Source organism: Protopterus annectens, chromosome 12.part0 (assembly GCF_019279795.1).
Source record: "Protopterus annectens isolate FY-2018-M chromosome 12.part0, PAN1.0, whole genome shotgun sequence".
Classification (NCBI taxonomy): Eukaryota; Metazoa; Chordata; order Ceratodontiformes; family Protopteridae; genus Protopterus; species Protopterus annectens.
In genome coordinates, this window is record NC_056746.1 from 15,067,231 (window position 1) to 15,355,588 (window position 288,358).

Below are 288,358 nucleotides of genomic sequence, written 5' to 3' on the forward strand. Positions count from 1 at the left end.
TCTTCCACTCAGACTCTTGTCTCCAACCTGTAAGATTGTTCCGTTCCACCATAAAATAGAATTTCCTCCTTTAGCTGGTATGTCTGCAGTTTAATCAGTATAGGTCTTGGCTGGTTGCTTTCTCACTTTCAAATTAAGACTACTTACTCTATGTGCTTTTAATATTTTAAAAGCATTAAGAAGTCCAGTCCACATGCTGTTGTATTTTCTCATATTCTTTGCAGCCCTTCCCTTCAATTTGTCCTGGTATTGCTGTAAACCTTAACTTCTCTTTGTAACTTATTCTCAAGTTCAGCCAGTTTATGTGCCATTTGTTCATGTTTTAATTGCTGTTCCATCACTTTGCTTTCATCTCCTTTTCAGAAGCTTGCATACCAGTTATTTCCACTGAATGCCTGATTAAAACACTTTCTACTTCCTTCAGTCTTCTGCTATTTGTTTTTGTATATCCCAGCAGGGAACCAGTCATTTTAAACATTTCAGAGTGCATTTGGTCATTTTTTTTTATCTAGGATGACCATGGAATTCTCTCCTTCAGCTCCAACTGCCATCTGCTTTTTCTACCTCAGCTCAATGCTTTCAGTCCTCTTCTGAGATTTCACAGGCGTTCTCCATTTTACTATACATGTTCTCTTTTTTGTTGACCTTCTGGATGCCAGAGACTCTTCAGCTACCGATTTCTAGTAACAGTATAAGGCTTTTGTTGTTTTTTAAACAATTCTCAGCCCATAGCTTTGTTTTAAGCTGCTTACACTACCACCACCATTGTAGAATTCCCTACATTTAGAATTTCAAGCACGAAATAGAACAGACAGGATTCTAAAAGAACTCTGCATATAAAATTGTCAATACAGAATCTTACAGATATTATTCTACAGACAGAATATTGCAGATAGAATTCTAAGCAGAAAATTCAACAGATGAACTTGAAAACACAATTCTGCAGTGAAATTCTAATCCCAGAATTCTACAGTTACAATTCTATAGCTAGAAAGTACAGTTTTGTATCTACCATAAATGTAGATGTTCGAGTGTTCACCCTGCTGCAGTCATCGCACTTGGGTTATCCTGTCATCAGGCGGTCCCGCAGTCGGCCGGATTTCCAAAGTATTGGTCTGACGTCGGTTGCTGTCGCCTCATCCCTGACGTCAGTGCGCCAGGGGTACATATATTGTAACCGACGCCATTTTCTTCAGTTTTTCTTGCCCCAGATGTCAGGTGCCCCCAAAAAGGTGATTCAAATTAGTATCAAAAAGTGAGAACACTGTACAAACACAAAAATCCTTCAGCTCTAAGCAAATACATCAGTAAGGCATAGCAAAGATTTAGCCAGTAGATCAGAGGGGTTGGAGGGAGGGTAACCTGGACTGCAGCAGGGTGAACACTCGAACATCTACATTTATGGTAGGTACAAAACTGTACTATGTTCATCGCGTTACCCTGCTGCAGTCATCACACTTGGGTTGAGTCCCAAAGCTAAGGTAGGGTGGAGGCATTATAGAGGGTTAGAGGAGGCAATGAGGCCCTGCAGAACTGCAGTGGCGAAGTCTGCCCTGGACTTAGAATAAAGAGGTAAGTGATAGTGTTTGGTGAAGGTGTGTACAGAACTCCAAGTTGCAGCTTCTAAAATGTCCTTGGTAGGAACCCCCCTGAGAAAGGCAGTAGAGGTAGCTGTTGCCCTGGTAGAGTGGGATCTAATGGTAGGAGGAACTGGTTTCCGATAGATTCATACATTATAGATTCATAGAGTAGTATGATGGGTATAGCAGAATCGTATGCAATGGCCTATCCATTTAGAAATAGTTTGCTTGGAAATGGCCCTCCTTTGAGAAGCTGTAGCATAGGAAACAAAGAGCTGGTCAGTTTTTCTGAAAGCCTTAGTTTTATCCAAGTAATATCGAAGCTGCCTGTGAATGTCCAAGGAATGTAGGAGTCTCTCGCCTTTGTTCTGTGGATTGGGAAAGAAAGTGGGTAGATGGATGGTTTGATTTAAAGCTACACTGGAAACCACCTTAGGCATGAAGGAAGGATTAGTTCGTAGAGAAACTCTGTCTTGATGAAAAATGACGAAAGGTTCCACTGCCATAAGTGCCTGTAATTTTGAAACTCTCCTAGCAGAAGTTATTGCCAGGAGCAGGGCAGTCTTCCAAGATAGGAACTGAAGGTCTGCAGAAAAAGCTGGTTCAAAGGGAGGTAATGTTAGTTTTTCCAGAACAAAGTTGAGGTCCCATGTTGGTGTAGGAGCTCTTCTAGGTGGTCTAATGTTTTTTGCCCCTCTGAGGAACTGCCTTAGGAGTGGGTTTGAAAATAAAGGTGGATTTGTGTCGTAGTGAGCTGAAATAGCCGAAGCATGGATTTTAATTGAGGAGAAGGAAAGTCCTTTATGCAACATCTCAGCTAAATACTGCAGAATGTGAGGCATATGAGGGTGAGTTGTGTCTTGGCCTTTAGCTTGGTTCCAAGCAGAAAACCTTTTCCATTTGCCCGAGTAAGCCTTCCTGGTGCTTGGCCTCCTGGCTTCTAGAATAACATCCAGTACTGCTTGTGATAAAGGGGCTGGTTGGCTGCTTAATTGATTTGCCATGCAGCCAGGTTTAAGGTTTTGATCTGGCTGTGTAGAATCTGCTTGTCTTGCTGTGTGAGCAAATGAGGTATTTGAGGCAATATCCATGGTGGGTTGTGAGCCATATTCTTCAATAGTGGGTACCAGTGCTGGCGTGGCCAGTCTGGGGCTATGAGAATCATTCGAGGTTTCTCCTTTTTGACCTTCAAAAGTACCTTTGTGAGAAGAGGCAATGGAGGAAAGGCTTATGTTGTCAGGTTTTTCCAACTGATGGAGAGAGCATCCACTTTCCAAGCTTGATGGTGGAATGTTCTTGTACAAAATTTTGTCAGCTGGTAGTTTTGAGGACTGGCAAACAGGTCTATATTTGGTAGGCCCCATCTTTGAGTTATCATTGCAAATATTTGTGGGTCTAGCTTCCACTCGTGGGGATCCTTGATGTTTCTGCTTAGGTAGTCTGCCAATGTGTTTTTCTGTCCTGGCAGGAAGTGAGCTTGTAACTGGACTTGGTAGGTCAGAGCTGTGTTCCATAAGATCATTGCTTGCCTGCAAAGAGGGTAGGAACGTGTGCCCCCTTGTTTGTTTATGTACCACATTACTGTGGTGTTGTCCGTCTTTATTGCCAGTTGTCCAGGCTGTAGTAGATCCTTGAAGGCTGTCAGAGCTTTCTGTACAGCTAGCATCTCTTTTTGGTTTATGTGCAGTTTTCTTTGTTCTGCAGTCCATAGGCCTTGAATGCATTGCCCTGCCATGTGAGCCCCCCAGGCATAGTCTGAAGCATCTGTTGTGATAGTTTGTCTGGGTGGAGGCAAGGTGAAAGGCTGACCCTTGTTGAGGTGACATGCCTGTGCCCACCATAGAAATTCCTGTTGAAGGCAGGGAATGAGAGATATCACTGTGTCCAAGCTGTGGCTGTAGTGAGACCATACGCTTTTTAGGTACCATTGTAATTTCCTCATATGCAGTTTTGCAAATGGTATTATCAGAATGCAAGATGCCATGAAGCCCAAAGCTTGCAGAATTTTCTTGCAGTTAATTGGGTCTTTGTTGCCATTGTTTTGAAATATTGAGTCAGTTGTAATTGCTTGTCTGGTGTAAGATAAGCCTTCTGGGCCATTGTGTCCAAGCTGGCACCCAGGAATGTCATTTTTTGTGAGGGTACTAGTTTTGACTTCTTTTCGTTTACTGTGTACCCCAGACAATTTAGTAGATGCTTCACAAAAGCCAGATGTTGTATGAGAATGTCTTTTCTTTCTGCTTGGATGAGTCAGTTGTCCAGGTATGGATATATTTGAATTCCTCTTTGTCTGCAGTATGCAATTACTGGTGCCAGGCATTTTGTGAATACTCTGGGCGCAGTAGATAAGCCAAAGGGCAGTGCAGAGAATTGATAATGGGTTGAACCTGCAATGAAACAGAGGTATCTTCTGCAACTTTGTCTGATAGAGACATGCAGGTATGCCTCTTTGAGGTCCAACGTTACCAGCCATGCTTCCTTGCCCAACATGGGAAGTAGCTGCTGTAGTGTTAGCATCTTGAATTTGGGAACTTGTAAGTAAGTGTTTAGAATTGAAAGGTTCAGAATTGGTCTCCAAGCATTTTCTTTCCTGGGTACTAGGAAGAGTCTTGAGTAAAATCCTTGGCCTTGCTCTTGAGTTGGTACCCTTTGAATGGCTCTCATGGCCATGAGAGCTGTAATTTGTTTTTGAGCCTCTGCCCTTTGATTTTGTGGCAGGTTTGGCATTCCTCTTTTTATTGGCAAGGTGTGAAAGTGGAATCTGTATCCTCATAAAATTATGTCTAGGACCCATTTGTCCTTTGTGACCATGTGCCAGTTGTCTACAAATAGTGCTAGTTTTTCCCCCCAGGGGGGCTGACAAAAGTGCTTTGTTTGGCCAGCTGAGGTGCAAGTCATTGAGTTTGCCTTCTGGTGGGTTGAGATCTGTCTTATCCTCCCTTCTGGGTTGGAGTGGCTCATTGGTGAGGCTTATACTGAGCTTGTGGTTGTCCTCTACCCCTTGGGCACTTGTATTTACTCCTCTGAGGCCTGTCAGTGGCTGGAAAGGACCAATTTTTGGTTGGCCAGTTTCTGCTGAAGCGAGGGGGTTGTACCTGTAGGAAATCTTTGACTGTCTGCATTGATTTTGCCTTATCTTCCATTTTCTTTAAAACTTCTTCTGCTTTAACACCAAAAAGAACATCCTGCTGCAAGAGAGCATCTAGTAGTTTTGCTTTAACATGTTCAGGCAGACTTTGTTCCTTTAACCAGGCATGCCTACGTATAACTGATCCAGTGACAGCTGCTCTGCAGGAGGCCTCCAAAGAATCAAATCCACATTGTAAGGTATGTTTGCCCACCTGCTCGGTGGCATGCAACAAATCCTGTACTTCTTTCAATTCAGTTTGTTGAGGAAGGGTTGTTATCTTTTGTTTTAACTGAGAGATCAGAAATTGCTGATACTTAAGCATATGAAATTGACAGTTTAGAGCTCTCATAGCTAAAGTGGCTGAGGTGTAAACTTTTTCCCCCCATCTGTCTAGTGCTCTTGAATCCCTTTCAGAAGGTACTGGATTTTTAGCCATGGAAGCCTTAGCCCCCTTGGGACCCTGGGAGATAGTCTCTGGGTCAGCTACTGGGCTTTTGTAAAGAAATTTATGGGAATCAGGTACTCTGTAGTATCTGTCAGGCTTGGCCGGGGCAGGAGGCAGAGAGTCAGGGTTGAAACTGGATTCTAAATAGACATCATCCACAATGTCCAAAACAGGAGGGATGGCTAGAGGTCTGTGTTGGGGGAGTAAAAGAAACTCTCTGAGCCTTTTCTTGGAATCAGAGTAATCCTGACCTTCCCAGTGAAAATGTTCCCTCATATTGTGTAAAGTTTCCCCAAAAGAGTAGTCTTCTGGAGGGGAAGCTGAGGGAATAGAGTCCTCAGCATCAGAATCTTCATAAGGAGAGAAGGAATAGTCTTGGTCTTCAGAGGAATCCGAAGAAATAGACAGTTGTTCAGAGGAAGCAGATTCTTCCTCCTGTCTAGGCCTTTTGTCAGGAGGAGGCTGGGAACCCCTGATAAGAGAAATCAGATCTTCAGCCATCTTGAGCATCTGTTTCTTAGGCATAGGGCCTTGAACAGGAGACTGAAGTGAAGCCTTTTTAGATTTGGAAGGAGTCTTCGATTTGGAAAACGGTTTGACTGTAAGAGTCGTCGGTCTGAAAACACCTTCAGAAGGCGATGGTGTTTCAGAAGTACCGACGTCCTTGGGAGGTAAGTCGTCGGTAGGGCCTGAAGTAAAAGGCTGCGTCGGCCTAGTACATTCCGTCAAAATATCCGTAGTGGTCTTGGGTTCCTCAACTGCGGTAGTCAGAGGTTGTGTCGGAGCCTCACTGATAACCGAAGGACCGGAGACCGGATCAACCGAGGCCTCGGAATTGGGCTTAGGCCTGGGCTGTCGATCTTTATCCCTGCGTTTTTTGTGCACGCCAGTAGTTGGTAGCTCCGACAGCATATTACAATTAAATTTTCTGCCAAAAAAGTGTTGTGCGAAATCAAATTGTCTTTTAATACTACGTTTATTAAATCTAGCACAAAAACGACAATAAGTGACGTCGTGATCAGGGCCTAGGCAGGGTATGCAATAAGAATGAAAATCCTTATGAGGTATTTGCTTCCCACAAGAAATACAATTGTTAACTTTTTCTGACATCGGACTGAGGCAAGAAAAGTTTCCCCAACGGAGTACTTAGCTTTATAGAAGACTTCGGTCTGAAATTCGAATTTGAAAATCTCAGGAGTCGGCCGACCGGCACTTACGAACTGTTTCTGCTTTGGGCACCACGCGGCAAGAAAGACTGAAGAAAATGGCGTCGGTTGCAATATATGTACCCCTGGCGCACTGATGTCAGGGATGAGGCGACAGCAACCGACGTCGGACCAAGACTTTGGAAATCCGGCCGACTGCGGGACCGCCTGACGACAGGATAACCCAAGTGTGATGACTGCAGCAGGGTAACACGATGAACATTTCTACAGATATAAAAATAAGCAAATATTCCACAGAAATAATTATAAACAAAAAGTTTTACTGACAGAATTCAATAGGTAAAACATAAACATGGATACAATTTTAAACACAGAATTCTACACACGGCACTAAAAAAATACATTTCTAAACATATACTTCTACAAATAGAAAACTAAATACAGAAATCTGAGCAGTAAATTCTTCTGTTTACAGAACACAACATTCTGCAATTAGAATTTTAAAGATAAAATCCTAAACATAGAATTTTAGAGACAGAATTTTTTAACAAGCAAGTCTAAACCATATTAGACAAAGAACTGTACAGATAGAATTTTACAGACATAATTATACAGGTAGAATTCTAAACATAAAATTGTATAAACAGTCCTTCAGACAGAATACAAAACACAGAATTCTACAAATTGAACCCTCCTCATATACTTCGAAATGAAATCACAAATCTACTAAGAAAACACAAAGAAAAGCACCTGCAGTGAACTTTAACACATGTTTAATCAATCATTTAGCACTTTTGTCCCTCTTTTGATGGACTTGTTCAGAATAATAAAGAGAAAAAAGTGCCAGCTTTTATAACAATGTAAAAACCATCTGGCAATTTAATTAAAACTAATTAACTTTTAAAGACCCCTCCTTTTTTTGCAGCACCAAATATTCCCAACCAGTCGCTCATTCATTTAAAATAGAAACTTTTTAGTTGTTAAAAAGCATTAAAAAACAATTATTACAATCAGCAATACATAATTTTTAAAACAATTTAAATGGCAAACATTGACTTCAGTTTCAAGTAACTTGCTATAGAAATAAATTCATTTAGACTGGGGGTATTCCCTGCATTACATCTAAACTGCCATCTTAGTTCTTTATACTCAAGGTACAAGTCCAATGGTCCACCCCTTGGTCTCATAGTAACACTGTCGATAACATTAAATGTAAAGGAATGTGATGGAAAAATTTCTATATGCTTGTATAAGGCATTATGTTCATCTTTTTTGCCAATGTCATATAAATGTTGATAAATTCTGTTCCTAAACTGCCTAAGGGTTTTTCCAATGTAAAATCCTTTACACTGCTGGCATATTACCATGTAAATCACCTCTTTACTGTGACAATAACATTTCCTTTTCAATTTTATGGTTCAAAACCCATTATTGTAAACCTCAGAGCCTTCTAAAATATTCTTACACTTGGAACAGTGGCCACATTTAGTCATTCTCCCCTCTATTACATCATCTGGGTTTCTTTCCATCATAGATTTAAAATACACATCTTTCTGGTAAACTTGACATGGCCTTGTATATTAAGCAGAGATCGCCTCGGAGAAGATGATATGTGACAGAGTATAGCTGGAGTTTTTTAAGGCAGTCAGCAAAGGGCATCTGTTTTAGGCCTGTGATTCTTTTAGTGAGGTATTTCTGCGGCCTTTCCATTTGTTGCAGATGTCTTGAGAGGTACATACCAAGTGGGGAGTTGTAGTCTATAATGGGTCTAATGAGGGATGAGTACAGTGGGACAATAACCTCCTTTTTTTCTGGATGAAAAGCCCTTAGTGATGAGGTGTGCCACACAGAAGGATTTCCTGACTGTTGTGGCGATGTGGTTACTGAAGGTGAGACCACTGTCCACCTGTGTCCCTAAGTCCCTTATCACACTTTTGGTGTTTAGTGTACTGCCACCTATGTGGTAATTCACGAGTACATGTTTTTTCCCAAAGGGGATAACTATAAATTTCTTGGCATTGAGCTTGAGCCCATGGCTCTGGCACCAAGCATCTGTTTCTGTAAGGCCCTTTTGTAGAGTATCCACATCATTTGGGGATTCAATAATGGCTCCCAGTTTGCAGTCATCTGCGAACTTTGTTAGCCAGCGTCCCTTAGTCTTGGCCTGTACTTCAGAGAAGTAGATGCCAAACAAGAGAGGTCCCAGGACTGAACCCTGAGGTACTCCACTTGTCCCTTGTCTCGAGCTGGATTTGGAGTCAGCTACTTTTACAGTGTGGGTTCTGTCAGTAAGCCAGTTGGCAATAAGTTCCATGATAATACATTCCATGGCCTTGCAGATCAGGCTTGTCAGACTGATGGGGCGGCAGTTCCTGGGATCCAAGGTGGATCACCCCTTGTGGAGTGGGATAACTGTAGCTGTGCGCCACTCAGTGGGCAAGAAGCCTGAGTTGAGGGTATGATCAAACATGACACTTAGGTGAGGTGCCAGTTCATTTTGTAGTTCATGTAGTACACAGCCCGGGATGTCATCTGGTCCCATGGATGCTGTATTCTTAGCTTTGGAGAATGCATTTTTTTACCTGTGTGGCCGTTATTACTGGAATTTGGCAATCTTCCGGTATTGAGATGGGCAATTTAGGGGGTGAGAGGGGGGTGAAGTTGGCACTGAATCGATCTGCCAGGATATTGGCAATATCCTTGGGATCAGTATATTTAATGCCATTCTGTTGTAGCTCAGAGCAGATCTGAGCATTGCCATTTAGATTCTTGGCATAGTTATAGAATGCCTTGTGGTTGTCTTTGGAATCTTTGGCAATTTTATTTTCACAACTAGCTTTGGAGGATTTTATGATGGATCTCAGCTTCTTACTGAGGCTGGTGAGGAAGTTTTTTGCATCCTGAGATTTTCCTCTTTTCTGTAACAGTTTCTTCCTTCTGTTGTATAGTTTATTTATGGCAGGGGACCACCAGATTGGCTTCATTTTTTTGGAGGAGAGCATCTTGGTTCTATTTGGGATGGTACGATTCATGCATGAGTGGATGTGCTCGTACAGTGCCTTAGTGTAGGACTCAGCAGTTGAACTTTCAGTTCCCGTCTGCATGGGTGTCATGAAGTTTGTCACTTCTGACTTGAGTAGCATGAAGTTGGCTTTGAAGTTGGCTTTGGAGAAGTTTTTTATGTAGGTTTCCTTACTGGGGGGTGGGGGTGGGATGTGGATGTTAAGGGTGATTAGCTTATGGTCTGACCTGACCAACGAGGGGGTGACCATAGGTGTGGCGCATCGATTTCCCATGTTGGTAATGACCAGTTCTAGGATATTGGAACCCCTGGTGGGACTATGGATTAGTTGATCCAGGGCATTGGAATTTATGAATTCCAAGAACCGTTGGGCAAAGGTGTTGGTACACGAGTAGTTTTCCCAGTTAATGGCAGGGTAGTTGAAATCACCCAGTATTAGGGTGTTTGGTTGTACATTAATATTTTCCAGTATGTTTAGAAAGGTGCAGTGAGAATCTTGGGGCATGGTGGGGGATCTGTAGCAAGCTACAATTTGGATTGCAGACTTACCTAGTGTTAGTTGCATCTGGAGAATTTCAGACGCATTGTGTTGGGCAACTAACCTGGTGGTGTGAATATCCTTGGTGAATATGGACACTCCTCCACCTTTAGTGTTTCGATCCTGGTTTGGTGGCCGAAAAGTGTGGTAAGAGTTGTAGCCTGGTATTGCAGGGGTACTCTCTGGAGCCTTGAACTTTGTGATTGCATTTATGCGAACCCGCAGACATGCATTCAAACATTTTTTGATCGGCCATCTACCGGCTGACCAAATGCGTGTATAGCATTTGACATGCAACATTCTAAAAGCACAATCTCTTGACATAATTCTAAATACAGCAGTCCACAAAATAGAATTCTACAGATTAAACTCTGAAATAGATAATTCCATGGGCACAAGAATTCAAAACAGTACTGACAGATGCTTACGGATATCATTTTAAACACCGATCTTTATATGAATTGTTCTAATTACAGAGTTCTACACATAGAAATGTAAAGATTGATTTTTTTAGATCGCACTTCTCAGACAGAATTTTAAATTGAATTTTCATATAGATTTATACAGATAGACATTTTGTCTCAAAATTTTACAGATAAATATAATATTCTTCAGATAGAATTGTGCTGACAGAAATCTAATCACATCATTTTAGAAGTAGAATTCTACAGACACAATTCTGAATGCACAATTATACATATACCCAGGGATTCAGAAAGGCTTATCATGATGTGGAAGCTTTATCTCCAAAGGTTTCCACATTGTGGTAAGCCTTTTTGAATTTTATCTCCTGTTATGGGTTCCCCTCATGAGAGCCTTAGTGTGGACAGTGGTCTCATGGAAAAAGTCACATGGTAGTGCAGCAGTCTGGAGGAATGGTTAATGATAATTAACCATACGTTCTTCCCCAAAAATGTACACAGAGCCCACTTTCTTTGGATGAGAAATTCAGAAAATTGCTCAGTAAATACAAATTTAACTCTAGGAGGGAAAAAGTGACAGTTGCGTTTTGATGGTGGTCATCCATTCACTTGTATGAGAGCACTTATGGTGCAGGTAAGTCCAGCAAAGCCATTAGACTTGGGGGGAGGTGTCAGGTTGGGTATGTGTTTAGGAGGGTGTGTGTGTGTGTGTGTGTGTGTGTGTGTGTGTGTGTGTGGACATGGATACCTGAAGATATGTATTTGTATGTGGGGTACCTTTACTAATGCAATGCATGGGCTTCTAGGGAGAACACTAGTGTGGTCATGATTGGCAGTACAGTGTTTGATTCAGAGACATGGTAATGAGCTGCTAATTAAGTGTTTTTCTGTATGGCCTCACCATGTTTTCAAACTGGAATTTATATTGAGATAGATGCTCAACTCATGTTAGGCACTTAACATGGATGAGAGAAATTCTCTGGATCCTGCCCACAGAATTTTAAACTACAGAGTTCCACATATGGAATTCTATGAACAGACTTCTACTGACAAAACAGTGAAAACAAACTTCTGCAGATATAATTTTAAACAACCAGTCCTGCAGATGACATTTTAAATACAGAACTCTATGGAAAGTAATCCACAAATAGAATTCCAAATTTAGAATTCTACATATAAAATTCTGAACATGGAATTCCACAAACAGAATTGTGAAGACAAAATTCTACCAGTAGATACTGAACCAATAACTCTATAAATATATTTCTACAGATATAATTCTAAATACAGAACCCTACAGAAAGAATTAAAAACACTAACATCTACAAACACGTCTACAGCCACATTTCTGAACATAAAAGTCTACAGATATAGCATTCTAAACACAGAAGTCTATACACAGAATACAAAGAACAGTATAGAACTGACATAATTCTAAGAAAAATTCCACAGATAGAATCTAAACATCATGTTTTGCAGCTGGAATTTTAAACATAATTCTACACAAACATTTCACCAGTATAAATGTATATATACAAAATTCTGCAGATAAAAATCTGAACGCAGAATTTTACAAATAGAATTCTAAACAGTGAATTCCATAGACAACACACTAAAGAAATTTAGATGTTTACTTCAAAATGCAAAATTCTATACATAGAAGTCTAAACTAAGAATTCTACAGATAATAAAATAGAATTGAAATCTAAACAAAAATTCTAAATACACAATTCTGCAGATAAAATTCAAAGCAGAATTCTAAAGACTAATATCTAAACACAGTATTCTACAGCTAAAAGTCTACATAGAGTTATAAACAAAGAATTCTAAAAACAGAAATCTACACATGAAATTCAAAACACAGACCTTGGGATTCAGACACATTGTAGTATGAGAATGTGCACACACAGCAGCCACATGCCAGAAAGGGGCTATTCAGAGGCACATATATTTTGACCCTAAAAGGCTATGAAACACTGCAGCCTGCATAATATGAAAACGACCATATAATGACATGGAAATGAGCAATGCTATTATGATAAGGGTAATGGCAAGTACAAATGATGGTAAACAATATGGTGTTACAATTCAGAAATATATACATTTCATACAATGAGATGCTACTGCCAGAGTTACTCACAGCAGTAAAATCCTGGAGTTAAAGGAGAAAGACCACAACAATATGTATGATACAGCCACTACATTATTAAGTATGTATGTGAAAGAGGCCGTTCACACTGAGGGTAGTCACAGAGGAGAAAATCATAGCCCTTGGTCCTGCCGAGTCATCCATCCAGACCTACCACACCATGCCTTTCATAGCACAGAAACAGTGGACTGCAGCATCTAGATACAGGCACCACGCAAGAGCTGGTTGAAATGTGTCACCCTCATATTCATGCATGTTGCATGTGTGGAGTACCGATTCTTAACAACCATATGTAGCAGTGCTATTTACTGTCAGACAGAACCTAGCTGCCATGGTAACTGACACACAGGAGATCCTCACATTATGCATTTTAATACCAATACCGAAGATTGGTCTATTCATATAGTGTGCACAAAGCGGTGGCATAACCTGTTTTCCCTGATGTACAGAGAGTTACTGATTGCATCCACATTGCAATAATGACCAGACCTGGGCCACAGGGGCATGATGCACTATGGACACTACTACAGAGCAGGAGGGCATATAGCAGGCATGGTATGCATATAATCATACATATTTTCCATTTTCCCACCTTATGGCCATGCAAGTGCCACTTCAAGCTGGTACACTGATGTCATTTAACATTATAACAGTTCTGTCCCATGGCACATATGCTACTTTACAGTGGTTGCCCACTATCTGTTGGCAGCTGCCTGTCATGCCACCGCTTGGTTTATTGCTGTGGTACACCTCACTGTACCATATGCATGTTGGGTTGCAAGCATACTGACACTATCCACATGCACATGACTTGTCTTTGTTCCTGTCCCTTGCAACATACCCAGAAGGGCATACCACACACAATTTCAATTGCTTCTCATGGCCAGCTGCACCATCTGGACATTGCAGTGCACTCCAATGCTAAGGGTACAATGCTAATGCACCCTTGAGCACACATCTTCCAATGTCAATGTTTGAAATTCTATAACTAGTCAGCATTATGGACCCTGGTACAGTGACATACCTAGCAGTTGTTTAGTCCACCTGAAGTTATCTGTATGGCTGATCATCAGACTTTAATTACACCAATAATGTTATGAGATGATGACATTTTTTATTTGATGTTTGATATCCTACTTGTCTGAGTTTATGTTATTTTATGCAGCATCTGTCACAGCTGTGCTTGTGGTACAGCAGCAGTCCCCACCCTGCTATCTCACCCATCCATATGCTGCTGGGTCAGCATCTGCTTCCAGGTCTGCCTCTTAGTTAGGTGATAGAGATACTGTGAAGGGGTGACCTGAAGGTTGTCACCAGCGGCCTCTAGTGATCAATCACTGAAGGGGAGCACTGTAATTCTTTCTGGTGATGCCAACACAGCTCATTACTTAGCAGGAGATGGAGGAGATGATGAAGGAGTTAGTGGAACATCAGCTTGTCCCCTCCATTATTTGCCTGGCAGTGGCTTGTGTGCCATCTGAGGCAGGACCTAGCAGGAAGGGCAGTCATGGTGGTACCTGACATCTTCCTGGGTCTAGCTCAGACAGTGTGATTAGAAACTGGGTTTTCACCCTATACCCCATCATGGTGTTTCCCTTCTTTGTGCCCCCTCCATTACATATTTGTTGTCAAATACTTCCCATCACCACTTGCCTTGTTAATAAGGCATATATATCCATTGTCATCTCTCTTCTGTTTCAGCACCTTCCCTGTCTGTCTTTATGTTATGTTTGTGTAGCCCCACCCCATACCTCTGCTCTCTTTTTATCTCCTGACTTCCCCTTACATCATTCCCCATCTACCTTTCTTGAGAAAAATGGGCACTTCCGAAATAAATGCAATCTTCCTTTCCCTCCTCACTCCTACACTTTTCGTCCCTTTGTACTTGTGAATGTTCCTGTGCTTGTTCTTTCCCATTGATGAGTTTTCTATGCTTTATTTCATATCCATTTTAATGAATAAAACTCCATACGTACATTACTGTGAGCTACATATTGTGGCTTACAACTGTTCTTGTAGTGCCATAAAGTTGCATGTGTGCAAGTGCATAATTGCATACATGCTTACTACTGCCATTACAAAATTCTCAAACTGTGCTCACAAAACTCCTTGCTCTTTCCACCAGCACACCATTTATGTGAACAGATTGCTTAATTAGATAATGTTTTGAGACTCTATATTCCTTGTTCATATGCCTGCCATCTTCTAAACAAAAAGTCTGTAGCTAGAACTTAAGACATACAGGTCTATAGTTGGAATTTTACAGACATGATTTAAAAAACAAAAATCTGAACACAAAATTCTGCAGATAAAATTCAGAGCAAAATTATATAGTTGCAAATGTAAAACAACAACTAGAATTCTAACAGAGAATATTAAGAGGGTTCTACTGACAGAATAAAAAGCACATAATTTTAAACACAGAATTCTACAAATAGAACTTTAAACACAGACAGAATTCTAGTCACAAATTCAATAGATATACTTATGCCTGCAGTATTATAAAAACTGAATTCTAAATACTGAGTTCACAAGTTACATTGCTACACAAGGAATCCAACAGCTAAAACTCTATAGATAATTCTAAACATAAAATTAAGCATCTCGATTTATATGCACACAATGATAAATTCAGAATTGTAATGAAAGAAATTTGGAGACAGTTCAAAACACGGAATTCTAAGCAGAGAATTCAACAGACACAATTTCAAAGTGATCTAACCACAGAATATAAATACAGAAATGTAAATAGGTCTATGAAAAGAATTTTGCAGATAAAGTTCTAAGTAACATATTATAAACAGAGACTTCTACTGATAGAATTCTAAATGCAGACATCTACAGCTACAACTTTAAACACAAAATTCTACAGGCAGAATTCTAACCACAGAATTTTACAGCTGGGCTTGTAATCCAAAGTATTAGTCTCAAAACACAAAATTTTGCAGATGGAATTCTAACTATACAACTTCTAAACAGAATTCTTCAGACATAATTGAAAATAGGATTCTACAGTTAGCACTCTAAAGATAGACGCCTACAAATATAACCATACAGATTAAATTCTAAGCACAGGATTCCACACATAGAATAATGTAGAAAACTGTTGTTGTTTATCTTTCGGCTTTTCCCGGTTAGGGGTCGCTACAGTGGAACTCCGGTCTGCTAATGATTGGCAGTAGATTTTTATGGTGTTGAGGTGTCAGCCCGATGCCCAACCTTTAACGAAGGCACGCCCATTTACGCATGCCTTTCGAACGCCACCCACAACCGCGGGGAGGACATGCAGACTCCACACAGAAGGCACTCCCTGCACTCCAGCCGAGAATCAAATGGGAGAACCTCTTGCTGTGAGGCAAAAACGCTGTCGCTGCACAAGTGTAAAATTATACAAGAAGAACTGTAAGCACTGAATTCTACTTACCATCTTAAAGACAGAATTCTACAGAGAGAAATCAGAACATAACATTCTACAGTTAGAATTCTATACACAGTATTGTACATATAGTAGTCAGAGAAATACACAGAAAGAGCTATAGGGGTAGAATTTTGAAAAAAAAAAAAACTCAAAAAAATTATTTCTGAATGCAAACATATAAAACATAGAATTCCAGACATAGTCTTGTGTGTGTCCAGTATTAATAATCACATCTCATTTGATAAATTTGCAATTACTAGACCCCAAAACACTGAAAGCCTTGGCAGGCTATAGTCTAAATGGTGTCACCCTAATGTTGAATTTTTTCCTGGGGACAAAACCAACTGCATCCATCAATATGGAGGGCAGGCCCCAACCCCATGAAATTGGTCATTGTCTGATCAATTTTACCATGGTAAACAAATTGAAATCTGGAGGATCCCTACATTAACACTTTTTTGTTGTTTCTTTATTATTTTATGAAGTTCACTTATATATATATACACACACACACACGCACACATATATATATATAACCCCATGAAATTGGTCATTGTCTGATCAATTTTACCATGGTAAACAAATTGAAATCTGGAGGATCCCTACATTAACACTTTTTTTGTTGTTTCTTTATTATTTTATGAAGTTCACTGATACATATATATATATATATATATATATATATACACACACACACGCAAACATGCACACATATATATATATATATATATATATATATAGAGAGAGAGAGAGAGAGAGCTATTCAGTAGATCAAATCACCATAAAATCAAAATTTAAATTAATGAGATGACAATATTGCAATTTCAGAAAAATGAACATTTAACACTTGGAAACTGGTAAGAACGAAAAACCAACTGCACTTGCCAGACACCACAGGGAGCTTGTGAATGGAGATCGCTGTGTACTGACAAAAACATATTCTTCATTTAAAAATTAGATTTAACATTAAAATTTACCATTTTAAATGTTTTTGTAGTGAGAGCAAGCTTCCTGCACCCCCACAAATTTTATATATATATATATATATATATATATATATATATATATATATATATATATATATATATATATATATATATGTATATATATATATATATATATATATATATATAGATATGTATATATATATATTAACTTTGAGATCACACTACAGTGGAGAAAATGGTAAACTTACTGATCCTCACTGTACTGCAATCTGCATTCGGAAATTTTGAAAAATTTTTAAAATTTTTAAATCCAGTGTTTAAATGGAAAATATGTTTTTGTCAGTACACCACAATCTCCAGTCATAAGTTCTGTGTGGTGTCTGACATGGGAAGTTGTTTTTTCATTCTTACCAGTTTCGAAATGTTAAATGCTCATTCTTCTGAAATTGCAATCTTCTCATCTCATTAATCTAAATTTTGATTTTATGGTGATTGCTTTTTCAGTCTTACCAATTTCAAAATGTTAAATGTTCCATCTTCTGAAATTGCAATCTTCTCATCTTGTTAATGTACATTTTGGTTTTATGATGATTCGATCTACTGAAGTCGATCCATATATACATATATATATATATATATATATATATATATATATATATATATATATATATATATATATATATATATATATATATATGTGTGTGTGTGTGTGTGTATACACACAGCAACTCTTACACTGCATAAAATCAAAGATGAGAAAAGTACTACATGCATCTTCTCACTCTTCTCATAGTCTGCCAATACAGGCTGTTTGCATTCTATTCAGTTCAACATTTAGAACACAGCTGTAGTAGGCAAACAGTGGGGCTCACATCTTAAGACAGAATTCTTAACACAGAGTCGTTTAAAGAATTTTATAAACAGAATTTTAAACACAGATAGAATTCCAAAAGTAGAATTCTAAGCAGCATTCTACAAATAGAATTTTAAACAAATAATTCTACATATAGAATTCAAAGCACAAAGTTCCACAGATAGAAGTCTACTGATAAAATATTAAGCTCGGAATTCTTAACATAACATTCTATAGGCAAAATTTTGACACATAGAACTCCAGACTTCTACAGACAGAATTCTACATACACACTTCTGAATGCAGAATTTTACAGGCAGAATCCTAAGAAAATCAGTTTTAAAAAAGCTCATTTGAATCAGGAAGAAAGAAAACTTATGGGCAGACTTATGATTAATAGGGAAATACAAGTCATGAAATCTGATAAGGGAGGTGGGGTAATTTTATTTGACACTATTGCCTATATTGGAAGAATGTATGATATTGTACAAAATGATGAAGTTTACTGTGTGGTTTCACATAATGAAATTAATATTGCATATCGAGGAATTGATTTGTTTTTAGATAGGGAGACGCATATTGAGTATAAGGAGTTATACTGGCAATTGAAGTTAAATGCCACTACACCCCATGGGATTAACAACAATACTTCTATTATCCCAGTCTTAAAACTATGGGCAGTGAAGTTATAATTTTAAAATCTTATAATTTTATGTTACTTGGTGATTTCCATTGGTTTAAGTAGTATTCTTATGTGCTTTTTAAATGTATTCAAATATCTATATTTTTTTACAAATAAAGTATTAATCAAAACATACTTATTTAAATATATTTTGTTTTTTAAATCACATTTACATAATGTGCATTTATATATACAATAAATATTTAATAATATATACATATATATTTATTGTGATAAGAGGTGGAAGAGTTTTTTTTTGCTAATTGTATTTATTTATATAGTGTGTTTTTTCTTCACTTGCCTTTTTACTGTATATTATGGTGTTAATGCATTTAAACCATTTAGTTACATTTGGTCATGTGATCTAATTCATCTAATCAACTTTACTATAACATCTAGCCTACTTGCATTCTAACTTAGGTTCTGATGGTCTCATTTTGTATAGGGACAAAAGCACATTTTTACTGCATTAACGTGTGCTTGACTTTTTAAATTTTCTTTTTCACGTGAGCATTGTGCTGAATAAACTGGTTTCTGTTAAACGTATCTGGTAGAATAACCTTATTTGAGTGGACCACCTTTAGATTCCTTGGTCAGAGGTTATTTGTTTCAGTGAAATCCTTGAGCCACATTCTTTTGTTCTTGGTTTTAGAGATTATTCCTAACATTGTATAACAGCATGTGATATTTAATTTTTGTCCTTTTTGTGTATATATTGTAAATATGTTAAATTTATAAAATACTTCTTTTAAAAAATAATTCTACAGATATCTAGGCGCATATTTCTAATGATAGAATTCTGCAGGTAGAATTCAAATGCTGAATTCTGAAAAATGGAATTTTGCAGATAGAATTTTGAACCCAAGATTCAGAATACTAAACATGGAATCTGAACTCTAAGAGTTAGAATTTTAAACAAAATCCTACAGATAGAATTCTAAATGCAATTCTAAACAGAGAAATCAGAATTGATGATTTTGCAGATAGAATTCTCCAGGCAGAATTTTAAGTGCAGAATTCTATATATTCAGTTTTTTTTCAGATATAATTCTAAGCACATAACTCTACATAAGTAATTCTAAGCGCAGAATTCTACAGATCAAATTATAAACACAGATTTCTACGGACATAATTACCCAAATGAAATTCTACAGATAGAATTTTAAACATAAAATTATGCACACAGATTTGTACAGACAGAATTCTGCAGATAGAATCCTAAGCAGGTAAATGTACTGCAATACTTTGAAATACTCAATTCAGAATAAAAAACTGCAGGTAGGTCTGTACAGGGTTCTACTGGGTGACTCTATAGGTAACCTAAGCGAAATTCACAGAGTATCAATTGCCATTGCCTGAAGCACATGATGCTGAGAAGCACAACACCAATCAGTTTTCCATAGCAAAACCACTGCCAGAGCAAATTCTAGGTGAGTGCTGACCACAATTCCCTTCTTTGTGAGATTTTTTTTCCTTCTTCAAATTGATATAATTGTATAGTTATAGCATATATAAGTTTGGATTGTGGGTGGCTTGAAAAAAAAAACACTTGCAGTTTTTTTTCACTCTTCTGTGTTTTAGAATTTAGTTTTCATTAGCTGATGCTCAGGTTTTGCCATTTGACATTTCAAAAAGAAACCGGTTCCACTGAAAGAATTACAGAAACAAACCTTTACAAATAAAATTCTAAACACAAAAATTCTGCAGTAATAAATTCAACAGCTACAATTAGAAATGGAATTGTACAGCGTGAATTAAAAAAAAGACTAATTATTTAAGACTTTTAAATACAGAACTCTATCCAAAATTTCTATAGACAGAGACTGACTTCCTTACACCTCATGAATTGCAAAGTTAACAAGATTACAACTCACCACCCTTTAGTCTTATACACAGGTCAGGCATATTTTTAACAACCAGAACAGAAGGTGTGGATAGTAATTAATAAAGAGCTGAAGGACTTAATCTGGGAGGAAAACAACATGAGAAGAGTCAAGTGGGATAAAATGATTCTTCCAGTAGAACAGGGCAGATTGGGATTACCCAATTTGAAGGGATATTTCAGAGCTACACAGTTGAGACCTATACATAGAAGAAGTAGAAAACTATAATTCAAAGTGGAAAGGGACAATGTTGAAATAGGGGGGAAGCTCAAGAACAAGGACAGACTGGAATTTTGGATGCAGGCCTTTAAGGAGAATAACAATAATCACACAAAATATTATATCCATAAAGTAGCATAAAGTATTCTAAGAAGTAAGCCAATATGGGACTTGAGAAAGGATATTCTGCCAATCGGGATGACTGCAATTAGGGATAAAGACAACAGGGAAGAGGGGGCTGGAATTTATTGGAGAAAACTGTGAAAGAAACCAAGGCATTGGGAGCAAATAACCAGAGAGGGAAACATAATAGAATGGGAAGAGGCCAAGAATTTATTTGGACTGTAGGTTACAGATGGTCTTCCCTATCAAATATATAAGCAAAGAGAAAGAAATAGGGGGCTCCTAACCAAAATATCAGCACTGGTATAGTTTTTAGTAGAATCTAGAACAGAAGCTGCCATTAAAAAAGGAATAATTAGTACAGCATATAAAACATTACATGATAACTATAAGAATCAATCAGAGGAGGTTAGAAAGGATTGAAAAGAGAGACTGGATAAGCAATTCATAAAGAAACAATGGGAGAATATATGTATGTCTCATAAATTTGCAGCAAAATCTTGAAGATTTAGGATTTTTGCCTGGAAAAGTTTACATAGATATTTTTATACCCCAAGTAGACTCTAGAAAATTTTTACTCAGGTAGACAGCAAATGTTGGAGTTGTGACGGGGAAGAAACAGGCACTTGGGAACATATTTTCTGGGAATGTTGTGTTTTGGTGCACTCTACCATGAGGTATTAGGTATGCACCTCATATCATGCTTTTCGGCCCCAAAACTTGGACCAAACCACAAAAGCAGGGGGAGTATTGATATTCGTCAAAGATACCCACACCTCCAGGTTGGTGGCACAGCACGAAGCATCAGAGACTATCCATGTGCAACTAACAGTGGGTAAAACTGCCTTCCAGTTTATAGCCTGCTACAGACCACCCTCCCAAACCCAGGAACCCCACTCGGCCTTCCTGAGAACACTGGAAAATATGAAGGTCCCTCCAAACACCATTATATTGGGTGACTTCAACTACCCAAACATAGACTTGGAGCATTACTCTAGCTCCAACACCCTAGCCCAAAGGTTCCTAGAATTTATAAACTCAAATGCTATGGAACAACTTGTTACCACTCCCACAAGAGGGGAAAACATACTGGACCTGATCATCACCAACATGGGGACTCTATGCTCCAGACCAGAAGTGTATCCCTCACTGGTAAGATCAGACCATAAACTAATCTCACTGGATATTCACATCCCAACCCCACCCCCTGCCCAGAAAACCACAGTGAAAAACTTCTCTAAAGCAAATTTCACACTCCTCAAAACCGAGGTGGAATCCTTCAAAGCCCCTGAGCCTGTGGAAAATACGGCCAAGACAGCAGAATCCTTTATAAATGCATTCTATGAACACCTTCAGGAATGCATGGATCATGCAATCCCAAATAAAACCAAGACCCAATCCTCCAAAGGCAGACGTCCTGTCTGGTGGACCCCAGCCATAAACAAACTATACAATAGAAGGAGGAAGCTACTACATGATAGAGCAAAATCCCAAAAAGGGAAGGCATCTCTGATCAGTATTAGCAAAAAACTATGGGCACTCATAAAATCGTCTAAGGCCAGCTTCGAGAGAAAAATTGCACAGGACACTACGGATAATCACAAAGCTTTCTTTAGTTATGTTAGGAACCTGGGTGGGAATTCCCAGATATGCTCAGAATTACTCCAAAATGACAAAAAATACATCGAACCCACAGACATTGCCAACATCCTAGCTGACAGGTTCAGCGCAAACTTCTCCCCCCCTCCCCACCAAAAGGGCAAATATCTATCCCAGCAGAGTGCTGCCCCCCCCTGATATCTGAGATGCTCAGGTAAGAGCCGCCCTCTCCAAAGCAAAAAACACAGCATCAATGGGACCAGACGGTGTCCCGGGCTGCGTCCTACATGAACTCCAAGAAGAGCTAAACCCAAACATAAAACTACTGTTCAATCTCAGCCTTACTACAGGATATGTACCCAAAGAGTGGCGTACAGCAACAGTGGTCCCTCTCCACAAAGGTGGTGCCTCAACGGATCACCCCATAAGCCTGACTAGCTTGGTCTGCAAAGCTATGGAAAGGATCATCATTGACCTCATAAATAACGATATTGGGGACCTACAGACACTAGATCCTACCCAGTTCGGCTTTGTTAAGGGCAGATCCTGCCTCTTAAACCTGGTCAATTTCTTTGAAACAGTCACCAAGGCCATTGACGAGGGGAAGGTGGTCCACACAGCCTACCTGGACTTCGCAAAAGCCTTCGATACAATACCCCACTCGGGCATTATAGATAAGCTCACCAGCTTAAATATAAACCCCTATGTCACTAGATGGGTTGCAAACTGGCTCAAGGACAGAACCCACATGGTTAGAATTGCTGGAGCCATGTCAGACTCCAAGCCAGTTACAAGTGGTGCCCCACAAGGCTCAGTCCTGGGACCTCTCTTGTTCGGTATATATTTCTCGGAGGTACAGGCCAACACGGAAGGACTGTGGCTGACCAAGTTCACAGATGACTGCAAACTGGGTGCCATATTTGACTCTCCAGCCGACACAAGCATCCTCCAAAAGGGCCTCATAGAAACAGGCAACTGGTGCCAGAGCCATGGCCTCAAGCTAAACGCCAAAAAGTGTATAGTCATCCCCTTTGGCAAAAACAAAGTGCCCACAAATTACCACATAGGTGATAATCCATTAAGTACAGAAGAAGTAATTAGGGACCTGGGGACCCAAGTTGATAGCAATCTCTCATTTGACAACCACGTGGCCAAAGTGGTTAGAAAAATATTTTATATAGCCCACCTAATCATGAAGGGATTCACATCTAGATCAGGGGAGGTCATCGTGCCTCTTTACTCGTCCCTCATCAGGCCCATAATTGAGTACAATGCCCCTTTTGGGATGTACCTTACCAGACACCTGCAGCAACTGGAAAGACCCCAAAAGTACCTCACCAAGAGGATCAAAGGGCTCAAACAGATGCCATATGCCCGGTTAAAAAAACTCCAGCTCTACTCAGTGGCATATCGCCTGCTCAGAGGCGATCTGTGCCTGACGTATAAAGCCATGTCCAACCCGGAATTAATGGACATGCTGCACCTCAGAAAATCCAAATCCCATCGAGCTACGCTCAAGAGACTTGAACCTCAGCACTGAAATACATAGGACATGCTGGAGGGACAGATTCATAACCCAGAGGCTCCCTTCACTCTGGAATAAAATCCCAGTCCAGGTTAGGCAGAGTCCCTCATTGACTCTCTTCAAGAGGAATCTTGATGAGTGGATGGGAGATCGTAGGTTTACCCCGGGTATCACTTCTGTGTCACTGTTAGACAGAGGCACAGTATACTAACCTCGAAAAAGGGCATAGAAAAATTAATTTAAAATGGGTGGCGAAAGCCAAACACACTCTGGCTAGGCTTATAAATGCCCTAGGGCAGATAGCCTAGTATGAACCTATGAACCTAAGATTTCTCTGAGGGATGCACTGTCGGAGATGCTGGTTTGGTCAATTGGTGTGATGAGGGAGATGATTTTTCTGAGCTATGATACAGAATCAGAATTGCCTAGACATTGTAAGGACTTGCTGTGTCTAATTATGGTGGCTGCCAAAAAGCAATTACTAGAAAATGGAAATCAAAAAGTAGACCTACTATAATAGAAGTAATGAATATACGAACAGAGATAAAACAACTTAAAATTGAGATCTTTAGAACAGAGTAGGAGCAAACTACATAGGAAAAATGGGAATTGAGGGAACAATACATATAGGGGAGGAAAAATGGTTGGGTAGATTATAAGTGATGTATAATGTTTGCAACTGGGAGTGTGTCAGTGTGGTTTCTGATATAAAATGTTTGCAACTAGGATTGTGTCGGTGCACTTTGTTTTTATTTATATTAATCCATGATTGGTTATGTCATAAGTGATGGTTTAATAAAGATGTGGCTACAAAAAAGCACCGGTGCACTTATGAAAATCAGAGATAAGGCCTGGGAGTGCTGATGCTTAACAAAAACCCCCTCCTCTAGAGAGTCATTCCTAGAGTTGCGCAACAAGGTCAAAAAGCAAATAAAATAAGATAAAACCCAATATTACCAGTCTGGCCTAAACTCCTCCCATCACAACCTAAGCAGCTCTGGTCTACAATAAACTCTAATCTCCACCCAGGTAAAGTAGGCACCTTCCCCACCTACCACCCTCCCTTTCTCCAGCAGTATTGCTGACTCATTCAATAAATACTTTTCTGAAACCATTCTGTCTTTAACTAAACAACACAACCCTCTCCCACCCTCCCTACATCAAAACCAAATACTCTGCCCACAGTCTTTTCTTTTTCATCAGTGCCTACCTCCTATATAAAAAAATTTCTATTGAAACTTAAGCCTATAAAATTTGCAGCTGACAATCTCCCCTCTGAATACCTAAAAATAGCAGCAGAAGCCCTAGCTTATCCAGTCTCTATCTTAATTAATCAGTCCTTATCAGAAAGCTATGTCCCCACACTGTGGAAAATATCCCACATCATTCCCCTCCATAAAGGTGGCTCCTCCACTGAACTTTCCAATTACTGCCCCATAGCCATTCTTTCTCCACTTTCCAAGATACTTGAGAAATGCATCCATTCCCAAGTCTTAGACTACTTCTTAGCTAATAACCTCCTCTCCAGCACAGCTTCAGGCCATACCACAGCACTACTACCGCCTTGCTCTCTTTCACTAATGCTATCCTTCATCATAAAATAATGGCTTGTTCTCCTCTGCTATGTTTCTGGATCTAGCCAAGGATTTTGACATGGTCTCACACAAACTACTAATCTCTGTTCTCACTAACCTACTCTTTTCCCAATCAGCTACTGATTGGTTTCACAGCTATCTAACTGGCCACCAACAATCAGTTGTCTGGCATAATGACCTATGTCCTCAACTTCCTGTAACAATCTGTGTCCTCCAAGGCTCCATTCTTGGCCCCCTACTATTCCCACTCTTCACCAATGATCTATTCACAGCCACCAAGCATGCTTCTCTTATACAGTATTCAGATGACTCCACTCTCATCTGCTCAGCCCCAACTATACCTGAACTTCACAAGATCACACAGGAAGCCTTTTCATCAGTAGAAAACTGGCTATCTAATGCCCAGTTATTACTCAACCCGAGCAAGACTAAACTCCTTATATTCTAACCCACTAAATCTAGCCCAATTATCCCCCACTTTAACATTCTAGCCAAAGACAATACCGTCATCTTCCCAACATAACACACCAAATTACTTGGTGTTGAGATTGATAACAATCTCAGATTTGACACTCACATTTCTCTTACCATAAAAAAGGTTCACAAAAAACTAGGTGCATTGTACAGAAACAAACAATTCCTCACCAAGACAGCCAAAATTAGTGCTGTCAATTCCCACCTAATCTCCACTTTATTCTACGCCTCTCTTATACTTGCCTACCTTAGACAAACAGACTTAAACAAGCTCAAGGCTTGCTACAATAAAATTGCTAAGTTTGCCACTGGTGTATCTTATTGCAGCCACCACTGTATCTCACTTAGAGAACTTGATTGTCTTGAACTCCCTCAACTTCTTCACCTGAATCAACTCTCCCTTGCCCACAAGTTAGTAAACCATTCTGTTAAAGTCCCATCCCTTCAAAACATTCTCCAGCCCTACTGCTCCACTAAGACCTCTACGCTCCAGCAGCAAAAATCTACTTCTAGTGACCAAACCCAAAAATGCAGCAGGAGATGCACTATTCTCATGCATCATATGGAACAATCTCCCCCTCTATAACCACACTATCTTCTTGCAATCACTTCAAGACTGCACTAAAAACTCACTTAAAAAGTCTCTGGTTATACCCCTGCACCAATCCGGACTAGTAACCCTCCTTTTACCTCCCCTCCCATAGTCATCGTGCCTCACACCATCTGATCATTGCATTCCTTCCTCTGCAGGCTCTGGCTCACCCTTTACCCTCCCCTTCCCTCCTCATTCAATCTTTCAGATCTGTTATAACATGCTTAACTACCTCACTTCATCTCAACTCCAAATATATATCCAACTGACTTACACCTAGCTTCCTCTCACTACCACATATACTACTCAGTCTCCTCTCTTACTCCTCTATCTTCCCCTTCCATCCCATTAGCCCTTCTAGCTTGTTCCACCTTCTTGTGGAGCTTCTGCTTTATATCTGCTTGAGTTTAGTGCAATATTTGTATGTATATAAGATTTGGGTATATGAGTTTAGATCAATAGCTGTTTGAGCTTACTACTATCTGTATATACATATTACCTTTATTCCTAGCCTTTAGCTAGATATTGGTATATCTGTTCATTACTATGTTTCATATTGTATGTATAGCTAATGTTTGCTGCAGTATGTATTATTTGCTAGTGTATGTATATTCAATTGTTCTTCACATACTCTGCTGCTCATTTATTGTTCTGTGGAGCTTTTCTCCCCAGGCCTCCACTGAGAAAGGACCTGTGTCCAGTTGGAATTTCCTGGTAAACCAATGTAAATAAATAAATAAATGCTTCTTGTTAAAAAAGGAGGTCAAGAATTGAATAATTTATGTAATGTTGCTTAGGTTATATGCTACATAGCAATATATGTGAAGTATAATGCTTGCTAATGTAAATGTATTAATACAGTTTGATTCCTTTTGTATTAATGTAAAATTGTCCATGTCACAAGTGATAATTCAATAAAGGTGTTTTAAAAAAAAAAAGTACAACTCACCAGTGCTGAATTCTACAATCACTGCTTGCTATTGGACATCACTGCTAGTGCAGTTTCTAAGTGTGCAGCAGCAGTTATTCCTATAATTTAAGGGACTTCATTTTTTTGTGTTGGTATATCTGTGGAGTTGGCATATTTAAATCTGTGGTATGGGGGAGCAAAAATGCCTACATTTGATTTTTTCATCATGTTGATTTCATGACCACCTTTACTGAGTTAGCTATTCAATAACGTGTAACTCGAGTCACAGCATAACTGAGAGAGCCACACAAGTAGTATTCTAAACACAGAATTCTGCATTACGAATTCTACAAATAGAATTCTAAATAGAGTTTTACAGACAGAATTCTAAACACAATTCTAGTGGTAGAATTCTACAAACATAATTCAGAAAAGAGAATTCTGCAGCCAATAGAACTCTATAAATATTTTAAGAAGAGAATTCTAAACACACAAGTTTACAGATAAAGTTCTAGTTTTAAAGTTTGGTTATACTGCATTAATGTCAAAAAACGTTAATATACAGGTTCCACATTTCCAGGGAATATATAACTTCTAAAACAAGAGGCTAATGATTTCTTAAAATGCAATGAGTGCGGCACAGCATTTTATATTTAGAAGAAGCCTGTTTCAAGATCTCCTTAATGAATACATTATAAATTTGGCCCTGGTAGTATTTATATATCTTGGAATCGGGAATGCATAACCTTTTCCTCTTGATGATTTAGAAGACAGCAGCATTTTGATGTTCAACAATAACCTAAATTCTTCATCTTGCAGTGCATGATATGCTAGACATAATCTTCCAAGTAACCAACAATATGTTATGGAATACAACTTAAGCCACTTTAAATGTTCTTCATATTATGAATTTTGGCATTCAATAATATGACTAGTGAATTTCCTTTGAATATATGTTTTAAGTAATGTTAGATGTCCTTCCAGTCAAAGACCATTAATATGCAGATTCCAAATTTCCAGAGTATATTTCCCTTCCAAACCAAGAGTTTAATGGTTTCTTAAATGAGTTAACTGTGGCACAGTATTTTATATTTACAGGTAGCCTATTCCAAGACCTCATTAATGACTGCATTATAAATTTGGCTGTAGTAGCATTTGTACTTCTTAGAATCAGGAATGTATAAATCTTTTTCTCTTCATTCTTTACAAGAAAACAACTTTTTGATGTTTAACAATAACCTAAATTCTTCATCATGTAGTGCTTGATATGTCAGACATTATCTTCCAAGTAACCGAAGATAAGTTATAGAATGCAACTTTAGCCTTTTCAAATGTTCATAGGAGGTTACTAGGCTAATCGTCCTATGGCCTTTACAAGCCTAGCCATGTAAAAAACCTGTGTAATGTAACTGACTGTAGTTAGATGGTCGTTGTTAGTGGAGAGATTCTATGATCAGCATTACTTTTTAGACACATTCAAATCTCTTCCAGGACAAGTCACAGCATCTTCTCCTCATCCTCAAGTGTGTTTACTGCTTCTAAGGGTGACCATTATCATTTAGCAGTTTCTCCTTCTGTGTAGAAGGTATAGCTGTTTAAGTAATTTTACCATAATAGTAGATGTTCAAAGGATCACTGCTACAGCCTCCTACGTTATATGGGTTTTATCCTGCCAAGGATATAACAGCCATCCAGCTTCCAAAGCTTCAGGGCACTTTCCAAGTGACCAAACCATTAGGCAACTTGAGCTGAGATGTCTTAAAAGACAACTGAAAGAGGGAGGCTGAGCCCTGAGACAATATACCTAGGAGTAAAATTATATAGATGTTCACACCCTTGCAGAACTACATACTAAAAAACTAAGGGGGGTAGAGGGAGTGCGTGGTTACTGCAGCAGAGATCATTCAAGTATCTACTGTTATGGTAGGTTTACTTACACACCTGCACCATCTTTATCTTATTGATCACTGTTGCAGTAGCCTAAGCTATATGGGTAGAATACCCCAGATTACAGCATTAGGCAGATGGAAGTGGAGGTATCCAGGAGTCCCTGAACAATCGTCCTAGGAAAGCCTGATCTAGTCCCAGAGAAAGAATCACATTTTTAGTGATTTATAAAAGTACATACAGAGGACCAAGTTGATGTTTTGAGAATACTTTAATCCTTTATTCCTACCGACCTGTCTTAACCTAATATCTTGACATAAGTCATACTTTTCAAATAGTACTAGCTATGTTTGAGAGATCAAAATGGCTGCCATTCTTTAGACAGTGTCAGGACATAACTCTGCATCACAAGTCTAAAATATTCCTTTATTTTTTTTGAGAGAACAAACTTACTCACACAATAATCTACATTTGAGCTAAAGGAAGACTTCTCTTACTGTATACAGAAGCTGGAACATTGGGGTACAGTGAATTTTGAGAGGATTGCAGCAGATTTGTTCGTATCTTTCCCACGTGTGCTTTTCATGAGGTCTGGGATCTCTTGGCCTGCATTCCCTTAATCAAACAAAAGAAGAAAAACTAATAGGTCACTGGATACAGAACGCATGGACTTACAGACTACAAAAGCAAAATACTCTGCAGTTGCATCTCCAGAAAAAAACACTATTCCCAAAAGGGCAAGAACTGGAAACCTTCAGGAACTGTCTAAACCCACTGGTAAAGTAAAAGCTGATCAATCTAATCTAGAAGAATTGAAAATGGCACTTCAGCCTATTCAGGAAGCAATACAAAGCTTCTCTACACAGCTACTGACATTTGGGGAATCCATAGACAAAATACTTTCAAGGATAGACAAGACAGAAGCAGAGGTTGCTGAAAATGAAATCAAAATAGAGCAGCTGCAGAAAGATCACAATTTCAGTGTCAAAACTATCCTAGACATGCAACAGAAATTACTGGATCTAGAAGCCATATCCAGGCGCAATAACATCATAATAAGAAGTATACCAGAGCGGACAGATCATAATAATTTGCCAGAAACAATCATTACCATTTTTGCACTATTCCTAGATAAAGATCCAGTTACCGACCAGATTACAATTGAAAGAGCACACAGAGCCCTTAGGCCATCCTTGGAGATTAATAAACCTAGAATTGTATACACAAAAATACTGAGCTTCCAACATGTTAACAAACTGTTATTAGCTGCAAAATCTAAAAAACATATCATCTGGAATGGTTCTAAAATGTTCTTGTCTCCGGACCTCCCTGCACAAGTAAAACTAGAGAGACAAAAACTGGCTCCTTTTTGTGCGTTTCTAATAAAAAAACAAATAAAATTTCAAATGAAATACCCCAATACATTAATCTTCCATCACCAAGGCACCAGAATGTCAGCAGCAAACATTAAAAAAGCTACTTCAATTTTCATGAAAGCTTTCAACGAAAGACCGGATCTAGCAGTGCAGAATTGCTAACTTAACACAGTTTCCGTATTGTTCCTTCTGTTTAACCTAATTTGAAGAGGTTACCTTGATCTATCATGAAGTCGCTAAGTACTATTATGTCTGTTGAGTCCACATGGCTTTTCCTTGTATGATCACGCTAAGTGTTTTTGGGCCAAGTTTCCTCATGCGGTGGTAACAAACTACAATCCTCATTAACCTGCATGAACTTTAACACGTAGTGACTTTTTGACCTTGGGCTGTTTCTTCCCATAACTCCACGGTCCCTTAAAGAAACAAGCACCTGAAAACAAAAATGATCGTAGATGTTGAATCTTAAATGGTGCTCATGGGAAAATAACATATACTTGTCAGTTGATCGCATAAATCATTAAGCGTATGCATAAATATATCATAAAATGAATAAATCTCTAGAGAGGGCATATAATAAAGAAGGAGGCCCATACAGTTCATGGTGATATCCAGGTATGAAACTATGTTTGTTTTTGTGGTCAAACTGACTGGTGGGTCCGTTTTAGCCTTTTTGACCCTAACATCTGCTCTAGGTACAAAGCTATACAATTCTATATATATCTCCTGGTAATACAATAACGTGTACTGTGTACCTGGTAAGGAGCATCGATCACTTGGGACAGTACGTTTCTTTTGATGATTAGCCTGAGGCAACTACGATCAGGAATTTAAGTCTTTAAATGCATGATATAGCTATGAAATGCAGTTTCACCTTACTTAAATAAGCGTGCAGGAAAATACAGTTTTTTTTTTTCTCTTCAACCAAGTTATGCATCTTAGGAACATAATAGCTGTTTATGCTGTCTCTTATTATATTATGTATCCTATGATGTTTCTTATAGTGTGATTCATAGCTTGTCTGGTATTTAGTCACTGGGAAATCAGATGACATTACATTTATGCCCTCGGGCATAATGTTACACTCATAGTTATAGTAATGGCTTTAAAAAAAAGGGAAGGGAAAAAAAAAGAAAAAATATGAAAACTTTAAATACACACACATACAATGACTGTTTGGGGGGGGGGTCTTTCAATTTATAAGGAAAATGTTGTTTGATATTATGAAAACACTACATTTCTGAGTAATATAGTTATAAAAACTTTATACACATACACTCAGGTATATCTCATTTCAACTGAGTTATTTTGCCACTGCTGATAACAGAATTATATAGATCCACCTCACATACATCTATCTAAAATACACTTCACAGAACTGTGTATCTTCTCACAACGCATGTCTTCCTCACCTGAATTGTGTTTACTTATAATGTCAGCATCTGTATCACTGGGTTTTTCATATTGTTGTACTTGGATATAGACATGTTCATTTTATAATATTTCTAGAGGGTGAATTGCTTCTTAATAAGTTGGAAAACAGTAATAGAAATTAGAGATATAATTACAATCCTGATATGGCAGGAGAGACACCATCTAATATGCATTTACCAATGAATGTTTATGGGTATTCTCAATTTTCAAGAAAATACTGTTTGTCATTATGAAAACATTACATTTCTCTCAAGTACAGTTATCATTACTAGGTGTAAATAGATTTGATAGTCCTGTTTGCTTATTGCCTTAAATCACTTTGTATACTAACCCTATATGTATACTCTAGGGGCATACTTATTATATTATTATCAATCTTTATGTATGGGATACAGAAGTTGTATTAGACAAGAGGGAAGTCTTAAGTTACTTACACATCTAAAGCATAATACAAGAATTTGCAGAGATATGAGTTTGATTGTCTAATATGTCAAGGATTGTTATGCATTTTAGATTCTGTAGATATTGTTTGTTCTTTCTGGGATTTCTCAGTTGCATAGTTTCAGTTTATGTACAAGTTATTTACATAATGTTTTCTTTTGAAGCTTCAATACTCAATATCCCAGTCTCTTCTGGGCTAGGGCTAGGGCTAGTGTGGTTAGGCACGGGTTTAGAGCAGGAAGGACTTCTTACCTTTGCCCAATATTTTGCATTTAGTAAACATCCATTCATTTATTTACAGTCACTCCTCCATTCTCCAAACATAATAATTCACTTAATAACAAATAAGAACTCCTAATGCAGAGTATTGAGTCATGGAACATTAAGGGGTTACAGGCACACAAGAAAAGAAAACTTTTCATGCATCTGATGTTTAAAGCACTATCAAGTATAATTTTCATTCAAGAAACTCATCTATCTGATGAGCAGTGGAAAAGAGACCTGGGGAAAAGATGGATTAAAACCATTATATCATCAGGGGAAAAAACTAATAGTGCGGGGGTTGCTATTATTATTAAAAATACATTTCAACAAGACATTATTAAACAGGATTCCGATAAAGATGGAAGATGGTGCTACGTCACTACTCATTTTACACACCTAGATAAACCTATCTTACTCATTAATATTTATGCACCTTGCTCCAATCAACAAAACTTCCTCATGGAAATTTATAAAATCCTTTCAAACTTCCCGAATCATTATTACATAGTGGTTGGAGATTGGAACTTTATCCAGGACCCAGAGACGGATAGGACTAATATTAATGCTAATTTTAATAAACATGCCATCTTAACTATTTCCGAATTAAAGGAAGACTATAATCTATTTGACTATATATATATATATATATATATATATATATATATATATATATATATATATATATATATATATATCAAAATTGCACCCTCAAAAATAACAAATTCACATTTTTTTCAAACTGCCATAAAAGTTGGTCCAGACTAGACTTTTTTCATATAACTTCAGTATTTATGAACTATTACCTTTAACACAGAACCCAGATTTCTATCGGACCACTCAAAAATATCATTAGATATTAACTGGTCTTCTTATATACCTTCATGCAACAAAGCTATTTGGTGGCAGTTTAATTAAAATCTCTTAAAGAAAAATGACATACTCACAAAAATTTAATCCTATTTAGACCAATTTCTTCATATACTAAATTCCCTTTCTTCTCCCCTAGACCTCACCTGGGCCGCCACAAAGGCAATGATTAGAGGATTTCTTATTAATAAAGCTTCATACTATAGAACAATTAACATTAAAAACGAAGCACTCATAAAAGATAAAATAAGTAAACTGGAGAATGAAATCCAAATAAACTATTCACCTGAAGCTGAGAAAGAGATAACTCAACTGCAAGAGAAACTTTTAACCGTACACGCTGAGTATCTTTCCTTCCATGAAATAAAAACCTTAGCCAAATATTCTGAATGGCCCCTATTTCCTTCTAAATTCCTAGCTAGAATATTAAATCAAAGCAAACCTTCTCTATTTCTGAAATTTCTCATCAAGGGAAACTGTATCAAAATACACATGAAATCAATTTATTCACAGCTATATAGCCCTCTGGAAGACCCTATAGACAAAGAGAAGTTACAACTATTCTTAAACAACTTAACTTTCCCCAAACTTACTGAAGAGCAACAAGACATTCTAGCCAGGAAAATCACAAAACAAGAAATTACCCTCACTATCAATAGCCTCAAACCAAACAAGTCCCCTGGTCCAGATGGATTTACGGACGAATTTTATAAACATTTCAATAATAAAATTTCTAACATTCTTCATCAGCTTTTTAATAACATTATCCAATTCAGAATAAAAGACATTCATTTAAACGCATCCAGAACCATTTTTATTTTAAGACCTAATTCCAATACCAAAAACCCATCGAAATACAGGCCTATCTCTATTGTCAACTTAGACATGAAGATCTTAGCCTCAGTTCTAGCTAATAGACTTAAAACGGTCATCAGTAGTATTATATCACCTGAAGAATCAGGTTTTATCTTAAAAAGGCAAACAGTGGACCATACATTTACACTAAACGCTATGATATCACTTTCTACCCTTGCACAAACCCCTATAGATACCTTAGCTATTGATGCATCCAAGGCCTTTGACCGAATTAGTATAGATTTTTTGTCCAAGACGATTCTCAGTTAGAGCGTCTTCTGTGTAGCGACATACGTGAATGGGCATTCCTTCGTTGAAGGTTGTGCGTTAGGCCTGGCAAGCCAGTACGTAAAAATCTACTGCCAATCATTAGCGGACCAGAGTTCTGCTGTGGCGACCCCTATAGCTGAAAAAGCCGAAAGACACAAACAAACAAATTCTTCCTCAGTTCAATATACCTAACTTTTACATTAACATCATTAAAATGCTTTACTCAAAAGCATATACAGTTCTCCAGATAAATAAACAAATATCATCCAGAATCGATATTAAAAATGGTGCAAGAAGGCAAGGATGCCCTCTCTCCCCTCTGCTATTTAATCTATTCATTGAACCTTTATTCTTACTAATTAAACAGAGAACATACCACCATATTCCTACCCTTTATAACACTACAATACTTTTATCCGCTTATGCTGATGACTTAAACATTTACTTTTCCCTCCCTAACTCTGACTTTGAAAACGTTATGACTTCCATCGACACCTTCTCTAGATTTTCAAATTACAAGCTAAACAGAGACAAATCTGTAAACTTTCCAATTAATATTTACACTCAATACCCCAACATACTAACTCCTAAAAGTATACTGCTACTAAACAACACATCAAATACTTAGGAATTTTTTTCTTTTTGGACCCCAATACATACTACCAGGGCAATATTACTAGTGTTTAGGATGGTCTAATCTAAAACTACATTTCTCGCTAGGGTAGCGATCATCAAAAATGAATATACTACCCAGACTTCTCTATATTTTTAACGCAACCAATATTATCCTACAAAACAGCTTTTTCAAACTATTTATTCATCTCTGTCACATTTATGTGGTCCCCTAAATCCGTTAGGATTAGTTATATTAAACTTTCATACCCAAGAGACCAAGGTGGCCTAGGATTGCCAGACTTCAAACTGTATTATGAAATTATTAGCTGCAGTAGTATAATTAATATAGTTACATTCTCTAAAAACTCCACTACTTGGCATCCTATTTGGGTCAAATTGTACAACAACTATGTCAAATCGCTAAGCTTTAACCCTTTAGATCTCCCCTTCTTAAATAAAGATAACCTGAGCAAAATCAAAATACATAACAGTATAAAAAACAGAATTGTAACTCTGCAAAAACTTGTACATACCTTAAAATTAACCCCAGCCTTCAACACTTTACAACCCCTCCATCTTAATCATAATGTAAAATTGAATGGGAATATGCAAAATTTGGATCAATTCCCACTTCTGAAGGATAAAAACATCTTGGACCTGTACCCCTATATGCATCTTTCTATTTCAGAGGCAAGAGTTAAGATGAACCTCTCCAAAAATATTTGATCATATTACGGCAAATTATGGAAGTATCTCATAAGATTTTAAACCCCCTCATGGTAACAGATAAAGACATTTCCACATGTAAGGTACTGTGGAGCCTACCTCTACTCAAAAAGAAAATTATTTCAAGCTCTTATAAATTCATTATGTCCATCAAAACACAAAAGGAGCCCATATACTCTAACTACTGGACGAAACAGGATCCTCATATCACTCAAGAGCAGATATCGAATGCCATTAAAACTGAATCCAACCTCATCCCTCTTAGAAAATCTAAATACACTCAGCTTATGTTATTGAATAATGCTTATCTTACCCTGGATACAATCAACAAAATATATCCTAACTCTTCTCCTCATTGTCAATTCTGCCAAAATCAAAAAGGAGATACTGTACACACTTTTTGGAGCTGTAAAATTAACTCTGTCTTGGAAGTTTGCCCTCTTACATATCCCTCCCCCAGGTCTGATGAACTTGCAGCTTAGGATCTTAGTATCCATCTTCATGTTAATAAAGTACTACATCACACTTAACTGGAAAAACAAAAATTTACTATCCTGGGAAGGGTTTAAGACTCTTGCGACCAACCACATAAAAGCACATAGGTATATTTTTTACAACCAGAAACAGAATCCATATCTTAAGGAGTTCTGGAGAATGTTTTTGATCATATATTAAATTTAATGTGATTGTACCTGCATGATATGCTTCATTTATATCTTTGGGCTTTGGATAAGTGTAAATAGTTTTGTATGTTTTCTATTATTATGTGTGGTTATATGTAATCTGTTTTGACTGTTATTACAAATAAAGAGAATTAAAAAAAAAAATAGTACTAGCTAAGTTCAAAGCCTAGGTTTTGTTGTCAAGATGTAACAAATTTGTATTTTCTTGTGTATACTACATTACGTTTACTTTATACTTTATTGATTATTGTAATATGTGCATTAAAATTTACTGTTACTCATGGAGCTTTTCTCCCTGGGCTTCTGCTGAAAAAGGACCTGTGTCCAGTCAGACGTTCCCAGTAAACAAATGTTTAATAAATAAATAAAATAAAATACTTCTAGAATCCAACCCTTTCCAAAAATCTGTATATGAAGCAAAGGCTCTAGTACTGTGAACTTTGAACTTGCCTGGAATAGTTTTGTTGTAGTGAGTAAATTAAAAGGTAATAGTCTGAGACAACTTGGAAACAGTCTGCTTTGACACAGGTTTTCCCTTCTTCTTACCTTCACAAGAAATAGGTTCATAGGTTGGTACTAGGCTATCAGCCCGAGGGAATATACAAGCCTAGCCATAACAATCCCCTGGCTATTTCTTCCCACAGTATTTACTTCTCTGGACCCCTGTCTAGCAAGGCGACTATCGTGATTCTAGGGGTGAATTTCCTATCTCCCATCCAATCATCAAGGTTCCTTTTGAAGAGGGCCAAAGAGGGGCTCTGCTTGACATGTATGGGCAGTTTATTCCAGAGTATGGGGAGTCTCTGGGTCAGGAACCTATCCCTCCGGCATGTTTTGTTTAATTGTAATGACAGGGTTTAGATCCCTGGAGCGTGTGTCACTGAGGGATTGGGATTTCTTTAAGTGTAGCATGTCCAACAGCTCTGGGTTTGACATGGCCTTGTATGTTAAGCAGAGATCGTCTCTGAGTAGACGATATGCGACAGAGTATAGGTGGAGTTTTTTTTAGACTGTCAACATAGGGCATCTGCTTTAGGCCTGTGATTCTTTTAGTGATGTATTTCTGTGGCCTTTCCAGTTGTTGCAGATGTCTTGAGAGGTACATACCAAAGGGGGCACTGTATTATATAATGGGTCTAATGAGAGATGAGTACAGTGGGACAATGACCTCCTTTTTTCTGGATGAAAAGCCCTTAGTGATGAGGTGTGCCACATAGAAGGATTTCCTGACTGTTGTGGTGATGTGGTTATTGAAGGCGAGACCACTGTCCACCTGTGTCCCTAAGTCTCTTATCACACTTTTGGTGTTTAGTGCACTGCCACCTATGTGGTAATTCATGGGTACATGTTTTTTCCCAAAGGGGATAACTATACATTTCTTGGCATTGAGCTTGAGCCCATGGATCTGGCACCAAGCATCTGTTTCTGTAAGGCCCTTTTGCAGAATATCCACATCATTTGGGGATTCAATAATGGCTCCCAGTTTGCAGTCATCTGCGAACTTTGTTAGCCAGAGTCCCTTAGTGTTGGCCTGTACTTTAGAGAAGCAGACATCAAACAAGAGCGGTCCCAGGACTGAACCCTGAGGTACTCCATTTGTCACTTGTCTGGAGCTGGATTTGGAGTTGGTTACTTTTACAGTGTGGGTTCTGTCAGTAAGCCAGTTGGCAACCCATCAAGTGACGTAGGGATTAATGCCCAGCTTAGTAAGTTTATCTATGATTCCAGAGTGGGGGATGGTGTCAAAGGCCTTGGTGAGGTCCAGATAGGCTGTGTGGACCACCTTACCCTTGTCCACGGCTCTGGAGACCGATTTGAAGAAGTCAATCAGGTTCAGGAGACAAGATCAGCCCTTTATGAACCCAAACTGCATGGGGGCCAGTGTTTGAAGGTTGCCAATGTCTTTCTTTATAAGTTGAATGATAATACATTCCATGGCTTTGCAGATCAGGCTCGCCAGAGTGATGGGGCGGTAGTTCCTGGGATCCACGGTGGATCCCCCCCTTGTGGAGTGGGATAACTGTAGCTGTGCGCCACTCAGTGGGCACAAAGCCTGAGGTGAGGCTATGATTAAACATTACACTTAGGTGAGGTGCCAGTTCATTTTGTAGTTCATGTAGTACACAGCCTGGGATGTCGTCTGGTCCCATGGATGCTGTATTCTTAGTTTTGGAGAGTGCGTTTTTTACCTGTGTGGCCATTATTACTGGAATTTAGCAATCTTTCAGTATTGAGATGGGCCCTTTAGAGAGTGACAGGGAGGTGAAGTTTGCACTGAATCGATATGCCAGGATATTGGCGATATCCTTCGGATCAGTATATTTAATGCCAGTCTGTTGTAGCTCAGAGCAGATCTGAGCATTGACATTTAGATTCTTGACATAGCTATAGAATGCCTTGTGGTTGTCTTTGGAATCTTTGGCCATTTTATTTTCGTAACTAGCTTTGGAGGATTTTATGAGGGATCTCAGCTTCTTACTGAGGCTGGTAAGGGAGTTTTTTGCATCCTGAGATTTTCCTCTTTTCTGCAACAGTTTCTTCCTTTTGTTGTAAAGTTTGTTTATGGCAAGGGACCACCAGATTGCTTCCTTTTTTTGGAGGAGAGTGTCTCGGTTCTATTGTGGATAGCACGATTCATGCATGAGTGGATGTGCTCATACAGTGCCTTAGTGTAGGATTCAGCAGTCAAACTTTCAGTTCCCGTCTGCACGGGTGTCATGAAGTTCGTCACTTCTGACTTGAGTAGCATGAAGTTGGCTTTGGAGAAGTTTTTTATGGAGGTTTCCTTACTGGGGGGTACGGGTGGGATGTGGATGTCAAGGGTGATTAGCTTATGGTCAGACCTGACCAAAGAGGGGGTGACCATAGGTGTGGAGCATCAATTTCCCATGTTGGTAATGACCAGGTCTAGGATATTGGAGTCCCTGGTGGGACTAAGGATTAGTTGATCCAGGGCATTGGAATTTATGAATTCCAAGAACCGTTGGGCAAAGGTGTTGGTACACGAGTAGTTTTCCCAGTTAATGGCAGGGTAGTTGAAATCACCCAGTATTAGGGTGTTTGGTTGTATCTTAATATTTTCCAGTATGTTTATAAAGTTGTAGTGAGAATCTTGGGGCATGGTGGGGGATCTGTAGCAAGCTACAATTTGGATTGCAGTCTTACCTAGTGTTAGTTGCACCTGGAGAATTTCAAACACATTGTGTTGGGCAACTAGCCTGGTGTTGTAAATATCCTTGGTGAATATGGACACTCCTCCACCTTTAGTGTTTTGGTCCTGGTTTGGTGGCCGAAAAATGTGGTAAGAGTTGTAGCCTGGTATTGCAGGAGTGCTCTCTGGAGCCTTGAACCAGGTCTCATTTACTGCACAGATATTGATGTTCTCCATTTTTAGGAGTGCCTCGAGAGAGTGCATTTTGAGGTTTAGACTTCTAGCATTGAGTAGCATTAACTTCATATTTTGCATACTTGCATCTGTTACGGTGGTGGCTTTGTCCTTTGAACTTTTCCTAAAAAGGCACTATAGGGGTGGCAAGAGTCTTAGCCAGTAACCTGAATCACAGGGGCGACAGGTGCAGACCATCTCTGGCAAAGCATCATGGTCTGTCAATCATGTTGACCCAGGCAGACAGATACTGGATCCCCTTTGAATGACACCAGAAGCTTAGCCAATTGTTGAAGTCAATCATTTTGTCCTTATACTGTGGTATCATTCTGAGCGAAGGCAGGATGCTACTCAGGGCTAGGGTCATACCTGCCTGGGCCACATGATCTGAGAGCTCTTCCATGTCTCTCTTCATGTAGTCCATGGAGGTACATCTCAAGTCATTTACTCTAACATGGACAATGACAGAGTCATATTTGTACTTGTTGTGGAGTGACTTGAGTGCATGTGTTATGTGGCGGATCCTGGCACCTGACAGGCAGCTGACTGTAATTCTCTTCTTGTTCAGCCTGGTGAGTGGGACATCAGTGTCTGACTATACAGTCACCTATGACTAAAGTGTTGGGTACATTGTCTTGCCTTAGGGGCTGTTGTTGGGTGGCACACTGGTGTTGTGAGCTATGTGACACTTTGGTTGTGACTGGTGTTTGTTTGCATTTCAGCTTCGGAGGTCCTTGTTGCTTGGGCAGGTTACTGTTAAGGGCCTCCACATATGTGGGTTTAGTGTTGCTATGTGTGGGTGTGAGTTTAGAACAGCTATGTGTTGCTTGAGGTGTAGTGTGGGTGTTAACCTTCAACTCTTGACTGTCTAGCACAGTCTTGGGTGGAGACAGCTTTGCTTCCAGTTTGGCTATGCAAGTGCATCTCTCGCAGGTTGTAGTTTTGGGTGGTAGGAGGAGAGGGATGTCTGTGTACATGAGGCAATTGCTGCATTGCCCCAGTATGCCCAGATTCACCAGGTGGACAGGAGAAATCACTGGAAGCTGACTCTTGGACATGCCTGGTTTGGTGCTTTTTTTTGTAAACTACAAGAGCTGTTTTCCCTTACCTTAGCAAGGTACTTTGCAATTATAGGCTGTTTAGTGCCTACGATTAATTTCTCCTTATTAACAAGGAGAGTTGAGTGCTTGTATCAGTTTAAGAATTCCTAGTGCTTTCCAGCATGTTTTAAAGTGCTAGTCACAGGGATGCTTAAAGATAAGATGAAAAAAAATGGTTTATCCTAAACACTGCAGTGTGCACTACACGAGTTACATGTGAAAGTAGGTAACTTATGTTTTACCTGTCTAAAAAGTTAGGTTTAGTGAAGAGTCACTATTTTTAAAACAGCAAGATAGATGGAAAGGGGGATGTCACTTTTTTATTTTGGTACTACAGAATACAGTAGGATGGCCAATAAATTTAAATAGTTGAAGGGGAGTGATTTCACAAAATTATAATTCTGTGCTTACTCACACAAGTCAGTAAAAACAGAAAAGAAATGAGACATATGGTCAAATTAATATAAGGGGAATACAACTAGAGACAGTGGTGTTTAAGAACACTACAGTAACCGGGTGGGAGAGTGGGGAAAAAAATTCTGCCTGACTCACAAGAGGCAGAGCTGTGGTGTCTTTTCAAATTTTACTATGCAGTTAAAAGCAGAATACAAGTAAAACACAAGGTAAATAAAACAAATCACAGTATTCAAAATAGAAAAAGGCAATAAAGTAATGCAACAAATAAAAAGCAAAATAACCTTTCCCTCACAGCAAAGTGTAGCAGTCTGGGTGAGCCTTTCTAGTAAAGCTCTGAAATATTTTATTTTACCCCTTAAATAGAAGGTTTAGTTCCTAGCTCCACCCCTCAGTTCACAGATGATTATCCTTAACTGATCTGTTCTATTGACCTGTACTAATTTCTGCCTGACTCACAACAGACAGAGCTGTGGCCTCTTTTCAAGTTGTAATATGCAGTTAAAAGTAGAATACAAGTAAAACACAAGGTAAATAAAACAAATCACATTATTCAAAATAGAAAAAGGCAATAAAGTAATACAACAAATAAAAACAAACCTTTCATTCACAGCAAAGTGTAGCAGAGTCTGGGTGAGCCTTTCTAGTAAATGAACAACAGATCAGAAGACCTGAAAGATTTTATTCTGTCAAGACAGTAGCAGAGTTGTATGTGGGCATCCCACGTATGGTGTATACTTTCTCCCTCATTTTTGGGTTCTGGAAAGAAAATAGGGAGAGGGATATATGGCTTAAAGTAAACTAGGATACCACTTTTAGTGAGAAAAGGATTAATTCAAGAAAACCCTATTTCTGTGGAAAATGAAATAGGGTTGACACCATAAGAGATTGCAACTCTAATAATCTTGCAGAGATCAGAGCAATCAGTAATGGAGTTTACCATGTCAAGAACCTCAAGTCAGCCCTATTAGCTCGTTCAAATGGAGCAAGTGTTAGCTTCTCTAAAACAAAATTAAAAACCAAAGGAAGAGACACCAGTTTTCTTGAGAGGTCTCTTATGTAAAACCCCTTTCAAAAACATTTTTGCATGAGAATGCATTGAAAGAGAGGGATTCATGGACAGATATGTTCAAATGGCTGACAAGTACACTTTGACAGATTAAGACAGGCCATGGGGGTAGTGACTAACACAAATATTACAAAATGATAGAAGCACTAGCTCTAAATGGGTGCTGGTTATGTTGTTAGCACTGACTAGAAAACCCTTTCAATTTAATACATGATTTTCTAGTAGCAGAAGTTCTTGCCTTCATTAGTACCTGCTAGTTGTCCTCAAAAACATATGCCTAAAAAGAATTAAGACCCTATCATTCAGGAAATCAGCTGAAGTTGTTTGGGATTGTGATGTATCAAACAACTCTGCTGTTGTATGAGTAGATCCATTCTGTGAGGGATCTTGTGATAACAGACCCAGAACAATTCCAAAAGAACAGAGTCAGTGTTGCCTGGGCCAGAAGGGAGTCACCACAATGATCTTGGGGGATTCCTTCTGAATCTTCATAAGTACCCCAGATATCAGTGGAAAGGGTGGAAAAGCATAAACGAACTTTCCTGCCCAAGGAAAGGAAAAGGCATCTGTCTTCCAGGCCTTCTTGCATGGAGTCTTTGGGCAGAATTTGCCAACTGATTGTTCAGAGAGGAAGCAAAGAGGTCTATGTGAGGAACTCCCCAGAGATCTGGAACAAATCTTGGAAGATCTCCTGATCTAGTTTCCATTCGTGAGGGCCTACCTTTGTCTTGCTCAGCTTGTCTGTCAAACGTTTGCTCTGACAGAATGTAGGATACTTGCACAGAGAAATTGTGCTGTGAAGTTATACCTCAAGCTAACATGGCTAGTGTTCATTGGAGGTAAAACCCTGCTTGGTGATGTACCACATGACTATGGTACTGTCTGTAATAACCTGAAGAGGTTTTGGGGACCAAAGGTAATTCAGAGTTAAGTGCCTTGAATAGAGCAATCATCTCTTACATTTATGCACTTGCATCTGTCCTTGTTGTCTCAAGATATCTTGCACTTTTATCCCTCTTGACACTGCTCCCCAAGCAAAGTCTGAAGTGTCTATGCTAACTGCTTTGGAGCGGGAGAAGAGGAGACATGGATTTAGGGATATTTGTTGTCTCCATCAAATGATTTCTCATCCGTCAAATTCTAGAACTGGAATATGAAAAGATAATGGTTGTTAGTGCTGGGACCAGACTTAAGATACTATTGTATCTTTCTCATGTGCAGTCTTGCCAGGGGTATCATAAGAATCATAGATGCCATGAGACCCAAAATTCTGAGGTATTCCCTTGATAGAATGAAGTATGAATAGAAAGCCCTTGAAATATACATCTAAATTTTCTTGTGGAAGAAAATCTCTTTTAAATGAGGTGTCTTGCAGACACCCTAGGAACACAATCCTGTGTGATGGAGTCAAAAAAACATTTTTAAATGTTCTCCTCAAATCCCAGCTTGTGTTAAGAACTCTCTCACACAAGACAGCTTCCTGATACTTTACCAAATAATAAAGACCCTGCAAAAACATAAGCAAGTCATCTAAATATGGAAACATGTAGATACCCTGTAGCTAGCAATGAGCTATAACTGGGGCTAGACAGTTTATTAATACTCTTGGTGCAATGGATAGCCCAAAGGGTAAAACAGAGAGCTGACAATATGATCTAGACACACACACAACCTTCAATACCTGAATTCAGGATGAATAGGGATGTGAAAAGCATCTTTTAAATATAGTATTACTAGAAAATGTAAAATAGGAAGAAGGGGTAACAGGTTGTGAAATGACAGCATTTTGAATTTGGACACTATGACAAATTGGTTTAGGAAAGAAAAATCCAGAACTGTTATCCAGGCATTTTCCTTCTTTGGCACCAAAACATCCTTGAATAAAAAATGTTCCCAAACTGAGAAGGAAGAAAGTAAGTTGAGTAAGTAAACTTACCATAACAGTACATGTTCAGACGATAGCTGCTGCATTAACCTTAGCTATATGGGTTATTTCCTGCAAATGATATAACAGCTGGCCAGCTTCCAAAGCTTCAGGGCACCTTTTACATCCCCAAACTGTTAAGCAGCTCTAGTTGAGTTGACTAGAAGACAAGTTTGGGTGCCAAACCCTTCAGAGCTTTCCTGTCAACAAGGAAAGGGAGGCTTAGCCCTGACAGGACAATACTAGGAACAACAAAAAAATAAAAGTCCACACCCTGGCATAAGAAAACACACTAAATAAATGGGGGTGGGGGTGGGGGTGAAGGGAGGGAGTGGCTACTTGATGCAGTAATCATTTAAACATCTGATGTTATGGTAAGTTTATTTACACAACTGTACTATGTTTATCATATTGATCACTGCTGAAGTAGCCTTAGCTATATGGGTAGATTACCCTAGCTTACTACATTTGGGAGGTGGAAGGAGGAGTCCAGGAGCTCCTTAAGAATGCTCCTAGCAAAGCCTGACCTGGACCTAGAGAAGGAATCATGCTTATAGTACTTTGTAAAAGTATGCGCAGAGGACCCAGTAGCAGCTTCTAGAATCCAACCCTTTCCAAAAAGCCATACATGAAGCCAAGGCCCTGGGAGAGTGGGCCTTGACCTTGCCTGGAGTAGTTTTGTTATTGTGAGTATAACAAAAGGTAATAGCTTTAGACGACCAATTGGAAATAGTCTGTTTTGACACTGGATGTCCCTTCTTCTTGCCTTCACAAGAAATTAATAATTGATCTGAAAATCTGAAAGATTTAGTTCTGTCACAATAGTACCAGAGTTTTCTGTGGACATCCACAGTATGGAGTATCCTTTCTCTCTTTTTTTAGGATCAGAAAAGAAAATGGGGAGATGGATAGTTTGGCTTAAAGTAACTTGGATACCATTTTCGGCATAAAAAAAAAAAAAATTACTTCTCAATAAAACCCTGTCCATGTGGAAAATAAGATAGGGTTGACTCACCATAAATGCTTGCAACTCAGCTACTCTTCTTGCAGAGACCAGAGAAATCAGTAAAACTATTTTCTGTGTTAACAGCTTCAAGCCTGAAGGTTAGTTGGTTCAAATGGAGCAGGTGTTAGCTTCTTTAACACAAAATTAATATCCTAAGGAGGTGCCATTAGTTCACCTGGAGTCCTCTTGTGCAAAACCCCTTTCAAAAGCATTTTGATATGTGACTGCCCTTAAAGAGGAAGATCCATGGGCAGGCATGCTGAAATGGCCGTTAAATGAACCTTGACAGAGGAATAAGAAGGGACATAGGATAGTAACTCACCCAAATATTGTAAAACCAGAGAACAACTTGCCCTGAATAGGTGCTGGTTATGTTGTTGGCACCAACTAGAAACCTCCATTTGCTAATATATGATTTTCTAGTAGCAAGCATTCTTACCTTCGTTAATACCTGCGGCATGTCCTCAGTAAACAGGTGCCTAAAAGGAATTAACACCCTATTGTCCAGGCAGTCAACTGAAGTTGACTGATGTTGGGATGCATCAAACACCCCTGTTCTTGTGTGAGTATGTCCAGTCTGTGAGGAAGCTTGTGGTCATTGTCTCTGGCTACTAACAAAAGAAACATAACCATGATTGCCTGGGACAGAAGGTAGTCTCCACAATGCTCTTGGCAGATTCCTTCTGAATCTTCGAAAATACCCTGGATATTACTGGAAAGGGTGGAAAAGCATGATGCATTTTTCCTAAGGAAGAAAAGCTCTTTAAAGTGAGGTGTCTAGTTGACATCCCACAAACATAATTTTGTGTGAAGGAGTCAAGAAAGACTTTTGAATGCTCTCTTGTAATGCCACCTCTTATCCAAAAGAGAGATTCCCCAACACTTTGAAAAAGACTATGCAAAGATAAGCAATCCATCTAAATATAGAAAAGAGTGAATAGCTTGAAGCCTGCAATGAGCTATAACTGGAGCTAGACACTTTGTGAACACTTTTTTGTGCAGTGGATAGCCAAACGTAATGCAGAAAACTGATGACTTGATCCAGACACAAACCCTTAAGAAACATCTGAAGTATGGATGAATAGGGATGTGATAATAAGCATATTTTAAGTGTAGTGTTATTAGGAAACTTGAAAAGAGGTAACAGGTTATGAAGTGATATTTTGAATCTGAGCACTATTACAAACAGGTTTAGGAAAAAAGATTTTCTTTCTTTGTAACTAAGAGCATCCTTAAATAAAACCCTTCCCCTCCCGGAAGGAGGAACTGGTTTTAACACTGTTTGGGATAGCATGTGATGAAGAACCAATGGAAACAGGAGTCTGATCTGCAGGATGAGGAATGACTCCCTGGAAAGTGGAATTTCTTCCCACTGCCACCTATAACATTGATGAATGATATTCAGAACACATCTCTCTGAACCTATCTGCTGACAAAGAGAAAGATTCAGCCTTTCTGGAAGAAAAAAGGGCCAGGATGGGAGGGAATTTTAAAGTTTCCTGAATAGTCATTCAGACTTGTTAGACAGTCCTTGGTTTTGGGAGGTTAAAGGCTTCTTTTTGGGACCCCTTTGCCTTTTCTTCTTAAACATCTGTTGACCTGCATTTTGTTGACACAATTAATTCTGCTTTTTGCCAAAGTTGGATGAGAAGTTAGAGAATCCCTTAAAATTTTGAAAAAGGAGGGCTGAACAGTTTTAGAGATTCCCTGGATTAGCTTACCCCTTCCATGAAACTTTTTGATCACTTCTGCAGCAGAGGGGCCAAAAACTGAACTATTGAAAGAGGAATTTAAAATCTAATTTTTAACATAATCTGGGAGGTTCTGAAAATGCATCCATACAAACCTCCTCAAAACAGTACCAGTGCCCATAGCCTTCGAAAAAGTATCTACAGTCATGCACACACTGTAAACAATTAGTACCGACTTCTTCTGTAGAAGAAACTAAATTATTTAAACCTTATTTTTCCTCAAAAGAAGAAACTTCAGGATAAAAAGCACTCCTCATACTTTCACAATGTCACAATTAGTCAAATCAGTCTTTAACACGTGAGCCTGTCCATTCAAAATTATGAAAATCAAAGTTGCAGAAGTATTATACACTATTTGCCTATACTTATCAATAATTTTCCCATCCTGTTAGGGGAATCCTCAATGAAAGACCTGCACTGGTTGTTTTTAATTGAATCTAGAACAGAAACTGCTGTTACAAAAGGGATAATTAGTAGGGCGCATAAAATATTGCAGGGTAACTACAGGAATCAATCAGACGCCAGAAAATATTAGGAAGAGAGATTAGATGTGCAATTCACAAAGAAACAATGGGAGGACATATGCATGGCTCCTAAACATGCAACAAAGTCTAGAAGATTTAAGATTTTTTGCCTGGAAATGTTGGCATAGCTACATTTTATACCCCAAGCAGACTCCAAAGAATGTGTTCTCAGGTAAATGGCAAATGTTGGGGGTGTGATAAGGAAGAAAGAGGTAACTGGGAACATATGTTTTTGGGAGTGTAATGAGTTGGCAGACTTTAAAAATTCCCTACTGTGTACTCTGTCAGGAATACTGGGTGAGCAAATGTGTGTAACTAAGGAAATTATATATATTTTTTTAGATGGAGTACGGGATCTGAATTGTCTAGACATATTAAGGCCTTGTCAAGTTTAATTCTGGTAGTTGCCAAAAAAAGCAGTTACTAGAAAATGGAAATCAAAATTTAAACCAGCTATACTGGAAGTAGTGAATATTGTAATAGAGCCAAAAGAACAGGAGGTGGGATCTTTACAAAAAGGGTAGAAGTAAATTACATAAAAAAATGGAAATTGTGGGATCAATATATGCAAACCAATTGGAGGATGAATAAGGTTTACGAGAAAGCAGGAACCGAATCATTTATGTAAAGCTGATTAGATTATAAGATATACAAGAATGCATGTGATGTCTGTAAATGTGAACTTGTTAATATGGTTTGATTACTTTTATATAAATGTAATTTTGCCTATGTCAAAGTGATGATTCAATAAAGGAGCTTTTTAAAAAATAATTTCCCCATTCTTATCAGAAAGAGTAGGATTGGAACCAACTGTTTAGCAACAGTGGGATTGACTAAACATATAGCTGCAGGGTCAGGTTTGGGAATAGTGTATAAAAACTTGAGTAACTTACACCTTGCCTGCCTTTTTAGGGACAGCTTGCTGATTATCAGTAAAACTGCAGGCAGTAACACACGCATCCTCTAAAGCAGACAGGACAGGAGGAATGGGTGTAGGTTCTGGAAATCCCTTTGGTAACAACTCAGTACTCTGAGAGACTGAGAAACCTCAGTGTTCTCCCACTGAATACACTGGTGCATTCTGGCAACAGTCTCAGAAAAAGAAAACCTCCACAGCAAGAATCAGAAACTGAGCTCTTCCCAAAGTCTGAATCAGAAATCTGAGGAGAAAACGATGCAACTGTCCTGTCATTTTCCTGTTCAGATTCAGAATCTTGAATCTCTTCAGAAAAAGAGGCAACCCTCTTTTACCAGAAACTACTTTACAATAAGAATCAAAAGCCTGAATTAAACCATAAGCCAAACCCAGTAAGCTACTCCTGTCTAAGGAAATCTGAGGAGGAGGAGTAGACAGATACTTAGTTTTCTATTTCTTTTTGACAGGAAAAATGGGGCCAACTATGCTACTAATGGCAGCAGCAGATTCCTCAGGGATGGGCACATCATTCCGATACAACAGGTAAGCCTTCCTTGTTCCCTCTCTCAGGACCAACAAAAGTGGTTCTTCCTTACCCACTGACAAGATCACAACAACTGCAGAAGAGATGACTAACCCCTCATCCATAGTGGCTATAGATGCTACACTAGGGGGAACCTGGGTAAAGGAGGAGTGGTCCGAGGTACAAATGGGCACAGCAGAGTCATCCACCTGCAGCTGAGGCCAACTGCTACCCTGCTGTGGTGGCAAAGGCTGTTTTCTTAAGTTTTTCGTTTTGTGGCTGGAAGAAGGACTGATTGTGGGGCCAGTAGTTTGCTGCATGGTGAAAGCGAAAATGGTGGCACTTTCCTGGGGAAGTGAAAGCGAAAATGGTGGCACTTTCCTGGGGAAGTGAAAGCGAAAATGGTGGCACTTTCCTGGGGAAGTTAACCAGCAAATGCCGGCAAAAACTACAAGTCCTTGAAAATCACCAAAAGTAATAAAAAGCATAATGAGTAGTGCCCTGTGAAATGAAGAAAGTAAACCACTCAAAAGTGGATTTTTCCTCACAAGAAGGAACTGCAGATAAAACAGTCCTCATACCTTCCCAATTACACAAAATAAACTTTAACATATGAGCATGATAATTCAGAATTCTGAAAATCAAAGTTGCAGAAGCATACCCCCCCCCCCCATATCATTATAAATTATTCTAACATCCTTGTCTGAAAGGGAAGGATTAAAATCAACAAAATGTTTAGCAGCAGCTGGCTAAACTAAAGCTACATCTGTTGGGTCATGTCTGGGGTGAGTGCGTAAAAACCTGAAAGTCAGATTACATCAGGTTAGTCAATCTGTTTTCTTAGGAGCAGCAGGCTAACAGGGATGTTACACAAACACATCCTCCAATGCTGGAGGTGGGGATGCGTATAGGTTCTGGAACTTCCATTTGTAACAGATCAGCATTTTCTGAGGGACTGAGAAATCTTGGTATTCTCCCACTGAAAACACTGCACATTCTGGAAATAGGCTAAGAGGAAGAGAATCAGGTTGATTCAGATACCATACTCTCCTCAAAGGCAGAATCTGAGGAGAAAACCCTGCATCTGACCCCTTTGTCTTCCTGTCTGGATACAGAATCTCAAATCTCTTCAGGAAAAGAGGAATCCCTTTTTCTCTCTTACCAGAAACCACCTTATAACAAGGATCAATAGCTTGATCAAGACAAAGATCCAGACCCAATAAACTGCTCCTATCCAGGGGGATTTTGCAGGAAAAGAGAAATACTGAGTTTTTCATTTCTTTTTAATAGGAAAATTGGGAAACATGGCCTTATTAATGGCAGCAGCTTCCTCAGGGATGGACGCAACATTCTGACTAAACATTGGAATCTTCTCAGCCCCTCCTCTCATGACGGTCTTCAATGGCTCTCCCTTGCCTACTGTAGGACCCAAACAGCCACAGAGGTCTTAGCCAACCCCTGGTCCATAGTGGCTGTAGCTGATACACCTGAGAATTTCAAGAAAAAAGGTGAATAGTCTCAGGAACCAGCACAGTCACCCACCTGCGTCTGAGGCAAATTACTAACCTGATGTGGTGGCAAAGGCCATTTGCTCAACTTTTTCTTTTCGCATCTGGAAGGACTGACCATGGTACCAGTAGTCTGTTCCATGGTCAAGCTAAAAGTATGCCTTTTCCCAAGGGAAACTAAGTAGCAGAAACTGGTGAAACTTCAAAGCTGCCACCCCCCCCCCCCCCAAAAAAAAATCAAATTTCCAGTAAAACGTACCATAATACACTTTGCCAGCCTCCCAAATGTAAAATAAACAGCTTCTCCATAGAAAAATGGTCTTAGAATGTTTTCAACTTTTAAACTGACAAATGTAAAAGTACAGTTATGTCTCATAACAGTCAATAACACAAAGTCCTATTCCAAAAACAAATTTCCTAAGCAGGAAAGTAATTTAAATAACAAATATAAAATGTGGAATGTCTTTCCAAAAAGTGAACCTATCTGCTCAGTAATGGAACAGCATAAGCCAACAGTCAATCCTCAAAAGCCCACACAGGACAGTTCCCTTGAGTGGCAGGAAATCTCTGAAATTCTTGGCTCTGAAACTGTCTTTTTAGGCAGCTCAGCTAGAGTTGCCTACAGTCTGGGTGTATAAAATGTGCATTGAAGCTTTGGAAGTTGGAAAACTGCTATATGCTTGGCAGGATGTAACCCATAGATGTTAGGCTACTGCAGCAATGATCAATATGAAGAACACTTTCTAGGCAACTCAGAACAGAGCAAATCAGGTTTTCATGCAAATTAATGTTGGACTTTTTATTTAACTGTCACCTACATATTACTGCTCACTGCCTTTCAGACATGCGGCCCAGTTACAGCCCACACAACAAGATGTTTACAGTCTTGCCTTCTCCTTCTGCCAGTACCATAAAATACATTTCTGAATGCTCTTTTTTATCCTTGTTGCTTTGTGAACCATCAGCTGCACATAAATTGAATGGCTCATTTGTTTCTCTTCAGGTGACATGTTTTCTACTTAGTCTTAACTCCCAGTATCCTGTGGCAATCAAATCAGTTATACTCTATGGTACTGGTACCAAGGTACATGTGCATTTTCGTATGGCTAAGCTACAGGCATATTACTGTTTAGAGGACTGCACATTGTCTGGGGTGTGTGCATCCAGGGCCATATGCTGCTGACTTTAAAGTCAAGCCACCACTGGGAAGCAGCAGTGGACTGGGGTGTGTCTTCCCTTCCCCTAGGAAAGGTGAGCAAGCATTAAGGGCACTTTCACCTTTACCAGTTGGCTCCAGCTCCAAAGTCACTTACTGATGATCTCCAGTCTTCCAGATTGTATTCAGGGCTTTATCCCTTGCTCTGCAAAAGCAATTGTAATATACATTTTTAGCTGCATCAAACAGCACAAAACTACAAAGCAGACTTGGGAAGAAAGAACTGCCAGTCATAGGTTAAGTGGTGAGAATATATATTAAAAACACCAGAAACCTAACACTTCTGGCTGAAGAAAGGAATTAAGAGTTTATACAGCTAATAAAGTGTTACTTTTTACAAAGGCAACTTAAGTACTCATTGTTTTGTAGATGACTGAAAAAATAGCCCCAAAAATAGGTTTATTAGACAGCAAACGACATAGATCAGAAGTACTCTCTCTTCCTCCAGAGATTCAGAGTAATGCAATTCTACATAAACAGCCTGCAAGAAAGGAACTGCAGTAAGATACCACATTGTTAAGACATAGACTGATGGGGTACCGCTGAAATATATGTCAGTGGTATGGCAGCCATCAGGCTATTTTGAAGGGAAACTAATGATAACAAAACAATGAAATCACTGCAGGGGTGACTGCAAGTATTGCACTGTGGCACAGACTGCACTTTGTTCCTTACTCAGTTATACTTATTTTGTGCATACAGTAATGCAGAGAAGATCCAACACATGAAAAACATTTTTTTCAAGCTTTTAACTATAGCAGTTCCTTAAAGGATGGAAATACAGAGAAACCATTTTTTACATAATCATTCTTGTTTGCGTGTTGTCAATTATTTTGCTGGGATAGCAGAGCCGAATCTGTATATTATCACAGGAGAACGTAGCCTCCATCTTTGTTTTTTCTCCTTTTAACAACTTGATTTAACAATCACGTATGACACAGGCAAACGTACAGTTATATATAAGAAAATATATTAACATGCTAATAGTTACAAACATTAAACATGACATATATTCTTCTGTACAACTGTCAATCCAACACCCCATAAATTACTCAATTCCTGTCTTCTCTTAAACCTCACTTCTCCTCCAAAACATTATTCTGCATGTATTGTTTCCATGATTTCCATTTTTCCTATGCAACTTGCTTTTACCATTTTCTAATGATCCCACTTCCTGTTCTTTTATCTCTGTTACAATACTCACTGCTTCAACTGTGGTTGGTTTAGACTTTGATTTCCATTTATCTCTGTTACAATACTCACTTCTTCAACTGTGGTTGGTTTAGACATTGATTTCCATTTATCTCTGTTACAATACTCACTGCTTCAACTGTGGTTGGTTTAGACATTAATTTCCATTTATCTCTGTTACAACACTCACTTCTTCAACTGTGGTTGGTTTAGACTTTGATTTCCATTTATCTCTGTTACAATACTCACTTCTTCAACTGAGGTTGGTTTAGACTTTGATTTCCATTTTCTAATACTTGCTTTTGGGAAAGCCACCAGAATTAAACTTAACAAGGCCTTACTGTGTCTAGGCAATTCAGATCCTGTATACCAGCTCAAAAAATAATTTATTTTGTTACATCCATTTGCTAACCATTTCTGACAGAGTACTCTGTAAGGAATTTTTAAAGTCTGCCAACTCATTACCCTCCCAAAACATATGATCTGAGATCCCGCTTTCTTCTCCATCACACCTCAAACATTTGCAATCATCATCATCAGCCCCCTTTTCCCATTTTTTTCTACATGGGGTCGGGATATCATGTTAACTGTCACCAACTCTCTCGATTCAGTGCCACACTCCTGCCTGACTGTCACAGATCTTTCACACAATCCATCCACCTGTTTGCTGGACATCCTCGCTTCTTCTTACCTTCTTCCCATCTGTCCCAAATCTTCCTCACCAGATTGTCTTCTGCTTTTCTACACATGTGCCCAAACCACTGTAATCTGTTCTCTTTGATATTTTCTGCAATTGGAGCTTCTTTGGCTTTTGCTCTTATGTCCTTATTTCTTCGTCTGTCCCACAGTGTGCATCCTTTCACCTTTCTCAGGCACTTCATTTCCATCACCTCTAGCTTCTTCAACTGTTCTGCCTTTACTGCCCAGGTTTCTGTACCATACAGTAGTACTGGTCAGACCACTGTCTTGTACACCTTACTTTTCATCTTCTTTGGCATTTTTCTGTCATAACCTAAACCTGATACTCTATGCCAGTTGGCTGCAGACCCTCTGATTCTAGCTCTGACCTCTTCACTCAGACTACCCTTCTCCTCAACTACCCTTCCGAGATACTTGAAGCTGTTTACCTGTTCCACTATTTTCCCTTCTATCTCTATTCTCAGCTTCTTCTGATTTCCCCAATTTGCTGCCATTACCACCGTCTTACCAGTGCTTAGTTTCATTCCATGTGCCTTTAGATTTGCATTCCATTCTCCTAACCTTTGCTGAAGTTCTAGCTCAGAGTCTGCCTGTACTGCCACATTGTCTGCATACATACAGCAGCTTTATTGATCCATCCCCTCCATCCAGTTTGCTAATGTAGTCCATCACCAGTATGAACAGTGGGCTCAGAGCTGAACCCTGATGTACACCCACTGGGAACCCCTCTGTGAGGCCAAACACTGTTTGTACTTGAGTCATTGGGTCCTTGTACATAGCCTGCACTAATTCTACCAATATGTTTGGTACTTCAAACCACCGCAGTACTGCCCAGATCAGCTTTCTTGGGATCTTGTCATGCTTTCTCCAAGTCTAGGAATGCCCAGTTGGACTTTCTCCTCATCTCTAGCTTCTTCTCAAGTATATGTCTTAATGCAAACACAGGGTCAATTGTGCTGCATCCTGATCTGAATCCAAACTGCTCATCTTACATTCTACTACTCCGTGTATCCGTTCATCAATCACCCTCTCCAGAACTTTCATGGAATGTGATAGGAGTTTGATGCCTCTGTACTGCCCACAGTTGTGGATGTCTCCTTTGTTCTTGTACACCGGCAACCTACCTGAGGAAAAATTCTTTAGAGTTGTTGAGTACAAAAATACCTATGCAAACTCTTCCATGCAAAAATCTTAAATCTAGTCTTTGTTGCATATTTGGGAGCCATACAAGTCCTCCCATTGTTTCCTTGTGAATTGCTTATCCAGTCTCTTCCCAGTCTTTTCTAACCCCCTCTGATTTATTCTTATAGTTATTATAGCAATAACCCACGCCTGGGTGTGGGTAATGCGGGATTTACCCACGGTTGGCGTGATTTGGTCCAGAGGGCAAAGCCCGAGGGACCAAACAAAGACAACCGTGGGTAAATCCCGCATTACCCACACTCAGGCGTGGGTTATTGCTATTATACTATGACATTATTTAAGAAAAGAAATAATTACTTTTCTTAAATAATGGCATTGTATAATGCCGCTTTGCTGCCCTTCCGCAGCTGTCTGGTATCCATGGCAGTTCTGATGTACTGCACATGCCTACGCAGTACATCAGAGCTATGGCCAAAAGCAACGGAGAAAGCAAGATCTCCATTGCTTTTTACTGTTTCGCTATGTTAAATGGGTTTTACATAGCGAGACAGCTTTAAAATAAGCAATGGTCCGTTGCTTATTTTAAAGCTGTCTCACTATGTTAAACCCATTTAACATAGCGAAACAGTAAAAAGCAATGGAGATCTTGCTTTCTCCGTTGCTTTTTTTTTTTTTAAACCTGTCTCGCTATATTAAATGGGTTTAACATAGCAAGACAGCTTTAAAATAAGCAACTGAGATCTCCGTTGCTTATTTTAAAGCTGTCTCGCTATGTTAAACCCATTTAACATAGCGAGACAGGTTTTAAAAAAAAGCAACGGAGAAAGCAAGATCTCCCTTGCTTTTTACACACTGTGTCGCTATGTTAAAGGAGTTTAGCATAGTGAGACAGCTTTAAAAAAAGCAACGGAGATCTCTGTTGCTTTTTTTAAACCTGTGTCACTATGTTAAACTCTTTTAACATAGCGAGACAGTGTTTTAAGAGACTTATACTAGTGGAAAAAGTCAGGGCGACCGGACCTTTTTCCATTAGTATAAGTCGATTTACAACGTGCACGCTGGCCAATCAGCGTGCACGTTTTGGAATATTAATGGGGGGTCATGGTACAATGTGCAATATTTTATATCCCCTACTAATTATCCCTTTTTTAACATCAACTTCTGTTCTAGATTCAACTGAAAACTCAATTAGACCAGGTCTTTCACTTGGGATTCCCTTATCCTTTTCTCTTTGCCTATACTGTGATATCAATCCCAGACAAGGAAGGCACTCTCTAGCCTGCAGTCTAAATGTCTTCTTGACCTCTTCCCATTCTATTACCTTTCTGTCTCTAGTTATTTGTGAAAACTAAACAAAAAGGGAACTGGAGGCACCAGATGAAAGGAGACACCTCTTCCGAAGTTATTCTATTAACTGTTTTAGTGATGGGATTAGGGGATTTAAGAACAGAATTTGTAATGACATTACATCTGAAGTCCTGATGTTTAGAGGACAAAAATGCAGTTATTTTGTTGTGCTAATAAAGGATTGTTTTATAGCTTTATACCTTCAGGAGTGGTCTCTCCTTATATCTGGTACACCCACGTGCCCTTTTTTTCACCCACAGTTTCAGTGGTTGCCACTGGTTGCAGTACTTGGGCATTTTGTTCCCTTTGTTTCTTTTCTAGTTATTTGCTCCCAATATCATTTCTGTTGCTAGATTTCTCCAGTAAATTCCAGCCCACTCTTGCCTATTCTCTGTACCTCTAGTTGCAGTCATACCTATTGGCAGGCTCTTCATTCTCATGTTGACTTAGTTCTTAGAATACTTTCTGCTAACTTTATGAATACAATATTCTTTATGGCTGTTGTTACTCTTAAAAATCTGCATCTAAAATTTCACTCTCTCCTTATTTCTTGAATTCACCCCCACCTCAAGCTTCATCATCATAATCCCTTTCTAAATTGATTTATAGCTTTCTACTTGTGTCACGTATGAGCCTTAACTGTGTAGCACTAAAATATCCCTTCAAATCAGGTAATCCTAAACTTTCATGTTCTATTGGAAGGATCAGCTTTATCCCTCTTGACTCTTGCCCTCTTCTCCTCCCAGATAAAGTCCTTCAATCTTTTATTAATTACTATCTACAACTTCTCCTCTGGTTGGTAAAAATTTGCCTATGTATATTTATATGTATATTTTATGTGCATAAAAAGTACAGCTGTGTACACTTACCATAAATGTAGATGTTTGAGTGTATTCACTGTTGCAGTCATCACATTTGGGTTATCTGCTTGCAGTTGCCCTCAAGTCGGCCTGATTATCAAAGTCGTGGGTCCTGCTTCGGTTGCAGTCTCATCTTCCATGATGTCAGGTAGTCAGGGGTATAAAGCATGCAGCCGATGCCATTACATCAGTTTATCTTGCCCCAGAGGTCAGGTGCCCCCCTAACGGGAAGCAATTAAATATATATATGCAAGGTTATACCTCCAACAAAAAAAGCAAATACACCAAAAAGCTTTTAAGCATAGTGAAGGAGAATAGAGGTATAGCCAAAATAAGTCAGGGGCTGGAGGGAGGGTAACCAGGACTGCAATGGTGAATACACTTGAACATCTACATTTATGGTAAGTGTACACAACTGTACTATGTTCTTCGTGTTTCACTGTTGCAGTCATCACATTTGGGTAGATTCCCAAAGCTAAGAATGGGAGGAGGAATTTAGATTGCATTAGGACCAGCTATAAGGCCCTGCAAGACTGCAGTGGCAAGACCAGCTCTGGATTTAGAGAAAATAGGCAGATAGTAATGCTTGGTGAAAGTATGTACAGAACTCCAGGTAACATTTTCTATGATGCCCCTGGTAGGGACATCTCTGAGAAAGGCTGTAGAGGTAGATGCAGCCCTGGTTGCGTGTGGTCTTATTGATAGGTTTTCCATGGTGCTTATAGCAGAAATGAATGCAATGGCCTATCCATTTAGAAATGGTTTTCTTTGAAATGGCCTTCCCCTCTGCTCCTGCAGCAAATGCCACCAGCAATTGTTCAGATTTTCTTTGAGGTTTAGTCCTGTCCAAGTAAAATCTAAGTTGTCTGTGCACATCTAAGGAGTGCAGTATCCATTCCCCTTTGTTCTGTGGATTAGAAAAGAAGGTTGGCAAATGAATGGACTGATTAAGAGCCACACTGGATACTATCTTGGGCATGAAGGAGGTATTGGTCCTGAGGGATACCCTGTCTGCATGAAAGATGATGAAAGGCTCCACTGCCATAAGGGCCTGTAATTCAGATACCCTTCTTGCTGAAGTGATTGCTAAAAGGAAGGCTGTTTTCCAAGAAAGGAATTTTACCTCTGCACTTTCAGCTGGCTCAAAAGGAGGTAGTGTTTTTCCAATACAAAGTTAAGGTCCCAGGCTGGAGTTGGGGCTCTCCTGGGTGGTCTTATGTTTTTGGCCCCTCTGAGGAACTGCTTGAGCAGTGGATGAGAGAAGAGGGGTGGTTCTGTGTTGTAATGAGCTGAAATGGCTGAGGCATGAATTTTGATGGAGGAGAAAGAAAGGCCCTTGTGAAGCATCTCAGTTAAGTATTGAAGAATCTGAGGTAAATTGGGCGCTGCTGTGCCCAACCCTTGAGTTTGGTTCCAGGAACAGAATCTTTTCCATTTTTCAGCATAAGATTTTCTAGTACTAGGCCTCCTTGCCTCCAAAATGACATCCAACACTTGTTTGCTGAGGGATGGTAACGGAGAGGTCAAGTAATTAGCCATGCTGTCAGGTTCAGGGTTTGAAGATGAGGATGCAGAATCTAGCCCTTCTGCTGGGACAGCAGGGTAGGGGTCTGAGGCAGGTGCCATGGTGCCAGCAGTGACACACTGCGCAAGAGGGGGTAATAGTGTTGGTGTGGCCAGTCTGGTGCAATCAGTATCATCCTTGGTTTGTCCTGTTTGATCTTTAGTAGTACTTTGGAGAGGAGAAAAGGCATAAACTGACAGATTTTTCCAGTTGAAGGACAGGGCATCCCCTTTCCAAGCTTGTTTGTGGGGAGTCCTTGTGCAGAATTTGTCCAATTGGTAGTTCTGGGGGGAGGCAAACAGGTCTATATCTGGGCTCCCCCATTTGTTTATCAACATGTTGAAAGTATTTGGTTCCAGTTTCCACTCAAGTGGGTCCATGAGATTTCTGCTTAGTTCGTCTGCCAGTGTATTTAACTTTCCTGGGAGGAATTGAGCCTGTAGATGCACTTGGTAGCTCAAGGCTGTGTTCCACAGAGCCATGGCTAGTCTGTAGAGGGGGTATGAATGGGTACCCCCCTGTTTGTTTATGTACCACATAACAGTGGTGTAGTCCCGTCCTTACAATTGTCCTGGAAGAATGCGGTCCTTGAAGGCTGTCAGATTCTGTGCAGCTAACATTTCTTTTTGATTGATATGCAGGTGCATTTGACTTGGGTTCCATTTGCCCTGAATGCACTTCCCTGCCACATGAGTCCCCATGCATAGTCTGAAGCGTCTGTTGTTAGGGTTTGGGCATCAGGGGGTAGAGTGAATTATAGTCCCTTGTTTTGGTGGCAGGCCTCTGCCCACCAAAGAAGTCTAACTGTAGGCAAGGTATGATAAGAATCATTGCTTCTAGATCCTGAGAATGTTGACACCATAGACTTTTTAGATACCACTGTAGTTTCCTCATATGCAGTCTTGCATATGGAATTAAGAGAATGCAGGAGGCCATGAACCCCAAAGGCTTGCAGTATTTACCTTGCAGACAGCAGGATTTTTGTGGCCATTAGTTTGAAGTAAGCTGTCAAATGAATTTGTTTCTCTGGCGTGAGGAAAGCCATCTGGGAAGTTGTGTTCAAGCTTGCTCCCAGGAATATAAGTTGTTGACAGGGTACAAGATGTGATTTATTTTCATTTATGGTGTACCCCAGACAAGTTACTACCTTTTGTACAAACGCTAGATGATTCAAAAGTATATCCTGGCTTTCTGCCTGAATTAGACAATCGTCCAGGTATGGGTATATCTGAAAATTTCTTTGCCTGAAAAATGCAATGATTGGAGCTAGGCACTTTGTGAATACCCTGGGCACAGTAGATAAGCCAAAGGGCAGCGCAGAGAACCAATAGTGCATGTAGCCTGCTTTGAAGCATAGGTATCTTCTGCAAGTTTCCCTGATTGGGATGTGCAGGTAGGCTTCCTTTAAATCCAGTGTTGCCAACCAGGCATCCTTGCCTAGCATAGGAAGCAACTGGTGAAGAGTTGGCATCTTGAAATTTGGGATCATCAAAAAGGTGTTTAGGATAAAAGGTCCAGGATAAGATGCCATGAGTTGTCTTTTCTGGGTACCAGGAAAAGTCTTGAGTAGAAACCTTGTCCCTTTTCCTCTTCTGGTACAGGTTGAATAGCCCTTATGCTTAAGAGAGAGAGAGAGTACTTGCTTTTGAGACTCTGCCCACTGATTTGGGGGTAGATCTGGCCAACCGTTTGGGGTTGGTAACGTGTGGAAGTGAAATCTGTATCCTTGGGAAACTATAATTAAAACCCATTTGTCCGGGGTAATTAGCTCACAACTTTTTGCCTGCAGAGCAATATTTCCCCCTAAAGGAGCAGTCAGTTGAGAAGGGCTTGGAGGTTTTAAAGTTAAGTTATTAAGACAGTTTAAAATGGGGGGAGTCTTACTAGTCCCTGATTTGGAAGTGGGAGCCCCCCACTGCTTAGTCCTGTGCGTACCTTGGGACTGAAGCCTGGGTGTTCTGCTGGTTCTGGGTTTGGGCTGAGAAGGCCTGGAAGAGGCAGGAAAGGACTAATTCTTAGAGTGCCAATGCCTACTAAATCTTGGGGGCTGTAACTGTAAGAAATCTGTAACAGTTTGCGTAGATTTAGCTTTTTCCTCCATCTTTTTAAGTACTTTTTCTGCTTTGTTTCCAAACAGGTGGTCCTGATTTAAGGAAGCATCTAGCAATTTAGCTTTAACATGATCTGGCAAAGATTGCTCCTTAAGCCAAGCATGCCTTCAAAGTACAGATCCAGTGACAGCAGCCCTGCAAGATGCTTCTAGTGAATCAAAACCACCTTGCAAAGTATGTTTTCCAACTTGTTCAGCAGAATGCATTAAATCCTGTAAATCCTTATTATCAGCACAGTCAGGAATCAACATAATTTTCTGTTTAAGCAATCCAATAATATGCTGCTGATACTTTAACATATGAAACTGGCAGTTTAAGGCCCTAATGGCCAAGGTTGCAGAAGTGTATACCTTCTTACCCCATCTATCCAGCAGCCTGGAATCTCTATCAGAGGGAGTAGGGTTTTTGGCAGTAGTAGCCTTAATGCCCTTGGGTCCCTGTGAAATGGTCTCAGGATCCACAGTAGGATTTTTAAAAAGGAACTTGTGAGAGTCAGGAACCCTGTAATATATATCAGGTTTTCTGGGAGCAGGAGGTAGAGAGTCAGGGGCCAAGCTAGATTCTGAAAAGGCATAATCAACAATGTCCAGTACAGGGGGGAATAGCTAAAGGTCTGTGTTGGGGCAGGAGTAAGAAATTCCTATGCCTCTTTTTAGAATCAGAGTAATCCTGGCTTTCTCAGTGAAAATTCTCCCTAGGAGTATGCAAGGTTTCACCAAAAGAGACATCCTCTGGAGGGGAAGCAGAGGGAATAGAGTCCTCTGCATTAGGAATCCTCATAGATAGATAAGGGTAAATCCTGGTCATCAGAGGAAACAGAAATTTCAGAATCCTGATCAGAAGTATCATAAGCAAATTCAGTCTTAGGTCTCTTAGAGGGGGAAAGTTGGCTTCCCCTGATTACAGTAATAAGGTCTTCAGCCATTCTTATCATTTGTTTTTTAGTCACAGAGTCCTGACCATGCGGTCTGGGCATCAGTTTTCTAGGCATGGTTCGAGTTTTAGGCCTTGAAGAAGAATATGGCGTCAGTTTAATATTCAAGTCAGTAGGCCTGAATACACCCTCAGAAGACGGTGCCTGCACAGCGGCTCTGGACCCATCCAAGATAGAAACATTTGCAGGTTCCACAGCTGAAGCATCTCGCGGCATACCAGACTCCGAATGGGTCTCAGTAGAGGCCTGCGAATCTGAAGTAGCGGGTATCAGGGGCTGTGAAAGCACCTCACTGAGTACCGATGAACTGGCGACTAGCTTAGGAGAAGCGTCGTCGGCAGCTTTGGACCTAGGCGGCCTGTCTCTGTCTTTATCTTTGCATTTTTTCATAATGTCGGTAGTCGGGTGGCTTACCAAAGACATATCTGGATAATTGAACAGAGTACCAAAATATTCAGAAGTGTAAATATACTGCCGACGAATAGGTCGTTGTTTAAATAAGGCACAAAACCGACAGAGAGGTACGTTGTGGTCAGGGCCTAGGCAAAGAATACAGTATGAATGAAAATCTTTATGAGGTACTTGCTTTCCACAAGAAATACAATTATTGACTTTTACTGACATCGGTTTAGAACAAGAAAAAGTTTCCCCAACGTGGTATTCAGCTTTAGTTGAAGACTTTGGTTTTGAAACTTGAAAACGAAAATTTCAGAAGTCAGTCAACCGGTACTTGCGAACTGCTTCTGCTTCAGGCACCGCAGGCAAGAAAGACTGATGTAATGGCATCAGCTGCATGCTTTATACCTCTGACTACCTGACATCATGGAAGATGAGACAGCAACCGACGCAGGACCCAAGACTTTGATTATCAGGCCGACTGAGGGCTACTGCAAGCAGATAACCCAAATGTGATGACTGCAACAGTGAAACACGAAGAACATCTAAAGTGACAAACAGTTTCACTGCTTTTATCTTGCTATCCATAGACAATATCATCCAGTTTCTCAGTTTTTGTACTATTTTTTGTTCATTCTCTTCCCACATAGCCTTAGCTGCCATTAACAGAATCCTTTTAAACACATACTTCATTTTATCTTGTCCCCATAAATATGGATATTGCTGAACCAATTCACGTGTGAGTAAATGGTTTACAACTATAGCTTTTGTTTTACCTTAATTGATTTATATCCCAAAAAGACTTGAAACCGTCTCAGAATGCTCCACAATACTGAGATGTCCTTTTCTGGTCTTATCAGATACAAAATAATATCTGCAAATGGAGATAACCTTTCTTGATCACTACACTAATCATACTCCTGAATTTCTATGCCCCTTATTTTCTTTGAAAATGGCTCTAAATACAACACAAACAAAGGGGAAAGAGGACACCCCTGCCTGATACATAGGTAAGTACTAGGCTAGCTGTCCTTGTGACAATTTCACTTTTTGTACTCAAACTAACCTATCCCAATTGTTTATAGACTGGCTTTACCCATCCCTTGGTCAATAATTATATATTACCCCTAATGAGAATATCTGGGATCATACCATAGATAATATGAGGGGGCTCATGCATGGTATAAAACTTTTAGGAGCCGCCTCTGTCCATATTTAGTACAGGAGGCAGTCCTGTGAAAAAGTTTCTGTTTTCCCATCCATAGATCTAAGTTGCACTTGAACAGGGCTGAATTTATCACAACTTATAGGACTGGAAACCTCCCAAGTTTTATTTTTTTTTAGTCTGATCCTTTGTATATCCCTCCTAATTAACATTATTATAGTATCAGGGAATGCAAATGCTTCCATTGCATTACTCAAACTCCCAGCTTACTCTGTCAAATTCTCTGTCTGCATCACAATCCATTGCCAACAGTGCTATTTTCTTACATTCTGCTTCCCCTCTGGATTATCTTCATACTATTAATGTTGTCAAATGTCTGCCTCCCCTTCACAAAATCACACTGATTCACAGCTATCATTTTTGGAAATACCTTTTGCATGCTTTGCTAGGAGTGGAAATAGACAATAACTAAAATTTGACATTCACATATCCATGACCATAAAAAAAGTCCACAAAAAACTAGGAGCGTTATACAGAAATAAGCAACTTCTCACCAAAGCAGCAAAGATTTCAATAGCAAATTCCCACCTTATCTCCACCCTACTTTATGTCTCTCTAATATATACCAACCTACGGCAATGCGATCTAAACAAGCTAGAAACCTGCTACAACAAAATCACCAAATTCGCCACAGGGGCATCCTACCGTAGTCACCTCTGTCTCTCACTTGCTGAACTGTGCTGGCTTGAACTCCATCACCTCCTTCAATGGTATCAACTCTCACTCGCCCACAAACTAGTAAACCATCCACTAAATGTCCCATCCCTCCAGAATCTACTCCAACCCTATTGCACCACCAGACCACTAAGATCCAGCAACAAAAATCACTTGCAGATCACTAAAGCCAATAACTCTGCTGGTGAAGCATTATTCTCTTGCACTATAGCCAAATTATGGAACTCCCTCCCACCCACAATTACCTCCATACCATCATGCACCCACTTCAAAACTTTACTAAAAGTGCACCTAAAAACATGCTGGCAGGGCCGGCCTTAGCTGAAATGGCGCCCTAGGCGAAGTAGTGCTCCGGTGCCCCTTAAGCCCCACCCACACCAAACTCAAGGAACACCCCTTTTTGAGCCACGCCCACAGACGGGCCACCCCCACAAAACACTCCAGTTCTTTCAGTGTTTAAATGCATGAAAATCTAAGTCATACTGTAAGACACCTTGTAGTGTAGTTGACTGCAATTAAAGGCTGAATTCTCCTTAACAAACCTGGTTGATCTTTAGCTAGTGTAGCGTTCATCTACAGTCATGAGACAGTATTAACTTTTTTGCAGGGTGCATTGATGTTTACATGTAGAAGTTAGCCATCCTCTCCTTTTCTAATGTCATAAATTCCAACTGTAACAATCTTCTGCCCTGTTTCTCGATCATTCCAAGACCTTTGACATTGTTAACCACCAGTTACTCTTACTTACCCTAATTCAGTAGGCAAAAACCAGGATTTCGCTCCCATCTGACCTTACTGTGATCCCCTCCCTTAATCAGTTCAAAAAAATCTAAACCAGTATTTTAAAACTCACTGGTTATGTCCTTGTTCTAACCATGACTAAGCCTCATCCACTTCCATAATCCTGCAATTTTATTCATAGCAACTACCCTCTTACGCTAAGGTTTGAAAAGAGAAACCAATATCTTTGCAGATACTCTGTATACAGGCTACACCTATAGGTTTGATAAGAGACCAACATATTTGTATATATTTCTGTATATAAACTGTATTCTTCATAAGCCTGAAATGTGAGACTAACTTTTATGTTAATACAATGTTTGTGCATATACTGTAACTTGCTTGTCTTTAAGTTTGGAGCCTTTCTCCCAGGGCCTCTGCTGAAAATGGATATGTATCTAGTCGGACTATCCCAGTCAACAAATTTAAAATAAAATAAATAAAAATCAAAATGAGCAGATTTACATTTTGCCACAGCCAAGAAGAACAAGAGTGCTAAACCAGGGGTCAATTTGCAGTTACCCATACATTCAAATAATGTTTGAAATGTGCAAGATCTATACCTTTCTCTATTTTCTTTGTATAGAACCACACCACTACTCAGAATACTCAAGAATCAAAATAATCATAATGTGAAAGTAGAACTGTTACTGAATTAAAAATACTCCACATTGTACTAAAATGTATGCATGCATGTACTCACCCATACAATTAAAAGAATTGCAGCCACATACTGGGTTTGAAATGCTACACATAATAGAGTTTGACAATGAACTGCTCAGTTTTCCTCAGACAAGACATTTTAAATGGTAGTTTACATTGCTTAGCCAACATCTGTAGCACAAAGCTCAGTTACCAGTTATCTACGGAGGTAGTTGTAATAGAAAATATCAGCGTGGAAAATCAGCATTCCAAGCAAAACAGCAAGTTTAACACACAAAACACCACCACAAGAAGGTGGTCAACTTTCATCTCAGTAGCGCCCTGCTCTAGCTTAGGTTTTCCATCAAAATATCAGTGTGGAAAATCAGCATTCCAAGTAAAACAGCAAGAGTAACACAAACACCACCACAAGAAGGTGGTCAGTTTCATCTCAGTAGCACCCTTCTCTAGCTTAGTTTTTCCATTAAACTATTTTTTTTTTGTTGCATTTATTGCACCTTCTAACTTACACCTCATGCATGCATACATTCACTCCAAATTCAGGAATAGAGGTTTCAAAAGCAGCGCCTTTAAAATCTGGGACTACAGCTGCTACCTGGAGAATATCCCACCATCCACAATAATGGAGATCTCAGTAGTAAATTAGGCTGCATCAGAGGCCAGGAAGGCGACAGCTTGAGCCAGTGACTCTGGTCACAAGGCCTGCAGAATTCAAAATAATTTAAGAATTGCATTGTGAAGTGGAGACTTCTTGGGGAACGATATGACCTAAGAGTTTGCATGCTGGATGAGTGTTGAGAAGCTGAGAAATGTTTAATTAGTAAGGTACTGTACTTAGCAACAAAGTCTTTACTACATACATATATGCAGATGTTAAACTGCTTTCATGTCCTGTGCATCCTCAGATTGTGTATGCCTTGCAATTTGAACCAAAGGCTTCATGGGCTAGCATTGCTTATAATGTAGTCAGGCAGGAGGCATATTGATTTAATGATACTATGTTGAATGAACAGACAGTTTTTGTCTGTGTAGCACAGCATGTTACCTCCTTTTGTCTTAGAGTCCAGTTAACAACCTTATGCTTCTTTAAAATAAATCCTGCTTATTGAGAAAACACTGCAGAGAGTTAAAATGACTACCAGAAATGAGTATACCTCAACTTCAGATAGAGTAAAATACTGCATGTACTTTGAGACCAGCTAGAATTTTCTTTTCATTGTTATATTTATTACTTTTAACAAAGGGGGTTATAGTAATGGTAGTGTGCTAAGTGTTGTAATGTATACCATGCCCTGTTACAAGAGTAGTTACACAGAGAGTTAAGAAACAAATGGAAATACCCACATACAAGTAACCTATCCAAGGAATTGTCCTACGATGTGGATTAACTGAGTATAGTCACATGAATATGATTTCTTCAATGCTTTATTTCAGTCTAGTATTTAATTGTGGTTCATTTTCAGAGAAGACTTTGACATCTATTGATAGTCTTAACTATGCAAAAGAATAAAAACGACAAAAGTAAAGAGAGCATATGTAAAACATTTCCAATATTAATAATTATTTGCAGTCTGCCCATGAGCTCACTAAAACACAATATAATGCATTCTAATACAAAAATGTTACCTTACTGGAAACAAAATGCCATTAAATTAAAGTGTTTTGTTTCTACATTTTCCACTAACAGTAGACTTATTTTACTGCAGACTGGATATGATTTTCTGGTATTAGATTATTATTATTATTATTAGAGTGGACACATTGCAGGTTTCCCATCCCCAGTATCTATTAACCACAGTGCACCCCCACACCAGTTAAGCTGGAACACACACAAAATAAACGGGTGGAACCACATCTTGTGTACTCTGCTCCTTCCCCTATCAGAAGGCACTGTCCGGACCCAGGCTACTGGGGCATAATTATTAATATTGCCCTATCGCCAAATTATTAAGGATCAGTGTGCAAGTGAAGTGTAACTCTGCATCAGTGATTAAGCCGGCCTGCTGCGATTGTAAGCGAGATCAAAATGTGTGCACAAGACCCACAAAACAACAAGTTAACCTTAGGGAGCAGCTTACACTACAAAATACGATTTAAACAGCTAGTTGCAGTCACTGAAAATAGTACTAGTCTAACATGTGCAGATTTTTAAATATTCAAAAAAATCATTCCATTCCACAAGTTAGCCTTACGGAGCAGTGTGCACACACTACAAAACACAATTTAAACAGCTAGTTGCAGTCACTGAAAGTGAAAATAGTACTAACGTGCGGATTTTTAAATATTCAAAAAAATCATTCCATTCCACAAGTTAGCCTTACGGAGCAGCTTAGTTACACAAAATACGATCATGATTTATTTAAACAGCTAGTTGCATAATGCACTGCAGTCAATGAAAATAAATAAATATTCAAAAAATCATTATTTCCATTCCAGACAGATCCCCTCTAGTTCTACTGCAAACTTCCAACATTTTTCTGAATCGACTTACCTACAAAAGCCAAGGGAAGCAAACAACAAGAGACACGAGGAGAAAAAAAAAAAAAACGAAAATCCAACTTGGTAGCCCGCGTGTTGTACAGGGAGCTAGTCCACTGATAATCCACGCCGGCGCCGTCCAGGCAGTCACCTATCAGGAACAGAACAGGAAGTAATGCCACTCAGTCTCAGCCAAAAGATACGCGCCCACCTCAGCAATGAAGAAAGGAATGAGAGGCGGGCGTGAGCTGCATTATATACTCTGGATTGGAGGCAGCCAGGGACGTCATGGTACCAAAGCATCATTGATTGGATGCTTTCAATAATGCCAACCAAGAGCAGCCACTGAAAGCTCATCGGGGGGAAGGCGAGAATGGAATAGCTAGCACTGTAGGTTATTCTATGTGCTGTGAGAAACCTAATGAATGAATTACGGAAGTGGGGGAGGGCGCAATGTTGGAAAGAGAGATTTAACATGAAATTGCGCCCTTTACAATGCTGGCCTTTATTGGTGCCCTAGGCGGCTGCCTAGTTCGCCTATGCCTAAGGCCGGCCCTGCATGCTGGCTATGCCCTTGCAACTCCCACTCTAATATCACCCACCCCATCCAACCACTACCTTTCTTTCCACTCCATTAACTACCTTGATTATAGCAAGCTCAGATGCTCATAAGCCTAATACTTATTATACAGAAGGAACTTCTTATTGTAACATTTGTTAATGTCTGTTATGTACTTCACAGATAAAGATTCTAGTTGTCTACTGATGTACTATGTTCTTCATCTGTAAATATGTTGTAAGTAATTGCTATGTAAATTGTTAATCGCTATGTAATCCAATGTAACTACTGTCTGTTTATTTTAACTGTGGAGCTTTTCTCCCCGGGCCTCTGCTGAACATGGACCTACGTCCAGTTGGACACTCCCGGTCAACTAATATAAATAAATAAATAAATGAAATGTTTTAGCTATTATAGAAATAAACACTTTATAATCTGTTTAAAATTGAAATGGGCCTAGATGAAGCTGGGACTGATGGGTCTTTACTGCCTCTACTAATACAGCCACCACATCATTCTTCCAGGATGTTGGTGCTTTTCGCTCTTTTAAAATATTATTAAACAAAACCTTTCAGATCTTTACCACTTTCTTCCTTCCTAGCCTCCAAACTTCCACAAAAATACCATTTATTTCTGGAAACTTTCCTGCATATTGATTATTCATCATTTTTTCTCTCATCTCTTCCTAAACACCTTTATTGAATTATCACTTGTGACATAGGGAAAGCTACATTTATATAAAAATCAAAGCATTTTAACAAGCTCACATTTACAAACATTATATACCACATACATTGTTCAATAAAATACAAATCAAACCAACATTACATAAATTGTCCAATTCTTGCCTTTAGTTAAACCTCATTCCTACTCTATGTATAGTTCTCACATTTTCCATATTTTTTTCTATGTAATTTACTCATACTCTTTACTAAAGATCACAAGAAATCTGTTACAACATTCACTACTTCAAGTATGGTTGGTTTAGACTGAATTTCCATTTTCTGGTAATTGCTTTTTGGCAGCCACCAGAATTTAACTTAACAAGGGGCTGGATTTATGAAAGCTTGCACAGAGTTGTACAGTAGAGTAAGACGTCAAGACAGCCAAAATGTCTGCCGTGTGATCCAGCAACAGCCGTCAGGGGCGTGCATGAGAGCTTCCAAAGCTAGTCTTGCACTGACAGTGTCGTGGTATGCAAATTACCTCATCTGCTGCTGAAAGCTATGCAAATGAGGTAAATTTGCAATCCAGGAAACCCTAACCTATCCGTGGAGCAGTAGTGTTATCTGCAGAAATGTACTCCGTTGGTAAAGGAGTACCGTTCTGCAAATAGCAAAACAGAGCTATGACATCTCCAAATAAAGGATGCATCCAGTCGAGGAAGCATGCCAATGGCCAAATATAAGGTCATCGGCATTTCTAAATGTTTAAAATGATTAAAATCTAAATTTTTTCCCCGATCTCCGATGTTTAAGCATAGCGCAGCGCGGCGCAAACGTGCGGCGCTTAAAAAAACAAGAAAATAATTTCAAAATAGCCAAAAATAGGCATTTTCACTAAAACGCTTATCCCGCCATGCAGGTGAATGGCAGACTGAAGACAACATGGCCACTGAGTACTGGTTGCTAAGGGGGGGAATCTCAGTGTGAGAGATGTAACCAAGCATTAGAAGGCAATCCTATGCAAATGAGGTGAATCCCAATTTTCCCCAGCATGTGAGCCATGTCCCAAGAGTGTAAGTGTAGGAGTAGATGAGTAGTAGAGTAGAAGATAGGTGACATCATGAGGAGGTATGTCAGAAAGGCTGTATGCTTATTGGAGCACAGTGTCTTGTGTTTGCCCTGAGTTGCTCAGGATTGCAAGAAGTGTGTCTACAGTTGTCCTTTTTGAAAACCCGAAACCAAAGGTGTACACCGTGAAAATATCTGAAATTTCTTGCAAACGGGCACACAGCGTGTGTGTGATTGTGTGCTCGTTTGCGCGGCGCTGCCCCAGGTGGAAACAGAAAGGGAAAAGGAAAGAAAAGAAGTAGTGGGAAGTTAACCAAGGAGAACTAGCAGAGCTTCCATGTGAAATATATCAGAATCAGCCAATTACACAGGCAGCAGACTAGCCCAGCCCAGCACAGCACTTTAAACTCTGCAAACAGCATTCTTCCCTGTTTTTTCCCCAAGAACTCTGCAACACTGCAGTATACAAAGAGGGAAAGCTTAAAAACTTTAAAGACAGACAAAATGTTAGGGGCTGCTCTTGCTATTATAAACCAACATGTGCAAGGTGCTGAGGGTGGTGATGTTGTGAATGCTGCTGAGCAACCCACAGTGAGGAGATGGAGAAGAGTGTACAGACCCAGGGTAACCTACCAGGTGCTACATGAGCTGGAGAAAGTGGAGCGCTATAGGGTGGACAGAGACCTCCTGCAGCAAATTGTTGAGCTGTGCCGGCCACACCTCACACACAGAACCAAGAGAGGGGAACCCATCCCAGTGGATACCAAGGTATGTGTGTTGGCCTAAGAATACTAGCTACAGGTACCTTCCAGAGACCAACTGGTGATATGATGGGGATTTCACAGGCATCAGCATCCAGGGTACTGCACCAGTTCCTGGATGCCATGTCAGTACATGTCGGTGAGCACGTATATTTCCCCAATTCCCGTGAGGCATTGGCCAGCAATATGCATCTTTTCCACCAAATAGCAGAATACCCTGAGGTATTGGGTGCAATAAACTGCACGCGCATACACATCAAAGCACCACCCGGTAAGCGGGGTAGGGTCTACATCAACTACAAGGGTTTCCCCTCCATCAACTGCCAGGTCGTGTGCGATGCCCAGGGCATAATAATGAATGTGTGTGCTGGCTCCCCTGGAAGCTATCACGATTCCCATGTCTGGCATCTGACGCAGCTGTACCAGAGATTTGCCAATGGGGACATTGCTGACGGTCACCTAGTGGGGGATGCTGGATACGCACTGGAGCCGTGGCTGATGACACCCATCAGAAATGCACACACACACGAACAAGAACTCCATAATGAGGCATATGCACAAACAAGAAACATTATTGAGCGTGTGTTTGGGATGCTCAAGTCACAGTTCCGGTGCCTGGACACATCTGGTGGAGCCTCGCAGTACTCCCCAACTACATGTACCCAAATTGTCATGGTATGTGCCATGCTACACAATATGATCCTGCGAAAACAGCTGCAGCAGGAACAGCATGGGGCAGGGCCAAACAGCCCCCCACCATTGCCAAGGCCTGCACAGGTACAGTGTGACTCGGAGGAGGAACAACCTGAGCCTGCCCCAGTAGGCAGAAGGAGGCGTGCCCAGTATGCCCTGGCCTTGGCAAGAGGCAACGCATAGCACATACACTGACTCAGTAGGAACCCTGGAAATGACACCTCTCTCTGACTTGCACATACAGTAAAATGGATGCCTAACTTGACACTACCTGTTTTCAAACATGTATAGGGAGTGTACTATGTGCATTCGACATAGGCAGCCCTGCAGCACCACCTGAGGCATGAGTGCCCTATTTTAAGCAATATAAAGCACTGCTAAGCACATTTTACCAGTACTGAGCATATTTAAATTCAAATGCACGTAGCTGCACACCGCGCTAACCAGGGCAACGTTGGGCAAAGTCGGGCAAAGTCGGGCAAAGCTGAGCAAAGTCGGGTAAACACGCTCACACCTGCTTTACTGTTCCTTAAGCAGTCTGGTCTGCCCAGCAGGAAAATAAAAAGCAGTGACAGGGCTTGAACTCAGGATACTGTGCACTATAATCACAGTACTGAACCACTAAATCATGACAGCATTTCACTGGCACACACACAACTTAACTCACTCACACATACCAGTTGGGGGGGGGGGGTCACATACCTAACAGTCACAGCCAGCAGGACAAATGTAGACGTAGACAAATGCAAACACAAACAAATGATGTATCATGCCCTCTGAAGAGGCATATGAGTAACCTCCCCCCCAGGCCTATGCAGACAGATAACAGCAGGCCAGGCAGTGTGATGTGGGTTGGGTAGGCTATGAAGTCACAAACTAATATGCGTGTAATTGGAAGCTAAGGTCTGTAGTACAGTGGTATGCCTCAAGCCAGTACGATAAGCAACAGTACAGACTGAAATGGAGTACCTGACATAGCAGTGCAGGCCTAGCAAATGTGTATGAGTGTCAGGTGAACCCTTCATCCTATGTACACCCACAGTAACAATCAGGTGTGCCCCCCCGGGTAGAAATGTACAAATAATAGCTGTCTCCACTGTATGTAGAATGACTCATGGAAGCCCTGCAGGCACACTGTGCTTCCTGTCGATGTACAACACAAAGGTGAGCCCTGAAGTAAAAACCAACTTGATTTTCACACACATATAGTATATATGCTCATACTGGGCATGCTCACACACTTAGGCCATGTCTGAGTACAGCAGTGGGCCACACATATCTGGCAGTTGCAGTTCTTACTCCAGACACTTGTCACTATTCACCAATCCTGCCTTGTGCACATACTGATATGAACTGATATGAAAACAGACCCATATAATATATTGGACACCTGTCATAATCAAACTATGTACTCCAAGTACTTAAGTTGTTCAAAGAAAGTGAAAAACCAAAGATCATCAATAATTCTCCGATCAGTATCATCAAGAAACAATGAGCACTCCTAACATTATCCAAGCCATGGTCAAAGAGTCCATAGAGAACCATGAAGCTTTCTTTCGCTATGTCATAAATATCAATGTAAACTCATATATGAGTCAGTGCAAACTGTAAATGAATACATGTACATGACTGACATTGCCAACATCTTGTCAGACAGGTTCATACATATTTACCCCTTCTCACTGACAAAAGGGCCCATTATCATACCTGGAGAGTGTGAAAACCCAGAAATCACATATACAATGGTTAAACAGCTCTTTCCAAACCTAAAAACACGGCATGTATGGGATAACATGGTTTCCCTGGCTGTGTCATATGTGAACTCTAAAACAAGCAGACCCTACACCTGAACAGTCTGTTGAGACTCACCGTCTGTATAGGATATGAAACTGTTGAATGGGTTACAGCAACGTTTGGCACACTCCACGAGTGTTGGTGCACAACAGACCATGGGAACTATTGTCTTATAAGCCTAATAAGCCTGATGTGCAAGGCCATGGAGTCCGTCATTATGGAACTCATAAACAGAGCTATTGAGAGCCTACAAACACCCAACCCTACCCATTTTGGTTTGGTCAGGGGCAGATCATGGTTCCTAAACCTGCTAGACAGTTTTCAAGGCAGTCACCCAGGACATGCATCAATGAAATGAGCTACATACGGCCTACACAGACCTTGAAAAGCCCTTTTCCAACATCCCACACACATGTCGCATCCACAAAATCAACAACCTGTGCATAAACACGTATGTCATCTGATGAATTGCCAACTGGGGCACAGATAGTTCCCACAAGGCAAGAATTGTGGTCTCCTGTTCAAGCTGGTAACAACTGCTGTCCCCCATGGCTCAGTCCTGAGACCCCTCCTGTCTGGTGTATACTTTTCAGAAATACAGTCAAACATGAGGGCTATGTTTAGCAAGGTTTGTGGATGATTGCAAAAAGTTTGTCATAATCGATGTTTGGGACAACAGAGACATCCTTAAAAAGGGTCTCAGTCAGACAGATGTGGTGTCAAACTTATGTGCTCGAGCTACAGTCATACAAATACCACATAGGTGCCAACACCCTAAATATGGAGGTAATAAGGGATCTATGGACACATGTGGATACTCATCACTACTTCCAGAAACCCATTCACAAAGTGGTTAGAAAATCATGCTATATGTTCCCACAAACTGCCAAGGTCTTTGCATGTAGGTCAAAGGCTCTACTCATCAGTCATCAGACCCATCATAGAGTACCACAACACACTTGCAATGAATCTGACTAGGCACCTTCAGCAGCTGGAAAGACCACTGACATACCTCAACAAGAGCATTAACTGAACTCAAACAGTTGCGCCATGCAACAAGACTGAATTTAACTCAGTCTGTACTCTGTTGCATACTGTCTACTCAGGTGATCTCTGCCCAACAGACAGGTCCATGTCCAATGCAGAACGGATGTACATGTGCTATCTGAAGTAACCCCAAGCTCACTGCACTACATGGTCTAGGGATGTCATCATCACAACAATAAACAGAACATGCTGGAGGGATACATTAATAACTCACAGACTTCCCTTTCTTTGGAACAGGCTCCCTCCCAACCTACATTAAGCTGAGTCCCTCAATGGCAGCCTTGATGAGTGTATGTGAAACTGAACTGTCACACCATGGATCACTTCATCAGCTCTACTACACAGAGGCCTAGGGAACTAACTCCATGGGTGGTGATAGCTGCACACTCTGGTCATACTAATATATGCCTTCAGGCAGATAGCCTATTACCTACCTATGTACCTATATATATATATATATATATATATATATATATATATACACACACACACATATGTGTGTGTAGGGGGGACACAGTATAATAAGCCAAAGATGGATGGGCAGAGATGTGTGTAAGAGGGTGACCATGACAGAGAGCCATCCAGGACTGTCCCACCCAGCACACATCCCAATGGCACAAAAGACATGAGGTGCATATCTCACCCAGTGTACATAACAGCCACCAGTATCTGTAAGCATTACAGTGTATGTGGTCCACGTGCCTGCTGTACAACATGATGGTACAATGAAGTACACATCTACTATCTGTAGACATGTACCTGTCACATAGTCTACTACATACCTATGAACTTATCTTCAAAAAGGCATATGGTAGCCTAGGCAAGTTGTGCAGCTTTCACCACCCCACTGGGTAGTCTCCCAAGCCCTCGTTCTAATAGTTAGTACACTAAGCCCCTTTCTAGTGGGGCTGCTGATGTGATGGCTGGCATGAATTGTCCGTTTCCCATCCACTCATCAAGGTTCCTATTGAAGAGTGTCAGCGAGGGGCTCTGTCTAATGTACATTGGGACTCTGTTCCACAGTAAGGCAAGTGTCTGGGATGGTACTCTATCCCACCAACATGTTGTATTCATTGTTGTGATGAGGTTCGTATCCCTGGAGTGTGTAGGGTGACTCAGTTTTGTTATCTGTAGATGGAGCATGCTCAGCAGTTATGTGTTGGACATGGCTCTGTATGTTAGGCAGCGTGTGCCTCTGAGTAGGCGGTACGCAACGAAAAACAGATTTAGTTTTACCAGTTGTGTTGCATAACACAACTGTTTGAGGCCAGTAATCTTCTTGGTGAGGTACCTCTGTGGTCTCTACAGCTGTTGGATATGCGTAGTCGAGTACATCCAAAATGGTGCATTGTACTCAATGATGGGTCTGATGATTTAAGAGTAGAGGGCCACCACTACCTCTTTGGATCCTGATGCAAACCCTTTGTTGATTAGGTGGGCCACACAGGATTTCCCAATCAATTTGGCAACATGGTTGTCAAAGGAAAGATGACTATCTACTTGTGTCCCCAGATCCCTTATTACCTTGTCAGTTTTAAGGGGGTAACACCTATGTGGTAGTTTGTGTGTACTTTGTTTTCACCAAAGGGGATCACTATGCATTCCTCCACATTGAGCTTGAGGCCATGATTCTGACACCACACATATGTCTCATAGAGTCCCTTCTGGAGAATATTTGTGTCATCCGGGGAATCTATTATGGCAAACACTTTACAGTTCCCAGCAAACTTAGTCAACCACAACCCTCCTGTGTTGGCATGTACATCTGAGAAGTCTATACCAAACAGGAGGGACCCCAGGACTGAACCCTGGGGACCACCAGTTGCTACCGGTGTAGAGTCTGACATGTAGCCAGCAACTCTTAGTTTGTGGAATCTATCTGTGAGCCAGTTTGCAATCCATCTTGTGATGTATGGGTTCATGCCCAGGTTGGTGAGTTCATCTATGATACCTGACTGGGGAATGGTGTCAAAGGCTGTAGTGAGGTATAGTTAGGCTGTGTTGAGCTCATTTCAATCATCTGTATCCTGGGTAACGGTCTCAAAGAAATCCACCAAGTTCAGGAAGCGTGATCTGCATATGATGAAGCCAAACTGGGTGTGCTCAACTGTGTGAAGGTTCACAATCTCTTTATTGTTGACTTCCATTATGATTGGCTCCATTGCCTTAAAGAGCAGACTTGTCAGGCTCATAGAGCATGAATCCCAAGGGGTTTTTGTGGCCCCACCCCTGTGGAGTGTGAAGAATGTTGCTGTGCAACATTCTATGGGTAACTATCCTGTACAGAGCATGTAGAGAGAGGTGTAGGTATCCTTGATGAATATGGATACATCCCCACCCTATGTGCTATGATCCAGGTCCAGATGCTGGAAGGTATGGAATGAGTAGTATACTGGTAGTGCTGGTGTGCTCACTGGAGCCTTGAACTAGGTTTCTGTTACTGCACAGATATCAATATTCTCCATACTGAGATGTGCCTCGAGTGTGTGCATCTGGAGGCTGAGACTTCTGGCAATGAGTAGCATTTAGCTAACTTTGTGGTTATTTGTGTTGGTTATGGGGTTTCGTTTGTCCTGAGTGACCGGTGTTACACACCTGAAGTCAATGTCTCATTGGTCCCATCTGACCATAAGCTAATTACCCTACATATCTACATTCTGGACCCACCCCCCATTAAGGAAACCATGTTAAAAAATGTCTCCAAAGCCAACTTCATGCTTCTTAAGACAGAAGTGCTGAACTTCAGGACACCAATGCAGATGGGCAATACTGTTATGACTACTGAATCCTTCACAATTGCACTTTATAAGCACTTACATGAATGTATGCATCGTGCTATCCCAAACAGAACCAAGATGCTATCCTCCAAGAAAAGGAAGCCAATCTGGTGGTCCCCTGCCATAAACAAACTGCACAACAGAAGGAAGAAACTGTTGCAAAAGAGGGTAAAATCCCATGAGTGGAGGAGCTCCCTGGTCAGCCTCAGGAAGAAGCTGTGATCCCTGATAAAATTCTTCAAAGCTAGTTATGAAAACAAAGTTGACACTGATTCTAAAGACAACCACAAAGCATTCTATAGCTATGTCAAGAATCTCAATGGCAACACTCAGATCTGCTCTGAGTTACAGCACAATGGCACTAAATATACAGACCCAACTGATATTGCCAACAGCCTGGCAGATAGGATCAGTGCTAACTTTACCCCCCTCTCACCCATGAAAGAGCACATCTCTATACCGGAAGAATGCAAAGTTGCTGTCATCATGGCTGCACAGGTAAAAACCACTCTCCAAAGCCAGGAACACAGCATCCATGGGACCAGATTACATCCCAGGCTGCGTTCTACACGAACTACAGAACGAACTGGCACCACACCTACATACCATGTTGAATCATAGCCTCACCTCAGGCTTTGTGCCTGCTGAATGGCGCACAGTGACGGTTATCCCACTACACAAGGGGGAGCCACCACGAACCCCAGGAACTAGTGCCCCATTAGCCTGATGAGCCTGGTCTGCAAGGCCATGGAACGTATCATCATGGACCTTATAAACAAAGACATTGGTAATCTCCAAACTCTGGACCACAACCATTCTGGGTTTGTAAAAGGCAGATCATGTCTCCTAAACCTGATAGACGTCTTTGAAGCAGTCACCAAAGCCGTAGACAAGGGTAAGGTGGTTCACACAGCCTATCTAGATCTTGCCACAGCTTTCAACACCATCCCCCACTCTGGAATTATGGATAAACCCACTAAACTAGGTATAAATCCCTATATCACAAGATGGGTTGCCAAATGGCTGACTGACACAACCCACACTGTGAAAGTAGCAGACTCCAAGTCCGAATTTGGACCAGTGACAAGTGGAGTTCCACAGGGTTCAGTCCTGGGTCCGGTCCTGTTTGGTATCTACTTCCCTGAAGTACAGGTTAACATGGAAGGTCTCTGGCTAATGAAGTTCCCAGATGACTGCAAACTAGGAGCCATAATCGAGACTACTAATGATGTGGACATCCTACAAAAGGGCCTCACTGAGACAGATGCCTGGTGTCAAAGCCATGGCCTCAAGCTCAATGCCAAAAAGTGCACTGTCACCCCCTTTGGTAAAAACACTGTATCCATGAACTACAACATAGGTGGTAGTCTACTTAACACCAAAAGTGTGATAAGATACCTTGGGACACAGGTGGACAGTAGACTCTCCTTTGATAATCACATCACCACAGTAGTCAGGAAGTCCTTCTACATGGCACACCTCATCACAAAAGGTGTCTCATGCAAAATAAAAGAGGTCATTGTTCCCCTCTACTCATCACTCATTAGATCCATTATAGAGTACAATGCCCCTTTCGCTATGTACCTCACAAAACATCAACAACTGGAAAGCCTGCAGAAATACCTCACAAAGAGGATTAGCGGCCTCAAATACATGCCATACACAGACCGTCTCAAAACACTACAGCTTTACTCTGTCGCATATCGCCTACTCAGAGGTGATCTCTGCCTAACATAGAAAGCTATGTCAAACACAGAGCTGTTGGACATGCTCCACTTAAAGAAATCCCAATCCCTCTGAGCGTTGGCCCCAAAACCCAGACTGAAATACTAAAGGAGGGGGTGTATCCATTTTCATAAAGGATACCCACACCGCCAGGTTAGTGGCACAGCACGAGGCCTTGGAGACCATGCAAGTGCAACTAACATTGGGAAAAGCTGCTTATCAGATCGTAGCCTGCTACAGATCACGTACCTTGTCTCAGGACCCTCACTCAGCATTCCTAAGAACACTGGGAAATATAAAGGTCCTACCAAACACCATGATATGAGGAGATTTCAACTACCCAAACACTGACTGGGAGAATTACTCGAGTACAAAGTCCTTTGCCCAATGTTTCCTAGAGTTTATAAACTCAAACGGCCTGGAACAGATGACAACATACTGGACCTGATCATCACCAACATGGGGGATCAGTGTTCCACACCAGAGGTAAACCCCTCGCTGGTAATATCAGATCATGAAGTAATCACACTGGACATCCACATCCCGACCCTCCCCCCCAGTCAACAAAACCACTGTGAAAAACTTTTCAAAAGCAAACTTCACACTTCTCAAGACCGAAGTGGAAAGTTTCAAAGCCCCCTTGCTACAGGATAATGCTATCCAATCTGCAGAATCCTTTACAAGTGTATTCTATGAGCACCTACAGGGATGCATGGATCGAGCCATCCCAATTAAAACCAAGACTCACTCCTCCAAAAAGAAGAAACCAATCTGGTGGTCCTTGCCCATAAATAAGCTATACAACAGGAGGAGAAAACTAACACATGATATAGCAAAATTCCAAAAAGGAAAGGCATCACTGATCATTATTAGCAAGAAACTACGACAGCTCATAAAACAATCCAAGTCCAGTTTCTAAAGAAAAATTGCCAAGGAATCTAAAGATAACCATAAAGCCTTCTTTAGCTATATCAAACATTTAGGTGGCAACTCTCAGATATGCTTTCAGCTACTGCAAAATGGCAAAAAATACACTGAACCAACTGACATTGCCAACATCCTGGTGGACAAGTTCAGTGCAAACTTCACCCCCCCAATCCCAAAAGGGCCCGTGTCCATCCCAGAAGAATGCAGAGCACCAGACTTCATGGACATGCAGGTAAAAACAGCCCTTTCCAAAGCTAAGAACACAGCATCAATGGGACTGGATGGTGTCCCAGGCTGCATCTTACACGAGCTCCAAAACTAACTAAACCCTCACCTACATTCACTGTTCAGACTCAACCTTACCACAGGCTATGTACCCAAAGAATGGTGTACAGCAACAGTCATCCCACTCCACAAAGGTGGTGCCACAACAGAGCCTGGGAACTATCGCCCTATAAGCCTGACCAGCCTGGTCTGCAAAGCTATGGCACGAATTATCATGGAACTCATATACAGAGACATTGGGAACCTCCAGATACTGGACCCTACCCAATTTGGCTTTGTTAAAGGCAGATCCTGCCTCCTAAACCTAGCTGACTTCTTTGATACGGTTACCAAGGCCATAGATGAAGGGAAGGTAGTCCACACAGCCTACCTGGACCTCACTAAGGCCTTTGACACCATTCTCCACTCTGGTATCATAGACAAGCTTACCAGTTTGAACATTAACCCCTATGTCACGAGATGGGTGGCCAACTGGCTCACAGATAGAACACACATGGTCAGAGTTGCAGGTGTCATGTCGGACTCTAAACCTGTCACAAGTGGCATCCCACAGGTCTCGGTCCTGGGACCCCTCCTGTTCAGTATATACTTCTCTGAGGTACAGGCAAGCACGGGAGGACTATGGCTGACAAAGTTCCCAGATGACTGTAAACTGGGGGCCATAATCGAGACTCTGGCTGACACAGACATCCTCCAGAAGGGTCTTACAGAGACAGATACCTGGTGTCAAAACCATGGCCTCAAACCGAATGGCAAAAAATGCATAGTCATCCCCTTTGGAAAAAAAAGTGCCCACAAATTACCACATAGGTGGTAATCCACTAGGTACGGAAAATGTAATTAGGGACCTGGGGACCCAGGTAGATAGTAACCTCTCCTTTGATAATCACATTGGCAAAGTGGTTAGTTATTCCTTCTATGTAGCCCACCTAATCACGAAAGGGTTCACCTCTAGATCAAGAGAGGTCATTGTGCCCCTCTACTCATCACCAGGTAACAGGAAAAGAGGAATGCCTAAGATGAGCTTTATGGCTGTGGTGAGAGAGGACATGCAGGTGGATGGTGCGACAGCGCAAGATGCAGAGGGCAGGAAGACATGGAAACAGATGATGTACTGTGGCGACCCCTAATGGGAGCATCCGAAAGGAGAAGACGTTGTAGCTCAACCCTTGTGGACTGTGAACACCATTACCATACGTCATTCCACATGTATGTAACCTGTATAGAGGCTCCATCTGGACAGAGCGTTTAGGTGAGTGGTGACTTCATATGTCAGCTTGTGTATGACAGAGCCAGGGACACTGTCCAGTACCATTGCCACTGTGTTGTGGACCTTGTTAAAGAGATGTTTTAACTAGAGTGTCTGTGAATCATCAGGTATTATGCTCTGCAGGTCTGGAAATGTGGCCCTTGTATAGCGACAGGGTGATGAAATCCACATTCAAACTGTCTGACAAGGAATTGGTAATGTCAGTCAGATAAGTGTACTTTGTGACCATTTACATTAACTGTGACCCAATTTTAGATTTCCCCTGTAGATTATGAACAACAGTAAAGAAAGCATTAGTGTTGTCTTTGGAATCGTTGCCATTTTGTATTTTGAAGCTTGCCTTGTACGTTTATTGAGGGATTGAATTTTCCCAATGATACTGACCAGAGAGGTTATCCCTTCTTGGTATGTAACTCTTTTTTGGTATAACATCACACCTTCTATTATATATTTAGTTTATGGCAGGGGTCCATGAGACTAATGCACTTTTACCGTATAAGTGAGAATTTCTTGTGTTTCTGATAGCACAGTCCATGCAACCCTGTAGGTGAACAGTGTGCATTAATACAGGATTATGCAGCTGGGACAGTGTTAACCTTAGTAATGCAAACCAATGACAGATAGTAACAACAGCACCATCCACAGCACAGTGTCAACCCGTGTCATACACACACATGTGTACTCAAGTTCCAAAACGTGTGTAGTACAATGCATACTGGCCACCAATAGAAACTATGGAGTGTTAACACTGGCCAATACAGGGCATGTCACCCTGCCCATGTGTCCAATATGCATGTACATGCAGACAGTGCACCTCCACCATGTTCACAAATGTACACCTGCAAACCTGTGCTGTACACACCCCACACTTACTGTCCACTGTATAACACATGCTGACACAACTACACACATCAGCCAAGTGGCACACTGGCAAACAAAACACAATTGGAATAAACACTGGTGGAAACAATACAACATTGCTAATTACAGCTTTAATGCATCATGCCTGCTCAGCTACACCTTCAAGGATATCATTACACTTACCTGCTGACAACATGCTACACATTCAACCATTGCTATACTTTATCAAAGTCACCCTGTGCATCAGCACCATGTTAGCCTGTTCCTGCATCAATGTCACAGATGACAGGAGGTGGCACAGGTTTCATCATATGCACAGGGTGTGTTGTTGGTTTGCCAGAGGCCTACACAGAGCCATACAATCGACATGTGTGTGTAAGTGAGGGCCATGAGTACTGTTATGGGCCAATGTTGATGTAATGTGTGCGGGTATGTGTTTACCCTAGGTTTCTGGTTTATGTGTGTGTGTGTCTGCATGCACACAGTTCCACCATGTGGCTGCCATATACGGGGATTTGTGGGACAGCTACAGACTGTACCTGGCAGGCTTTACAGATCACCATCTCTGGCCACGGATACAGAACCTGTGCCTGGCAGGGGTGCTACAGACAGTATCAGGTACTAATCCAGAACCTGTGCCTGGCAGGGGTGCTACAGACAGTATCAGGTACTAATCCAGACTGGGTACTATCCTCAGAGGTTGACATATGTCCACTGGATCCAGGTCCCTGCTGGGACTGGCCAGAGCCACGTGCATGTGGTCTTCTAGGACGGTCTATGGACAGCCTCCCAACATTGCTGGGGCTGGTACTGGCACTACGGGAGCGACTGTGACTTGCTGGATGTCCACAGCGACCTCCAGCTGCTGATGTTGCTGGCATACGTCCACATCGTCTCAACTGTCCCGCACTGTCCTGGCACATGGACATGACATTGTGGAGGACATCCAATGTCTCACCCCAATGTCTATCAATGACCTCAGTGTAATTACGCATGGCACCTGCTAGATCGCAGATACTGTCATTTACAGAGGTGTTATTAGCCCTCTGTGCCCTTAGTCCCTTTCTGGTGTACCGCTCCATTCGTGCCTGTGCCTCCATGACAGCCTGGAACATGCGTGTGGTTGAAAGAGTTGTGGCACGTCTGCCAGGGGCATGATGACCAGCAGTGCTCTGACGAGAACGCCTGGGCATCTACCTATGTGGTACCATTCCAGACATCTGGCTATGGCTGCTGTGTCCTGATACATGTGCCATAGATACCACACTGTCCTGGCCAGTGCCAACCGTACACTGTCCCTCAGCTAAGGGCAATGGTGATGATGGATGTACAGGCAATATGACTGTGTGCATGGATGGGGTGGAGACTTGTGTACTGTCAATTGGTGGCCCAACAACAGACCCCGACAAACCTGCCTGTGCCTCAACACACCTATCCTCATGATCACTGTCTGTCTCAGTGACATTAGGTTCCCTGTTGTACTGAACCAGCCCCACCTCAGTACCTGCGAGAGGAAAACAGGAAACACACTTTAAGACCTGAACATGATGTCAGACCACATGTGCACATGCGCACACACACACACACACACAAATACACTCCTCCCAAAAGCAGACACACCCACACACACACACACACACACACACACACACACACACACACACACACACACACACCACCAGCAATCTCAGAACATACACAATAGCAGGTGATGGTGGGCTACAGTATCACAAGCAAAATAGTCATATCACACATGTCAGCATGCAGGACATGTGTTGCTCAACAGCATGTAGTGCAAGTGTAGACAGTCCTTGTTACTAACAGTATACATGGCTTTGATGCATTTGTTTTGTTATTAGGTAATTGGCCTCCCCCTGGAACGCAATGCATACATGGACACAACATTGCTGTGCAAGTATTCAAAACTCTGTAATGTACTGTGCACCATAACTCACAGGTCTACATACCATGGCTGGATGCGTATCTGTGTGTCAGATAGGTATCCAATGCTGATTACAGCCTCTGTGTCTTTAGCAAATAATTGTGGACAGTTTTAGCACATGCATGATGAGTATTTACACATCATCAGTGGTGCATGTATAACTGATGGAATACCATTCGTTCACATACCCAATGTACAGTAGTTATGGTTAGTGTAGATCATATTGTGGACATGCCACTGTCATCCATGACATGGCATGCTAAAACACAACTGCATATTTAAAAATCACACATACCCAATGTGTGTCATATGACCTAGCCACTCAATAGCATCACAAGACATATATGTGTCAGTTGTGCAAATGGTGATTGGTATGCATATTGTTTAGAGGTGCATATGTTTGCACACACACAACATTGAGGTGTATAGCAATGAAAGCTATGTGTAGTACTGTGGTTACAATAACTGGATGTGGTATAGTACCATAGACCATCATCATGAAGCATCATGTGGTCACTCAAAGCTACAAATGTTTCCTAAACCAGCACTAATCATGCTGTACCGGAACTGTACTACCTTGGCTACATTCACCATTTCACAATCAGTTGTTACATGAGTTTGTAAGGAGGCCAATAAGGAGCATTCCCTGACATAAATGTGTAGTGTGTTGCAGAGTGTTTAAATGTCCCATGATAGGCCTCTACCCTTTAGGTATATTATGTGTAATATGTGGATGAGATTTTGGATACTGGAGTGTGTCTTTACAGAGGGTTTGTGAATCCTTTATGTGTAGCATGTTAAAATGCTCTGTGTATGACATAGTTGTGTATGTTATGTGCATGTTGAGTATCAACTTTGCCTATCCAATGGTCACTACAGTGTAGCCACATTTGTTTGAGATGATCTGGGTATTGCATGTGGTTGAGGCAGCTAATCACATCAGTGAGATGTGCGTGGTCTTACACCAAACATGCACAGCATGCATTATGGGTAGGTGTGGTACATGTGTACAAGGCCTACACCTTAACTATGACATGCACTTATTTACAATAATAAATGTAGAACACACTCACCAGCAACTGTTCGCTGCCTTGATGTCACCCCAGAGGGACCTACATAGAGATGAGACAGTTTGTCAGTGGCCACAACTGTGGCATTGCTACTGTGTGTTTGCAATCTTACAGTAGAACAACAATTTACATTCACAGGCCTACAGATTATGTTCCAAATGATCAGTATTGCACAACAACAGGCTCCACATCTTCTAACTACACACTCCATATCTCACATATGCATGATCTACCAATACAGATAACAGTAGTCTACAGATATGCCATGTTACCTGCATGCTCTATGTGTGCTTGCTGGGTGGCTCCAACCTCCATCATGGTGTATGTCTGCTGCTGTTGTTGTTGGGCAGGTGCCATGAGTATCAGGAGCAGCTCCTCCACTCTGGTGAGGGGGGGATGGATATTAACACCACCTCCTGTTGCAAGCTGTTGTCTCCACACATCAGAAGCATGCTGACGGACATGTCTGAGTAGATCACTGCAGTGGTGGCGTACCTGCTCATATGTCCGGTTATGCAGGCCTACCTCATTTACCCTCTGGACAACATCTTGCCACATTGCAGTATGCTCCTGCTGATTCTGGCTAGTTCGTGAGAACATTAGACTGTAGTGCTGAATCATACAGCTAGTAATGATCTCATCTTCAGCACTACTCTATCTGGGATTTCTATGATGTGCCATGATCCCTGGAAGACAAAGAAAAAATATGTCTGAGCAAGTCATATGGCATATTTAACATTATACAGTACAGATATCACTGAACTGCCATATATAGCAACCTATCAGCTAACTGAAACACTTTAACTACTACTTATCACTGCTCACCCCACAACTGCTTGAAAGTGCCTGGCTCACTCTATCTAATGAACCATGTTCTGCACAGCAACAAAATAAAATCACTATATAAGACTATACAAGAGTACCTGGCACACTGTATGCAACACAATGCACCACCTAGCCACAGCAGATATACATCAAGCTGATGTGTAAAGAAATATGTCATCCATCACAATAAGTGTAAGGTCCAGTAAATGTATTACTATTATACCACACAACTTGTTAATGGCAAACCCGCGGCCAAAATATGTGCACAATTGGGAATATAGGTCGCATACTGCTGTAGTCCACTATAAATGTTGCTAGATACGCAGTTATATGTTTTATCACACATATGACAGAGGACATGTTACAGACATACCCACACACACACATCAGACATAATTACAGGACACAAAGGTATGGCAACCCAGATAAGCTTTACATGCGCACTATACAGTACTGTGTGTCAGTACTTTCAAAACCTTAATCTTGAGGAATGTAATCTGTGATGAATACAGGGACCACACAAAACAGTGGATGCAAGCAATGTGGCCATACACCATACTTTGCTGTACAGGCCCAGAGCTTCAAGTAGTACCACAGTACACACAGGATTTGGATTCAACATCAGTACCAATCAATAATCATAGACGTAGTGCTTCAGCCTCCAATGACACACCCCAGTTAAAACCAAGGGACTTAATCACACTGTATGTCATAGCAATTTTTCTGCCTAGCAACAGAATACACAGCTTTTGCTGGGATCAAAGCAAGGACCCATAATACTATGACATAAACGGTTTCCCACTAAGCTATCCCACAAATACATATCTTTGACGTATTCACAAAGACATTGACCATCACAGTCAGACAACAGTACAGAGAATCTATTGCAACAAGTAGATGTAGGTGTGTATGAGTATATACGACTCTCTCTCTCATATATATATATATATATATATATATATATATACACATATCCATTGGTGTACATATACATATATATGTAGACACATATACATTTCACCTTTCATAGTTGGAATATCAACTATACAAATGATGTGAGGTGTACAGTAATGTAATAATATCGCACAGTCTTGTGATAAATGCATTGAAAGTGTTCACAGCCCAGGTAGCTTTAGCAGGCCTCACTGGCTTCAACATTGCAAACCGAACAAACCACCCACACTGTTTAACCACAACATGTCATATACCAGCACTGTATGCTGTCTTGTTTGTCACGCACTAAAACCTACATACAAATATGCGCATACTAACCTTCACCAACATATATATCTCCACTCTTCACAAATAGTTGCAATATGTCCTCTGCTCTATGCACATATACAGATGTGAATATATAAGACACATACATATTTCTCCGTATGTGTGTGGCATACACACACAAGGTCCACACTGTTGCAAGTCCCTGGACCTCACAGCTGAACTGTTGGGCCTTGCTGCAACACAAACAGGTGTCACATGTGAACACACACTAACATTAGAGGGGGTATATATAGCTACAAATGCTAGATAAGCATACTGGACTGCTACAGCAGTTGCCAATGCTACGCTACACTTTAATATGACTATCATGCATGCGTTGCTTTGTCACACCCATGTTTATATAATGGCAGTGCTAATCCCCCAACAGCCATTGGCCACACTACTGTACAGAACACAGATAGCATGGATCAGATCTTTGACATTTAATGCTGAGCTACACATTTCACAGGTATGTCCCACTGCCCACAGGTACACACTTTATTGTCCATAGCAGTAGTTAAGCAGGACATCTGTGCATAGATAAGTACTGCTGCCACATATAAATGGTTCACATTATATACTACTCTTCAAAAACTTCTACTACATGCCAGTAAATACATGTGTGTCACATACCTTTCCTTTGCATGATTTGGCATTATTTCTTTTTCCTTTTCTCTGTCTCTCTCTCTCTGTCAGTCTCTGCAATAGAGTGATTGAGTTTGTGGGCAGCGATTGCAGCCTGCTTTTGTAGGTATTTGCACATGAGCATGGGATGGCCTCTGCACCAATTAGTGGCCACCATTTGCTAATTGCATGCAGCCTCTGTAGTAATTGCAGTAATCACTGTCATAGCAACCCAGTACTATAAATTGCTAACTCAGGTAGGCGTGGCCCTTTCAGCTTTCCAAGATGGAGATCATCCTTGTTTGCTGTGGACATCATTGTTTAAGACAGAAGGTTGGTATAGTTCTTATATCAGAAGCCAGGGGTGTAGCCAGTGATTTACATTTTGTACTCAGACCTAAATGTTGCTGCTTCCAGTACACACTTGTCAGTGTAGAAATGTACTCACCCCTCAAAATGCTAACCCAAGATACATGGGAGGATGTACTTTATTTTAACTGCCATACAAAGCTAGTTATTAAGATGTATTCCTTTGGCACAAGAATTGTTTGTGAACTGCTATACTGTGAATATTCATTTACTCAGTTCTAACCAGTTTGTGCTTTTTTAGTGTAGCACAAGCTGCTCAAGAAAACTGGACACATTTCAGTACTGTGAGTATGCTTACCTACATCCTTGGCAGACCCTGCACACACAGGTATATTCTACATTTGGGTAGGGGTGCAGAACTACAGAGAGCGTACGTATTATTGTTTGAATTTTATCTTGCTGGACTTACAGGGTTGCTGTGTACACGTTAGTTTATCAAGGCAAGTAGTCTGTCTGCGTAACTCCCAACTGTGGACCTATCCACATGGTAGACAGAGATTAGCCTGTTATTCTTTGTCTGTGCACCACACAGGTCTTTTCAGCACTAGAGCAATGGCATTGTTACAGTTGGTTGCGACCAGTACATGGCTACATCCTTTTGTATTTCAGTGTTGTATTCCTACATAAGGGTATGCTTCTGGAACTCCTTCCAAAGCTATTTGCACAGTGTGTAACAGCAGAAAGGCTGCTATGCCTCTGTGTTTCTGCCTCTGCCAGACCTCTCACTCAGGTACATATTAGAACAGACTCAGGGAAAAGTAGAGAAAAAGTCAGGGACACCTTTAAAATATTAGTGCCATTAAGGGGAGACTTTGAGAACCAGAGCATATGGATTAATACACCTTTTCTGAAGTAAAAGAAGTGTCTAACTCTTAATTATTGTCATTACTCATTACATGTAATTCACCACCTTTCTGGCCAAAGTCAGTAGTTTTCGGAGGGATTCAGAGGGACAGAGCTAAATTTTGTTTCAAAATCAGGGACATCCCTGAAAATTAGGGACAGTTGGGAGGTATGGCCTCTGCCCTAAACATATATGCCAGTGTTTGTCCTGCTATGATACTGTGTGGAGGTTGTAAAGTGATGGTGTAACATTATTTCCTGCTAGAATGGCTGCTTCTCTTATCACAGTCATGTAATGTAATCCCACAACAACTGTTGGTAAAGATCCACAGAACAAGTTGTGTGGTATGACATTCCTATTTTTCCTTTACATTCACTCATTCTGATGCATGATATATTTATTTCAGCACCAACTTGTATATCTACCGTGGCTTAGTGGTACTTCATGCAATGTAGTGTGTACAAGGTCCGGGGTTTGAAACTGACAGAGGTGTTTTATTTTGCTGCTGAGCAGAACAAGGGCCCTCACATACAGAGTGACAAAGGCACTTTTAAGCAGTTGTAAGCGGGTTTGCGAGATGCTTAGCTAAGTGCAAACAAGCGCACACTCTCGCAAACCCGCTAACTACTGCTTAATAGTGCTTACTCCCACTAACCCCCGTGCTCATCTCTTTGAAAGAAAAGAAAATGGGGAGATAGGAAAGTGGTGAAAAAGGGGCACAAAGAGGGAAAGACAGTAGGGAAAACAGCTCGGGATGTGCAGGATGGGTGTAGGGAAGGTCCATAGCTGCCCATTTCTTTAACAGCAACAGCTGTGCATATGGAATAAATTTGGAGGTAAATATGAAACTTTCAACCCCTGAGAGACGGGTGAGGACAATAAAGTATATTGCAATGCCAATTAAATTACACTTCATGTGTGCAAAATGGGCAGCTATGTATGGGGCGTAATTTTTTTTTTTTTGGGAGCAGAGTGCCCTTTTTTTTTTTCAAGTGAGAGTGGAATGTGGGGTAGGGGAAGTAGGTATATTTGGGGAGGTAGGTTGGGGAGGTAAACAGACACAAGACAAGATGCATACAGGGGTGGAATATGACATGTGGTGGGTGAACACCATTGACAGGGAGGGATGTTTGGAAATCACAAGCCCATGAGCCCACAGATGGCAACAGTGGAACTGAGATCCCCACCCACGGGCAGTCACCACTCCACTTTCAGAGCCCAGAGGGTGGCTGTGAAGGAGGGGCAGGCTGACTCAGGAGTTGTGCCACTCATGCCTCAAGCTGGCGTAGAGGTTCTGCAACAGAATGCTCGATCTCTCCAGGCACCACAGCCCGGACCATTCGAAGGGTGATAGGTGGCCCTCCTCCACCCACGCTCGCACGGGGGGGGCCGAGCCCCATCCCCTGCAGTGCTTCCACCCGAAGATGGCACAGGGCCAATGGAGGAGGAGGTCCCAGGCTGGGAACCGGACCTGCTGGTGCCAGGTGCCATGGCCAGCTGAGGTGGGACAGGTGGGTCCACTGGGACCGGCCTTCCCATATGAACTATGTTTTGGAGAATTTAATAAAGATATGGGTTAGTAACAGTCAACAGTTATAACAGCATGCAGAAGTATTCCCATTAACCCAACACACCAGAGTTTCAACAGTTGAAAAGCAAGCATAACACATGCATATATAGAACAATAGTGGACATTACAACAGCATGCAGGTTTAAATTGATGGCAACAGGCCACCAATATTATGGTACTTGAACAGGGCACATGCATAGAAATGAATGCAAATATTTACAAACGAATAGGACATATGTTGCAACAAATGTTTTGAGATTAAACATACCCATTGAGGTGTGGGATTGCATTTTTATGGACATACAGTAGGGTGGAAAAGATAGCTCAATTAACAACTTATATATCTTTCTAGTTTACACTACATTCCCATTAACTGCAGTTATATGTCCCTTACATGTATTATTACACTACCCAATGTCCTTCTATTGTGCAAATGGATTTTGCTAGATCATTATATACATGAGCTGTATCTGACATACAAACTGTCCAGGATGCAGATGATACTGCTACATATTTTGAGAGTTGCTCACACACACTACTGCTGAGATGGTACACTGACAGCTCTACTTTCATATAATTATGTAGAAATGTTCAGGTTAAAGTATCAGTTATATGTTAACAGCTCCCTACATTTCTGGCAGCACACTGACATTTCTGGGGTACACAATACCTAGCTACTCATGTTCCAAATTAACCTGTACATGCTGGGCATGAACCAACAAGTTAAGGGCTGTAAATATGCATAAAAGCTACTGGCACTCCCTTCATCCACTTTATATGGGCCTACCCAAGTGTGGGTTAATTAACACTGCTTAATACAACAGTACTATTTCTAAAATGCACAGTACAACAACATATCAAAGAAAATCACACAGACGCACTCCAGGAATTATACCTTTATTAAAGAATTATTACACCTTTATTTATTGGGTTAAAACACTTTTTTGAAGGCTCTCTCATTTATTTTATATAACAGTACATGCAGAATAATTACTAACCTGCCTGGTGACACAGCCTTTGCAGCCTATCTTCATGGGCTTGCTGATTCATAGCCCAGACACCTGCAGCTGTGAAGTAAATGCAGTGATAATGAGACATACCTATCCATATAGACAAGAATAGTAATTCTTAAATACTTAATACAATGGCTACTTACCCAGTAGTGGGACATTTGCCATCCCACGGGCTTCCTGGATCCACTGGTCCAGTTGATCCTCCTTACGTCACTTCAGGTCAGAGTAATGGTGCCTGTCCTGCTCACCAGTCCGAGGAACGCCAGTGGCACTGGTGAGATCACAAGCTAGACAGTTCCAGGCCTCCGTTTTGTATTGGCTGTCCTGGTACTGGCCCCGCAGGAGTCTTTCCTCATGATTGTGGGCAAGGAGCCAAACCATTACTTTGGTCTCCTCAATGCCCCAATGTTGCACTAAAAATCGAGTGCCTTCTCCAACACCGGCCATGCTGACTGCAGAAGGGAGCTACAACCAGTTATGGCAAGTATTCCCACCTGTGGAGCTTAAATATGCCTCATTTCCCGCACTTATCTGTGATTGGCCAGTTTTGAAAAAACTCAGCTGTAGGCACATCTGCTTAGCTGATGTTAACAATGTTTAATATTCCTTTGATAGATATGTGTCTGTTGAAAGTGCATGGTTATGTAATGCTGTCATGGCTTAGTGGTTATGTACTGTGACTATAGCGCACAGTATCCCGAGTTCAAGCCCTGTCACTGTTTTTTATTTCCCTACTGGCCAGACCTGAATGGTTAAGGTACAGTGAAGGAGGTGTGGCCTTGTTTAGCCGTCTTTGCTCAACTTTGCCAGACTTTGCTCGACGTTGCCAAACATTGCGCTGGTTAGTGTGGTGCACAGCTACGCACAAACATGTTCTGTTTGCGCTAGTTTGCGCTATGCACAGCTCCACGCAAGACATTGCGCTAGTTAACGCCGTGCTCAGCTACGAGCAATTAAATATAAATATGCTCAATACTGGTAAAATATGCTTAGCAGTGCTTTACATTGCTTAAAATAATTTACTCATGCATCAGTATGCATAACCATTTCACCTTCCTATATATATATATATATATATATATGTATATATATATATATATATATATATATAAAAATTTGTTCGCTACTACATATAACATTTCAATACTTTTTACAAAACTTTACATAATACATGTCAGGAAATATTTTTGTATACAGACTTCCAACAGAAAATTGAAAGTGTAGTGGTGGGACTCGAACCAGGAATGCCTCCTCTTTGTGCGAAGGCTCTAACCACTACGCTATCGCTATTTTGCTTAATTTGCATATATTTTTCTTATTATCCTCTTCGGTGTCTAAACTGTTAACTGTAGCTAAGCAATGGGCAAACCCGGGCAGCTATATCGGAAATGAAAAAACATTTCTTTTACTTTTTCTATTTGTACGGGGTTTACTATATGGGGGGAGTGTAGTGTTAGAATGTACACATGTGAGCGGACTCGCTCATGTAACTAGACATTTCCTGAGTTTCAAGCTTGCAGGGGCGTGGATTTTTGGACTGATCAGCAATCCGACATGCCTCCTACACTCATCCACGCTCCGTGTTAGTTTTAGAGTTGAGGCAGCGCACCCTCATTAATATGCAATGTTGCGCTGCCGTCTTACTCTTAGACTGGCTCTTCCGTGTAAGACTAATTTAGTCTTACACGGAAGATTAGTGAGTCCTGGGGATGGTCTTACTATGTCCAAGCAATTCAGATCTTGTATCCAGGCTCAAAAAAATATTTCCTTAGTTATACTCATTAGTTTGCCCAGTGTCCCTGACAGAGTACTCTGTAGCCTGTCAATTACACTCTGACATATGCTACCCAGGTACCTCTTTCTTCCCCATTACACCTCCAACATTCTTTGGTGTCTGCTTGGGATATAAAATTACCTATGCAAACACTTCTAGACAAAAATCCTAAATCTTCAATGTGTTATTGCATAGTTGGGAGCTTTACATACTTCCTCTCATTGTTTCTTTTTCAAATTGTTTATCTAATGTCTGTTCCCTATCTTTTCTGACCTCATCTGATTGATTTATATAGCTACCATGCAACATTTTATATGCCCCAATTGTCCCTTTAACAGTAGCTTCTGTTTTAGATCCAACTAAAAACTCAGCCAGTGCAGGTCTTTCACTTAGGATTTCCCTATCCTTTTCTCATTACATATACTCTAATATTAATCCTTGATAAGGAAGCTTTCTTGTTATACACTTAAGAAGAGCATTAGCCTGAACGCTTTGTGGTTTTAGTGTGTTTTGAATAAACTACTATAGATCTGCTCAGTGTTCCCAGCTGGGAGGAGTCTTTTGTTCTTGCTTTTGGATTTTCTACTTCTCCAGTAGCAGTTTACCTCAGTGTTGGTCTTGTTTGTTGTATTGCTGAACCAACTCATGTGTGGGTACACCGTTTACTTACAGCAATAGCTTTTGTGGTTTTAGTGTGTTTTGAATAAACTACTACAGATCTGCTCAGTGTTCCCAGCTGGTAGGAGTCTTTTGTTCTTGCTTTTGGATTTTCTACTTCTCCAGTAGCAGTTTACCTCAGTGTTGGTCTTGTTTGTTGCTGTATTACTGAAAGTACAGTTTTGTACCTACCATAAATGTAGATGTTCCAGTGCTCATACAGCTGCAGTCATTACAGATGGGTTATCCTGCCGTCAGGCGGGTCCTCGGTCGGCCGAATTCCAAAGTCTAGGTCTGGCGTTGGTTGTCGTCGCTTCTTCCCCGACGTCAGTGCAGCAAGGGTATAAGAGAGGCAGCCAACGCCATTTTCTTCAGTTTTTCTTGCCCCAGATGTCAGGTGCCCCCAGAAGGAAGGCAAAACATAATATTATGCAAACATGCAATGTAGATAAATCAAAAACAGTAGTTGCAAGCAAATACACCATAAAGAATACCCCAAATAGGTTGTATGAAAAAGGTGTTTGTCATAAGGTCTGTCCTAAGAGGGGATGGAAGGAGGGTAACCTGGACTGCAGCTGTATGAGCACTCTAACATCTACATTTATGGTAGGTACAAAACTGTACTATGTTCATCGTGCATACAGCTGCAGTCATTACAGATGGGTAGAATCCCAAAGCTAAGTAAGGGTGGTAGGCACTAAGTGGAACTAGGAGGGGCAAGGATGCCCTGCAGGACTGCTGTGGCAAAGCCCGCTCTAGATTTTGAGTATAGTGAAATGTGGTAGTGCTTGGAGAAAGTGTGCACTGAACTCCAAGTAGCTGCTTCCAAAATGCCCTTGGTAGGGACCCCCCTGAGGAAAGCTGCAGAGGTAGCTGTGACCTGGTGGAGTGGGATCTGATGTATACAGGCACAGATTTTCCATGAAATGAATAACAAAAGCGTATGCAGTGGGCTATTCATTTTGAAATTGTCTGTTTGGAAATAGCCTTTCCTTGAGCACCTGTAGCATAGGACACAAAGAGCTGCTCAGATTTCCTGAATGACTTTGTTCTGTCCAAGTAATAACAAAGTTGTCTGTGAATGTCCAAGGAATGTAGTAGTCTCTCCCCTTTGTTCTGTGGATTTGGATAAAAGGTAGGTAAATGAATAGTCTGATTCAAAGCTACACTGGATACTACCTTTGGCATGAAGGTAGGGTTGGTTCGTAAAGAAACTCTGTCCAGATAGAAAATGATGAATGGTTGCACAGCCATGAGGGCCTGTAGTTCCGAAACCCTGCGTGCTGAGGTAATAGCCAGAAGGAAGGCTGTTTTCCACGACAAGTATTGTGGCTAGAAGCCGGCTCAAAGGGAGGCAGGGTCAGCTTTTCCAATACGAAGTTGAGGTCCCAAGCTGGGACTGGTGGCTTCCGTGGGGGTTTTATATTTTTTGCCCCTCTGAGGAACTGCCTTAATAGAGGATGTGAGAATAAAGGAGGATCTGTATTGTATTGCGCAGAAATGGCTGAAGTGTGGATCTTGATGGAGGAGAAGGAAAGGCCGCTGTTCAACATCTCAGCAAGGTACTGTAAAATTTGAGGTATATTTATTACCCAAGGATTCTGGCCCTTTTCTTGATTCAAGGAACAAAATCGTTTCCATTTGGTGGAGTAGGCTTTTCTAGTAGAGGGTCTTCTGGCCTCCAAGATGACATCCTGCACCTCCTTGGAGAGGAGAGTATGTTGGGAAATTAAGGTATTCTCCATGCAGCTAGATTTTGGGTTTTGAGCTGGCTGTGAAGGGTTTTGTAGTTGTGCTGAGACAACAGAAGAGGGACTAGAGGTAGGATCCATGGTGGTGAGTGTGTCAGGCTCTTTAGGAGAGAATACCAATGCTGTCGTGGCCAGTCTGGAGCAATGAGAATCATTTGTGGCCTCTCTGCTCTGGCTTTTAATAGAACTTTGGTCAGTAGAGGAAGAAGCGGGAAGGCATAGACTGTCAGTGTTGCCCAATTGAAAGAGAGTGCGTCCACTTTCCAGGCCTGTGGATGATAGGTCCTTGAACAAAATTTTTCCAACTGGTAATTTCTGTGGGTAGCAAATAGATCTATGTCTGGCTGTCCCCATGCCCGAGTTATCTTTGAGAAGACTTGAGGATGCAACTTCCATTCATGTGGGTCTGTCATATTTCTGCTTAAGTTGTCTGCCAGTGTGTTTTCCTTCCCTGGCAGGAATTGTGCCTGTAGTTGAATTTGTAATTCCAGTGCTGTGTTCCACAGGGTCATGGCTTGCCTGCACAGGGGGTATGAATGAGTTCCCCCCTGTTTGTTTATGTACCACATTACTGTGGTGTTGTCTGTCCTTATCAATAGCTGGCCTGGATGCAGTAGGTCTTTGAAGGTCATAAGAGCATTTTGCACGGCTAGCATCTCCTTTTGGTTGATGTTGTAGGTGCTTCTCTTTTTGGGACCATTTTCCCTGAATGCACTGATCTGCCATGTGTGCTCCCCAGGCGTAGTCTGAGGCGTCCGTTGTGATGATTTGAGTTGCTTGAGGTAAACAGAAAGGGAGACCTGAGTTTCTTTGGCATGCTTGAGCCCACCACAAAAATTCCTTTTGAAGGCATGGAATGAGTGGTATAATTGTTTCCAAGCTGTGGCTGTGTTGAGACCATATGTTTTTTAGGTACCATTGTAGTTTCCTCATATGCAGCTTTGCACATGGTATTAGTAGGATGCAAGATGCCATGAATCCCAGAGCCTGCAGGACTTTCCTTGCAGTTAGTCTGGTGTGAGTTGCCATTTTGTTGAAGCATTGAGACAGTTGCCCTTGTTTGTCTGGTGTGAGGTAGGCCATCTGGGTGGTTGTATTTAAGCTGGCACCCAGGAAAATTATCTGTTGAGAAGGTATTAGTTTTGATTTCTTTTTGTTCACTGTGTATCCCAGGTAGTTTAACAGTTTTATTACAAACACCAGATGCTGCAATAAAATGTCCTTGCTGTCCGCTTGGATCAGGCAGTCGTCCAGATATGGGTAGATTTGTATTCCTTGTTGTCTGCAGAAGGCAATTACTGATGCCAGGCATTTCGTAAACACTCTGGGTGCAGTAGATAAGCCAAAGGGCAACGCAGAAAATTGGTAATGGGTTGAACCTGCAAGAAATCTGAGGTATCTTCTGCAATCTTGTCTGATAGGGACATGCAGGTATGCCTCCTTGAGGTCCAATGTTACCAGCCAAGACTCCTTGCCCAGCATGGGAAGAAGCTGCTGTAATGTGAGCATCTTGAATTTTGGCACCTGTAGATATGCGTTTAGGATGGATAGGTGTAAGATGGGTCTCCAATCTTTGTCCTTCCTTGGTACCAGGAATAGTCTGGAATAAAAACCTTGACCTTGTTCTTTTGCAGGTTACCTCTTGAATTGCTTTCATATCCATTAGAGCAGAAATTTGTCTTTGTGCCTCTGCCCTTTGATTTTGTGGCAGGTTTGGCAAGCCTCTCATTTTTGGAAGGGTGTGAAAGTGGAACCTGTAAGCCTGTCTATAATGTCCAGAATCCATTTGTCTTTTGTAATAATGTGCCAGTTTTTTGAAAATAATGCTAGTTTTCCGCCCAAAGGTGCTGCCATTATAGTTTTGCTTGGCAGCCACAGGGGGAAGTCATTGTGTCTGTTTTCTGAATGACTGTGATCTATCTTCTCCACCTCTTGGGGTTGGTGCTTGCCACTGTCTAGCTCTGTAAGATCCTTGAGGTTGCCCTCTACCCCTTGGGCGTCTGTATCTGCCCCTTTGAGGTCTGTCCGTGGCTAGAAAGGACCAATTTTTTAAAGGCCAGTTTCTGCTGAAGCGTGGAGGTTGCACCTGCAAGAAATCTTTCACTGTTTGCATAGATTTAGCTTTTTCCTCCATTTTCTTTAGTACCTCCTCAGCTTTAACACCAAACAATACATCGTTTTGAAGTGGTGCATCTAATAACTTTGCTTTGACATGATCTGGTAAGGTTTGCTCTTTGAGCCAAGCATGTCTACGTATGACAGACCCGTGACAGCAGCTCTACATGAGGCCTCTAAAGCATCAAAACCACACTGCAAGGTATGTTTACCCACTTGCTCTGCTCCATGCAACAAATCCTGCAACTCTTTCAAATCTGGTTGTTCTGTTTGTGTCATTTTGCTTTTCAGCTGAGATAACAAAAACTGTTGGTACTTTAACATATGAAATTGACAGTTTAATGCCCTCATGGTTAAAGTGGCAGATGTATACACCTTTTCCCCCCACCTTTCTAATGCTCTGGAATATCTCTCTGAATGTAAAGGGTTTTTAGCAGTAGAGGCCTTTATTCCCTTGGGACCCTGTGAAATTGTTTCTGGGTCAGCAGTATGGCTTTTATAAAGGAACTGGTGAGAATCAGGAACCCGGTAATACCTGTCTGGTTTAACAGGGGCTGGAGGTAAAGAATCTGGATTAAGACTGGCTTCTGCATACACATCATCCAAAATATCTAAAATAGGAGGGATAACCAGGGGCCTATGCTGGGGGAGCAGTAGAAATTCCCTGAGCCTTTTCTTGGAATCTGAGTAATCTTGGCCTTCCCAGTGAAAGTTCTCCCTCAATGTATGCAGGGTTTCCCCAAAAGAGTAGTCCTCAGGGGGGGAAAACCGAGGGAATAGACTCCTCAGCATCAGAGTCTTCAAAAGGGGAATAGGCATAATCCTGGTCCTCAGAATGGTCTGAGGTAATAGAGGCCTGGTCTGAGGAAGGGTAGTCTTCCTCCACTCTGGGTCTTTTGTCAGAGGGGGGGTTGAGAACCCCTGATGAGAGTTATCAAATCCTCAGCCATTTTAAGCATCTGTTTTTTTAGGCATGGGGCCTATAGAGCAGGTCTGAGGACCCTGTTTTTTTAGTTTTCATGGCAGCTTTAGATTTAGTGAAGGATTTAATAGAGAAGGTGGAAGGCCTGAAGACGCCTTCAGAAATGGCAGGCCTCACTAAATTTTCAGTTTCCCCGCCAAGAGTGGCGTCGGTATCTGCAGTGGGAATGGAGACAGAGGAGCCTGCGACCTCGGGTACTGAAGTCACCGGTAAAATAGTTTCATTGGTAGTCAGGGTCAGTCAGTAGGTGCCTCACTGAGAACCGGTAGTTGGCCTAAGCGTGGTCTCAGTACTTGGTGCAGACCTCGGATGTCGGTCCTTGTCTTTGCATCTTTTGCTTAAAACTGGCGTTGGTGTATCCGACGACATGATATAATTAAATTTTTTGCCAAAATAATGAAGGGCGAACTCCGCCCGGCGCTTAATAGTGCGCTTGTTGAACCTAGCACAAAAACAGCAGGCCGAGACGTCGTGGTCTGGCCCTAAGCAAAGTATACAGAAAGAGTGAAAATCCTTATGCGGTATTTGCTTCCCACAAGAAATGCAATTATTAACTTTGTCTGACATCGGTCTGAGGCAAGAAAAGTTTCCCCAACTGAGTACTTAGCTTTAAAGAAGACTTCGGCTGAAATACTTTCGTAAATCTCAGGAGCTGGCCGACCGGCACTTGCGAACTGCTTCTGCTTCGGGCACCGCGCGGCAAGAAAGACTGGAGAAAATGGCGTCAGCTGCCTCTTTTATACCCCTGCTGCACTGACGTCAGGGAAGAAGCGACGACAACCGACGCCGGACCTAGACTTTGGAATTCGGCCAACCGAGGACCCACCTGACGGCAGGATAACCCATCTGGAATGACTGCAGCTGTATGCACGATGAACATCCAACTCACGTGTGGGTACACTGTTTACTTACAGCAATAGCTTTTGATTTATCTCTATTAATGTTACCCCCCCCCCCCCCCCAAAAAAAAAAAAAAAAAAACACACAGGAACCATCTCAGAATATTCCACAACAGTGAGATTTCCTTTTCTGGTTTTATCAGGTACAAAATATCATCTGCAAATAAAACCAACTTTTCTTGAATACCATAGCATTCCTAAATACAAATATTTCAAGCATGGGCATTAATGCCCGTCTAGCTTGCCAATATACCAAAACACTTTTTCCCCCATAATGTGTCCAGACCGTTCTTAAATATCTAAACTAGTACTTGCTTTAATGTAATTTGGTAGCCTGTTCCATGCATCAGCTATTCTGTCAGAGAACTAATTAGTACACTTCTCATTCCTATAGAATCTTCCAAATAGGTTGTCCGACAATTCTCTAGTACTTTTTGATAACCCCAAACATTCCCAGAGGTAGTTGTCTCTAAATGCTCTATATACCTGAATAAGACCTCCTCTTAAATATCTGTAAGAAACACTGTACAAGTTCAGATATTTTGGTCTACCAGTTACCAATTATATCATTGAATTCAGAATCCCTCATTTAATTTTCCAATGGTTCTAAATATAATGCAAAAGGAAAAGAAGACAAACCTGCCTGGTTCTTCTGTTCAGACACAACTTATCACATAGGTACCTTCACACTTTGAGTTTTGCCTCCAACCCTCATATATATCTTCCTAGTTAAACTTAGTTTTGTACCAGGAAGTGCAAACACTCAAAAATCATATCTTGCTCTGTAAAATGCTTTCTCTCCATCAAAGCATTATCAGCACAATTTCACAAACAAGATAAAAACACAAAGGAAAGCAGGAAGCCAAGAGTAGGTCCACCACTGTTTATTAAATCAGATAACCATGAGCGCTTTTGAGTTCATTACAAGACTGCATCAGATAAAAAATAAAATGAAAGGCCAAGTTTAAAAACCGTTTCCATGTCGCATGATCCACCCCCAAAATAATTAACAAATTAAAATCCATAGTAAATATTAAAAAAGAATCACATTATTCAACGTCTTAAAAGAAATAAATTTATAACCTTGAAACATAAATATATGTGTAGAGTCCTCATAAATGAACCATTCTAACCAAATCTAAGTTGTGCCGTCATTTTTAGTACACAACCAATAGATGCTAGTTCATTTAAACCAGGGAAACCCACAGCATTCATACTTGGCCTTTCAGTTAATTTTTTATCTGATGAAGTCTTGTAATGAACTCGATGAAAGCGCTTATGGTTATCGGATTTAATAAACAGTGGTGAACCTACTCCTGGCTTCCTGCTTTCCTTTGTGTTTTATCTTTTTTCTCTCAATCAAAACCCACCAAAAGAGGTATTTTCTTAAATTAAGCTTCCCTCTGGATCATCCCTGTTGTATTAATATTGTCAAATATTTGTCTCCCTCCACAAAACCACATTGATCCATATATTTCAATTTTTGGCAACACCTTTGTCATTCTTTCAGCCATTGAAGACAAACACTTAATAATCATGTTTTAAAATTAAAATGGGCATATATGAAGCAGGAGTTGATGGGTCTTTATCATCTTTAGCCACCACACCCTCTTTCTAGAATGTTGGTGCTTCCCCTCCTTGTAAAATACTATTAAAGAAAACTTTTCAGATCTTTATCACTGTTTCCTTCTAGCTTCTAACTTCCACCAGAATACCATCTATTCCTGGAGTCTTTCCTGCAGATTGGCTATACATAACCATTTTATCTCATCAACCCCTATTCTTAAATGTTAATTGTTGAGCCTCATCTATCTTCTTTCATAAATATTTACATTGGTGCTTTTTCTTGATTTTGTACTACTCTGCTTTATACAAATGTTCATATTTTTTTTTTTTGTTATAGGCTCCTTAAGTTTGGCAACAACCCTTTATACTTTCTGTTGCTCGACTCGTGTTAAAAGTTTTTGTGCTCTGGAGTTATATTAATCAGACAGCAGTTGCTAAAAAACAATCTTTCTAAACTCATTTGTATTATCCAGATCATCCCTTATTTTCTTTTTAGCACTCTGGGGTTGCCCCTCTTATGTGCAACTCCCCTTATTCTGTAATGCTTTAACCTTTGCAAGGTTCTCTAAACAATTCTAGTTGCTTCTTAGCCATATCCTTTTTTTTTTCTATCGCATTTCAACTCCACTTTTATTTTATCCCACTCACAAAATCTGCATCTTCTGAAGAAAGTTCTTTTCTTCCTTAATAACTTTCGAATAAAGAATGGGTAGTGGAAATTAACAGGTAGGTGGGGAAGTGCCAGTGTCATTTTTTACTTTATTACCCTGCATTTTTACATTAATTGTTATTGCCACATGATCTGAAACCGTTATTACGTGTGTGTCAAAATTCTCAATCAAATGTATATGTTCCTGTGAAATATAATTTCAGTCTAATCTAGCCCAGTTACTGTACCTTGAGGAATATGTAAATTCTCTGAGTTCCCATTACTGAATTTGTATCTTCCATACCAAATATTTTCATAATTTTTTTCAGAAATCTACCTTTTGTTACATCTTCCCTTCTAGGTTCCCAAGATACAGCCTCACTATTGCAAATCAAGTTCCAGTCCCCACATATAAGTAATATTACCTGCTCAAAGTGGATTTCTCACAAAATTTTCTTAAGCTCCATAATAGCAGTTTTAGGCGGAATATAAATATGTACCAGCATAATTCTCCTCCCTTGTCAGTAGCCACTTGCTACCATAAATCTACCAATGCTATCTTTTTTCCCCTCTTCTATCATTATGGGAGAATATGTACTCCCCTTTTCCTTTGTCCCAGATATTCTGCTGAAAATCCATCTTGAAATTCTTTTATGAAATTAACATGCACACTTCTTTCCAAATGAGTCTCCTGTAGCACTGCTATTTGCACACTGCATTTCTTAACATAATTCATTACTCTTCTCTTATTTATATTTTTGTCTACACTTGTGAAGCCATTCATATTCCAAAACAATATGGACAGTGCAACCATTACAAATTACTATTCCCACCTATTATCCATATGACAGCTTTCTTAAGTGTCTATTGCCAGCTTTTGTGTTACATGCACCCACTGTTTTGACAGGCTGATCCTTTATACAGTTGTTTCTTATTTCCATTTGAACCTATGTCACATTTTACAAAACTTTTCATTTTAATGAAAATTCGCAATCAAAATAAAGCACTCCCCCATAACATATTAACTTAAACAAATGCACACAATTATGTACATCTTCAAACCATGACATTTAACCTTCCCAATAGTAATATTTGTCCCAACTTGACAGCTGCGCACACACACACACACACACACACACACACACACACACATACACTAACCTAAAATTAAGGTTATCCATACCAAGATGAATGTTACAGAAACTGCCCCTACTTATACTAATTGATCTCTGTTCTTGTCTTATCTTGATTCCCCTCCCAAATGTAAAAAAACTTGTATGATTTAGAAGGCATTAACTTTTAGCCTTTACGAGTGATCTTGCTATTTTTCCTCATCAGTCAGCTTGTCTCTATGGAAACGTAAGAGCAAAATGTGGAGCTGCCCTCAGCTTCAGACTGCTCAACTCACACTAAACATTTACTTGCTAAAGGAAAACATTTCATTACATTCAGTGTTATTTACACACACAAAAAACTTGCTATCAGACTAAGCCAAGGGCCTTAATCGAGATACTCACCTATGCAAAAGTAGGAGAAAACATATCGGCTCTACATATATTAATCTGTTCACTTTTACACCCCATCCCCCACCTCAACAAGCCAAGATTACATGCTTTTGTCCAGCCTTTCTTCTGTTTTTACACTAATGCCTACATTTCATAAAATTAAAAAGGTACTTCTTTACTTTGGTATCTTTATTATAAAGAACAATAACTGAAATGGCTTACTACACAACTTGGAATTTATATCATGCAATGTTTCATACAAATGGATGTTCATCGTGCATACAGCTGCAGTCATAACAGATGGGTTATCCTGCTGTAAGGCGGGTCCTCGGTCGGCCGAATTCCAAAGTCTAGGTCTGGCGTCGGTTGTCGTCGCTTCTTCCCTGACGTCAGTGCGGCAGGGGTATAAAAGAACCAGCCGACGCCATCTTCTTCAGTCTTTCTTGCCGCGCGGTGCCCGAAGCAGAAGCAGTTTGCAAGTGCCGGTCGGCCAGCTCCTGAGATTTACGAAAATATTTCAGCCGAAGTCTTCTTGAAAGCTAAGTACCCCGTTGGGGAAACTTTTCTTGCCCCAGACCGATGTCAGACAAAGTTAATAATTGCATTTCATGTGGGAAGCAAATACCGCATAAGGATTTCCATTCTTTCTGTGTTCCTTGCTTAGGCCCAGACCATGACGTCTTGGCCTGCCGCTTTTGTGCTAGATTCAACAAACGCACTATTAAGCGTCGGGCGGAGTTCGCCCAACACTATTTTGGTAAAAAATTTTATTACATTATGTTGTCGGATACTCCGACTCCAGTTTTGAGTAAAAGACGCAAAGATAAGGACCGACATACAAGGTCCACGACTTCTACCGACACCACGCTAAAGCCAACTACCGGTGCTCCGGTTCTCAGCGAGGTGCCTACGCAGCCCCTGAGTACCGATGGCGCTTCTTTAGCGGTGTCTTCTGTGCCCGAGGTCACAGGCTCCTCGGCCCCCATTCTGACTACAGATACCGACGCTACTCTTGGCGGGGAAACTCAGAGTTTAGACAGGCCTGCCACTTCTCAAGGTGTCTTCAGGCCTTCCTCCTTTTCCATTAAGGCTTTCACAAAATCTAAAGCAGCCATGAAAACTAAAAGACAAGGTCCACAGAGCCCCTATCAAGGCCCCATGCCTAAAAAACAGATGCTCAAAATGGCTGAGGATTTGATTATTCTTATCAGGGGTTCCCAACCCCCCTCGGACAAAAGGCCCAGATTGGAGGAAGACTACCCTTCCTCAGATCAAGCCTCTATTGCCTCAGAACATTCTGAGGACCAGGAATATTCATATTCTCCTTTTGAAGACTCTGATGCTGAGGAGTCCATTCCCTCGGTCTCCCCCCCCTGAGGACTATTCTTTTGGGGAAACCTTACATACCTTAAGGGAACACTTCCACTGGGAAGGCCAAGATTACTCAGATTCCAAGAAAAGGCTCAGGGATTTTCTCTTGCTTCCCCAGCACAGGCCTCTGGCTATCCCTCCTGTCTTGGATATATTAGATGATGTGTACACAGAAGCCAGCCTCAACCCAGATTCTTTACCTCCAGCTCCTGTTAAACCTGACAGGTATTACCGGGTTCCTGATTCACACCAATTCCTATACAAAAGTCATGCTGCTGACCCAGAAACTATTTCACAGGGTCCCAAGGGAATTAAGGCCTCTACTGCCAAAAACCCATTACCTTCAGAGAGAGATTCCAGAGCTTTAGAAAGGTGGGGGAAAAAGGTGTACACCTTGGCCACTTTAACCATGAGGGCATTAAACTGTCAGTTCCATATGTTAAAGTATCAACAGTTTTTGTTATCTCAGTTGAAAAGCAAAATGACACAACCTGAGCATCCAGATTTAAAGGAGTTGCAGGATTTGTTGCATGGTACAGAGCAAGTGGGTAAACATATCTTGCAGTGTGGTTTTGATGCTTTAGAGGCCTCATGTAGAGCTGCTGTTACAGGGTCTGTCATACGTAGACATGCTTGGCTCAAAGAGCAAACCTTACCAGATCACGTCAAAGCCAAATTACTAGATGCACCTCTTCAAAAAGATGTATTATTTGGTGTTAAAGCTGAGGAGGTACTAAAGAAAATGGAGAAAAAGGCAAGATCAATGCAAACAGTGAAAGATTTCCTACAGGTACAACCTCCACGTTTCAGCAGAAACTGGCCTTCAAAAAATTGGTCCTTTCCAGCCACGGACAGACCTCAAAGAGGCAGATACAGGCGCCCGAGGGGTAGAGGGCAATCTCAAGGATCATTCAGAGCCAGACAATGGCAAGCACCTACACCAAGAGGTGGAGAAGATAGATCACAGTCATTCAGAAAGCAGACACAATGACTTTCCCCTTTGCATGCCAAGCAAAGCTTTAATGGCAGCACCTTTAGGTGGAAAACTGGCATTATTTTCAAAAAATTGGCATATTGTCACAAAAGACAAATGGATCCTGGACATTATAGACAGAGGCTACAGATTCCACTTTCACACCCTTCCAAAAATGAGAGGCATGCCAAACCTGCCACAAAATCAAAGGGTAGAGGCACAAAAACAAATTTCAGCTCTCATGGACATGAAAGCTATTCAAGAGGTACATGCAAAAGAACAGGGTCAAGGTTTTTATTCCAGACTATTCCTGGTACCAAGGAAGGACAAAGATTGGAGACCTATTTTGGACCTATCCATCCTAAACACATATTTACTTGTACCAAAATTCAAGATGCTCACATTACAGCAGCTTCTTCCCATGCTGGGCAAGGAGTCTTGGCTGGTAACATTGGACCTCAAGGAGGCATACCTGTATGTCCCTATCAGACAAGATTGCAGAAGATATCTCAGATTTCTTGCAGGTTCAACCCATTATCAATTCTCTGCATAGCCCTTTGGCTTATCTACTGCGCCCAGAGTGTTTACGAAATGCCTGGCATCAGTAATTGCCTTCTGCAGACTTCAAGGGATACAAATATACCCATATCTGGACGACTGCCTGAGCCAAGCGGACAGCAAGCACATACTTCTGAAACACCTGGTGTTTGTACTAAAATTGTTGAACTTTCTGGGATACACAGTCAACAAAAAGAAATCAAAACTAATACCCTCTCAAACAATAATTTTCCTGGGTGCCAGCTTGAATACAAACACCCAGATGGCCTACCTCACGCCAGAGAAGCAAGGGCAACTATCTCGATACTTCAGCAAAATGGCAACCTTCACCAGGCTGACTGCAAGGAAAATCCTGCAGGCTCTGGGATTCATGGCATCTTGCATCCTGCTGATCCCATGTGCAAAGCTGCACATGAGGAAACTTCAATGGTACCTAAAAAACGTATGGTCTCAACACAGCCACAGTTTGGAAACAATTATACCACTCATTTCATGTCTTCAAAAGGAATTTCTGTGGTGGGCTCAAGCATGCCAAAGAAACATAGGTCTCCCCTTCTGCATGCCTCAAGCAAATCAAATCATCACAACAGATGCCTCGGACTATGCCTGGGGGGCGCACATAAAAGATCAGTGCATTCAGGGCAAATGGTCCCAAAAAGAGAAGCACCTACACATCAATCAAAAGGAAATGCTAGCAGTACAAAATGCTATTATGGCCTTCAAAGACCTACTGCATCCAGGCCAGCTATTGATAAGGACAGACAACACCACAGTGATGTGGTACATAAACAAACAGGGAGGAACTCATTCATATCCCCTGTGCAGACTAGCCATGTCCCTTTGGAACACGGCTCTGGAATTGCAAATCCAACTTCAAGCACAATTCCTGCCAGGGAAGGAAAACACACTGGCAGACAACCTAAGCAGAAATATGACAGATCCACACAAATGGAAGTTGCATCCTCAAGTATTCGCAAAGATAATTCAGGCATGGGGACAGCCAGACATAGATCTCTTTGCTACCCACAGAAATTACCAACTGAAAAAAATTTGCTCAAGGACCTATCATCCACAGGCCTGGAAAGTGGACGCACTTTCTTTCAATTGGACAACATTGACAGTCTATGCCTTTCCACCTCTCCCTCTGCTGCCCAAAGTTCTATTAAAAGCCAGAGCAGAGAGGCCAAACATGATTCCCATTGCACCGGACTGGCCAAGACAACACTGGTATCCACTCCTGAAGAGCCTGACGCATTCCCCACCATGGATCCTGCCTCTAGTGCCTCTTCTGTTGTCCCAGCACAACTTCAAAACTCTTCACAGTCAGCTGAAAACCCTCCATCTAGCCGCATGGAGGATTCCTTGATTTCCCAACAGACCCTCCTCTCCAAGGAGGTGAGGATGTCATCTTGGAGGCCAGAAGACCTTCTACTAGAAAAGCCTACTCCGTCAAATGGAAACGGTTTTGTGTCTGGAATCAGAAAAAGGGTCAGAATCCTTGGGTACTAAATTTACCTCAAATATTACAGTACCTAGCTGAGATGTTAAACAGTGGACTTTCCTTCTCCTCCATCAAGATCCATGCTTCAGCCATTTCCGCACAATACAACACAGATCCTCCTTTATTCTCTCATCCTCTCTTAAGACAGTTCCTCCGAGAGACTAAGAATATAAAACCCCCAAGGAAACCTCCAATACCTGCTTGGGACCTCAACTTCATTTTGGAAAAACTGACCCTGCCTCCACTTGAGCCAGCTGCTTCAACAGAACTGCAATATTTGTCATGGAAAACAGCCTTCCTTCTGGCTATCACCTCAGCACGCAGGGTTTCGTAACTACAGGCCCTTATGGCTGTGCAACCTTTCATCATTTTCCATCAGGACAGAGTTTCCTTATGAACCAACCCTTCCTTTATGCCAAAGGTAGTATCCAGTGTAGCCTTGAATCAGACTATCCACTTACCTACCTTTTATCCTAATCCACAAAACAAAGGAGAAAGACTACTACACTCTTTGGACATTCACAGACAACTTTGTTATTATTTGGACAGGACAAAGCCATTCAGAAAATCCGAGCAACTATTTGTGTCCTATGCTACAGGTGCTCAAGGAAAGGCCATCTCCAAACAGACAATCTCAAAATGGATAGCCCACTGCATACTCTTTTGTTACTCATTTCATGGAAAAACTGTGCCTACAAGCATCAGATCTCACTCCACAAGGGCCACAGCTACCTCTGCAGCTTTCCTCAGGGGGGTTCCTACCAAGGACATTTTGGAAGCAGCCACTTGGAGTTCTGTGCACACTTTCTCCAAGCACTACCACCTTCCACTTTACTCTAAATCTAGAGCGGGCTTTGCCACAGCAGTCTTGCAGGGCATCCTTGCTCCTCCTAGTTCCACTTAGTGCCTGCCACCCCTTTTTAGCTTTGGGATTCTACCCATCTGTTATGACTGCAGCTGTATGCACGATGAACATAGTACAGTTTTGTACCTACCATAAATGTAGATGTTCGAGTGCTAATACAGCTGCAGTCCAGGTTTCCCTCCCTCCATCCCCTCTTGGGACAGGCCTTATGACAAACACCTCCTCATACAACCTGATTGGGGTATTCTTTTATGGTGTATTTGCTTGCAAACTACAGTTTTTTGATTATTTTACACTGCATTATTACATAAGTTTATGTTTTGCCTTCCTTCTGGGGGCACCTGACATCTGGGGCAAGAAAAACTGAAGATGATGGCGTCGGCTGGTTCTTTTATACCCCTGCCGCACTGACGTCAGGGAAGAAGCGACGACAACTGACGCCAGACCTAGAAGCGACGACAACTGACGCCAGACCTAGACTTGGAATTCGGCCGACCGATGACCCGCCTGACGGCAGGATAACCCATCTGTTATGACTGCAGCTGTATTAGCACTCGAACATCTACATTTATGGTAGGTACAAAACTGTACTTTTTACAGTTACTTTTTCCCTGTTATTTTAGTGCTTTTCCAAACATTAAGGACAAGTGGGGTATATGCTTTTCAGTCCCTCATAAGTTTAACAGTCAATAAAAATCCAGTCTTTCCACTTTTTCTTCTAGAGACATTTCACAAATATAACTGATACTTCACAATCTCCCATTTACTAATTTTTTTGTGTTGCTGGTCTTCAAGTCTAATGTAATCCTGATTCTTTAGTCAACGCATGTGCTTTTTTCTGTCTCATAATAATTTCCCTTGGAATACTGGAAAAGTCTTTGTATGAGCTTTATCATCAGAAGAAAGAGAAGTAGTGTCCCCTTCTGTTTGATAGCTCACTTTTTTTTGACACATTTTTGTATTTCCTCCTTAGCCTGTTCTGCATAAGAAATTACTTTGATCCTCTAGGGAAAAATATTGTGGAGAAAGCTGGATACAACACCTCCAGTCGCCCTGCTAGACAGGGGTCCAGGAAAGTAAATAATGTGGGAAGAAATAGCCAGGGAATTGTTATGGCTAGGCTTGTATAGGCCTTAGGGCTGATAGCCTAGTACCAACCTATGAACCAACCTACCTCCTGACATTCTCCAATTGCTGGGATAAATGTGATTATTCACTGTACTCCAGACAGAAGAAAAAGCATTTTCCACAAATACTCTAATCTCTCCAATGTTTGACATTTTGCTCTTCTATCAAAATTTGTTAGATCAACTCTTTCTGCTGGTATGACTGCAACATTTAGGTCTTGTTTACTTTCTAATGGTGAGGTCTGGAGCATGCACATGATGTGCTTTTTCAATTAACAAATTCTGCTATAAACACCAGTCCAGCTGCTTATTTGTGCTTTCATAAAATGAATAGAGTCAGTTCCATCCAGTTTCTCCAGTACAGCAGAAAATCTCAGGTTTTCCCTGCTTGCTCTGTCCTCTAACTCTAGCTCTTCTTGAGCAGTCTAATACTAGACAGCCTTTTCTTTATTTTGACCTCTGGTTTTTGCAGTTTTTTCATTTCATCTGAATAGCTGTTTAGAGCTTCTTCCATTGTTTCAAGCCTTTTATTTCAGTTGATATACTCATTTGATGTTTTGTTTTAATGAACTTCCAAGCATATTTGATTTATTTTTAACTCTAGATTACTAGAAGCCATGTCTTGCATCAGTGCTGGAGCTTGAACTGCTTTTTTGCTTAACAGGTATAGGATTCTTACCAGTCAGTGTTCTCTCTTCACCTTTTCTAGTTGATTTTCTTTTAGGCTCTCCGAGTTTCTTCTTTGCTGGCATCCAGACAATGTACTTAACAGCCAGTAACTGAATTTACTAAAACTGCCAGAGTTAAAGACCCTTACCTCTATTACTTTTTTTCACACAGCGCCGAAATTAAGCTATTGAACAGTGTGCAGGCATCTTTGAAGTCTAGCTTCCTTCATCTTTGAGTTTAACATAAGAAAAATTAAGCTCTTAAAAGGGAAATGCAGTAAACCAGTGATTCTTTGATTGGCATATTAAAATACAACCCCATTAAACATTTAGATAAACTTAAAAATAAAACACATGCACAGATTTATACATCATATTCTTGTTTTGCCTTCTGCCACTACCCCTTGTTTACAATACATGTTCCTCCTGGTTGTATGCCCTATCTTGCATTGATTAAGGTTTAGCATAAAGACTGACACCATTGTTGTAATTACAGTTGTCCATCTACAATGTTGACGATGCTGTCACCATCTCTGGCATATTTCCGAGTCAGTGTTAGAGGTCAATGCAGTGCCACCTAGTCCTATACTCTTGATAGATGGCTGCTTGATCCTAGTCTTCCTCTGCAGCAGCTCTCTACATTGCTAGAACTACTGATGGACACTTTATCTCTCTTCTTAAAGGGTTAAAAGTAATAGTTTTTGCAGGTTCCAGAACATCTACCACTAATGAAAAAAAACTCATTGTAGCTCTAACAGATGATTAATTAGGCCAGCACTTCAAATATAAGAGATTAAAAAACAGCTCAGGAAACACTAGAAACATGGACATTCTAGGCAGACAAAAGATAAATCACTTAAGTTCTCAAGGCTTTCGTAATGCTGCTTTTTCAACTGTAAAAACAATGTCATTAAAATACAAGCTTTTTTTTTTTATACACATTTATAATCATCAATAAGTAAAACAATCCGAACCAATTACTTTTCCTTGATATAGTAAAACTTTATTTAAATACAAAACTTACTTTTACTTTCTGTTCCTTTGTTTTAAAACATGTTAAGAGATGTAGGGGATTTTGTACAGGTAAGACAAACAGAAAATTAAAGGAAAGGATTTGCAATCCTATCTAAAATACATAGAAAATTAGAAACGATTGCTTTATATAAACATATGCAAGACAAGGGTGATAATCACACCTTTGAGTTTGCTGTGATGGAAGAACTGAAGCTGGCCGGTTGGAGTGGTGACATATGGGGTAAGAGAGGATGTTTAGAATATAAATGGATTACCACCTTTAGGCAGATACAGAACCAGCTTTGAATGGAGTTATCTGTGAAATTGTTTTTACACTTGAAAAAGGTGCATTGTGAAAGTCTTCAGATATTGCATTTTTATCTTTTTGTCTGCATCAAAACGTCCGCATTTTTCATGAATGGTGTTTTTTTCTGTCGGCATTAAATGTCTGTATTTCTCATGTTTTCTGAGCATTTTTTTTTTTACATACATCTATTACTCACATTAGAACTTCCATCAAAAATAATGCAAATATGTTGGCCTGGAGGTTTTGGACCACAAACAATGCTATACAACACTGACAATTGCTGAAAAATGCCAGAGTATTTAGAACTTTTCAAAATAAAAATTTAATGTAAGAGACAAAAGGCTGGGATGCCACTACAGCAACATTGAGAGTTACTTTCTCTTTCCTGTTAGATTTGTACATTAAAGGACTTACCTAGAAACAATGCCGGGGGGGGGGGGTGCCTCCTTCACCTTCATTATGAAGGCTCTTGTCAATGTCCCCAGTCAAGAATGGAAAATATTAAAAACTTACTTCTCCCTCTTCTCTGCGTCAACTGACCTCACACTAAGCTCCAGAACTTGTGACAAGGCATGCTCAAGTCAATAAAACATGGCAAAGGGATCTTAAAAAAAAAGGAATACTGTGAGATTCATCAATGAGCACACGATAAACAATAGTGTTCCCTAAATCAGTGCAACTCTTCAAAGTCTAACATACCAAAATGTTTCCTTCTTACTCCTTTTTATGTCCACTATGTAAAATAGAGTTCAAATATCTTGATACATGTTCTGCAGTGACTGACAGTACCATTATATTAACCCTGGTACATATATGGTTGTAAGTGGGGGAAAAAAAAAAGTTATGTCTTACCGTAATGTTCCATCTGTGTTGTTGATCTTCTTCCATTCATCACTGATGGGTTCGGTTCAGCACCCCTTGGAACAGTGTTGGCCTAATAACAAGCTCGCGTACACCAAAAACTCTCGTGCCAAGCTGCTACCCACAATGCCCTTCTCCCGGTTACCTCAGATCGAGTTTGCATAAGACATATAGAAATAAAGCAGATGCCATTTCTGCACAAAAACTCTGACACACCACAAGGACCCATGAGATCCACCAGGAGCCTTTGGAGGGGGTGGAGGGTGTGATGTGATGAATGGAAGAAGATCAACAACACAGATGGAATGTTATGGTAATACAGAACTTCTTTATTTGACGTTGTTAATCTGTTTTCCATTCATCACTGATGGGACAGAATCCCAAGCTACCAGAGAAACCTGGGTGGCCCTTATGGAAGAACATTCCTGAGCACCATTAAGCCAAAGTCCACTCTTCCCCTGGAGACCATATTTAACTTGTAATGTTTGATGAGTGTGTGTGGTTTAGCCCAAATGGCTGCTGTGCAAATGTCATCCATAGAGGCTCTGGAGTAAAAAGCTACAGAAGTTTCTATAGCTCTAGTTGAATGTGCTTTGATATTGTGAGGTTTAGGCTCATTTGTACATGAATATGAAAAGGAAAATACAATCTGTGAGCCACTTTGATAAAGTGACTTTTGAGACAGCATATCCCATTCTTGGACCAGAGAAGGAAATGAGAAGTTGGTCTTTCTTTATGATTTAGTCCGGTCTAGGTAAAAACGTAGTTGCCTATGCACATCCAAGGAGTGTAGGCAGTATTCTCCTTTACTAGAATAGTTCAGGAAAAACACTGGGAGCTCGATGGATTGGTTCACAGAAAAATCAGAAACTACTTTGGGGAGAAAAGATGGATTAGCACGTAGAGATACTCTATCTTTATGAAACATTAGGTATGGTCTCTTGATGCATAAGGCCTGTAATTCTGAGATCTGTCTAGCTGAAGTGACAGCTACCAAAAAAAGAGACTTCCAGGAGAGAAATTTGAGATCACATTTTGCAGCAGGCTCAAAAGGGGTTGAGAGAGAGACTGCAGTACTAGGGAGAGATTCCACGTCTCTAAGGGACGCCTAATTGGAGGTCTGCTGTGAACCACTCCTTTAAGAAAGGTTTTGCATAGGCGAATGGACATAATTGAAATGCCCTGTAATTAGTTATGAAAATTGGAAATTGCTGCTAAATGGACTCGCATGGTAGAGGCTGATTCTCCGTTTTCAAAGAACTCAGAAAGGTATTGAAGGATGACAGAGACTGGGGCTTAGAAAGGATCTAGCATCCGTTCTTTAGACCAAAGAGAAAACCTTTTCCATTTATCTCTGTAAAGTTTTCTAGTGGATGGTTTATGGGAGGCCAGAATGACATTGCGGACAGGTGAGGAAAGGGCTTCCTGCCTGGAGACTAACAGAAGTGGAGAAACCAAGCCGTCAGCTTGAGAGTGGACAGATTCGAGTGAGTCAACCCTTGGGGGTGTAAAATTAAGTCTGGATGAGTGTCCAGGATCCATGGGAACTGTTAACAGATGAGGCTGGAGGAAGGGGAACCACACCTGACAAGGCCAAAATTGGGCAATGAGGATCACCTTGCATCTCAACCGAGTTGCTTTCTTTAAGAATAGAGGTATCAAGGGAATTGGAGGATAAGCATAGAGGAGACCTGTGGGCCAATAGTGAGTCAGAGCGTCTCTCGGGGACTCCCTCTCTGGGGGAAAGATGGCAAAGTAGTTGCTGCATTTGTTGCTCGATGGGGAGGCAAAGAGGTCCTAGCGGGGCTGGCCCCATCGGCTGAAAATGTTTGCCATCATTTTGGGATTGAGAGACCACTCGTGTGGAAGGAGAATGTATCTGCTCAACCTGTCCACAATCATGTTGGAACTCCCTGGGATGTGCGTTGCTATAAGAAAGAGGTCAGAAGCTATCCCCCGTGCCAAATTCTCAAGCCCACTCGACACACGGGGTAGGATTTGGTTCCTCCTTGTTTGTTGATGTACCAGACAACTGGCATATTGTCGGACTGAATTGCAGTCGTTCCAGGGGGAAGAAGTGGATGTAATGCCTGCAACGCTAACAGCACCGCTCTTAACTCCAAAACATTGATATGCAGGTTGGCCTCTAAGCTCGACCATGCACCTTGGACTGTCTTTCCCTGAAAATGGCCCCCCACTCTATCAGGGAAGCATCCGTGGTCACAGTGGCGTTGGGTTGAGGGGTCTGAAAAGGGCGACACCAAAGTTCTGTGTCTGGCCTCATCCACCAGAGGAGACCTTGCTTACAAGAGTTGGTTATGCGCACCTGTGAGTTTAGGGGGTGAAGATCTGCAAACCACTGGGACAATAGGAGCTATTGTAACAGTTATGTGTAACCTTGCCAGAGGAACTATCGGAATGGCTGCAGCCATGGACTCAAGAGCCTGGAGAACTTCCCTTGCTGACACCTTTTTTTGACAGAGTATCACACACACTTGCAACCTCTGAAGCCTGTGAGCCGGTAGAGATACCAGGCAGGATCAAGTATTGAAAACTGCCCCTATAAATTCCAGCTGTTGGGTAGGTTCTAAGTTGGATATCTCCCAGTGGACAGTGATGCCTAGGGACTATGCTACTGAAAGTGTGTATTGGACGGCCATAGTCAGAAGATGCTTAGTGGGGGCGGAGAGGAGCCAATAGTCTAAATATGGAAACGCCTGGAATCCCTGAAGTCTCAGATGAGCTGTCACCAAGAACCCTGAGATTTCTTGTGCCAGATTTTCTCACTCCTCTGGTTCTTGGAAAAAGAACATTGAGGCTTGGAAAAACAGCCCAACGGCAGACGGTCTTTCCATCTTGCTCGCACATGGCTAGCATGCCCTTCACTTTAGAACCAAATAAGGAAGATGGTTCAATACGGGCATTCAAAAAGGAGGACTTGGAGTCCGCGAGGTCACAGATGCGCATCCAGGCATGATGCCTCATGACTATGCCTGCACCCGAAGCTCTGGTCATCCCTTCGGTTGCGTGGGAGAGTAGCCTCATGGAAGAATTGGAAATAGATTCAAGGGTGGCAAGTTGAGAGGCAACCTTGTCCCGTGCCTAGTCAGAAACTTGACCCATGAGGGATCCAGAAAGTTCGGTAATCAGATTTCTTTGGAGCCTCGTGAAGTGTGCCAAGTAGTTCAAGGACCTGACAGCAAAGGTCACTGAAGCAAAGACTTGCTTCCCCAACCTGTCCACAGCCCGAGACTCCCTGATGGGTGGGTGAACAGTAGGACTTTCTTGCACTAGATCCTTTATAGTGGCTGCTGCCACCACCATAGCGTCAACTGGCAAACCCTTGGACCAGTGTGGAGGCTCTTCTGGGGGGGGGGGGATCTTACCAGGTCTCTGGAGAATGGCCTCAACAGAGTCAGGGTTCTGGCCAAGCACGCTTCACAACTAGCTGGATTAACTCGCCAGCAGGTGGGGTCACCCAAGAGGTAGAAGGCTGGGAGTGAAAAGCCTGCAGAAACACGGACTCCTCCGAGGAAGGGTTGGAGGGCTTCCAGCCACCCCTGTTTTAATATTTCCAGGATGTTTCCAAAGGAGACATCATCCAGGAGTGACCATGGGGACCCCCTCCCCATCATCGTAGTCTGTGTCTTCTGTCAAAGTCTCTTCAGGAGAGTCTATGTACCTCCTCTTGCACGCCTTCTTCCTAGGAGGTTCTTCAGTGGAGATATCAGAGAAAGACACGGAAGGATGGGTACCCCAAACTGAGGTTTCCTGAGGCTTCTCCTCCTGGTGTCCTGGAGAGGTGGCTTGTGGTAGCTGTAACTCAAGAGGGAGCAGGATGAAGTTCCGATGTCGGAGGAGCACTTCCCGAAGCAAGCACCCTCTCCATCACCCAAAAAGCAGGCCCGCCCAAAGAGGAGTGGGAGCCCGGAACCGAGAAGGACAACCTCGGAACTGGGGTCACACCCCACTCCATCGAACCCACTCCCAGGGATGGAGCCTCAAAGCAGGACCGGGGCAGGTGTTATCCCCGGATCTGATGGCGGAACTGATAAAACACTCTGAACCGTGCCCTGGACCGAGGACTCCGCCCCCACAACCACGAGTCTGTGGAAGGGATGATTCCATCGAAACCAAAGGATGGCCTCAAAGCCTCAGTGACAGTCACTGTCGGCGCCGAGGAACAGGGTTCCACAAAAGACATCAGAGCAATGGGCTTCAGAACTGAGGGGTCCAAAGGAGGAGTATACAACTGAGTCCTGGGAGAGAAAGACCCAAGTCCCAGAGGGGGATGAGTCTTTGGAACATCTAGTATATCCCTCTGACCATCACCAGCTGATCCAATAGGCGCATCACATCAAGTTCGGATAGACTCCTGGTGGACCTCGTGGACACTCCTGAAGGGGAGTCGGGTCGATCCAAAAAGGGGCTGTACATTTGACCCAGGAACGAATCCAAGGAGGGGAAGTATCGGGTCCATGGTGTCTGAGCTAGTGGCACCGTAGTCTCTAATTTGGAGACGGGTAGCAAAGGAATCAGTGGAGTAGTAAAAGGGCTCAGTGCCGAAGAGGCTCTCTGAGTCGATGTCATTGGTTCCAAAGAAATGGCAGAGGTCGGAACCATTTTTGATCAAGTCAAAACAAAGTCGGTGCCGTAGCTGTAGTGCAAGGCAAGGCTGGTGCTGTAACTGGAGGAGTCAGTGCCGAAGGTGGTGCCGAGGTCGAGGATCCGGTAATATCCATGGCTTGAGACATTGTAATCGGAGCAGAGATCGGAAAGTACAGTTGTGTACACTTACCATAAATGTAGATGTTAAAGTGTATTCACTGTTGCAGTCATCACACTTGGGTTATCTGCCTGCAGGTAGCCCTCAGTCGGCCCGAATACCAGAGACTTAGTATTTCTGCCTGCATTGGATGCTGTCGCTTCAGGACTGAAGTCAGGGATATAAAAACAGGCAGCCGACGCCATTACATCAGTTTTTCTTGCCCCAAATGTCAGGAGCAAACCCAATAGGGAGCTATTTTGTGGTGGGGGAAAACGCCACCAGTAAAAAGTAAATTCCAATACCCTTGAAAGGGGGGAATAAAAGGCACAGAGAGTTTAGAGAGAGAAAGAGAGAAACCAGGGGGCTAGAGGGAGGGAAACCAGGACTGCAACAGTGAATACACTAACATCTACATTTATGGTACGTGTACACAACTGTACTATGTTCTTCGTGTTTCACCGTTGCAGTCATCACACTTGGGTAGATTCCCAAAGAAGGGTGGAGGCAGTCAAGAAGAGTTATGGCTGGCTAGAATGCCTTGCAGGACTGCTGTTGCAAAACCTGCCCTGGATTTGGAAAAGATGGGTAGGTGGGAATGCTTGGTAAAGGTGTGCACAGAACTCCAGGTAGCAGCTTCCAGGATGTTCCTGGTAGGGACTCCCCTGAGAAATGGTGTAGAGGTAGATGTTGCCCTAGTGGAATGTGTTCTGACCCCCTGAGGGATTGGTTTCCCATGGTGCATGTAGCAGAAATGGATGCAATGTGCTATCCATTTGGAAACTGTTTGCTTTTAAATGGCCTTGCCCTCTACCCCTGTTGCAAAGCTGACTAGTAACTGTTCAGATTTTCTGAAGGGCTTAGTCCTATCAAGGTAGAATCTGAGCTGTCTGTGCACATCCAAGGAATGCAGGATCCTCTCCCTTTTATTTTGAGGACTAGGGAAGAAGGTAGGCAACTGTATGGATTGGTTGAGAGCCACACTGGACAACATTTTAGGCATTAAGGAAGGGTTTGTCCTGAGGGAAACCCTGTCAGCATGGAAAATAACGAAGGGTTCCATAGCCATAAGTGCTTGTAGCTCAGACACTCTTCTAGCTAAAGTGATGGCCAAAGCAATGCTGTTTTCCAAGAGAGGAATTTTAACTCTGCTGACGCTGCAGGTTCAAAGGGGGGGGGGTGAACTTTTCCATTACAAAGTTAAGGTCCTAACAGGGGTGGGTGCTCTCCTTGGCAGCCTTAATTTGTTTGACCCCCTCAAGAACTGTTTGATAAGAGGATGCTAGAAGAGAGGTGGCTCAGAGTTGTAATGAGTGGAAATTGCTGAGGCATGTATCTTAATGGAAAAGGACAGGTCTTTGTGGAGTAGATCTGCTAAGTAATCCAGGATTACAGGCAGGGAGGGCAGAGTTGTGTCCTCTCCTTTAGATTTGATCCAGAAGCAGTACCTTTTCCACTTGGCATAGGATTTTCTTGTACTGGGTCTTCTGGCTTCAAGAATGATGTCCAGCACTTACTTGCTTAGGGTTACTGGGGGAGAATTCAAGGGATGAGCCAGGCTGCAAGATTTAGGGTTTGCAGTTGCGGATGCAAAATCTGTCCCTCCTGCTGAGAGAGCAGGGTTGGGTTCTGGTGTGGGTGCCAGGGTGGCACCGTGTCAGGCTGCACAGGAGTGGGTACAAGTGCTGGCGTGGCCAGTCCGGGGCAATCAGAATTGCCCTTGGTCTGTCCTGTCTTATTTTGAGTAATACTCTTGGGAGAAGGGGCAGAGGTGGAAGGGCATAGATTGAGAGATTTACCCATTGAAAAGATGGGGCATCCACTTTCCAGGCCCTGCTGTGAGGGTTCCTCATGCAGAATTTGCTAAGCTGGTGGTTGCAGGGGGAGGCAAAGAGATCCACCTCTGGGGTCCCCCCATTTCTGAATCAGAAGGTTGAGGGTGCTGGGCTCTAATTGCCACTTGTGTGGGTCTAGGAGATTTCTGCTTAAGTAGTCTGCCAGTGAGTTATGTTTTCCTGGCAGGAATTGAGCTTGCACATGTACATGCATGTCCAAGGCCGTGTTCCACAGGGCCATGGCTAACCTGCAGAGTGGGTAAGAGTGGGTTCCCACCCTGCTTGTTGATGTACCACATAATTGTTGTGTCTGTTTTTATTAGTAGTTGTCCTGGAGAGAGAAGGGATCTGAAAGTTGTCAGGGCGTGCTGCACAGCTAGCATCTCTTTTTGGTTGATGTGGAGATGAATTTGACTTGGGCTCCAGTGGCCCTGAATGCATTTGCCATCCAGGTGTGCTCCCCATGCATAGTCTGATGCAGCTGTGGTTAGGGTCTGGGTGGCGTGAGGTTGAGTAAAGGGCAGCCCCTTGTTGTGGTTGCATACTGCTGCCCACCAAAGAAACTCTGTCCTTAGACAGGATATGATAGGAATGATGGTTTCCAGGTCTTGAGAATGTTGGCACCAAAGACTTTTTTAAGTACCATTGAAGTTTCCTCATATGCAGTCTGGCATATGGAATTAGCAGGATGCATGAGGCCATGAACCCTAGGGCCTGCAGGAGTTTCCTTGCGGATAGCTGGGTTTTGGTGGCCATTTGTTTGAATTAGGCTGTCAGATGGACTTGTTTTTCTGAAGTGAGGAATGCCATCTGGGATGCCGTGTCCAAACTTCCTCCCAGGAATACAATCTTTTGACTGGGCACTAGTTTTGATTTATTTTCATTGATGGTGTACCCCAGGGATGCAAGAAGGTTTTTTACAAATATCAGGTGCTGCAACTGCAATTCCTGACTGTCTGCCGGTATCAGGCAGTTGTCCAAGTACGGGTAAATTTGGATATTTCTCTGCCTGCAGTAAGCAATGGCTGGAGCCAGGCATTTTGTGAATACTCTGGCAGCAGTGGATAAGCCAAAGGGAAGTGCAGAGAACTGATCATGCATAGATCCCGCCCTGAAACAGATATTTCCTGCATGACTCCCTTATAGGGATGTGCAGATAGGCTTCTTTTAAGTCTAGGGTGACTAACTAGGCATCCTTGGCTATCATAGGTAAAAGTTGCTGCAGGACAAGCATTTTGAATTTTGGTACCACCAGGAAGGTGTTGAGAATTGAAAGATCCAGGATTGGGCAACAAGAGCCCTCTTTTCTGGGTACCAGGAAAAGTCTGGAATAGAATCCTTGACCTATCTGTTCCGCTGGAACCGGCTGAATAGCCCTGATAGAGAGCAAGGCTAGGACATGGTTTTGTGCCTCTGCCCACTGGTTTGGAGAAAGGTCTGGGAACCCTTTTGGGGTTAGCAGAGAGTGGAAGTAGAATTTGTACCCCTGGGATACAATGTTGAAGACCCATCGGTCTTTTGTGATGGCCATCCAGTTTTTTGCATGAAGGGCAAGTTTTCCTCCTAGGGGCACAAGTAGTTGGGAGTGGAGGAGAGAAGTCATTGGGAGTGCTTTCCGTAAGGAGGTGGGCTTAGCACTCCCTGCTTTGGGGGTCAGGGCACTCCATTGCTTAGATCTCTGCATACCTTGAGACTGAAGTCTGGGTGGTCTGTTTCCCCTGGATCTAGTTTGAGATGGCCTGGAGGGGGCTGGAAAGGACCAGTGTTTCAAGGGGCAATGCCTAATGAATCTAGGAGGCTGTACTTGTAAGAATACTTTAACTGTCTCCATAGATTTAGCTTTTTCTTCCATCTTTTTAAGAACCTCTTCTGCTTTGGTGTCAAACTGATTGTCCTTGTTCAAAGCAGTGTCTAATAACTTTGATTTGACATGGTCTGCCAAGGTCTGTTCCTTAAGCCAGGCATGCCTTCTCAGTACAGAACCAGTGACTGCTGCCCTGCAAGATGCTTCTAGGGCATCAAAGCCACACTGCAATGTATGCTTGCTGACTTGGCTTGCAGAGTGCATAAGCTCCTGCAATTCTTTATTTTTTGCACAGTCTGTAAAATTTGCTACTTTTTGCTTAATAAGTTCCATAACATGTTGATGGTACTTCAGCATGTGAAAGTGACAATTCAAAAGCCCTAATGGCAAGAGTTGCAGAAGTATATACTTTCTTACCCCATCTGTCCAAAGCTCTGGAATCCCTGTCCGAAGGGGTGGGATTCTTAGCTGTAGTTGCCTCAATACCTTTAGGCCCTTGGGAAATTATCTCTGGCTGTAGGATTTTTGAAAAGAAATTTGTGAGAGTCAGGTACTCTGTAGTTCCTGTTTGGTTTCCTAGGGGCAGGGGGTAAAGTATCAGGAGTAAGACTGAATTCCATAAAGACATCATCAACTTCCAGGACTGGGGGGTATTGCTAAATGTCTGTGTTGTGGCAAATCTAGAAATTCTCCGAGTCTCTTTTTGGACTGAGGATAGTCTTGGCATTCCCAGTGGAAATGCTCTCTTAAAGTATGTAAGGTTTCACCAAAAGAAAAATCCTCTGGAGGAGAGACAGAGGGAATGGATTCCTCTGCATCTGAATCCTCATAAACAGATAAGGGCATTTTTTCATAATCAGATACCTCAGAGTCATCAGACTCTTGGTCTGTTGAAGCTGCTGGGGACTAGTCTCTTTCTCTTAGCAGGGGAAGGCCGACTTCCCCTAATCAGCACAATAAGGTCTTCTACCATTCTAAGCATTTTATGTTGTGGCACTGGAGCAGCTGTATGCGCTTTGGTTGTCAGTTTTCTAGGTGTATCATGTACTCTTGGCCTTAGAAACTCGGTAGTTTTAGACCGGACTGAAATAGTTTGTGTCGAACATGGGTAGTGCGAAGAACTTCCTCAGAAACCGGTGCCTGCTCAGCAGCTCCGGACCTAACCAAGGTAGAGATATACACAGATTCCATAGACGAAGAGTCTCGCGGCATACCAGACTCCGAAAGGGTCTCGACAGTGAGGCACGTGGTGGTCTGGGCCTAAACAGGTGACGCAGTAAGAATGAAAATCTCTGTGAGGTACTTGCTTTCCACAGGCAAGACAATTCTTAACTTTTTCTGACATCGGTTAGAGCAAGAAAAAAGGATCCCCAATGAGGTACTTCACTTTATAAGACTTCAGGATGATTCAATTCGTAAACGAAAACTCAAGTAGCGGCCAACCGGCACTTGCGAACTGCTTCTGCTTCTGGCTCCTCGGCAAAAAAGACTGATGTAATACTGTCGGCTGCCTGTTTTTATACCCCTGACGACAGTCCTGGAGTGACAGCATCCGACGCAGAAATACTAAGTCTCTGGTATTTGGGCTGACTGAGGGCTACCTGCAGGCAGATAATCCAAGTGTGACGACTGCAACAGTGAAACACGAAGAACATCAGCAGTAGTCAGAGCCAAAATGGCAAGTCTATGCTCCGAGGAAGGTTTGTGGGTCTTATGTTTAGGTGTCTTACTCCTATCACCAGCCAGTGAAGAGGGATCAGAGTGGTGACGTTTCTTGTCCTTCATTGGAGGGATTGAGACCTCCAACAGAAAGGGCCTCTGAGAAAGGAGAAGCAAGAAGGCCTTTCAAAATCAATTTATTTTTTCATTCAGCGTCCGCTGACAAACTTTGGCAAATTTGAAAAGGGGGTTTAAGAGAGAGATGAGAAACCCCCAGACCATAAACGCAGTCATCGTGAGAGTCGCTGTTTTGGAGTTTACCATTGTAAGAGGTGCACTGTTAAACCCCGAAGTCCCTTTTTAATCAGACATTTCCACAAACACACATCGCAAGTTAACTAGAACATCAAACACCTAGAAAGGAAAGAAAGAAAAGAAGAGAAGATACCAACGATGGTATCAAGATATACCACAAGGGTAAGGAGAGGGCGTACCAACGATGGTAAAAAGAATTACCCAATGGGAAGAGCTAGTTAGGAAAGTTACAAATAACTGTAAAGGAGTGAAGTAGAAAGAAATAGATTTAGAGAGTGACTAAATAAGAGAAATATATCCAAATTTCCAGAAAATATCAAGAAAAATACCACTTAGCTTGAGAGCTTGGTGAAATGCTGCTATATGGCTATGGGGCAACCGTGATCTGAAATAACAGGAAGAAGGGCACTGTGGGTAGCAGCATAGCTTGAGAGTTTTTGGTGTATGCGAGCTTGGTATTAGGCTGACACGGTTCCGAGGGGCTTGGAACCGAACCCATCAGTGATGAATGGAAAAAACATCAGATTAAAAGGTTATTCTCAAATTTTTGTTACTGCAAATCTACAAAAGGTAAAAACTAAATTAATGATAATCCAAGTTGTTAAAACATATTACACGTTGCAATTTAAAACAACTGCAGTTTTTTATTAAAAATATTAAAACTTGTCACTCTAAGCTGTTTTCCAGTGAACTTGTAGCTTTTTTTTCTCCTCCATTTTTAATGAAGGGTAACAGATTCACTAGGACATAAAGGCCCAACAGTCTGTGCAGAATAGTTTTATCAGTTCATACTGATAACATCAAAAGTTGTGATTTGTTTCAAAGTATGCTGCTGTTGATGACAGCCTGTTTTATTTCTGTTTCGTGGTAACAGTGTGCTGGTACCACTGATATTATACCGCATGTGAAAAATCAAGCTTCAGAGCTCACAACTGCAGTCCCACGTTATTTACATTTTATACATAAATGATGGGTTACTAAGGCTTTACACACAATGTTCATTTCTTCTTCCTTCGAACAACAGTCCAGCCATCTTCCATGTTATTCTCCTCAAAAGTTGGAGGTGGGTTGGTACCTTCAGAAACAGAAGGTGCACTCTGGCAGGACTGCACAGTTGAGCTAGTCTCACACTCCATAACCTAGAAAGGGATAAAAACAGAAAGAAAAAAAAAAATCAGTATTTATACAATTGAACAGGTGAAACACTGGCTTGCTGCACCCAAGTGTTACAGATGCTCGTTCTTTGTTTTGAACTCCAATGTGTACTTGGGCTTGGTAACATAACCCTAGTACAAAAATGCACACTTCCCGACCAATTTAGAAGTAGTGCAGTTTCAAAATAAAGTACATCATCCTACTACAGCAGTGCTGCATAACCAAACAGGCTGGCTTGATGAGTAAGCTTGGATTTCTGCCTTCAACTGGGTACAAAAATGTACTTGTGTTGCTGTGCAACATTTAGGGTAGGACAGGCCTCATACACAGTGGTTTTTATCTCTCTATCCTTTTTAAATGTATTTATTTTTTGTGGGGGGGGGGTGAATATGTGAAATGTAAGATACTTGGATAGACCATAGCTTAAATGATTCCGAACAGTTTTACAAAGGACAGTAAAAGTTGGGTATCGTAAAATGCCCTCACTCTCTAAAATGTTTAATATTCTAGGGTAGCCCACTTCATGCTACTCCTTTGGAAACTTCTAAAACATTACATGCATGTAAACAAGATAAGTGAAGTCACTCGGGAAAGGGGAGATCTATCCCACAGAAAGTAGAAACACAATCAGAGAGATGGATGCCTGCACAGACACAGACAGACAGAGGCTGGACCAACAGCATTTTTTCAGCCACCTCCAGCTACAGATGGGGCAGTACATGAAATTAAAATAAGCACAATTACATAAACATGGCCGACCGCTGCACCACTCCCAGAGTATGTTCTTCCCTGATGAGATTAGATCATTGGTATGTCTCAAAGTTTCTACCCACTCAACCCCTCCCATAACCAGACTAAAAAAAACTTCACAAACGATGAGTACAACCTCCTAAGGGAGGTAATCAGTAGCTTCACACCACCGCGCTCAAAGAATGCAGACACTGTGCTGAACAGTACACCAATGCAGCATATAAACACCTGTACAATTGCATGGACTCAGCCATACCCAACAGAAGTAAAACCTGCTCCTCAAGGAAATACAATCCTGTCTGGTGGACATCCTCTATCAACAGTCTTTACAACAAAAGGAAGAAACTGTTATCCAAGGGTAAAAAGGAACAAATTCCAAATTGGAAAAACTCCTTCCTCAGCCTCAACAAGCAAATTAGATCACTAGTGAAAACCTACAAATTTAATTAAGGGTTCAAACTACCTTCCAAAACAAAGGAAAACCACAAGTCCTTCTTCAGTTATGTCAGGAACCTCCATGGCAAAGCCCAGGTTTGTTCCAAATTAGTACTTAATGGTACCACTTACACTGATCCTGCTGACTTAGCCACCATGCTAGCCAACTTCACCCCCCCTATCCTCCCAAAGGCCCATTCAACATCCCCGATAATTGTCCCACACCTCACATCTCAGTAGATCAAGTGTTAAAGGCCCTATCCAAGGCAAAGAACACAGCCTCCATGGGACCCGATAGTATCCCAGGCTGTATTTGCACCATTTCCAGTAAGAACTAGCTTCACCATTGAGCACCCTATTCAATCACAGGCTAATTACAGGCTTCATTCCAGCAGAGTGGAGAACTGTCATTGTCATCCTCTTGCACAAAGGTGGTGCCACTACTGACAAGGGAAGCCATCGTTCCATTAGCTTGACAAGTCTGATCTGTAAAGCCATGGAGTGTATTATTATGGTTCTCATAAACAAGGACATAGGCAATCGTCAAGCACTTGATCCCACCCAATTCGGATGCGTCAGGGGCAGATCTTACCTACTGAGCCTGGGTGACTTCTTTGAGTCGGTCACCAAGGGCCTGGATGAGGGAAATTCAGTACACACAGCTTACCTTGACTTGGCCAAGGCCTCTGACACAATAACCCACTCAGACATCATCAAAAAGCTAACACAACTTGGCGTAAATCCCTATCTCGTCAGGTGGGTGGCCAACTGGCTCACTGATAGGACCCACAAGTTTAAAAAAGGCACCACCGCCTCCAACAGCAGACCTGTCATTAGTGGTGTTCACCCAGGGATCTGTCCTGGGAGTCCTACTGTTTGGGATTTACTTCTCAGAGGTCCAAGCAAAGACAAAGGGCCTGTGGCTGACCAAGTCTGCGGATGACTGTAAATTGGGTGCTGTTACTGACTCCCCAAATGATGGTAACATACTGCAAGAGGTCTCACAGTTCCAAATAATTGGTGCCAAAGTCATGGCCTTAAGTTAAACAAAAAATGTATTATCATACCATTCGACAAAAACATGGCCCCCTACTGATTACCACATCAACGGCAACCCTCTCGGGTTGACAACATCTCACATTTGACCATCATGTGGCGGCAGTGGTCAGAAAAGCCTTTTACTTGGTTCATCTCATAAGTAAAGGGACTGCATCCAGAAAAAACGTTATTGGCTCTCTGTACTCCTCCCCCCTCATTAGGCCTATAATTGAGTATAATGCCCAGTTTGGCATGTACCTCTCCAAACACCTGCACAAACTGAAAAAGGCCACAGAAATACCTCACAGAGAGAATCCACGGCCTCCAACATCTGTCCTATGTGGACAGGCTATCACGATCGCTCTACTCGGTATCACACAGGTTGCTCAGAGGTGATCTGTGTCTTGGCTATAAGGCAATATCGGACCCTGGCCTATTAGAGATGCTCCATATCCGCAAGTCTAACAACTCATGCATTATTCACTCGATAGGCCTAAATCTAATATGCGACATAAACAAAACCTGCTGGAGAGACAGGTTTGTCTCACAGCGGCTTACCTGTTTCTGGAATAGACTTCCCATACATGTCAAACAGAGTACCTTGCTGACCCTCTTCAAGTGCAACCCTGACGAGTGGATGGGAAACCACAAATTTCCACCTTGGTCTGTCATTGACAGGGGTGACAGGTGCTGACTGAGGGCTCTTTTTTGGGGATAAACCCTTGGCTAGGCTTGAAAGGACCCCAGAGGCATTAGCCTAGTAACCTCCTATGATCCCATGATCCTATAATACAAGAAAAGAACAGGCTTACTTTATTCACTAGGTTGCCTGTTTCAGTCTCACTAAAGCTTCTACAATAAAAGAAAAAGTTCTGAAAAAGTCTCGGCAGCAAGAGGGACGGAAGTGCATAACCAACTATATTAAAAGCATTTTTATTACATCCATTGTTGCGCATTTCGTTTTTTTTTTGCACTCAGTTCCTTCCATGGCTGGGCTGAATATGTCAGTTGATTTGGTGTTTGTACTTGTTCTTTGCGGAGGATTCTCTTGCTTTTTAAAGTTTTTTCATTAGGTTGTTTCCCATTTTCTCCAGTATGCAATATGCTGGAACCATACATAATTCAAGCATAATGAATGTACACATCAAAAGTAACAATGTATACACTATTTATGATTATAAAATAGGGGAATGAAGAATTATTCACTTAAATCAGAATTCTGCAATAGTGCTTCCAGCATAGAAGTAATTTCCCTAGAATACCCCTGCTAGAAGGGTGAATGGGTCACAAAGAGTCATATTTCCACTGGGAAAACAGTCATTAAAAAATAAAATTGGAAATATAACCAACTCTCAAACTTAATTTAAAAAAAAAAAAAAAAAAAGTATCTGCTTAGAAAATTTAAATAGCCAAATAAATGCCTTGAAGACACTTCGGGGGAAAAAAACTTCATTGTAGCAAACAAAATCAAAATGGTAACCGTGAAAAATGTCACATGTCACATAACTGACACCTCAACAGACCAGTCAAAAAAATGCAATAACGCCATCAATCACCCATCTTTAACGAATCACCCATTCTAAAAATGGTCACCAACTAAGGCTCACAAACTTTCAACCGAAAGTGGGCAATCACCGAATCCCCCAGCGATGCAGACATCCTTCAGGAGGGTCTAGGTCAGACAAATCATTGGTGCCAGAATCATGACCTAAAACTAAATGTGAAAAAATGCATTAGCATAACTTTTGGGAAGTCAAATACCCTGCAAATTACAACATCAATAGCACAACCCTAGGAGAGGTGAGATATTAAGGTATACAGATAGATAGATAGCCCGAACTTTGACCACCATGTGTCCACAGTGGTGAGGAAGTCCTTTTATGTGTCACAACTTATAAGTAAAGGTATGGCATCCAGATCCAAATAAGTTATAGTTCGGCTGTACTCAGCCCTCATTAGGCCAACAACGGAGTACAATGCGGGATTTGGTATGTACTTGACTAGGCAATTACAGCAGCTGGGGCAACCTCAGAGGTTCCTCACAAAGAAAAAACATTACAGGGTGTAAACAACAGCACCATCCCTTTACTCCATCTCCTATAAACTATTAAAAGGTGACCTATGCCTGATCTACAAGGCTCTCACAAATCCAGCCTTGATGGAGCTGCTACACACCCATAAAAGTCAAACAGCATGATGGTCATCTGATCTAGGAATCTAAACTTAGCATATCAAACAAAACATGCTGGAAAGAAAGACATAATCATACCCTCACCTCAGGCTTCGTGCCCACTGAATGGCACACAGCTACAGTTATCCCACTCCACAAGGGGGATCCACCTTGGATCCCGGGAACTACTGTCCCATGGAACTTCTAAACAAAGACATTGGCAACCTTAAAACACTGGACCTCACCCAATTTGGGTTCGTGAAGGGACGATCTTGTCTCCTGAACCTGACTGACTTCTTCGAATCAGTCTCCAGAGCCGTGGACGAGGGTAAGGCAGTCCACACAGCCTATCTGGACCTCTCCAAGGCCTTTGACACCATCCCCCACTCTGGAATCATAGATAAACTTACTAAGCTGGGCATTAATCCCTACGTCACTCGATGGGTTGCCACTGGCTTACTGACAGAACCCACACTGTAAAAGTAGCCGATTCCAAATCCAGCTCCAGACAAGTGGAGTACCTCAGGGTTCAGTCCTGGGACCTCTCGTTTGGCATCTACTTCTCTGAAGTACAGGCCAACACTAAGGGACTCTGGCTAACAAAGTTCGCAGATGACTGCAAACTGGGAGCCATTATTGAATACCCAAATGATGTGGCTACTCTACAAATGGGCCTTACAGAAACAGATGATTGGTGCCAGAGCCATGGGCTCAAGCTCAGTGCCAAGAAATGTATAGTTATCCCATTTGGGAAAAAACATGTACCCGTGAATTACTACATAGGTGGCAGTACACTAAACACCGAAAGTGTGATAAGAGACTTCGGGACACAGGTGGACAGTGGTCTCACCTTCAATAACCACATCGCCACAACAATCAGGAAATCCTATGTGGCACACCTCATCACTAAGGGCTTTTCATGCAGAAAAAGGAGGTCATTGTCCCACTGTACTCATCCCTCATTAGACCCATTATAGAATACAATGCTCCATTTGGTATGGACCTCTCAAGACACCTGCAACAACTGGAAAGGCCGCAGAAATACTTCACTAAAGGAATCACAGGCCTAAAGCAGATGCCCTATGCTGACCGCCTTAAAAACTCCAACTACACTCTGTTGCATATCGTCTACTCCGAGGCGATCTTTGCTTAACATACAAGGCCATGTCAAACCCAGAGCTGTTGGACATGCTATAGACTGCCCATACATGTCAAGCAGCGCGTCTCTTTGGCCCTCTTCAAAAGGAACCTTGATGACTGGATGGGAGAAAGGAAATTCACCCTGGGGATCACGTCAGTCGCCCTGCTAGACAGGGGTCCAGGGAAGTAAATAGTGTTGGAAGAATTAGCTAGGGAATTGTTATGGCTACGCTTATACAGGCCCTAGGGCCAATAGCCTAGTATCAACCTATGAACATGTGTCTCAGAGATTGCCCCTTCTTCTAAACAGACTTCCTTCTCACATTAAGCAGAGCCCTTCCCTGGCCCTCTTCAAACATAATTTGGATCAATGGATGGGGAATCGCAAATTCACACAAGGCCATGCTTATGCCCCTTATGGATGGGGGCAATCTCAGAGATACTCAATGCACAGGCACAAATCCATGCCATCCTTTTGCTCCTAGGGGCAATACATTGGGTAAAATCAGGTTATATTTGGCTAGGTTTGTAAGGGCCCTTAAGCCATTAGCCTAATAGGTGTTGATGGTAGTAACAAGGGTAACTTGGCTAGGCTTGTAAGGGCCCTAGTGCCATTAGCCTAGTAACTTCTTCTGATCCTATGAAAACCTAGACAGCCAATGTAACGTAACTAGAAACAAAAGTAACACAGAAAATTAGAAAAATAAATTTCTAATGACCATTCCTAAAGATAAAAACAAAAGTAGAGAAAAAAAGAAGTTGCAGAAACAGAAAACACAAACTGCATAACAGGAATAATGTATAGTAGGGGAGAGCATAATCATAGATTTTAGTGACTCCTGGCATGAGTGTTTGGTGACAGAACTTGCAAGCATGGAAACGTAACCACATCCCAGATGTTTACAACTACAAAGGAAGTAAAGCAATTGAGAAGACCAACTGATTCCTACAAGAGTTCAATAAAAATCCTTAAGACTCGGTCAGAATCTAGGTTTGTGTGTGTGATAGCAATCCCTGTTACAGTGGCCTGGAACTACAATTTTGAGCCTGATAAAAAGTACTACTGTTTCACACCTAACAAGTAAATATACCTTAAAATGTTGTGCAAGAGATGGCTACAAAGACAAAAAAAAAAAATCATACATTCAGTGCTAACTTTACCCCCCCCCAGGACCAATCACAATACCAGTAGATTTGCCAGGCACCCAGTACTACTGCTGCATAGGTTAAAACAGCACTGTCCAAGGCCAAGAATACAGCTTCTATGGACCTGACAGTATCCCTGGCTGTGTTCTACATGAACTACAGAGTGAACTGACACCTCACCTGTGTGCTCTGTTCAATCACAGGCTTTGCCCACACCGAATGGCGCACTACTACAGTAACCCCTCGCCACAAAGGAGGAGCGACTACAGACCCCGGGAACTATCGCCCCATTAGCCTGACGAGTCTGATATGTAAAGCTATGGAATGCATCATCATGGACCTAATAAACAAACCTCCTACAGTCTTTGGCCACTAGATGGCGCCCTTGTCCTAGATCTATCATTCTGTCTTGAAACACAGCTCACAAGAATATAGTATTCATAGCTTGTTGACTTATAGTCCCACTCTATCCCTCTATCTTTTTACTCTATATCACTTAGCTACCCTGCCCTCTATCCCTACCATCAAGGCTCCTACCTCCCACCTTTCTCCACTTACACTTACCTTAGCAATCAGCTCTCCACTGATTGTTCTCCCAGGGCTCATTCCTTCTGTGGCTCTACCCACTCTGTTCGCCCTGCGGGCTCACTCCGCTCCCCTACCGTGCCCCCAATTTCCACCCGCCCCCCCCCAGTGCATCTACATTTATACACACTAACCACACCCCCTATCCATACAACCAATCACATCCTCCAACCCCTTAAAGGGCTACAACCCGCTTCCACTAGTCATTATCTTACTAGACTAACTGTGCTCATCCCTGTATACTAACCTACACAAAATACTTCTACAATGCCACCTAACACTACCCTTATACACTTGAAACCCTTAATCCTACTTTCACTCCTACCTATTTTAGCTATACCTTACCTACCTACTTTCTATGAACACCTTAACTGCCTACACTTTCATAACCCCATGAAGCAAACCTCTACACCAGCACGTATCATCCCTCATAGCCATAATCACACATCCTATCCACCGAAGTATTTATCAGCCAAATTTTATAGACTCACTCACATTACATACTACAGCCCTAGAGCTAGGAAACCCCAGAACCTAATATGTAAAGGTTTAACTCTCACTCTGACAATACAAGTCCACTCCCTAATTGATGGTGACATACACCCAAACCCTGGCCCAAATTCTACCACTACCACAGACCCTAACACCCCAACTTCTATTAACACACACCTGCTTACCAGACCCCCTAACTCTCTCCTGATAGCCCATCTCAATATTCGAAGCATAAATAAAAGTTGCCCACCTACACACCCTCATGGATGTACATTCATTTGACATCCTCTGTCTCACTGAAACATGGCTCAAGCCAACAATACAAGATACTGCTGTTATTCCCCCAGGTTACAGTAGCCTGAGACTTGACTGTAATGCTAAGAAAGGTGGAGTAGCTATTTTATATAAATCTGAATTACAAGTGACCTCCATAGACTCTAAACTTCCACTAACTAGCAATGCAGAAATTCTTATCTCCAAAATTCAACTCAACAAATGTAAATCCATTTATATAATCTGTATCTACCTTTCCCCAGGCAACAATATCAACACCCGAGAGGCTATCCTAAGTTGGCTGTCCACCACCTACCCAAAGAAACCATAATTCTTGGCTACTTTAATATAAACCGGAGGTGTTGTACATCTGAACAGCCTTCTACCCATATCAATCTACATGGTTTTACGCAAATCATTGCATCCCCCACTAGAACCAATAAACATAATAACAATGACAGCACCCTAGATTGGATTCTCACAAATAGTCATCACCAATCTTACAAAGTAGGTACCCTCCCTGAAGATATAAGTGATCACTCACTCACCTTCTTAATCAGGTATAACAGTGACATCCCAAACTCAACCATTTATAAGAAAATAAGGTCTAACAAAAATTTTAACCCCAACAGCTTTCAAAAAGAACTCGTAGCTTGCGACTGGTCACCCCTGAAACACCTACCTTTAAAAGACGCCGTTAAATACTTTAATTCTAAATTTTTAACCATTCTAGACTACCATGCCCCAACACGGATAATTAGAAGTAGGGCTAAACCAGCCCCACGGCTCTCCAAAACTACCAAACAAAAAATCCTCCATAGAAAAACTCTGGGCTAGCTGGCGGACAACCAAATGCCCAACAGATCAACTAAAGTTAGACAATTAAAAAATGAAACTAAAAAAGCCATATTGTTAGATAAAAGAAACCTTTACTGTCACCACCAACAAACCCACCGAAATAAACCTCAAAAATTCTGGTCTGGTATCAAACTTTTACACCCAGTTTGCTCAATTACACCCACCCGCTCAGGCTCTAATCTCAACAGCCCTAACCAAATTGCCAATTCTTTTAACACTTTCTTCACAGACACCATTCAATCTCTGGCAAATCAGCTATCCCCTGACACTATATCTTCTTACACTGATATCCCTAACAGCCCCCCGCTATTTCAATTCCAACCTGTTCCTACATCCCTTGTCTGCACCGTTATTCAGAAACTTAAAACCATCACCCTCTCTGCAGACCTACTACCTGCAGAATACCTGCAAAAAATGCTAAATCTATAGCCTACCCCATATCCATCCTCATTAACAGAACTATTTCTGAAGGAACTATTCCATCAATCTGGAAAATCTCACATATCACCCCCTGCATAAGATGGTAATTCTAGAGATTTTTCTAACTATAGGCCTATAGCCATATTATCCCCATTGGCAAAAATCATGGAGAAGTGCATTCATAAGCAACTATTAAACCACCTACTAGAAAACAACCTACTGGCTACCTGCCAACATGGTTTCAGACCATTTCACAGCACTACCTCTGCTCTCTTATCCATCCACTGCATTAATAAAAATCGTAATAATGACACTCTATCTTCCGCCCTCTTCATTGATCTGTCAAAACCCTTTGACATGGTCAATCACCAGCTACTCAAACATACTTAAAGCTTCTCACTGGATCCACGGCTACTCATAAACATACTTAAAGCTTCTCACTGGATCCACTTGCTATACAGTGGTTCCAATCCTATTTAATAACAGGCAACAGGCTGTATTATGGGAGAATAACTTGTCTTCCCACCTCCCAATTGCCCTTTGTGTCCCTTAAGGCTCCATATTGGGCCCTCTCCTCTTTTCTATTTTTACAAATGACCTACACTCTGTATTACCTCAAGCTACCTGTATCCAATACGCGGATGATTCCGCATGAATATGCGCAGCCTCTTCACCATCACAACTTCCGTCCCTAACCCAAGACGTGTTTAGCACAGTAGAGAATTGGCTCCTTCACCAATGTCTCATAATGAACCCAAACAAAACAAAAATGCTACTATTCACTCCTACCTGCACAGCCTCCCCACTGAACTTCACTGTTACATCTAGCAATGGTACTACCATATTTCCCGATTCTACCACAAAACTACTTGGAGTACTAATCGATAGTAACCTTACCTTTTGAGCCCCATATTAACAACACTATAAAAACAGTAAACAAGAAACTAGGTTCCCTCTATTGGATCAAACCCTTTCTGACTCCACTAGCCAGGACCACTATTGCCCGCACCCACTTAATCTCAACCCTACTATATGCATCTCCTATCTATACTAAACTATGTAAAAGCAATCTGAACAAGCTGGCTATCTCCTACAATAATACTGCCAGATTTGCCACTGGGTCTACCTATAGAACCCATCATTGCAACAATCTTAATCAACTAGGATGGTTAGAGTTGTCAAATCTTATTCTATTGAACCAACTAACTATTGCTCATAAGATCTTGTATCAACCTACAAATACTCCAATACTCTCTAACCTAATCACCCCCTACAATAACCTGAAGACCCTGCGCTCATCAAATAAATTACTGGTACAGATAGGTAAAACCAACAATCTGGCCAGAGACTCTCTGTTCTCTAACACAGTGGGTAAAACCTGGAACATCCTCCCTAATGACCTAACCTCCTTACCCTCAATTACCCTATTTAAAACCAAACTCAAACCATACCTTAAATCACAATGATTATGCCCCTGTGAAAAAACAGACCATCTCCCTTGTCTCCAGACACTAATCTTCTTACTCGCACAAACTCTTGTGTAACTTTTTAGTTTTATAGTGCTCTATTTTACTTACTTTTATATATTTTTGTATGTATATCCATACTTGTTATGTAACTAGGAATGTTTTTTCTTACCCATAAGCTAAAATGTAATGAACTGTTATAACTTGCCAAAACTTGGTAATGTACCTGTGTTTTGTAAATACTATTCTGATGTGCGGAGCTTTTCTCCCCGGGCCTCCCCTGAAAATGGACATATATCCAGTTGGACCAGCGTGGTCAACAAATGTAAAATAAATAAATAAAATAAACAAGGATATAGGGAATCACCAAACTCTGGCTCATACACAGTTTGGTTTTGTGACGGGTAGATCATGCCTGCTCAACTTGGTTGACTTCTTTGCATCAGTCACCAGAGCTGTGGATGAAGGTAAGGTGGTTCATACAGCCTATCTTGATCTGGCCAAGGCCTTTGATACCATTTCCCACTCAGGAATCATAGAAAGACTTACTAAGCTAGGCATCAACCCCTATATCACTAGGTGGGCTGCAAACTGGCTCACAGATAGAACCCACAGTGTGAAATTAGCTGACTCCAAGTCAGACTGCCGACCAGTCACGAGTGGAGACCCACAGGGTTCAGTCCAGGGTCCTCTCCTGTTTGGTATCTACTTCTCTGAAGTCCAGGCCAATACGAAGGGACTCTGGCTGACAAAGTTTGCAGATGATTGCAAGTTGGGAGCTAGCTCCCATGTGATGCTGACATCCTACAGAAAGGCCTCAATGAGACCAACGACTGGTGTCAGAACCATGGCTTTAAGCTCAATGCCAAAAAATGTCTCTTCATCCCCTTTGGGAAAAACCTGGTTCCCTTGCATTACCACATTGATGGTAGTCTACTGAACCCAGAAGGTGTTATAAGAGATCTGGGAACACAGGTTGACAGCAACCTCTCTTTTGACCACCATGTTGCCACTGTGGTCAGAAAGTCCTTCTATGTGGTACATCTCATTACTAAGGGTTTTGCATCCAGGAAGAAAGAGGTCATTGTCTCCCCTCTACTCTTCCCCCATTAGGCCAATAATAGAGTACAATTCCCCATTTGGCATGTACCTCACTAGACACCTGCAACAAGTGGAGAGCCCACAAAAGTACCTCTCAAAGAGGATCCTAGGCCTTAAACACTTGTCCTATATGGACAGACTCAAAATTCTCTGTTTCACATCGCCTACTTAGAGGTGATCTCTGCTCGACTTACAAAGCCATGTCTGACCCAGCTCTGTTAGAAATACTACATCTAAAGAAACACAATCCCTCCGCACCATATGCTCCAGAGACCTCAATCTCACTACCACAATCAACAGAACATGCTGGAGGGACAGGTTCATAACCCAGACACTGCTCATGCTATGGAATAGACTTCTCATACATGTCAAGCAGAGCACCTCACTGGCCCTCTTCAAGAGAGATCTTGATGAGTGGATGGGAAATAGAAAATTCACCCTGGGGATCACTCCAGTGGCTCTACTCGACAGAGGCACTAGGGAACTAAGGTTGGGTGGCACAATGCCAGGGTAATCCTATGGGCTAGGCTTGTAAAGGCTCCAGGGCCATTAGCCTAGTACACACATATGATAACCTATATGGCATTGTCACAAATAGAGGTTTGTCAAAAAACAATAAATTCACATTCCTATTCACTGCAAATATTCTTCTCACCATAGTGCAGTATACATCCTCATAAAATTACATCACCATTTACTTCTTGCTCCAACTTCTAGCCTTGGCAACACATTTCAGTTTCCTCTTGCTATATTTACTTATTCAATCATTTCTACAGTACATTTCAAGTAGCATACTAAAGTATCTCTGACAAGGGACAGTTACTGCGGAGTCTGCCAACAAACACCTTTGCTGCTTCTGTAGTCTAGTCTGTTTACTACTCAAACTGGACAAAGCTGAAGCACAAAAACGTCACAACTACAGAAATAGTAGTGCTCCCCTATGACTAAGTCCATGAGATGGTAACTCGGACGAAAGATCCATCCAATCATTGGCTTTTCAAGTGAATAATCTGCGAGGAAATGTAAACAGTTGTGGCTAAACTATAGCCTTGATAACAAATGAAAACAATGTCAGCTGCAGCGTTTATACCTTCCTAGTACTAATAATCTCAGCACATTTAGTATTCATTCCACACACAAACATAAAAGAAAGCATATGAAGGCAATCACTGCTAATATTACTCTGACCAACAGCTAAATTAATTACCACAGACATTCACAATGTCAAATTCACAATGTAAAACTGTACCTCCATCTGTTCATCTTCCTCTTCATCTTCATCTTCCTCACTCTCGTCACTCTCTTCATGCCCTGCTTCTTTCACTATCTTCAGTTCCACACTAGAATGTGTCCGAGAGAGCTGAGCAATTTTCTGCCTGACCTCTCCTTCTTTGCCCATTCGACACTGGCTAAAAAACGTACAGATTTGCAGAGCCACCTAATCAATGACAAAAGTTAAACTAATCAAGCTCGCTTTTAACAAAACTCTGAACGTCGTAACAGTCAGAAATACTTTATCATTCTCTTTATTCATCTGTGTCCCCTGACTGCTTGACATTCTCAGAGTGCATTCGCCGCAACTGTGTCATCTGATTTTCCAATGTATATGGGCTGGCTGACACCGTTTCTCCATGACAAGACCTTCAGAATGATTCTCCAGAGGGTGAAACTTGATAGAAAGGGCTGGGATAATTTAAGGAAGTGTAGTGGTTAATGGTACGGTGCCTATGAAGTTTAGGAATCATTCTTTCATCCTAGTTCTTTACTGAACTTTCTCCTGCCTGGAGTTTTCTACCATTAAATGATTCATCAGCATTAGTGCTGACACAAAGGCATTCGTCAGTGTAAGACAGCACCCTGAACCCTTAAACAGAGCAATGCAAAACAATGAGCTTGGCCACTTGGTGGCAGATGCACCATCACGGATGGAAATAATAGGCACTAAGAATGAAGAGCAGTGACAGAAGAATCCGCCCATTCCAAAATTAACAGTCACATGGTGAAGGGCCAAAAACTAACACTGATACAAATAAGCATTTAACAAACACCAATTTAAATGAACTTTACTGTTAAACCTCAAACAGAAAGAAAGGCTGAAAGAAATGCAAAAAAGTAGGAAAAAACAGATTATACAAATAATGGCCGATTCCTAGCTGGTAGACAGCAAGTATAGTACAGTTGTGTACCTACCATAAATGTAGATGTTCAAGTATATTCACTGTTGCAGTCATTACACTTGGGTTATCCTGCTGGCAGGCTATCCGCAGTCGGCCTGAATTCCAAAGTCCTGGTCCGGTGTCGGTTGCTGTCGCCTCTTCCCTGATGTCAGAGCGCCAGGGGTATAAAAGATGCAGCCAACGCCATTTTAGTTAGTTTTTCTTGCCCCAGATGTCAGGTGCCCCCAAAACGGTAGGCTAAAAAAACATTGCTAATAAAAGCATGCACTAACATAAACAATACCTTCATCTACAAGCAAATACACCACATAGATTGTATACGATAGAGAAGTACAGAAAAGTCCCAGCAAAGAAGGGGGTATGGTAGGTGGGTAACCTGGACTGCAACAGTGAATACAGTCGAACATCTACATTTATGGTAGGTACACAACTGTACTATGTTCATCGTGTTTCACTGTTGCAGTCATTACACTTGGGTTGAATCCCAAAGCTGAGGTAGGGCGGCTGGGTCTAAGTTGAATTAGGAGTGACTATAAGGCCCTGCAGAACTGCAGTGGCAAAGCCTGCTCTGGATTTAGAGTAGAGTAAAGAGGCAAGTGGTAGTGCTTAATAAAAGTGTGCACTGAAATCCAAGTTGCAGCCTTCAAAATATCCTTGGTTGGTACTCCTCTGAGGAAGGCTGCTGAGGTGGCTGCTGCCCTGGTAGAATGTGGTCTAATGCCCTTAGGCACTGATTTGCCATGTTGTGAATAGCAGAAACGAATGCAGTGTCCTATCCATTTTGAAATAGTCTGCTTTGAGATGGTCTTTCCTTGTGATCCTGCAGCATATGCCACTAAAAGTTGCTCAGTCTTTCTGAAAGCTTTAGTTTTGATAAAGTAGAAGCGTAGCTGTCTGTGTATGTCCAAAGAATGCAGAAGTCTCTCCCCTTTATTCTGTGTGTTTGGATAAAAAGTAGGCAAATTAATGGTTTGGTTAAGAACCACACTGGACACTACCTTAGGCATAAATGTTGGGTTTGTTCTTAGAGAAACCCTGTCCGGATGAAGATAATAAAAGGTTCCACAGCCATTAATGCCTGTAGCTCTGAGACTCTTCTTGCTGAAGTTATTGCTAGGAGCAGAGCTGTTTTCCATAAGAATTTTATCTCAGCTGTATTGGCTGGCTCAAAAGGAGGCAGTGTGAGTTTTTCCAAGACAAAATTGAGGTCCCATACAGGTATTGGTGCTCTCCTTGGGGGTCTTGTGTTTTTGGCCCCCCCTGAGGAACTGCCTAAGCAATGGATGTGAAAAAATTGGTGGTTCTGTATTGTAGTGAGCTGAAATGGCAGAGGCATGGGTCTTAATTGATGAGAAGGATAGGCCTTTGTCCAGCATCTCAGTCAGATATTGTAAAATCTGAGGAATATTTGGTACAAGTGTATCAATTCCTTGCGCCTGGTTCCAAGCACAGAATCTCTTCCATTTTTCTGCATAAGATTTCCTGGTGTTGGGCCTCCTGGCCTCCAAAATAATATCCATAACCGCTTTAGAGAGAGGTGTATTCTGAATGGTTACACTATCCGCCATGCAGCTAGATTTAGGGTTCTGAGTTGGCTGTGCAGGATCTGATTGTTTTGTTGGGTCAGTAAATGAGGAATTTGAGGCAATGTCCAGGCAGGGCCTTCAGACAAGCTCCTTAGGATTGGGTACCAGTGTTGGCGAGGCCAATCTGGGGCAATCAGTATCATTTGTGGCTTCTCGTCTGACCTTTAGGAGTACCTTGGGAAGGAGAGGCAGTGGAGGAAAGGCATATACTGTAAGGGTGTTCCAGCTGAATGACAAAGCATCCACTTTCCATTTGTGATACGTCCTTGTGCAGAATCTCTGAAGTTGGCAGTTGTGAGGGGAAGCAAAAAGTTCTATGTCTGGGCATCCCCATTTCCTTGTTATCATGCTGAAGATTTGTGGATCCAGTTTCCACTCATGAGGGTCCATGAGGTTTCTGCTTAGTTCGTCTGCCAGTGCATTTGTTTTTCCTGGCAGGAATTGTGCTTGCAGGTATACTTGGTAAGTCAATGCTGTGTTACACAAAATCATGGCTTGCCTGCAGAGGGGGTAGGAATGTGTGCCCCCCCCCCCTGCTTATGTACCACATGACTATGGTGTTGTCCGTCTTTATCAGCAGTTGTCCTGGATGAAGTAGGTCCTTGAAGGCTGTCAGGGCATTTTGTACAGCTAGCATCTCTTTTTGATTGATGTGAAGATGCCTTTGGCTTGGGGACCATGTGCCCTGAATACATTTTCCTGCCATGTGGGCCCCCCCAGGCATAATCTGAAGCATCTGTTGTTAGTGTTTGCCTGGCTGTGGGTAAAGTGAATGGCTGTCCCTTGTTGTGGTGACAGGCCTGTGCCCACCATCGGAACTCCTGTTGTAGGCAGGGAATGAGTGAAATTATTGATTCCAAGCTGTGGCAATGTTGAGTCCAAACACTTTTTTAGATACCATTGTAGTTTCCTCACATGCAGTCTTGCATATGGAATTAGCAGAATGCAGGAGGCCATGTAGCCCAGAGCCTGCAGAATTTTTCTTGCAGATAACTGGGTCTTTGTTGCCATGCTTTTGAAGTAAGAAGTCAGTTGCCTTTGTCTGGCGTGAGATAAGCCATCTGGGCAGTTGTATTTAAGCTTGCACCCAGGAATATTATCTCTTGAGAGGGTACTAGTTTTGATTTATTTTCGTTTACTGTGTACCCTAGGCAAATTAGTAATCTTTTTACAAACGCCAGATGCTTTAGTAGAATGTCTTTGGTCTCTGCTTGAATAAGGCAGTCATCCAAGTAGGGATATATTTGAATTCCTCTTTGTCTGCAAAATGCAATTACTGGTGCCAGGCATTTTGTGAAGACCCTGGGTGCAGTAGATAAGCCAAAGGTCAATGCAGAGAATTGGTAGTGCATTGAGCCAGCTATGAATCTGAGGTATATTTTGCAAGACTGTCTGATTGGGACATGCAGGTATGCCTCTTAGGTCCAAAGTTACAAGCCAAGCTCTCTTGCCCAGCATAGGCAGAAGCTGCTGCAGAGTCAACATTTTGAATTTCGGAATGTCCAGAAAAGTATTTAGAATAGACAGGTCCAGAACTGGTCGCCATACTTTGTCCTTTCTTGGTACTAAGAAAAGTCTTGAGTAAAATCATTGTCCCTGATCTTGTTGAGGTACTGGCTGAATAGCCCTCATGTCCATGAGAAATGAAACTTGTTTTTGTGCCTCTGCCCATTGATTGTGTGGCAGGTCTGGCATACCTTTTGCCTTTGGAAGGGTGTGAAAGTGGAACCTGTAGCCCTGAGAGACTATATTTAAGACCCATTTATCCTGGATGATCATGTGCCAATTTTGTGAAAAAAGTGCTAGCTTTCCCCCTAAGGGTGCTGCCAAAAGATAAATGCTTGGCATTGGCAGAGGGAAGTCATTGGGACGGTTTCCTATATGGCTGTGATTTGTCTTCTCCACTTTTGGAGGTAGAAGCACCCCATTGTTTGGGCCTGTATGAGCCCTAGGGCTGTTGTCTGCGTCTAGGGCATCTGTATCTGCCTCTTTGTGGCCTGTCTGACACGGGAAAGGACCAATTCTTAGAAGGCCAGTTCCTGCTAAATCTGGGTGGCTGTACCTGTAAGAAATCCTTTACTGTCTGCGTAGATTTAGCTTTATCCTCCAGTTTCTTCAACACCTCTTCTGCCTTAACACCAAATAAAGTATCATGCTGCAATGGAGCATCCAATAATTTTGCTTTAACATATCAGGCAGAGTCTGTTCCTTTAACCAAGCATGCCTTCTAATGACAGAACCTGTTACAGCAGCCCTGCAAGAGGCCTCCAGTGAATCATAACCACATTGCAAAGTATGTTTTCCCACTTGTTCAGCAGCATGCAATAAATCCTGCATTTCCTTGTTCTCAGAACATTCAGAATTTGTCAACATTTTCTGTTTAGCAGAGACATTAAGTATTGCTGATATTTAAGCATATGAAACTGACAATTTAAAGCCCTTACAGACAATGTAGCAGAAGTGTAAACTTTTTTTCCCCATCTGTCCAGTGCCCTAGAATCTCTATCTGAGGGGACAGGGTTTTTTGCAGTAGCAGCCTTGACCCCTTTGGGACCCTGAGAAATAGTTTCTGGGTCAGCAGCAGGGTTTTTATATAGAAATTTATGTGAATCTGGTACCCTGTAGTATCTGTCTGGCTTAACAGGTGCAGGAGGTAAAGAGTCAAGAGACAGGCCTGACTCTGAAAATACATCATCTACAATGTCTAGAACAGGTGGAATAGCAAGAGGTCTGTGCTGAGGTAATAAAAGAAAGCCTCCGAGCCTTTTCTTAGAGTCTGAGTAATCTTGGCTCTCACAGTGGAAATGCTCCCTCATGGTATGCAAGGTTTACCCAAATGAGTAATCCTCAGGAGAAGCTGATGGAATAGATTCTTCAGCATCAGAATCCTCATAGGGAGGAACAGAGTATCTCTGTTCTGAAGAGGAGTCAGAGGAAATGGAAACCTGATCAGAGGAATCATATTCAGTGTCTTGCCTAGGCCTCCTATCAGGAGGGGAATGGGAACCCCTGATCAAAGTAATTAGGTCTTCGGCCATTTTGAGCATCTGTTTCTTAGGCATGGAAGTCTGTCCTGGAGAATGCTGTACTTACTTCCTAGTCTTTAAAACTGTTTTAGACTTTGTTTTGGAAGCAGAAGTTGGCTTGATATAAAGCGGCTCCGGACCCATCTGAGGGATTAGTTTCCGAAGGCCCAACACCTTGAGTATCCAGAGGTCTAGTTGTCTCCACGTGGGAGTCGGAGGCGGCCTGTGGGTCTGAGGTAGCGGGTGTCAGGGGCTGTGAAAGCACCTCACTGAGAACCGGCGAACTGGCGACTGGCCTAGAAGAGGCTTCGTCGTTGGTTTTGGACCTCGGATGCCTGTCTCTTTCTTTTTCCCTGCGCTTTTTATGAACTCCGGTCGCCGGCTGTTCCGACGGCATTATGTAGTTAAACTTTCGGCCAAAGTAATGAAAAGCAAAATCGTACCGATGCTTAATAGTGCATTGGTTAAATCTAGCACAAAATGACAACTAGCAGCATTGTGGTCAGGGCCTAGGCAAGGAATACAGTAAGAATGAAAATCCTTATGAGGTATTTGCTTCCCACAAGAAATACAATTGTTAACTTTTTCTGACATCGGTCTGAAACAAGAAAAGTTTCCCCAATGGGGTACTTAGCTTTATAGAAGACTTCTGAGATTTTCAAAATTGAATTTCAGATCCGGAGTCGGCCGACCGTCACTTGCGAACTGCTTTTGCTTCGGGCACCGCGCAGCAAGAAAAACTGAAGAAAATAGCGTCGGCTGCATCTTTTATACCCCTGGCGCTCTGACGTCAGGGAAGAGGCGACAACAACCGACGCCGGACCAGGACTTTGGAATTCAGGCCGACTGCGGGTAGCCTGCCAGCAGGATAACCCAAGTGCAATGACTGCAACAGTGAAACACGGTGAACATCCACAAGTTCTTGCCTCAGTATCCCCGAAGTGATACTGACAACCAGTTAATTCTCTGATATGGTATGCGAGAGATTTACACAATGTCACTGGAGGCAAAGCTCTCACATAAAAGTACTCCTAATGTCAATAAGGTTTGTCAGTAGCACACATGTTGCACCCATCACGTACAATTCAAAGTGAGCATATAAACCCACATTTGCTGAGGCACTTACATGTAACTTTCGTAAACCACAAAGACCTCCTAGATGAAGTGCACATAACAAATACCCTCAGCAGCCCCAAATGCACTCTTTCAAAACAACACCCACATCAGCACATAGAGCTACATCTCATGCAGCCTCTAAGCTCATAAGGCAAGTCACCACACAATCCAACATTATAGTCAATGGAGACTATTGTGAGACACACTGACATCCCATTCACCAGGCTGAGTAAGGAGAAAGTTACTGTCAAGCTGCTTATCGGGGCTAGGTGCCTCCAATTACACATGCACTCAGGCCATTGAACCACAATTACCAATACGACTCAGTCATAGCTCATGTGGGAGTACATGACCTGAGACGTGCCTCCCTAGATTATATGAAGAGAGACATCGTGGAGATCTTGGAGTGTGTGTCTCAGGCTGGTATGAGCCCAGCACTGAGCAGCATTCTACCTTCTCCAAGGATGATACCACAATATGAACAAAAGATGATTGACTTCAATAATTGGCTTAGTTTCTGGTGTCATTCCAAAGGGGTGCAATATTTGTCAACATAGAATGAGATGGTCAACAGACCATGCTGCTTTGCCAGGGATGGTCTGCACCTCTCTCCTCTAGACTTTTGAATATTGGCCAAAACATTGTCTTCCCCCATAGCGTCTTTTTTTAGGTGATGTCAAACAAAGTACTTCTGACAAAGCAAATCAAAACAAAGGTTACTGCTCAATGCTAGGAGTCTTAAAAAACTCCACTCCCTAGAAGCTCTCTTTAACGTAGAGAATGCTGATGTCTGTGCAGTCACTGAGACATAGTTTAAAGCTGCAGAGAGCACACCAACAGTACAAGGTTATAATGCCTTCCACACATTTAGGCCAGCTACTTCACAGGCAGGGACTAAAGGTGGAGTCGTCTCTATTTATACCAATAAATAAATATATTTCAATTCTGGTCAAACAGGACAATGCACTTGAGCTGCTCCATGTTCAAATCACCATAGGTAAAATCCATTACCACTTCCTTGCAAGCTATAGGTCCCCCTCTATGACAGAGGAAACCCATACCATGTATTTAAAAACTTATTAGAAACACTAACCATCTAATACCATATTCATGGGTGACTTTAATTACCCCACTATTAACTGGGAATCCTATACGACACCAAATGTACATGCGCAGAGATTCCTAGATTTTGTAAACACCAACTCCCTAGGCCAGATAGTCAATACATCAACCAGGGGTGCAACCATACTGGATGTGGTCCTCACCAATATGGTAGACTGCTGCACATCCTCTACTGTAATGCCTTCCTTGGTAAGGCCAGACCACAAAATGGTGTCCTTTGAAGTAAAAATAAAACCTGGACCCCTACCTTAAAGGCAGTACACAATTGTGTGCACAGCTCATTGTAAATGGAGCCACCCATACTGAGCCAGAAGATATAGCAAACCTCCTGGCTGATAAATTCAGCTCCAACTTTACTCCACTCCCCCCTCAACCTTCCCTCAGGAAATATCAAATATAACTCTCTCTACTATCACTAGGGAACAGATCCGTAATGCTCTAAGACCAAGAACACTGCATCAATGGCCCAGACAATATCCCAGGATGCCTTCTAAATAGTATGAAACATAACTATTTAACTGTAGCCTCCGATCAGGCTTTGTGCCGCATGAATGGAGAAAGGCAACAGTCATTCATCTGCACAAAGGTGGGCCCATCTACAGACCCTGGAAACTACATACCCACAAGTCTCATTAGTCTTATATGCAATGCCATGGAAAGAATCATGGAGATGGTAAGAGATAAAGTAAACCTCCAGACACTGAACCAACCCATTTTGGTTTCGTCAAGGGCAGACCATGCCTACTCAACCTGGTGGACTTATTTGAGAAAGTCACCAAAGGAATGGATGAGGGCAAAATCATTCAAACTGCCTACCCTGACCTGGCCAAGGCATATGACACAATACCCCACTCGGGCATTGTTGACAAACTCAAGAGGTTAGGTACAAACCCGTACGTCACATGGTGATAGCCAACCGATTCACAGACGGGACTCAGGAAGTTAGAATTGGGGAGTCCACCTCTACAAAGGGGCCAGTCACAAGTGAAGTCCCTCCGGGATCAGTCCATGGACTGCTCCTTTTTGGCATTTACTTCTCAGAAGTCAAGGCCAATGTCCGTGGTCTCTGGCTGCCTAAATTTAGATGATTGCAAATTAAGAGCGGGCATTGAATCTCACATTGACACAAATGTTCTACCTAGGACAGGCTGACACAAACAACTAGTGTCAGACCCATGGACTAAAACTAAATGCCAAGAAATTCATAATAGTATCCTTTGGGAAGTCATCCATCCCTGGTAACTATTATATTGACAACACACCCCTTAGAGTTGACCCAGTAGTCAGGGACTTGGGGACATACACAGATAATAATGTAGCCTTTGATTATCACGTGTCTACAGTGGTGAGGAAATCATTCTATGCTGAGCAACTTATAAACAAAGGTATGGCACCCAAGTCCAAGGAAGTCATTGTTCCACTGTATTCTGTATTCAGACCTATTATTGAGTACAGTGCCCCCTTTGGTATGTACCTAACGAGGCATATCCAACAATTAGAACATTCACATAGGTTCCTCACTAAAAGAATACAGGACATAAGTAATATGCCCAATGCAGCCCACCTCAAGGCCCTATCCCTGTATTTGGTCTCCTACAGGTTTTTGAGGGGAGATCTATGCCTTGAATACAGGGCATTCTCAGGACCCCACTCTGATGGACCTCCTGCATATCACAAAATAAACAGCACCAGAATTACCCATTCTGAAGACTTAAACCTTGCCTGTGATATAAATAGGACCTGCTGGAGAGATACATATATATCCCAGAGACTACCCAGTCTATGAACAGGCTCCCCATCCATGTGAAGCAGAGTTCCTCCCTAACCTAATTCAAGTACAACTTGGACAACTGGATGGGAGACCAGAAATTCATCCCTGGTTTGGCACCTATGTCTCTAAGGGAAACAGGTAACATGTAAATGGTTCATCTCCCAGGCCCATGCTTACACTTAGCAAAGGTGTCAGAAAGTACAGTTGTGCACACTTATAAATGTAAATGTTCGAGTGTACTCACTGTTGCAGTCATTACATTTGGGTAATCTGCTGGCAGGTTGCCCTCAGTTGGCCTGAATAAAAGTCTTGGGTCCTGCATAGGTTGCTGTCTCCTCTTCTATGACATCAGGTCATCAGGGGTATAAAACATGCAGCCAACTCCACTTGAATCAGTTTTTCTTGCCCCAGATGTCAGCTGCCCCCCAAATGGGGAGCAAAAATATATAAACAAACAGTAAATATATAAATGCACTTTAGAAGCATAACATTTACTTTCAACTAAAAGCAAATACACCACAAAGGCTTTTGAGTACAGTGAAGGAAAGAAAAGGTATAGAATGGGGGATGGCGGGTGGGTAACCTGGACTGCAACAGTGAATACACTCTAACATCTACATTTATGGTAAGAGTACACAACTGTACTATGTTCTTAGTGTTTCACTGTCGCAGTCATTACATTTGGGTAGAATCCCAAAGCTATGGATAGGAGGATGGAACTAAACAGCATTAGCAGCAGCTATAAGGCCCTACAGGACTGCCGTGGCAAAGCCTGCCCTAGATTTAGAGAAGAGAGATAAATGATAATACTTTGTGAACGTATAAACAGAGCTCCAAGTTGCAGTTTCTAGAATGTCTTTGGTTGGGACCCCCCTGAAAAAAGCTGCTGAAGTGGAAGCAGCACTGATGGAATGGGATCTGATCCCCTTGGGCATGTGGTTTACCATGGTGCAAATAGCAGAAACGAATGCAGTGGCTTATCCATTTAGAAATAGTCTGCTTTGATATAGCCGTACCCTCTGATCCTGCAACAATTGCTACCAGTAGTTAAACAGGACAATATCTCAAAGTCTGAGCAAGTAGAATCTTAGTTGTCTGTGCACATCCAATGAATGCAGAATCTGCTCCCCCTTGTTCTGCGGATTTGGGAAAAAAGTTGGCAGGTGAATAGTCTGGTTAATAGCCACACTGGATACCACCTTAGGCATAAAGGAAGGGTTGGTCCTGATGGCCACCCTGTCCGGGTAGAATAGAATGAAAGGCTCCACTGCCATGAGAGCCTGTAGTTCCAAAACCCTTCTAGCTGAAGTAACTGCCAAAAGAAAAGCGGTCTTCCAAGATAGAAATTTTATATCCGCAGTAGCTGCTGGTTCAAAAGGAGGCACAAAATTGAGGTCCCATGCAGGAGTCGGTGCTTGTCCCCTCTGAGATACTGTTTTAGCAGTGGAGGCTCTGTGTTGTAATGAGCAGAGTTGGCAGAGGCATGGATTTTTATTGAAGAAAAAGATACGCCCTTGTCAAGCATCTCAGTTAAGTACTGTAAAATCTGAGGAATATTGGGCCTTGCTGTGTCTATTCCTTGTGCTTGGTTCCAAGCACAGAATCTCTTCCATTTATTAGCATAAGATTTTCTAGTACTAGGCCATCTGGCTTCCAAAATGACATCCATCACAGGTTTACTGAGAGGTGTGGTTTGAATAATTAGTTGATTAGCCATGCTGCAAGATTCAGAGTTTGGAGCTGAGTGTGCAGAATTTGATAGTTCTGCTGAGAAAGTAGAGGTGTTTGAGGCAAGTACCATGGAGGAAGGTGTGACATATTCCTTAGAAGCGGGTACCAGTGTTGGCAAGGCCAGTCCGGAGCAATTACAATCATTTTTGTTTTTTCCTGTCTGACTTTTAGTAAGACCTTGGAGAGTAGAGGCAGAGGGGGAAAGGCAAAGACTGATAGGTTTTTCCAGCTGAAGGATAGAGCATCCACTTTCCATGCTTTTTTGTGATGAGTTTCTGTGCAGAATTTGTCCAACTGATAGTTTTGGGGAGAGGCAAATAGATCTATGTCTGGGCTTCCCCATTTCTGTGTTAAGATGCTGAAGATTTGTGGATCCAGTTTCCATTCATGCAGGTCCATAAGATTTCTGCTTAGGTCATCTGCTAGAGTATTTTGCTTTCCTGGCAAGAATTGAGCTTGAAGATGTATTTAGTAAGTCAAGGCTGTGTTCCACAAGGCCATGGCTAGTCTGCAAGGGGGGTATGAATGGGTACCCGCCTGCTTGTTTATGTACCACATAACTGTGGTGTTGTCCGTCTTTACCAGTAGTTGTCCTGGATGAAGTGAGTCCTTGAAGGCTGTCAGAGCATTCTGAACAGCTAGCATTTCTTTCTGGTTGATATGCAGATGCATTTGGTTTGGGCTCCATTTGCCCTGAATGCATCTCCCTGCCAGGTGGGCCCCCCAAACATAGTCTGATGCATCTGTAGTTAGGGTTTGGGTGGCAGGATGTACAGTGAATGACAGTCCCTTGTTTTGGTGACATGTCTTTGCCCACCAAAGAAACTCCTGTTGTAGGCAGGGAATGAGAGGAATCATTGTTTCCAGGCTGTGACAATGTTGACTCCATAAACTTTTTAGGTACCACTGAAGTTTCCTCATATGCAGTCTCGCATACGGAATTAGTAGAATGCAGGATGCCATGAACCCCACAGCCTGCAGAATTTGTCTTGCAGATAACTGGATTTTTGTTGCCATTTGATTGAAGTATGTTGTCAATTGTATTTGTCTGGCGTGAGGTAATCCATCTGGGCAGTTGTATTCAAGCTTGCACCCAGGAATGTAATTATTTGAGAGGGTACCAGTTGTGATTTCTTTTCATTTATGGTGTACCCTAGGCATGCTAGAAGTCTTTTTACAAATGCCAGATGTTGAAGAAGAGTGTCCTTGTCCTCTGCTTGAATGGCTGACACAAGGGACTTCATATGACAAGCCATGCAGAAGGTCAAATAGTTTGTTAATAAAAATGACTGCCAACAGCTAGCTCTGTGGTACAGAAAGCTGAAGCTGAATCTTTGTTCATGCTCCAGATGACCCAGGCATGATCTGTGGTATGAGCACTGTGGAAGCCAAATGGGAAGGGATGGCAGTGAGCAACCAAGGTTTGCTCAGCCATCCTACAGGAGAGAAGCAGCACTGTCTGGTAATGCCCAGTAATACATTCCAGTGCAGAGGAATGCAAGAAAATGAGCTTGTCCAAAAGTGCATACTCTCCAGCAGACCACTGTACATACAAAGGAAACATGCACTTGCAGCAGTTTGGTATAGCATCTTGTCTGCCAGCTAACAGGAGGAGGCCTAGCAGAAGCATAACTAATCTTCTAACTTCCTGCAGGATGAAGGCAACTACCCCTGCTCTTCTACTCTTTCTTGGCATCGTCTAATGCTAGGAGGGGTAAGGTCCAAATGATCAGCTGGGAACATTGCTTGACTGTTATTGGGGGGGGGGGGGGATAAAAAAAGAATATGCATTTTATACATTATATTTGCATTGTATATAACATTATCTTGATCTGCAACAAGCTACTTTGTATCAGGCACTAATGCTCGGAAATGGTAGCATGACTTTTTTTTTTACATTCAGTCACTTGCTATAGAGAGACGGATCTTGTGTTAATGTACATGTGTCCCAAAATACAGAATACTCATTTGGCTGACTAAGTTTTAATGCATCACAAAATACTGAATGCACAAAAATGTCAATTAGAACAAAGGAAAGTTGAAGTGTGTGTGTGCTACTATATTTATGTAGAGTTTTGGAGAGGAAAGGATGGTGATTACATGGGTTTGATATGTACAGATAGTAAACAAGCAGCACAAATATAATCACGAGAAAATAAAAGAAATTGAAAAACAAAAAGTGCTACTGACTTTTTTTGCATAGGAAATTAGTCCTGATGTGATCTGGCAGTGTGCATGATCAGCAATTTCTTTCTTCTGGGAGATTACTCCCTTCATGTTTATGCAAATACAGAGTCAATATACTTTTGTGGGTGAGGGCTTGCCACCTGCATTGTTCTATTAATAGGTTTATGTTTTGGGTAATACTTCAGCGTGTAATTTTTGCTGATACTGTGTGTGTCAACCAATTGTGAAGTAGATTGAGTGTTCAATGTTTTGCCAGTTAGCATTTGCTTATTTTCTAAGTACACATGCATGCAATAAAACATACACACATGTGTACATGCTTACTATAACTGCGAGTCCCAGCTGCCAAAAGACCACAGTCCAGCAGCCAAGGAATTAGGCATATTGTAGTACACAGACTGACACAATTATTGTACTCCAATACTGTGCATTCAGACAAAGTATGTCAGCTATATGAAGAAAGTGGAGCTGCTGAATGCTGATCAGAGAATTTAGATTAAGGGAGAAGGAGAGAAATTTTAGGTTTAAGGAACAAGGATTCAGGTTAGGGATCAGGTAGGGGTTTTAGGGTTAGAATTAGGGTTCTAGGACAGCTATGCAGTTTAAGTTTGGATTTTGGGATGGCTGTGTAATTCAGTAGGATCAGGTTAGTGGGAAGTAGGACATTTGCTGTTTAGAGCAAGTGTGTCACAAGCTTCTCTCTCTGTGACATGCACACACATTTTTGAAGGATACTTTTTTGCATTTTCTCTGTAGTCTGACACTGCCATCTAACATTTTATTTTTATGGTCTGCTATCTCCCTACCTTACATTCACTTTCCTAATGAATCCTTATTACTGTATAACAGACAGGCTGGGCAATCAATGCAGAGTCATGGCAAACAAAATTAATGAAATAACTAGTCTTAAGACCTCATAACCTACACAATGTAAACAGAAAAACACAAAACAACTAACACATGCCATAGAAAAACTATACAAAAGTACACTAGTGTCAGACTTCGTACCCATTATTTAACTAAACTAACTTCATGGGCACACAGTCATACATAAATTGCCATTCATCTTGCCCGCTACATCAGCCAAATTCTAATATGAGAAGACTTATTTTTCACTGAAGTACGTCAGCTTCTGTCACTTGGAAACTGCAATCTTCCATCATTAGCTTGTTTTAGGGAAACTTCTACATTAGGCATTGGATGCAATATAGTTTGACACATTTATATACACACTGACTACTGTGGACAATCTAGTGTTGACCTCTCCAGTCAACTAACTGGTTTTGACAATGCAAGACTTTATAGGTTCATAGGTTCGTACTAGGCTATCTGCCCTAAGGCATTTATAAGCCTAGCCAGAGTGTATGTGGCTTACACCACCCCTTAGGATGAGAATACTACGCCCTTTTAGGGTTTAGTTTACTATGCCTCTGTCTAGTAGTGACACAGAGATGACCCCCGGGGTAAACCTACGATCTCCCATCCACTCGTCGAGATTTCTCTTGAATAGAGTCAGTGAGGGGCTCTGCCTAACATGGACTGGGATTCTGTTCCAGAGTGTAGGGAGCCTCTGGGTTATAAATCTGTCCCTCCAGCACGTCCTATTTATTTCTGTGTTGAGGTTTAAGTCACTTGTTCTTGTGGCTCTGATGGATTTAGATTTTCTGAGGTGGAGCATGTCCATTAATTCAGGATTGGACATGGCCTTGTACGTCAGGCACAGATCACCTCTGAGTAGGCGGTATGCGACTGAATAGAGCTGGACAACGGCTGGCAAGCCAATCGCAGCAAGCCATCATTTGTCTGAGGCAGGTCAGCTCAGACTCAGGTTTCAGAGGGGGGAGGTGGAGAACAGGTAGGATCAGGATATGTAGGAGGGCTGAGGCGGGCTGGACTGTCCAGGGGAAGGGTTGAAAAGGCTGGGAACAAAGCAAATCAGTCTTTTCAACCTCTACCTTGGCAGCTTGTCTGATCAGCTTATCTGTGGATTACTGGTTTGTGTTTGAACTACGTGGGTGATCTAAGAACAAGGTAGGGGCCTTTTGTTTGTTTTTGATTTAATCACAGGCTTTAATGGCATTTATCTGTATAATATGTTTACTTAATAGTGTCGGAAGCTTAGGGTGTTATGCTTAAAGGCATGCAAGCAATTTTTCAGCAGATATGTGGGGGTAATGCTGAATTGATTTGGTGTGTTATAACTGGGTTTTGTTTTTCAGGCCTGTATTTCAATGCTACAAGCAAGGGTAAGAATTAAGGTTGTACACCAGAAGGGTTTTGTAAGTACTTAACCAAGGATGTGCACTGACTGAATTAAAGCATACTTAAAAAAAGAGAAATAACTAGGGCACATGTCCCTTGGAAGGCCTGGGGTTATACATGAGACACAGGAAGTGTTGTAAGAAAAAAAAAAAATTATACACAAGGGGTGATATGGTTGGGGTTTAGTTGCTAGCAGCTGAGGTCTACAGTTAGTCACATGGCAGGGCCTGTGAGCTGAGGCCTGCAGTTAGCCACAGCGCAGGGCCTAGGAACCAAGGCCTGCAGTTAGCCACAGGGCAGGGCCTAGGAACCGAGGTACGCAATTAGCCACATGGCAGGGCCTAGGAACTGAGGCATGCAATTATCCACATGGCAGGGCCTGGGAAATGAAGCCTGCAGTTAGCCACATGGCAAGGACTGGAAAATGAAGCCTGTGGGCACGGCCGGCCTTAGGCATAGGCGAACTAGGCGGTCGCCTAGGGCGCCATAAAGGCCGGCCTTGTAAAGGGCGCAATTTTTTACTTTTTTTTTTTTTTTTTTTTTTAATTAATTTAGTGTTTTCTTTCTTCTCGGCGCCTGCTTGAGTGCACCGGAACTGCAGAGCAAAGGGGGTTGGTGAGCGCCCTCCCACTAATACAGCATCGCGGTTTTAGCGTTTTTTCCTTTAAGGGGAATCATGCGTACACACGCCAACGTCTAAGTAAATTCATTTTGCAGGCGCGCGAAATGTAATTAGTTTTGTTAAGAGGGGTTTAAGTTAGTGTGTGCTTGTTTGGCCGTTCGGTTTGGAAAAAAGGTAAGGGTATGTGTGTGCAATTTAAACTGTTCAGTTCTGTATGCATGAGAAAGTGTGTGTATATATATATGTATGTATATGGAATTTAAGTTAGCCATTTTGTTTGTATGAGATAAAGTACATGTGTGTGTTACTGTATGTGAGAGAGAGAGTAGGTGTGCATGTGTACAATTTAAACTAGTGGTTCCGTTCATTTCTGTATGAGGGACAGTGTGTGTGTTGTATGAAAGAGGGACAGTGTGTGTGTTGTATGAAAGAGTAGGAGTGTGTGGAATATGAACTAGTTAGTTGTATGAAAGCGAAAGTATGTGTGTGCTGCTATGAGACAGAGTAGCTGCTTGTCTGTTGTATAAGTGGTGTTTTGTTGATACCTGGATGGTTGGAAATAGTGGCTGAAATACACAGAAGGTGACAAACAGTGAACAGTGCACTCAGTGCTAAAACGTGCATTTTGCCTGAAACTATAAACTGCTGACCAGTCGAATATCCTTATCTCCGTAATGGGGGCGCAGCGTTTATTTAAACCCCCTGGGGACCCCTTATTTGCATTGAGTTTGCAACATGCAGTGAATGGGAAGGCGGGACTGACTGATCACAATAAATACCAGAAGTCAGAATGTGAATGTAACTCTGGCTGGTATCAGTTCAGCTATTTACAGTTTACAAGGATTTGTACTATTAGCAGCAGGGATGGTTTAACTAATATTTTCAACATTCCGTTTTTAAACATTCCATTTATTACATAAATAAATATATTTGTTCTTTGAGTTACTGAAAGATGTCTAAACTCGGAATTTTGCATTGTTTATCCTGAAATTCGTAACGTTGCCAAAAGATTGTGATTAAAGGCACTAAGCAACCAGCCCTAGCCAAGCGAAAACGTGTTTTCTCCTTTTAATTTGTTTTGCAAAAGAACGAAGGAAATTACAGACTAAATGCATCACTGAAGTAGATTTCTTATACTTTAAGATAAAATTTGTAAAATGTTATTCGGTGTCTCCTGTTTCGTGCTGACTCCATCTGCACCCCCCCCCCCCGTCAGCTCTTTGTAATGAAAACACATCAGACCTGAAGTAAGAAATTCATCGCTAATTAAACAAATGTTTAAATTAAGCCTGTTGGAACCAGCTGCTGTTAACAGAAAGCATGTATTTCTTTCAGCACTTTTTCCTGCTACTAACTTACCAGGTCCGCACTTCTCTCTCAACACTACATGCATCCAACATTCCTTTATTTACAAGATGCTAACAAACGTTAATGTTTGTGTTTTAACAGACCGTCTTCTCACCCCAACACTTATGTACATATTGCTTTTGACATAATGTGGCTTGCACTAGACAATCACTGCTTCTCAGTCTTTAGTATCTGATCATAGTTTTATGTTCGAGTGATGTTTTATACCAAACAACCGTATAGCCACATTGTTGTGCTGCAATACTTGTAAAATATGAATGATAGTGGCTGCTCTTTTCTGCATGGTGCAATTCAAAGAACATATGTATTCACAGGTTGATATTCAAGAAATTGTCAGTATGATTTTTTGTTGTCTTCTGTAGAAAAGAGTATGCATTCTTAAATGGCAAACAGCTAAATGGTGTTTTTATTGAAATAGCTGGTAAGTCTGAAACTAGAACTTACCATAATTAAAAAATTAAAGGGTCCAAGAAAGAAGACCTGTTCTTAGTGAAAGTTATAAATTGTCAAAGTAGACAAGTAATTGGGGAATTTGGAGCATGAATGTAAAGTATCAGAAATATAAAGGATAAGATACTTAATAGTTTGTAAGACTTTAAGTACCCCCACAGGTCTGCCAAGATCTAGGGAAAGACGCGTGTCATTTACCTGAACACACCTACCATTGTTTTATACATGTGCGATAGGGTAGAAGTTGTATAATTAAAATACACATGCTTGTTGTTTCCTTGGGGGGGGGATGCTTTGAGAGGTATGGATGCATGGTATGTCATGCCCCTAGGTTGTTGATTATTTGCTGCATTTTAAGGGTGCCCTCCTTTGTATAAGATGCCTAGTAACTATGAAGTGTTGTCGGTTTCTCAGTCATTCCCTGTTGCAATATTACCAGCTTACCACTTTTGTTCAATGTAATGTAGGCAATTGATTCTTCCAGGGCAGTAGGCACTGAATTTGTCGATGAAACATTGATATGTAAAGTTGTTTGCCAGTAGCAACCTCTTCGTTAGTTATAGATTTCTTTAATGTGGAATTATTGTGATGATTTTACTTTTGCAGAGACTGTGCGTATTGAGTGATATTGGATTGTAATGACAGAAGTTAGAGTACACTTTTATGTTGAAATTTTATGAAATAGGTCGTTTTGTCATTATTCGTTCATATATCTTGTTTCATTGTTTATTAAAAGAATGTTTAAAACTACAAATTTAAAACACATTCTGACAAGTGGTGCTGTATTATACAAAGAATATAATCAGGAAGGTGAATCAAAGAACAAATGCATGTATGTAAGGCCCTAAAAAGTGTATGCAAAGGAGCCTGTGGTTTAAAAATAGTCCAAAGGTAAACTTAATCCTCCAGTGGCAAGATGCGTTTTCTATGAATGTGGGTTTTCATGCTGTTTCAATGAATGTGGGTTTCAAGGGCATAGAAGATTACAGCTCATGTAAATCTGTTTTCATTGTGAGACTGTTTGTTTAGCAAATTGCTATTTGTGTTTATGCTATTTTATTTCAATACCTGCAATATGCACACTGATAGGTTTGAGCAGTGTTTATGGCAACTAGTGAGAAACAGCCAAGTAATGGAACACTGGAATGGTTAGGGGTAGGGGGTTGCTGCAGGAGGGTCTGTTCGGTGTGGCAGTGATCCATTACGTAGGGCCCTATTTGACCATTATCTAGCTCTGGTATTTAAAATAGGAATACGTACTCAAAGGTAGTTAACTCATTTGCGCCTAGAGCCCTTAGCCAGTTTGTGTAACAGCTTAGCTAATAAGTGTGTTGAGGTATCTTTTCTTCTATGCATTTAAATAATTCTGAAACTGCTCCGGCTCTGCTTTATGTAAGTGAAACTGATCCAGTTCTGTTTTATGCACCTGGAATTGCTCCGGCTCTGTTTTATGCATCTGAAACTGGTGTGTGTGTGTGCGTGTGTTTATATTTATATATATATATATATATATATATATATATATATATATATATATATATATTACATTGTACTTTAGTAGCAAGTTTAGCTGTTTTATATTTGTCTATAGTGTGATATTCCCTGCTGTTAAGATAGCTTTCCATTTTTAGTTTTTATTTAGTGTTGTGTGATAACTTCAGAATTGTAGTCGTATGTTTGCCATTTCCTACTCCCGTGTGGCTTAACTGGGCACTCAGTTATATTATGCAAGAATAGCCATGTGGTGATCTTGGTTCTATTTTAAGAATAGGGTGGCTGGCTCCCTGGTTTTTAGATTGTAGTTGAATACAGAGTTTGAGTCCACATATATACTTTTGGGTTGCAAAGGAACTGAAATTGAATTGTGTATTAACATTATGTATACTTAACAAGCATGGGAGGAACTAAGTCAGTTTTTAAATGTTGTAAATCTGATTGCATGGCTTAAACCTCTATAGCTATTACATTTCATTGTGTTGTATGATACAGTACTTGAGTCAATGTGGTAGTTAAGAACTGCCCTTCCAGTGGCACGAGTTGAAAGGTAACCTTATGTCAAATTGTACGGTTGACAACTATGGAGGGTTTTTGTCTCTTATTCTTAGGAAAGCAATTTCCATGGACTGCATTTCTGCTGAAATACCACTTTATTGTTTAATGAAGTCGTGTTCCAACCTAACCAGATATGCTGATAGGTTTGGTAGAGGTGATGGACAGCTATTGGCATATGTAAAAGGTGAACATACATGTCCAAACTCTAAAACTGTTGTGCTCAACCATTAGTAAAACTCTTTGCTGTCCCTTATTCTGTCTGACAGAGCAGACTGCTGTCAAACTCATTTATTGTAAATTACATTTATGCTGTATATTTGATTAAGGTCAGTAAGTGCCCAGTGTCTGTTGTACATGTTGGTCAGTGATGTGCTGGTGTACTGTGGCTGGTGTGCAAAGCATGCCTCCTTTGTTATACTATGACAAAGCATTCACTGATTTTCATGCATTTAAAAAATTGAAAGAAATGACTGGAGTGGCTTTTGTGGGAGTAACCTACAAATGGGCGTGGCTCAAGTAGGGGCATTACTTGAGAATGGTGTGGGTGGGGCTTAAGGGGCACCACAGCACTACTTCGCCTATGGCGCCATTTCAGCTAAGGCCGGCCCTGCCTGTGGGTAGACACTTGGGGCCAGGCCTGTGAACTGAGGTCTATAGGTAGACACATGGCAGGGCCTGGGAGCTGAGGCTGGAAAGTAGTAACAAGGCAGAGCCATTTCAGTTTTAGTGGTGTTACTTTCTTTAAGGAAGTAGGAAAAGAAGGGCAGAAAGGTGGGGGGAGGTAATGGGTCAGTGCACAGAATTTCTTCAGGAAAGGCTGAAATATTTCATATGAGGTCAAAGCTTTGATTTGTTGGTAATATTTAGTTGGGTTTTTAGTTATCACTGCGAAGTGGCTTGGTGGAACAGAAAACATATTACAGCATTTTCCTGTTTGAGAAAGCAGGATTATTTGTAAATGGGCAAAAGTTTTATTTTAGCTGCAAATTCAAGCCAAGATCTTAACCCATGGCTGTAAAGTTTGCAAGAGAAGAAAAACTAGCTTGTATTTGCTGCAGGCAGAAAGTTTTCTCATCCCCCCCTTCCTGCAGTGTAATTAGGTTTTATAGGGGTAGGTTTGGTAGAGACAAAACAGATCAGAGAACACCTATGCACTTACAAAGGGAAAGAGGGGGAAGTTTTATGGCATTCCACTTGCAGTTCTTGGGAGGAATGCTTTAAAGCCTAAGTAAAACCTTAGTAATTTTGGGGCACTGTAAAGGTCCTTGAGTTACAAAACTTCCTTACAGTCACTTTATTAGCTCACATATTTTTGTAAGTTGATAGATGTGCAAATGCAATGTCGTGTCTTTAGATATTCACATCAGTTGGGTGGCAAGAATTCAGCAATGCAAACAAAAAAGCTTAGTCTGGTAGAAAGAGGTAAATGATAATTTTGAGTACCCCAGAATTGTTTAGAAATCTGGAGGCATGTGCAGATGTTAATAATAAAAATAAAAATAAAGTAAAGTTAATAAAAATAATAATAACACTCCAGTCTGTTTAATAATAAAATAATTCAAAATATCAACACCAATGATGATAATAATAACGATAACGATAATGATAATAATAATAATAATAATAATAATGATAATAATAATAACAATAATACTCTATGGTGATGACCAGAAGGTCCTCTGTCATTAGGTAGAGGTTGCAGCATTCCTTTCTACTTCTTGGTTTAAAAATTTTGGGCAAAACCAAATAAATTTCTAAGCATTAATGAAATTCACTTAGAAAGTTGTTAGAGGACCATAGATGCTGTGACGGTGTGCATGTTCTGAGTATTTATATAAAAAAAAAAAAAACAGTCATGCTAGAATTCACTTCGGGTGTTGGCTATGGTAGTTTACAAGGTGTTATTATGCAGTGTCGTCATGCAGGCTATATGGTTTAGCTTGTTTGTAGTAAATTGCTACCCAGTAACAGTGTGTTAAGATAAGATTGCCAGCATTTTTTAATCATTTTGCATTATTTTACAGATATCTATTTGGAGATATTCAGGAAGATGGGTCAGGGCTATATACACTCTGATGACCTTCCCTCACCTTTTTATTAGCAACCAGATGAATAAATGCTGGTACGAAACAAAATGGTTAAAACAAATAAATGACATTTCAGTGTGTATGGTAGCAGATATGTAATCAAGCAAACCCAAATCCTGCATCTGATATCTAAATACAAGGAACAATTATATAAAAAAGTGCACGTGGTGTGTGTGTACTTGCATACATATATGTGTGTGTGTGTGTATATATGTATGTATGTATGTGTGTGTGTGTATATGTATGTATGTATGTATGTATGTATGTATGTGTGTGTGTAGGTGTATATATATATATATATATATATATATATATATATATATATATATATATATATACATATATATATATGTATATATGTGTATATATATATATATATATATATATATATATATATATGCACACATACATACATATATATATATATTAAATACACACACATTATATTTTATATATATATATATATATATATATATATATATATATATATATATATGTGTGTGTGTGTGTATTTATGCATGTGTATAGATATATATGCATGTATGTGTGTGTATAAGTAGGGAGGTATATGTATGCATATGTTTATATGTATTATATATTTGCAATATATATGTATAGATATAGATATGAATATGGTGTGGGTGTGTATAGTATATATGTGCCTAATATGTGTACATATATCTATGGATATTTCTGTACATGTATTTATATATGTATGCATATATTACATAGCTTTGTGTTTATAAGTATGCATGTGTGCGTATATATATATATATATATATATATATATATATATATATATATATAAATATAATGTATATATATATATTCGTATATGTATGTATACTTAATTTCGGTAAGTTAACTCACCTAGCCATTACTGAAATCAATTGCAATGTAAATTTAGGCATCAGTGCATGGCATTAGGAAGACAAACTGCGCAGCCATGGCATGTTTCATCTCTCAGCCCCCCAGAATAAACTTTTGCATGCCACATCCCCTTTAAGGGGTACACAGGACCAAGAATTAGTAGGGCTGATGAACTTTGCATGCAAAGTGACCCCTGTGGGGTGTTCATTTAGGAGGCATTTGGCTGCTAAAGGGTCTGGGTGCACAAGGCCACACCAACGGATTAGGGCCTCACAGGGCATGAAGGAGGATTTAGGGTGGCTGCGTTTCTTATTAGATTACAATGGGACAGCAAGTTGGCAGGAGAGACACAACCAATAATCTCTTCAGTGTTTACAGATGCAGCAAGGGGAATTGGCTTTCGGGAAGATCAGTGGTTCAGTGTGGCATGGTCGACTCAAGTGAAAAGTAGGTTTAAACATTTCAATTGCAGAGATGGAATTTTTCCCAGTAGTGGTTACACTGGAAATATAGTTGGCTTTGCTTGGACAACAGTAACATAATAGTACACATAGTCAATCAGCTGGGGGGGGGGGGGGGTAAGGGGGTGGTAGGCAGGATGATGAGATTTTAAGTGCTTAACATTGAATGTCACAGTGAGGGCACAACACATTCCAGGCATTGATAACTCATTAGCAGACTCCCTTTCTTGTTTGCAGTGAACCCGGTTCCAGTTGCTGGCTCCAAATGCAAAACCTTTTCCGGTTCGAGTGCCAGACCATTTATGGGGTTTAAGGGCAGACAAGAATGGTGGCTAATGTGTAATGCCCTCAGTGGAAGGACAAGGGTAAGGTACAATAAATGCATACAGCAATTTTTGACCAGCTTATCCAGAGGCTGGAAACAAGTATGGCCAATTCCACCTTACCAAATCAGGGCCTACATTTTGGTAATGAAAGAAAGAGGATGGACTTTTGGAAGGGCAAGAAACACACTGCCAGCTCTGAATTGGTTTTATCAGGCTTTAGGTCTGAAGGATTTAGCTAACACATTTCAGGTACCGACGATGTTTAAGGGCTGGGGGAAAAAGACACCCAAGAGGCCTGATAAGAGGCACCCCTTAGGTCCAGTGGTGTTACGCAAGCTGTGGGTGCAGTTTCAGATGTTTGTTTTTCTTCTTATGAGGTAGCACTATTTAGGGCTGCCTTTTTGATGGCTTTCTGTGGGGTATTTAGATGGTCTGAAATTATTCAGCCAAACAAGAAGAAAGGTCAACGGACAGTGTTACCACTGGCACATGTACATTTGCTTGGGGAGGACACTTGGGTTTATGTGGCGAAATCCAAAACGGATCAAGAAGGCAAAAGGTCAGTGGGCAAGGGTGGTTACCCCAAAGGGTTTGGAATGGGACTTGACTAAAATACTACTAGAGTACCTCAACTATAGGGGTAGGTCAGATGGTCCATTCTTTTGTCAGCAACAAGGTGAACCTCTGACAGGATCAGGTGAGAGCAATTTTAGAGGAGGCAATCAAGTTGAGTGGCCTAGACTCAGATAAATATACATTACATTCCTTTTGAATAAGTGCAGCCTCATTTGCACATGCAATAGGAGCTTCACAGACCGACATTATGAAGAGGGGCAGGTGGAAGTCCAATGCTTATAAAGGCTATGTAGGGTACAAATAGCTTTAACTCTTGTCCTTTATTTTTCAGCTCTCACATCTTTGGATTGGAAATACATTTGACAGTGGGTCATTCTTTCATTCTGAGATTCCATCACTTTGTCCAGGGCAGGCAGGGCTTCTCCTTCCAAGGAGGAAAATGAGCTTCTTGTAAAGCAATTTGGTTTGGAGTATCGGGAATGCGGTAGCACCATCTCAGGGCAGTACTACAGCAAGCTGCAAGAAGCGATAAATCTCCTACTGCCATTTTATTGCACCTAGGGGGTAATGATATTTGTCAACATCCAATAAAAGATCCAATTGGTTTGATGGTAACAAGAGGTATATTGCATAAATTAATGCTGGCCACTAGCTATTATCTGCTGGTCAGAAGAGGTACAGAGAAAGAAATGGAGGGGGTATAGATCCATTAAAGCTGTGGAGAGAATGAAAAGGAGAATTAATAATTCTATGGATAAGGTGTTACGGGACATTAACGTGTTATACGTTCCACATCCTGGCATTCCGGTCTGTCGGCCAGACAGGTATGATAAGGATGGGGTTCATTTATCTGAAGAAGGTTTGGGGATTTTTTATAAAGAATTGCAAGCTGGTTTAGCTTTGAAGGGCATTCACTTAGGATAGGTTGAGATGTGCTGGCGGAAGGGAGGAATATTCCTCCCTTCTATGGCGGAAGACAGGAAAGGTAAGGGAGGCCAAGGTAAGTGGGGGGTGGTCATAGGACTCTTCAGCTGGACCTTCCACAGGCCAGACAGCCTCAAGGGATTGTTGCCAGGGGACTTACCTGCCCGGCAATGGCTCTTTGGCAGACTGCAAGGTGGCCCAGAGGAATTGTGATGAATTGTGAAATGAAAAAGCTGCTATGATGAATCAGGAGAGCCTGATATCGACGTGCTGTCCGTTGTCATGTAGGTTTTGGGGAATGCTATGAAAGAAATAAAATGGCCTCCCTGACATTCCTGCCTTGCACACATCTCACAATAATTGGCTTCTACTGGAGTAAATTGCAATAAACATATGGCTGCGGCCATTTAATCTCTCTGAGGTCTCTGTGTTTTTTATTGAATAGGCAAAAGAAGAAGTAGCGACACCAAAGGCAGAGCACACCAAAATATAAAACTCCAAAAACAAATGGTTCTGCCACCAATTCCACTTAAAAACACTTAAAACTTAAAAAACTTTAATAAATATACGATTGATTGTGTCTTTCGGCTTTTCCCGGTTAGGGGTCGCCACAGCAGAACTCCAGTCCGCTAATGATTGGCAGTTGATTTTTACGTACCGGCTTGCCAGGCCTGACGCGCAACCTACAACAAAGGTACGCCCATTCACGCATGTCTCCACGCAGAAGATGCTCTAGCTGAGAATCGAACCGGTCAGCGTCTTACTGTGAGGCAAAATATACGATAAGATAAAATAAAATAAACACACTGGCTCATAAACCGGATAAGTGCTTTCGGTATAATACTTTTTTCAAATCCTAAATGTTTGCCAGTGAAACGTCTTCTTAAATACCCTCATTTCCTAGTGTTCACTCACTTAGATGCATTTAGTAACCATAGCAGCATACACACCCTTCTAATTATGTCATTTTGAGTACTGAAGAGCATTCCCTTTTAGTGCAGGTTTTAAAGGGACAAATGCATTCAGACCTGGTGACTGATCTGATTGCAAATTCATTATCCACTTCATCTCTTCAATTTCTGTTCGGTTTACTAAATCCCCACCTCTTGGTGTTTCATGAAGCCTAGCTAATGCCATGAACTTGAAAGAATGACTGTCATTTATACTAATATGCATATAAAGTGCATTGCTGGTAATTTTTTTCTTATGTCAGATAAGTGCTTTAGGATACGTTCTTTGAGCATTTGATTAGTTTTCCCTATGTAGTATGTCTTGCAGTGACTGCAGGTTGCCACATAGATAATGTTTTTACTCCGACAGTTTGCAAATCCTTCAAACTTATAGTTCCTTTTAGTCAGGGGATGTGTAAAAGTATTTGAGATGTTTATATATATATATATATATATATATATATATATATATATATATATATATATATATATATATATATACATATATATATGAGAGCATGCCTTGCAACTTCCACATCTGAATGTACCAACTATCCTGTTCATCTGAAAACTCCTGTCTTCAGAAATAGCTTCAGTTTCTGTTTTATAACATAAGTTTTTCCTGTTCTTAAAAGAAAAGCTGGGTTGATCAACAATTGCCCTAATTTTGTTGTCAGATGTTAGCACTGGCCAAAATTTTCTGATGGTATTACGGATAGCAAAATTATCAGTACTATATGTCAACTGGCATCTCAGATTGGACTTTACCTCCTTTTGCTTGATCTTAACTATTTCACCTTGGTCCGAGAAATAGGGTCTTCCCCTCAGAGAGTAGTTCCAAGGTAGTTGCTTCATTGGTCTGTGCCTCTTTGACTTTGTATCCTCTCTTATTAAAGTCATTGATAAGTTTAATTTGCTCCTCCCTATAATCCTCATCCCTCGTGCAGAGCTTGGACACTCGAGTTAGTTGGTTAGTCACTATGTTGTCAAGAACATGCCTGGGATGCATGCTAGTATTATGTAGTAAATGATTGTGCCATACAGGTTTCCTATACATTCTAGTATTGATGCTTCCTGTGTCATCTAACATTAACTTAACAACCAAGAATTCTATCTCTGTATTAGAAGATGTCACTTCAAACTTCAAAAATGAAGTTGTGTTGGTCAAAAATTGTACAAAATATTCCAAGGAGGTTAAATCGCCATCCCATAAGAGAAAGACATCATCCACAAATCGATTATAGAAAACTATGTTTCTATTCCATTTGTTATTAATAACCGCTTTCCATAGCTCTTCCCATCTTGCCAGGACCAGATTGGCATAACTATTTGCGCATGGAGTTCCCATCGCTACCCCTGACTTCTGCCAGTAGTAAGTACTACCATACAGAAACACATTGTTATACCAGACCAATTCCAACAGACTACATAGCAAATGGATATCATTGGTTGCTTTGTGCTTCACACCAAAGTCTCTAATCGCTTCGATCCCCAAATCATTGGGTATGGACGTGAACAAACTGTTCACATCCATAGTTACCAATAATAAATTCTTACAAGTATTTATCTGTTGCAGTGTCTTGTAAAGTCTACTTAAGAACTTAGCAGAGTCCTTGATCACTGCAGGTGTGTGAGGTAGCAATTTCTTTAACTCCCCTTCTATAAAAATAGAAAGGGGTTCAGTTATCCATCCTTTGGTTCAGTTATCCATCCTTTTCCTGAAACGACTGGTCGCATCGGAGGGTCATGTAGATTCTTATGCAGCTTAGGCATTCCACTGATGCTAGGTATAGTAGGATGACATACTTCAAAAAAATCAAACAGCTCTTTGCTTATCGATCTATTCATGAGCTTGTCATAAAGTGTGTCTTGTACACTATGTATAATGGTGTTCAATTCTCTTTTATCAATCCTCCTGTAGGTGGCTATATTCGCTAGCATCTCCTTCATCTTGGTATCATAGAACGACATTTCCATAACTATAACTGCCCTCCTTTGTCAGCTTGTTTGATCATGATGTCCTTCATATTCTGTAGTTCAGATAGTGCTCTCTTCTCATTTAGAGTTAAGTTGTGGAAATGTTTACTTCCCTTTTGCTGTCTATATTCAGCCACTTCATTTTCACATAACCGCACAAAGGCATCGACAACTGGATGACATACAGGGACAAACATACTTGGTTTCCTATATCCAATTCTAGTTTGAGATTCATCGTTGTTTTTCTGAAGAGATGCCTTAAAGTCACATTCCTCCCAAAATATTTTAGATCTAGAATAAATTCACTCATTGGTGAACGCAAGGAGGGTATGAAACTCATTCCTTTCTCTAATAGTAGAGTCTGATCTCTTGTTAATAAAATACTCGATATATTAAATACAAGGGAATCATTTATTCCTGAAACCTCCGTTTCTTCCTCTCCTTGCTCTGGGGTCGTATTTCCCTCGGAGTGTTGTTCTGCAACAAAAAAGGAAGCTGTTGGTAAAGCGGTAAATGTACCACCCCATCTTTGGGTTTAGTGGCATTCTGTATATCCAAATTCTTGTTATTATTCAAAATGGATAGATTTTCTTCACCCTCCTCAGATAGTTCTTCTATGCTCTCAGTATTGATTACAGAGATAACAGTCTCCAGAGCATGTATTTAAGAAGTTTCACTGGCAAACATTTAGGATTTGAAAAAGTATTATACTGAAAGCGCTTATCCGGTTTATGAGCCAGTGTGTTTATTTTATTTTATCTTATCATCGTATATTTATTAAAGTTTTCAAGTTTTAAGTGGAATTGGTGGCAGAACCATTTGTTTTTGGAGTTTTATAGTTTGATGTGCTCTGCCTTTGGTGACGCTACTTTTTTTTGCCTGTTATTTTTTGGTGGGAGCGTCATACATCCACTGCATAATGGAATCAGCATTACAATAGCAGCCAGCATTGGAAATGGCAAGTAGGAGAATCCATGCCAGTAATTTAATGGGTTTATCTAACCATTCTTAACTTTTACTTTGAAAGTGGTACTTTGGAGCTACCAACAAACAGGGGAGACACCTTGTTATTTGAGAGCATTTATAAGGAAGTAGAGAATGCAGCTTTTAAACTAAAGCGACTACAATGGCAACGCTTTCATATGGAGGCGTGCCTTCACCATCACATTATCACATGAGGTTTAATAGTAAGATGCATGCCAACTTATGGAAATATGTATCCTGAATTGCTTGCCAAATGGCAAAGGATTAATATAGAAACTAGTTTCATTTACATGAAACTTTTGATAGAATTTTTTAAACCTCAGGAGGTTGAAGCAGCAACCCTAATTGAACAAAAACAGAATGAACTGGAACAAATGACATTATCTGATAACAATTTGATGAAGCTAGGGGCGCTGCAGGACAGGCTTGATGCTTATGATACCAAGTTAAAAGGAGTGAAAAGTAGCAAACTATCCAGGGATTTTAATGATTTTAGGAAGGGTCACCTGTTTGAATGGCCGAAAGATAAGAAAACGACCATACAGACCAGGACTAATGTAAACAATGGAATAGTAGCAAGCCATGAAAAGGAGGAGACTGTCACTAGGAAACCAACGAGAACTGTAGTAGAAGCAGAAGTGCATACTACACCCAGGCAAAACAACAGAGAGGTTTCAACAACACATGAAGCTGTGATACATGCTATGGAGACTAATGTTAGCTCGGTAATCAATACTGAGAGCATAGAAGAACTATCTGAGCAGGGTGAAGAAAATATATCCATTTTGAATAATAACAAGAATTTGGATATACAGAATGCCACTAAACCCAAAGATGGGGTGGTACATTTACCGCTTTACCAACAGCTTCCTTTTTTGTTGCAGAACAACACCCCGAGGGAAATACGACCCCAGAGCAGGGAGAGGAAGAAACGGAGGTTTCAGGAATAAATGATTCCCTTGTATTTAATATATCGAGTATTTTATTAACAAAAGATCAGACTCGACTATTAGAGAAAGGAATGAGTTTCATACCCTCCTTGCGTTCACCAATGAGTGAATTTATTCTAGATCTAAAATATTTTGGGAGGAATGTGACTTTAAGGCATCTCTTCGGAAAAACAAACAATGATGAATCTCAAACTAGAATTGGATACAGGAAACCAAGTACGTTTGTCCCTGTATGTCATCCGGTTGTCGATGCCTTCTTGCGATTATGTGAAAATGAAGTGGCTGAATATAGACAGCAAAAGGAAAGTAAACATTTCCACAACTTAACTCTAAATGAGAAGAGAGCACTATCTGAACTACAGAATATGAAGGACATCATGATCAAACAAGCTGACAAAGGAGGGCAGTTATAGTTATGGAAATGTCGTTTTATGATACCAAGATGAAGGAGATGCTAGCGGATATTCAGTAATCAGTATTGATTACCGAGCGAACAGTCGCCAGAGCATGTATTTAAGAAGAAGTTTCACTGGCAAACATTTAGGATTTGAAAAAAGGTATTATACCGAAAGTGCTTATCCGGTTTATGAGCTAGTGTGTTTATTTTATTTTATCTTATCATCGTATGTTTATTAAAGTTTTCAAGTTTTAAGTGTTTTTAAGTGGAATTGGTGGCAGAACCATTTGTTTTTGGAGTTTTTTTATTGAATATGCAGCTTGTGGCAAACCTGACTTGTAAAGCATGCAACCTCGACACATTTATTGTTAATGGTGCCAGGGAATGATAATGTTCTGAACTGGTTTTTGGATATGGCTCAAAGGCTGATATGGATCATTAAATGAATTGTTAACACTAGTTGATGTTGTTGTTGTATCTTTTGGCTTTTCCCGGTTAGGGGTCGCCACAGCGGAACTCTGGTCCGCTAATGATTGGCAGCAGATTTTTACGTACCGAGTTGCCAGCCCTGACGTACAACCTTCAACGAAGGTACGCCCATTCACGCATGTCTCCACACAGACACTTTAGCTGAGAATTGAACAGGACAACGTCTTACTGTGAGGTGACAATGCTACCGCAGCACCACCGCAGTTGTGAACACTAGTTGATATGGATCATTAAATGAATTATGAACACTATGTTAAATGTTTTATGTAAAACAACATGTAAAAGATCATTCTGTTGGCATCAATGGCAAGGTAAGATATCGGTTAACTAAACTTTATTAAAAGCAGGTAGAAAGTACAGTTTTGTACCTACCATAAATGTAGATGTTAGAGTGCTAATACAGCTGCAGTCATAACAGATGGGTTGTCCTGCCGTCAGGCGGGTCCTCGGTCGGCCGAATTCCAAAGTCTAGGTCCGGCATCGGATGTCGTCGCTTCTTCCCTGACGTCAGTGCGGCAGGGGTATAAAAGAACCAGCCAACGCCATTTTCTTCAGTTTTTCTTGCCCCAGATGTCAGGTGCCCCCAAAAGGAGGGCAAAACAGAAACTTATGTAATAATGCAATGTAATATAATCAAAAAACAGTAGTTTGCAAGCAAATACACCATAAAAGAATACCCCAATCAGGTTGTATGAGGAGGTGTTTGTCATAAGGCCTGTCCCAAGAGGGGATGGAGGGAGGGAAACCTGGACTGCAGCTGTATTAGCACTCTAACATCTACATTTATGGTAGGTACAAAACTGTACTATGTTCATCATGCATACAGCTGCAGTCATAACAGATGGGTAGAATCCCAAAGCTAAAAAGGGGTGGCAGGCACTAAGTGGAACTAGGAGGAGCAAGGATGCCCTGCAAGACTGCTGTGGCAAAGCCCGCCCAAGATTTAGAGTATAGTGGAAGGTGATAGTGCTTGGAGAAAGTGTGTACAGAACTCCAAGTGGCTGCTTCCAAAATATCCTTGGTAGGAACCCCCCTGAGGAAAGCTGCAGAGGTAGCTGTGGCCCTTGTGGAGTGAGATCTGATGCTTGTAGGTACAGTTTTACCATGAAATGAGTAACAAAAACGTATGCAGTGGGCTATCCATTTTGAGATAGTCTGTTTGGAAATAGCCTTTCCTTGAGCACCTGTAGCACAGGACACAAAAAGTTGCTCTGATTTTCTGAATGGCTTTGTCCTGTCCAAATAATAACGAAGTTATCTGTGAATGTCCAAGGAATGTAGTAGTCTTTCCCCTTTGTTTTGTGGGTTAGGATAAAAATAAGTGGATAGTCTGATTTAAGGCTACACTGGATACTACCTTTGGCATAAAGGAAGGGTTGGTTCGTAAGGAAACTCTATCCTGATGGAAAATGATGAAAGGTTGCACAGCCATGAGGGCTTGTAGTTCCGAAACCCTGCGTGCTGAGGTGATAGCCAGAAGGAAGGCTGTTTTCCATGATAAATATTGCAGATCTGTTGAAGCAGCTGGCTCAAATGGAGGCAGGGTCAGTTTTTCTAAAATGAAGAAGTTGAGGTCCCAAGCAGGTACTGGTGGCTTCCTTGGGGGTTTTATATTCTTAGCCCCCTCTGAGAAACTGTCTTAAGAGAGGATGTGAGAATAAAGGAGGATCAGTGTTGTATTGTGCAGAAATGGCTGAAGCATGGATCTTGATGGAGGAGAAGGAAAGTCCACTGTTTAACATCTCAGCTAGGTACTGTAATATTTGAGGTAAATTTAGTACCCAAGGATTCTGGCCCTTTTTCTGATTCCAGGCACAAAACCGTTTCTATTTGGCGGAGTAGGCTTTTCTAGTAAAAGGCCTTCTGGCCTCCAAGATGACATCCTGCACCTCCTTGGAGAGGAGGGTCTGTTGGGAAATCAAGGAATCCTCTATGCAGCTAGATTGAGGGTTTTCAGCTGACTGTGAAGAGTTTTGAAGTTGTGCTGGGTCAACAGAAGAGGCACTAGAGGCAGGATCCATGGTGGGGAATGCGTCAGGCTCCTCAGGAGTGGATACCAGTGTTGTCTTGGCCAGTCCAGAGCAATGAGAATCATCTTTGGCCTGTCTGCTCTGGCTTTTAATAGAACTTTGGGCAGCAGAGGAAGAGGTGGAAAGGCATAAACTGTCAATGTTGTCCAACTGAAAGAAAGTGCGTCCACTTTCCAGGTCTGTGGATGACAGGTCCTTGAGCAAAATTTTTCCAGTTGGTAATTTCTGTGGGTAGCAAAGAGATCTAGGTCTGGCCTTCCCCATGCCTGGATTATCTTTGCGAAAACCTGAGGATGCAACTTCCATTCGTGTGGATCTGTCATATTTCTGCTTAGGTTGTCTGCCAGCATGTTTTCCTTGCCTGGCAGGAATTGTGCTTGAAGTTGGATTTGTAATTCCAGAGCCGTGTTCCAAAGAGACATGGCTAGTCTGCACAGGGGGTATGAAGGAGTTCCTCCCTGTTTATGTACCACATCACTGTGGTGTTGTCTGTCCTTATCAATAGCTGGCCTGGATGCAGTAGGTCTTTGAAGGCCATAATAGCATTTTGTACTGCTAGCATTTCCTTTTGATTGATGTGTAGGTGCTTTTCTTTTTGGGACCATTTGCCCTGACTGCACTGATCTGTCATGTGCACCCCCCAGGCGTAGTCCGAGGAGTCTGTTGTGATGATTTGATTTGCTTGAGGCATGCAGAAGGGGAGACCTATGTTTCTTTGGCATGCTTGAGCCAACCACAAAAATTCCTTTAGAAGACATGGAATGAGTGGTATAATTGTTTCCAAACTGTGGCTGTGTTGAGACCATAAGTTTTTTAGGTACCATTGAAGTTTCCTCATATGCAGCTTTGCACATGGGATTAGCAGGATGCAAGATGCCATGAATCCCAGAGCCTGCAGGACTTTCCTTGCAGTCAGCCTGGTGAAGGTTGCCATTTTTCTGAAGTATTGAGATAGTTGCTCTTGTTTCTCTGGCGTGAGGTAGGCCATATGGGTGTTTGTATTCAAGCTGGCACCCAGGAAAATTACTGCTTGAGAGGGTATTAGTTTTGATTTCTTTTTGTTGACTGTGTATCCCAGAAAGTTCAACAACTTTATTACAAACGCCAGGTGTTTCAGAAGTATATGCTTGCTGTCCGCTTGGATCAGGCAGTCGTCCAGATATGGGTATATTTGTATCCTTTGAAGTCTGCAGAAGGCAATTACTGATGCCAGGCATTTCGTAAACACTCAGGGCGCAGTAGATAAGCCAAAGGGCAAATGCAGAGAATTGATAATGGGTTGAACCTGCAAGAAATCTGAGGTATCTTCTGCAATCTTGTCTGATAGGGACATGCAGGTATGCCTCCTTGAGGTCCAATGTTACCAGCCAAGACTCCTTGCCCAGCATGGGAAGAAGCTGCTGTAATGTGAGCATCTTGAATTTTGGTACAAGTAAATATGTGTTTAGGATGGATAGGTCCAAAATAGGTCTCCAATCTTTGTCCTTCCTTGGTACCAGGAATAGTCTGGAATAAAAACCTTGACCCTGTTCTTGTGCAGGTACCTCTTGAATAGCTTTCATGTCCATGAGAGCTGAAATTTGTTTTTGTGCCTCTGCCCTTTGATTTTGTGGCAGGTTTGGCATGCCTCTCATTTTTGGAAGGGTGTGAAAGTGGAATCTGTAGCCTCTGTCTATAATGTCCAGGATCCATTTGTCTTTTGTGACAATATGCCAATTTTTTGAAAATAATGCCAGTTTTCCGCCTAAAGATGTTGCCATTAAAGCTTTGCTTGGCATGCAAAGGAGAAAGTCATTGTGTCTGCTTTCTGAATGGCTGTGATCTATCCTCTCCACCTCTTGGTGTAGGTGCTTGCCACTGTCTAGCTCTGAATGATCCTTGAGATTGCCCTCTACCCCTCGGGCACCTGTATCTACCTCTTTGAGGTCTGTCCGTGGCTGGAAAGGACCAATTTTTTGAAGGCCAATTTCTGCTGAAACATGGAGGTTGTACCTGTAGGAAATCTTTCACTGTTTGCATTGATCTTGCCTTTTCCTCCATTTTCTTTAATACCTCCTCAGCTTTAACACCAAACAATACATCTTTTTGAAGAGGTGCATCTAGTAATTTAGCTTTGACATGATCTGGTAAGGTTTGCTCTTTGAGCCAAGCATGTCTACGTATGACAGACCTTGTAACAGCAGCTCTACATGAGGCCTCTAAAGCATCAAAACCACATTGCAAGGTATGTTTACCCACTTGCTCTGCACTATGCAACAAATCCTGCAACTCCTTCAAGTCTGGTTGTTCAGGTTGTGTCATTTTGCTTTTCAACTGAGATAACAAAAACTGTTGATACTTTAACATATGGAATTGACAGTTTAATGCCCTCATGGTTAAAGTGGCCGAGGTGTATACCTTTTTCCCCCACCTTTCTAAAGCTCTGGAATCTCTCTCTGAAGGTAATGGGTTTTTGGCAGTAGAGGCCTTAATTCCCTTGGGACCCTGTGAAATAGTTTCTGGGTCAGCAGCATGGCTTTTGTATAGGAATTGGTGTGAATCAGGAACCCGGTACTACCTGTCAGGTTTAACAGGAGGTGGAGGTAAAGAATCTGGGTTAAGGCTGGCCTCTGTGTACACATCATCTAGTATGTCCAAGACAGGAGGGATAGCCAGAGGCCTGTGCTGAGGAAGCAAGAGAAAATCCCTGAGCCTTTTCTTGGAATCCGAGTAATCTTGGCCTTCCCAGCGGAAGTGTTCCTCAAGGTATGTAAGGTTTCCCCAAAGGAATAGTCCTCAGGGAGGGAAATAGAGGGAATGGACTCCTCAGCATCAGAATCTTCAAAAGGGGAATATGAATATTCCTGGTCCTCAGAATGTTCTGAGGTAACAGAGGCCTGGTCTGAGGAAGGGTAGTCTTCCTCCATTCTGGGCCTTTTGTCCGAGGGGGGTTGAGAACCCCTGATAAGAGTAATCAAATCCTCAGCCATTTTGAGCATCTGTTTTTTAGGCATGGGGCCTTGAGAGGGGCTCTGTGGAGCTTGTCTTTTAGTTTTCATGGCTGCTTTAGATTTTGTGAAAGCTTTAATGGAAAAAGAGGAAGGCCTGAAGACACCTTGAGAGGTGGCAGGCCTGTCTAAACTCTGAGTTTCCCCGCCAAGAGTGGCATCGGTATCTGTAGTCGGGGTTGGGGCCGAGGAGCCTGCGACCTCGGGCACAGAAGACACCGCTAAAGAAGCATCATCAGTACCTCAGGGGCTGCGTAGGCACCTCGCTGAGAACCGGAGCACCTGTAGCCGGCTTTAGCGTGGTGTCGGTAGAAGTCGCGGACCTCATGTGTCGGTCCTTATCTTTGCGTCTTTTACTCAAAACTGGAGTCGGAGTATCAGACGACATAATGTAATTAATTTTTTTACCAAAATAGTGTTGGGCGAACTCCGCCCGACGCTTAATAGTGCGTTTGTTGAATCTAGCACAAAAACGACAGGCCGAGACGTTGTGGTCTGGGCCTAAGCAAGGAATGCAGAAGGAATGGAAATCCTTATGCGGTATTTGCTTCCCACATGAAATACAATTATTAACTTTGTCTGACATCGGTCTGAGGCAAGAAAAGTTTCCCCAACGGGGTACTTAGCTTTCAAGAAGACTTTGGCTGAAAAATTTTCGTAATCTCAGGAGCTGGCCGACCGGCACTTGCGAACTGCTTCTGCTTCGGGCACCGCGTGGCAAGAAAGACTGAAGAAAATGGCATTGGCTGGTTCTTTTATACCCCTGCCGCACTGACGTCAGGGAAGAAGCGACTACATCCGACACCGGACCTAGACTTTGGAATTCGGCCAACCGAGGACCCGCCTGACGGCAGGACAACCCATCTGTTATGACTGCAGCTGTATGCACGATGAACATCTGTACCAATCTCAGACAAATAACTGTGATGGTGTTAAGCACCTGAACAATGCCTTAAGTCTGAAAGCCAATCACTCTTCGCACATTAGCAATACTGAACAGCAACTGCTGTGTGTAAAAACTGAATGAAGTACTGCTTACTGAAAAGGACACAGTCTGCTGATAGGATTATCATTTCTATGCTTCCCAAAATCTCCTAATACAGAGCATGTCTATTACATGTCCTAAAGAGCCACAATTTCACCATATAAAGAGCTTCAGTCATTTCTATAATGTCTCATCCTGGAATCCTTCACATCAGCTTATACTTGTCCAGACAGTACTTGGCATACAAAGGAAGCAGCTAGATGCCTGCAGTGCTGTGATGACAAGAATCTTAACAAGACTGACCATAACCCCGTGACAGACTTGTATGCCTTCTGTGGTGAACTGTTATGGCATTCATCACCATGCACTGTAGCAAAACTTACCAGGATCTTTAACCCATCAGCAAGCTACCCTATTTGCAGTTACTAAGTCTTACAATTGGATTTGTCTTGACAGATTTACTGTGTACCTTCACTCTACTATGATCATTTCATTTTGTCACCTTTATATTTTACACTGTGCCATACAACACCCTCTTACAAGTGAATCGTTACAGGGGACACAAAAAATGCGATCCTCACTTTAAATTTAGGAAAAGGATGGTCAAGTGCAAAATGGCCCTTACTCTACACCCATGACAGTTCAAGCTTAGTTCCACAAGCCATGGGACAGGACACAATGCCGTAGTTCAAATTCTGATGCTCGTTTACAGCACATTACATGGGTCAAAACAGCTGTCGCACAGAAACAGATGTACTGAATAAGACTCGGAGTGATTACCAACCACTATACATGGAAAAAAAACTGTATTTGCTATAATTAAATGGAAAACAAGAACTGGTATTAAGTATCAAAGGTAAGTTACCTCGGGTAAGCTGCCATCTTCCACCACTGTATCAAATTCGTTATTCAGCAGCTCAGAAAGTAAATCTTCCACTTCGCAAGGCTCCAGATCATCTGAATAAAAAAAAAAAAAAAAAAAGTGAGCTGCATAATTCACACAGGAACAAGACAAAGACACAAACCATCGTTATCGGCCAAAGTTGTAAGGGTCAAACAAAGAGTGATTCAGGTAAAATCTTCCACTTTTTTTAACCACTAGATAAACTTACTCAGAACATTACAAAAAATAAATTTAGCAATAAAATCGGACACTAGCACAACAACCTAACATTACACAAAAACAATTTAAAAATGTTTCTATCCATTCTGTTGAAAATTAACATTAATAATAGTAAATTTAATCATGTAAATATAGCCTATAATTTACTGGGTACCATCTGCCCTACACATTATAAATATGGTACTAGTGTTTATTTTGTTATAAGAACATACCATTATCATAGAAATACTGCTCAACAGCTGTGACCATCCAGTCTGCCTTTTCTTGGCTGCTTACTCCTCCAAAGCCATTTTGTACTGCTATCTATACGGAAACCAAACAAGTCATCAAAAATTTCAAACATGGAAAAGTATCAACAAAAAACAAGACTGCGACTTTAAACATGCATGCACTTTAACCTGGTTGAAGTATAAGTAAGTGATATATCATTAAATGGTTGATACTCCGAATACCTGCAATACAATTGCTGGATTTTAAAATCTGATCTTTTTACTGGAGTACCACTTTCTAACCACAGCAGGAAAGCAAAAGTTCAAACACTACTAAAGAGCCTCTCTTTAACGTGCATGCGTGGGGGTGCATTGCCAGAAGTTCTTTCATATTTACTAGACCTTTGAGGAGCCTAGTCCAGTTTCATAACTGCCCAAGAGCAATGTCTGCTTAAGTAACAATCAAAGTTACACAGCAACAAATCAAACCTTGGACTACAGGAAGCAGCTCGTTAACAACTCCTAGTCTTAGTCCTCTGTCCTGTTAGACTAAAGGGATTCAACCCAATGTGAGGCCTGAACAACATTCATGTTTTTACGTCCAGCATCCTAAAACTGCCGGCAGCAGCACTGTATATTAACTGATGAAGAATACCACAGAGAAAGTACAGTTGTGTACACTTACCATAAATGTAGATGTTCGAGTGTATTCACTGTTGCAGTCATCACATTTGGGTTATCTGCCTGCAGGTAGCCCTCAGTAGGCCTGAATACCAGAGTCTTGGGATTTCTGTGTCGGATGCTGTCGCTTCTTCCATGACATCAGGGGTATAAAACATGCAGCTGACGCCATTACATCAGTTTTTCTTGCCCCAGATGTCAGGAGCCCCCACAACAGGAAGCAATTACATGGTGTGGAATACCCCCAGTAGAAAGTAAATACCAATGTTATAAGATATGGCCAAACAAAGAAAAACAGGTAGAAGTATAGAGAAGTCAGGGGGCTGAAGGGAGGGTAACCAGGACTGCAACAGTGAATACACTCGAACATCTACATTTATGGTAAGTGTACACAACTGTACTATGTTCTTCGTGTTTCACTGTTGCAGTCATCAAATTTGGGTTGATTCCCAAAGCTGAGGATGGGTGGAGGCAGTCAAGAAGCATTAGGGCTGGCAAGCAGGCCCTGTAAGACTGCTGTGGCAAATCCAGCTCTGGATTTAGAAAAGATAGGCAAGTGGTAATGCTTGGTGAAAGTGTGTACCGAGCTCCAGGTTGCAGCTTCCAGGATGTCCTTTAGTAGGGACTCCCCTGAGAAATGCTGTAGAGGTTGATGTAGCCCTAGTGGAATGTGTTCTGATCCTCCGAGGGGTAGGTTTCCCGTGGTGTTTGTAGCAGAAATGGATGCAGTGTGCTATCCATTTACAAATGGTTTGCTTTGAAATGGCCTTGCCCTCTGCCCCTGTAGCAAAGCCAACTAGCAGCCGGTCAGATTTTCTGAAAGGTTTAGTCCTGTCCAGATAGAACCTAAGCTGCCTATGCACATCCAGGGAGTGCAGGATCCTTTCCCTTTTATTTTGAGGATTAGGGAAAAAGGTTGGCAAATGAATGGATTGGTTTAAAGCCACACTAGATACCATCTTGGGCATAAATGATGGGTTAGCCCTGAGGGAAACCCTGTCCGCATGGAAGACAATTAAGGGTTCCACAGCCATAAGGGCCTGCAATTCAGACAAGCCATAAGGGCCTGCAATTCAAGTGATGGCTAGAAGTAAAGCTGTTTTCCAGGAGAGGAATTTCAACTCTGAAAGCAGGTTCAAAGGGTGGAAGTGAGAGTTTTTCCAATACAAAGTTAAGGTCCCAGGCTGGAGTGGGAGCTTTCCTGGGGGGTCTTAAATTGTTGGCTCCTCTCAGGAACTGTTTGACCAGAGGATGAAAGAAGAGGGGTGGCTCAGTATTATAATCATCTGAGATGTCAGAGGCATGAATCTTAATTAAAGAGAAGGATAGGCCTTTGTGGAGCATTTCTGTTAAGTAATCTAGTATATGAGGTAAGCTGGGCACAGTTGTGTCCTTTCCTTGAGGCTGGCTCCAAGAACAGTATCTTTTCCACTTTTCTGAATATGATTTTCTAGTACTAGGCCTCCTTGCCCCAAGGATGACATCCAGCACCTTTTTACTGAGGGTTGCAGGTGATGAGTTCAGGGGATGAACTAGGCTGCTAGGTTCAGGGTTTGTAGCCGAGGATGCAAAATCTGGCCCTCTTGCTGGGACAGCAGGGAGGGGGTCTGAAGCAGGTGCCACTGTGGCAGTACTGTCAGACTGCGCAAGAGTGGGTACCAGTGCTGGCGTGGCCAGTCTGGTGCAATCAGGATTGTCCTTGGCTTGTCCTGTTTGATCTTTAGTAGAACCTTCGAGAGGAGAGGCAGAGGGGGAAAGGCATAGATTGAGAGGTTTTCCCATGTAAAGGACACAGCATCCACTTTCCAATGCTTGGCTGTGGGGAGTTCTGGTGCAATATTTGCTCAATTGAGAGTTCTAAGTGGAAGTAAAGAGGTCCACCTCTGGTGCGCCCCCACTTGTGGATCAGAAGCTTGAATGATTTGGGCTCCAGTTTCCAATCGTGTGAGTCCATTAGATTTCTGCTCAAGTCTGCCAGTGAATTTAGTTTGCCTGGCAGGAATTGAGCTTGCAGGTGCACTCGAATGCTCAAGGCTGTGTTCCACAGAGCCATGGCTAACCTGCAGAATGGGTAGGAATGGGTTCCCCCCCTCCTTGTTTATGTACCACATAACTGTGGTGTTGTCTGTCTTTATCAGTAGTTGTCCTGGAAGAATAAGGCATTTGAAGGCTGTCGGTGCATTCTGTACAGCTAACATTTATTTTTGATTGATATGCAGGTACATTTGTTTTGGGCTCCATTTGCCTTGAATACACTGTCCTGCCATGTGAGCCCCCCATGCATAGTCTGATGTGTCTATTGTTAGGGTTTGGGTGGCAGGGGGTTGAGTGAAAGGGAGTCCTTTATTGTGGTAGCAGGCCTCTGCCCACCAAAGGAACTCTACCCTTAGGCAAGGAATGACAGGAATTGTTTCCAGGTCCTGAGAATGTTGACACCAGAGACTTAAGTACTACTGAAGTTTCCTCATATGTAGTCTTGCATATGTAATTAGTAAAATGCAAGAGGCCATGAACCCTAGGGCTTGCAATATTTTTCTTGCAGATAGCTGGGTTTTGGTGGCCAGTAGACTGAAGTAGTTTCTCAAATACATTTGTTTTTCTGGAGTGAGGAATGCCATCTGGGAAGTTGTGTTCAAGCTTGCTCCCAGGAATACAATTTGTTGGCTGGGCACCTGATGTGATTTATTTTCAATGATGGTGTACCCCAGTGAAGTTAGAAGTCTCTTTACAAATGTCAGGTGCTGGAGTAGCAATTCCCGACTGTCCACCTGAATCAGACAATCGTCCAAGTATGGGTAAATCTGAATTTTTCTCTGCCTGCAATATGCAATGGCTGGAGCTAGGCATTTTGTGAACACACTGGGCGCAGTAGATAAGTCAAAGGGAAGTGCAGAGAACTGATAGTGCATACAGCCTGCTCTGAAACGTAGATATTTCCTGCAAGGATTCCCTTATGGGGATGTGCAGATAAGCTTCTTTTAAGTCTAGGGTGGCTAGCCAGGAGTCCTTGGCCAGCATAGGAAGCAGCTGTTGGAGAGTAAGCATTTTGAACTTTGGAACCACCAGGAAGGTGTTGAGAATAGATAGAGCCAGGATAGGGCACCAAGAGTTTTCTTTTCTTGGTACCAGAAACAGTCTGGAGTAAAAATCTTGTCCCCTTTGCTCTGCTGGGACAGGGTGAATATCCTTGATACTGAGAAGAGAGAGTACTTGCTTTTGGGCCTCTGCCCACTGGTTTTGGGGGAGGTCTGGCCATCCGCTTGGGGTTGGTAGTGAGTGGAAGTAGAATCTGTATCCCTGGGATACAATGTTCAAAACCCATCTGTCCTGGGTGATGTATTCCCAGTTTTTTGCATGAAGGGAACATTTTCCTCCCCTCCTAAGGGTGCAAATACTTGGGCAAGGCTTGGCAGAGTTAAGGATAAGTCATTGCGAGATTTTACCATAGGATGGTAGTTTACTACTCCCTGTTTTAGAGGTGGGAGCACTCCATTACTTAGATCTGTGCATACCCCGAGACTGTAATCTTGGTGGTCTGCCGCCCCTGGGTTTGGACTGAGAAGGTCTGGGAGGGACTGGAAAGGACCAGTGTTTTGAAGGCCCAATGCCTATGGAATCTAGGTGGCTGAACCTGTAGGAAAACCTTTAACGGTTTGCATAGATTTAGCTTTTTCCTCCATGTTTTTGAGGACGACTTCTGCTTTATTGCCAAACGGGCGTTCTTGGTTTAATGGTGTATCTAGTAATATTGCGTTGACATGGTCTGGCAAGATTTGTTCCTTAAGCCAAGTATGCCTTCTAAGAACAGACCCAGTGACAGCAGCCCTGCAAGATGCGTCTAAGGCATCAAAACCACATTGCAAAGTATGTTTTCCAACTTGGTTAGCAGAATGCATTAACTCTTGTAAATCTTTATGTTCTGCACAATCAGGAATCAACATCGTTTTCCATTTAATTAGCTCCATAATGTTTGCCACAGCAGAACTCCGGTCCCCTAATGATTGGCAGTAGATTTTTATGGTGCCGAGTTGCCAGCCCGACGCCCAACCTTCAATGAAGGCAAGTCCATTCATGCATGTCTTTCGGAGGCCACACAACCATGGGAAGAACATGCAGACTCCACACAGAAGGCACTCCAGCCAAGAATCTAACAGGAGAACCTCTTGCTGTGAGGCAACAACACTACTGCTGCACCACCATGGCTTTTTAATTATATGTTGCTGATAATTTAACATATGAAACAGGCAATTTAAGGCCCTGATGGCAAGAGTAGCAGGAGGCATATACCTTCTTACCCCATCTGTCTAAAGCCCTAGAGTCCCTGTCTGAAGGGGTAGGGTTTTTGGCTCTTGTAGCCTTAATGCCTTTAGGTCCCTGGGAAATGGTCTCTGGATCTGCAGTAGGATTCTTAAAGAGAAATTTGTGGGAGTCAGGTACTCTGTAGTACCTGTCAGGTTTCCCGGGAGCTGGAGGCAAAGTATCAGGGGTAAGGCTATATCAGGGGTAAGGCTGGATTCCAAGAAGACATCATCTACAATTTCCAGAACAGGAGGTATAGCTAGAGACCTGTGCTGAGGCAAGTTTAAAAATTCCCAGAGTCTCTATTTGGACTGTGGGTAGTCCTGGCACTCCCAGCGGAAATGCTAAGGGTATGCAGGGTTTCACCAAAGGAAAAATCTTCTGGTAGGGAAGCAGAGGGAATGCAATCCTTTGCATCAGAATCCTCATAGGTAGATAAGTGTATGTCCTGGTAATCAGAAGGATCAGAGTCAGACTCATGATCTGAAGAATCAGAAGGAAAATCAGTTCTTGGTCTTTCTGAGGGGGAAGGCTGACTTCCCCCAATTAAAGTAATAAGGTCTTCAGCCATTCTAGGCATTTGTTTCTGAGGCATGGGCCTGAGAATGCTCTTTGGTCATCGGTTTCCTAGGCGTAGTGCGAACTCTGGGCTGGAGAAATTCGGAATTTTTGGTTTGAAACGAAGTCGTCAGTTTTAATATGAAAATCAGAAGGCTTGAATACACTCTCAGAAGCTGGTGCCTACACAGCAGCTCCGCACCCATCCAAGGTAGAGACATCCGCAGGTTCCATAGTCGAAGAAGCCTCTTGCGGCATACCAGACTCTGAATGGGTCTCAGTAGAGGCCTATGAATCTGTAGAAGTGAATATCAGGGGCTGCAAAGGTGCCTCACTGAGTACCGGCCTACGCAGTCGGTCTCAGTCTTTATATGTTTTTTCAGAGGATCGGTAATTGGATGGCTTATCGAAGCCATTTCAGAATACGGAGAACAAGAGCGAAAGAATTTAACGACAAATATGGCCCGATGACGAACAGTTTGGGCATCAAACAAGGCACAAAACCGACAACGAGGAATGTCGTGTTCTGGGCCTAAACAGATGACGCAGTAAGAATGAAAATCTCTGTGAGGTACTTGCTTTCCACAGGCAAGACAATTGTTAACTTTTTCTGACATCTGTTAGAGCAAGAAAAAAGGATCCCCAATGGGGAAGTTAGCTTTAAGACTACAGGTCTGAAATTCAAAAAATGAAAATTTCAGGAGGCGGGCGACTGGCACTTGCAAACTGCTTCAGACACTGCACGGCAAGAAAAGCTGATGTAATGGCATCAGCTGCATGTTTTATACCCCTGACGACCTGACATCAAGGAAGAAGCGACAGCATCTGATGCAGAAATCCCAACACTCTGGTATTCAGGCTGACTGAGGCTACTTGCAGGCAGATAACCCAAATGTGATGACTGCAACAGTGAAACACGAAGAACATCCAATAAGGTCTAAACAGTTTCTTACTTAGAATTAATAAAATGCTGCACAGATTCACTTTGCTCCATTTGGTCGAAAGTAGTCATTATCAGCATAAACACTGATTTCTAATTTCACTTTTGCATAGGGGTTGGAGTTCCCTTAAGAACATTTGTAAAATGGTAGCAAATGAAATTTAATTAAAATATACCAGTCTTAAAATTTGTAAAGACATCCAGTGCAACAACTCTGTGCACTCCTTCAGTTATAATTTATGGTGCATTTCTACAGTGTACTTGAAACGTCCAGTCCTTTGTTAAAATAATAAAAAGAAGTTATGTACTCACCATAACGTTCCATCTGAGTAGGTACTTCATTTGTCTGCAACCTGTGGGTATCGGATCCGATCTCGGATCCGAGCCGGCAGCTTTCCAAGCTACAAGATCTGAGCTCCTAGCTCCTCCCCCCTACCCATAATCCCCTATGTGCTACATTACCTCAGATCGAATTTTTTTGCCTCTTACACAACTCCTACCTTCGATAGAGGAAGTAACACCAGATAACTGTCTTAAAGCAGAACAAAGATTTCTTTGGTGATCAGGAATCCCGAAAGGTTCGGGGGATGGCAGGGGTGGTTGCAGACAAATGAAGTACCTACTCAGATGGAACGTTATGGTGAGTAAATAACTTCTTTATCTGAAGTAGTTACTTCATTTGCTCTGCAACCTGTGGGACAGAGTCCCCAGCTACCTAGGGAAAAACCCTGGGCGGCCTTATGGAAGGATATTCCGAAGCACCGCAGAGCCAAAGGAAGCCCTACCTCTCGATACCATATCCAACTTATAATGAGAAATAAACGTATATGAAGAGGACCAGGTAGCTGCTGAGCATATGTCATCCAAGGGGATCCTGGACCAGAAGGCTGCAGAGGTGGCCACAGCCCTCGTAGAGTGAGCGCAAATTCCCATAGGAACCGGTTTGCCTGCAGATAAGTACCCGTGGACTATGCATTGACAAATCCAATTTGCTACAGTCACTTTGGAAATGGCCTTACCCATGGCCGATTTAGCAAATGACACGAACAACTGGTCCGACTTGCGAAAATCTTTAGTCCTGTGCAGGCAAGTAAAAATGCAGTTGTCTGTGCACATCCAATTTATGCAATTTGTATTCTTCTCTATTCTGAAAATTTGGGAAGAACACGGGTAAGTTTATTGATTGATTGATATTTGACTCCGAAGCCACCTTAGGTAAGAACGATGGATTAGTCCTGAGGAACACTCTATCCTTGTGAAAAATGCGATAAGGATGCTTCATACATAAAGCTTGAAGTTCTGACACCCTTTTGGCTGAAGTAATGGCCACCAAAAAGGCTGTTTTCCAGGACAAGAATTTTAATGGAATCGAAGCCACGGGTTCAAAGGGTGGGCCTGTCAAGGCTTGTAAGACTAAGGTCAAATCCCACGGAGGCACCACCACTTTCACCGGAGGCTTCAAGAGGAAAACGCCCCGCAAGAAGGTTTTACATAATTTTGTAGAAGCCAAAGATCCTAGTCCGTCTCCCACATGGAAATGGGAGATAGCTGCCAATTGCACTTTAACTGTAGAAGCACTTGCTCCTTGTCTAAATATCAGCGACAGGAAGTCTAGAATAGTAGGAATAGGAACTGTAAATGGATCCAGGCCTCTGTCTTTAGCCCAGACAGAGAAACGTTTCCATTTGCTGTAGTAAATCTTCCTAGTAGTCGGCTTATGTGCTGCGACTAGAATGGCCTTAACAGGAGATGAGATACCGGGAGTCCTAGCCATCAGTGGAACTGGAGCAACCAAGCCACAAGCTTGAGGTTCACCAGGTTTGGGGGTTGGTATCCCGCCGGCTGCGAAATCAGGTCTGGAATGGGATCCAGTATCCATGGCGGAGATACACTGCGAGACCGCAGGTAAGGGAACCAGATCTGGCAAGGCCAGAATGGGGCTATGAGGATAACTCTGCTCCCCAACCGACGGGCTTTCTGTATGAACTTGGTCATGAGCGGAAGGGGGGGATAAGCATAGAGTAGACCGGGCGGCCAAGCATGGACTAGAGTGTCTCTGGGATTCTCCCCTTCGGGGGGAAGTATTGCGAAGTACTCGCTGCATTTTGTGTTTAAGGGAGAAGCAAAAAGATCGCAGCAAGGCCAACCCCATTTGCGGAAGATCTGCTTCGCAACTGATGGATTGAGAGACCACTCGTACGGAGTGAGAATCACTCTGCTCAGTTTGCCCGCCAAAATGTTGGACCAACCCGGAATGTGCGTTGCTACCAGAAAACGGTTGGTGGATATCGCCCATTCCCACACTCTCATAGCCTCCCGGCAAAGTGGGTAGGACCTGGTTCCTCCTTGCTTGTTTATGTACCAGACAACTGACATGTTGTCTGTCTGGACTGCAATAGTCCCCAGAGGTAGAAGGTTGTGGAGAGCTTGCAACGCTAGAAGCACCGCCCTCATCTCTAGGACACTGATATGCAAAGCGGTCTCCAGGGGAGTCCACGTACCTTGGACGGTTCTGCCCGAACAATGCCCCCCCCACCCGAGGCGAGAAGCGTCCGTGGTCAGTGTGGCTTGGGGGGGGGGGGGACAACAAAAGGCCTCCCTTCCCTCAGCTCTGGGGCGTGGAGCCACCAAAGAAGGGAGTGCCTGTAAACTCTGCTCAGAGGAATCTGAGTATTCAACGGATGGAGTAGCAGGGACCACTGAACTTGAAGGGTCCACTGCAGAATCCTCATTCGCAGACGCGCGTGAAGGGCGAGACTGATCGCTGCTGCCATAGATCCTAGTGCCCTCAGGACTAATTCCGCCCCCAGGGCCGGACTTTGAAGAAGAATTAGCACCTGACACGACAAGCTGTTTAGCCTGTCCGCAGTTAGCATAGCTCGAGAGATGCGGGTGTCTAACTTGGCCCTTATGAACTCCAGGACCTGTACGGGGCAAAGAGAGGATTTCTGGAGGTTTACAGAGATGCCTAAGCTCTGGGCAATTGTCAGAGCATAATCTCTTGCCACGCAGAGCTGATGCCTGTTGGTGAAGGTAAGGAGCCAGTCGTCCAGGTACGGGAAGACCTGAATGCCCTGAAGTCTCAGGTGGGATGCAACCACTGCCATGACCTTGGTGAACACCCTGGGGGCTGAGGTGAGGCCGAACGGGAGAACCCTGAACTGGTAATGACTGGCTCCCAGCCGGAAGCGGAGAAACCTTCTGGATCGTCTGTCCATCAAGATGTGGTAGTACGCATCCTCGAGGTCTATAGAGCACATCCAGTCGTTCTGCTGCAGAAGGGGGAGAATAGATTGGAGGGTGACCATCCGGAATTTTTCTTTGGGAATGAACAGGTTCAAAGCGGAGAGGTCTAGAATGGGTCTTAGGTCCCCCGTCTTTTTTGGCACTAAAAAGAACCTGGAGTAATAACCCAATCCGGACTGGTCTGGGGGGACGGGCTGGATGGCTCTTTTTTCTAGCAACTTCAGGACTTCTGAAGCTGCTGCCTCCCTTCGATCGGGTGGAACATCGGGGAGGTGTCTGGTCGAGGGAGGGTGGTTTATGAAGGGGATGGTATAACCTCTGGATATGATGCGGAGCACCCATCGATCTGTCGTAATGGACTCCCAGTTTGACAGGTGCTCCGACAACCGCCCCCCGACTGCCTCCAGAGAGGGACAGCCGGGTAAGCCCTCAGGGCTACTGCACGGGTCTATTCGGGAAGAGTTCCCTGGACCCGAAGTTACACGGTCCCTCTCTGCCTCTGGGCCGGCATCCTCCTTGTCCTCCTCTGCCTCTACAGGACGACGGGTCCAAAGCTGGATGGGATTGCTGGGACTTATGGAACCACAGCTTCTTTTGTCCCCTCTGATTCCTAGAAAAGGATCGTTGGGGATTAGAGAAGCGGACCCCGATGGCAGACAGCGTCTTCCCATCCTTCTTGTTTTGGACCAGCGTCTCACGAATGGTCTTGCCGAAGAGAGAAGATCCGTCAAAGGGTGCATTCATGAAGGACGCCTTGAAGGGATCCACGAAATCGCAAAGACGGAGCCAGGAGTGACGTTGCAAGATGACCCCGGCTCCGCTGGCCCTAGCGGCTCCATCCATGGCATGGGAGAGTAGACGCATGGACGTGTTAGAGATGGATTTCAGAGTGGCCATACGAGTCGAGAACACTTTTTTGTCCTCGACCGACATGGACTCTGGGGGGGCTGCAGCGTATTCCTTAATTAAGTCTCGTTGCAGCCTAATGGTATGTGCCATATAGTTCAGCGCCCTTACAGAAAAAGTCGCTGAACTAAACATCCGCTTCCCAATGCAGTCCAGTGCCCGAGATTCCTTATCTGGCGGGTGAACCGAAGAACTCTCCTGCGCGAGTTCTCTCTTGGTGGCAGCCGCCACTAACATGGCATCCACGGGGGTTCCCTTGGCCCAAGACAGTCTATCCACCGGGGGGCTAAGGATCTTGTCGGGTCGTTTCGGGATAGGCTCCACGGTGTCGGGCTCCTTCCATGCCCTGGTAGTAATGAGGTCTACCAGGGGGTCAGCCGGAGGGGACACCCAGGAGGTAGAAGGGCCTGCCTCAAACGCATCCAGGAACACGGATTCATCCGCGGAAGGTTTTTGGGCAGACCACCCCCCTCTAATACGCAACATTTCCATGATGTCTCTGAAGGAGACATCCTCGGGGGGTGACCTTGGGGAACCTTCCCCTTCATCTAAATCCGTGTCGGTTGTAACGGACTCGGGGGAGTCCAGGTGTCTCCTCTTGCACCGACATTTACGAGGGACCTCCTCAGTGAGACTGTCCGAAGAGGGCTCGTCAACGGGGTCCTGTTCCTCCAAGGGAACCAACTGGAGGGCTTGAGCAGACTGTCCCGATGGTCGGATGATGGAGGATAGACCCACATGCAGCGGGGGTACGGGAGGATCCGACGCCCGAACCGGGGACCTGGAGGTCCTCGACAGTACCCTCTCCACAACCTCAAAAGCCGAAGGAGAGCTACTCTCGCCAGGCTCCGAGAGCAATCTCCTCGGCTCCGAGGTAGGGATCGGGGTCGGAGCTGATGCAGCCGGAGCCGAAAGAGAGGTGTGCTCCGAACTCAACAGAGCCGAAGACACACCAGCTCCCCTGGATCCGATGCTCAACCCTCGGCCCAGAGAGCTCAGATATGACAGACTCGAAGGCACAGTCGGCGAAGCGACCGGAGCTATCGGCGCCGACTAATCCCCGGTTCCGAAGGGGCCCGGACCCGATAACTCCGAGACCCGAAAACGGGTCAGAGAAGGAGTAATCGGAGCAAACATGGGGGCCGCGCTCCCCCCCAGAGGGGGGGGGGGCTAGAGCACCCCCATCTGCATCTGGGTCTGGATGAATCGGTGCATCATCCGATCCATATCTGCTTCAGTGAGGCATCTGGTTGATGTTGAAGAAGTCGTCGAGGCGGGCCGGGAGAGCCGCCTCAACGACCTCGAGGGAGACCGATCCTCCTCCTCCAGCTCCGGAGAAAAACGAGGCGAACGGAGCCGAGAGGGGGAGGATCCGGAGACCCTCGAGGGAGACCTAGCCAGTTTAGACGGCGGGGCTGAGGGTTGAGTCTCAGCCCGCCTTTTGTGGGACTTATGTCCCTTGTCCTTATGCCTTTTCTCCACCGTAGTGGAGGTACCTTAATCCCCCGAACTCACAACCAAAGAGGGAGGTTGAGTCCCAGGTTGAGTCGGGGGCACAGAAGGCACGAGGGCTGCCGAGACAGCCTGTGCCTGAGAGGGGGAGGAAGAAGAAGCCGATTCCTGAGGCCACAAGCCCGCCAGGATCAGCTTGTTCTTCCTGTCCCTGACAGCTCGGGGATTAAAGGCCGCGCAGATTGTGCAGGCCGATGACAAGTGGGCCGCCCCCAAGCATAAAACGCACCGAGTGTGGCCATCCGCCGGCGAAAGCTTATGGCCACACTCAGTACATTTCGAGAACACCGCCTTAGGCCCTTCAGCCATAACACCACTCACACCAAGAACACACCCAAACACTAAGAGGGGGGAGGGTGAAAGGCATGAACTACCAGAAACTAGTTAGCAAGGGGGAACAAAGATATCTAACTAAACTACACTATAGATAACTAACCCAGGAACTACACACTCACAACAAGAAAAAAGATTTTTTTTTTTTTGACAGAAAAAGAAAAAGGTTCAATCTCACCAAAAGCCAAGGAGCTCTTCAAAAGTAGCTGCTTCAGCCGCGGCAAAAAACGATCTGAGGTAATGTAGCACATAGCAGGGGATTATGGGTAGGGGGAGGAGCCAAGAGCTCGGATCTTGTAGCTTGGAAAGCTGCTGGCTCGGATCTGAGATCGGATCCGATACCCACAGGTTACAGAGCAAATGAAGTAACTACTTCAGATCTTTGTGTTTTCACTTATTTTATTTATTTTCTTTGAGTCAGCACTCTTTTCCCTGCAAATGACCTTTTTTCCACTTGGGTATGTCAGCTTCCCATCTATTCTTCAAACAGCTAAAATAAATCACATTAGTTCTTAAATTTTCTGTTCCATGTCTGCAGCTCTGGATTCTACAGAATTAAAGGAATTTGGACTGTCAGACCCTGTGGCTTTCACAGTTCATCAAATTGGGGTACACTCCACAATGTCATAAGATTTCCAAATCTCAGTTTTTACTACTGTGCTTTAACAGTACTAAACAATATGTTAACAAGTACAAACTAAACAAAAATGTCACTGTAGAATATTAAAATATTTATTCAAATATGTGATGACTAGTATAATAAAATATATTCACATCAAAATTTATGACGAACAAAATATTAACTCACAAAAATACAAAAGAAAGTGTATGAGAAACTGTAGTACAGAGGCATTACATACGCAATTAGATGTCACCATTTCAAAACTTCAACTAAATTATAAAGTACAAGGCACAAATGAATTCTATATAAAAAAATATCAGCATTCAGTATAAAGATTATAAACACAAAAGTTAAAGTCCGAACATCTTTACGGATTTTATCAGGTTGATTTCCAAAGTCATTAAAGGGTGTAATGTGTCTATAAAAGAGAGTGTGCTGAAAATCAGAGGACAAAATAATTAAAAGCAATACAGGTGAAACACAAATGGAAGACCCAAGGAAACAAACTGCTGTAGATAAAATCCACAACAACTTTAATCCTGAAGACTTTTTAAAATAAAAAAATTGCTTAAAAATAATGAACGACAAGTGCTTTTTCAAAAAATACATGAACTTCATCAGATGATGAGTTGATCTGATTTCTTGTGGATTTTATCTACAGCAGTTTTCTTGGCCCTTCCATTTGTGTTTCACCTATATTTCTTCAGTATGATTCTAAGTCTTTATTAAATCATCACATTTTAAATAATGACACCGATACACATACATTACTAGAAAAGAAAAACAGTTATATTTTTATTACTTTCATGCAATATGCATGTTTCCCTTTAACTATAATTTATTCCACATTATATAAAATGCTCAATTTTTGCCATTCCTTACTTCTCACTCCGCCTCCTGAGCATTACTCTGCATGTACTGTTTCCCACAAATTTAATTTCTATGTAATTTGTTCATTTCCTTTTATAAAGGCCCGGCTGCCAGTTTGTTTTCTTTTACAACATTCATTGCTTCACTTACAGTTGGTTCAGATTTTGATTTCCATTTTTTAGCAATTGTTTTTTTAGGTTCATAGGTTCGTACTAGGCTATCTGCCCTAGGGCATTTATAAGCCTAGCCAGAGTGTGTGTGGCTTTCACCACCCCTTAGGATAAGAATACTATGCCCTTTTAGGGTTTAGTTTACTGTGCCTCTGTCTAGTAGTGACACAGAGATGACACCCGGGGTAAACCTACGATCTCCCATCCACTCGTCAAGATTTCTCTTGAATAGAGTTAGTGAGGGGCTCTGCCTAACATGGATTGGGATTCTGTTCCAGAGTGTAGGGAGCCTCTGGGTTATGAATCTGTCCCTCCAGCACGTCCTATTTATTTCTGTGTTGAGGTTTAAGTCTCTTGCTCTTGTGGCTCTGATGGATTTGGATTTTCTGAGGTGGAGCATGTCCATTAATTCCGGATTGGACATGGCCTTGTACGTCAGGCACAGATCACCTCTGAGTAGGCGGTATGCGACTGAATAGAGCTGGAGTTTTTTCAGTCGGGCAGCATAAGACATATGTTTAAGACCCTTTATCCTCTTGGTGAGGAACTTTTGGGGTCTTTCCAACTGCTGCAGGTGTCGGGTAAGATACATCCCAAATGGGGCATTGTACTCAATCATTGGCCTGATAAGAGAAGAGTACAGGGGCACAATGACCTCTCTTGATCTAGATGTGAAACCCTTCATGATAAGGTGGGCAATATAGAAGGTCTTCCTAACCATTTTGGCAATGCGAGTGTCAAATGAGAGGTTACTGTCAACCTGGGTCCCTAGGTCCCCGATTACCTCTTCCGTACTTAATGGATTACCACCTATGTGGTAATTTGTGGGTACCTTGTTTTTCCCAAAGGGTATGACTATACATTTTTTGGCGTTCAGCTTAAGGCCATGGCTCTGGCACCAATTATCCATTTCTATGAGACCTCTCTGAAGGATGTTTGTGTCCGCTGGAGTATCAATTATGGCGCCCAGTTTGCAGTCATCTGCGAACTTTGTCAGCCACAATCCTCCTATGTTTGCCTGTACCTCGGAAAAATAAATGCCGAACAAGAGGGGTCCCAGGACTGAGCCCTGTGGGACACCACTTGTGACTGGCTTAGAGTCTGACATAGCTCCAGCAACTCTGACCCTGTAGATTCTGTCCTTGAGCCAGTTTGCAACCCATCTTGTGACATATGGGTTTACATTTAAGCTGGTGAGTTTGTCTATGATGCCCGAGTGGGGTATTGCGTCAAAGGCTTTTGCAAGGTCAAGGTAGGCTGTGTGAACTGCCTTACCCTCATCAATGGCCTTAGTGACTTGTTTCAAAAAAGTCGTCCAAGTTCAAAAGGCAGGATCTGCCCTTGACAAAGCCAAATTGGGTAGGATCCAATGTCTGTAGGTCCCCAATGTCTTTGTTTATGAGTTCCATAATGATCCTCTCCATAGCTTTGCAGACCAGGCTCGTCAAGCTTATGGGGCGGTAATTTCCAGGGTCCGTAGAAGCACCGCCTTTGTGAAGTGGGACCACTGTTGCCATACGCCACTCTTTGGGTACGTATCTTGTAGTAAGGCTAAGATTAAACAGCAGCCTTATGTGTGGGTTTAGTTCCTCTTGGAGTTCATGTAGTACACAGCCCGGGACACCGTCCGGTCCCATTGATGCTGTGTTTTTAGCTTTAGAGAGGGCGGCTCTCACCTGGGCATCTGAGATGTTAGGGAGGCTACACTCTGCTGGGATAGTTATTTCTCCTTTTGGGGGGGAGGGGGAGGAGAAGTTTGCACTGAACCTGTCTGCCAGAATGTTGGCAATGTCAGTGGGTTCAGTGTATTTTGTGTCATTTTGGACTAACTCTGAGCATATCTGGGAGTTTCCACCCAGGTTTCTAACATAGCTAAAGAAGGCCTTGTGATTGTCTTTTGTGTCTTTTGCGATTTTTCTCTCAAAGTTGGCCTTGGATGATTTTATGAGTGATCATAGTTTTTGCTAGTACTGATCAGCGATGCCTTCACTTTTAGGGATTTTGCTCTGTCATGTAGTAGCTTCCTCCTCCTGTTGTAAAGTTTGTTTATGGCTGGGGTCCACCAGACCGGGCGCCTGCCTTTGGGGGAATGGGTCTTGGTTTTATTTGGGATTGCATGATCCATGCATTCTTGAAGGTGCCTGTAGAAGGCATTTGCAAAGGATTCAGCAGTGTGGGTTGTGGTTTCCACTGGCCCAGGGGCCTTGAAGGATACCACTTCAGTCTTAAGAAGTGTGAAGTTGGCTTTTGAGAAGTTCTTCACTGTGGTCTTTTGTGCAGGGGTGGGGCGGATGTGGATTTCCAGTGAGATTAATTTATGGTCTGATCTTACCAAAGAGGGATATACTTTCGTGTGGAGCATTTTGTCCCCATGTTTGTGATGATCAGGTCTAGTATATTGTCTCCTCTTGTGGGAATGGTGACTAGTTGTTCCATTGCATTTGAGTTTATGAATTCTAGGAACCTTTGGGCTAGGGTGTTGGGGCTTGAGTAATGTTCCCAGTCTATGTTTGGGTAGTTGAAGTCTCCCAATATGATGGTATTTGGAGAGACATTCATACTCTCCAGTGTCTTCAGGAAGGCTGTGTGGGGTTCCTGAGTTTGAGAGGGTGGTCTGTAGCATGCTACAAACTGTAAGGCAGTTTTGCCTATGGTTAGTTGCACCTGGATGGTCTCCGATGCTTCGTGCGTTGCCACTAACCTGGAGGTGTGGGTATCTTTGATGAATATGGATACTCCCCCCCTCCTTTTGTGGCTCGGTCCAAGTTTTGGGGAAGGAAAGCATGATATGAGGTAAAACCTGATAGTGCTGGGGTGCTCTCAGGAGCCTTGAACCAGGTTTCAGTCACTGCACAGACATCGATGTTCTCCATACTGAGGAGGGCTTGAGTGCATCTTGAGGTTTAGACTTCTGGCATTGAGCAGCATTACCCTTAGTTTTTTTCCACTTGTGTTTTCTAGGGAGGTAGGTTTGTCATTTGAGCCTTGCCTAAAAAGGCACTATGGGGGTGGCAAGAGCCTTGGCCAATATCCGGAAGCCCAGGGTGACAGGTGCAAGCCATCCCTTAAGCAGCGTGGCTTGTCAAGCATGTCATCCCAAGCAGACAGACATTGGATCCCCTTAAAATGACACCAGTAATTAAGCCAATTGTTAAAACTGATCATTTTGTCTTTGTACTGTGACATCATTCTTGGTGAGGGTAAGATGCTGCTCAGGGTCAGGGTCATAACGGCCTGGGCTACATAATCAGAGAGCTCCTCTATGTCTCTTTTCATGTAGTGCAGGGAGGTACGTCTCAGGTCGTTCACACCGGCATGTACAATGACTGAGTCATATTTGTACTTGCTGTGGAGTGACCTGAGTGCTTGTGTTATGTGGCAGATTCTAGCTCCCGACAGGCAGCTTACTGTGACCTTTTCCTTGTTCAGTCTGGTGAGCGGGACGTCAGTGTGTCTGACTATGGAGTTACCTATTACAAGTGTGACGGACACGTTGTTTGGCCTTAAGGGCTGTGACTGTTTAGCACACTGACTTTGTGAACTGTGTGTTGCATGTGCTATGTCTTGAGGTGGTGGTTGCTTGGGTGTCTGCTTTGGAGGCCTCTGTTGTTTTGGTAGATTTTTAATCAGCGCCTCCGAGTATGTTTTTGTGTGTTTGTGTGTTTGGTTTGCAGTTGTGATAGTTCTATGTGAGACTGGGTTTGTGGTGTGCGTGGTTACCTTCTCCTCCTGACTGGTCTTGCCAGTACTGAATTGAGAGAGCTCAGCCTCCAGTTTGGCTATATAGTTGCATCTCTCGCATATATTTGTATTTGTTGGCAGCCAAAAGCAATAAACTTAAGGCCTTACTATTTCTAGGCACTTCAGATCCTACATTCCAGCTAAAAAATATTTCCTTGGCTACAAACAATTGCTCCTCTGGCATTTCTACAAAAGTTCTACGTGAGGAATTTTTGAAATCTGCTAAGAGGTTACATTCCCAAAACAAAACATGCTCAATTACCACTATCTTTCCCATCATACCGCCAGCATTTGCTACACACTGGGGGAATAATTCTCTGGTGTCTGCTTGCGGTAGAAAATATCCATACAGACGCTTCCAAGCAAAAAATCATAAATCTCTGAGACATTGTTGCATACTTAGGAGCCATACAGATGTCTTCCTATTGTCCCTTTGTAAACTGCCTTTCCATTCTCTCTTCGCAAATATATCAGTCAGAGGAGGAAAGAAAATATTATCATGCAATATTATATATATGGCCTACTAATTATCCCTTTTTAACAGCAGCTTCTGTTCCAGAGTCAAATAAAAACTTTAGTAGAGCTGGTCTTTTACTTGGTACTCTCCAATCCTTTTCCATGTGTCTATACTCTCAGTGGTTGGGAGGGGAAGGCATTCTTTAACAGCAGTTCAAACTTCTGCCTGGCTTCCACTCCAACACATCTTTCTTTTCTAGTTATTTGCTCCCAATACCCTGGTTCCTTTGCTAATTTTCTCCATTACATTACAGACCTCTCACCTATTTTCTCCACCCCCTACTTACAAGCCATCCCTATTGCTAAAACCTCTTTTCTCCATTCCTGTGTAGGCCTCGGATACTCAGAGTACAATATACTGTACTGTTATTCTCCTTACGGATTGTTTGTTTGTGTCTTTCGGCTTTTCCCGGTTAGGGGTCGCCACAGCGGAACTCCGGTCCGCTAAGGATTGGGAGTAAATTTTTACGTACTGGCTTGCCAAGCTTAACGCACAACCTTCAATGAAGGAACGCCCATTCACGCATGTCGCTACACAGAAGATGCTCTAACTGAGAATCGAACGGGCAACGTCTAACTGTGAGGCGACAACGTACCCAAAATCCTACTCTCTCCTCACCCCCCCCCCCCCAATTTCATAATCATACATTTCCACTTTGATTTATAAAGTTTTTCTTGCACTTCTTATAGGAGCCTTAACTGCACAGCTGTCAAGTATCCTTTCAAATCAGGTAATCCCAAACCACTGTGTTCTATGGGGAGAATCAACTTATCCCACTTAACTCTTGTCCTCTTCCCCTCCTAAATAACATCCTTCAACTCTATATTATTGTCTATAACTTGTCCTCTGGTTGCTAAAAATACACCTGATCTATATATAAAACTAAAGGGACTCAAATATTTTCATTGCTTGTATCTTGCTATCTATAATTAAGAGCCAACAGCTTTGCAATGCTTTATTCTTTTCCCACATATCACTGCCTCTCTGTAATGCTTTGTGGAGCTTTTCTCCCTGGGCCTCCACTGAAAATGGGTCTCTGACCCAGTGGACTTTCCCAGTCAACAAATGCTAATAAATAAATAAAATATCCTTAAATTGCCATAATAAGAATCTACTGTGATTGCGTTATCTTCAATCAGTTTACATTCCAAAAAGACAAGAAAACTGTCTCACGATGCTCTAGAACACTAAAAACTCCTTTTCTGGACATATCAACTACAAAATATCTTCTGCAAATAGAGATAAATAGTACGGCAATCAAGGAAAGTTATGACTTAAAAAAATATATATACTCGAAAATTTAATTACATTACCATTTACATCCTTAAATTTGTGAGTACATTATTATTTGCCAGTGGTTCTAAATATAAAAAAAAACAACAAAGGGGAAAGAGGATATTACTACCTGGCTCTCCTGTTAAAATACAGCATATGTCAGAGGCACCCCCCCACACACATACACAACCAAGCACCTTAAATTCTAAACTCTGATCCTTCAAATATCCTCCTTATTAAACCTATTATTCTATTAAGGAGTGCAAATGCTACCCCTGCCCTAATTATAAAATCTCAAGTGGCTATCAAATGCTTTTTCTGCACCAAGACACACAAACAATAATGGATTTTTTCTTATTCTCATTGGATATCACTGTTCTATTAATGCTGTAAAATCACCTCTCCTCAAAACCAAACCAATCCATATTTATCAATTTTTGTCAACGCATTTGTCACTCACTCTCTTAGCTAGTATATCAAACTTTATAATTATGGTTTAAAATTGAAATTGGTCTATATGAATCTGGGTCTGAAGAGCCTTTACCCTCTGAGTAATGCAGCCACCACAACTTTCTTTCAAAATGCTGGTATCCTGCCTTTAAAATATTGTTTAACAAAACTTTCCAGATGTTTATCAAGTTTCTTCTCGTCCAACTTTCAAACTTCCATGAGAATACTGTCTGTTCCTGAAAACAATTATGCAGCACCATTTTTGTCTCATCCCTTTCAATCATAGCTATTAAATGTTAACCTTCAATGTCTAACCTTGGCATAATAAAGACTTACATTACTATTTCACTTGCATCTTTTCTTGGTTTCCACACTACCCCGATTTATACAAATGTTCATAAAAGTTTCTGAAATATCTCTAGCACTTCAACAGATTTCTGGTTATTTTTCTTGTCATTAAGCTCCCCAGCTCTGGCAAACACTCTTTCTTTTTACAGCCCTACTTGTTGTGTTCTGGAGGGGTTATCAAAAAATGGTTGCTTAACAGCAAATTTTCTAAACTACTACACATTATCACATATTATACAAATACTGTTTCCATTTAGCATATGCAGTTGCTCTTCTTGTTCTGAGAAAAATCTCTTTATTCTCCAATACTTTAAACTTTAACCCCTTTAAATAATTCCTATTAATCTTCTTTCCCATATCTATTCGCTCGTTTCTACACATTTTTTTAAAACTTCATTTTCCTTTTATTCAATTCACTAGCTATCCCCTCTGAAGAAATTTCTGAATTCCATAATAACTCTCAAATAATTTCTACTATATCTTGCTTAAATGGATGCCAGTGTAATTCTCCTCTCCTGCCAATAACCCCTTAGCTACAAATTATTGTAGCCTCTCTAGCAATTGCTAATATTAATCCTCATCTCCTTTGTCCCAAATATTCTTATGAATGTCGACCCTGAAATCCTTTGCCAAATTCACATCCTCATTTGTGTCGCCTGCAACTTTACTGTTTGCATCCTACACTTCTTAATATAATTCAGTACTCTCTGCCTTTTGTCTATACCTATAAGGCCATTTACATCCCACAATAATACAGGCAGAGTAGTTATTATGATATAAAGTTATTACTCCCACTAATTACACACGAAAATGTACATTCAAAAAAACTGTCATCTTTTGGCATACGTGAACACACAAGAGATTATCTTGGCAAACACTTAATGTAGTTGCTTCTTCTCATAACCAGATGAACCTGCATCACATTTTTCATGATGTTTTTTTCTTTAATGAAAATAATACATTTTCAGAATCCTCATCCCCTTTTAAATGACCACACACACACAAAATTATGTACACTTTCAAACAAAAAAGAAAATGAAGTTCTTCTATCCAGATAGGACAAGTTGTCCCAAACTGATGGCTGCACCCATAGGCATCACCTATGCATGTTACAGCTTGCAATTCCACTTATATTGATTGCTGTCTTTTCTTATCTATTTCTCTCCCATGTGTGAAAACAGCTTGCGTGCTTTTAGCAAACATGACATTTTAACCCCAAGATAATTCGTACTGGATACTTTTAAAATAAATAAACTAAATTGCGCACCATTACATTAAATTCATCAATGCACTAAGGTTGCTGGGGAGGCATCTACTAGTGTAAATGTATTAATTTCCCAGAATTTCAAACAATTTTTCACTGAAGTGCATGCCAATGTACCTTTGTCAGTCCTCTCATGATTAATTGCTATATTTATAGGCTGCTTGCCTCCAAGTAAATTGAGTGGGTAAAAAAAAATAGTAACTTCTGTAGATGTATTAAAGAATCTTTGTAAATTTCACTAAGAGCACATTGTTCAGACCTCCCATGACTAACTGCTTTCACCTGAAGACTTTTCTTCTCTCACTGAAAGCATTTCCTAATGGAACAAAATAAATAGTCAATGGAATTGAAAATTCAAGAATGAACTATAATTTTCCAGGCATTTCAGCATTTTATTTTTCAACTCTACTTTCTTAAAAATAAACTTGTCTAACGTTTAAATCAGGGACATTAGATAGCCATCTTTGTAAAATAACGGGAAATTATTAGTTTAATTCTACATATAATGCTATCAATTCATGCTTACACTCCCACAGCCCAAGATGGCAACACTACATTAACTCTAACTTGTTTCTTTCCGACCATAACTTGTTAATCTGTAAACCCTGGATGTTTTATACTTTCTTGCTTTAATATCCAACAGTCTCTGATAACACACTTTCTACCCAGCACTTAAAATATCCCCAAATGAATAGTACACAAACTGAACATATAATTTGCATCAATGAATTTTTTTGTACAAATAGTAATAGTAATAGTCCCTTCAGTGTTTTTTTTTAAATGAATGACAAACATAGGTATATGTTTTACAGTTCACCCACCAGTATAACATTAAAATTGCAGTCTCAGCCACATTTTCATGTCCAATTGTATAGGTAATGGAACTGATGCCGTACAGTCTCCCATTTACTTACTAATTTCACAAAGTTGCTGGTCCTTCTGATCATCCCCATTTCCCAACACCTGCCTCTGATTAAGTACAAAGTACTCTGGATTCTTCTAGTCAGCTCCTATGATTTCTTTTCCATTATTCAAACATTTTCCTCTTTATCAATGGACAAAGATTCACTGGCAAAGTCTCTCTCTGGGATTTGTTAATATCAGAAGAATGAGAAGCAAAGTCCCATTTTGTTTGCTGGCTCACTCTTTGTAGGTTAACTTTTTTTCTTCTTTAACCTATTCTGCACTCAAAAATTTCTGATTCTCCAGAAAAAAAAATATTTTGAAGACAGCTGGATACATCAGCTTGAATCTCATACCTGCCCTTTACTATTCCCTGATTACTTTACTGGGATACACTTGCTTCTTTTCTGCCAGATGGACAGCGAATAATCATTTTCCATAAATATTTTGCTGTCCTCAATAAGCTTATAACAGCAATATTTAAAATCTGTCGCTATTATTTTGCTCTGTTCACCATACCTCTCAAATGTACAGATTTTCAATGTCCAGACTTTTGCCTCATATCTTCTAAAATTGTGTTTTTTTTTGACACATCTCTGGAAAAACTGAGGACTGAAGTCAGTAAATGATGACAGGCAACTGAATTTCAGACTTCATAGCCTCACCTCAGGCTTCTTGCCCACTGAGTGGTGCACAGCTACAGTTATCCCACTCCACAAGGGGGGGATCCACCTTGGATCCTGGAACTACCGTCCCATCAGTCTGACGAGCCTGATCTGCAAGGGCATGGAACGCATTATTATGGAACTTATAAACAAAGATACTGGCAACCTTCAAACACTGGACACCACCCAGTTTGCATTCGCAAAGGGCCGACCTTGTCTCCTGAACCGGACTGACTTCTTCGAATCAGTCTCCAGAGCTGTGGACGAGGGTAAGGCAGTCCACACAGCCTATCTGGACCTTGTGAAGTCCTTCAACACCATCCCCCACTCTGGAATCAGATAAACTTACTAAGCTGGGCATTAATCCCTATGTCCCTCGATGGGTTGCCAACTGGCTTACTGACAGAACCCAGACTGCAAAAGTAGCCGACTCCAAATCCAGCTCCAGACAAGTGAAGTACCTCAGGGTTCAGTCCTGGGACCACTCTTGTTTGGCATCTACTTCTCTGAAGTACAAGCCAACGCTCAGGAACTCTAGCTAACAAAGTTCGCAGATGACTTCAAAAGTGGGAGCAATTATTAAATCCCCAAATGATGTGGATATTCTACAAAAGGGCCTTACAGAAACAGATGCTTGGTGCCAGAGCCATGGGCTCAAGCTTCATGCCAAGAAATGTATAGTTATCCCCTTTGGGAAAAAACATGCACCCATGAATTACCACATAGGTGGCAGTACACTAAACACCGAAAGTGTGATGAGAGACTGGGACACAGGTGGACAGTGGTCTCACCTTCGATAATCACATCGCCACAACAGTCAGGAAATCCTTCTATGTGGCACACCTCATCACTACGGACTTTACATCCAGAAAAAAGGAGGTCATTGTCCCACTGCAATCATCCCTCATTAGACCCCATTATAGAGTACAATGCCCCATTTGGTATGTACCTTACAAGACATCTGCAACAGCTGGAAAGGCCACAGAAATACCTCACTAAAAGAATCACAGGCCTAAAGCAGATGCCCTATGCTGACCGTCTAAAAAAAACTCCAGCTATACTCTGTGGCATATCGTCTACTCAGAGGCGATCTCTGCTTAACATACAAGGCCATGTCAAACCCTGAGCTGTTGGACATGCCCCACTTAAAGAAATCCCAATCCCTCAGAGCAACATGCTCCAGGGATTTAAACCCTGTCATCACAATGAACAAAACATGCTGGAGGGATAGGTTCCTGACCCAGAGACTCCCCATACTCTGGAATAGACTGCCCATACATGTCAAGAAGAGTGCCACCTTGGCCCTCTTCAAGAGGTGCCTTGACAATTGGATGGGAGATAGGAGAGTCACCTCGGGGATCACGTCAGTTGCCCTGTTAGACAGGGGTCCATGGAAGTAAATGTTGTGGGAAGAAATATCCAGGGAATTGTTTGGCTAGGTTTGTATAGGCCCTAGGGCCGATAGCCTAGTACCAACCTATGAACCTATATCCTTCAGAAGAATTCATGCTAATGCAAAACCGGTTACTCTATCAACTTTCTAAGTTTGTAAGAGCAATATTTAAAAAGTGTCCCTATTTTGGTCCTATGCCCCCCATGACATGTGACTTTGTCGATATTTTTTGCCCCAACAGGTTGAGAGGAGTGTTGTCCAGATTTATTGTGCAAGAGGTTGAGTGGTATGGTCGAGAGGTATGCAAACCTTATTGCTGTTGCTGCCAGGGATCATGCGCATTTACTCTTAACATCGTTCTCACTCTCTCTTGATCTCACACACACACACACACACACACACACACACACACACACACACACACTCTTTTGCTTTCATGCATGCATTCACTCACACACGCAGACAGAAACACTTTTTGGTTTTATTTTACACACGCTAAAGAGCAAAAGCGCTGCTCAGCGAGTATAAAATAACAGCTCACTCAATCTCACTGCTCATTTTCTGTCATACACACAGTCTCTCTTTTATGCACACATTCTGCTTTCGTGCACACATTCACTCACACACAAACACACTCATTCACATGCATACCCACATTCACATTTTCACTTCATTCCGTGCCAGACACCCTGGTGGCTGGGGACCGCTGATCTAAGCAACATAATTATTCAGTTCCTGTCTTCTCTTAAATCTTACTCCTCCTCCAAAAGATTTTTCTGCAAGTAATGTTCCTATAATTTCCATTTTTATGTAATTTACTCTTACCCTTTCCTAAAGATCTCACCTTGTGTTCTTTTATCACTTTTACAGTATTCACTATTTCAAGTATAGTTGGTTTAGAATTTGATTTCCGTTTTCTAGTAATTGTTTTTTTAGCAGCCACCAGAATTAACTCAACAAGGCCTTACTATGTATAGGCAATTCAGATAGTGTATCCCAGGTCAAAAAAATAATTTCATTAGTTACACTCATCTGCTCACCCAGTATTCCTGAGAGTATTCTGTATGGAATTTTTAAAGTCTGCCAACTCAATATACTCCAGGTTACCTCTTTTCTTCCCCTATCACACCTCCAACCTTTGCCATCCACCGGAGGAAAAATTCTTTGGAGTCTACTTGGGTATCTATGCAAACACTTCTAGGCAAAAATCTTAAATCTTCTATATTTTGATGTATATTTGGGAGTCATGCATATGTCATCCCATATTGTTTCTTGGTGAATTGCATATCTAATCTCACTTCCAATCTTTTCTGACCCATTCTGATTGATTTCCATAGTTATAGTGCAGTATTTTACATGCTCTACTAATTATCCCTTTTTTTTTTTTTAACAGCAACTTCTGCTCTCCATCCAACTAAAAACTCACCAACCAGTGCACGTCTTTCCTTTAGGATTCCCCCATCCCTTTGTCTATACTCATATCAATCCATGTTAGGGAAGGAATTACAAGCCTGCAATCCAAAGGTCTTCTTCACTGCTTCACACTGTATTACCATTCCTTCCCTATTTGTTCCTACTATCATGGCTCCTTTGCCATCTTCCTCCAGAAATTCTACCTCCCGATCTATTCTCTGTACCCCTAATTGCACTCATCCCCATTGGCAGATGCTCCTTTCTCCATTCCCCTGTTGGCTTAGTTCTTAGTATACTTTGTTACAAAATATTATTTTCATAATTTTCATAAAGTATTACTGCTATTTCCCTTAAGTATTTGCATCCCAAATCTCATTCTTTCCTCATTTCTTGAATTAACCCCTGCTTCCTCATCACTTTCCAATTTGAATTGCAGCTTTATGCTTGTGTTATGTAAAGAACCTCAACTATGTGGCTCTAAAATACCCTTCACATCAGGTATCCCAAACCCTCCTTGCTCTACTGGGAAGATCAACTTATCTCACTTGACTCTTGCCCTCTTCTCCTCCCAAATAAAATCGTTCAACTCTTGATTAACTACTATCCACAACTTCAATATGCCTGACCTGTGTATAAAACTAAAGGAACTAAACATTTTACTACTTGTATCTTGCTATCCATTCCCACAGGCAATTGCTTCCAGTTTCTCAGTTTTTGTATAATCTTTTGTTTAGTCTCTTCCAATGGGTTCCTATCAGATAGCCGAACTTCTGCAAGTTCGAAACTCATATGGTTGAGACCATAAGTTTGAATTTGCAGAAGTCCGAGCATTTCAACGGAAATCTCTGTAAGGGGAGGTTTCCATTTTGTTCAATGTGGTGCGATTTGTTATATTTAAGTAGTGGGGGGTGCAGGGGGGCTTTCCCCGCTGCTTACAACAGTTTATTTTGTTTTCCTTTTTTATTCATAGTTGAAGTTTTTTAACTTCGAACAGGATGGTTTGAACATTCCGTGTTCGAAGTTATTAAACTTCGACTATGTAATATAAACCCTCTTCCAACATATCCTTAGCTGCCACAACTGAATCATTTTTTAATCCATATCCCTAAATAGTTCACTTTATTATATCCCCATATATATGGGTAATGCTGGACCAATTCATGTGCGGGTACGTAGTTTATAGTTATAGTTTTTGTTTTATAGCCAGAAAAAAATAACAGAACTATCTTAGAATATACCACAACACAGATGAACTTTTATAGCTCCATCATACACAAAATAGCATCATCTGCAAATAAACCCATTTTTCTTAAACACCATATCAATTATATCCCTGAATTTCACAGTCCCATATTTTCATTGCTAATGGTTGTAAATAGAACACAAAGGGAAAGAGGACACTCCTGCCTGGTTCTTCTGTTCAGACACAACTTATCAGAAAGGATTTTTGCCTCCAATCCTACTTGTATCCTTCTAATTAACCTTACTACTATACAAGGAAATGCAAATTCTTCCACTGCCCTACTTATAAAATCCCGGTTTACTCTGTCAAATGCTTTCTCTACATCAAGACCCATCAATAACAGCAGTACATTCTTACATTCTGATTCCCTCTGGATCATCATTGCCCTATTGTTTGCCTCCCCTTCTCAAAACCACACGGCTCCATATCTATCAATTTTGGCATTATCTTCACCATTCTTTAAACCATTATAGACAAACACTTTAAAATCCTAGTTTAAATTTGAAATGGGTCTATATGAAACTGTATCAGATGGGTATTTAAATGTCTTTAGGTATATTTATCACTTCTTCCCTCCTAGTTTCCAAACTTTTAACAGATTACCATCTGTTCCTGGAGACATTCCTGTAAATTGGTTATACATCATTTTTCTCACATTTACCTCGTGTCTTAACTGTTATTTGCAGAGCCTCTTCTACATCTAACCTTGGCATATTTAAGTCTTTTACAAACAATTCCATTTGTTCTTTTTCTCAATTTCCCCACATTTCTGCTTTATACAAATTTTTATAACATTTCTGAACTATCTCCAATACCTCTACATGATCTACGGTTATTTTTCTTGTTATACGCTCACTAAGTTTGGCAACTACCCCTTCTACTGTTGCCTAGTTGTTGTGCCAAAGGTTTTTGCGCTTTGGAGTTACTATCAAAAACAGTTGCTCAACAGCAATCTTTTTAAACTCACGCACATTATCCAGCTACTCCTTTATTTTCTCCTTAGCAGTTTGCAATTGTGCCTCTTTTTGTTCTGTGAGATTCCCCTAATTTTGTAATACTTCAACTTTTCTTTTATTTCTACCCTATTTTAAACTTCACTTTCATTTTATCCCACTCCTCTCACTAGCTACAACTTCTGAAGCACTTTCTATCTTCCCCTTCCCTGGATACTTTCCACCGTCTCATCTTTACTTCATTACCCTGCATTTTTACCTTCACAGATTATTGGAGCATGATCTTAAATATTTATTAGTTGTGTATCACAGTTCTCAATTAAATGGACATGTTCCAGTGAAATACAATTTCTTTCAATTCTAGCCCAGTTACTGTACCTAGAGTTCCTACTACTGAATTCATATTTTTCATACCAAATATTTTCATAAATTTCTTCAGAAATCTACCTTATTATATTTTTCCCCTCTAGGCCCCCAGATATATCATCATTGCTGCAAATCAATTCAACCACAAATCTGCCATTCTTATCTCCCCCCTCCCACCTTCTAGCATTACTGGAGCTCCTCTAGCAAATGTAGGTACTCCTCTTCATTGTCTGTGATATTCTGCAGAACATCCATCCTGAAATCCTCTCTTTTTCAAATTCACATGCTCATTTATTTCCAAATGTGTCTCCTGTAGCATTGCTATTTGCACTGTGCATTTCTTAACATAAGAAAGTATTCTTTCCTTTCTATGTCTGTGAGTCCATTCACATTCCAAGATAATATAGAAAGTGTCGCCATTATGGTAAGACACCATTATTCCTACCTACTATATATGTCAACTTTTTAAGAAGGTCTATTTTCAGCTTTTGTGATACATGTATCCATTAATGTTTGGCAGTTTTTTTTCCCTTTAGCAGCACTGGAACCAATGTCACATTTTACAAGATTATGTTTTAATAAAGACATAAAAACACCCACATAACCTGTTACCTTGAATACAAACACATAACTATGTGCATCTTCAAATAAAGTTTTACCCTCCTAACAGGAACATTTGTGACAGACAACTGTTAATACATGCCCAAATTAACCTGAAATTCAGGTCATATTGCCTGTGCTTCTACTTACACTAATTGGTGTCTATTCTTTTTGGTCATCTTTAATTACCCTCACCCACATGTGAAAACTGCTTATATACTTTCAGAAATCATCAACTTTTAGTCTTGAAGAAACCAGTGTTCTGTCTTTTACTGCCCTATTAGCAGCTTGCCAAATGTAGTCCTCTGTTGCAGCCTAAGAGACAAGCGGAAACATTTATTGCTAAAAGAAAATTATATTCGGTGCCCTCATATTTACTTGTTTCCACTTAAAATTTGTTATTGGATTAAACCAAGGGTCTTAATTCAGAAGTTCACCTATGCATAACTAAGAGGAAACATATCAGCACTACATAGATTATGATCTGTCTTTTTACACTACAACCCCCCACCTTAACAACCCCAAATCACAGCTCATTAACAAACATGCTTTTATCTGTCTAGTTTGTCTTCTCTTTTTTTTCACTGTTAGGAAAAGAAATTGTTTTACTTAAGTTACCTTTTCTCCTTCTTCCCTCAAGAGTCCTTCAAAACATTAAATGACATGAAGTGAATGCTTTCTTTACAAGTTTATCAAGGTCAACAAAGTCCACTCTTTCCACTTATTCTTATACAGCTGTATTTCACAAAATGTGACTGATACTTTGCAGTCTCACATTTATTCACTAATTTCCATTTTGCTGGTCTTCTTCCTGTTCATCTCCATCTCCAGATTGTGGTTAAATTCCATGGTACTCCCGATTCTTCTGGTGAACTCCTGTACTTTTCTGGGCCTCTCAAGCATTTCCATTTGAAAGAGTGGCAAAGGTTTCACTGGCAAAGTCTCTGTGTGCTTTATTATCACAACAATGGGAATCAGAGTCCCCTTCTGCTTGATAGCTCATTTTTGTTGGACAAAGTTTTGCATTTCCTCCTTAGCCTATTCTGCATAAAACATAGACTCTGATCTTTCAGGAAAAAGTATTATGAAGACAGCTGTATACAGCAGCTTGAAATCGCACGCCTGCCTCTTGAGATTCCCAGGTTATTGGAATAAATGTGTTTAGCTGTCCCCAATTTTAATACTTTTCCCTTCTGGCACAATTTTGTTAGGAGCAGCTCCTTCTGCTGATATAATTGCTTTATTAATACAAGCCTTGATTGCTGTCAAACAGATTTGCAGCATAAACACAATGTGCTCTCTTGATTAACAAATCCTGCAGTGAAACATTAGTCCACTTGCTAATTTGTAGTTGTGTTGTATGCTCCTTCCATTTTGCCTACTACAGAAGAAAATATCAGGTTTTCTTTGTGCACTCTAACATCATGTTTTTGAAACAGCTCTTTTTGAGAGGTCTTGCGTCAGCCAGCCTTTTAATTTCCACCTCTGATGTTCGCAGTTTTCAGTTCATCTTAATAGCTAGAGTTCCTTCTATTTTTCTAGTCTTATTTAATTATATACATGTCTTCAGTGTTTCAATTATTTTAAACACCTCTGAATACATTTGATTTATTCTTTCCTCTAAATTACTGGAAGCCATTTCTTGTACCAAAGCTAAACTGCTTTTTGCTGAACAGCTGCAAAATTCTTCCCAGTCAGATTTTTTGTTCGTTCTTTTCTGTTTGATTTTCTCTTACTTTCTTCAAATGTCTTCTTACAGACAGTACCAGTCAACCAGCAACTGAATTTTACCCAAATTGATAGCTTTTACTGCCCCCTCCCCACAGTTTCAGTTCTACTCAAACTGAAAATCAATGTGTAGTTATCTTAGAAGTCTCTTAATAAGCCCAACTTTAAACTTGAAGGACTCAAACCTTTTCATTTTCCAATACTCTGATCCAAAGCTAACATCAGTAATGACATGGTCAAGAAGTAGCTAAGACTGCCATTACTTGACACAAGAAAGGCAAAATTATCTATGAAGGACTCCATTTTTAAGCTTTTTTTTGAACACATCTTTAAAAGAAACAATTTTTCGCTTCGTTTATGAAGTACAGTAAAAGAAAAAAATGCTGAAAGTGTCAAATTATGCACACTACTAAAATTATAATCAAGCATTTAACACAGCAGATGCACTTTGCCACCTTTCAATGATAGCCTCCCAAAGTTCAGTACACACACATTTACTTTACAGCACCTCATAAATGAGGTACCTAGGATTTTAAGTTCAAAGTCATAACCCTGCTGTGTCCTAATAAAATATTTTATAATACTGGCACTAGGTGACACAAAAAGGGTACAAAGCAACACTGGCACTGACAACAGCATGTGCTAACAACTTTATAAAGAAAGAGAAAATGTGTCCTTGAATGTCTAGAGTACAATGAAGAGCAATATGTAGGCCCCAGCTCAGAAAGAAAAGCTTAAGATACCAAGCCTAGCTGCAGCTAAGAGTAAAGGTACTACATTGCATCTTGATCAACAAAAGGGGGTCATTAAGTACTGCAAATAGATGCTGAATGACCCTAAAGAAGGGCAACCCCATGATCCAAAAAAGTAATCTGTCAGTGCTAAACTAAATATAGGCAACCATGCAGCTCTGCATTGCAGTGTGAGAATTTCAGTGTCAATAACCTATTCATGCAAGCAGTACACTTACAAGAAAGAATACTGCATTGCTCTAGTATCACCGCATTGCTCTACTTGCTCTGTGTAGCTACAGCAAATATAAGCAGTGTTTTCCTATGCAGAAGATTATAATTTACACACAAAACAAGCTGTCAGCTAAGTGGCAGCACTACCCAATCTCTCTCAAATCACTTCATCCAGTGGTGACAGTTAATTTGGTGAGAAGTGTCAACGGTATGTTAGGCAATCACATATATTCTGTATGGAACATACTGTCAAATATTTCTGATTTCACAACAGACAAAATCTGATAAAGAAAACCGGAAATGAGATTAGAAAGTCACAGAACAGTATTTCATATGCCTACACAGAATTTAATCTCTTAGTCATTATAAAAAATAAGATGAATTCAAATAATACTTTTTATTTTAATGAGAACAATAAAAAAACATTATGTTTACAATAATAAAAAGTAACCATGTACAAGGTCCATAAACAATACATTATATTCACACACACAAAATAATTTAAAATGTTCGCAGTAAAGAATGCAACTTTTCCCAAGCAATTAATTTAGTTTTTTTGTCTTAAGCTTTATGTCTGAAATTTCTTTATCACACAGAGACTTGGCTAAACCAATAAATTCTTGATTAAAAGAAAGAGGAGAGTTATTTTTCCAGTGTTTTATGTATTAATGCTTGATCTCCTTTGATCCCAATAAAATGGGTCTATATTGAATCAGCAAACGCTTAAAAAAGTGAACGCTGATTCATCAACCCTAGTTCAGCGAATGCTGAAAATCCCGAACACCCAGAACAGCAAATTTTTTTCTCAGGGAGTTTGCCGTTTCCTCCACTGTTGTGTGATCTCAGAGTTGGTATATTTAAGTAGGGGGGGTGTGGGGGGCTTCACCCCCCACATTAAAATACTGTTAAGGTTTTTTTTTTTTTTGGTGAACAACGATTTTCTTCCCTGGGAAAAAATTCACTGTTCCCGATGGCATTTTCAGCATTCGCTGAACTAGGGTCGATGAATAAGCGTTCATTATTTAATATAGACCCAATAAAATGTATGATTTTAAGAGAGAAACTTGCTCTACTGGAATCAGCTCTTATCTATAAATAAAGTTCATTCATCTAATTATCTAATAGCCAGATATAATTTAAATAAAAATAACTGGTTCGATATACAAATTTGTAAGGGAATTTTTTTATAATAAAATATTATTATTACACGCATGATAATAATACACCAAAAACTTTGGTATTTATTCAAATAATATTTTTGATGCAATTCAGTCAAGTATTGCAGACTGGTTTTTGGATATCCAGATGAAATGCTACATTAGATATCCAGATGAAAAGTACAGTTTTGTACCTACCATAAATGTAGATGTTCGAAGATCCACATTGCTGCAGTCCTTGCACTTGGGTAGTCCGCTGTCCTCGGTCGGCCCGAATATCAAAGTATAAGGCTGACATCGGTCAAGGCGCATTTGACTGACATCAGGACGTCAGGGTACAAATGCGCATGACCGACGTCATATCCTCAGTCTTTTCTTGCCCCAGATGTCAGAAGACCCTAAACATAAAGGTCAAAACCAAAAGACAGCAAACAAACAACCAACCACCCTTGCACTAATTATATGTACAATATATACAATATACACAATATTTACAACCCAACCCACACAACCACCTCTAACTACAGAGGGGAAGGAGGGAGGGTAAATTGGACTGCAGCAATGTGGATCTTCGAACATCTACATTTATGGTAGGTACAAAACTGTACTATGTTCTTCATCTCACATTGCTGCAGTCCTTACACTTGGGTAGAATCCCAAAGCAGAGGTAAGGGAGGATGGCCAAACTACAAGGAAGCAGGAGCTGCCAAAATGCCCTGCAAAACAGCAGTGGCAAAACCAGCCCTGGATTTAGAGTAAAGTGGTAGGTGATAATGCCTAGAGAAAGTATGCACTGAACTCCAAGTAGCTGCCTCCAAAATATCCTTGGTTGCCACTCCCCTCAAAAGGCTGTCAAGTGGCAGTAGCCCTAGTGGAATGAGGCCTAATCCCAGCTGGAATCTCCTTGCCATGATGGGAATAACAGAAAGCAATGCAAAACCCAATCCACTTAGAAATAGTTTGTTTTGACACAGGCTTGCCCTGAGAACCCAAAGCAAAAGAAACAAACAACTGCTGAGACTGCCTGAACCCTTTAGTTCTGTCCAAATAATATTGCAACTGCCTGTGTACATCTAAAGTGTGCAAAATCTTTTCCCCTTTATTTTGGGGATTTGCATAAAAAGTAGGCAAATGAATAGTTTGGTTTAAAGCCACACTAGAAACCACTTTAGGCATAAAGGAAGGATTAGTACGTAAAGATACCCTATCCTTATGGAAAATCAAGAAAGGCTCAACCGCCATAAGGGCCTGCAATTCAGAAACCCTTCTTGCAGAGGTAATGGCCAACAAAAAAGCAGTCTTCCATGATAAATATTTCAACTCAGAAGTAGCTGCAGGCTCAAAAGTTTGTAGAGTGAGTTTCTCCAACACAAAATTGAGATCCCAAGCAGGAGTAGGAGCTCTTCGTGGGGCTCTTATATTCTTTGCCCCTCTAAGAAATTGCTTGAACAAAGGATGAGAAAACAAAGGTGGGTCACAATCATAGTGAGCCGAAATTGCTGCAGCATGAACCTTAATAGAAGAGAAAGACAAACCTTTGTCCAGTAACTCAGTAAGATATTGAAGAGCCACACTCAAATTAGGCTCAGAAACATCAAAATCTTTTGCTGCACTCCAAAATAAAAATCTCTTCCATTTATCTGCGCACACTTTCCTTGTACTAGGCCTTCTAGCTTCCAAAATAACATTCAAAACTTGCTGAGGAAGTGGAGGCCCACTACGGTTCAAAACAGAATATGCCAGGCTGTTAGGTGCAGAGAGTGAAGCTTGACATTGAGCAAATGGCTGTCCTCCCTGTGACAACAGGTGTGGAATCGAAGGCAAAGGCCATGGAGGCTTCCGTACTAGACTTCTCAGTAATGGGTACCAGTGCTGTCGAGGCCAATCTGGAGCTATTAAAATCATCCTTGGCTTGTCCTGTCTGACCTTTAGAAGTACCCTTGGGAGGAGAGGCAGAGGTGGAAAGGCATACACATGAAGATTGCTCCAATTGAAAGAAAGAGCATCCACTCTCCAAGCTGTGGGATGAAACCTTTTTGTGCAAAACTTTGGCAGCTGATGGTTTAGTGGAGAAGCGAACAGATCTATGTCTGGAGTTCCCCATGACACTGTCAAATTCTGAAATACATGAGGATCCAATTTCCACTCGTGGGGATCCATAATTCGTCTGCTCAACACATCTGCTAAGGAGTCCTGTGCTCCTGGCAGAAACCTTGCCTGAAGATTGAGCTGTAAACTGAGAGCAGTCTCCCACAAAATCATTGCTTGCCTGCATAGAGGATAAGAATCGTTCCCCTTGCTTGTTGATGTACCACATGACAGTTGTGTTGTCTGTTAGAATCAACACCTGCCCTGGAAGAAGTAAATCCTTGAAAGCTATTAATGCAAACTGGACTGCTAACATCTCCTTCAGGTTGATATGTAGATGTTGTAGTCTGGCAGGCCACTTGTCTTGTATCCACTTTCCATTTAGATGAGCTCCCCAAGCTTTGTCTGAGGCATCTGTCGTTAAAATCTGACTCGCCTCTGGCCGGGTCACAGAGAGTCCCTTGTTTAGGTGACATTCCTGAGCCCACCACAAAAATTCCTTTTGAACGCAAGGTATTATTTGAATGACAGTGTCCAGATCCTGGCAGTGCTGTGTCCATACATATTTGAGATACCATTGCAGCTTCCTCATATGCAGTTTGGCATTGGGAAGCACCAGAATACAAGATGCCATGAACCCTAAGGCTTGAAGGACTGTCCTTGCAGTCAGCCCGGACTGATGAGATAGTTGATGGAAGTAAAGGGATAGACTCTTTTGTTTGTCCGGGGTTAAAAGGCCATCTGGGATGCTGTATTCAGTCTCACACCCAGAAAGCACATGTCCTGAGAGGGTACTAGACTGGACTTTATTTCGTTCACAGAATACCCCAGGCATCTTAGCACTGCTATCACATATTCCAAATGATGAAGAAGCTCTTCCCTTCCTTGAGCCAGAATCAGGCAGTCGTCCAAATAAGGATAGATCTGTATTCCTTTTAGCCTGAAGAAAGCTATCACTGGAGCCAGAACTTTCGTGAACACTCTGGGCGCAGTAGATAAGCCAAAGGGCAATGCAGAGAACTGATAGTGAGAAGTCCCAGCTCGAAAACGCAGATACTTCCTGCAACTCAGTCTGATAGGAACATGAAGGTAAGCCTCCTTGAGATCCAAAGTTACCATCCAATGATCTTTGCCCAGCAGAGGTAAAAGCTGCTGTAACGTCAACATTTTGAACTTGGGAATGTCCAGATAAGTGTTGAGGGTAGATAAATCCAAAATTGGTCTCCACGTGTTCCCCTTCTTTGGTACTAGGAACAGGCGAGAATAAAATCCTAGGCCCACTTCTGGCATAGGGACCGGCTGTATGGCCCCTATTTGGAGTAACAGAGAAACTTGCTTGTATTCTTTGTTGAGGAGGAACGTCTGGCATGCCTTTGAAAGGAGGCAAGGTATGGAAATAAAACCTGTAACCGTGGTGTATGATATCCAATACCCATTTGTCTTGGGTAATTAAACTCCAATTTTCTTTGAAAAGTGCCAACCTTCCTCCCAAAGGTGCTGCCAGACGAGAAGGCTCTGGCAGCTGAAAAGGTAGGTCATTGGGTCTGTTTACGAAAGGACTGACCCCTGCCCTCACCCGAAGACTGTGCAGGAGAACTCCCTGTTCTAGGCCTGAAAGAGCCCTGAGCTCTGCCCCTACCACGTCTAGATCTACCCCTAGACTGGGAATCATAAGAAGGATCGTCCACCCCTTAGTAGGCCAATTTCTACTAAACTTTGGAGGCTGGACCTGCAAAACATCTTTAACAGTCTGCATAGACTTAGCCTTGTCTTCCATTTTCTTTAAAACTGCCTCAACAGGAGGACCAAACAACACGTCAGATTGTAAAGGAGCATCTAAAATCCTTGTTTTAACATGTTCAGATAAATTTTGATCCCTCAGCCAGGCGTGCCTGCGAAGAACTGACCCAGTGGCAGCCACCCTAGACGAGGCCTGTACAGCATCAAAACCACATTGCAAAGAATGCTTACCCACCTGTTCAGAAACATGTACTAAATCTTGCAACTCTTTACAATCAATACCTTCTGCCAGAGCATAACCTTTAGACTTCAATTGTGAAAGGAGATAGTTTTGGTATTTCAACATGTGAAACTGGCAATTCAAAGCCCTCATAGCAAGAGTGGAAGAAGTATAAACTTTCTTTCCCCATCTATCCAAGGCCCTGGCCTCTTTGTCTGCAGGAACCGGATTCTTAACAACAGAAGCCTTAACACCTTTAGGCCCCTGGCTAACAGTTTCTGGGTCTGCCCTAGGACTCTTAAAAAGATACTTATGAGCTTCAGGCACCCTGTAATACCTATCCGGTTTAACAGGAGCAGGAGGCAAAGAATCAGGATTAAGAGAAGCCTCTGTGAAAACATCTTCCACTACATCCAAAACAGGAGGTATAGCCAAAGGCCTATGCTGGGGTAAAAACAAAATTCCCTAAGCCTTTTCCTGGAATCAGAGAAGTCCTGACCTTCCCACTTAAAATGCTCCCTCATGGAATGAAGAGTTTCTGAAAAGAAAAATCCTCAGGAGGAGAAGCAGAAGGAGTAGAATCATCCACATCAGAATCAGAATAAGGAGAGTACTCCTGCAAGTCTTCAGCCGAAGACTCTGAAACATCTGAAGCCTGCTCAAAACTCCCTAGCTCAGGCTCCACCCTAGGTCTCTTATCAGGAGGGGGCATAGAACCCCTAATCAAAGTAATCAAATCTTCTGCCATTTTAAGCATATGCTTCTTGGGCACAGTTCCTGAAGAGCTAGGGGTAACACCAACTGAAGCTAAACCTGGCCTGCCCCTGGGAGAAGCCTTGGAAACAGAAGGAGAGGCCCTAACCACCCTAGGCAGGGAGGGGAGTATAGTAACCTGAGAAGCCCCATCAGCCTGGCCTGCCTCCTGAGAGGCCACATCCTGCAATAACAAAGTCTCTCCCTGGGATCCCAAAGAAACCTCCGGTGGAACCACCGGCTCCACCGACACCTCTAAAGAACCGGCGTCCGGTACTGACGGTTCCTCTAGCCTAGGTTTAACTGCTTTGTCCTTGCGCTTCTTCGAAGGAGCGGGCGTCGGAGCATCCGTCGGCATTTTATAATTGCACCGCTTCCCGAAGACTAACCTGGCACAATCTAATCTTCTCTTAATAGTGCGCTTATTGAATCTAGCACAACAGCGACACCCAACAACGTCGTGCTCAGGCCCTAAACAAGGAATACACAAAGTATGGTAGTCTCTATGCGGTATCTGTTTCCCACAAGAAATACAATTATTCACTTTTTCTGACATCCGGTAAACCACTGAGGCAAGAAAAAACTAAAATATTCCCCCACGGGGTACTTAGCCAACTTTGACTCGGTCTGAAACTCCGAAATCGAACAATTTCAGAACGCCAACCGGCACTTGCAACGCTGCTTCTGCATCGGACCATGCGGCAAAAAAGACTGAGGATATGACGTCGGTCATGCGCATTTGTACTCTGACGTCCTGATGTCAGTCAAATGCGCCTTGACCGACGTCAGCCTTATACTTTGATATTCGGGCCGACCGAGGACAGCGGACTACCCAAGTGTAAGGACTGCAGCAATGTGAGATGAAGAACATTGCTACATTATTGTAAAGCAACCAAATAAAATAACTGCTAAAATGAAGCTATGGAGGCGTTTTTATAAATATTCAATCTTAAAGAGGCTTTATAACTATTTTACAAAATTGTATTATTAAACCTTTTATTTTCACTATATGCCAACTAGCCAGCAAATTAAGTAAATGACATGACAGCAACCCAAGAGCTATTAAATAATGTGCGACTTCCTCTTTTGGCTGTTATCCTTATCTATAGAAGACAGGATTTTGCGAGAATGTAATTTCAGCTTATTTAGCATACGTAGTTTGCTTGTTAAAAAGGAAACGTGAACAGTTATTCATTTTACTGTTCACATTACAAGCTAAATTGCCGCAGTCATGAGAAAAAGAACTGGGGATCTACTCTGTACAATTCACACCCATACAGTCTATGTGGAGTCTGGATATCCTCACCATGGTCGAGTGGCATTTGAAAGGCATGCGTAGAATGGGCATCGAGCTGGCACTTTGGCACCCATAAAAAATTTACTGCCAATGATTAGCGGACTGGAGTTCCGCTGTGGCGACCCCTAACCAGGAAAAGCCGAAAGAAAAACAACAACAGTTTTTTCTACTGTCATGTAGTCTGTGAATGAAAATTGACTGAAGAAAAATTATGTCAAACAGAAGTATGTTATACAGCAAAACCCTAATCACTTTATTTTACACCTATTTTGTTACTACATATGGAAGATGTTCACATACACTGTCAGAATAGTCTTTCAAATGGTAGTGCATGGTTATACTTGCAGAGGAGACCTTTTGTGGCAGATCACAGTTCCTCTGTCTGGTGATACTTGGTGTCTCAATTTTAAACCGTACATCTAGATATATTTATGTATAAAAGAATAACATTTAACTCCGACAAATATTACATAACCTACCATTCTAAAGACTTCACCATTGTCAGTAAGCTTGCAGATTCATGTTTGCTACTTTATGTCTTGGAATTACTTCAAGTCATCGGCCACAGGAAAAGATTCAGCAGTTCATCACAAATACATTTGTTCTTGTTCCAAAAAAAAAAAAAAAAAAAAAAAAAATAGCACTTTAACATCAATGGAGGGAAAAAACAAGACCATTCACTATTACAGTACTGGGTAACTAAAACAGTGCTGCCCTGCTAATAAAAAAAAAATCAACTAAATTGATGAATCTGAATTCGATTCCACAGGTAGATATTGTTTTGCATAAATTGAAAGAGTCTGAAGAAACTTATTTACTCCTGCTCTCTGCTCACCTTTCGGTCTCTGTTCTAAAAATATTGTACAGGAATTAGTATTCAAAAACAAGAATGTTGATTGGACAGCCCAACAACCAGCACTCCCATTGTAAAATTGAGCATATTCCAATAGAAAAAAAGTGGAGCCCAACCAGCATTCCTATTGTAAATTGAGCACATTCCAATAGAAAAAGTCCAGCTTCTGAAGTACCACTGAGCAGCCGACTTTCTACTGGCCTATACTAAGAGACATAGCAAAATATTAAAAAAAAATGTCAGGCACATTCTCCAAAACTAAACAAACAGAAACCTACATGTTTTGCTTACATTTTTGCATTGTCTTGTCCCATGTTGTTGTTGTGTCTTTCGGCTTTTCCCGGTTAGGAGTTGCCACAGCGGAACTCCGGTCCGCTAATGACTGGTAGTTGATTTTTATGTGCCGAGTTACCAGGCCTGACGCACAACCTTCAACGAAGGTACGCCCATTCACGCATGTCTCCATGCAGAAGACGCTCTAGCTGAGAATCGAACCAGACATCTTGTCCCATGTAAATAATAAAAAAAAAACCTTAACAGTAAAACAAAACAGCAACAGAGATTGTTTTCTCAGTTGCATCTCAGGAACTCTAGTCCCATACTCATGCTTGGTACATCGGTATAGGGAATATAACATGGAAGAAGACTAAAGTGCCGTTATACAAAAACATTATTTAAGAAAGGTAAGCAATTTCTATTTTAAAAGATTTAATTGTATAACAGTAATAATCCACTCCTGTTTGTGGTTATATCAGGATTTACACAGGGTTGCCTTTGTTTAATCACAAGGGCTCTGCATTGTGATCAAACCACACCAGCCATGGGCAAATCCTGATATACCCACACACAGTCATGGGATTATTGCTTAAAAATAGTACTACAGTCATGACTTTCTTAGGCAGATACAGTGTTTGGGTCTAGGAGTATTGGTAAAACAAGAAAAGCTGTAATGGGGCAGAAAAACAACCTAACAAGTAAAACTTTTACAGCCAATGGATTTCTCACTCTTTTTTGGTTTGCTGTTTCTATACAGACATCAAAAGCCACAAAAATCATTTACTCTCTCCTTTAGCATGCACAAACCTTGGGGTTGCAATGGATTACCTACTGGGCTCTTCAAACTTAACGGACCACATTATGAGTACACCCACTGATACACGTCTCTTATTATCTATTCATATGGTACCAGATTTTCTCGCAAGTTCAAGTAAATCTCCCTTGTGTGGGCTAGACCTGAATTTCTTTTGCTAATCTTGGAATTTCACAACTACATTAAAGAAGGAGGTTGTGAGAATTATTATATACAAAATGAGGGATAACTCAATTAAGATAGATGTAGGATGGGTAGCTTTTAAACTAACAGGAGAGTTTCAAATACTGTAGATTATGAAAGAAAAAGAAAACATTAAGAAAGAGATAACCATTGAATAATACTGATCCAAAACAATTTTGGTTTGAAGGATAGGTGACATTAGAAGGCATGTGATCAAAGCTATACTATCCTCAAATTTTACTTCAAATATATCTGTAGATGTTCAGGTTTATTCAAAATCAGAATTTATACTACAAGCTTTTTCAAACGTTTAAGAAGTTTGATGACAAAATAAATGTAATTTTAGAATCAAATTAATCAGCAATAAAACAAATTCTAAGGTCCAGATAGTTACCTATTGCTTCTTCTTCTTTCGGCTTCTCCTGTTAGGGGTCGCCACATCGGATCAACTGTTTCCATTTCTTCCTGTCCTCTGCATCATGCTCTGTCACACCAACCACCTGCATGTCCTCTCTCACCACATCCATAAACTTTATCTTAGGCCTTCCTCTTTTCCTGTTACCTGGCAGCTTCATCCCTAGCATATTTTTCCCAATATACTCTGCATCCCTCCTCAGCACATGTCCAAACCAACGTAATCTTGCCTCTCTGGCTTTGTCTCCAAACTTTCCAACCTGGGCTGACCTTCTAATATACTTATTCCTTATCCTGTCCATCCTCGTCACACCCAGTGCAAATCTTAACATCTTCAACTCTGCCACGTCAAGCTCAGACTCCTGCCTTTTTGTCAATGCCATTTTCTCCAACCCATATAACATAGCTGGTCTCACTACCATCTTGTAGACCTTCCCTTTCACTCTTACTGGTACTCGTCTGTCACAAATCACTCCTGACACTCTTCTCCATCCTGCCTGTACTCTTCTTCTCCTCTCTTCCACACTCACCACTACTCTGTTGATCCCAAGTACTTAAACTCATCCACCTTCGCTACCTCTACTCCCTGCATCCTCACCATTCCTCTATCCTCCCTCTCATTCACACACATATTCTGTCTTAGTCCTGCTGACCTTCATTCCTCTTCTCTCGAGCATATCTCCACCTCTCCAGGGTCTCCTCCACCTGTTCCTTACTCTCAATACAGATCACAATGTCATCTGCAAACATCATAATCCACGGGGACTCCTGTCTGATCTTGTCTGTCAACCTGTCTATCACCACTGCAAATAAGAAAGGGCTCAGAGCTGATCCTTGATGTAATCCCACCTCCACCTTAAACGCATCAGTCGCTCCCACTGCAGACCTCACCACTGTCACACTACCCTCGTACATATCCTGTACCACTTTTGCATACTTCTCCAACACTCCCGACTTCCTCATACAATACCACAACTCCTCTCTAGGCACTCTGTCATATGCTTTCTCTAAATCAACAAAGACACAATGCAACTCCTTCTGACCTTCTCTGTACTTCTCCATCAACACTCTCAGAGCAAACATTGCATCTGTAGTGCTCTTTCCTGGCATGAAACCATACTGCTGATCACTAATCATCACCTCCCTTCTTAACCTAGCTTCCACTACTCTTTCCCATTACTTCATGCTGTGACTGATCAATTTAATCCCTCTGTAGTTACTACAGCTCTGCACATCACTCTTATTCTTAAAAATCGGTACCAAAACACTTTTTCTCCATTCCACAGGCATCCTCTCACTTTCCAGGATTTCATTAAACAATTTAGTTAAAAACTCCACTGCCATTTCACCTAAACACCACCATGCTTCCACAGGTATGTCATCTGGACCAACAGCCTTTCCATTCTTCATCCTCTTCATACCTATTCCTTACTTTCTCCTTGCTAATCCACACATCATCCAGCCTTCTCCCCCTCTCATTCTCTTCATTCATCAGTCCCTCAAAGTACTGCTCAACACACTCTCCTCACTTGTGAGTACATTTCCCTCATTATCCTTTATCCCCCTTACCTGTGCACATCTTTACTAGCTTGGTCCCTCTGTCTAGCCAATCGGTACAGGTCCTTTTCTCCCTTCCTTAGTGTCCAACCTTCATACAACTCTTCATACGCCTTATCCTTAGCCTTCGCCACCTCTCTCTTTGCCATGTACCTCATCTCCTCTTTGTCATGCACCTCATCTCCTTATACTAGTCTACTTTCTTCATCTCTCTGACAATCCCACTTCTTCTTCGCCAACCTCTTTCTCTGTATACTCTCCTGTACTTCTTCATTCCACCACCAGGTCTCCTTGTCCTCCTTCCTTTCCATAGGTCACACCAAGCACCTTTATAGCCATCTCTCTTACTAGCTCTGCTGTAGTTACCCAGCTATTCGGTAACTCTTCACTGCCACCCAGTGCCAACTCTTCCCTGAACTCCACCTCACAATTACCCATTTTCAATTTCCACCATTTGATCCTTGGTGCTGCCCTCACACATTCTCCTCTTCTTGATCATAAATGTCATCCTACAAACCACCATCCTATGCTGCCCAACTACATTTTCCCCTGCCACCACTTTACAGTCTCCAATCTCCTTCAGACTGGCCCTTCTACACAAGATATAATCCAACTGTGTGCATCTTCCTCCACTCTTGTATGTCACCCTATGCTCCTCCGTCTTGTTAAAATACGTATTCACTACAGCCATGTCTAGCCTTTTCGCAAAATCCACTACAATCTGATCTTCTGCATTCCTTTGCTTAACACCATACCTACCCATCACTTCCTCATCCCCACTGTTCCCTTCACCAACATGCCCATTGAAATCTGCTCCAATCACCAGTCTCTCACCCTTGGGTACAGTCATCACCACTTCATCCAACTCACTCCAGAATTTTTCTTTCTCATCCATCGCACACCCAACTTGAGGAGCATATGCACTAACAACATTCATGCTATAATAAAAAAAAAAAAAAAAAAAAAAAATCATACTTGCAAATGTTCTTACTTATAGTACACAAAAACATGTTTAAGATTGGTATAAAATTATATATATATATATATATATATATATATATATATATATATATATATATATATAAATAATCACTTTACAACTGTTATACTGCCTAAATCTAATCCTATTTTTTTTTGTTTTTAAAAATCAACTAATGAATTCAGGTACAACATTTTAGGAAATGGGCTTTTACTATTCAAATATGGACAGCTTCACTAAATTTAGTGTCTAACTTTTGGTTGCATGTCATTGCTGAAAAACGTAAAATCAGATTTGATTTTGTGGCTCAAGTGGATGAATTTGACAGGGTTCATTTTTTACTTCAGTTTTAAAGCTGTTTAACCCCATTCCTATCTTTAGTAAGCAAATAAATATATTCTGAATGGAGCACTGCAATTACAATATAAAAATATTAGAAAGGTGCCCTATGCACTCTTAAGTTTGGGTCTCATAAAGGGATTGAAAGTACTGGCGGATGGCACAGGACTCAAAAGAAAGTAAAACAGTTTTAAAAACTCCGAATGCAAAAGACAAACCAGGAACAACAAGTACAAAACATTTCAAAAACTAAAAGTACTGAAGACACCAGCGAGCCAGCAAGAAGTTTAAAAAAATATTAGTAATGAACCAACAAGATTAAGTGCTTTTGTCAGTCTATAACCAAGACTTCAACAGAATTTAAAAGGTTCAACAAACTCTACAATATTTAAATTGTAAAAAAATCACATAACCACCACATCAATTAACAGAATCAAATTTGTTAACCCCATGTTGTCAAGTACAAAAGAAGGTAGCTGTTAGAACATAAGGTGCAGTGTTTACACTTTGTATGACTTTAAACGCAGTACACTACTGACTGAAATACATTCATTAAGGCCAGGTGGCACACAAGCATTCAACCTTACTGAATACAGAGAAATGATGTGGCAACTAAGATCTTCCCATGGCCCTCCCCTCATATTCTGAGGTACAAAATCCAATCCAAAAAATAAAAAAGAATGATCAGGGTGTGTTTCCACATGCTTGCATAAACTTGTTCCTTATATCTTGATTGTGCTCGTAAATACTCCCCACATAAAAACACAAACATTGAACACACTTTGCCACATATACTAAACCAAGTGCAGTGAAATGAAGTAACCAACTTGTTGTCCCTACCGCTAGTGTGTTTCCCTCAAAAATAAATCTGCATTGGTTGCAGAATCCACACTTGTAGGTTCCCCAGCTCTTGGCTGAATTTGGAGCCAATTTTTCACTGCCCTCCAACAGTTTTTTCAAGATATTCCCTGTCCTATATACTATACATGGTCTATCACTAAACTTCTCAAAATCTTTCCCATAACAAGAAAATATTTTCCAGTTCTTATATAGTATATTACCAACTACATCACTGTAAACTGCAAGTAGAAAATGGTTACTTGGTGGAATGTCTTAGGCGTAAGTTGATACCCAGAGGTCTTAGATCTTGGACATATACCACTGGGCTGTTGCAGGGTTCGCCCTTGCACCATGACCTCACTGAACTTTTTAATAAGCAAGGTGCTGAAACTGTTAGAGCTGCTAATTAAACATAACCAACGTGAAATTGAGCAGCATATTGCTGAAGCAAACACTTTAGACACTGTGATTAAGAAAGACTTACTGTTTGCTACTTACAAAACACAACACTTGAATGTGTATACTAAAACTGACAACACAGAGAGACATTAGTAAACGTAAAGAAAAGAAACTTGAAAGGGCTAGAACTGAGTACAATGAGGGGCGAGCCTAACCCCAACCACAGAAGACCAATGAGAATCAGGCATTTAGTGATGGACAGCATAGCAATAAGAAGGAAGTGATATATTCTGGCAGCAACAGCGACGCCCCTTTAGGGAGGGAGCCCTTGAGGCGTTGGGAACGTATGAGGAACAGAGGGAATTACAATGTGAACCAGGAGAGGAAAAACTACAACCAAAGGAACCAGAGGTACCAGCACAATGTGAACCAGGAGAGGAAAAACTACAACCAAGGGTACCAGCAAGCAGTATGGATGGCAGAACATGGCCAGATAGGTAGGTGAAAATGTTTCAAATGAACCTCCAGTAGTAATTTCAAACAAAACAGGTGACTTTCATGTTTTTAACTTTACAGACAATTTGTATCAAACTGAGCATGGTGAAGTATTGAGTAGAGGCTACATATTTGTCCCTACCTGTCAAGCTAAAACAGACAGTGTTTTGTTGGACTTGAAATTGTTCATCAGAAAGCTTAATTTTTTTATGCATGTTTAACCATGAAAATGTGTAAAATGTTAGCTGTGTGTTAAAAAGAGCTAGCACTTTTAATCCACCTACTGTTCTTCCTTTAATGTTACTTGAGAAATGGTGTGATTTTGAGATCAGAAATTACCTGAATACTAAAGACCATACTTGTGCGACTAAAAATGAATTGTTAACATTGCTTTGTCAAGATAAAAACATACGGGTTATGAAACCTGACAAGGGGGGTAGTGGTAATGTATATTCAAGACTATTGTAACAAAATGTTTGTTCACATTACTGATAAGTATGAAGAAACTACATGAAATTATATTCTTACAGGAAAATATACTTTTTCTTGCAAAACATATTTTACCAAGGGCAAATAATGGGGAAACACTGAGTTTCCTTACGTGAAATATCCCATAGTGCCAACCATATTTGGCATTCCAAAGCTTCATAAAGATTTGAGAGATCCTCCCATGAGGCCAACTGTTAATGACAATACTTCTAAGGTACATGCCATGGCAAAATACGTGGATTTGAAGCTTAATTTGTTTAGCAAGATACCACCACCTCTGCAAGGACTCTCGAAATTGAGGGGTGTTAACTATTCAAAAGCATTATGTTTTGTAACAGTAGATGCTGTTAGTTTATGCAATGTTATTCGCCAACAGGGTCTTGAATGCTTTAGGGACTTTCTAGTGGATTTAAGAACATATTCTTTTGATGAAATTGAAGTTTTAGTCACATTGATGGAAATAATTTTAGACTACAACTTTGTTTATATTGAAGGACAGTATTTTAAGCAGAAAAAGGGAGTAGCAATGGGGGCGGCTTGCGCCCCCCTGTATACGGACATAAATATGGTGCAGTGGGAAAAACAATACATACTGAGTAACCCAAAAATACAAGCCTCTGAAATTGCAAACTCACAAACGAATAACAGAAAGGCTCCACTGAAGAACAGTAGTGTCCAGAAGTTTATTGAAGCGCTTTTCGTTCACGTACCATACAGAACTGACTGCGGTAGCGTTGTCGCCTCACAGTAAGACGTTGTCCTGTTCGATTCTCAGCTAGAGCGTCTTCTGTGTGGAGACATGCGTGAATGGGCGTACCTTCATTGAAGGTTGTGCGTCAGGGCCGGCAACTCGGCACGTAAAAATCTATTGCCAATCATTAGCGGACCGGAGTTCCGCTGTGGCAACCCCTAACCGGGAAAAGCTGAAAGACACAACAACCACCACCATACAGAACTTCATCAGAATAAACAGATTTAAAGTACCAAGCTTCTTTTATAACAATTCAAGCTTGTCGTGTGATGTGTTTTTGATCTACAGTCAAGCTGAGCTTCTTAATTGCATTTAACTTAAGTTGGACTTGACCCTATGCATTCCGAATCTTTCTTGCATTTCCTTGTTCCTAAAGAATCCTATAAATAAAATGCACTAGTATAAAAATGTGCTAGTTTACAACAATGTGCACACATTTACACAAGAATAGTGACAACATATAAAACAACATACATTCCTTATTAAAATATTCTTTAAAAACTAAAATTTGATCTGTTTATCTTAGTAAGCTTTTAAGTTTTAATAAACAGGTGACAGAGCAAGCTTCATTCAAGCCTGGGTATGTAAAGGCATTCAGTTTGACTTGCCATACCAGCTCTAATTTCTCCAAGAAAGGAAAAGGATACCCCTCTGTTACCAGGTTCAACTTGGTCAATACCTCTAAATTTAAATCTGTGGTTCTCAAATTCTACTATGTGTTTAGCTAGAGCATTTTCTGTTCTAGCCCTATTAATGCTGTATATATGTTCATATAGCCGTTCTTTCAGTTTCCCATCGTTCTTCCTGACATAAAAAGCCGGGCATTGTTGGCATTGGACTAAATAAACTACTAATTTAGAATTACAGTTGTTTAACTTATGTTTTTGTTGCCTAACCATGAATGTTTGACCCACATGTGTGCTTACAGTAGGGACAACACTCACATCTGAACATCCCTTGTACTATGGTCATCCATGCTGAATTGCATTATAAAACTGATAGTGTAGTTGTTGTTGGGAAAACTACTTTCAGTTCTTAAACTCCTCTCATAGGGTTCCTCTAAAGTGGGCTCTAGTGTTGTTTCAGGTAGTTCACTATTAAGTAGTGGTTGGTACACTCCCCTATTTGAAGACCAAGATAAACAGTATAAGGGAAATCTTATGTAAAAACTGGTCCCTAATAATGAGGGAACCCCAATTTTGAACAAAAATAGTTGAACACCCACAGATAATTTAAAAACCCTACTGGAGCACAAGAAAAGGACTAATACTAGATTGCAAGGGATGTTCAGATGAGAGTCTCTACTGTAAACATATAGACGTGGGTCAAACATTCATGGTTAGACAACAAAAATATAAGTTAAACAAGAAACTTAACTGTAATTCAAAATTAGTAGGTTTATTTAGTCCAATGTCCAGCTTTTTATGTCAGGAAGACCAATAGGAAACTAAAAGAGCAGCTACATGAACATATTTACAGTATCAATCGGGCTAGAACAGAAAATGCTCTGGCTAAACACATAGTAGAATTTGAGAACCACAGTTTTAAATTTAGAGGTATAGACCAAGTTGAACCTGATAACAGGGGGGGCCTTCTCCTTTGTTGTTGGAGAAATTAGAACTGATATGGCAAATCAAACGGAATGCCTTTACATAACCTAGCTTGAATTACACTTGCTCTGTCACCTGTTATTAAAACTTAAAAGCGTACTAAGATAAATAGATCAAATTTTAGTTTTTAAGGAACATTTTAACAAGGAATGTATGTTGTTTTATATATGTTGTCACTATTCTTGTGCAAATGTGTACACACTGTCATTCTAAACTAGCACATTTTTAAACTAGTGCATTTATTTATAGGATTCTTTAGGAACAAGGAAATGCAAGAAAGATTCAGAATGCATAGGGGTAAATCCAACTTAAGCAGTTAAATGCAATTAAGAAGCTCAGCTTGACTATAGGTAAAAAAAAATCACACAAGTTTGAATTGTTATAAAAGAAGCTTTCTACTTTAAATCTGTTTATTTTTTTATTCTGATGAAGTTCTGTATGGTACTTGAACAAAAAGCACTTCAATAAACTTGTGGATACTACTATTCTTAAGTGGAGCCTTTCTGTTATTCATTTGTAACCCAAAAATACAGGTATTAAAAATCTATGCCAGATTTTTGGAGGTTTTTTTTTTTAGCAGGGGAAATGAATGAATAAGAAGTAACTGGCTTGGTAAACTATCTGAATTCCACTGCTTCGTTTCTGAAATTTACTTATTTCTACAGCACTGAAAGCATTAGTTACCTAGATGTGCTTACAGCCAAAGATTATGTTAAGGAAACCCCACTATTCAAACTCCCTCTTGCATTACGCAAGTTGCTACCTTTAGCATGCTAAGAAAGGGTGGTAAAGTGACAAATTTATTCTTCTGGCTAAAATGATTTCTGATGACAATATGTTTGAGCAAGAAAGTAAACTTCTTGGCATGTTCCAGGTAAGGGGGTACCTGCTGCAACTGATTGTTAGTATTCGTAGTGAGGTTAGCACTAAACTGTTAGAAGGTACCATCATACCTCTTTTTAGGGGTCCACTACGCATGTTATAGAGGATGTTATTGACAGATATGCTACAGGCAACAATACTAAAATTATGGCAAGGCATTTGTCTCAACTTACACTGTGGACAGTGATGCAATTGGTAATATACTACGCAAGAACTGGAAAATATTTTCTTGTTACGGGAAAGATTTTGAGAAGTTTGGTGATAGTTTTTTCAAGTTCTTCCCTGTCCTATATACTGTCTGTTGGAAGACAGTGAAACATTGGCTCCAAATTCAGCCAAGAGGTGGGGAACCTACAAGTATGGATTCTGCAACCAATGCAAATTTATTTTTGAGGGTAACACACTAATGGTAGGGACCCACAAGTTGGTTACTTCATTTCACTGCACTTGTAATTCATTAGGTTTAGTATATGTGGCAAAGTGTGTTCAATGTTTGTGTTTTTATGTGGAAAAAAATAAACGGAAATTTAAAGAGCGTATTTACGAGCACAATCTAGATATAAGGAACAAGAATGTTAAAAACTCTTTTTACAAGCATATGGAAACACACCCTGATCATTCTTTTTTATTTTTTAGATTGGATTTTGTACCTCAGAACATGAGGGGAGGGCCATGGGAAGATCTTATTGAATACAGAGAAATGATAGGATAACTAAGGTTGAACGTGTGCGCGCCCTCTGGCCTTAATGAATGTATTTCAAATCAGTAGTGTACTGCGTTTAAAATCATACAAAATATAAACCCTGCACCATATGTTCTAACTACCTTCTTTTGTACTTGACAACATGGGGTTAACAAATTTGCTTCTGCTGTTAACTGATGTGGTGGTCATGTGATTTTTTTACTATTTAAATATTGTAGAGTTTGTTGAACTTTTAGATTCTGATGAAGTCTTGGTTATAGATTGACGAAAGTGCTTAATCTTGTTGGTTCATTACTAATAAATTTTTAAACTTCTTGCTGGCTCGCTGGTGTCTTCAGTACCTTCAGTTTTCAATTCTAAAAACTGTTAGATACTTTGTAAGTGTGGCAGAGCGAACAAAAGGTGAGGCAGAATTAAGTATCTAAACACTTGCAATTTCTTCCTTACAGTGACATTTTGTTTCTGCCTGCTGTAGGTTGTATATGGCTAAAGTGTTTCACAGGCTTTCCAAGACTCAAAGCCGGAAGACATTTTGCACTCCTATATTTTTCTGCAACTGTTGTACAAGGATCAGATAAAATTCTATACCCTACAATTATGATTGGGTCTCACCAATCATAACCCTTATTATGTATCTTCAATATGAATGTCAAGATTCATCTCGACAGCAGAGGCATCCATGTCTTGAACACACAAGCTGGTTATGATCAGACACCCAATCATAATCCACGTATAATTTACAAATAAACTAAATATCAGGACAAGCACTACACAGGGATGCTCACTGTTTCCCTATTTACTCAATCTGTGTTTGGAACCTCTTTCTACCTATTTTGCTTCAGATTGCTACTCATTCTCTAAAACTATAAGAAAGCAGCATTAAAAACTCAGATTTTAAATCTGATCTCGTGATTTTTGTCCGCATTTAGACAATCAACATGTTAGGCAAACAGATGTATATTCAGTGGAGTTGGTCTATTATTTTTCCCTTGCATGATAATAAATATAAACAGACATAACTGACTTCTCACCTATGAAAACAGTTGACTATTAAACACTTAAGGATCAAATACTTTCAAAATAATTCCAAATATATAGAATGAATATTCTAAAACATGGCAGGACATACCTAAAGATGGGTCACCTAGAAATTTTATTACTTAAAAGTTCACTAAAATCAAGATGAACATTATTCTTACCACATTTTTAAGATTGTCATTTAACAGTTTGTAGCAAAAATCTGTACCACTGTAAACCTAAAATTACATACAGTAAACTTACAGCAACCAAACTGAATAGTAGTTTAGAGCTTTCTGGCTACCGAGTACTTGGATACAAATAAATATCTCAGACTTGCATGTCATTCTAAACAGTCAGTAAACTGTCCCTGAAGTGGGTTAGAAATTGACATAATTAAAATAAAATACTGATTCTCCTTAATTACTACTTTTGAGAAAAAAAGATAAGAAAGTTTGACCACAAATGCTTAAAGTTCACTTTCCATCTTTTAAGATTTGATAGAATTGATCTTTTGTAAAATCAGCTTTTGTTTTGAACTCCTCTTTTAAGTGGCATTTATGAAAAGAGGTTAATAACAGTAGATTTTGTTGACAAAGAGGTTCTGATCCCTGGCAGGGATGAATAAAGCCCTTACTGTGACCTTGAGGACTTGAATCCAACTGCAGTTTGAATGCTGAGGGAGGCAACTGGGAAATTTTTAACAGATGTCCATGGTAAATATAAATGAACTGTATTAATACATTAAAAGAATTACTCCATAAGTAAAATATCATGTTTTCACCATCCTATGAGCTTCCAAAGTGAAGTTGTTAGTAAGTCTTCCACATTTTGCCCATTTGTTCCACATTATGAGAGGTAGTGTTCCTCATTTTGGAAATGGAAAGTTGACAGCTATGGATGGGGCACTCCCTGCTCACGTCCCTCTGGAAGGATGTGCGCCCCAGGAAACATTTGCACACTTAAGGTCTCCTAGTGAAGGTGAAAGACCTAATGGTAAGCATCTGCTTCTTAGGCTCATCTGTTGCTCACATCTCTTACTGAATCAAGTGACAAGTCCTTTGCTGCTCGCACTGTACATGCAGTCTAAATCATTAGTACGAGATGTACGGGGCAAAACTATAGGGAATAAAGTAGCTCTAATGGCTGTCTGGATGACATCCCCCATAGTTATGTGCTCAAAAGTGCCACTGATGGAAGACACTGATGGTCTGCAGGTATGAAGGAGCAAAATTGTAAAGCAAAACATTTTTTTTTTAACAAAGATAAATTCAAACTATCTAGATGTCCAAAGAAATAAACAGCTATCAGTTAGCTTTCAGTGACTTGACATCACAACATTGGCTACATGCAAATTTCACAACAGTTCATTTTTGAGCACTGTATCACAGTAAGATGCTTTAAAAGATAATCATCTTATATCTAAAACTTATGTTTATAACACTCAGATGTTCCAGTCATTATTTTTATTATTCTCTCTGGGACAATTACTTAAAATAGAGAGCGATATTTGCTAACTGCAAAGTCCTTTCGGTATCACATATATTTTCTAAGTTATTTCTACTCAGTTTTTGACTGCTTATTAGGTGTATTTTACTCTACCTAAACAACCAGTAGATCCTGCAATGCCTGTCAAATGCTCATATGTTTTGTGAGGTGCCCCCATGTTAAAGGAGTCAGAGCTTATGTAACTGATACACTTAAAACTCAAGTGGTGTTAAAGCAAGATATGGACTATCATATGGCTGTTCTGGAACAGTTCTAAATACTCTGCGAATCCTGAAATCCAATTACATCTAGGAACTGTATCTGCAGTTGTGAAATATTACTTTGCAATGTTGGCTGAATCTACAACATTAAACATACAAGGAAATGTGTCAATACTTTTGAACATAAAAAAAAAGCTTTACAATGATTGGAAAACAGATGGTCAAAAATGTTTCCACTATCTGTAGGATATAAACTTTTTTTTAATGTTGTTTACTTATTTCAATTATTCTTTTGGTGTACATCTTTATGAATGTCAGATATCCAAATTGCATATAGTTACATATTCTTTTAATGGTAATTATTTATTTTTCTTATAAAGCCAAGAAAATCCAAACAGTGAAGACACGTGTAGAAATCATAAGTAACCAAACCACCAGATCCACAGGCAATCCAAATATAATTTTATTTAGAAAGCTCTAGCCAGCACTGAGCATTCTATGGAGTACAAATCTGATTACACTGACAACCACTGCAACATATCCAAAAATAAATTGAATGCAGACGCCCCTCCTGGAAATCAATGATTACTTCTCAATTGCTCCTGTGCTGCAGTTTAAAGATAAGCTAGCCAACTGAATGATGCAATTGTGGGTGCATTCTTTTTTCATTCTACTAACAACTTGTTTATATGGAACCATTTTATTCTGCTGAAGGAACAGTCTCTTAGGATTGTTTATAGTAGGTTCATAGATTCTGAAGCAAGTACTCATTCAGATAGAGTAATTTTTTTTTCTAAATGTAAGCAGGTGTGATCCTTTAAACCACAATATACAAAAAAGTTACACCAAGCTCAAGAACAACTTTTCAGTGGCAACACAGCTTAGTGATCCAGTGCTATTGTGGCTAAGGGATCAAAAGGAATTAAAGAACCTTACAATTACAAAAAAGGATTGGATAGGTTTCCACTTACTAGCAGCCATCAAAGTCGGTATGAACACCAAATCGATGCATACCAAATGTTACAATTTGAAAAAGATAATCCAGAGGCAGATTCCAGGCACGGGGTAACTGCTCTTTCATAGCATTGTGGTTTTGCTATGCTACACAAAGAAGTGGCTGGTGCTGAATACAACCCAGCATGAAACGAATTTCATGCAGCCCTACAATGTAACACTTGGAGATAGCTGAAAGTACAGTCCTGTACTAACAGTCACAGCAGCTTCAAGAAATGGTATAAAGAAACAAAAGACAGAACAGGAAGTTAGTCCTGTAATAACAGTCACAGCAGCTTCAAGAAATGGTATAAAGAAACAAAAGACAGAACAGGAAGTTGGCACTTCTCCAGAGGACATTTCAGATCCAAAGTCAGTGACAAAGTACTCCTCTGACAACCTCAAAAAGGCACCATCTTAGAACCGAAGGTAGTAGCCATTTTCAAATGCAGGTCCTCTCAGTCTTACTCACTACAGTGCTCATGGTGCTTTGCCAATGCCCAAACTAGCTATGGCCTGAGGGACATCCAGTACTGCAAAATATCAATGGTCAGTTTTTCATACAGCACTCTGGATAATGAAAAAAACAGCTATTCAAACTACATCACAATCCAAATTTTATATTTAACAATCACAGTTCCAATACAATGTACATATATTGAACATGGCGTGACTAATTTACCAACAAAATGCAGGCAAATGTGTCCCTGGTGAGTTACAAACCTGATACCTAATCTCAAAACTGATATTGGTCTCAATGATCTACAGTGAAAAAAAGAGAGAATTTATAACGTGTAACAATTTACATGCTTCCATTCCACTATTACTGGGTGGAAGTAAAGGTCTGCTACTGTGCATAAACTACCAGTTTCTCTCCTAAAGCAAAGTATGGAACAATGATTTAAAGTATGCAAAATTAATACTGTATTATTCAAAGACTACTGTTTTGGTGGTTCATCTGTAATAAGAATATAGGGCTAAAATGAACTTATGAGAAGTGTGTATACCTGTAGACTAATGCTATCTTTTTGGCACATCATATGGAATATGTTACTTGTAGGGGGCATGACACACAATGCTGCCCATGCAACACAGACTGTATTTACACGGCAAAGCTGCAGTCAGTCTCGATAAATTGCATTTGTATATATGGTGTCTTTAAGCCATTGAGTATTTTTAGTGTCACAACTGCAGTGAGCTGATACATAATAAAAGAAACAAATTCCAACCTAAAGTGATAAAAGAAACAAATTCCAATCTTTAAAGTGATACTGCATAACATAAAGCTAAACAAAATTAAAAAAAAAAAAATAGTCATATAATTCCTGTGACAATGGGTAAACATTACAAAGCAAAGCAGTTAATTTTAACTAGACTGAAAAAATTCTTTTAACAAGAATTGTTAGGAGCTCTAAACCACTCACATTATTCTTAAGCAGCCAGAAAAACAGATCCCATGAAATAAAGTTTACACATGATAAAAATGTAAAAAATACCAAGTAAACACTTGTAAATTATCAATACCTGCTTTTTAGTACACCTGCTTTTTAGTACAGTCTTAAAATTACGAGCCTCATTAAGCCAGGCAGGCTCGTAGGCATCAATTAATATCTGCCACTAAAATTCTCTGCTTTCTGATACAGAATCCAAATCTTCACCATGGTGGTCAATTTGTATTGGTTTCAGTACACAGAAAGTGAACTTTTAAAAATCGGACATCTAAAAACACCACTGTTCTTATTTGTTCTAATAGGATAATTCTGCTTATAAATACAGTTAGCCAGTTTTAAAATAGTCTTAAGTACAAAAAAACTATATACCTCTGCAGTTCAGCAACAAATAACACTTTAGTGGAATTACAGATAAAATGCCCTTAAAGCCTATGAAATGTTGCCCTGGGAATAGACTGATGTAGCGTGGGAAATTACTAACATTCCTACAATAACTATATACCCTACAGTTGTAGGTACCTCATGTTTTGCTGGTAAGTTATTCCACCCCAACATCAGGCTCATATTCTAAAATACTTTTCAAATTATACTGTTTCTTTTGTGGCATAAAGAAAGACTCAGACCTGCCACTTCTTTCAGTGCTTGATTAGCCATAAGAACTCACAGGCAATCTAAGTTGCAGATAATTATAAACCTGCTCCTATCAAATTCAGACCCCATAGCTGTATGTACTAGGGGGAATCAGACACTGAACCTTAAAGAACTGATAAGTGGACATATGTCAAATTTGTGAGACAATTCAGGCACCAGTCCTTTACAGTATCTGAAGTCCCATCCTTTTGGGAGCAGTAAACTGGAATGCGCTCACATCAACTTTAGAAGGGAAAACTGACAGTCTTTCTTTCTTGTGACAAACTTCATGCGAGTTGCTTTATAAGGAAATATTCATGCAGCTAATTTTTCAATTTTATTATGTTGTACATATTGATCACTGCTACAGTAGCCTTCACTATTTGGGTAATACCCTGTCAAGGATAAAACAGCCAGCCAGCTTCCAAAGCTGCAGGCACCTTCCACACTCCCAAACTGTGAAGCAGCTTGAGCTGAGCTGACTAAAAGACAAGTTTGGGTATGAAGCCTTCAGAGCTTTCCTGCTGATGAAGAGTACACTCTGTGGATTCAGAGGACCAAATGTCAGATTGTGCTTTCCTTTGCTAGGCAGATAAGTTTCCTTTGGGGAAAACTTTCATTTTCTTATATTTACCGATGTTTTATTACGTTCCTCTTCAGGAAAGTTATTTTAAAGCTAGGAGTGTTGTGCTTTAATGGATTGTCTTGACAGTGTAACATACTTTTAAACAAAGCACTTTTTCTTTCAGTTAGAAAGTAGTGTAAACTAACCGATAACATTTTTTCAATGTAAAAATTATTTATTTTTCTGTTGTGGGGCTGACATATGGTTTGAAAGTGCTTTTTACTGTTTTTTTTCTGCCAAACGGTAACTTTTGTAGATTGGTAGTTTTTACTGGCATTTACTGCTCGTCTTCCCTAGAAACGAGTCACCATTTTCAGCTTGACCATGAAACAGACTGTCTGTCTCACTGTCAGTCCGTCTTCCAACTACAAAAAGAAAAAATTACAATTTTATATATATATATATATATATATATATATATGTGTATACACACACACACACACACACACACACACACACACACACATTATCCACGTTACTATCCTATGGCATTTCTTATTCCTCCATGAAGGTTCATTTATCTGCCATTTCAGCATGTCTGCCGAAGGATCCTTCTCTTTCAAGGAAAATGTTCTTGAAAGGGGTTTTGAAGAGGCCAAGTAAATCAGTGGCTCCTCCTTGGAATCTTACTAATGCTTACGCCATTTGAACCGGCTAATCTGACTGACTTCAGGTTAACATGGAAAACAGTTTTTCAGATTGCTCTGACCTCTGCAAGAAGGTGATCAGAGTTGAAAGCTTTTATGGGGAAGTCAACTCTATCTCATTTTCCAATCCAAAAAGTGTTTCTTTGAGAACTAATCCTTTTATGCATACAGTGGTATCAGAGTTTACTTTAAGCCAAACCATCCATTTCCCAGTTTTCTTTCCTGAACCTAAAAATAAGGACGAATGGATACTCCATATCTTGGATGACCATTGACAGCTCAGGTACTATCTTGACAGAACTAAATCTTTCAGAAGAACTGTTCAATTCTTGTGAAGATAAGAAGGGACAACCTCTCAAAACAAACTATTTCCAAATGGTTGTCTAGGGTTATCTCCTTTTGTTATACTCAGTATGAGAAAACTATTCCAGGCAGGCTTGAAGGCCCACTCTACCGTGGCCTTGGTTTCACCTATGGCTTTTTGAAAAGGTTTGGATTAAATAAGTATTCTATAAGCTGCTACTTGGTCCTCTGTAAATACTTTTACAAAGGCACTATAATCCTGACTTCTTCTTTACATCTAGATCAAGTTTGCTAGGACAATTTTCCAGGGGCTCCTGAACCCTTCACCTTCCAATAAACTTAGCTATGGTAATCTACCCCTATAGCTAAGGCTACTGCAGCAGTGATCAACATGAAGAACAAAGTACAGCTCTCTAAGTTGAACTTACTATAACAGTAGATGTTTGAATGATCACTGCTTTAGTAGCCACTCCATCCACCCCCCTTGTTTTGTGGTGCCTTCGGGGTTCAGCCTCCCTCCCTCTGGTGGCAGGAAAGCTCTAAAGGGCTTCAAGCCCAAACCTGTCTTTTAGTCAGTTAACTTCGAGCTGCTTGACAGTTTGGGCACGTGGGAGGGGCCCTGAAGCTTTGGAAGCTGTCTGTTATATGCTTGGCAGGGTATAACCCATACAGCTAAGGCTAATGCAGCAATGATTATTTGAAAATTTAGTGTTATTTTATGTTCAGCTTACACAACTGTACTTTACCTGGCAACTTGGGGAAGTTGCCATCTTACCTAAATACTTTTAATCTCCACTGTGTTAAAAAATGTGTTACTTGCAGTGAGTGGGGTGCTTTAACTTCAGACATGGAGCTCAAACTGCAGAATAAAAAAAAAACAAATTTTTGTTAAATTTATGACTTATTCAAAACTACATTGTAGAATTAATTATACACTGCCCCTCCCTAAAAGTGCACATCTTCAACCAGTCAGGTTTGTCAGCAAACTCTTCCATTTATAGATTTCTTTTTTCACTGAATAATACTGTTTAATCACAAAACAAAACGCGCAGAAAGTAATGAACTGGATCAGTCAAGCTTTTGCAACATGGTTGAATTTGCTGCTATATTTAACGGATCCTCTCAATACACTGTTTTCACTATCATCTCTTAAAAGGACTCCCCCCCCCCAATAGTCAAAAAACAAAATGGCCTGAAAGTAATGAACTAAATCAGTGAAACTTTTGCAACATGGTTCAATTTGCTGCCCCCCATTATAACCTCTAACAGGACTTCCCCAAGATGTTTTCTCCCTTCAGTCCCCATATCAGATTATACAGTTCTTTTTTCCACTAAGCTTCCTGCTATTATACATGGTTCTCTTTGTAAGCCTTTTTACTTAATAAGGTAGGAGCTTATCCCACACTACATAACCATCCAATCCCACCACACTACTGTCTAACCGCAAGTATTTATTTAGTTTAGTAAATTTCATACACTACACAAGCAGTGCCACATCGGAATAATGACAAAGTGATTGACTGAGAAAATCTACAGACTAAACTCAACAGATATAAATGCCAAGATGTGACAAATTATCTCCCTAGTAATACGAAATTTCAAACAGCTGATTGATTTACTCTTAGAAAATAAAACTGGTATTAACTAATCACGTTGCTTGAACCACTCACCCGCAATACTGCCCAACTTTCTAACACAGCCCGTATACCTTCCTGGAAGAGTCCCCCAGAAATGCTAGTCGATCGAGTGGTTCCTGCAACAGCAGTCGCCATGCTGAACGTAATAAGACTCAACCAATAGATTACCGAATTGACAAGAGCGATGAGCCATGAGCAATCGAAAATCTGTTACAGTAGTAAACCAGCAATTAAGATCATTTTCACAGGAAATATTAAGTATACTGTTGTTACCCTCTTGGCTTTTGAAATCCCATAGTATTAATTACATTAGACACACACATATATATATATCGTGACACAGACAGAATCCAACAAGTTTGTGCTTTACGTCGTTTTAAATCGGTACGCTGCCAGTCGTTGAGGTTCTTATGTGGTTTCTAACGCAGACTAGTCGTAGGTAGTAATTCTCCAACTGAGTGCTGTACCCGTGGTATTTATTTTCTTGATACCCAAAACGTAGTTATTTTGTACAGTAACAACGCTGCTGTCTACTTCGTAATTAACAGTAGTTTATACTTCACGTAGTGACAACCTGTCCCCTTTGAGCAGTCCTGCGAAAAAAAAATAAAAAAGGCAAACGTGCGTCAAAATTAAAAGGCAAACGTGCGTCCCGTCCTAAGATTTTAGGGCAAAAGTATTTGATATTTCTTATTTAGTTGCATATTGTTATTTTGTATTTGAAACACCTAAATGTTATATGAAATAGCATAATTTACCGAAATGCTATGAGTAAGTTTTTATTTTGGCAAAAAAGTGAACCTCTGTCCTTGCACTGGCCGTATGTTTTGTTCTGCAAAATCTGACGTTTCTACAAAAAATGTCCCTCTTTGGGCATGTGAAAAGGTAGTAACCTAATCTCACACCCTCTTCATAGAAAAAAAATGTGGATAGAGCCTGAAATAACGGGGAAGAAAGGACCAAAATAGAGGCAGGTTTTAAATATTTCTGGTTTAAACTTAGAAAGTTGCCTGAAAAACAGGGGAGCTGGAAGCTGATGAAGGCGGTGATATTGCACTGTACTGGCTCATAGGCAGTGTCGCACAGGAGTGGGCGTGAGCCCGTGAAGACATACATAGAATGAATGCAGATGAGCATCTCTGACTACTACAGTACGTTCCTGTGAGAACAGTTGTAATAGTTTAGTGTTCTGTCTGGTGAGCCAGTACATTACAACACTGCCCATAATAGAAGCATACACGTGACACAAAATGTATGTACTATAAATATTTATTTATTTGCATTTGTTTACCGGGATGGTCCACGGGGCCAAAAAGTGTCCATTTTCAGTGGAGGTCCGGGAGAAAAGCTCCACATACAAAATAAATTTAAATACAATCACATTTTCTACATACATAGAGAGATAACTTTAAAAAAAACAGTCATTCAATCTTAGCATAAATTTCTAGCTAGAATAGCAAAGGCAGTATACATTATATACAAAGTACAATATATCATCTGCTTTGGATACTGTAGAGTGAAGGCAGCAAGAGATAGTTGCATGAGATCAGGGTGGGGGAAGATGCTCTGTAGTCGTAGCCACATGTACATTGCCATAGGGCTGGGAGATGCTGTTTTTAGAGACTTTTTGAAGGATATGTGATTGGAAATATTTCTGATAGAGCTGGGTAGGGGATTCCAAGTTTTAGCAACGGTACATGAGTAGAGAGATTGACCAACTGCTAGACTGGGTATTTGCACTTTTAGAAGGAATTGATTTTCAGATCTGAGTTGTCGGAAGGGCTTATGGAGAATAAACAGGGAGGTGAGGAAGGGACAATTGGAAGGTTTGGTAATGATATTGTGAGCTGTGGTTAACTGCAAGTAGGTTAGGTGCTAGGGAAGTTCGAGCCATTTTAGTTTGCGTAGGGAGATGCAGTGATGGGAGGAGTAAGTTTCGTTGGTAGTGAACCTGACAACCTTGTTATAACAGGACTCGAGCTTGGATTTTAAGGAGCTTTGAATGTTAGTGAACAAATGGGCACTGTATAAAAGTGAAGGAAGCAAATAGGATAGTGCAAGGGTTTGTCTAGAGGTGGGTGTGAGGTACAATTTTTGCTTATAGAGGGTGCCTCGTTTCTGATTTTTTTTTGATGCAGTTTTGGATGTGTAGATTGAAGGTTAAGTGTTCGTCTATTGTAACTCCTAGAAGTTTAGTTTATGTTACTGCTCTAATGCAGGTTTTGTTTTGTGAATAGATATTAAAATCTGCTCTATTTAGGGAGCTTGATTTTTTGGGGGCTGAATAGAAGCAGGATAGTTTTGCTGGGATTAAGGGATAGATGGTTGTTATTCATCCATTACTCAGTGATTGAGAAAGCATGTTTGGTCCTAGCTAGGAGTTCGTCAGCAGAGTCAGCAATGCAGATAATGGTTGTGTCGTCTGTGTACTGTATTACAGTATTTAGTGGGAGGGTGGAGTGGAAGTCATTAATGAATATGTTAAAAAGGAGAGGTTCCAATATGGATCCTTGTGGAACTCCTGTGTTTATATTGAGGAATGGTGAGAAAGAGTGGAGTCATTTAGTGGCTTGCTGTGTGTTGGTTAGATAATCAGAGAACCAGTTAAGAGTGGGGGTGACATTCCCAGATAAGATAGCTTTGCCAGGAGTAAGGAGTGGGATATGGTGTCGAAGGCTTTGGAATGATCCAGAAAGAGAGAGGAGACAATTTTTCCAGTGTCCCCTTGCTTGGGTCACAGTGTCCATAAATTATAAGAGTGCAGTGGTGGTACTGTGAAAGGGGCGGAATCCATGTTGGGATGGGGATAATATCTTATTTTCTGTTAGGAAATTTAGGAGCTGAGCATGGATGCATTTCTCAATGATTTTGGATAGTGGGGAGAGTATTGCAATTGGCCGGAAATTGGTGAAATCTATGTTAGGGCCACCTTTGTGAAATGGGAGTATGTACCCTTTTTTCCAGATTACAGGTACATGAGACTCTTGGAGGGATCTGTTGATTAATATGCTAATGGGGTAGGCTATAGATTTGGCTGACATTTTAAGTAATCTGAGGGTAGATTATCTGGAGCAGTTGTACAGGGTTTTAGTTTGAGTAGTAATTTGTGAATGGTAGCTGTGGGGATAGGGGAGAAGGAAAAGCAGGCATTGGAGTAGTTGTGTGAAGGTTGCATGAGTGTGTTTTTTCTAGCTTTAGAAATGGTTTGTGGGAAGGTGGCAGAGAGTTTGGAGATGGTGTCTATGAAGTGTGTGAGGATTGCTGTTTCATTGGGGGATTTGTCTGGATGTGGGCAACCTGGATGCAGTAAACTAGAGATGGTACCCCAATAGTTTTTAGCATTGTTTCTGTTTTGGTTTTGGGATGTGAGGTAGAAGTTTTTCTCATCTCTGATTATTATGAAGTGTTTGGCTTGATTTCAGAGTTATTTAAATTCTAGGAGGTGAGCAGGATTTTTGGTTTTATTTCTGAGTTTCCATGCTCTATCTCTGTTTGTCATAAGTTATTTTGTGGCTCTAGTTAGCCAGTTAGCATGGTTGGTTTTGATTTGTTTTACTCGTAGAGGAGCTAAGTTATTTATTTATTATTAAATATTATTATTAAGTATGAGTTACATTTGGAATGACAGTAAAAAAATATATATAAAAAGGTACAAATGAAGCTAATGTTGCACCTGTATGGTATATGATCCAGTAGCCATATATCCAAAAGTTAGAAAAAAATTCAGTAGTGCTGTAATGCACTTACTGTTGCCCTACAGAGAGAAGCCTCCACAGAGGAATGGTGAGAAGCTGTTAAACACTTCATTCAGACTGTTAAACATTCAGCTGGACTCCATATGAAGCATTTTACAACTTCTCACTCATTTTTTGTGGTGACCACTGATTGCTGTTAATGCTTTAGTGTGTGACACTAGCTTAACAGTTGTAACAGTTAGGTAATAAAAACTTGTTAAGAACATTTCTGATGTCAGAATGGTGCTTAACAAGCATACCTTTGCCCCAAATTCATAATATAATCATAGTGATACATACACTACTAGTGACTGCCTTTTGAAGATAAGACATAAAATGCATCACAGTACATCTAGATCCTGGCAACGTCCAAAACTCAGGTTGTAGAAGTAAAGTTTGATAAAGGCTTATTGAGGGCTTCTGCAATGGATGCTCCTGTTCTACAACTGGCCCTGCTCAGAGGTGTGCACAGAAGGTCATTATAACTTTTTTGAGACTGAGGAAAGTATGGTCTTTATTTCTCGGATTTCCATCTCAGTTACACCTCAGATGTATGTATAGAAGATCACTGTTGCTTTTATGGAGCTGTGACAGTGTGGTCAATATTTCTTTACCTTTTCACACAATCATAACTCAGAGAACATCACTTGTATAGGGACAATGTTCTGTATAGGAGCAACAGGCTGGAAAACATGACTATGATAATTTATTTTCTCCCAATCACATATCAGAAGTGTATACAGGTGGCAATTTTGGGAGTTGGGGTAAGAAGGCATATTATGAATGAATATACATCTGAGATCAACAAGTTAAGATATGTCACTACATTCCAGTTGTTAGATAGACACACAGAAGGTTGCTGTCTTTTGGGGGTGAAGAGGCAAGCTGTATGATGTATTAGAGCAGCAACTTGAAATATGTGACTGAGGCCATTTATTTTCACTCACTTTTATCCCAATCTAACACCAGAGGGATACCAGAAGGTGGCTATGTTTTTTTCACTTCTGACAGGGAGACAGATGCTATTCTAAGATAAGATTCATGTGTCTTTGCAAGCATTTATCTTCCGAGTGTATTGGAACTGCTTTTTTCAGCTTTGATCATTAAGCCTTGGGCACAACTTATTTCTTCACTGAAAGAAAAAAATAAGATTGAAATTCTTCAGTTAGTTATGATTTTTGACCAGGTAATAATTGCAACAAAAGTCTGAGGGAAAATACTTTAAAATGTACCTCACAACATCTAGAATCTCATTGATTCTGAGGTACAAGCAGCTTCCCCGACTTAAGCATTTCCTCCACAGTTATTACCCTGCAATGTTGGCCATGTAGGGAGCGGTCAAAGGATATCGAAAGGAAATGAAGAGTAAGAATGAATTTCTTTCTTGATCTGTGATTTTTGTGCAGAATCTCTGGCTCAAAAAGTTTAAAAAAAGTGAAAGATTTATGCCTTTTGAAAGAAAAGAAAGTTTGAAAAAAAGCTTTGAAATGCTACTCAGAGATTCTAAAACTCAGTGGCTTCTGGGGACTGAGACATCCGGTTTTATTTAATTACTTCCTCCTCATTTATTTAGTGTAATCTTGGCTAGTTAGAATATATTGAATGCATTTAGAAAAAATCTGAAGAGTACAAAAAAAAATGTTAAAAAACAAGAAAAAAGTAATCTGAATGATGTGACAAGTCCAGGATGGGAGGAAGTAGGGGGCACACTGGGAGTATGTGGGGGATGGACAGTTGGGTCCATGGAATCCTTTTCCTAGGGTTTCATTTCACCAAAGGCCAGAGTCAAATTATCCAGCACTGCCAGGGATTGTCCCATTCAAGTACATCACAGTTTATCAACAAGGTTTGTTACTCTCCATAAAATATTTTATAACATTGTAATATCTGAATAAGGAAAAAAAATGCAGAATGTTTGGTTTTGTCAGATTTATGATTTAACAATCCTTTTGATTGTTATGTTCATTTACTACTACATATTGTATACCTGGTTTCATAATAATGTTAAACATGCCCCAGCAGACACACTCATCAAGTTGTTTAGAGTAAGTTTAGTTATTGGCTTTGTCTGTAATGAGTAACGCACTGCAGTGGTGACGCCTGTCCATAAGGATGGCATTGCAACTGCCCTAGGAAGTTAAAGTCCTATCAGCCTTACATTCCTCACCTGCAAAACCATGGAGTGTATTATACCTAACCTCGTTAACTGTGATATTAAGACTGTTGTTCAACTTGACTCTCAACAACTTTACTTTGTGAAGGGCAGTTCCTGTTTATTTAACCTGATAAACTTCTTCAAGTGAGTTACTGAAGCTGTAGATGGTGGCTCTTCAGTGCATTTAGTATATCTTGACCTGGTGAAGGCCTTCAGCACCATTCCCTATGCTGACATCATGCCAAAGTTAATTGCTTTCAAAAAAAATCTACCCATTTATAGTAAGATGGATAGTAAACCAGTTGAAAGACAGAAACCCACACAGTATGAGTTGCAGGTACCTCATCAGAAAGTACGACATTGATTAGTGGTGTCCCTCAGGGCTCAGTGCTGGGACATCTATCTTTGCTTTGGTATTTACTACTACGATCACCAAATGGAGAGCCAAGACCTCTGGCTAACAAAGTTTGCAGATGACTGCAAACTGGATGTTGATGTTAAATCACTCTGTGACACACAAACTCTAGTGAATGAACTCTCCCTTTCCTATTCCTCATCCAGTGGTATAGATTGCACTAAAATTGGGTAATAGATGAACTCAGCTTCATGTGGATGGGAAGCCTTTTCCATAAGAGGGGCAGTCTCTGGGAAACATATCTCTCTCTCCGTCATGTTCTGTTTAAGTCACAGACAAAATTCAGGTTCCTAGACCTTGTATTTCTGGCACTGTCTGACTTAAGCATATGTAGGAGATTTGTGAGGTTTGTGAATGCCTTGCAAGCCAAGCATAGATCACCTGTCCACAATGTATAGGAGACTGAGTTGAGGGAAAGTGCTTTAAGGTGCTCTGCATAAGGCATGTTTGTTATGCCTTGTATTCTTTTTGTAAGAAACCTCTGAGGTTGCTGTAGTTGCTGCTTATGCCTGGTCAGGTGCATACTAACTGTACTCTGATTGGTCTGATAAGGGCAAAGTACAGTGGGATGATGACCTCTTTGAACCTAGATGCCATGACCTTACTTATACGTTGTGCAACATAAAAGGATTTCCTCACTACTGTGGCCATGTGTTGGTGGTCGAAGATAAGGCTACTGTGAACATGCATAGCCAGATCCTTGACCACTAGGTCAACTGCTAGAGGTGTATTATCAACATGGTAAATAGCTGGGATGGTTGACTTTCCAAAAGGTATAATTATGCTTTTCTTAGCATTCAGTTTAAGCCCGTGGCTTTGGCATCATTTTATTTTATTTTATTTTATTTGCATTTGTTTACAGGGATAGTCCACTGGGTCATCAAGAGCCCATTTTCAGTGGAGGCCCGGGGGAAAAAAGCTCTAACAGTGACAGGAAACAAGACATAAATTGGATACATAACAAAGCAAAACATAACTTGAATACATTTGGAGTGAGCACATTACAGGAGTATATACAAGGGCATTATATAAAGTTAATACATTTGGAGTGAGTACACTACAGTATTATATACAGCAAAGTGTAGCATAGTTAACACTGGTAGTGTTGTTGAATTTATAACAGAATGACAGAAGGTTTAATTAATTGCATAAGATTTCAGACATTAGAAATAATGAGGCTAATTAATGCCTGACATTAGTCTAGATATCTCTGACAGTAGAAAGTAGCAAGGTTTATACCTGGAGTTAAAATATTTTGCGTTTCAATTATGAATTTTTGCATTAAGTAGAGGTTGATTGTGATTTGAGGCTGGGAGATAAGGTGCATGTGCAATTCCAGTTGGAAGAAAAGAAGTTTCTTCGAGAGGTTTCAAAAGTGTCAGGGTTTTTAATAATTCTAGTTGTTAAAGGTAGGGCATTCCAAGCCTTGGCCACTGAACATGAGTATAGATGCTGACCAGCAGACAGGTTTGGTTTTTGGACCTGCAATAGGTGCTGATTCCTGGATCCGAGTGACCTATTTGACTGGTAGAAACTGAATATCTGGCAGAGGGAAGGACAGTCTGATGGTTTAAAGATTATTTTATGGGCAGTTGTTAGTTACAGGTAGGAGAGGTAGTGATGCAGTTCAACCCAAAGTGTTTGGTGTTAGTAGCGAATTTGGCAATTTTATTATAGCAAGTCTCAAGTTTAGCTTTTAGTGAGGATGGGAGGTTTGTAAATAATGGTGCACCATATAGTAGAGAAGAAGCAGGTAAATGTTAGCAAGAACTTGTTTTGTGGAAGGGCTAAGGAAATGATTATGCCTATAGAGGATGCCAAGCTTTTGGTGTGCTTTGCTGAAACTATGGTGTATGTGTATGTCAAATTTCAGGTGTTCATCTATGGACACTTCTAGTTTTGTCTGAGTAATGACCTCAGTATAGTAGCTGTATTACTGTGTGAGAGTATAGTGAACTGGGCTTTGTTAAAGGAGATTGTCTTCTTGGGGGTGAAGAGTTTGGTTTTGGAGGGGTTGAGAGTTAGTAGGTGTGCATCCATGTCTCAGTAGAGGTAAATGCTGACTGAGTTAGTTTGATAGATAAGATATGGAATTGGACGTGCGTATAATTATTGAGTCATCTGCATATTGAATAAGAGAACCTTAACCTAGTGATGAGTGGAAATTATTAATAAAAACACTGTATAGGAGAGGTCCTAGTACTGAATCTTGGGTGCTCCAGTAGGGTTATTGAGATATGAGTAGAAGAAATGTTGCCATTTGACAGCCTGTTGTCTGTCAGTTAAGTAACTTGAGAAACAGTTAAGAGAAGAAGGGGAAACACCAGTTTTAGAGAGCTGGTTTAGAAGTAGGTGGTGAGATATAGTGTAAAAAGCTTTCAAAATGTCCAGGAACAGAGAAGAGACAATTTTGCCAGAGTCTCAGGCTCTGTTGATTATGTCCATGAAGGATTTGAGGGCAGTTGTGGTGCAATGTCCTGGCCTAAAGCCATGCTGTGTGGAAGATAGAATTTGGTTGTGAAGAAGAAAGTGAAGAATTTGAGTGTGAGTACATTTTTCCACGATCTTAGAGATAGGAGAGAGAATGGCAATAGGTCTGACATTTGAGATATCAGAATTATTGCCACCTTTTGTGAAGAGGAAGAACATATGCTTTTTTCCAGATTTTGGGGATATAACATTCTTGGATAGATTTGTTTAGAAGAATAGATTTTGGGTAGGCAATAGGTTCAGCTGCTAACTTTAGTAACTGTGTATGTAGGTTGTCAGGAGCATTAGTGCAGAGTTTGAGCTTAAGAAGTAGTCTTTTTACTTTGGAGGTTGGAGTGGGTCTAAAAGTGAATGTAGGTTTCGAATGATTAGAATGGGAGGGTATGGCAGAAGTAGTATGTGTCGATACTTTTGATGGAGTAGCAGGGTTTGTGCAGCTATACGTTTGGAGGAAAAAAGCAGTGATGTGTGCTGTAACATTGATAAAGGGAGAATTAAAGAGAGTGGCTATTTCTTGTGGTGGTTTGTCAGGATGTGGGCATAGGTTACTCTTTGTGTCTGGGTTTAGTAGTGAGGTGATAGAGTTCCAGAACTGCTTTGGGTTTGACTTGTACTCATTCTGAAATTTTAGATAGTGGCCTTTTTTATCTTTGTTGAGTAATCTTTTTACTTTGTTTTGAAGTTGTTTGAATTTCAGCAGGTCTGGTGGGTTTTTGTTAGCCATCCATTGTTTCCAGATCTTGTCTCTGGCATTCATCATTTCTTTAGTAGCTTTGGTCAGCCAATGGGCATGCTTTACTTTAATCCACTTTCAACAAAGAGGAGCAAGGCTGTTTAAAGTATTTAGAAACATTGAATTGAAGTTTTCAACTTCCTCATCTAGAGAGAGAGTTTTTAGCATGCTCCAGTTAATCCTTTTTAGAGTATCTATGAAGACCAATGGGTTAAATTTAGTTAGGTTCTTTATTAGTCTGTACTGAAGTAGCTTTTGAAATGAGTAATGTGGTGAGCAAAGGCAGGGAGGTGGTCACTGAGGGTGTTTGGGAGAGAACTGGCAGAAGAGATTTTGTTAGGGTCATTGACTAGAATACAATCTAAGATGGAGCCACAGCTATTGGGTGTGGTTGGAGAAGTGATAAGTTGAATGAAGTTGAATAGATTGATGTTTAAAGAGGGTGTGTTGGAGCAAAGGTCTATCCAGTTAATATTTACATGACCTAGGATAATGGTTTAATTGTAAATATTGTTGGAAATCCAGGCAGGAATTTCCTCCATTAAGGGAGTGTTGTTACCTGGGGGTATATAAAGGACTGTGATACATATATATTTTTTTTACAGTTGTTCATGTTTAGAAGGCAATAAGAATTTCGGCAATTGCAACTTATAGTATGGGCTTTGTATATGGAACTATATTATAGGAGGAAATAAATAGTAGTGCTGTACCTACTCCATTTTTGTGGGGGTCTATCAGATCTTATGGTTGCAAAACTAGGAAGGAGACATTTGTTATCCTTAATATAAGGTTTTAGCCAGGTTTCAGTAGCTGCAATGATGCCACTTTGACTATTGACATTCCAAGCATGAAAGTGTGTGATTTTATTATGGATACTTTGTAAATTAAGGGTGATCATGTATAAGGATTTATGAGAGTTGTTGCTGTGAGGTTGTGTAGGGGTAATGATTGAGGGGGGCCCAAGATTGGGGTGGACATCTCCACATAATGGTAAGGTAGTTAGCCTGAAAGAGTAATACTGTGATTGATGTATCTTGAAGGGTTTAATAAAGTAAGTTTGCAATTTTTGGTAAAAATATGTCGTATAATTGGCTATGGTCTACTGAACATATTTTTATTTTGTGTGAGAGCATGGGTTTTATTTGATAGAGGCTGGGAGATATGTCTGAGTGACTTACTGAAAGGTTGGATAGATTAGATAAATTAAATGCGATTGTTGAGGGCTTGAGAGGTAATGATGTAGGGTTTAGAGATATTAGTTATTGTAGAGAGGGGATAAGTGTAAAGAGAAGTGAGAAAGGAGATATGAGGGTGCCACATGGATTCATAGTGGGAGGGAAGTAACAGTAGAGGTAAGAAGGTAGTGAGATCATTGGAAAATAGGTGTGGGTAGAGTGAAGAAAGGTATACTAGTAAGCTAATAGTGGAAGGAAAGGGAAGGGAGTTGATTGGGATAGGTTAAATGATGAGTGAGGTATTTTATGGAGTGGTTTGGACTGTGAAGCAGTTTGAGAGGGTTAATGTATAATATTAAATTAGTAGAGTAGAAAGGGTTGATCAAAAGAGGAGGAAAGGAAGTGTGGGAGAGATGTGAGTAGAGATGGTCAGGTGGTGTGTATGGAGGAGAGGCAGAGATGTCGTGTTTTATTGGTTAGGGTTAATTAGTGGGAAGGATTGCTGGAAATTAGTTTAGGTATACTGGGGGTGGGTGGGATTTGTGGGTAGGGTAGGGGAGTGGAGCGGGCCAAACTTGGTGACTGTAAAACCCTCAAATTAGAAAAAAAAGAAAAAAACTGTCAGTCAGTAGAGATCTCTTGGCAAATTTGAATTTCTTGATGCAAGGTCCATTCTTTACCTTTTTCTTTCTAGAGTCAGCAGAATCATGGACTTAATTCAGAAATGTTCTAGACTAACTTTGCACTTGTATTTAAACTGGGAATAGGCTAAAGTAAATGGGAAGAAGATAGGGGGCCTAACACTATTGTCCTTATAAGTGTGCACTCCACTCAAACATTAAAGTTCTTGCTAGAGGTTAGGCAGAATGCACCAAACAGAAAACTGCATAGTACATGACATATTTTGCTGTATGACAGTACTTAAAACAGTTACAGTAGTTTCCATGAATACATTTTGCTGTAAGTTCTCCTTGTCAGGCAGAGGGTTTGGGAGGGAGGACTCAACTTTCAAGGGTGTACACCTTTATAAAAAGTCTGAAAATGAAGATTAAAGAGAAATAAGTATTAACAGGAAACAGTAGGGGAAAACTGAGCCAATATACAGTATGATAATAGAGGCTAGTTTGTTCAAATTCAGTGAGAGAAGCAACTAATTAATCCAACAGTCAAGTTATAACAGTACTCTGTTGCAAGCATTAATATCACAGTACAACTACTTGTTAATCAGAGAAGGCATTCTTGAAGAATGCTAAAGTCTGCAGGGGAGTTGATGATAACCCATTGCAAACCTTCAGCATTTGCTTCCATTTCAGAGAAATAGATGACAAAAAGAGCAGGCCCAGTACCGAGCCCTGGAGGACTCCACTAGTGACTGGCCTCTTGGTGGTGGTGGCCTCACCTAATTTGACCTCCTGGGTCCTATCAGTGAACCAAATGGCTATCTAGCATATGATAAAAGAGTTTATACCTAATTTAGTGAGCTTGTCTATAATGCCTGAGTGGGGTATTGTATCAAAAGCCTTGGCCAGATTAAGTTAAGCTGTCTACACAGTCTTGCCATCATCCATTGCTTTGATGACCCTCTCAAAGAAGTCTACCAGATTTAACAGGAATGACCCTCCTTTATCAAAGCTGAACTGTGATGGGTCCAGCATTTGCAAGTTACCTATGTCCTTGTTTATCATGTCCATGATGATTCTTTCTTTGGCCTTATGTATAAGGCTGGTCAGACTTATAGCCCTGTAGTTGCCCGGATCAATGGTCACACCTCCTTTGTTCATGGGAATGACTGTAGACATCTTCCATGCCTCAAACCATATTTCTCCTTCTGCCTGAGTTTGCAGTTACCTTAGAAATGCCAATGAAAATGTTTCTGTGTAATCACTACTCTGATAGCAGTTTCAGGGTATATTGGGCAGTTGTTGAAAGTTAGGGGGCTCTTGCCCCCTCACTCTATGGTTCTGCTGCCTATGTTGAATAACAGGAGTTGTGTTAGGATGTATTTTCTAAAGGCTATGAAGTCTATAACTCAAAAGTATATAATTATTTAGTGACTTCTATCCTCAATGATTTGTCACAAATTTTATGAGGAATGCACCAATAATATGAGGCAAAAATCCGGACATTCTGAAAACGTCTGGACAGTTGAGAGGTATGCTGTAGTTATTTTGTACTGTAATAATGATGCCATCTATGCTGGTTACTTTATATTGTAATAACAGCTCTATATTTGTTCTGCAATTAACAGTAATTACTTTCTACTGTGATAATAGGGCTATCTCTACATTGCCAGAGTTATACCTCTCAAATGTACCTCATTTTGATTCATATAAGTCCCTGCTTCTCTCATTTCCACATTGAAAGTGTCTGCCACATATTCAGTATTACGCATGTTTTACAGATATCTGTGGTAAATAACACTAAGTCACATTATTTCCTCAAAATAAGTTGTTTGTAAGCTGTTAGTAAGTGTTCCACATGATGAGAGGTTAGTGTTCTACATTTTAGAGATGGAAGGATGAGAGTTTTGTGCAGAACCTCAAAACAGAAATGAAAAGTGATATTTTTTTTCTAGCACATCTTGAACTTTCCTGCATTTTACTAATATCTGTGTATTAATGAAAGATTATAAAAAAAGAAAAATCGCTTTTTCGAAAGATAAACTTAACACAAATGGATTTTTGCAGAGGACATTTTTCCTTGCAGCCCTGATATAAGATTGCAAACATTTGGTTAAAAAGCTTCACAGCACAATCTCAACCATATCTTGCTAGAGGTATTGTAGTCTCAAGAGTTGTTATAAATGACTTGTGTTGCATCCCCACAGAAAAAAAAAGTTCTAATAGTTTTAAAGTAGCTTGCTAGTACTGATTATGAGGTCAGTTTTCTAACTTTAAACTTGGCTGTTGAATTGCTTACTAAAGGCTTCACTGGAATGACTTGTTACTAGGTTGAAGAAGTGCACTCAGTGTAAGGCTTGATGTAGACCCTCTAAAACAGATATACAGCCTAGTGGCACCTTCCAACACTGGAAGTAAATAATCTAAGGAATACATACCTAAGATGGGTAGTTTCCGGCATGAAGGCCAATAGACCAAACACAGAAATGGGCCCAGTAGCAAAATGGTCAATCCTTTTAATTTCTTTTGTTAAGAGCTCACAGTATCATCGTATTTTTGGTGCAGGAATAGCAGTAGCTTATGCATTTTGAAAACCTCTAGAAGGTTGGATATTTCATTTGTACAGTATTAATGCATGGTAAAGCAGTACTTTTACAGTCTAAATTCTTCATTGTAATTTTCTGCACAAGGAAGGTCTTGTTTTACTACAATGCTTTTAGTGAAATCAGACTGCATTCTTAGTGTTTCCAAAGAAACAGTTGTACAGCTCTTTAACATAGTCCCTTAAAAATGGTATGCCTTTCACACACTGGGGTAGTAAGCAGTAAATATAAACATTTAAAAGAACACCCATCTTTTGTCACAACAGATAGAAGTACAAGGTTCCTGAAATGCAGCTTTCACAGTTGTGTCAGGTGTCTCTGGATGCAGTAATGTGTAATGACCTCCACTGTGCTCACTGAAACTTCTAAGTCTTTTTCAGGTTTACAGACTGATGAGTGCATTCTCTGTGAATCTAGTTTATATTTGTTCTACAAGTGTTTTCTTAAGAGATCCATTACCTGTGCTTGATCACTTTGTAAAACCTATGTTCCAGAAAATTCTAAATTACTTCTAAAATCTGTTCAAGGCTATAACTATTGCTGTACATATCAGCTTCATATTCAGATGCAAAATGTAGTACAAGTCTGGCCCCCAACTTTTTTTTGTTTTATTTTCAAATCTGGATTTCTGCCTTCGTCATATAAACATTTAGTAGAAGACTAACATATATCATCAGAGATACAAGTCTGTATTTAAATAATAACATTAACAGATTTATTTTCATATTTCCCCTACATTTATAATTTATACAGCCCTCTTTGCCAGATTATTAGATGAAGGGTGAAATGGATTGGAAGTTAATATAATTTGATTTTACTGATTTGTCAGTTGTGATGGGGGATATTATGTGTATTCTAAGGCAGTCTAGTCATAGACAGTAATCCTGGAACTGAGTGCTGTATGCATTGCATTTATTTTCTTGATACACAAAATGTAGTTATTTTTTACAGTAACAGTGCTGCTGCATCTACTCGATTAACAGTAGTTACTTTATATCATGATAACAGCTGAAATAAATAATTTTATTTATTATTTGTTGAGCGGGTTATTTTCACTAGAGTAGTAGCCTGCTTTCAGGGAGACCCCAGGTAGTATTTATACTGCTTGGAAGAATTTGGCCAGGGCTTTAGGGGACTTCACCTATTCTTTAGGAGAGTGCTTGTTCCAATCTAGTGCAGGGGGAGAACAACACTCAATGAGATCCAAGATGGCAGATAGCACAGAGGTAAATTCCAATGCAGAGTGAGCCAGGGAATGGAAAACATGTTTCATGGGATGAAATTATGGGCAAAATCCAATTAGAGGAATTGGAAGCCATTTTAAAAGAAGATTGCCAGGAAAAAAAATCCTATGCTGAGACTGTTAAAACATCTGAAGGGAAAGTGATAAGAGATGAACAGAGGAAAGAAAATGTCCAAAACCTATGGAAATTCATGGTACAAATTCAGAACAAGGAATAGAAAGAAATGGACAGGTATAACATTTGGGATAATTTAATGATCTCACTGGGAGTGAAGGCTTATGAGCTATTTGCTTTTATTCTTAATCATAAGGGGACATTTTGTGACATTATTTTTGAGACTTTTTCTGTTCTGGAACGTTTTTTTTGGGGGGGGGAGTATGAAAAGAAAAAGAAGTGTAATCCGTGTAACTGTTATGTGATTAATGCATTTCACAGAGATACAAAAAAGAAAATACATGTTCATTTTTGAACTGACGTTGAAAAAGAGACTTTAAAGAGACATTTAAGCAAACTTTGTAAAGTAGTTATGGACATTAGTAGAGTGTGTAATAACTCTATAATTTTAAAACTTTGTTGTACAGTATTTAAAGACATTTGTTTATAAAAATCACCATTTTACAGGTCAGATTCAATTTTTTTGCAAATAAATCAGTTGGTCCATGTCCATTTGTCAGCTTTCATTATTCTAATAGTATTTGTATTCTTAAAGTGTGTAATAACAGAGTATTATGGACTGGTGGATGAGACTGTCATATTGTGTTGAAAATGGAGAAAGAAAAAAATGTTATCCCTAGTATGAAAAATATAGAAGGTAATAGGGGTGTTGTAAAATAATGGGGCTACCTAAAACATGCTTTTTTCTGTGGAAAAAAATGATCATTTGATAAGTAACTGTGATAAGAGGAAATGTTATATTTGTGGGGAAACAGGTCATGATGCAAATGTGAATTGAAATGTTATAAATGTAACAAAATTAGGCATTCATGGATGGATTGTAAAAACAAAAGTGAGGATGATATATGGTGAGAAGAAACAGTCCCAATGAAAGATAAAGAAGTAGGGAAGGCAGATCAAGGTAAAAATAAAGATAAGGATAAAGAAAAAAAATGAAAGAGAAGATATTATAGAAGTAGGCTGTGAAATAAGTGATGAGAAAGATAAAAATGGAAAATATTGAAAGGTAAAAATAATTAAGTTGTCAAAAGAGTAAGAAACAGAAAGAGAACATTAAAAGGGAAAAATGTAAAAGAGAAAAATAAAGGAAATGGATAAAACAAATGAGATAAACACTCTAAAATTGTATAATTTCTGGTAATCTACAACATAGACATAATGACAATTTTAGAGTTTTCAGTAAATGTAAATGGTATTAAAACATAACCAGAAGAGTAGGCATCTTTAATTGGTGTAGTAAGAGTGATGTCAACATAATAATATTGGAAGATGTAAGATTTGTGACACAAGAAGAGAGATTAAAAACAAAGAAACTTTGAGGAGGAGATGCAATATGGAACCTAGGAAATTAACTATGTTCTGTCATAGTTATACTTTGTAGGAAGTCAGTGAAAATACAGAATATAACATTGGTACTGATGTGAAGATTAACTGTTGTAGATCTTAGGTGGCGTAACCAGGTGTATAGAATTTTAACATTGTATGCCTATATTACAAGTAAAGAAAAGGAAAATTTATTTCATAAAATTCTGGATTATGTAGTAATTATTATGAATATAATATTAATGGGAGATTTTAATTGTGATTTGAGAGGAAAAAGAAGAAGAGAGGAAATTAGGTTAAGAATTTTTTGAAGTTATAAAATATGGTAATTTAAAGATTTGAAATAATAATTTGTGAACATATAGTCGAGGTGTATATAAGACTGAAATAGATTATTTTATTATATCACAAGGTTTAAATATAGCTAATGGATAGAGATACAAGAAAATAAGTATATTAGATTGAGAAAAGGAATAAAAAGAATAAAATAGAAATTATGGGATGAAAATGGAAAGAAAATATGTTTGCAATTATGGAAAGATCCCATTTCCACTAGTGTTTGTTATAAATTGGATGTTATAAAACTTGGTCTGAGATGTGTCTAACTTTTAAAGAAAAAAATGTAAAAAATGCTTTCTTTTAGAATGGCAGTCAGATGTAACGAAAGAAGAAAAAAATTATAAAATGTATAGATGCTTTAATGGATTTGGAAAAGAATGATAGAGAATATTATGTAACAGAATGGAGAATTTATGCAAAGAATCAAGAAAAAAATAAAGAATTATTATTTAAGCAAAGATATTACTTACAAGGTAAAAGAGAAGAGGTATCAGCTTATTTGAGTGGTCTAGTTAATACTAGTATAACAAGAGAGATGATAAAGAAGAGGTAAGAAGATCTCAGGGAAAATTATGAATATCATAATAAATCATTAAAGAAAATGTTTCAAGATAGAAAGATAGTATAAAAAAAGAATGTCATGTTAAAAAATTAGAATAACAAGAAAATGAGATTTTCTTATATAATTTAGATAAGGCACTTGGACACATTACTTTACAGTTGGTTTCAGGGCCAGATGGAATGAGATACAAATTTTATAAGAATTTTATGGATTAGCAGAAAAAATAATTCTTAAAAGCTATGAACGAGTGGCTAAATGAAGGTTTTATGTATAAAGATTTATGCAGTGGTATATTTAAATTTGTATAGAAAAAGTAAGATAGAAATAAAATTTAAAATTGGAGACCTATAATATTGAACAATGCAGATTATAAGATTTGTATAAAAACAATTCCAAAGAGAATGGAAAGTAAAAAGAAATGTATTATGAAGATAGTATATATTGTTTAAAGGGAAAAGGATGTCAGGAATTATTAATAGTAAGGGAACTGTGTATGGTATTGTAAGCAGGACTGATGAAACCCAAGGTTATGATAGGAGATTTAAATAAAGCATTTGATACAGTACAACATGAACTTATGTGGACAGTTATGGAAGAGTATAACATTAGTGAGAAAATTAATATATGTTTTGCATATAATAAAATTAAGATAAGAATTTTGGTGAATGGATGATTAAGCAAAGAAATAGATGTAAGAATGGCATACATCAGGGATATCCTATGAGTAACACGTTATTTGCATTAGCTACAGTTGTATTAGTTAGAGATGTAAATATGCATATGAAAGGTGCTACTTATATTACTAACAAAGGGATAAAAAATCTAGTTATGTTTACTTAAGCAGATGATATTATATTGATTACAAGAAATAAAGTCTGGATGAAAGAAGCTATGTTATGTACATCAATGTTTAAACATAATAGGCATGACTTTAAATAAAGAAAAAAAGTGATAAATTAAAGATAGGAGTATTTTTCATTAAAGAAATCTCTGTGTTAGAAATAAGATTTGTGGGAAAAATGTAAATGAAGAACAATGAGATAGGATAACATATGAAATAAAACAACTTTGTTGTTTTTAGAAAGCATACCTGCTTTTGTTTAATACAAAGGTTTAATTGATTAATTCAGTCCTACTGGGAAACTTTTCATGTTTAGCTAATGTCTGTATATGTCGTCTATAACTGATGAAAAAGAAATACTAAAAGTAATTTTTTTCTTTTGTATGGCATTTGAGATTGAATCAAGTGAAGAGAAGAGTTTTATATATTGATAATGAAGATGAAGGTTTAGGATCAATGATTTATGCTGCTTCTTTGACTATGTATAAAGTTTTGTTTTGGATAAATGATAAAAATGAAAAGTTAGCAGTAAATTTACTAAAGTACAATTATAAGCAGCATTGGGATAAGTTAAACTAATTCAAAAGGGGAAAGTAATGTTTAAATGAAGAAATGGGATGTTACCAAGAAAACGTATTTTATGGAAAATAAAAAGTAATGATAGAAAATGAAAAGAAAGTGTGGTATCAAAATACAATTGTATTTTGTTAATCCTTGGGCTACTCTAGCAAATTAAAAAGTTAAAGCTATAACAAAGCAAAAAGCTTGGTGTAATAAGCAAGTAGAATGCCAAGACTTTATGGAGATTAGTGATTAATAAATTTCCAGTAAAAGAAAATATGCCTTATTAAAAAAAAAAAAAAAGCAAAACTATGGAACATGTTTTCTTAAAAAGTATAAGGGTTGCAAAATTCTGGAAAAAATTATACGAAGAACATTTGTTTCAAAATATAAAGGAGGTAAATGAAATAAATATGGACATGATTATATATTGATATTATAGCCATAAAAATGAGGAATATGTTAGTAAAATAGATAAAAGATTATTTTACATTGTGTGGACTGGATAAATGAAATCATATTCAATGGTAAATGGAGACTAGCAGTAGTAAAATTAGATGATGATTGTGGAAAAAGGAGTGGGGGAGTGAAATAAAAATAATGAAAATAGAAGTTTAACAAAATAATGAAAGTAGTATATGTATGATTTTATGACAGTAATGGAAAGGAATGGACATTGCATGCTGTATAAATTGTAAATATGTAAGCTTGTTAATACTGTTTTAAATAAAGAGTCCTTTTTCTTTTGCTTTGGAATCTTTTACATTCATCTGAGCTACCACTAACTTAAGTAGATGGGATCTTGGTTTAACATCTCATCTAAAGGATGTCACACTCAGGAGTGCAGCACCCCCTTTATACTGCACTGCAGTGTCAACAGTCTACCTGGTGGGGGAACAGAGCCCTCAGACTTCTGTACCAAAGTGATTGTGCTGTTCCACCACTTACACTGACTATGATACATATTGTTTGCCTATCTCTCTCTCTCTCTCTATATATATATATATATATATATATATATTGTAAATTCTGCAGTAGGAAAACAAACTCTATTATCAGAAACTGTAATTTCTAGAATACTTTGCATATGTAGATATATGTAGTTATGACAGTTGGTGCAGAGAGTTAAGGCTGTGAGCTGTGTTACAAGGTTTGATTCCCTCAACCTTAATTTGCCTACTGTGTGACCTTGGGCAAGTCATTTAACCAAACATTGCTCTTGGATCACCTATGAAAGAGACTGGACATCCAGTGGGCCTACCTGATTAAGAAAAAGGTATTATTATGCTAAACTTTTGTCTTAGCTTTTCAGTGATTGTTTGAGAAATGGAAGAATTTGTGTGTTACATATCCATTCACTTTAAGCACCTGCCAGAACTAATAACTTTTTAGCTAGGCATGTCTCAGCAGAATCCATGTGTAGCGTAGACTGTAGCTTTGTAGGCAATTCCTGTGAGTGCAGATATGCAGATTTTGTTATTTATTGTTTATTTGACAATTATTCCACATATTTTAACTTTTTTTTCATATCATGATCCATGTCATATGTACGATTTGGTCAATTCTTTTCATGCTATGAATATTCCAGGATGAGCTTGATAAAAAGCTTGCAATGGTATAGAATGATTCTATGGATAAACTATGATGATAGATTTCTACAATACATGCCTACCTCTGAAAGCTAAGACTAGTCTTTTGGAATGGCATGGTATGGCAGGAACCTTGGTCTTTTTATTATAGGTCAACTCTCATGTGTATGGCAGTCCAGTGTTTACCTTTTTCAACATGTGCTGGTGCATTATTCATGACATCTAACACCAGAATGTGATTAGTGGTGCTCAGGTCTTTAGTTTGGTAACTACTTGGTGCACCAGCATTGGCAAAACACATTCCTAATCCGTAGAAAAGTAGTCCTGCTTATTGTGTACTTTGGATGAACCTATTGTGGAATAGATTTTCTTTCATTAAACAAAGTGATCAGTGTTTTATGATCTTTATAAATAGTTAAACATGACCATATGGAAGCAGTAATGCCCTAAGAGGATAGACATTACAGGGAAATAGAATGCCCAGGGTTGTTTTGTGCCCTGAAGCTGCAGGCATTCCTGGATGGCATTATTGCTCTTAGCTAATGGGTTACTTTTTACATTGTTTTGTATTTGTTTTATTTTGTGTGTGTGTATGCATCTCTTTCTTGCTCTCACTCTATCTCTTTATATATATATATATATATATATATATATATATATATATAGACATGGATCTAGTTCAAAAGAACAGCATTTCAGAACAGTGATATACAAAATGTTGAAACAAACATGTTGATGGTCTGAAATGCTGAAAATCAGGAAAACACTAGACACTTGGTTTTTGCAGGGGTAAGACCCCCTCCTCCACCCCCTGCTAATTATATATACCAGCTATGAGATTGCCCTATTGTGAGGATAAGGGCAAATGCCCTGATCTCCACTGTACCACGATCTCAGAAAAAACACTGTTCCTGTAATACTCTATGTTCAGTGTTTCAGACTGTCAACATTTTTGTGTAGATATTTTGCATGTCAACATTCTGAAACATTGATCTTTCGAAGTAGACCAATAGATAAATATCTATCTATCTATATATATATATATATATATATATATATATGTGTGTGTGTGTATATGTATGTGTGTGTGTGTGTTTGTGTGTATGTATATATTTTATATATATATATATATATATATATATATATATATATATATATATATAAAACTCTCTCTCTCTCTCTCTCTATATATATATATATATATATATATATATATATATATATATATATATTATTTATTTATTTAATTTAATTTGAAGTTTGTTTTCCAGGACAGTCCATTGGGCTACAAGGAGCCCATTTTCAATGGAGTCCTGGGAAGAAAAGCTCCAGAGAAATACAAATACATAGTACAGAAAGAGCACAAATCCATAATATACATTTCAATTAAATGTTAAATACATATTTTGTATAGTACAAACCCATATTGCACAATTCAAATAGATGTTACATAATACAGAAATAAAAAAAGATTTTCATTAGGAAAATTACATCAGGGTAATTCAGTAAGTAGTAGTTTTTTTTAGGGAATTACAATGAGGTAATTCTTTAGTCATTGGTCGAATATGTCCCAAGGGATGTAAAACTTTAGGAGGTAGTGACAGGCAACAAAGTTTGGAAAGTTAGGAAGAAAGTATGGTAGAATTAGGTTGGATGAGAGCAAGAGCATTTCCATTGTGAAGTAAGGTGCGAGTGTAGTGAGGTTTTAAACAAGGAGAGACTGCTGGTGGTGCAGATGGGAGCAGGAAGAGAGTTCCAGAGGCGTGCAAGAGAGAAGGACATCAATTGATTCCCAGCAGGATGTGTTGGTTTATGCAATTTAATTAGGTTTTGGGAATTGGATCTTAGGAGTCTATCTGGTTTATGCATTTCAAAGGTCTTTGCTAGGGAGGGGCCGAAAGACGGGTTATAAATGAGTTTGTGTGCTTGGATGTGCTGGGTATATATGAGGAAGTTTGGTAATTCTAGCCAACTCAGTTGGTGAAGGGATTTACAGTGGTGAGAAGAGGCTGTATGACCTGCCGCAAATTTGAATATTTTGTTATAACAAGATGAGAGTTTGGGTTTTAAGGAAGCTTGTAGGCTGGTTAGGATAGATATATCCTATATATAGATATAACTTATCATATATATATATATATATATATATATGTATATATATATATATATATATATATATATATATATATATATATATATACCAACACAAATATATATATAAAAATAAAACTTCTATTTAAAACACTAAAATAATAAAGTAAATAAAACTCGCAGGCACCAAACAGTTCAGTTAAGCTTTCGCTCTTATTAGATGAAAGAGCTTCTTCAGAATAACCAAATTTTCAAACACATACAGTATAATTCAGAGTAAATCACATGTAAGTACAGTAACCAATGAATTAAATCAAAACTTTAGTACAGAGACCAGTGAAATATCAATATAACATTCAAACAGTACCAGTGAACTATTTCATTGGTACTGTTTGAATGTTATATTGATATTTCACTGGTCTCTGTACTAATGTTTTGATTTAATTCATTGGTTACTGTACTTACATGTGATTTACTCTGAATTATACTGTATGTGTTTGAAAATTTAGTTATTCTGAAGAAGCTCTTTCATCTAATAAGAGCGAAAGCTTAATTGAACTGTTTGGTGCCTGCAAGTTTTATTTACTTTATTATTTTAGTGTTTTAAATAGAAGAAGTTTTATTTTTATATTATTTTCTCTTCTGGTGTACGGTTTTTGTTGCACAAATATCTTCACATTCCCACATTTTTTTACAGGGAATGGAGGCAGCTGGCCAACATTCAACATAAAAGCACACAGCAGTATGATAAACCTACCCCCCCCAAACTAAATATACCAAATCCAGGATTGCACTACAGTGGGGAAAAGGGCAAATTTCCCCATGTTGGCTAAGTGCCTCCATTTCCTGTAAAAAATGCGGTTATGTGAAGTTTTGGTTTATTCAGACTTCACTGATGTTGTCTCGGTAAAGCAAGTTTTGATTAAGTGTAGTTTCAGTCTACTAGTAGACCCATGTATATATATATATATATATATATATATATATATATATATATATATACATACACACACACACACACACACACACACACACACACACACACACACACACACACACACACAGTGGATATAAAGAGTTTACACACCTCTGTTAAAATGCCAGGTTTTTGTGATATAAAAAAATGAGAGCACAATGTCATTTCAAAACTTTTCCCACCTTTAATGTGATCTATAACCTGTACAGATCAATTGAAAAACAAATCTGTTAGGGGAAAAATATCAAAAATAAAAATTGTAAAATATGCTGGTTGCATAAGTGTGCACACCCTTAAACTAATACTTTGTTGTGTGTGCATACCCTTAAACTATACTTTGTTGAAGCACCTTTTGATTTAATTACAGCATTCAGTCTTCTTGGGTAGGAGTCTGTCAGCATAGCACATCTTGACTTGGCAATATTTGCCCACTCTTCCTTGCAAAAGCGCTCCAAATCTGTCAGATTGTGAGGGCATCTCTTGTGCACAGCCCTCTTCAGGTCACTCCACAGATTTTCTATTGGATTTAGTGCACACTTATGCAACCAGAGTATTGTACGTTTTTTATTTTTTTATATTTTTTCACCTAACAGATTTGTTTGTTTTTCAATTGAATTGTACAGGTTATAGGTTACATTAAAGGTGGGAAAAGTTTTTAAATGATTTATTGTGTTCTCGTTTTTTATATCGCAAAATCCTGGCATTTTAACAGGGGTGTGTAAACTTTTTATATCCACTGTGTGTGTATATATATATATATATATATATATATATATATATATATATATGTATATGTATACATATATATATATATATATATATATGTATATATATATATATATATATATATATATATGCATATATATATTATATATATATATATATATATATATATATATATATATATGGTCTATATTACATCAACAAACAATTAAATGTTTGAATCTCTAAAGGTCGACTTTTAAAGATCGAACATTTAAATGTTTGAAGATGTAATAAAAAAAATTAAATTAAAAAAAAGTGACAGAAAAGGGTTTTAGCAGGAGGCCAAGCCCCCCTGCACCCCCCACACCCCCCACACCCCCGATACTTAAATATATCTACTCTGAGATCGCACATCAATGCACTACAATGCGGAAATGAGAGATTTCCCCTTCCCTACACTGTAGCACAATCTTGGAGTTGGTATATTTAAGTAGGGGAGTGTGGGGAGCCCAGCCCCCCATGTGGGGGGTGCAGGGGGGCTTGCCCCCCTGCTTACACCCTTTGGTTTTTGTTTTTGTCACTTCTTTTTTTTTTTTTTTTTTAAACTTTTTCGAATGTTTAAATGTTCGATCTGTAAAGGTCGACCTTTACAGATTCGAACATTTAATCATTCGTTCATCTAATATAGACCCTATTATATATCATAAAAGGTTGAAAACTCAAAAGAGAATTCCAAATTATAGAAAAAAAGAATCACAAAACACTGAATGACTAATAAGAGCGAGTCACAAAACAATGAATACTTCTATCTTACTTAAAAAAAAAAAAAAAAGCCCTATATCAGTAAAACACAGCTGCAAACACAAGATCATGTGTCGTGTTGGTAGCAGTGTTATGAGGGAAAGGGTTTTTAATAACTTAATGTGTAGGGTTAGGATTGGTTAGGATTATGGTTAGCATTAACACACATGAATAAGGTGGACAGTTATGACCCCATAACCCCTGTTAATTATATATACTAACTCTGTGATCTCATGATGCCTGAAGAGGACATATTCCCTAATCCAGTGAACTGCATGATATCGCACACGACAGCCATCTGTTTTGTCAATCAAAGTGTGTTGACAAAACAGATACCAATTTTGCAGCCTGCCAACCACATTATGTACACACACATATATATATATATATATATATATATATATATACATATAGATCACACACATACACATCTATATATAAATGGAAACCTAATATTTTGGTGAGTGTTGGTTTGCTGAAAAGTAATTTTGTTTACAAACATTAAGTGTAGAACCTAGGTAATGTCAGTTGTTAAAAGGATGGATTTGAAGGATGTATATGTTTTGTATGATGTGTGGTAAATTGATCAAATGTTGTGTATGCGGGTTTAATGCCAAAGTTTTGAATATGCTGCAACTTTCATCATCAGGGCACAGGAGTGTGTATCTGTGTGTGTGCGCTCGTATGAGTGTTTGCAGTTAAGGTTAGAGTAAGGCCTAGAGTAGGGGATAGATGTAGTGTTGTGTTTATTTGTGATGGATAGGAGTGTTTATACCTGTTTTGGGGTCAGGGTTAGAACTATGGCTAAGGAAGGGGATGTATTTAGTGTTGTGCATGTGTGCTGATTTGTCTGTTGTGTGCTTTGAGTATCTTGTGTAGTGTTAGTGTTATGGAAAGGATTTTTGTAAGATAAGGTCATTTTTATGTTTCTGAGATATGGTGCAGGGTTGGGGTTAGGATTAGCATGCATTAGCAAGGATGGGCAAGGAACCCTTTACCCATACTCACTAATATGTGCAAACCTTAACCCTGCCTAGCCCACAGATAAAACAAAACAAACAAAAAAAAAACTTTACATAACACTACCACTATTCAGTCAAATTAGGTCTGAATGTAATAGTAGAATGATAGTTTAGGCATAACAAAATGAATTTTCCTTTTGAAATCACTTTTATTTTTAATATACTTTATTTTTGGTTGTTTGTTTTTTCAAAATGAAAGCAAAGTGTTACGGAAAGGATTTTTGTACACACACGCACACATATGTAATGGTTACAGCTCACAGTGTTGAAACCACATTTGAATGAAAAATATTTTGGGGGTGAAAAACACTGAAAGCATAAGATACCGAAAGTCCATTTGATTGAATACTTAATTTTCTAGTGTTTGTAAGTAGGAGTGTGCTGGAAAATGAATGCTTGACAGCAAAGGTTATAGTGGTTGGTGTATATTTTCAAGTGGTCTTAGGTTAGGTAAGGGGATAGATTTACTGTTTTGCATGTTTGTTGTTGTTGTATGCATTCTTTGTCCTTTTGTGTAGAGGTAGTGTTAGGTTAAAGGTTTTTAGTAATGTTATATATACGTTTAGTGACATGGTTGAGCTCGCTGATTATGTGTCCCAGGCAGGTATGTCCCTAGCCTTAAGCAGCATTCCACTCTCACCCAGAATGATGCCTCAATACAAACAGAAAATGATTGACTTTAACAATTGTCTTAGTTTCTGGTGTCATTCCAGGGAGATCTAGTACCTCACAGCCTGGGAAGATATGATCGACAGACCATGATGCTTTGCCAGAGATGGCCTGCATCTGTCTCACCTGGGCTTCAGGCTTCTGGCAAAGGCTCTTGCCTCATCCATAGTGCCTTTTTTTAGGAAAAATGAGGTTAAAACTACTAACATAAAAATTTCAACAAAAGACAAATTAAAGGTCACGCTGCTAAATGCTAGGAGTCTAAATATGAAACTGCACTCATTGCAAGCATTCTTAACCCTGGAAAATGCTGACATCTGTGCAGTCACAGAAACCTGGTTCAAAGCTGCAGAGAGCACCCCAGCCTTACCTGGTTACTCATCCTATCATACATTCAGACCCTAAACTGTGGACAGTAAAGTCAAAGGAGGTGGAGTTTCAATATATATTAAAGACATACACACCTCCAGGCTGGTCAACAGGAGACACTCCAGGTGCAGTTAACCATTGGCAAGACCCCTGTTCAAATCATAGCTAACTACAGGCCCCCAAATCTGACTCAATATGCCCAATCTGCCTATCTGAATCTGTTCAAATCTATCAAGATTCAACCCTTTACCCTGATCCTGGGTGACTTTAACTACCCAAGCATAGATTGGAAGAACTACTCATGCCAGAGCACAAATGCCCAGAAATTCCTCAATTTTGCCAATGCAAATGCCTTGGAACAGCTAGTTGATACCCCCACAAGAGGTGATAATATCTTGGACTTGGTATTAACCAACATGAGTAACCACTGCAGCATCCCTACAGTATCATCTTCCCTGGTGAGATCCAAACATAAAGCGGTCACTTGCAAAGTCACTATCTTCCCCAGCTCTCCTCTAGCTAGGGTCAGACATAAAAACTTCCCCAAAGCTGATTACATCCTCCTGAGGGATGGTATAAACAGCTTCACAGCCCTTCCCCCTCTGTAGGAACTGGCACCAATATCCAAAACTACACCAAAGCACTATATGAGCATTTATATAGATGCATGGACTCAGGAATACACAAGGAAGAGTAAACATGTCTGGTGGAAATCTGCAATAAATAAACTCATTAACAAAAGGAAAAAACTGCTGTCCAAGACCAAGAAGGAGCAGATGCCCAATTGGAAGCAATGTCTCATTAGCCTGAACAAGTAAATGATAGCACTAGTGAAATCCTCCAAAGCAAACTGAGTCCAAATTGGCCACATCTACTAGAGACAATCATAAGGCCTTCTTCACATATGTCCACAACCTCAAAGGAAGCACCCAGATCTATTCAGAACTGGTGGTCATGGACACCACATATACAAATGCTGTAGATATAGCAAACTTGCTGGCTGACAGATTCAGCAAAAACTTCACCCCTCTGTTACCCCCATCAGTAAATCAGGACATCCCCAGTAATTTCCCCCTTCCCCTTATATCTAGGGAACATGTCATCACTGCTCTCGCAACAGCAAAAAATACAGCTTCCATGGGCCCCAATAACATCCCAGGCTGCATCCTACGTGAACTCAGGCAGGAACTTGCAGCACCATTAGGCGCTCTATTCAACCAAAGCCTAAGTACTGGCTTCATCCCATCTGAGTGGAGGTCAGCTACTGTCATTCCTTTGCACAAAGGTGGAGCGTCAACTGATCCAGGAAATTATAAAGTCATCAGCCTAACTATCCTGATCTGCAAGGCCATGGAATGGATTATTGTGGACCTCATTAACAAGGACATTGGCAACCTCCAAACACTCAATCCCACACAGTTTAGCTTTGTCAAGGGGAAGTCATGTCTGTTAAATTTGGTCGACTTCTTTGAGACAGTCACCAAAGCCATGGATGAGGGGAAGACGATGCACACCGTCTACGTTGACCTGGCCACAGCCTTTGACACTATTCCCAATTGGGCATAATAGACAGACTTTCTCAACTAGGCATCAATCTGTATGTTACCAGATGGGTAGCAAACTGTCTCACTGATAGAACCTGCCTAGTCAAAATAGGGGAAGCCAACTCAAGCAGTATACCTGTAACAAGCGGCATACCCCAGGGTTCAGTCTTGGGGCTTCTGTTATTTGGGATATACTTTTCTGAGGTGCAGGCCAAAACCAGTGGGCTATGGCTGTCCAGGTTTGCAGATGACTGCAAGCTGGGTGCTGTCATCAATTCCCCTAGTTATGTGGGCATCCAAGAGGGTCTCACCTAGACAAATGACTGGTGCCAGGAACATGGCCTCAAGCTGAATACCATAAAATGCATCATCATCCCCTTTGGGGAGTGTGACCTCCCCACAAATGATCACATTAATAACAATGTCCTAAGCACGCAATCAGTTGTGAGGGATTTGAGCTCCCAGGTAGATAGCAACCTGACTTTTGACCACCATGTTGCTTCTGTTATACGGAAAGCCTTCTACATGGCCCATTTCATAAGTAAGGGTATCTCATTCAGGGACAAGGAGGTCATAATATCTTTGTATCCTTCCCTGATAAGGCCCATTATTGAGTATAACACCCCTTTTAGCATGTACCTCACAAAGCACATGCGGCAGCTGGAGAGACTACAGAGGTTCCTCACCAGGAGAATCCAGAGCCTCAACCATCTACCATACACAAGCTAAAATCCCTATCCCTCTACTCAGTTTCATACAGACTCCTCAGAGGTGACCTCTGCCTGGTATACAAGGTGATCTTGAACCCCGACTTGACGGGACTGCTGCATATCTGCAAGTCAAGCTCCACTTGAGTAACCCGCACGAGCAGCCTCAACCTGGCCTATGACATCAACAGGACTTGTTGGTGGGACAGATTTGTGTCCCAGAGACTCCCCCATCTGTGTAATAGACTCCCTCTCCATGTCAAGTAGAGTACCTTTTTACCCCTTTTAAGTGCTACCTGAATAACTGGATGAGAAATAGAAAATACACCCTGGGATTCCACCCGTGTCCCTGCTGGACTAGGGTATTGGGTGCTGACTTGTCTAAACATGAGCTAAACTCTTGGATAGGCTTATAAGGGCCTCAGGGCCAATAGCCTAGTAACTTCATATGATCCTATGTGTGAGGTTAGGGACAGGAGGAGGTTTTGGGTTAGAGTTAGCACATATCAGTATGGTGGTGCAGGGGGCCCAACATACGCATATGTGCTAACCGTAGTCCTAAATGTATCCCTGCCCCTACCTACCTACTAAATTACTAAAAAACTCTTTCCCTAACAGTACCACTACCAAGACAATACTTGATCTCAATTTTGTAGTTGGAGTGTATGATATCAAGTATTTTTATTTGGACAGAATTACTAGATATTTTGTGATTTGATATTATGAGTCTTCAGTGTTTTGTGCTTTCAGTGTTTTTTTGTTAGCTATTTTGAGCTTTAGATATTTCATGACATAATCATGTATCTGTTTCTTTCTCTCTATATATATATATAGGTATTGATGTATCTATGTATGCGTGAGTGTGTGTGTGTGTGTGTGTGTGTGTGTGTGTGTGTGTGTGTGTGTGTGTGGAACTTGTTCTTTTTTACTTTCAGCTGCTACCATTAGGGGTTGACACAGCAGATCAATTGTTTCCATTTCTTCATGTCCTCTGCATCTTACTCTGCCACACCAACCACCTGCATGTCCTCTCTCACCACATCCATAAACCTTATCTTAGGCCTTTCTCTTTTCCTCTTACCTGGCAGCTCCATCCTTAGTATCCTTCTGCCAATATACCTAGCATCACTGTTCAGCAGATGTCCAAAGCAATACAATCCCACCTCTCTGGCTTTGTCTCCAAACTGTACAACCTGAGCTGACCCTCTAACATACTCATTTGTAATCCTGTCCATCCTTGTCACACCCAGTGCAAATCTCAACATCTTTAACTCTGTCACCTCCAGCTGACTCCTGTCTTTTTGTTAGTGCCACTCTCTCCACCCCATATAACATAGCTGGTCTCACTACCCTCTTGTAGACCTTCCCTTTCACTCTGACTGGTACCCATCTGTCACAAATCACTCCTGACACTCCTCCACCCACTTCTCCCTGCCTGCACTCTCTTCTTCACCTCTGTTCCACACTCACCATTATTCTGAACTGTTGATCCCAAGTATTTAAACTCATCCATCGTCGCCACCTCTACTCCCTGCATCCTCACCATTCCTCTGTCCTCCTCATTCACACACATATATTCTGTCTTAGTCCTGCTGACCTTCATTCCTCTCCTTTCTAGACCATATCTCCACCACTCCAGGGTCTCCTCAACTTGTTTTCTACTCTTGCTACAAATCACAATGTCATCCGGAAACATCATAGTCCATGGAGACTCCTATCTGATCTTGTCTGTCAACCTGTCCATCACCATTGCAAATAAGAAAGGGCTCAGAGCTGATCCTTGATGTAATCCCACCTCCACCTTGAATGTATCCATTACTATTACCACAGAACTCACCAGTGCCACACTGCCCTCGTACATATCCTGTACCACTCTTACATACTTCTCTGCCACTCCCAACTTCCTAATGCAATACCACAACTCCTGTCTAGGCACCCTGTCATATGTTTCTCTAAGTCCACAAAGACACAATGCATCTCCTTCTGACCTTCTCTATACTTCTCCATTAACACCATCAGAGCAAACATCACATCTGTAGTGCTCTTTCCTGACAGGAAATCATACTGCTGATCACTAATCATCACCTCCCTTCTTAACCTAGCTTCCACTACCCTTTCTCATAACATCATGCTGTGCCTGATCAAGTTTATCCCTCTGTAGTTCCTACAGCTCTGCACATCACCCTTATTCTTAAAAATAGGTACCAATACACTTCTTCTCCACTCCTCGGGCATCCTGTCACTTTCCAAGATTTCGTTCAACAATCTGGTTAAAAACCCCACTGCCATCTCTCCTAAACACCTCCATGCTTCCACAAGTATGTCATCTGGACCAACAACCTTTCCATTCTTCATCCTCTTCATAGCTGTCCTTACTTCCTCCTTGCTAATCCATTGTACTTCCTGATTCACTATCCCCACATCATCCAACCTTCTCTCCCTCTCATTCTCTTCATTCATCAGCCCCTCAAAGTACTCTTTCCATCTGCTCAACACACTCTCCTCACTTGTGTGTATGTTTCCCTCATTATCCTTTATCACCCTAACCTGCTGCACATCTTTCCCAGCTCAGTCCCTCTGTCTAGCCAATTGATTCAGGTTGTTTTATTCCTTGCTAGTGTTTACCCTTTCATACAACTAACTATACACCTTACCCTTAGTCTTTGCCACCTCTCTCTTCACCATACACCTCATCTCCTTGTACCCCTGTCTACTTTCTTCATCTCTCTGACAACCCCACTTCTTCTTCGCCAACCTATTCCTCTGTATACTTTCCTGTACTTCCTCATTCCTCCACCAGGTTTCCTTGTCCTCTTGCCTCTGTCCAGATGTCACACCAAGCACCTTTCTATCTGTCTTTCTTAAACTCTGATGTGGCTGCCCACCTATCTGGTAACTCTTCACTGCCATCCAGTGCTTGTCTTAACTCTTCCCTGAACTCCACCTTACAGTTATCCTTTCTCAACTTCCACCATTTCATCCTTGGCACTGTCCTCACTCTCCTCCTCTTCTTCTTGATTGCCAACATCATCCAACAGACCACCATCATATGCTGCCTAACTATGCTTTCCCCTGTCACCACTTTGCAGTCTCCAATCTCCTTTAGACTGGCCCTCCTGCATAGGATATAATCCACATGTATGCATCTTTGGCAACTCTTGTACGTCACCCTATGCTCCTCCCTCTTCTTATAATACATATTCACCACAGCCATGTCCATCCTTTTCGCAAAATCCACTACCATCTGACCTTCTGCATTCCTCTCCTTAACACCATACCTCCTCACCCCCTCTGTTCCCTTCACCAACATGCCCATTGAAATCCGCTCCAATCATCACTCTCTCACCCTTGAGTGCACTCTCCACCACTTCATCTAACTCATTCCAAAATGTTTCTTTCTCATCCATCACACACCCAACTTGCGGAGCATATGCAGTAACAACATTCACCATCACACCATCAATTTCCAGCTTCATCAACATCACCCTGTCTGACACTCATTTCACCTCCAAAACACTCTTGACATACTTCTCCTTCAGGATAACCACTACCCCATTTCTCCTCTCATTCACACCATGGTAGAACAGTTTGAACCTGCCTCCGATACACCTGGCCTTACTCCCCTTCTGTCTGGTCTTCTGCATGCACAATATATCAGCCTTCCTTCCCTCCATCATATCAGCTAGCGCTCTGTCCCTTTACCAGTCATACTGCCAACATTCAAAGTTCCTACCCTCACTTCCATGCTCCTAACTTTTCTTCTTTCATCCTGCCTCTGGGCATGTCTTCCCCTCGTCTTCTTCTCCTTCAGTCAACAGTAGTCCAGTTTCCACCAGCACCCTTTTGGCTAACAGTACTGGAGGCAGATGTTGTTAACACGGGCCTCAACCGATCATGGCATGAAAATCTGTATTGTTGTCCTCATATTTGATCTGGCAAAAATTTTACACCGGATGCCTTTCCTGACGTAACCCTCCCCATTTATTTGGGCTTTGGACAGGCATGAGGAAATACACTGGCTTAATGTATATATATATATATATATATATATATATATATATATATATATATATTATAAATGTGGGTGCATGACACATTCGGTATCAGTGAAATTGTATAGTGTGTGTGTGTGTGTGTGTGTGTGTGTGTGTGTGTGTGTGTGTGTGTGTACAGTCAACAGCTGTCTAGTTGACCGTATGTGGTGTGTGAGAAATTGACAATCCCTGGGAAGGGGAATATTCTCTTTGCCAGGGGATTGAGTTATTTTGGAATAAGTATATATAATTAGAAAGGGGGTGTGGGAGTGCAGGGGTGCTTGCCCCTGGAGAAAAATGCCTTTTTTAGATGTGGAACTTGCATGCTGCTAGGCTGTTTCTGTATGCATGTGTAGTGCGGTGTTCCCTTCCTTGTTTTCGATCAAATGTGGTCGATATTTAGGCAGTCAATGTTGGGTGTTTTTGTGAATGTGTCATGCACCCACATTTATAATATATATATATATATATATATATATATATCTATATATGGGTCCCCTTCACTACACCGACATGCTACAAAGCCGACACTCAAAACACCGACACCAAAAGACCGACGATGCAGATGATCGACAAAGTGAGATCCCGACAGCCGAAACACCGACATGGGCAACGTGTAAGCGTGACTCGGTAAGTGTGCGATAGTGAGTGATTTAGGGTTAGGGAGTGGACAGGTAAGTGTGTGATAGTTAGGGATTTAGGGTTAGGGTGCGGGAAAGGTGAGTGTGCGGTAGTGTCAGACTTAGGGTTAGGGTGCGGGTAAGGTAAGTGTGTGATAGTGATGGACTGTACTTTTAGGGGCGGGTTAAGTGAGTTAGGGTTAGAGTGCGGGTAGGGTGAGTGTGCGATAGTGACAGACTTTATGTTTAAGGGTGGGTTAAGTGAGTTAGGGTTAGGGTGCGATAGTGCAATAGTGACGGACTTTAGGTTTAGGGGTGGGTTAAGTGAGTTAGGGTTAGGGTGCGGGTAGGGTAAGTGTGCGGTTGTGTCGGACCTTAGGGTTAGGGTTTGGGTTAAGGTTAGTGCAAGTATAGTTCTGTGTAATGTGTAGTTTACGTTTTGTGTGTCGGTGTTTTGGGTGTTGGTGTTATGGTGTTCGGTTTTGTGAGTTGTCGGTATTGTGTGTTTTCGGTCTTTTGGTGTCGGTGTTTTGGGTGTCGGCTTTGTGGCATGTCGGTGTAGTGAAGGGGATCCATACACATATATATATATATATATATATATATATATATATATATATATATATATAGATATATGATATATATGTGTATACACACACACACACACACACACACACACACACACGTGTGTGTGTGTGTGTGTGTGTATATATATATATATATATATATATTTATATATATATATATATATATATATATATATATATACACACACACACAGATATATAAATATAAATATATATATATATATATATATTATATATATTTACATTTATATATATATATATATATATATATATATATATATATATATATATGGTCTTCTGCATTGTCGATGTTCTGCCACTTGATTCGATCCCGTCGTCTTCTTTTTTTTGTTCTCTCTGGATCGAATTTCGCTGTGTCGGTCTTCTGCGCTGTCGACGAAGTCAGGTAGAACCATATATATATACACATACCGTATTTCCCCGAAAATAAGATCGGGTCTTATACTCTTTGCCCCGCCAAAATACGCATTTGGGCTTATTATCAGGGGATGCCTTATTTACCCGCACCGTCCAACAATCTACCTTTATTTATTTATTCATGTACAAAAATCATTTATTAATGAACACAAATCGACATTTATTCATGTACAAAAATTGACATTTATTCATGTACACAAATTGACATTTATTTCATAATTGTCTGTTATTGGACAACAGTTTTAACACATTAAAACAGTTATGTGAGAATTCTACATAAACAGTGCATCAAACATTTCAGCTTCAGAATATCTGCACCTTGGCTTTCACAGTTATTCAAATACAGTCATGTCATCTTCTTCTGGAACATTGTCATGTGTCCAACCCCCGAATTTCGACCTGAATTTCTTGTGACTCCATTTCCTGTAGAACCATTGGCCCCAATCTGTCATGCCTAGCAATAGAGCTCTCCTTAAATGAGCACTGCTTGGCCATGTAGCCTGCTCATAGTGCATTGACAACACATCTGTCAGTGAATTTATCCCATGACTTTTTTACCCAAGTTACGACCTCTTGCAGGCTAGGCTTCACAAAGTTTCCATGCTGATTTCTCTTCATTCTATTTTCAATGTAGTTATTGAGTTCCATGCGCAAATGGTCCTTGAATGGCTTGTTTATTGCAATATCAAGAGTCTGGAGATAGGCAGTCATTTCTGCGGGATCATTATTTGATCTATTCTTCTCTGTGCAATGAATTTCTTCATTTCTTTAGCACGGTAAGTTGTAGCTGAATCCCAGACTAGCAGACCTCTTTTGCCACCTCGCATTACATCAACCCACTTCCTTATAGCTGCTTGTGTGCACCAGGCTTGTTCGGTTTCAAGAATGTAAATGCCTGAAACATGTTCAGTCTTATTTTTCTTGCCCTTACTAATGATTAGAGGTGGGTTTTTCTTTCCATCTAGACAAATTGCCAAAATACAGGTAACACATACACTCTTGTAACCAATGGAGGGAATGTAGATTGAGAAGGCACCCCTCTGATCAATTGTTGTTTGAGATCCTTGGCCCATAAACACTGCAGTTTCATCCATAGCAATCATGTTTGAGAGTTGGTATTTAGAAAAGTCAATACCATCAACAAAGGACTTGAACACAAGTGCACGTTTAATAACTACAGTATCTTCCAGCTTGAACAGTGTTGTCGATCTTCTTAGAGACAGTTCATATCGCTGAAGGAAGCCATACAGCCAATGTTGTGATGCTTTGAATTCTTCTGGGGATATTTCTAACTGTGGTGCCATTGCAAGGGCAAAAGCTTGGATATCAGTCCTGTGCACAACCAAAGCCTTTGCTCTCCTTTTAGCAATCCACTCACAGATTATGTCTTCCAGTTCAGGAAATAATGGTTGCCGACCTGATCAACACTTGCACTTCTTAGCATTTCCCTCATCGGCCTGTTGACTGAGGTTATCGTATGCTGCACGCCATTTTCAGACCATTCAAAGATCTAACTTCTTTTCTTTGCAGAAAACCGTCAGATTCTTTTCCCGGGAGTCCACCACGATTCCTTTCTTGTATGCGACTGAATAGCTCTTTCTTTTTACACTCATCTTGTCTGGGGGGGGGTGGTAATTTGAAGACTTACAAGACAGGAGTGGCAACACATAATAACGCTGTTTACAAAGAGAAGGCACAACCACAACCATGCACTATCACGTGCGTGTGCTTTACGCACGTTGTCTGTACGTTGACCGATCAAAATACGCCTGCCAGTGTTTATGGGCCAAGGATCTCAACTGTCAAGTGTGAGTGATGGTTAGGGTTACAGTAAGAGTTGTGGAGGACCCCCAGGCAATGAATCTTATGACTTTTTGCAAAGAGAAGAAGTTGGGTGTCCGAATGGTCCAAAAATGGTGAGCAGAGTACGATAACCTCAGTCAACGGGTGTCAATAATATTATTTTATAATTCAACACATCCGTCGTGTGTTGTTGACAAGTTTAATTGTGGCTTATTTTCATGACCACGGGGAAAACCATGTTAGGCCTTATTCTCTGATTAGGTCTTATTTACAAAGAAATATGGTATATATATATATATATATATATATATATATATATACACATACATATATATATATATATATACACATACATAAACACACATGCATGCATGTTAGTCTTGTTGCCTGACAGCAAAAGTTTTGATGCTTGGCTGGGATGCCTTCTGTGCAGAGTCTGCATATCCTGTTTGTGTTTGCGTGAGTTTCCTCCATTGCTCCAGTTTCCTCCCACATTCCAAAAACATGCAGTAGGTGGATTGGACACTCTAAATTGACTATAGTTGTGAGTGTGTGGTATGGAAGATTATCTATAGCAGGGCTAGCCACCCACTGGTGAGAATCTTGGATCTAGATGATTGTTACTATTAAAGTGGCACCCTGACCTTATTTGGAAAAATGGGAAAAGGGGGTTATGGATGGATGGATGGATTTTTAATTTAAAATAGTTCTTCCTCCTAATGTTTCCGGGTCAGTGAAGGATGTATCGTTGCTGAAGGAAGTATTTTACATCCAACATATTAGTAATGTCAGTATTTAATAATGGCTGCATGCAAGCATACACACACACACACACACACACACACACACACACACACACACACACACACACACACACACACACACACACACACACACACACACACACACACACACACACACACACACACACACACACACACACACACACACACACAAACACAGTCATATGCACATGCACACTCATCTCATACATGCACATACACATATACAAACACAAACAGATGAAGAAGCAGCCTGTCACACAAATATATACACAAACACATGCCCACCAGTTACAGCCACTTTACTAACTGTGTAAGCTTAAGCTAACTGGTTTTGATCAAATGAATAAGTACATAAATAATAGCTTTTTGCTGTCAGGACACATCTAGCACAAACTACTAAATCTCCCCACCCCTGCAGATGTAAATGCACAAGCACAGATGCACACACACATGCACATGTAGCCACTTTGTTGGCTATGTGCAGTTTAGATATTTGGTTGTGATCATATGAATGAATGAACATATGAATGAATTAAATTAATAAATGAATAATAGCCACAATTATATATTTCAGCTCATTACTGTCAGATGGGTACAATGCAAACCGTTACAAGAAGCTTGGGCATTTGTATACAGCACACAAGTCCTTGTAACTGATGATGCTGCTGTACTATTTTTTTAATAGTTTCCTTTATAAACATCTATATTAATTCACAACTATAATAGTGACACGAGTACACATACATTAATGTAAAAGAAAATAAACCAAAGTAGCATTTTTTCATGCAATATACACATTTGCTTTTTAACAATTATCATTCAGTCTAACATTACATCAATTGTTTGATTCCTTCCTTCCCTTAAACCTCACTCTTCCTCCTGAACATTATTCTGCACTTATTGTTCCCACAGAGTCTGTTTACTTCCACATAGTTTGCTCTTTCCTTTTCCTAAGGATCCCAACTTCAGTTCTTTGATCTCATTTACAATATGCAGTACTTCAGTTACATTTGGTTTAGATTTTAATTTCAGTTTTCCAATAATTGCTTTTTTGGCAGACAGTAACATTGAACTTAATAAGTCCTTACTATTTCTAGAAAATTCAGAGCCTATGTCCCAGCTTAAAAGAATAAAGGAATTTGCTTTCCTATCATATCTGACAAAACACTCTAAGGAAATTTTTAAAATCTTTTGACTTGTTATTCCCTGATAACACGTTACAAATTGCTCTTCTCTTTCTTTCTCATCACACCTCCATCCAGCATTTGCTTTCTACCTGAGGAAAATAATCTGAAGTCTGCTTGGGGTATAAAATTATCTATGCTAACAGTTCCAAGCAAAAATCCTAAACCTGCTAGATTTTGTTGCATAGTTGAGTCACAACAATGTCCTTCCAGTGTTCCTCTGTAAATTGCCTTTCCAGTCTCTTTTTTCAGTCTTTATTAATTTTCTCTGGTTGATTTTTATAGTTATAATGCAATACTGTATGCTCTAATAATTATCTCTTTTTTTAACATCAGCTTCTATTCTACACTGTATTAAAATCTCTAATATATCTGGTCTTTCACTTGGCACTTTACTATCCTTTACTCTTTGCCTGTATTCTGTTATTAATCCCTGGCATAGAAGGCAGTGTTTGTGGCATAGAAGGCAGTGTTTGTGGCATAGAAGGCAGTGTTTGTGGCATAGAAGGCAGTGTTTGACCTGCAGTCCAAGCTTCTGCTTGGCCTCGTACCACTCTGTTATCTCTTTCTCCCTAGTTATTTACCTCCAATATCTTGCTTATTTTGCAAATTTTCTCTAGTAAATTCCACACCCTCTTGCCTATTTTCTGCACCCTTACTTGTAGTCATCTCTATTGGTAAAATCTCTTTTTTTCATTTTCATGTTGGCGTAGTTATTAGATTAAAAATGGTCCAAAATGGTTAAGAAGAGTTATATACCAAAAAACAACTAAGAACCACTCAGACGGCCAGGAGAAACAGTGAGAAAGAACTACGTTATTCAAATAACTCTAAGGTTAGATTATTTATTATAAACAAATGAGATCTGCAGAAGTCCTTGGTTGTTAGGATGAAAACACTATACTGAGAGTTATTTAAATAAATTTGTTTTTCATCACTGCTTCTCTTGGCTGTCTGGGTGAGTTTTGTTTTGCTTTTATTTCTTAGAATAATTTCTGCTAGGTTATGAATATCATGTTTGAATCCTTTTTTAATTTCTCCAAATCATTTGGGTTTCTAATATCATGACAGGAATGGACCCCTTTCCTAAGTCGAAGTATGATTAAAGTTCATGAAATTAGTATTGTTTCAATCTTTGATGTTAGCCAGAAGTGCTATTTGCAGCACCCGGAATGTACCCATTAATGACTCCTTCTGCAGTTTGTACAGTTATATGTATTGGTAACATATTTAAATATGATTGTAGATTATTTTTTATAAGGCCATATCATTTCTGCCTGCAAATCTTGATATCTTATGGCTTTGTGTCTCTCTGTATGCAAGACACTGTAGTCACTGGGTGTAGCGATTTCAATGATCAATGCTACTTTTGTCTTCTTTTCATGGACCGCTATATCTGGTTTTCTCACATCTGTCTTTTGAACTGTTGGTAATGGGAGATTCCCATGCGATATAGACTTCATCATTTTCTATGATGGTTTTGGGGTTCATGTTTTCAGTGTTTTTTAGCCACTTCAATTCCATAATGATTGCACAATCCCCAGTGCAACAGTCGTGCCACATTATTGTGCCATTCAGTATACAATCCTTCTGCCATTAGTATGTCACAAGCAGCAGCTTATTAAAATGTATGTTAATTTCAGTTTCTTAATGATGCTATAATATGATTGATAAAAAGCAAATATAATTTGTATGCAGGGCTGGGAAAATTACAGCTTCATAACCTACAGTATTGCTGTTTTTTTTAACTGCATTCTTCTAGTATGTAATAAGAGAGAATAGTACGTGTTGTATGAAGTGAGGCATGTAGTTATACAAAAAGGAATTTGTTAGCCTGACTCCTCCAGGCTAAGAGTGCGTTGTTGCTAGAGCAGGTTTGAAACATCCAAGGTCAGAAACAAGACCCTTTGAAAGCAGGTGAATCATGTATTGAAGTCTAAGCCGAAAATCACGAGGGATGAGAACATTTGCAAAGTTTTCTATAGGACACAGTCATTACAGCATCATGAAACTGCACGAGCAGTTTGATAAGAAAATGTATAAAATTACAGTTTTTGTATGTAAAGTGAGAATGCTTCATCAAGAATTATGAAGACCAACTCCCAGTGCTGTAAGAATAAAATTTCTGTTTGCACATCTTGAAGTGTTGTTCCTGACTAAAGGCATATAAGGTAAATTCTTAATGTTATTTATTTATGACTATAACAATTTGGTGCCGTTCTCTGGATCTGAACTTTGGTATTGCTGCAGGGCAGTTCAGGAATTGGGCCCATCACAGATTTCCTGTGAATTCCACACTGCTTTGCATGGAATAGTCAGAGACTCAGATGTGCAGCTATTCAGGGTGTGCAAACATACTAGCCTTGGCAGGGAAATTGTTTTCTAAGGGAAAAGGCTTGGTTTGTGTTTTTTTTTCCTTTCTATCTTTTTGACAATTTTAGCAAAATGTAAAATAAGTGAATGACTGTGTTTTTAGAATAAGTGCATAACTGTGTTTGTAGTATAAGTGCATGACTGTGTTTTTGTTTGACTGAGTGGTTGTAAGATATACAAGTAATAGTGGGAGGACCCCACAGTAAATGAGTATAGTAAATGTATGTGCACATACAGTAAAAGACAAATTAACACAAGGAGGCACCTTGTGTCGAGGGCGGTACCCTCAGGATTGAAAGGTAAGAAGTATGAGAGATGTTTTTATTCTGTCAATGTATGAATGTAAGAGAGAAAGAAAAGAAAAAAAGTTAAAAGCTAAAAATAAAGTTAAAACAAGTTCATGAGCCCACTGCATGATTGGGACATAGACTGTAAAGTTAAAACAAGTTCATGAGCCCACCACATGATTGGGACGTAGACTGTAAAGTTAAAACAAGTTCATGAGCCCATCACATGATTGGCATGTAGACTGTAAAGTTAAAACAAGTTCATGAGCCCACTGCATGATTGGGATGTAGACTATACAACAAGTTCATGAGCCCATAGCATGATTGAGACATAGACTATATACTGTTAAAACAAATTCATGAGCGTACAGCATGATAGGACGTAGAGGTATGCATTGTTAAAATAAATTCATGAGCCCAAAAGCACATTGGGGCTTAACAGTGTGATTGTGTGAAAGTACCCTCAGAGGGTCCGAAAGAGTGGTCAGTTCTGGACACAGTACCTATCCACCCCATTATCCCAACCACAATGCTGGAGCTGTAACTTTTGAGCTTGTGCAGGAACGAAAGCAAGGGGTTGCTGTGGGAAAAGGCTGATCAAAACCTCTCCTCTGTTGCTGCACGCCAACAGACTTCCTACCTTTCCCTCCCTGTATAGTGCGTGGATTACCACAGTTATTTTCTATCTTTGGAATTGCCAGGATCCAGGAGTTGTAAGGTAAGGCTAACATTTTTTATTATTACTGATTTATAAAATAAGAAGAATGAGAGCAAAGATAAGCAAGCAAGATCAAATCCCTGAAAAGGGAACACCTGCATATTTTATGTATTTTAACTATGGGAAGGAAAGTTGTAAATATTTGCATGACTGGTTTCAACTTATTAAGAATTGTGCTGGTGGGGTATTTCCATTAAATGGAACTTATGATAAGACTAAATTGCTGACACTGAAAGGTATTTTGGAAGAAAAGAAAAGCAAAGTAGGTAGGGAACAAATGACAGCATTGTATTCTTGGTACAGTGAAGCACTTAAAAGGGAAAAGGACTCAGCATTAAGAGGGTTGCAGGATGTTAATAAGAAATTGTTGCAACAAGTAAAAGAGGTTAAAAAGGCAGTACAGACCAGTAAAAAGGGATCCCTTTATCCTGTCTTAGCAGGTTTGGAACAAACTGAGGATGGCCAAAAAGCAGAAACTTCTGAAGAGGATGATAATCCTCCAGTAGCTACTGCACCCCCACCCCCATATGCACCAATATGGCTACCTCCTATACAAGACTCCATTGTTTCTCAGACTCCTACCTTTTGGTCTACTGTCCATTGGACACCCAGTTCACGTGATATTGGTACATCTCAGACTGGTTCCCCTGTTCAATCTTCATCTTTTGAACAGGCATCTGCAGTCGAGTGGGGGGGGGGTTCTTCTTCCTATCCTTCTCAGATAGCTTCTACTTCCCCAATAGGGGCAGTAGTATTTGACACTCCTGTATCTTACCATATACGCTCACATGACAGAGTACAACAAGAAGAGATTACAACCTCTGGAGGGGATCTATTGGCACCTCTCAGGGAAATTTTGGAGGCTAACAATAAGGAACTTGTTCATTGTCCTTGGACCCCTGCTGATTTGCATACTATGTCTAAAAATTTTCCAAATATTAGAGAAGATCCTTAAAATTCAAAGAAGAATTAAAAACTATAATAGAATGTTACAATCCTACTTTGACAGATTTCAATCAACTGCTGAGGGTAGTTACTTCAGATGAAATAAGAAAGCAGTTACTGGAAAAGGCTGAAATAACAGATTTCACTGTCATAGGGAAAGCATTAACAGATAAACGAACAGCATTGTTAAACAAGATTACAGATGTGTGTCAAGTTAGGACTAACTGGTCTAAAATACAGGCATGTAAACAAAATAAAGGGGAAGCCCCTGCAGACTACCTGAGTCACCTTAAAACAGTATTTGCTAGACATTCAGGAATACCAGACCCAGAAGAGCAAGCTAAGCCAGCTATTGCAGCAGCCTTTGTGCAGGGTCTGCAAGCCCCTGTACAAAATCAAATAAAGCAAGTGCTCATAGACTGGCAAGCAAAGGACTTGGAGTCTTTATTAAGTGCTGCAAATCACTGTACAGAGTATCAGGAAAAATGAAGGAAGATACTGAGGATAAGCTGTGAACTTTAAACATCAGGCAGCTGGAAAACCCAAGGGGTCGAGGTAGAAGCAGGGGAAGGGGTAGATGAATTGCTAGAGGATTTAGCAAAAGTGCTGGTCAAGGGGAACAAGGTGCAGCTGGTTGGCAACAACGAGCTGGCAGTGCCCCTCCAGCTTCATCTAATACATCTTGATTTAATTGTGGAGAAGCAGGACATTGGAGAGGGGAGTGCCCACACAGGCAAAAAGAGTCCAAGACACTTGGACTGTGTGTCAACCAAATTATAACAATGTAGTTTTTTCTCCACCACCTCCTCAGATTGGAAGGAGTCAGGAAGCTCCATACTGACTAGGTAAAAAAAAAATAATACAGAAGTGAATCTTAACCCTCTACTGCCAATAGATCAAAATGGGCCCTACATTAAGATGCAAATAAATTCAAAGAAAACCCCATTTCTGGTGTACACTGGAGCTATTAGGTCAGTGCTAAAAATTACTTCAGATAGTCAAATACCAGAATCAGAAAAGAAAGTAAAGGCAGTTGGAGTAACAAATACTATGGTTACATATCCTGTTTCAGAACCTATCCCCATTTGTTTAGGTCCGATTGAAGAAAAGCATTCTTTTCTTCTGAGTACTACTGCACCAGTAAACCTACTAGGAAGAGATTTGTTATGTAAGCTGGGTTGTACTATTTATTGTACCCCAGAAGGGGTGTATCTAAATGTTCCAACAGAATCAGAGGGGAAAGTATTGGCAGTTTTAGCAGAAGCTGAAGAACAGCCTGCTGGAAGCATACAGGAAGATGAAGAGTTACTACAGCAGGTACCTGCCAACTTGTGGGCTAAGCATGCAAATGAAGTAGGTATACTGAAATCAGCAGAACCAGGAAAAATAAAATTAAATCCATCAAAACGTCTCCCCAGAGTTCCACAATATCCATTAAACCGGAAGCAGAGCAGAGAATCAAACCTGTAATTCAGTCTCTAATACATCAAGGAATAATAATACTAGCTAAATGCCCTTGTAATACTCCTATTTTTCCAGTGAAAAAGCCAGGAAAGGATACTTATAGATTTTTCCAAGACTTAAGGGCTGTAAATAATGCAGTACTACCTACTTTTCCTGTTGTTCCAAATCCAGCAACAATACTGAGTTGCATACCACCTACAGCTAGTTACTTTTCTGTAACAGATTTATGTTCAGCATTCTTTTCTATACCTATTCACCCTGACAGTCAATTTCTGTTTGCTTTCACTTATCAGGGACAGCAATATACAAGGACACGGTTGTCACAAGGATATATTGAATCTCCTTCATTATTTTCTCAAATTCTAAAAAAAGATTTGGAGAATGTGACATTTCCAGGTGGGTCTGTGTTAGTACAATATGTAGGTGATTTACTAATAGCATCAAACTCCTTTCAGCAATGTCAGCAGAATACCTTGCATCTTCTGACTATCCTTGCAGAAAAGGGACCAAAGTGTCTATAGAAAAACTACAATTGTGGTCATCTCAGGTATGTTATCTTGGTCATTTAATTTCCCAGGGTAGCAGGCAAGTGTTACCATCTCGTATTGATGCAATATCTAAAGCCCCACGTCTGACTACTCAGAGACAGCTTAGGTCTTTCCAGGGTATGGCAAGATACTGTAGACAGTGGATACCTAACTACGTAGAAATTGCCAAACCTTTAACAAATCTTTTAAAGCAGGAAACACCAGAGCCTCTCCTTTGGAATAGTGAAGAGGAAAATTCATTTCAGAACTTGAAACAGGCTTTAGCTACTGCCCTAGCTTTAGGGTTACCAGACTATGATAAGACTTTTATTTTATTTTGTCATAAAAGAAATGGATTCGCACAAGGAGTACTTGCCCAAAAACATGGGGACAGCTATCGTCCATTGGCTTATTACAGCACAACACTTGATTCTGTTGCAAAAGGTTTTCCACCCTGTTTAAGGGCAGCTGCCATGGCTGTCATTCTAGTTAATCTGACACAATTGTTGGTGCTTGGGAATGATCTCACAGTAGCTGTCCCTCATTCTGTATCATCTCTTTTGCTTAAAATGAAAACTCAGCCACTCTCGACTGCACGTCTAACTAGATATGAACTTACACTTCTTTCTGATCCATCTATTTCTCTGATCTGCTGTCCTGTTCTAAATCCTGCATCGCTGTTGCCTACTGCTGAGGATGGTGAACATGATTATGTGTGTGTAACTAACTATTTGCTTTCTCCTAGGGGGGACTTAAAGGACACTCCTATACCCAATGCTGACATGCATCTGTTTGTGGATGGTTCCTGTGGAAAAGATCAAACAGGAAAGCTGATCTCAGGAATAACAGTCTGCACAGAGGAAACAATATTGTTGCAACAAAGATTAGAGGGTGTTCACTCTGTTCAAATAGCTGAGCTAGTGGTTTTCCAAAAAGCCTGTGAGTTAGCCAAAGACAAGGTGGCCAATATTTTTACAGACAGCCGTTATGCTTTCGGGGTGGTACATGACTTTGGGCAACTTTGGACAGAGAGGGTTTTTAACCTCTTCAGGAAATCAAATTAAAAATTCAGGGTACATAAAATCATTGTTAGATGCACTTTTGTTACCTAAAAAGCTGTCTGTAATCAAATGTTGTGCACATCAAAAGGGGTCAAACATTGTTACAAAAGGTAACAACTTAGCAGACCAAGCTGCTAAACAAGCAGTAACATTGTTACAAAAGGTAACAACTTAGCAGACCAAGCTGCTAAACAAGCAGTAACATTGTTACAAAAGGTAACAACTTAGCAGACCAAGCTGCTAAACAAGCAGTAGTAAATTGTTGTAAACATCTTTGTATGTTGACAGCAACAAACTACAACAGTAATGATGTTTGATTTTGCAAAATTGTCAGCCTTTCAAGCTGAATACAAAACCAGGAACTGTTATAGTCAAAGTAGCAACCCAAACGAAGTAGAAAGTAAATTTAATGTAAAGCGCTTTTCGTTTGCACAATGTGCAAACTTCAGACAAAATGTTAAAACTCAGTAACACTTATAAATACATACAAATTTGGTTAATTGATCAATCAATCAATGGTTAAGTGGTTTTGTGATTGATCAATTAACCAAATTTGTATGTATTTATAAGTGTTACTGAGTTTTAACATTTTGTCTGAAAAAATTTGCACATTGTGTAAACGAAAAGCGCTTTACATTAAATTTACTTTCTACTTCGTTTGGGTTGCTACTTTGACTTTAACAGTTCCTGGTTTTGGTATTCATTGTTGGTTTTCATTTTTTCTGGTTAACAGCCTTTCAAGCTGAAGCATCACAGGGAGAAGTTCTGAGGTGGTTCAAGGATAGATGTAGAAAATCCTCTGATGGCATATGGCGACATCCGGACGGCCGACTGGTGGCGCCTGCCTCTTTGCTACCTTATTTATTAAGAGCATATCATCTGCCGCCCCATACAGGTAAGACAGCTTTATTTAATCAAATTACCCAAAGTTGGTATGCCCCTATGTACAAAATTGTAGTATTTGTTTGGAATATAACATAAGTAAACATGCCAACACCAAATCTGCATGTTTACCTCTACCCTGTGGACCTTTTGTTAATATACAGCTGGATTTCATCCAGATACCTAAGACTAATAATTTACAATTTATTTTGGTGGTAGTGTGTGTATTCTCAGCATGGGTGAAAGCTTACCCATGTCACAAAGCTGTGGCGTCTACTCCAAAACTAAGTTCGGACAGGAAGAGCAAATTGGTTTATAGCATGAATTTTATTCCTAGATGTCAATGCTGTTTTTCAGGATTAATTTAAGTCTTCTGAAATAGTCCTTACTAAGTTTTATTTGCATTTGTTCATGTTTTATTGCTGATCTTTCATCATTTCCCAAATATTTATACACTCCCTCTTGCTCAAGTTCCTTTGTATCACATTCTTGTCCCAAATTGATGTTTTCTTGGTGCTGCAGTTTTCCTGCTTTAAAGGTTGCTTTTGCACAGTTATCAAAACCAAATTATATTCTTACATCATCTGAAAAGGTTTTGACTACTTGCAGTTGTGCTTTCAGTTCCTCATCTGATGAGCTATACAGTTTTAAATTATTGACAAAGAGAAGATGAGAGGTCTTTACACTTTGTTGTTTTCTAGGATCCAAATTATAGCCATGGCCTAATCTGTTAAGTAGACAGCTTAAAGTGTTGAGGGCAAGACAGAATAGCAGTGGTGACAGGGGGTCACCCTGGAATATCCCCATTTGAATTTTTATCCCTGGAATAATAATTTGTCCTTTATCGTGGCTTAATTGCAAAGTGGTCTACCACTGTTTTATGGTCACTGTAATGTAATTGATCAGTGTAGGGTGTATATTATACATTTTTAAGTACTCTTTTATCCACGAATGTGGGATACTATCAAATGTTTTTTTTTGTAGTGAATTCATGCCGTATTTAGATTCTTCCCCTTTTTACAGTTCTCCACTATAACTTTATTTAACAACAAATGATCCTTTGTTCCATATGACTTTTTTTTATTGCCCTTTTGTTCTATTGCCATGATTGAATTTTCTTCTAAATGACTATAAACTCTGTCAGCATCAGTTCTGGTGTATAGTTTATACATCGTCGGAAGGCAAGTTATTGGTCTATAATTTTTAGGATAACTTGCAGTTTTACTTTGAAGTAGGAGCATTGTTTTTCCTGTCAGGTTGCTGTCTGTTTGGGGTGCACATATAAATAGTTCTTACTCATGGCTAAATCTTCATGCAAAGGTGTTAATACTTTTAGTCAGAAGTTAGGTACTGCACCTGGGCATGGAGTTTTACATTTGGAGGCTTTTCTTAACTTAATCTCAATCTCTCTGGCTGTTACTTCATCCCGTTTCATATCCCATATCTTCGAACTTCTTATTCTTTCTTTTACTTCTTCTATCCATTTAGCATCTTTGTTATTTTTCACAGGATCTTCAGAGATATTTCTCCAAAATGTTTCTATTTCTTCTTTTTTGGGTGATCTTTCAATTCCTTTTACCTTCATTCCCAATTATCTACAAAACTTTTTAAGTTCATCAATAAATTGCTTATTTTGTACTTTTCCTTTATATTTATCTGTGTATCTTCCAAGTTTTTCTGCTTGTGCTGAGATTTTTAGTTAATTATTTGCAATAGTGCAAGACAGATCCTGACCCATTATAATACTGTGCATTTTTATCACGTCTATCTTTCTGAGTGTTTTTGTTGGTCTGTTCTCTCTTCTATACTCTTCTAACAGTGAAACTTCTTGTCTTAATTGCTTTATAGTTTTCTCTATTCGATACTTCCATGATGATATTTGATTTTTCCCCTTCCTTTCCCTCACTACCCTGTGTTCTTGTGGTAGAACTTTATCAGTTATTAATTTAGCTGCACAATAATATATATTCTGTTTACTTCTGTTATATCACATGGGTCTCTATGGACAGTCCTAATTACTGTGTTCATTTGTTTTATCAAACTTCTGACTTTTGGGGTTTTATTGACCTTCTGCAGTCTATTTATTTCATTGATTTTAATATGTCTATCTATCTGTATTAAATCAAGCAACTCTTCTCTTAGCTCATTTTCTTCTAAACTAAGAGCACATTTTTTGTTCGCCATTTCTTGCGGGCATTCTATAGAGAGTACTATAGAATTTCCCTGGGGCACATTCTCTTCAATTTCATCTTGTGTCATCTGTTGCTCTGTTATATGGGAACTCACTGGCCTATCATTCCTCAACATTGACTGCGTCAGAGTTGCCACAGTTTCCTGTTCCTTCCCTTGCTGTCCAGTGCCAGGTGAACATTTATACTGTTTTTTTGTGGAATGCTCCAAAATATCTTCATATGGCAACTGCCCAATTGCTTCCTATTCCACTGGTTTCTTCTTAATTTGGATGTCTGTTGCTGTATCCTGCTGTGGTGCCTTCTGAGTTAGATATTCTACACTGAATCCTTCACTTCACATTTACTCCATAACCTCAGGTTTTATTTCTTTAACTTCTCCATTACTAATCTTCTTTTCTACTTTTCCTCTTTGTCTTCTTATTTTTTGTATTGTAAAGCTTTCCATGTCCTGATTCCTTTGCCTGTAGTTCTCTTCAAATATCTTTGGTGATACTCTTTCTGCATTAATTTTGCTATCTCCCTTGCATAAATATTACACCATATTAAATCTCTTTTTCTTTCCCACTTCCATATTTCTTCTTCAGATGTCTCCTGATCTTCCTGTTTCTTCTTACTTTGGGACTCGTTCCGTCATGTTATAATGTAAACTGTGTTAGACCTTCTACACCAAATCCTTCACTTTGCAGGCACTCCATAACTTCAGCTTCTATTTTTTTAACTTCTACTTTACTAATCTTCTTTTCTACATTTCCTCTTTGTGTTATCATTTTTTTATTGTGAAAATTTCCACATCTGGATGCCTTTGCCTGTATTTCTCTTCGAATATTTTTGGGGCTACCTTTTTGTTTTGATTAATTTGGCTTTTGACTCTGCATAAATATCAAATCTCTCTTTCTTTCCCATGTCCATATTTCTTTTTTATACTTTTCAAAAATCTCTAGGTTTTGTTGTTTATATTTTCACACTTCCTCAGATGCTTCTTTTTCCAAGCAGATCAAAGTTGCTTGGTCTATATAATGTTTTTCACAAATATGTTGTTTTAATGAACACATTTTTTTTATTTGAGGCTGCTGACAGTTTTTCTTGTGGAAGTATTTCTTTCATCTAATTTCTCTCTTAATCTTTTTTTATATCTTGTGTCTGGAAATTCTAGGCTTTTGCATAATAGTAACAATTCACAATTTCTTTCTTATTCTCATTAGTCCACTCTATTGTCTTTATTGCTCTTCTTGGGCCTATCAATTTTTGTGGACTGCTACTTCCTTCTACAACAGGGGAGCCATCCTCCCCGTGGGCCTGGCCTAGCCCCATTGCAGGAATGTTTCTATATTTTGAGGATTCTACACTGTCATTTTTCCAGTCCTGACACCAGTGCGCCACTAGGATTGGGCACTTTTTTACCCTGGGTCTTGTGCACCCAGCTGTCTTTTTTCATTTTTGACCTATGTCTGTCCCTGATATATGCTATATAAAATACAGTCTATATATCAGTGTTGTCTTGGTGAGATTTTGTGAGAAACAGGGTCCACCTCGTGAAGGTACTGACCAAGACTTGAGGATGAATTCAATTTCAGCAGTACTCTTCTCCTTTGCTTGTTGACTTATCTCTCCATTTGGACCCCTGTATGATGACTGAATGTTATTATTCTCCTTAATAACCTTCATCTGAAATAATGTTCTTTTCTTTATTTCTTGAACTATCCAGTTTCATCATAATCCCCTCTTCGTTGATTTATAACTTTCTGCTTGTATTATATATATCGGCCTTAACTGAGTAGCTGTAAAGTATTCCTTCAAATCAGGTAATTCTAAACCACCTGGTTCTATTGGAAGGATCAGCATATTCCATTTAACTATTTCCCTCTTCCCTTTCTAGATAAATTCCTTCAAATCATTATTAATTACTGTCCACAAAGTTTCCTCTGGTTGATAAAATTACACCTAATCTGTATATAAAATTAGAGACACTAAAATCATTTTCACTTCTTGTATCTTATAGGTTAATACTAGGCTAACTGCCCTTTTGGGCCATTTGAAGCCTAGCGAGTTACCCCATGTGAGAATCAAACCCTGCACCTTGTGTCTTTAAGGTAAACCCCTTAACCATTATGTCATGCTCCCACCTTACTACCCATGCCCATAATCAAGGACTTTCAGTTTTTAGATCTTTTGTTTAGTCTTTTTAATTTATACATCTAAATACTTCATGTTGTCATGCCCCAAAAATATGTGTGTTGCTAAACCAATTTATGTGTGGGTAAGTGATTTACTAAGGTGGCTTATACAACCTTTGATGTAATGTTATCAATCTCGCCTTTATTCTCACTGATGGGTCAGATCCAATCCACTGGATCCATCTCAGCCATTTCTCAAGCTTGAGGTCTTCAGCAAAGCTCGTGGGCATCCTTATTTACCCATAATGCAACACCCTAGCTTCCCCAGATCTTGTTTGCTGCACATTGAGGAGGTTGTCTAGCAAGCTCTGGGCTAAATGTTTTTGAAATTCTTTTCTTGGTATTATAGATATCTAACTTTCTTATAGTTTAAAAATCCTTTTTTGTTAATCTATCTTGTATATCTTTACCCTTTAATGTGTGTCCATTACTCTATCTTACTTTACTTAGTTGTTAGCATCCATTTGAGTTAGAGGGCGTTCTTCTCCTTTTCTCTATCTTTTCACCTCCTTTCTAACTAAAAAAAAACGAAAAAAAACCCCATCTCTTTACATTTGAATTTTTCTGTCCATTTAAGTTAAGGACTGTTTCTGAGTGTGTTGTGAGAGTGTGTCCTGTTTTTCTTTTTATATTATAGGCATGTC

The 288,358-nt window shown here is 40.6% G+C and overlaps 1 protein-coding gene across 2 annotated transcripts; it reads right to left on the bottom strand.

Annotated features, from left to right (window-relative positions):
* Window positions 1–124,186: 124,186 nt before the first annotated feature.
* TSR2 (TSR2 ribosome maturation factor) lies at window positions 124,187–236,795 on the bottom strand. 2 transcript variants are annotated; one of them, XM_044089059.1, is made up of 6 exons: window positions 236,232–236,281; window positions 216,082–216,206; window positions 176,390–176,480; window positions 175,920–176,011; window positions 137,841–138,029; window positions 124,187–124,701 (listed from the first exon to the last, which is right to left on the bottom strand). In XM_044089059.1, exons 2-6 carry the CDS (start codon window positions 216,082–216,084, stop codon window positions 124,561–124,563), a joined length of 516 nt encoding a protein of 171 aa, XP_043944994.1. In that variant the 5' UTR covers window positions 216,085–216,206; window positions 236,232–236,281; the 3' UTR covers window positions 124,187–124,560. The 2 variants fall into 2 exon arrangements, with proteins under 2 accessions (XP_043944994.1, XP_043944993.1); XM_044089058.1 differs by lacking the exon at window positions 216,082–216,206 and having other exon boundaries at window positions 236,232–236,795.
* Between the last annotated feature and the right edge of the window lie 51,563 nt (window positions 236,796–288,358).

Coding starts and splice junctions, on each gene's coding strand:
- TSR2 (XM_044089058.1), bottom strand. CDS start 236,333: ATGGCGACTGCTGTTGCAGGAACCACTCGATCGACTAGCATTTCTGGG. Junction 176,481..236,231: donor AAAGTTGGGCAGTATTGCGG/GTGAGTGGTTCA, acceptor GTTTCCGTATAG/ATAGCAGTACAAAATGGCTT. Junction 124,702..137,840: donor AGGAAGATGAACAGATGGAG/GTACAGTTTTAC, acceptor ATCCCTTTCTAG/GTTATGGAGTGTGAGACTAG.